Genomic DNA, 288,358 nt, shown 5'->3' on the forward strand with positions numbered 1-288,358 from the left:
TGATTTAAAGACAAGTCTGATAAAAAATTGTGAGTCTGTCCTTTATCAACACAGCTGCTCATCCCTTGTCACCTCTGGCATGGGAAGCCAGCACAGTATGGCACCTTGCATATCCCGCTGTTTCCGTACACTCATGCAGCCTACTTTCTTTTCCTCCACCTTTTGTTTTTTTTTTCCCACAAACCACCACCTCCAAACTGGGCCTCAAACCAGAAACCAGTGGTTCAGGCTGGTATATTTGGTTACGGATGCATTTCCATTCGATTGTCCTAAAAGGGGACGAGAAGAAGTAAGCGATATGACTTAAGGGGATCATATTAATGCGACGTGCGTACACACACACACATACAGAATAATCCCACAGGACTTCCTTCCCATTCCCATTAGAAACCACACCCAGGAGGACAGGTAACAGGAGAACACCTTTCACAGGGTCAGATTGGGAAGAGGTGGAGAAAGCGGGCAAGGTTTCTCTCTGATTAGTTTCACCTCTTCCTATCTCTCAGATCTTTTCATATTTACTTCACCTCTTCTGACTTGTTTCTCTGTCACTTTAAAACTATATCTCCCGCTCTATTACTAAGTATCTGATCCACTTTAACGCTGGTATCGGCTGATAATTTGAAGTGCCTCATGCATACCCAAACCGATCGGCCAGTCACTTTTCTTTCTCCTCTAGCGTTTGCCTGAGAGATGGCGCTCTGAAAGGGACAGTAATATGCACTGATGTAATGTGTGAGATAGGGATCTTTTGTGGGGTGTGTTATAAATTGTCACCGTAATGTGAGTGCGCAGGGAGCTGGGCTGGGGGGGGGTGACAGAGGGGAGGGGTGGGAGGATCAAGCAGTGTCACTGGAATCCACAGTGTTGTGAGAGCCCCATACCTTTCAGCTTCATTAAACCAATTTCACGCCGAGGTGAGCTAAGAGAGGAAGCTCTGAATCTCAGCAGCGGCAACAATGGTGCATTGAGGGGATGAGGCGAAAGTAAATTAGGTACCACTTCACAGACGGCAAATTAAAATCTGAAAGTTGGATAGGAAAAGTTGAGGGTAGATGATTATGTCTTTATTGTGCCCTCCCTCCTCAATCTAGAAAACCCTCCCTTCCTTTTAGCAACCACCTTTGCCCCCCCCCTCCCCACATCCCCGCAACCCAATCCTCTAAGAAAAAATAATGATCTATTTCTTGTCTGGTAATTGGTTTCTAAGATGCTCCCACTCAAAGACCCGATCTGAAATACCAAGCTGCTTATGGCCCTCCTTTCAGACACTTAATTTGCTTCAGCTTATCAGTAAGATTTCATATCCAGGAAAATCATATAAATTAACCATTAATGTAGGGCTTATTTCTGTGCAATCATTGACCTCCCACGACCATTGAGCTGCTTTATCTGGCTGGGGACTGTTTGTCACTCAAACTGATGTGAGGGTTTCAACAGACCCTCTTAGACCGGTTGTAGCCTCACACTTGAGAAGTACTTACTGAAATATCTTTGGATATGTGATGTTAAACAAGCCGTTAAAAGCAAAGATATTACTCGTGCTTACATTAGATTTTATTCAGTTCAAACAGAACTTTTAATGTGTAGCATGAATGACATACAGTCGCACATGAGTCAGGGCCGCGGTGACTCGACAACTGTGCTGTGATCATACACACAAGTGGAAAATGTAGTGTAAAACAGAGACATGGGAGCAGGTTTTTTCATCATTTTAAGTGGTGACAGAAGTATTTGGATCCTTTATTCTTCTTTTATTTTCTTTTTCTTTCTAAACTAAAAGTAGAAAAATCACAATGTAAAAAAAAATCTTTTTATCATGGGAATATACTTGAGTATCACAGATAAAAGTGCTGCCAATGGAAAACGTCTCCTTTCATTCTGTTAAATTACACTGTATTTTATTATTGTATGGTTATTAGTATTAGCATTAGCCTTAGGCAACATTTTAATGTTGCATAGAACATGTATGCTGTACATTATTATATATTTCAAATGATGACCATATGTTTTGTATGTAAACAGATAGATAGATAGATACTTTATTGATCTCCAAAGAGAAATATCCAAATCTTAATCTGAAAAATAACTTGATACTACATCTATTAAGTGGAATAAAAAGTCATATGACACTAATTTCTTGTTTAATGTAGTGGTGTTTATGCATAAGTCACATAAAATGGTGCCTCAAATTTGTACTCAAGTTCAGTACTTAAAATGTTAAAAAGTAAATGTTCTTTGATGATCTGATCTCTGTCTACAGGAAGTCACTTCTAGACCTGCTTCAGTAGTTTTTGTATATTGTAAGCATCACTGCAGAGAGGCAGCAGTGAACAGTTCCTGTTTTGAAATGACACACTGGGAGGGGTGATCATTATAAAGCTCTGGGGAGCCCTCTGTATGTGCATTCACATACATGCATGCTTGTTTTTTTGTGTATTTTTTTGTGTTTTAATTTAAATGCCCATATGGATGTGCGCTACGAGCATGTCAGTGTGGTGGGCGCTAAACTGGGCTCTCTCACTGGCTGGTGGGGTCACTCTGGGAGCCACGGGGGCCCCACACAATGCCCTGGCAGCAGTGTGGCTTTTACAAGGCCTCGCGCCGCTGGCTTTACGAGAGCCAGACAGACGGATCCCCTTCACGCCATAAAGCCATCAACAAGGGAACAAAGAGGGCAGGTGCTGAGGGCTGCATTGAGAGCTCACCTGCACCCAGCAGGGAAACAGACTGTGTCCAGCCAAGCCAAGAGGCCCTCCACATTCACATCCCCACTCACCAGGCACTAACGGGCTCGTGAGGGTCCGCCGCCACAGAGAAACCATTTCTTTTTACAGGCAGAAGCAGGTCTTTAGTTGATAGTATAGATGATGACATACAGTACATGCACTGCGTGCTGTGGTAAATGATTTTGTTGAATGAATGTTGGCTGCTGTAAGACTCAAAACAGGCTACAACAGGTTGCTGCTAAACTCTCTAATTATCAGCATTTGACAGCTAGCGAGAGTTAGGGCTTTGGGAGGCAGCCAATTAGGACTGCTTTCCAGAATTTTTTGAAAAGGTAATTTTAGAGGAGGATGTGAGATATCAGGTGTTTGTGTGTGAGGGAGGTTGTATTAGGGGGGATTTGCACAATAAGAAAACTGAAATAGAACGGGAGAGGTTACTTTAAGGAATTTGAGGGACATGTAGGAAATCAGGCAATAAAGAGAGACCCCAAAAGAGAGGCAGATGGTAAAGCTTAGCGACAGACCAAACCACAGCCACAGGTAGGCATGGCGTCAGGCAGGCAGGCAGGCAGGCAGGCAGGCAGGCTGTCTGTCAGCGGGGGCAGACTAAGAGCTGCCGCCCCGGCTGAAGTGACAGATGTGTGGTGAATCTTTAACCCTGCTAGTTCCCCACTGCCGCCGCATCTGTCCCCGCGCTCCACGAGGCTGGCTTGACCCCCCTCCTGTGTGAAAGAGGCCGACTTAAAAGGAGAGCTATCACTGGACTTATTGATTAGTCCAGGCCGGCTTCATTTAATGACCTCTGGGAGTCATTATTGAAAAGTCATTGTCTTTGTGATAAGTTCACACTTTCCCCGACCATATGGGAATCCTCCTGTTGCAACCTCAAGGGTGAAATTCGTAATGCGCTTCAGCAGAGCAGCAGCGCACTTGTTGACTGAAAATGAATCGGAAGATATTTGATTTTTTGTTTGCTTATCTAATCCGCTTTTAAAAAATGAGGTCATGCTGGGGGACATGTTCAACAACAATAACATAAATAAGAGGCCAGCGTATGCTCTCAACTGAAACAGCAACCCCTCTCATTGTCTCCATTTAAATCCTACTATAGAAAAACATATCACTCACAGTATAAATGATACATCCCACTTTATTCTCATTTATACATTTGGCCTAATCTCCTCAGACGGCCCAAATGGCAGGGACAGTGTCCCTCTCTCTTTCCCCACTCAGCCATGGCACTGGCAAGAGATGGTTTATTTTAATTGAAAATTAGCAAAACAAAACAAGGGCAAGAGGATCCCTGAATGGGGCCCCTTTCTCCGGGAGCTCCTGTGCCGTTGAATAATGCATATGGGAGAAAGTAAACAGCAGCCGCGGGCCTTGCTGGGGGAACAATGGGCCGCACACAGCCCAACCAGGGCGCCTGATTTTATTACTGGCCTGTCAATCCCCCCAGCCTGGGAACTGTGGGACCTAGGCCAGGCGGCAGCTGCTGACCGCTCCACGCTGACCCAACACACCCAACAACCTGCAGGATGAAACTCTCACACCGCTGCATACCTCCACTCGCTGCACTGTCCACTCCTAATCTGTCCATTCACACACCCTCAACATGCAGGCAGATTGAAAAGGAAGAGGACTGAATTGAATCAATTTCCTGTTTGACTGGCTAATCCATTCAGCCTTGTTTATCTGAACTAATGGGGAGTTTATCCTGCAGGGTGAAATGTTGGAAAACGTGACATGAACATTTATGGAAACATTAGATTAAAATTTAAACGTGCTGCGACCTTTAAGTTGCAATTCAGTGAGCGATTTACAGTATTTCACACCTCTAGTATTGAAGCAGACTTCCCTGTAAAGATATTATTTTCTAGAATTTGTTGGGTTTCAGATCAACTCTCTCCCATCTCGGAGGCAGTGGTCTGGGGTCACCGTGGCCACTTGTAAACTTTTTCCTTCCACTAGAACATTCTTTGTGTGTGTGTTCTCCCTCCGGGCATTGAGATTCTGGTCTTGCTTCTGGCTTCAGCCAAGTCCCGGTTGCCATGCCGACTAGCAACTGGTCTCCCAGGATGAGTAATGATGTGATGTGGCTGTGCTCTAAAGTCCCAACAAAGACCTTATTACCGCTGCAGCACCTCATAACACACCATTGTTGTCAAGTGCTTCTGATATTAACCTGCCTGCACCGGGGCTACCTCACTCCAAAGAGGAGATGTGTGTATGTGAGTGTGTGTGTGTGTGTGTGTGTGTGTGTGTGTGTGTGTGTGCAATCGTGTAAGCATTTTGAAGGCTACTGGTGATGAAAGTTGGTCTAAAAGAGCCACCCTCAGAAGTTTAGCCGATAATTTTTGCACTTTAATGAGTGATCATTTTAATTTTTCCAGATAATTTTCTGGGTTATTAGAATTTGCCCTGTTCTGAGGCTTCAACAATCACAATGCAAACCTGCTTTTGTTTACACTTTTGCTCACTCATTTCACCATGAGAACTATCCTCTGGCTTTTATGTGATCACTTAGGCGTATTTTAACTTGAAGTCTGAATGGATCCTGCGCATTTCAGGTCTGATCTCCTTACATCAGTGGGCAGCATCTCTGGGCCCCGTGAACCGTCCACGGTGGCCAGGCCCCAGCCAAGTGTGAACTGTCATAAAGGAGAGGTGTGTGTGTGTGTGCTTGTGTGTGGGGGGGGCTGTGGGCTGTATAGGCAGGGTGATGCCACAGGATGTTTGAGTGTTTGACTTGGTTTAACAACATCCTCTGACAGAGACACCACAGGCTGCAGATGAGGTGAGAGATAAGAAACAACTGTGATCCAGGCCTTCACCCTGACCATTGTCCTGCTTATCTCTAATGTAGCGCTATCTGCTAATAATGGGGAGGAGGGAGGAGGAGATGGAGGGAGGGGCTGTCATAGATAAAGAACAAAAACATCATTTTTTGTTAATAAAGGTGCGGTTTGGGGACACTTGACTTTACCAGAGCAATCCGTAACCTCCCCATTATGTGTAATGGGGTTGTGTGCCAGCTGTAAACTCACTTGTCATGACTTCGCGTATGATGAAATTAGGTTTTTTTTTCCCCAAATTTCCAAAAACTGGGAAAATATCTGCACACATTCACCAAAATACATACCTATTCATGATGCAGTCACATCAGATTCACATTCAAGTGCTGAGTATGTTATTTTGACGTGTGCAGATGTCTTAATGGGCTGCTTTTAGAATGGAGCCCTCTTTGTTTTAGTCTGATGAGGCGTGCCCTCAGGTGCGTCACACAGGATGTCTTGTCCTCTCCAGTTTCCCTCACCCCAGTCGGGACGGGGTGCACCAGGGAGGTTATCGGCATGAAAATCACCACCACTCCAGCTTTAGACTCCACCAGTGTGGGAGGTGGGGGGGGGGGCTGGGCTTCTGGCCGTGCGTACATCACTGTCGCCGTGGGAAACCGCATCCATCAAATAAAGTCAAGCATTTACCTGTGTGGCTCAGGTGACAGTGGAGGAGGGGTAGGGGGATTGTGAGAGGCGGGGGGTGGGTGTAGGTGGCCCAGGGGTGAGAGAATAACCCTGACCCTGTGGAGGTATTGGTGAGGAGCGGGAGGGGTGGCCAGACCGGCAGCACCCTGTGGCCTCTGTCCTGGAGCCAGACAGGGGATTGTGGGAATTTTGCCTCCTTCTAACAGGGCCACCTGTCCCTTGGGAGACAGTTCCCTTTCTGGGAGTATCAGCAGTGCCTCTTCCACCCTCCTCCTCCTCCTCCTCCTCCTCCTCATCTTCCTAGCAACACCACTGGGAGAACAAGTTCAAACACACTAAGACTTCCTCTCTCTGGTATGACACATTCTACACATTTCACTGCTGCATTTCATTTTCTGTGTATAAGAAAGAGAAAAATATTCAGGAAATCTGAATTTTTCTGCAGCCGTATATGATCCCAGTAACCACAACTAGAATATATCTGTAGCATGCATGTATGCATATCTACTTGTGTGTGTTCACAAGGGTGCCAAGCTCCATGAGCATGCACATATGTCATCTGTAAAATGAGCAGGGTGTGGCTTTTGCTCCAGTGTGATCGCTGGCTATGTCATATTTCACAGAAAAACTATTTTTTCAAAATTCTTAAGGAAGTAATTAAAAATAAATCACCACCCCCACATTTATTAGAAACCCTGTTCGAGATACTGCAGAAGAATTAATTGCTCTCCAAAGTCATTAAAAGTAGACTACGTCTCCATTTTAATTACAATCATTCTTTAATGTGATCACTTTGAAAATTCATCATATTTCTCATAGTCTAATGAAGCTAACTTTGGTTGCAAATGCCGAGTGATTCTCCTGACATATGACATATTATTTATAGTCAGTTTCCCCCTGAATAAATCACTCCTGTGACAATGCAAAACAGAGCTGAAGACACCTTGGTTGATAAGACGGATATTTGGTTACACCTGGTGATATGTAGATAAGATTAAATTTGAGACAGAGGGATGAGGAGATGGAGGAGGAGGAGGAGGAAGGGGTGGGGAGGGATAAAGGTTTCCTCACTGGTGCATGAAGAACAACATCTAAGGTGGCTGGTGCAGGGGTTGTCAGAAGACCTGGTCTGAATGCAGACTTAGGCCAGGGGTAAGGCTCTGGAGTGGGGTGCTAAGGCTTGTGGCGGAGCTAATCCCTGGACGTAGACCGAGACAGGCTCCAGGACAGGGACTGCTGAGAGCGGGGCAGAGTGGATGGCCGAGGGGTCGAAGGGTCGTGTTTACCTGCACCAGGTATTTCCTCTGGGAACTGATAAGACTCAGGGAGGGGAAGTGCTCTGTTCCAGGTGAGTGCAGAGGGGCCCGCAAAATGACACCACACACAATCCTCACCTAGCCACCCCCCGCTGCCGCCCCCCCCCGCAGGCTCCACCCCTACATACACACAAATAGGCCACCTTTATGCCTCGTGCTCTGACCTGTTTTTTTCTCTTACATGGTTGAAGTATTGTGCCAGATGTATTTAGGCTTTCATTTACCTCTGACCTTCTTGGTTTCATCCTTTACCTTGTCAGGAACTATGCGTGGAAACTGACTTACAGTACCTTGCTTCTAGACGATGTCTTGTCTTACTTCAATCTCTTCTTTTTGCTACTAAAACTTGAAAAGTTCTGCAATCTTCTGCTAACAAGCACAATATTATTCCTACTGTTAGCGCATAGCCACTGCATGTCAGAGCACCACCTTCTCACTAATGGCGATTGTTTTTTCAAATGAGCTGAAGCTACTGGGCGGGACTTCTTTCAGGTCTGTCACTGGAGCAGGCAGCTGTGTTAAGGCTGAGGTGTCACCTTGTTTGTTTTCCCTCTCTCTTCCTCTTCCTCTTCCTCACCTGGCTCAGCTCTGAGGCCCTTCCCCGGGGTGCTGAGAGGAGTCAGTGAGCTAGAACATGTTAACAAGCACAGCCTCGACCACTGTATTGAAAGACACACACACGCTCGCTGCACAGGGGGTAACAGGGTGGAGTGAGGTGAGGGCTCAGGCACATTATTGACAAATTTCATTGTTTTCAAATAAAAAAAGAGATTATGCTAATTTTAACCCTCATTTTGACAAAATCAACAAATTCTGCTGTAATTAATCTGAAACTATGCCTGCCCGAAGAAATCTTGATTGTGTTTTTCCTTTCTTAGCACGTGGCAGCTACACAGAACAACATCTTAAACAACCATAGAGCCAAGTAGATGCATTATACTGCAAATAATGGTGTGTTAAATGTTATATCTTTACACCTGTGCTTGTGTGTGTGTGAGAGAGAACATGAATGTGTACTCAGTGTGTTACAGAAGATCTTTAGCGTGCATCTTCAAGAGTTAGCGTAGCTGGCATCAGCAGAGGAGGTGAAAGTGGTGTGTGAGGTAGGTGTGTAGTGGTACACTCCTCCGTTCTCCTCTTCTCCACCTCCTCGTGCCCTCTCCTCTCCTCCTCCATCTCTGCAGAATGCCTCATTAGTGCCGAGAAGCTGCTGAGGTAGCGCACGGCTGCCATTGTGGCCAATCCAAACATCAGGTCCTCTCCATCCGAGCCCCCCACTTCAGAACCCCCAACCAAATCCCATTTTCAGGCTCCGCAGCTGCCCTGCTCTGCCAGAGCACTTAGCCGTGTCATTCTATCCGGCTCTCCAGGCCTCAGAGGAAACAGGCCTGTTTTGTGCTTGGCAGTCTCTGATATGACTCCAGAAATGGAAATGAAGCCATGGATCTTCATTAGGAGAGGCAGGTGTCCACAGAGACCAAGCCCAGGTGAAGGAGCTGGGAGGGGGCGGCTCGGCAAGCGAGGGAGAACCGGGTGTGGGTGGGTGGGTGGCGGGGGGTGGGGAGGGGGGTGGATTGGTGGGGGTTTCGATCCTTAAAACCCAATGATGGGCCTCCGTTACCCCTCCATACACTTATCCACACACGCACGTACACACTTCTTCCCCATCAACCTCCCCACCCCACCCCGCTCCTCCACCCCAGCACTTAATTGCCCATGTAATGAGCTGCAGTGAATGGGATTACTTGTGTGGAGGCACTTGAGGACCCTGTGCATTGGGGGCACCTCCTGCAGGCCCTCATCTCCAGGGAATACATTTAGGATGATGTTTTCTATGAAGCGCAGGGGCAAAAACCTCAGCTCTCCTCGCTGCATCTGGCCTAGTTGCATTAGGCCCTCCACAGCCTCCCCTGCCTCCCCCACCCTCTCACCCCCTCGGGGCCTTTTGTTTCCTTAATTATTCATTACAGAGAGGTGGCCTTCGCTTTGAAACCTGTGGAGGTGGATGAGGCTTGGCGTTGACCCACGAAGCACCAGAGCATCCTGGAGCCTGAGACGTGTCTTTGTGACAGGACACCTGTTATTTCTCCGTCCTCGATCAACTTCGGCCCCTCGCCTCTAATCACACATTAACAAATCAGAGGGGAAAATAATACCTGCGCATCTTTGTGTACGTTAATGCATCACATATGACATTAAGATGATGTCATTTGTCCTGTTCTGTGTGTTTGATATTTGCCAAGATGTTCTGTGATCATTGCTCTGCAGGAATGACAGGATTAGTTTGAATATTTGCATTTTGAATTATGCACACAGTGCAAGCTTAAGTAACTGAGACAAGTGCAGCTGTTTGATCAGAATCGTGTAAATCAGCAAAGGCCTCTTCTGTGGAGGCTATGCAAATGTTATTTTGTGGGTCCCGTGAAGTAAAACAGACTGTACTTCCCTGCTAATGTGTGTGCAAAGTGTGAAGGAGCACTCTCCATGATGCCCTGGGCCGCTTCTCTTCTCACGCTGTTTTTGGTAAAATATTAGCCCCCGCAGCCCTGTGCAGGGCGGCTGACAAATAGAGGGCTGTTGTCCCCCTTCTCTCACAGGGCTGAGGGTTAATGATCCCAGTTTCGGGGGGTTAAAGCCTGCCAGTAGGCCTTTCTCTTGCACCCCGACAGATGTTGCTAGGACTTTAATGTGGTTATCAAATCGGAGCGCCCTCTGAGCCCCAGGAGCTCATTGTTTGTCTGTGCATTCCAGGGCCTCACCGTGGTGACAAGGCATCCCGGGGGCCAAGCTGGGCTCCCGCTGAGTCTTCCAGCAGCCACTCAGAGCTGACAGCTAGGGCTGCCCCCCTCCCCACACCACCTCCACCTCCGCCTGGCTCTCTCTGTTTCTGCCCCTGATCCTGTCCCCTCAGTGTCATAAAGTCATCCTCCGTCTCCCCTCTATCCCACAGTGGCCCTCTCGGTCACGCTGCTCTCACAAATAGGCCCACTCACTCACTCACTCTCACTAGCCCACTCACATTTTTGGTCACACATTAAGCCCACTTCCACACAAACATATGCCAACACTGATTGCACACACACATACGTATTCCTATACCAGTGAATTAATGTATTTTAACATGTTTGCAGAGCTTCAGGTGAAAAACAAACTTATCCTGATGCATGTCCATGCATGTGGATGGGTGTACAGTATGACATGCAGTAATTATTTTAGATCCCTTAAACCTTGCCGACCTGCGGGTGTTTCAGTCTTTACAAACTGTGCAGCCAAACATTGTTTAAACCCACAGAATTTCAATTCATTTCAAAGTGGAGTTTTCCAAAGATGCCAAATGTGTCACGCTGAATTTCTGGGAAATTTTTTAAACAATGATGCACAAAACGCCTTGAATATTATTATTTGATGAAAAGGTGCAGCCTTAAATCATGTAGTTTGATACTTTCAAATGGTGCAGAATAAGACTGTGTTCAAAAAAGGGGGAAAACTGTATGCTAACGAGCTAAAGAAAGAGAAGGAGCAAGAGGGCTATAAAGCTTTTGTGCCTATATGTCCTCCTCTTGCAACTTATTTCTTTAAAGCGGTGCCATGTTACACATGTGTGAATAGAATATTAAGGGCAAGTGTAAATTAGCACTTTGGACATGTGCTACAGTAGCCCCCTAATTATTTCTGTTTCTATCATTTGGCATAATGATGCAAACGTTTGTACAACATCCTATATCAACAAAGAGCGCATACTGCGATAAACAAAATGTGGCAGCTCATTTGAAATTGTAAACAGGTCGAGTGTTCATAGGTGTCACAAATACCTCCCAGATGAATAGGTCGTGGTCTTGGAGGCGATACCGGAGCCCTCGGGTCAACCTGGGCTTTCTCTGCTCTTCTCTGCATATACAGTATCAATGCCAGCAGCTGTGGGATTGTTTGTACACAGATGCAGGGGTGCTTGATGATAATTACCTTGCAGCTGCACTCCGGGGCTGGAACTGGGTGTTTTTTTCCCCTTAGTGGCTCATATTGTGTGTGAAGCGTTAAGAGCAGGAATGTGGGAAACAGTCGTAATTAAAGTATTCTGTAACTCAATTAAGGACTCTTCCCTCACAGCCCCCCTTCCCTGCCTTCCCCCCAAGCCCAAACTGCTATCCTACACCTATCCCCTGCTAGAGGAGATCAGAGTGCGTCTATTTGAGAGCCTGTGGCCTCAGCAGCCTGGCCCGGGGCCTCTACTGTATAACTAATGTCAGGACAGGTTGCATTGAGAAAGAGGGATTTGTTACAGGAAAATTTGAAGGTAAAGGGTATATGAGGTGGAGAAAAGACAGTGAAGTGGAATAAATGGGGAATTGCTGTTCCACGGAGGGCTGCTGGCGTGGTTACCACTCAGAGGTGAGACACTCATTACAGCCGTGAGTCATTTTTCACAGGCTGTTATCAACTCACTGTGCACAGAAGATGGATGGATGACAATTACGCTGATGAAAACCTCACATACGCTTATTGGCAGGAATGGAGCACTCCACAGAAATCATTACACTGTTATTTTTTTAGTCGCTTTTTCAAAATAGCTGCAATTTCTATAAGACATGTAAAGACAAACATGTTTCAAAAACACCTTTTGCTTTTTTTTCTTCGTGTTTTGTGAAATATCTGGAAACGTGGCATTAAACGTAAGGGAACAAAATTCATGCCGTTTGTGCTAATTCCCCAAAACCGCTGCAGGCTGGTTGCCGGGCAATGTATCTGAACACTTTGAACAATGACAGGCAACAATCAAGGTGCTCAATTAACTGTATAACGATTAAGACATCAATTACCAAATTGATTGATGAGGCCAAATGATCCGATTCATTTTCTCCAGCCAGCGTAAAAAATTGGGAGCAGCAAGATGGGAAAATTTGTTGATGAATGTGCAGGAAGCCCTTCGCCATAATAATATGTGCAATTTAATACATATTAAAAGATATTTAGAACAGAATATGAAACAGGATTAAAATATAAGAATTATAGGTTAAAGAGACAATAAAAACAGGCAGTTAGTTGTTATAGAATAATACAAATAGCCCAAATGTAGTTTACAAGTAGCCATAAATATAGTTTTTATTTACTTTCCTTTAGTTCATTTTCTCAATTGATGCTATGATTGTATAAAAGAGGTTAATGTATCAGATGAATGCATTTCTTTTTTCTGGTGCCATTGATGCTGATGATGTTCCTCTGCCCCTCGAACAATAGCCAAAACAATGTTTGAAGAGCGCCTTGAGACCAGCTTGGACTAAGGCTTTAGTTTTTATTCTGTTCATGTTGTCAATGTGTAGAGGGATAATTGAAGCGATCCTTGACTATGGGATCTATTTATACAGAGCATAATTCCCTCTGTATTCAGGCATTATCATGGTGTCAGAACAAGCACAATGGCACAATAAGGTCAATATAATGAAACTCCAAAACAATATGGTGTCATTCGTACAATAAAAAGTGAGCCACTCCCGGTTTGTTTGCTCTTGTAATAGTGGCTGGGTTATGTTGAACTCAATGCAAAATAATCAGAATCATATTGTGATAAATATATTGTCAAGTAAAAACACATTTTTGTGATAAGATCTTACCAATAATAACACATAAATGCATGAAGGTATAATGTCCTAAAAGTCTTTAAAAAAACCCTCATCAATTAAATCTTTTGACTTTTTGTTTAAATGTAGGAGAGTAACGCTCTTTGTGCTTTTTGTTTCAGTTATTTTTTTATGAAAAAAATTAAAATGTTTTGTTTATTGTTGAATTTTCTGTTGAAGCTGAAGTGTTCACTTTCGTAGCTCCCACAAATATTCATGTTTCATTAATATTACATATTTGGTTTATTATTAGTAGGAGAGGCAGGTGTAATAGTAGTTGTTGTTGTGTTGTTGGAATACAAATATAACGACCATTTCATTACAAACACAAAACAGCCCTTATTTGTACTGCTGTGACTTCATTTCTTTATTTTCAGTTTTCTGTTATACTCAACAGCATCTGGAGCCAAAATTACATCAGTTATCTGCTTTTTCCCATTAGCAATTTGACAAATACCCCCTTTATAACAGCCCCATATCATTCTGCTTGACTTTCCCCTGGGCCTGAATTCAGTTATTGATTGCCCGTTCAGTTTCACTTGGAAAAGGTTGATAAAAGGAGGTTTTCACTTTCTCAATTTGATGTGACAGCTCCCTAACAAGAATAATGGAACGCGCCCATTCACAGGCAAATCAAGCTAATCCAGCGTGCCCCTCCGCTCTCAATGGAGAAGTCACAGTCCTTCCCGGCCCATTCCATCACAAGCCTCTCTCTTCAGAAACCTTCAAAGTTAGCCCAACTCCTCCAAAAGACAACATCGCTCTTTGTGTGCCTCTCTCACTCACCATCAAATAGATAAATAGGACGATAAATGTATACAAAGTCAGAGGGGAAACAAAACTGAAGCATATAATCGGTTTGTTTTATGTGTAATCTGATTTCACTGATTCCCACTCCTCATTCTGTTTGTTGTCTGCAGCTGAGGGACAGATATTATCAGACCTGTGAAAACACACCGGCCTGAATGAACAAAACGGATTTTACAACCAAACGATAAATAATGAAGGTGCTAGGATTATTGTCCTTGCACGCGATTTCAAACATTGCTTGTGCTCAAAATGAGAAAACATTAGTTCAGCAGAAGTATTTAGCTAGCGCAGCATGTGTTGTATTAGTAATAGGTTTCCCTCTACTCTCCTGCTCTTCACTGGAATGCTGCGGCTTTCCTTTTAATCCTCTTTCTGGGCAGAAACCAGGTGGCAAAGCAAAGGTGCGTGTCTGCCTCCGTGAGTCACAGTAAGTGAGTAAGTGTGCAGGCTTGACTGTACGAATGTCTTGTATAAATATGTGCATGCATGCATACGTGTGTGTGTGTGCGTGCGCGCGTGTACATGTGGGTATATGGTAAGTGAAGAAGACATATGCCAAAAGCAAATACAGAGGTTTCATTGCAACACAAACTATGTTGTTAAGTTTATAGGTACTTTTATGGAGGCACTGTGAAACTTAAATTACAACATCAGGTGCAGGCAGGAAGACTGAAAGAGGCTGCAAACCTGCAGAAATGTATAATCTAATATGGACTATTTGACAACAGGCAAAGCACCTGAGAAAAGGTGAAAAGAACATAAGTAAACTCAGTGTAACTGTTTGTTGTAGTGCCTGTAGTTGCATTTTTAAAGAATGTTTCAACTAGTCGCCTGTTTTGGGTCAAGAGACTGCAGAGGTCTCATTCACATTTGACTTAACAAGACTAAACAATGACTTTGAAAGACCTTGGTTAGACCATTAAAGTGCCACAGGTTCGCTCCCATTCTGCCTTTAGATGAGAGAAAAGGGAGATTAACATGATTTTGCTTTATCCACCACATGCAAGCCTCAAAACCATAAAACACAACCCAAAGGCATCCCCGTCCCGCTCTGAATGTGCACTTGTTACTGCTCTCAATTCGGCTTTCAGCCCCCTCTAAAGAGACAAGGCCCAATCACAATATTGTCAAGGCTCTGTTGGTTTTCTGGTTCAAATCCTTGTTCACGCTGTTTGCTGAGTACTCATCTGCTGTGACAGCCTTCAGACAAACAGTGAGTCCTGAAAGAGGTCTCCCACAACCAGATCTTTCCTGCTGGGCAGCGGCTGAAACGCTCCTTTCTCTCTCCATCAAGTGGAACCCAGGCTATTGAGGTGGCCCCTGGGATCCCTCCATTGAGGTGGGCCATGGGCCAGTGCTTCGCCCCTCCTTGCCCTGGGCCACCCTCATTCTCCCAGCACACCTGTACCCCTAAACCCCATCGTGGGAACCTCCGCGCTGCCTCTGCCACCTGAGCTGCCAGCTGGGCACATCTGACAACACCATCGGGAGTCAAAGCACACAGAGACCAAAGATAGTCACAGCGTGCCAGCTCGATTGAGCCCTTAGAACTTTTCACGGCAAACTGTCGCGCTTATTGAAGTCAGAGAGATTAAGGAATCTCTGCAGAAGTTATGAATCAAACTTGTGTCAGCCTGTGATCTATGGCAACCATTTAAGATTTGCATATCGGAAAAATACACTCACAAAAACACATTTCCAGCCTCCGATCACAGTTCTCCCTGCTCACACACAACCTCCCTCGTGCGCCCCTACCCTCTAAATCTCCATGGCACACTGCAAAAAAATGGCATCAATTAATCAACATTCATGAACCGTTTACTTGAGCTCCCCTTTGTGTGCTGCAGGGCCTAATCCAGACAGAGACCAGGCTGTTCTGCAGCAGTGCAGACTGCGTCACTCCACCCTTTGTGGGAGAAACCCATCAACTGGTGTTTCAGGGAAATGTCTCCCCCCACTGAGAGCCTAACCTTCCCCCTCTCTCACCCTCTTCCTCTTGTGCCCCCTCAGTACTCAGGGCAGGAAGCTCTATCTCTTAGAGGAGGCCATCCATCCATCTTGCCTCTTCCAATCCAATTCACAGCCGCTCCACATGTATGAAGACATCTGTCCATATTTGATCAGATATTCCATTTTGCTGCAAATGATCCCACCCTCCATCCCCACCCATGAGGGAGGCAGCTATTTAAATGTGCTGATACTTTCCTGCATAATAACCTGCCAATTCTTTGCCTTGCAGAAGAAGCAAGTTTAATTGGCCTGTGCATTTAGAGCTCTTCTACAATTACACAATTACAGCGGAGATGCATTTCTGCACGTTGCGATGTTTGCCCCAATTTACTGCACTTTTCATACAGTTTAACTCTGGTTCCCTTTTCAGAGGATGCAAATTTGGCTCATTTGGCTTCAAATGAAGCATAATTGCTCATATTGAAATCTACACCTTTCTACAAGAGGTTCCTGCCAGTTAGTTCTCATTAAACCTAAGGAGAACAAAAATTCCCAGTTCCATTTCAGCACACATGCCATCTGTATCATCTTGTGTTAAAAGCAAGGAAATTGGAGACAAAATGGATGCTGAGTGCATGGATGGAAAACTTAAAAATCTGTTTTTTCAAGTTAGTCAGTGCAGAATAACCTCCCCCTTTCTAGGTCTGTTTTCTAAATTTCTCACACGTAGCAAGGGTTGGAAATTTAGCAGGAATGCTTTTTTTGCGGAAAAAACACAGAGGGACACGGCTGATTGAAATTAAAGCTGTTTTCATTGTTTTCAAATACAGAATGTGTTTGCTGTGTGCAACCTGAAAAAGCATTCAATTAAGTGCGGTCTAATTAGTTCGAAGGGCATGTGCGGCTGGCCTCTCTACATTCAAAAAAGAGAATGGTGTGTCAACCCCGACATGTGATCACCATCAAAGTGTTTTCCACTCCTTCCTCTTCTTTTATATCACTGTCTTGAAAGTTATAGAAAAAAACTCTTATTCTAAAAGGCCCTCTGAGTCTGAAGTGGTGGCCTGAGCCCACTCCAAACAATGCCTTACAAGATACTGTTTAAATTCATATCCGCTCTTCCTTTCTTACAGGGGGACAACACAACAAACCACTGACCCACTGATACACAATTAGAAGTGATGCGGCAGTTAAGGCTACAAGCAACTCTGTTTAACAGTCTGTCTTTGACCCTCCACCATTGAATAAATATAATGCCCCCAATGAGAGTAAGACACTGAGGTGGAGTGAAAAGGGAGCTGGGGAAGATTTTAAGCCACACATAAGTAGTTAAAGACCTTTATAGAGTATAACACCATTATCCCTGCTGAATAAAAATAGGATTTAGTGTTTTTTCCACTTAATTTAAATCAAAAGAGTCCCCACCTTACATATTGCACTGGTAATGTAATGGAGAGAGACCCACAAAAAAGGCTTTGTGGCTCTGACACCTCCTATAGTGGGACTGTGTTGTCCTGCGAGCAAAAGGGAGAGAAAGGTTTTTCTTCCCTTCGTTGCTATCTGCTAACGCATTCTAATTGATGCTGCTGCATTCCTCCACTGGATGCATTCACTGAATAACGAGCCTTGGACTGAATACCCATGAATTGGTCCCCACCAAGCAAAGCAGTAAAGCCTTTGGCCCCCCATCCCTTAGCCTCCCCGCACCGCCACCATCGCAACCACTACCAAGCACCACCTCCCCTCCGAACCTTCCCCAAAGCTCTACTCTAGCTTTACCGCCCATTAAAGCACGACCATTGTGCAGAGCTGCAGTCCACAAAAGCTGTCAATCTCTCCGGGTCCTCCAAAGCTTGGACTCACACAGACTGGAGTGACAGACCTCCCCCTTCACCCCCAACCCACCCATGTTCCCCCAAAAATCCTCTCCCTGAAAACTTCTCAGCTAACTATCCCCCACCACCCTCTCTCTCTCTCCCTCTCTCTCTCTCTCGCTCTCTCGCTCGCTCTCTCCAGCCCCAGTGCACAAAGCATCAATCTGTCTTCAGCCCCAGCACCCTTGGCCCTTTGTCCCATCTGCAGGTGCCTCTGAAAGCACCCACGGTCGCCCCAGCCTCTGCGCACGCCACGCCTAGTCCAGGGACAGGAACTGCTGACAAAGGCCCAGTGTGGGAATGAGGGATGCGTGGAGGGAGGGAAGGGGGTGTCAAGGGGGGCTGCTCTAAGACAGATGGCTGGGGAAGTCTACCAACTCCTCCACAGGGGCTGTCAGTTTAAATTCAGAACTAGGAATGAGACACACGGGGGAAGAACCAGTAAAGGAATGCCCACAAAATTCAGCAGCTACTGTATATTTCACTGAGGACCAGAACACAGAACCAGAAGCATCTCTGGATATCAGAAACAGCTGCTGGTATAATTCATATATTGTAAAGGAAACTGTTTAAACTGTTAATACAGAATAAAATGCCTCATATGTGATCCTCCAATAAATGAAATAAATATTTTGGGTTGTATTAAATGTATCAGTGAAGAAAATATTCACAAAGAAACAAATAAATATTCTCATACACAAGTATAGTTTTCATGCACTTGCCTTGTGGTAGTCGGTTTTTCCTTATTGACACACAGCTGACTCTCCTCAAATACATTAGGACATACAGTATGTCTATATATCTAGTCTGATTTTAATTTGTCACTATTTTTTATAGGCATTAAGCTTCTTGTATAATTTATGTGTTTTTCTTCAACTCTGCAGTCATTTCAGAATTTGAATACTAACATCTTACTAAATGTAACCTCTGATAGACCAGCTGGATACTTTGACATTATGTAGATGTGCGACATACTTCAGTATTGGTGTTGAACAACATTTACAATTGTAACAGATTCGTCCCAAAAAAATGAAACAAAAAAAAAGATTTTTGACTGCAATGAACTTTATAAAAATCTACCATGAGACAGACTGTGACCAGCTCTGCACCCTTGCTCCCCTTTCCTTTCCACTGTGCAACAAGTTTGTTACACCTCATTGATGTTACTGGGCTGCCACCATGTGGACATGCGTTGCATTACAGCCACCAGTTGCTATGTGGGAAGTCTGCACCATTGACATGCATGCAGTACTGAATGTTAAATTACCAAGTAAGAAAGGACATATACACTGTATAAGAATATATATCTAACACTGCTCTCTGGTAGTATTTATCCACGTGTGAATCACAAATATCTTTTTATTTTTTCTACTATTCAAATTTATTGATTTGGGATTATTTAACTGCATGGATTCACACAGGGAATAATGCTGGAGCATCTTAACAGGTATGAAAGCCCATCCCTCTGGCTGAAGACATCTGGAAGTGTTATTCTGAACACTTGGTCACCGTGCAGCCCCAGCTCTTCAGCGTGTTACTTTAGCTCAATATCAATCCTAACATCTTCCTTAAGAATTCAAGTCGGCAAGATAATCTCACCACATCGTCCATCCAGTGGCCATTCTGCAACTTTCACTCATCACACACAATCTTCCTCTGTAAGGTGGTGGATGAGGATGCATAGGATAATCATGTGCAATGGCTGAAAGCTCCAGAACAGCTTCTGAATGGTCCTCGTAGTGAGATTTTTTTTTCACCTTAAATATTAATACATTAAAGGAAGTTTACGTCTGGGCCATTACACTCTACCGTGTTGATTTCAGCTACTTCGAAAAGCTCTACAAATGTGTAATATGATGATGAACCCACAGTTTATAATGGTATGTTTTGTATCTTAATACTGTAGATTTCTGTAAATGACCTTATGATGCAAGAAACCGAGTCCTGTCAACAACACTAAAGCTGACTTTGTGCTTTGACCTTTCTGTTAAGGATCAGGTAGAACAGACATTCTCAAAGTTCAAGTCAAATAAAATGAAACATTTCATTATTTGGCCACATGGTGGCGATATAGTCCAACAGCTGTCTATCTGTTCACTGGCAATGGCCTGATATGACAGAAACTTCCTCTTCATGCAATCATCAAGGTTCCTCACTGCCTTGTTTTTTTTGTTTGTTTTTTTGCTTTTATTGGTCAAATGCAATGGCCCAGAAATACTTTTGCATTTTTGCACCGTGGGACAATATACAACACATATAACGACTCTGCAGATGGAAACATTAGTTTTACACCCTACGCTGCAGCACTACTCTTCAGTATGTACAGTATGTGTTGATGGTGCCGTGAGTTATTTGAGGCAGAGGCAAAGTGATTTCAGTCAAAATGTAAACATTTACACAGGCAATTAGCCAGTTTTGTTGTCAAAGATGACAATAATTTCAGCTGTAGAATAATAGAATAATTTCAAGATGCTTATGTTTGATGAGGTAGAAATGTTTTCTCTGTACCGCAGTTGAAAAACACACAATACATCTCTCATGGGTTACTTCCTGATTTGATGTTACTGTGATATGCATTACGTGACACACACAGTGAAACCACATTTTGTAAACAGGAAGGTCCCTAAAAGTCTTGACTTAGAGAGCATATCTTTAAACACATTTTTTGGGCTTTAAGGTGACAAAGGTCCTGATATTTTCCTTTGTTCCCAAGTACTTAACCACACTTGAGATGTTGATTCTTTACCATATTTTTTATGTAAAAACCTTTAAGGAAATATCTGCTAAATATATTTTATTAACAGGGATTATCAATCTCAATTTGCCTGCCTATACTTTTGAGGTTAATTGGTTTCATTCTGTATCTTAAGCAAAGATGCACTAGTGCTTTTATTGTCAGGGTTGACCAGTAATAGTTTCCACTGAACATAAAACACAAACCACACAGACTGTGCAATCAGCCAATGTTTTGTGGCTAAGAACGCTAATTCACACACAGATACAGACACACAAAGCCACACCTCAGCTATCTTCGCTGGTGTCCATGAGAGCATGAACAATATTTAAAAGTTGTGTACTAATATCTACATTTTGGATCCCCTGCACTTTTGACTTTTATTTAATTTCAAGATGACCACATTTCATTTCCAGCGAGGAAGTCACAAATGCAAACCAGATGCCACATGCAAATACCTGCTGAGGTCACTCAGGCAATGATACATGCAAATACAAATTAGCTTCTGAGAAGCACATGAGCATCAGATTTCTATTTGGTAACCTCTCTGCTCTATAACCTGCAGCATGTAGTCCAAGCATTGTTTTGATTTCACACACTACAGCATTTAAGGTTAAAAGTTAAAATACATACATTTTATGCAAGGTTTTAATGGTTATGTAACTTATGATTCAAAATAATAAAAATCAAAATTCCCTTATACCATATTCAGTACTGTTTTCCCAAAAGTGACCACACAACCCTATGACCTTTGTGTCTAATTCTGCTTTTAGGAATTGAGATAGGAAGGATGCATGCTCAGTGTGGCCTAGACGCTTACCAAGAACAACAACATGGGGACATTGTTCTTCCCTGTTTCTTGTTCCATCGATTTCAGCTTACTCTGCATTTATTTGTTTCAACTTGTGCCACGTTAGCAAAACAAAATTAATTACACTTGCACATTTTACCAGCTGACACAAGCCAGCAAAATCATAATTCAAACTTTTCAGTCTCCCAAATGTCACGTTGCAAGTGAGACCTTTGATGCAAGGGTAAGTATATAACTCCACCTTCTTAACAGGCGTTACTTCCCCTTGTACAAAGCGCATATTATTTCTAAAACAAACCGATCATTAGGGTTGTGCAAGACTTTACATTTTTCGAGCCAGGGAGCAGTTAAAGGTCTCTGGGCAAATGCCAGCAAAACAAAAAGCTGACAGGACATTTGATGTTAGAGCGCATAAATCAGCATAATCCTTTAAGTCCCAAAACTCATTTACATAAACTTAAATTTATGTAATGATCTTTTACAAATTGTCTTTAAACTGATGTGGAATGGGTTACTTTTATGCAGTTGCACTGCTTGTCCATTGGGATTATGGTTTTAATGTTAATGATATTTGCTTTTTCTTGGTACCTGTGCCCACAACACCCCATAAAGATGCCAGCGGTGTAACTGTTCAGCCTGACAGCACAAAACACTTCTTCTACTCAGGTACAAATCCATTAAAATCAAGACAGCTATAATCACAATTCTTATTTCTTAAAAATGTTTAGCAATTTTCAGAGCACCCCCTTCAAAACCTGGAAAAAACTTCTAGTCATACCAACTTAATGTTATATTCATATATACACCGATTTTTCCACCTACTTCTATGTATGTAATAGTTCAATGTTTATTTTACCTATCTTTGTTCATCTTTGTTTAGCTATATGTCTATCTCTATTTCTATTGTACACATACTGGGTTATTATGGCTTATTCTGACCTTGTTGTACGCGCAGAGGGCTAGGCGCAAAGGTGTCATTTATCAATATAACAAAGAAGATTTGTTAAGACTGGGTTAAGTCCTGTGTTGAAACTTTATTTAAATGCACCTGCTGAAATATTACTAATGTTGAAGGGTAGAGCGTAATATACGTTTTATTTCATATGTTTTTTAATTCATTTTTATTCATAAACACAATTATATATATATATATATATAAATATATATATATATATATACACACACACACACACACACATATATATTCCAATAACAGCTGCATATTTGTATAATATCAAACAAAAGCTTCTAATTCATCATTCTACTATAAAAGATTGGCTGTCACTCTGGAAGTCCCTTCTGCATCGTCTATCCAGAGGAGAAATTATTATATTATTATATTATATATTAATAAATTATAATTATTATATGAGGCTCCTACTCGTTGCTCAATGATCCCCGAAGTGCAATCACAAACTGCCACTACTTCTCTCACACTAATCAATTCTATAGAACATGCAGGAAAATAGGACGGAGTGTAGTTTCACATTCAGACCACATTACCCAGAAGTCAGTGTGAGCGAAAGTCGCCGCACCTTCGCCGGGTGGAGCTTGTGAACGTGGGAATGTTGGTGGGCTGCTGCGGGTTGCTGGAGTAAAAATTGTTTGACAGGGAGGTGAGGCGACCTGTGCGCAGGGGCTCGGAAAGAGAAGGGAAGTTTTTAGCACGTCTGTGGCAGTTTGCGAGTCCGGCGGGGAGGCAGACTCGGGGGGCGACAAATGATTCGTTCGCGTCTAAGCAACAGGGCACGGAGCGAAATGTCAGGGACTGTTACAGCCTTGAGCACAGGGAAGCGCGACTAGTCCACCGCAACGCGGAAAATATTCAGCGGGGTGAGAATGCGAATGGTGCGAAGATACCGAAATCAAACAAAATGGAAACGATGTAGCGTCGCTGCGGCATTTCATATAGCTAGAACTAACGGTAGAGTAGAGAGTAGATAGCTAAGGAGCTAGCAGGTTAACTAACATACATGTAAAGTTATTCCCCGGAGAAGCTGAAGCAGAGCCCGGAGGCGTCTGTTGAATCAGAAGAGTTCACCAGTGTTGCGAAATCCAAGAAGATAAACAAGAAGATGCTACGGAGAAGACTGAACCGTTTGGTATGTGTGCCTGGCATCAACACACACACACATGCGCGTGCACGCCGTTAGCTTATGGCATCCTGCTGCCCCTGCTAGCGTTTTAACTGCCGTGATTCTTCCCTCAAAGAATGTACGCTGTCATTTACAGTAATTTCCCTCCTGCCATTTTTTTTCTGTGAATGCTTGAGAAACTACCGAGCTCATAACAAACTGTTACTTCAGCCTAACTGACAACGCGAAGCAGCTGTTGTCACACTTCATTGCTCTTGTTCGCCAGCCGTTTAGCTAACTGCTAGTTAGGCAAGTTCTTCCCGGCCAGGAAGTCACGACGGATGTAAGTTGATGTTGGCTAAACTCACAGAGACATTAAACGACACCTCACAGGTCACATACGGGAATTGGCGCGTTGCATAACGTCACTTGCTTTCCGCCATGTAAACTCACCCTTTTAAAAACCGTGTCACCACGCGCTCAGAGGGCGCGACATCTCACCTGTGCACCTACAACAGCCTCGGAGCTAAAAGCTAAATCAAGAGAGCGGTTACCTGTCTCCAGAGAGGTGGGCTGCTTTTCTCTGGGGTCCTAAATGCTAAAAATATGCACTACACTTAAAGGCACAAAGACGTGCATCAGAAGATATGTCCTTCATGGTTGGCATTAGAGTAGAGCTGCAACGATTAATCGATTAGTGATCAACTATTAAAGTAGTGCCAACTGTGTTGATTATCGATTAATCGGTTTGAGAAGTCAAAATTGATTCCAGCTTCTTAAATGTGAATATTATCAGGTTTCTTTGCTCCTCTTTGACAGTGAACTGGATGTCCTTGGGTTGTGGATTAAACAAGACATTTTAGGATGTTGTCTAGGACCTTGGGAAAACTGATGTTTTTTGCCATTCTCTGGCATTTCACAGACCAAACAATGAATCAATTAATCGAGAAAATAATCAACAGATTGATCGCCAATAAAGTAATCGTTAGCTGCAGCCCTATGTTAAGAGTTGGAACAATTAGTCAACAGAAAATCAGTCAGCATCAAAGTTGACAATCACGTCATGTAATCATCCAAAATGACAAACATATCTAGTTTTTGCTTCTTAAACTCAAGGATTTGCTGCTTTTCAGTCTTTTTATATCCTTTTAGATTGAATATATTTAGACTTTGGACCATTGCTTGGACAAAAGAAGACATCTGAAGACTCTCAGAATGTGCGATGTGCATTTTATACTAGACTTATTGCTATTTAAACGATTAATCAGTTTATAGAGATGATTGCATTTATTTTGCAGCCCGTCTGAGGATGCATTCTAGATCTTTCTAATTGTGCCACAGTCCCTCTGTTCTCTGATGGTTTTTTTTTGTATCCAGCCAGAAATTGGTATTTTGCCAGCATGAACTGCTTGGCCATCATATTTCACGATTGGTCAATTTAATGCTTACCCTTTTAAAGTTCACCCATTGGTTTCACTGCCCTTCTCATACGTTAATCATTCATGAGTGGGCTAGTTCAAAGTGGAGTAACTGTCCGCAAGGCCAGGTTTATAAATGCTAAGCCGCCTTTACTGCCTCTTTATCGTCCTCTTATGCGCCAGTAACCTGTTGTCACTAGCAGGTTGAATCCCCCACAGGCTATGTGAGCAGTATAGATACCGACAGTGAATAAGGGGAAGCAATATAATAATTATAGTGCCTGACCCTCCTCCTGGCCTCTCTCTAAGTGTTGCCAGGTCAGCTGATTTTCCTGCTTCTGGAGAGGATTGCTGCTGTAATTTCTCTTCAGTGTGAGCTGTAAATAATATTTTGTGCGGAGCAGCCAGCCACACTGTCATTGATGCACACATTGCCGTTATCTCAGGCTCTGGCTCTCTGCCTCCTGATTCACACCATGCTCCCCTTGCCCACGGGAGGTACATGTGCATCATGAAGAGAGGCACAGAGGAGGATTCATGTGTTTCACTTGACTCTCCCACTGTGGTGCACTGTGCCACTAAACCCTGAGTGTGTCTTTGGAAAATCATTAAAGATGGCTGTGGGAACGAGTGGGGCTGGGGTTTTCATGGGGGTGGGGGGCTCCAGAGGTTGTAATGCTCTGACAGGAATGCAGAATCACACAGCTGCCTTTGATGTTCGTTCAAGCCCTTGAAGGCAGCAGTATGATCTGTGAGAGGTGGAGCCTGGCGGAAATGTGATAGTATTCATTGTGGGAGCCCCTGCCTTGACTGCAAGGAGAACAGCACCGGCACATGAAAACACCATCGCCCAAGCAGCACCTTAGGAAGGTTTTTTTTTTTCTCCACACCATGGTAACTAGTAGGCCTCCTCCTACTCACTAGCTCAAATTAACTCACACGTGTGAAGTTTCTTATTTATATTTTGACTCAGTTGTAGTACTGGAGAAAATGCTCCTTCTGCTCAGTAGTGAAGCCAAGTGGTTCAGAGGTCGGACGCTCGACAGGTGCTCTGACCCAGTGCACAAAGGCAGGATATGGTCATGCTGAAACAATTGGGACTGCTTTGTGTTTGGATTATGTAATAATAGATTTTGGTGCTGAAACAGTCAGCCATTTAATTAATTCATTTTATGTGATTGTAAAGTGAGTATCTTTGGACTTTATTTTCTGACATCCCCTGCAGAACTTTTAATAAAGAAAATAACCGGCAGATTAATTGATGGTGACAATAATCGTTAGCTGCTGGCATCCCTAGAAAATAATAATACTCGAAGACCTAAAATATGACGAACAAGTTAAAAAAAAAAAAACTGTAAAGCTAGCTACAGTGATTCATATCACGTCACATCATATAGCAAGAAGGCGGATTGTATTTTTGTGGCAGCCTCTTTTTAGTCTTAAGTTATAGACTCCTGCTTAAATAATGTTATGTCTTTGGTCTCAGTGGCATGATACAGTACCATGTGACAGCATACTCTAATCAAAGAATCGTGAATAGATTCTAGCCTACAGGTTTTATTTTTGATTCAGAGGCACTCCAGTGATGTCATGGCATTTACACAAATAATTTCCATAACATAGAACATCCTCCTTTGATGGCATGAGGGTTTTTCTTGTGGAACAAGATAGAGCTTTGAAGTCTACAAGTCTACTTTGTACTGTACTGCTGAGGTCTCCCTCTTCCTCAGCAAGGCTTCCCCCTCACCCTTCTGAGCTCTTTGTCGTCTCTCTCCAGTCTATGCATCCTGTTGTAGGCGGATGCACAGTGGCCTTCCAGTCTCAGATCTGTATCTGCTTGACTGTGGCCCAGGCACTAGTAAGCAGACCCTTACCTGGCTGCAGATGTTGTTATGGGTAAAGGATTGCATGTCAAATGTGTTGGGAAGCCCCAGGGCTCTGTAAACCTGTTTTGTGAGGTCAGCTATGAGCATTTGCAGGTCTGAGATATAGACACAAACTCACAACTAAGTGCAAATGTGTCCTCAGACTATGTGGACTTACACATTAGGGTGATTTTGTGCAAACATCTTTTGCTAACTCAAACACACAAGGTTAAATATTTTTTTAGAGACTTTATCTGGCATCGCTCTTCCCAGGGCAAGCCAATGTTTTGTTTAGCAATAAAAGAGGATGTTTTTTTTAACTGCTGCAGGACAATACAATACTTCCATCTGACCAGCAAATATCAGGGTTATGAGTCTATTTTCCAGCATTATAAGCGTGCACTCTGTAACTGTATTTTGGTTTTGCTGCATTATCAGCTGTGCTTCACAATGCTCCAAATTTATTTTCTGTTTTGCATTCAGGTCAGTCTTGTTTTTATATACTCTCACCTGTGAGCAGCTTGTCACACCTGTTGGGAACGTGTTAGGGGCTTTTATCAACTGATGAGAAACAAGAGTCCTCAAACACAGTTGTCACTTTTGGGATTAGTGTAAGAGCACATCTGAAGGCCATAGACTATACAAAGTATGTAGGGCCATTTGATTTATCAGGTCTGTTTGATTAGGAGAGATGCGTATTGAACCGCGCTCAGTTTTGCCGCCATTACTCTTGCAGCGGGAACTGGCTGGCGAGCAGAATTGCTTACTCTGATTTCTTTCTCTTCCTTCCTCTCTCTCCCTCCGTCTGCTCTCCTGCATTCTGCCCAGTAATGGAAACCCAGCCAAAGGAGCTCATCTGCAACACACAGCAGGATAATAAATATATTTAGTGTGGGGAGGGAGGCAGTGTGAAGGAATAAACGGCAGGCTGTGGGATAGCGGGCTGATGAAATATAGTGGGGGAGTACGGAAAGCCCTGCGTGACTCAAACCAGAGAAACTGGAGTGAAACCAGGGGGTGGACCTGTAGCCTCTTTGCACCTCTCCATCTCTTTCTCCACCTAATGGACAGACTCTTTCAGGCTTCCTGTAGTGGTTAACAGTGGAGTGGGCGGGTCAGGCTGGATACAAGGGGACCATGGATGGCTTTTTGTGGCAATTTTCCACTTCCTTTTAAAAGCTAGGTTGAATTCTCAGTTTGTACCTCTAAATAATTCAGGTTGCTTCATTTATTTTGAATTCTCCTCACATCGCTCCTCCCTCCCCTGACCCACGTATCCTCGCCAGGCTAGCGGCACTCAAAATGCATCCTCATCATCCATATATGTATAAAGGCTCATCCAGAGATTTTCTGTGCCATGCTCCTGCTCCGGCATTACCCAGAGAGCATTCGCAGTGAGATGTGGAGAGAATGCTGAGATGTGTGGGGGGATGTTTTCCTTTTTTTTTTTTTGTCTGTGTCTATGTCTCACTCTCTGTGTCTGAGCACGGAGGGAGAAGGAGAAACGGCAGCATCTGTGATGTTTCGTAATCCCAGTTTTTCCATTGTCACCTGAAATGATAGGATGCACATTGCCACAGTGAAGAGGAGCAACAAAGTCCATGTGAGGATTTAACGAGTGCTGGAAAACATACGAACATGCCCCCCCCCCCCCCCCCCCCTGCATGCCCGCATGAACACCTAGGTTAAGTAACAGCATACCATTATTATCTCCACGGCAGCTAGACAGGCGGTATTTTTCAGTCACAGGGAGAAAAATGGGTCTTTTAAAAGTGGTCTCGGATCAGTGGGAGGAAACGATTGAGAAAGCCCAAACCCAAATCACCCATGCCCTCTGAGCAAAGGAAGGAAAGAGCCACATTGATTTTTGTCATTAGTCTTGTTGCGCTCCTATGCAGTGTCTAAGGATAATTAATTGAATAGCAATTACAGCCAGTATAGCCCGGTACATTATTAAAGATAATGTCATCAGTAGGGGCTATAGCTGAGATGGAGATTTTTAAAGCTTGTCAGCATTAGGATGTACTGTAAATGCCTTTTTGTTGGTATTGCTTGGCTCTCTGCCAGCCATGGTGGGGGCAATGAAAGCCATTGTAGTGTTGTGTATCTTAGTTAAGTTCCGACCCATATGCCACCTAGAAAAAGCAGCTTCATCTAAGTAGCTGAATCTGGTGATTTGTTGCACACATGCACACAAAAAAAGGACTCCAGAGACCATGTGCGCTTGGCTGGAAAAACCATACTCCATTTATGGCTACACTTCTTTAAATTCTCTTTAATTATAGATTAAAGTGTGACTAGCATGCTGCTTGAAAATGTGCTCCCTTTTCCTGGTCTTAAAGCACAAAGTGTGGCGGTTGTCTCCATAAGAACCCTCTTCGCTTTTCTCATTCTCTCCAGGACTTACTCAGCTAAACTGTCAAGAGGATGGTGGCTATGGGGATAAAGTTCAAGCTGCAGAAGGTGGAGCAACATGTAATCTCAAACTCAAAACCAAAGTCTGAATAAATGAAAGCTTTAAGACTATAAACCAGTTAAAAAATAACTTTCTGTGTGAATGTAAAACCTGCTCCCAGGTTTGCTGTTTTAAGTTTGTGCTGCGCCCTTTTTATTAAGTCTGTGTGAGGTTCTGTTTTAATCAAGAGTGTGCCTCGGATACACCAATGACCACAGACCTCTGTCAGCATTGTGTGACTTGATTACACATTTCCTGTTAAAACGTCTTCAGCCATTTTTTTTTTGTTCTCTATGGCCTTTTTCTCTCGTGTGAAATAGTAGCTGAGATAGACACAGTGCTCACAGGTTTCCCACAACTGATTAGCATAGCTTGTATTCACATTGTACACAAGGCAGAAATTGATGCGCTGTACACTGTTCGGTTTGGGCAACAGCCTTTTATCTCACGGCCACTCTTTATCTAGTCAGACGCCAGCGGTTTTTAACATTTCAAAAGTTGTCAGTAGATGATAGGCGTTGCAAGTGTAGTTGCTACAATATCTGTCTGTGGCCTTTTGAGGCGACCGAATGATTGAGGAAGCAGCTCCCAGTGCGAGGTCTAGATGAGTTTCCCCTCCTCCCCATTGTCGAGGGACACAGTGTAATGTAGGCCAGTACCAGCCCATGGTACAGTACGCTCTGTGTCTCGTACAGCTGCAGGGATGCTAGTAGAACAATGAGCCATTGCCTATCCACAACAGCTCCTTAGGATCAGCCCTCAGCTCAAGTTGGACTATTATTGCTCTGTGGGGCTGTTCATCCCTGTGTGCAAACAGCGGACAGACAGAGGAGAGAGTGGCCTCTGATATGGGGTCTGTAGACTTTGCCAAGTGTTGGTGAATCCATGATGGAGGTAACTTCTGTTATAGTTTCACTGTGGGGTAATGGCTCTGCTTTTCCTTGATTTGGACAAACCCTGTAGTTGACCAACCCAAAAACTGTTTTTAAGATGTACTGTTAATGATGTACTCTGACCTGTAAATGATACTTAGAGATTTAGACATATAAAGGGAAGACTAAAGCTGGAAAAGAACCTAACCTAAAGATGGAGTGTCATTAATGGTATAAACAGTTGAACATTATTTTCCAGTGACACGCTATGGTCCCTCTGTATGGACTTATTATACCAATTATACAAAATTAGTTTCTTTGTGATTAAAAATATTTTTTATATATTATTGAATATCCATTACACAAACAAAGCATCTTTTGTGCTGAAATTAGACAAATTATGTGAAATAGCTTTATTAAGAACTCCTTTGTTGCACAGGAACTGTAACAAAGAGGTGAGTACTTCTTAAAGTCCTTGTAGTGACAAACGTTTAGTTTTCGTTTGACGCTAATGTGTTTTTGTGCTATATTTTCTTCAAAGGAGAACGTAGCCTCTGTAACTTCTCTGCAGCCTAGGCAATGAGCTCTTGGATGTGTAATCAAAACTGAGAGAGTTACAATTAGTGAGACAGAGTGAGCATGCTGGAAGAGGACAGGCAAGTGGGCTGACAAGAAAGATGGAGAATGAAAGGCGAGCGCCACATTGAGTACTGCAATGACTAACAGCATTGACTCGATGCGTTCATCTTTCCCCTCGTATTCAAACATTCATCACTCAGCTCTATTCAGCTCTATTCATAATACCAACTTTATGTTGTTTTTTTTTTTTACTGTTGTCATCAACATTTCTTGAAACTGTTTACTGAAGGTTAGGCACTTGCTCTGGCATTTATTCATTCCATTACTCTCAGACTACCATTTGATGTTTAGGCCTAGATTGGTACATTATTGTCATGGATCTCCTCTCGGGACTTGCCTGTTACGGTTTTTCCTGTACTGTATGTTGTGAGGAGAAAAACTGCTTATATGTACTGCATAAAGCAGCAGATAAGGTTGACCTGTGATGAATCCACTTAAGATGAGAGCAGCATCATAAAACCTGATAGGATAGATAAGATGCAGTAAAGGCAGATGTTGTAAAGTAGTTGAATATGATAAAGGACTGAGGCACACTCGCCCACACACGGCCCACGCGTCTCATGCCCTCTAGAAATTATACACTATGCAGCTTTGTTCTTTTTTTCCTGGGGAATTACATGAAAAGGATACTAAGGTCAAATGGGAACATGGAATGAACAAGGAATCTGTCGTTCTCAGTGTAGTGCAATGCTATTAGTACACATGCAGGACATAAAGAAGTACAAGTGTAGGTCCCCAGTGCTCTCTCTTCTTCACACAGCTCCCTCACACCTCATTAAATGTGTTTAAGTAGATTTTCTAAGTGGATTTTTTTGAAGCTTAATGGCACAGCTCCTGCATTCCGTGCTGAATGAGCTCGGTGTTTTTCCTCCCCCTGTACCCAAGTTACAAAACCTGCAAGAGCAGACTGATCAGAACAAAGCTTAACCTTCTGTGTTCTTGCGGGCTTACTGTTTTTCAATTTGTTTCAGCACTTTTGTAAGAAAAAGTTACAGCATCAGTTTAGTTTGACCACAAAATCTATTTGTGTCAGGGTAAATAATACCCGCTGCGCTACTGTTACACCTCCTGTCACTAACCTTTTTTTCTTCTATGCGTCATGGTGTCATCTTTATATGGTTTTTTTATTTGGTTTGCTCAGAGATGCTTGTCAGATGAACTTGTTTGACAACAAACACTCCTCGTCTGGCGATAAACATGTAAGTTGAAGGAGGGGCACTTCAGTAAAAACTTTGATGCCGACTTAGGATGCGAGCATTAGAACACACTTTGCAATCCAGAGTTGTCCTGAGAGCCAGAAGCACTTGCTGTATGAGCTCTGACAGACTCACAGGCCATAAATGGCAACATGTCTGTCAGTGAAGAAGGGATACGGCTACAGAGACAGGATATGCTGTTTTATTCTTGTCTTGCATGATGATATGTGACCAACCCAAAATCAGGACAACTGAAAGATGCCTCTTGGATGAGTGGTGATCTTCAAGAATAGTTGCCTTTGATGTCACCACACCTGAGTTACCTTGTGTGGAAGTGGAAATAATTCTCAGATTAAATTAGTTGAAAAACAGCAAATAGTCTATTTTAATAATTGATGCATCTTCACTTTTCAAGCAGATATGCCAGCTATTTGCTCAAAAAAATGTATATTATGGAATGAGTGAGTATGTTTGATTTTTAGATTGTTGTTTAAACAAAACGATCAATTTAAAGATTTCATCTTGGATTCTGAAAAATTGTGTTGGACATTTTTTGAATCAACACCTCACTGATAGAGTTTTGGCTAGATTGCACCGTCAGAAAGTGGATTGTGTTACAGTGTACATGGTATTGTTATTTCCTGGTTACCCAGCGTGTCTGTTCAGCTAACAGCATGCAGATTGTGACAAAGCGGGATAGTCACTGAATAGGGAGATGGTGTGACAGGACGCAATGTCATCAGACCAGAGTCATCACTGGGAGTTTGGCTGTAGCTGAATGTAGTCTTACATTCCCCCTGCTCTCAGTGACGCACCTTTCCCCCCCCCCGTCCCACCCTGTGCTCATTTCTCAATGTGTCCATAATTAAATTTAGACCATAATTTAATGTAAAGTTTCTGGCTCACGCAATTCTCTAATGCACCATTTAGTTTTGACTGAGCAATCAGATTCAGCTCAATTGAGCATTGGTTGTTTGCTTTATTGATCTCCATTCACATTTTGTAGCTGATGCTTTTCAGTCTACTGTTTGGTATTGACATACTGGCACTTGACTCTTGGCCACTTTTGCTTTACTTGCTAACATCATTGGCAATGAATGGCTTTGACCTTTGACAATGAGGCAAAGATAATGCAATCAGGTCTATTTTCCTTTACATTAGCATTTCTTGTGTGGCCTCTTGCTCACTATTTTGTAGATGAGCATTGCAATCACGTAACTGCTCAAAAATGAAGTGGGCCCCATGGTCTGTCCCTCATTACATTTTACCATGAATCTGCCGCTAAATGGCCATTCAATAGTTCTTCTCTTATCTTTAGGACCCCAGGGTGTGGACCACTTCCTCATTTTTATAGAATTCAGTTTCTGTGTGAATTATATGGGTGTAAGTGCTAATGTTTCTTTTTGGGTATCGTTTCCGGGGCTCATGAAAACAAGTATTTATTGATCTGATAACCCTCTGACCTTGTTCATAATCAATCCTAAAGGAATGGGCACAAGTGAAAGACTGGCACTAGTGGAAGCCAGCCAGCTAATATTGTTCACTGTCTGACCCGTGGCCCTGAAGTACATGCCAGAGCCCCTTGCAGGTCCTTTGACTTTAGCCTAATTTGGTTTGTAAAATTGTTCTTCACTTGCATTTTATGTTCTGTCTGCGCAGCTCTTTGTACATGATTGCTTTTTCCTGTCCTACATTGCTTCCTAATGTTATATTAGCTGTTCGCAGAATTGCATATCTGGAATGCTGCTATTACATTTGTAGATGGCATTTTGCAGAGTACACAGAGGAGGGATAGCTGCCAGAAACACTGCATCTGATTCAAATAAATGAACAAGGTGATCCATGGGGGTGTTCTTGGCTTACTGCTCCTCCTGGGGGCTGGTTGTTGTTTGATATAGAAAACCTGGATGTGCTTGTGTCCTTGGAGCCTGTTGTACTTCCTTTCTCTCACACTTTCTTCCTCCTACTCATTTTCTCTCTCTCCCTCACTCTCTGTCTCTTCATCCTCTGGCAGCTAGGTCCGTCCGGTCCTGCTGAAGGGGTGTCAGTGTGTGCCGAGTGGGTAGGGGATGGTAGATTTGACAGCCATACTGAGGTGTGAACATTGCCGCTCATGCATAAGGGAGCACTATGTAAGCCTGCTGGCTCCCTTCTCTAGTCTGGACTGGAGAGACAATGGGAAATTTTTCAGAATTGAGACAAGATTTTGGCCTTTGTGTTATTTGACCATTAATGAGAAACAAATTATTGTGCAAACTGGAGTTATGTAGTCTGTTTTTTTGTCCCTACATGGATAAATTAGACTTTCAAATGTTTGAGGCTGTTCTTTGATCTAACTTCTTGTCAGCAGCAGACTTTGGGCAGCTCGCTGTCCAGGTGGCCGTAATTTACACATTGCCTGGCGCTTGTCCTGGATCAGATGTTCATGGTAGTCTGTCCCCTCAGCCCACATGTTGTTGGCCTTTATATGATATAAAGCAGATCCCCTGCCTGCATAACCTTAATAATTTACAATCACAGTAATAGCTGCACAACTTGCACTTGAGCTGAGAGCACAACTACTTTTAAGAGCTGGTGGGTTGGTTCCTGTCAGAGGAGAAAAAAGGGACACAATGGAACAAACTTGTTTTGTAGATGCTGATTACTTAGAGTTTCCATTTAAAAATAACATACCATGTGGAAGTGCATATATAGATGAGTAATAAAACTTCACTATTTGTGTCACTGTTTGCTTGTAAAGATGTATTAGGTGGGACCTTTCCGCACAATTTTGGGCAACGCACCAATGTAGTACAGTATGTGTTGGTGTAAATGTAGTGAAGTGTGCATGAACTTGCTGATGAAAAAAATATGTTCAAGTTACAAGGGTTTAAATGCCTCACCGTGACTAGGACGCTTCACTGGAAGCAATGCCCCTTTCCGAGTGTAATTTAAACCGTGACGCTGGAACAAGTGGAAAACTTGAATCCAGTTCACATCACAGTATAGCCATTACAAGATGAATCTTGTTTGCTGGTACACAAGCTTGTAAAAAAGTATTTGACCATTTTCTCTGAGAGGAAAAGAGGGAGAGAGAGAGTGAGCAAAAAACCAAACAAAACAAAACCTGAAAAACTTTTAAAGACACAGAGGAAAATTCAATGGCCACTGTGATAAGATCAGTAAGATGTCACAGATATCAGATATGTTTAATATGGATCGCACGTGCTAATGACCCGCTTGCACAGCTTGGGAACAGATGGGGGCCACACTTCTCACTTCTCAGAGTGATGATCAGGCCAGTCGTGGTCCAACAATTTTCCACGGAGGTTGAACACCTGACTTTCAGTATCTACATGAAGCACAAGCACAAAAGGTTCTTGGGACAATTTATGAGAAATATTGTCGGCAGTATAGTATTCCATGTGTACTTCGAGATTCTTCAAAATAGGAAATGTTTCCAGATCCTAATAACCCAACTTTCTTGCTTCATTGATGAGTAATAGTGAGAGACAGACACATATACAGATAGTACTAGTAGATAATAGATAGTACTTGATTTAGTACTTAAAATGGTCAACAGCATATCAGTGCCGTGCTTTTTAAGTGTTTACCCTTTAAAGAGGTGGGACTAGTCTTCCTCCATGCTGAGATAAGGGATATGCTTGAGGATAAGAGAGAAAGAGGTGGTGGAAGCAGATAAGGGTGTAGTAGCTCTGGCTGAGTATACTGGGTGTGTAGTAATGATCCTCCAGCCCATGTGGCTGTCCACTCGAAGCCAAAGTCAGTAAAGAAATTGAGGCCATTGAGCGCACAGTGTTGGCTAGGTTTTCCAGCCTACGCTCTTCAGGACAGACACATTTGATGTGTAATGCATGTGCATGTAATGGTGGTGGATTTCAATGGCAGTGATGCACTGATATGATACACTGGATCTGTATTGTTATTGCTGCTGCCCTTTATTGAACAGGCTCTGCATTGTTCAGAGATGACCGATCCACATGAAATCCAGTTTCTTGGCAGCTGCTAATAGAAAACTGTAACAATGCATCTTGATCACATTTTGTAGAACAATATAATTAAATATTTCACAAGCCTAAGAAAATGTTGATGCATAAATGTCCTCACTTAAGAAGTGATGTGTGGTTACAGCCTGAGGTTGCGTCACACACAGAAGAATGAACCCAGTCAGTCCCACACAGGGCCAAAAAAACCCCCTAATTTTAAATTAAAAATGGAAAACGTAATGCTTGACAATTTCCCTAGTTTCTTTTTGGGTCACCATTTGTACTGTTGTTTATGAGATTTATGTAGCTGAGCTAAGTTAAGACAGGGACCTGGCTTCCCTGCTTTGTTCTGTGATTCACCCCACCTGCCTTTTAAGGAAGAGGAATGCCCTGGCCACTTCATGTCGAGAGGAGTCCAGTGTGTCTGTGGCTCCTGACCCGTTTCCTGAAGTCTTTCCTCTCTCAGACATTGGGCAAGCAAGTGCATGCACATATCACCCTGCCATCTGCATCACAGTTGCTCAGCCCATAAATTTGAGCACAGCATTTTTCTCTGGGCTGCCCGCATGTATTACTCATTTATCATCGACGAGTGGCCACCTGGGAGGGAAGAAATTAAGTTACAGACATTGCACAATCACAATTTTGGCCCGTTGACCCTTCTCATACTTTTCTTTGTCCCCTCCCTTGAGTTACTGGCTTGTGCTCAACTGTTTTCCAGTAGAGTGCTTTTCATGTCTTTTTAATTTTCTGCACTACAGTAGACATTCTAATCTCTTAATTCTTGACCTGTGGGAAGAATGTAGGCCTCATCATGCTGTGAAATATTTTTTGGCCACAACAACTCCTTTGTGATCATTATGGACTTGCAGCACCTGAAATAACAATGCACCATGAAACAGTTATTTTGTTTTCATTGATTTATTCCACATGCTCCAGATTGTTGGTCAAATTTTGTCTTACCTTTAAGTAATTCTTGTTTCATGTATGAGTCATGTTTTTATTTTTTGTCAAATTTACCTTGTTCAAAGTCTAATCTGTGAAGGGAAGTGTCTTAACTTACAAACATGTCCTCTCTTTCCTTTCTGTTTTTGTCTTTACCTCTTCCCATCCCCCTTCCCCTTCTACTGCATCCTCCTCTAGCTTGGCGGTGATGAGAGAAGAGTAGACAGTAGGACTATCTATGTTGGTCATCGGCCGTGTTCCGCCACTGAGGCTTTCATACCACCCAAGTTCTGTGATAACAGGATCGTGTCCTCCAAGGTAAGAAGCACACTTGCATGCATATGCCAGGGCTCCAGTTTGGCCATATAGCAAGATGAAATTCATATACCTCAGTTTTTTTCTCAGCTCCTCTGCGTGTTATGTTTCACCTGCCTTCAGGCATTTTTCTTCTCTTATCTAACACTTGGAATGCAAAATGAACCCTTGAACAGGCTGGAGCATTCCTATTTCTTCCTTTCTTGATTCCTCCTCCCACTGCCTCTTCCTATGGTTGTCTATGCTCCCAACAGAAGGAGATTATTTGTGTGTCAGGGGAGCACTGGCTGTGGCAGTGAAATACATGGCTGGCTGTTAATGTACTGGTAGGGTGGGCAATTCCGTCGTTCCCCCCCCGGGGCTCGGATAGACCGCAGTCCACCCCACCTCGCCTCACCTCAATCTCCCCCCTCAGTCGTGTGTCAGCCGCAGGCTCAGGACTGGTCGGCTTATGGATATGAAGGGTGAAAGTGGTGGGGAGAGGGAAGCGGTGTGAGAGTGGGATTTATAGTGGTGCAGAGGGTCCTAGTGAGGATGAGCCAATCAATTGGCTCTTGCCAGTATGTCAGGGTAAACAGCCTTTAATTACCCCGGCTGTAGTGTTTATGCTCCTCCATGCCTCCGCTCTCCATCATCCTGTTGCTTTTGCACTCTGCAATGACCAATCTCCGCCTCTTCTCTCCTGCTCTCGTTGCTGCTGCACCACCACGCTCAGCCACCCTCACTGCTGCCACCCCCCTTTTCTCATTACTTTCACTCTCTTTTCTCTCTGGCAAAATGAGATGGGCCATTCTGCTGCCGCTGCATTTCAACGCCATCCCCATGCAGACATTCCCCTTCATAAACAGAGCCTTATTGCTGTTTCTGTGCAAGTGTGTGTGTGTGAGTGCACATTTGTGTTTTTCACCCTGGTATTTTGTTGTGGCACAACTTACCACTTGGGTGTTGTTCTTGAGATGTCTCTCAGGGATTTAAGAAGATTAAAGCATCACCTCAGCCCTGATGGTATCAGCAGTCATGGCCACTAAAAAAAACAACAAACCACACAGAAACAGTCGCCAGCCTGATAAGTTCATCGGCTCTGCATCCAAGGGTAGCCAAATTAAGGAGATAAATCGCTAATCTGAATCAATGGAATACCTGTGGTCCCCCAAGGGCCGTCTCCCTAGGCAGTGCGAAGAACAGAGACTGGAAGCTATTGAAGTTGCCGTTCCTCTTCCCCCTCCGTAGTTCAGACAAAATACACACATGCGAGGATCAGTGAATATCTCTCTAATCTCTCTCCCCTTGCCAAGCCTTTCGTTAACCTCCCTAAGATCCCTTGAAAAACATCAAAATTACACAAAGAGCAGTTAAAAGCAGTCCACATAGTCTAATACTCATTTTGTTTCTCTGTGACTTACATGCATGTTTCTCCTTTCCCCCCACAGTATACAGTTTGGAACTTTCTACCAAAGAACCTGTTTGAGCAGTTTAGAAGAATTGCCAATTTCTACTTCCTTATCATCTTCCTGGTGCAGGTAAGGATAAGCTTTGTCAGTGCTCCTTCCCAAACAAAGATAAGAGACTGTTTGTTATTGTTAGATACTGACTTTATGAATGCTTATTGTGTCTGTGATGGTGATGTTGTGTAACAGGTCCTGTGTACATGTGTGATTCCTTTTCATACAACAATATAAACCCTGCCAAGGCAGGTGTGAAACAGTGACTGAGTGTGAACTGTACAGCATGAAACGTGTGCAGTCATAGCAGGTGTCAGAATTGCTATAGCCTTCCTTGAGGCTTGAGCAGTGTGTGTGTGTGTGTTTTCCTTAGTTTTCTTAAAGGAACAGATATTGTCCTTGACTCACGTCCCACTCATTGTTCCTGCAGTTCTGCTGTCTTACATGGCTTTTTAAGAAAAACATTGGTGTTAAAGAAGGCAATAATGGCAAGGTATGAACAAAAGTATAAGTGTATTGATAGAAAAAAATGTATGAAAGGTATCTTATACACAAAGACACACACAAGCTGTGCTCTGATTAAAGTTGTACTCAATTTGCTTCAAGATTAGGTTTAAATATACATTAATCCCGCCTAATTTGAATTTAATAAATACATTGTTCCAAAGGTCCATCTTTCTAAATAAGCATCCATTTTAAGTTGGCAGCCTGCTGTATGCAGCTCACCTCTTCCAACCTTGGCTTCCAGTGTTCCATAGGTGTCAGATCATGTGTAAGCCAATATATAGATTTTTTTTATGGACTATTAGTGCTAGGACTCAGGAGCATGTAGATTTTATTTTTATAACATGTTTGTATGAAATCTCTCTAGAATTCAGTTACAAGGTTCAAATCTGTATTTGAGATTTATTTTTTTAATGTTCACCCTCTCTCCCAAAAAGTGCTTTTGGGCAATCCCAAATATGTTGTGGAAAACAGAAACATGCTTTGAATTGCGTATGTTGAGTGGCAACTGTGAGCTGGCCAAGAGCGCTGACTAAAATGCACTGACTGGCATCCTTATTCCCCTGCACTGTGCTCTTAAGGGACCTCCCCTCTCCTCACTCCTCATTCCTGTCTGGGATGTGACAGTTGATGATTGGTGTAGGGAACAAAAAAAAAAGAAAGAAGGGAAGATTTGTTGCTTACATCCGCTCTTTCTCTTTTATCATCTCAGAGGTTAGTTTCCCTCCATGGAGGTGGAAACTAACCTCTGTTCTTTTAATAGTAACCTAAACTATGGCGGCTAACAGCCCACAAGTGTAAACAGGTGCTGGTGTTGGGCCTGCTCAGGAGAGATGTGCAGTTGCATACTGACTGAATGGGCTCACAGAGTGACTGCTCCCAGAGGCCCAGCACTGTACTAAGCAGAGCAATACCTGTGTGCCGCTGTCGCAAAGTAATTCCATCATTCTCAAGTCAATAGCAGATCCATTGCAGTGTTTTAGTTTGTCCTCTGGCTCTTGTTTCCGCCTGTATTTACAGTTGACACTCAAGCCTTTATTTCCCTGGTTTGTCTGGTCTAACTCTATATTATCCTCAGCTTCTGGGTGAAGGTGCTGGACTTTGAACAGTTGTGAGCCAGTGTGTGAAATTATCTTGAGCAAATGCAGCACACTTAAACAAGCGAAAACCACCAAGCATGTTTGCATCTCTCACACAAACACACAGGGATTATCAGTGTGATTTGTGCCGCGTAGAATGTTTGTATGGGTGAATGCGTTGTATGTATGTGTATGTGCGCGTGATGTATGACTCAGTGGGTGTCCTAGGTTTGCTGACGGTGTTTACCCAAGCTGCAGCGTGGTTGGCGTTTCTCCACTAATCCAACCTCTCTTGAGGGGCTCCTTATCCTAACCACTCAGTTTTTTCCCATGCAGCCTGCTATTATATCAGAGAGAGAGAGGATGAGAGAGAAACAGGTACACAGACTCTGTGTGCACTCATTTTGCACTCGCATCTCGCAGACAGAAATAAACCTTCTCACTTCCCCTGAGAGGCTTCATGCAAATGCTCAACCAACACCCACATGTCATGCATCCTCCAACGCTGTCCTACCCTCCTTTTGTCTCTCCTTTTGTCGTTTGGTCTCTTTCCTTCTGCCTTTCTTTCCCCCATTCTCTCCCACATTCCACCCATCTCTCTGCAGCGCTGCACTGCTGACGTCAGCAGCCAGGAAGCCCTCTGTTCTTCTGAGTGCCACAAATAGACACAGGCTGATAAAAAAGCACCACTCTCCTATAAATAGCCCTGCATGTCTTTGCTCGAATGTGATCGAATGGGAATAGAGAGCTGTGAGAGAGCAAGAGAGAAGGGGGGGGTAGAGGCAGAACGAGGGGGTGAAGGGGTAGGAGGACACGAGGGCCCACAGCGCTGCCCCGGGACCCCGGGAGCCTGCTGTCTGTCGCTCACTCTGACACACTTCCCGGCTCAGATGAAGGGCTTTGTGCTGCTCAGCTCTGCAGCTCTGATATCGCACCAGCACATCAGCAGCAGCACACAGTTCGCTCCTATTACTGAGATTTTTTGGTTTTGCATTTGGTGCAGAGGAAGTGAAAAGGTATTTGGCCGCCCTGCAGTTTGGTGGGGATGAATCAGTACAAATAAACTATGAAAGACAAGCTCTGGGAGAATTGTGTGGTTTGGCAGAAGTGCAGCAGCTGAAGGTTTTGTGGAGGTTCTAGTTTATTGTTGCTGTATTTTCAATAATTATATTGTTGATACATTAAACGGCAGTAGAGACCTCATCCTATTCCAAAAATGATGGCTGTCCTTGATATGTGAAGCTTGTTAAGTCTGATTTCACACAGTACTGTAGTATGAGATTAAAAGAAAGCGTTTTTTTAGAATCACTGTTGATGAACACTAAAAAAAGACACCGCCACCATTTGTCTCTTTTTATAGTTCTCTACTGAACAGTTTCCATCAGAATTGTCATAGAAGTGCCAAAGATAAATCAACATCAAACAACATTTAGGCTGAAAGGTGGCTTTGTAAAGCATTCTCTCTGCGCTGTGATCACCCTTTGTCAAGTTTGGCCATCTGGCTGCTGCATCAGAGGGACACGCTGTACTCAATCCTCCCTGCAGTTGCTGTTTTGCTTTCTGTGATCAGTCAACCTTCAATACAGTCACACGAAAAAGAGATGTGACGTATTATAGGCAGAAATAAAGTGCTCCATCACCTTTCTCCAATGCTCATCACACTTGTGCTCTGGGAAAGGATCTGGTCCTGCCAAACAGCGGAGGGCTAACATGACCTGCGGATACCAAGCTTTTATCAAGAGGCATTCAATAATCCACTAGCTACATAGCCTGTGGCAATGTGTCAGGTGTAATGACTCATATACAGAGGCCTCATGTACACACTCTGCTCTTTTGGAGCATTGAGTACTCTCACCTCTGGCTCCCTACACCTGAGGCTACTGCGGCAGAATTATTACTTTTGCTTCTGTCTCACCGGAATCGCCAACCAGTACAAATATAATGCAGAGTCTCCTCTGAATCTGCACTCCTCCAAAGGGTCGATGTGCACCAGTCCATCTCTGCCTTGTAATTGATTTATCCTGCAGTTAATTGTAATCACAGTAAAGCTTGGGTAGGCTAGTAGCTGACTGCCCTTGTACTTTCTGTGAGTGTGTGTGTGTCCGTGTGTAAGTGAGTATAAATTGTGGCTGTGTACATGTCTGTCTTTGATAACTGAGTGAACAGCTTTTTTTTTTTTTTTCATTCTCAGTCCGAGTATAGGTGAGTAAAACATAGGAGACTGCCTCAAAACGCATTTCCTGCTCTTACATGAGCAACCAATGAGCTGGAAGTGTTGTGTCTGTGCGTGCAGGAACACACACTTCAGATCAGGGGGAGACCAGCCTGCAGGATCAGAAATGCCAGGGTAAATCCATCTTATGATGGTTTTAAGGCACAGACAAACACACAAGGCTGTTTGTGTGCTGGGATTTTAGCTGGAAGCCATGGTCAGGTGCTGCTTCTAAACTGCTTGTTTGGGATTACCTGGTCGCTGGTCCAACACATAGTCTTATTACACACATGCATAAAAAGGCAACACATACTATACTGATATATTCCCTCAAACACGGCTCAGGCAGGAAAGGTGAGTCCAGCAAAGCTTTGTGTTGGCCTGATCCCATGCCTTGGCAGAGACACAGAAGTGTTGGCATGCCTGCAGATTAAGCACTCTGTCCCCGGCCCATTTGATTAAAAGTTCTATGGTCCAGAACCTCCCTCACTGCCTTGCAAAATGTAAATGTCTCCCCTGTGTTTCCTACTGATGAACACATTTGGGGACAAGTAGAAACTCCTCACAGAAGCAGACTACACCCTGCATTTAGAGGACTATCTTAGCACAGGCTCCTCCCTCTGTAACCACAAACACACATGCGCTGCAGCAAGACTTTGTATACTGTATACTGTTCAAAGCATAGCATTTCAGTTTGAAGGTCATATGTTTGTTGTTGAGTGTTAAATGTTGACTTTCTGTTTTCCCACAATAGGTGATAGTGGACACCCCCACCAGCCCAGTCACCAGTGGCCTACCCTTATTTTTTGTGATCACAGTAACTGCAATCAAGCAGGTAGGACACTGCCTAGTGAGGCTGATGAGTGTTGATAATAGAAATGTTATTATGATTCGTATTGTCATGTCCTCACTTCCTCATATTGTTTCTCACTGCATTACACCCCCCCCCCATGTAACATAACAAGTCCCCCTGCCTTCATAACTCCCTTGCTGTGATTTTTGTATAAAGCACGTGACTAATGTTCTCTTGAGTTTTGTATTAATGTGCTCCGCTGTTGAATTCTGATTGGGGAAAAGATGAAATGGGTTCTCGGGGAATGCGAGCAAATGGGGAGAGAGGGAGCAAGTCTATTACAGAGATACAAATTATCAAGGGGGGTGTCTGTTTCTTTGACTCCGTTGCTGTCATGTCCTAGCTTCAGATGTATTGTTTTAGGACTGGCTTTTTAGTTAGTCTACCGCTGGGGCTTTGAAATGCACAATAATAGGTGGACTTCCTTCTGAAAATATATGGGATGCACTGATAGTGCTGGAGCACCCTCAGCCAAGCTTTGAAGTGGGACACCAAGGCGGTCTGCCCGACTCCATTAGTCAGGCTGAGGTGAACTGTATAGTTCAACTGGCCATCCGTGGAATCCCTTCCCTCCCCTCCCCGCTCTCCCCCTTTCATCCACCTGGCATCATTTTTCTGCATCACTCAACCAGACTTTCTCTCTCCTCCCATCACCTTTCCCGCTAAGTCCACTTTCTGGCTTGAGCTCCACCTTGGCACACACTCTGGTTTCCCTCTTTACCCTCTGCATCTCTGCACCATCTCGTCTATCTCCATCACAATCTTTAAGTACTTATGAAGTCTACACTAGACTTTGTGCCTTATGCTGCTGCAGCCCCAGGTTTTTTTTTTTGTTTTTTTTAACCAGACTCAGTATTATTTCATGGTGTATTGTTCCAATGCACTGCTGGACAGCAGCTATCCCATTCTGCTGCTGTAGGCACTCTTTTTAACATAATAATGAAATACTAAATGTAAAGATTATATTGTATGCACAGACATTTCTTTGTGTCTTACTCTCCTTTACCAAACTTTTACTGTGGGATAGTATGTACTGATATTAGTTGTCAATGTCCTGAGGGTACTGGAGACAAACCTTTTGTTGTACTAGCTAAATAACGCAAATCTGATTTTGACATTTTGCCGCAGGGCTATGAGGACTGGCTACGACACAAGGCTGACAATGAGGTGAATAAGTACCCAGTGACAGTGCTAGAGGACGGCCGGAGGATACGGAAGGAGAGTGAGAAGATCAAGGTACCCTGATATTTCCTTAGTGACATGTCCAGAGAGAAGCTACATGCAGCTCGGTATGGCTGTGTTTGGAATATATGCACCGGGCAGAATGTTGCTCAGCCAAACTGATTTGATGTTCAGACATGGGTGTTATGGTTATTAATGTAACCAGGGCGTTGTGTGCAGGCCATTTCTCCAATGCATTCTTTACTGTTTGCTGTAGGTAACAGTGTTTTCAGACATTTACGTCTATTCAAAAAGTTAAACGGGCATTAAAAACTATTTTTCAATATTCAGAGTGAACTAAATGACTCCTGGTTGTGTTAAAGTTCTGCTGCTGACACCACTGAGAATGAGCAGCTGTCAAAACCAAAACATTGTTCCTTTGTTTAAAACAGTGGACAGCTGCTCCCAGCACAGGAGCTCACACAAGTTAACTGTAAGCTGCCTCCTAGTGCTAAATGGACTCGAGCTAAAGTAAATATTTTGCAAGCCAAAGAGAGCCAGAGGTTTTGTCCGTAGTTGGCAGACCAAACCGGAGCTAAAAGGTGAGTGAATATTGACCAGCGGTCATGTTGTGGAGTCCTTCTCCTCCCAAGTGGTAAAATTGCTTAAAACTGAGGTTGTTTAAATCTCATCCTGTGGCAAATCCCACTGATCTGATGCCTAACAAGTAGGTGAAAGCAAATTGTGATGAGGCGTGTTTGGTCGTGTTTCTTTGATCAGGTTGGAGATGTTGTGGAGGTGGAGGAAGATGAGACCTTTCCCTGTGATTTAATACTCCTGCAGTCTAGCCGAGATGATGACACATGCTTTGTTACCACAGCAAGTCTGGATGGAGAGTCCAACCATAAAGTAAGAAGGAGTGCTCTGCTGTATGTGTGTTCGTGTGTGACTTTGAAGAGGAAACTTAAAATTTGTTTAGCTATAGTTATTTGATGGTTATATAAATGTGATGGTTATGTGGATTAGGAGAAGGAAATTGCATGTTGAAGCGCATTCATTTATAGTTTTTGTTTTGTCACAGCTGACCCTTCACTGAACCATGTTAGCATGTCAGGCTAACTAGTTTACTAGTTACCAAGTGTTACATCCAAAGTGGCCCACTGTTCTGGGCAGACACATCCACTCTTGGTGGATTTGTCCATCTGTGAGCCCAGATGCAACTATATCGGAATTTACAGTAACGATGTAATGATAGCAGCCCAGTCTTGCTCTTTGTTTGTTTTGGGGAAGTTCACCCGCCAGCAACTCCAGCCAAACATCCATTAGATATCATTGCATTTGCCAAACTCATGGCTTATTCCTCATATTCTCAAATTCTTCTCTTGTAAAAGTGAAGCACGCTGTTTGAAAACACTGTGAAGCATAGCCCAAAACCTTGACCAGGTATGTTTTTCAGTGGTAAGCATCCAAACAATTCAATAGTTATGTTAGAATCAATAACATTTCCAATAGCCTACCTTTTTAATTATTTTTACATATATATATTTTTTTTAATACCATGCTATGAGACGAACTAGCTCTATCCTGAAATACGCTAACAGTGCTCCATTACATGGATCAACAACTGGTGAGAATGCTGATGTTATGCCTGGTAGGTGTAGCTTCATCATCAGTCTTTTAATGTATGCAGCCATCAAGTACATACTTAAGACCCTTTTTCAAGGTTCTTATTTTAAAATGTGTCACATGGACACGTCAGCTGACTCACAGAGTTTAAGCATTAGCATTAGCTTACATTAGCGAGACACATTTATAAAGTCTGCTAGGGAGAGTTGTCTGCAAGAAATGAGAGGCCTGCTTTTGTTTACATCTGTGTGGAGTCAAAGACCTAGTGTTTGAAACATCACCTTGAATTTCGATGTTAAATCTGCCACTGCTGACACTGTAAACTCTATACGTGCAGTGTAAGAGTCGAAAGCTTGGCAGACATAACAACAGTAACTATAGAAGGCAGGGCTGGGTGAAGGGTCAATTGTTGCAGTTCTCTACATGCACTTGTCCGGACACGTATTAATTGTGTTTTATAATTATCAGGAACTTGAATCTGTATATTTCACAGTTGTTTTCAGAGACAAGGAAGTTGTATTTATCAGCCTTGGTTTGAAGAAAGTTCAAGTTTCTCAGAAATATGTGTTCCTCAGAAATATGTGTTTGTACCTTTTTGTGTGAGTCACAGATTCTGCGCATCTTTTATCTTCCTATTTTCCTGTACTGTCTGTGTGTGAGAGATTAAAATTATCAGTTGACCTGAGCCAGTCAACACTCACCCTCTGTCTCTCTCTCTCCCTATTCCATTTGTCCAGACACACTACACAGTGCCAGACACAGAGAAGGATCTGGAATCTCTCATCGCCACCATTGAGTGTGAACAGCCACAGCCTGACCTTTACAAGTAGGCACTCATCATGTGGCCCCAGCAAGTTTACACCATGAGAATGCATTGCCTGTGGTTTGTTGGGCAATGGATTAACTCAATGCCAGTTGAAAATGTCCAAAGTGACTCTTATATTAACATGTAGATTGTTAAGTGGAGATGTTTTGGTGAGCCATAGTCTATTTATGTTTGGTTGCTTTCGTATTAGGAATAGTGAAAGTGGGCCTGGTATTTCCGCTTATCTTTGGTCTGCTCAAAGAGAGTTGATTCTTATTCACAGTCAACACACAGCCTTTGGCTCCCCCTTGGGGCAAAGAGTGCGACTATTGTCATTTAGCCAGGCATCAGAATGGTGTTTGAGACGTGCAAAGTAAGCTATGGTGCCAGATGCTTGCTATTCAGTGTCAATAAAACTGACAGTGTGCTGCTGGCTAACCACCAGTGATTAGCTGGCTCCCAAACCTCTGCAACTGATTTTAGGTCAATGAGTACTTACAGTTTTGTAAAGTAAATGTACTCTGCATGGATTGGGATGCCTCAAGTTCAAATTCACTCTGGTATTAACAGGTTGAATGATATGCAAAACAAATATCATATGTATGTAAGTATGTATGTATGTAAGTAAGTATGTTTTACAAATGACTTTAGCTTCTGAGCGCGTATGTCATTTTGTTCCAGGTTTGTGGGCCGTATGCACATTGACAAAAACAATCAGGAGCCCGTTGTAAGGTGAGAGCACTCACGCACAGCTTTCTCAGCTCACTTTAAGTGAGAGCAAAATCAAAACGCAGTTGCTTAAGCACTCATTTGTTTCCCTTTGCATCACCAACAAATCATTGTTCCATTGATCCTTCATTGCAGACAAGCATTAAAATTAAAACGGGCTGGCATTGCTTCAGCCACTGTTTCCAAAGCACTCCCACAGGCATTTATCATTGACTACTTTGTAATGGCCATATAAACAAATGCCAGTGTCCTTCTCAAGAACACTGGGACCGATGTAAGCCCAGACTGCAGTCATACTGTGTATTGTCACTGCGTATTTTAGAGCGGATGCCAGTTTGCCTGCCAGTTTTCCATTTAGAGAATGTAGGAGTGTGTGGCCTGCACAGCTTGTGTATGACCGAACTGTTTGATCTACTGATGGGATTTTGCAGGTCTTTGGGCCCGGAAAACCTTCTGCTGAAAGGGGCAACCTTAAAGAACACTCAGAAAATCTGTGGTAAGTGAAACCTGAGTTGTTTTATTACAATAACTTGTATTATTAGAGGTAGCTTGTTATCTAAAAAGGTTCTCGTCTTCTTTTCCTCCTTTTCTTTCTCAAGGTGTTGCAGTTTACACTGGCATGGAGACAAAGATGGCGCTCAACTACCAGGGCAAGTCTCAGAAACGCTCTGCTGTGGAGAAGTAAGTTTAGAGGATATTGTGTGAACATGTTTAAAATATGTGACATATCTTTGGTCCTTATTAATTTGATTTCTTATATTTTCAGGTCTATCAATGCCTTCCTTCTGGTTTACCTTTGCATACTGGTGAGCAAGGCCCTTGTGTGCACCACTCTAAAGTATGTGTGGCAGAGCAAGCCTGGGCAGGATGAGCCTTGGTACAATGAGAAAACCCAGAGAGAGAAGGACACCAACCTGGTGAGTACGCAGTTAAACAACCTGTCTGTGTTTGTTGTCGAAACAATGAACTGTGAGCTATGTGAACTTTGTCTGGCAGCGAACAACTCAAACCAAGCCTATATCAGAAATGGTGAAACACGTTCTGACACATTGTTGAGAGCAGCATGAGAATTACCATTGCATTGCCTGAGTACACTGTATTATAATCATTGTAATACCCTCTTCTGATCCACACTTATAAAACTCTACTGAGCAAAGTGGCCACTGCAGACGTACATCGTGATATGGTCCATTTCCTCGGCTCTTAACCATCTGCCCTAGCCCTCAAAGAACTGTGAACATTGTGATACAACCCTATGATTTCCATCATGTCCTCATTTTCTTAGCTTGAATAATCTCAAACTTCTGGTCTCAATTTAAGCACATTATGTACGTAATGCTTACGGAATGCAGTGCAGCCAGCCACCCTTCAAGACACAAGTGAAGCAATATCTGATAACAAGATCAGAAAAATGTTTAAATATCTGTCTGTGTTCTCATTTTTTTCCCCAACAGTACTTAAAGATGTTCACCGACTTCCTGTCCTTCATGGTGCTCTTCAACTTCATCATTCCGGTTTCCATGTATGTGACGGTCGAGATGCAGAAGTTTTTAGGATCCTTTTTCATCACGTGGGACAAGGACTTCTTTGACCCTGAAATCAAGGAGGGGGCACTAGTCAACACTTCAGACCTCAATGAGGAACTGGGACAGGTCAGGCAGCTGGGCAGAACGAAATGAAACATTTTATTCCAAGAAATGTATGTAAAGAGGGAATTGTTTTCTGATTAGATAAGAGGATGTTGATCCACCAGAGGAGGAATTCTGTGTGTTACACCAGCACAAAGACAGAAATAAATTAAAATGGAGTCCATGACAATGTGCTCTCCAGATTCATCTGAACAGTTGACTGTGCTGTCCTAACTTCTCCTGTTTTTTATAGCACTTCTGACTCAAACAGCGGCACCATAGATCAGTCACACTTGGTTTGCCAGATGATTACTTCAATTAAAGGCGATGCTTCGTGAAACTGATTAATGCAGAGTAATTCTTTCTGGGAGTAATTGCCTAATCTTATTGTTGGAACCTGTTAAATGGCCAACAGAATTTTTATGGGTTTGGAATAGTCTGTCATGTCTTTTTATCACATTGCCTGCAGGTGGAGTACGTCTTCACAGACAAGACAGGCACCCTAACTCAGAATAACATGGAGTTCATAGAGTGCTGCATCGACGGTTTCCAGTACAAGTACCGGGACGCAAGCTCGGAGTTGGACGGATTTTGTGTCACAGATGGACCTGTGAGCAAACTACAGCAGAAAGCTGGCAAGGTGGGTGCTGTGGTGTCCCTCCATATGTTGTTAAATTCACACAAGCGGCAACATATGGCTATTACATAGCTCGCTGCTCAGAAAGACCCTTCATAGGGCACCCACATACAGTCTCCTTGACATGTCAACATAAGCACTCAACATGGAGGGTGAGCAGAGCGGCTGTGTGCTCTTGACGTGAGCTCCTGATAACACTTTACAGACTGTTGTATTTGAACATGCATGTGGGTAAGAAGTCATTACCGATAAATGGGTGTAAATCCAAGGCTTTATCTAAGCTCCAGCTACTGTATATGGCTCCACATGGGGCTGTTAGTTAACCATAAATTAACTAATAGTTGTTCATTAAAGAAGGTTTGTACATTCATTTTATTTAAACACAGTTTATCTTATATTACTGTATTAAGCCATGTTCATGTTGTGTTATTAGGAGAGGGAGGAGCTGTTTCTGCGTGCCCTGTGTCTGTGCCACACAGTCCAGGTGAAGGAGTCTACAGAGCAGGGTCAAGGCCAAGGGGACGGACTGGTTGACCAGGTGGATGGCTTAGGGGTGGATGGAGAGGTGGTCTGCCCTCCGCAGGAGCAGAGGGGCTTTATAGCCTCTTCACCCGATGAGGTTGCTCTGGTCAAGGGTGCCATGAAGTAAGAGATGGGCTGTCAGAGGGCAGCATTCACAGATTTTCATGACAGCATTCATTCACATAGCACATGAGGACATAAAGGGCTCATTTGTGATCATTTGTCTCCATCTGCAGGTATGGCTTTACATTTCTGGGTCTCGAAAGTAAAACCATGAAAATTCTCAACAGGAACAATGACATTGAATTGTAAGTCGGTAATTACAAGGATAAAGTTTTAAGCTTTAATTTATGTTATTTACTTTTGTGCTACAACTTTATTTTATTTCCATTTTCTACTCCCCAAAGGTATGAACTGCTTCACGTGCTGAACTTTGACCCAGTGAGAAGGCGAATGAGTGTAATAGTCAGATCAAAATCAGGTGAGCTTGACTGTTACTGTCGCATTTATTGCATCGAGTGTGATTTAGTGTTGGCCTTCAGCACTCACCATGCTGTGTGTTTCTTTGCGTGTCTTTACGTTTGCGTGTTTCTTGCGTCCAGGTGATACACTGCTCTTCTGTAAGGGAGCAGACTCGTCTATCTTCTCACGCGTCAGACAGGAGGAGGTCGAAAGGATACGCATGCATGTAGAGCGTAATGCGACGGTGGGTGACATAAACAAATTGCCTCTCCAAATCCAGCAGTTGCTGTTACGTTTATCCTTTAGGGTCTGTCTGGTTTTTATTTAAGATTACAATGGTGTGAAGGCTTTTGCACTTTCTTTTTGTGACATTGGGTGCCATGTGTGTTCCAGGAGGGCTACCGGACGCTGTGTGTGGCCTACAAAATTCTCAGTGCGGAGGAGTACGCCCAGGCAGATGCAGGATTGAGGGAAGCTAGACTGGCTCTGCAGGACAGAGAGGAGAAGCTCATGACTGTTTACAACCAAGTGGAGACCGGCATGAGTCTAATAGGAGCCACTGCTGTGGAAGATCGGTGCGTGCTCACACACAAGTCTCACCGATGAGCCAGCAGATGTTTAAAGTTTTTGAATGCCTTGCATTTTTTCTTCCATGTTGCTGTTGTCCTTCTTTCTCATTAAAGATCAGCACCAAGAATTTTATTGGGAAAAAATAGCTTACATAAATAAATCTTAGAATAAACCTAAAATTGATCTGAGACTTTACAGAAGGCAGCAATAGACATCCTGTGCTGACTTATTGTTCTTAAAGCTCCTCTCCTTTCATTGCTTCAGTCCATAAAAACTAATCTCTGTTCATCAAAATGACATATTTAGAAGTTTTTTCTCATGAAAAACAATCTCTTCGTGGCTTAAAATAGCTTGGATGTAATGTGAAGATCTAAATAGTCCCCGCCTCTATCTCCACCCGCTTCTCTGCTGCTCGCCTGCTGCTCGAGTGTACCTGCTCATCAGACTTGTTTTCTGTTTCCCTCACTGCTTTACCCTGCTCAATGGCAGGTGGTAATATAGGAGTAATATAGGAGTAATTCATCCTTACATGTTCAACCTGGAAACTGATTCTAAATAAGAGAAACCCCAAGTTTTCTGTCGGAATCAGTCATCATCTAGTTCAGCAGCTGTTTTGAGTAATGCTTCCCCCAAGCTATATGAAATATCCTGTCAGCATTTGACATTAATCATCATGTAACTTGGAAGGCGAACTTGCACACTACATTTGTTTGGACACAGTCAACAGATAAAACACAAGAAAGAAACTTACCAACATGTTGTTGTATACTTGCTGTTTCCCCACGATGAATGGGTGGTGCAGCATCTGGCTTTAATCTAAGTTTTGTGGCTAAACAGAGTTCTGGAAAAACAGCTCCTGCAGGCTACAGTTCAGCTCTTGGATTTTAAGATCCTTTTGTAAGACGTGAATCACTGTTTCTCGTTTAGCAACTTTGCAACCAAAAACAGAACATGTCTCTTCTATGGTTTTGAAAATAGTGAATCTTAAATTGCAAAATACCGATATGTAGCTACACCTGGCTTCACCTCTGATGCTCTTCGCTTCATTGTAGCTCCACTCTGCAAGTTCACGGGATTGGTTCCTCAGATATGTGATGTTCGAAACCCAGCTGTTTGAATCCTGTTTGAATGCATGTTTGAGGGACAACTGTCATTGGTCCACTGTAGCTCCAAAGTGGAAATACTCAGAAATGCTTATTTTGTTCATGATATGTTTTGCAGCATATGTACACATTGTCAGGGTTAAATACTTGATTTTCATTGGAGAGGATCTTTATACTAGATAGGAGCTTCATTGTTCCTCATTTTGTTATGTTCAGATACTGTCAATTTAACCTAAACACTTCCAGCTGCTGTTTGTCAGGAGAAGCCTTTCCCCTTTCCCTGCTACATACCCTGCATCACATGTCATCAGATTCCTGGTAGTGTTTTGTTCAGAATGACTAATATAACTCCACCTAAAATAGTGGTAACAGCCAGAACTGCTTTTTTTCCCCCAGAACTTTGTAATGTAAACTCATACTGCCATCTTGTGGTTGACATTGTGTACTCCTCCACAAACTGAGATATGAAAACTGAATAACAGGCAACTTGTATTATTTTAGAATTAGTATTGATGTTGCCATATATGCCTGTCTTAGTGAAGACAGTCTCTTCCTCATTTAAGAGCCATTTTCAACAGAAACCAGCAGCTCAGCATGTTCAGTTGTGTTGTGTCATAGAGCGATCTCCTTTTGCTATAATGCAGTTGACTAATCATCCTGTGAAACTTAACCGTGATGCCCATGGTTTTGCTCAACTGTTGGGTTTTCTTTCTTGTGATAGTATCAGAATCTTAGAGTTAGTGTATTAATCTTTCACTTGTCTCTTCCTCTTCTTTCCCCCAGGCTTCAAGAGGAGGCAGCAGAGACCATGGAGGCTCTGCAGGGTGCAGGCATTAAAGTTTGGGTCCTAACGGGGGACAAGATGGAGACGGCAAAGTCCACCTGTTATGCTTGTAGGCTGTTCCAGAGAAATACGGAGCTGTTGGAGCTGACAGTGCGTACTCTGGAGGATGAAGGGAAGAGGCGTGAGGAACGACTGCACGAGCTGTTGCTTGAGTACCACAAGAAAGCTGTACAGGATGCACCACCAGTTAAAGCAGGTGTCACCAGGTCGGTATCCTGACTTACATGTAGGTTATTATGGGATACTTTACTCTTATATCATGGTGATCATTTAACCAAACTAAATCTTATTGATGGTTAAAGCCATTTCCCTGTTCTGTTTTGCAGGAGCTGGTCTTCGGCGGGCCAGGACTACGGCTTTATCATAGATGGAGCCACTCTGTCGATGGTGCTCAACTCCTCCTCTGAATCCAACTCGAGTCGCTACAAGAACCTGTTCCTGCAGATTTGTCAAAACTGCACGTCTGTGCTCTGCTGCCGCATGGCTCCTCTCCAGAAGGCACAGGTCTGAATGATCAGTTAAAATGTGGAAAATGTTTACTCGTTAAGAGCTGAAATAATTCCTATATTTTTAATTGTTGCCCCTCTGTGTTGCTCCATCTTTAGATAGTTAAAATGGTGAAGAACTCTAAAGGCAGCCCCATCACCCTTTCCATTGGAGATGGTGCCAATGACGTCAGCATGATTTTGGAAGCTCATGTTGGCATTGGTGAGAAATGTCATGCTGCAGCTGGCTAACAGAGCTCTTATTTCTGCTCCAGATGGAGGGAAGGGTAGCCTTTTGCTGTGTGTGATATTTGTTCTTGGTGTTTCAGGTATTAAGGGTAAAGAGGGTCGGCAGGCAGTGAGGAACAGTGATTATGCCATCCCCAAACTCAAGCACCTCAAGAAACTTTTGTTGGCTCATGGGCATCTCTACTATGTTCGCATTGCACACCTGGTGCAATATTTCTTTTACAAGGTACGCTTCTCACGTTACCTTTACATCATTACTCAGGCTAAGAACTTGCTGTGGGTTTCAGCAAAGCCTGTATTTCCCAAATAAACCCACATACTAACGAGATTTGAGGATTATGTGGTGAAGAGACAGATTTGACAGAATCAATCCTCTTAGCAAATTAAACAGGTTGAACTCAGGTTAATGTATTTGTACCTACATTATAAGCACACAAGAACTTCCAAATGCATTTGATGCTCTTTGATGTTCCTGTGCATCATCGTGAGCCTGTTCTCTTTCTCCATTTGCCTGCAGAACCTTTGCTTCATCTTACCTCAGTTTTTGTACCAGTTCTTCTGTGGCTACTCCCAGCAAGTGAGTATGTCCTGAGGCCCTTTGAGGTTCAAAGATATTCTGAACATGAAAGGAGAAAGTGTCCCTTGAATCCGCTCCTCCTGCTCTTTCCCTCAGATTGCCCCTCCGTCTCTGTCCCTGGGATGTTTGAGCTTCATATGTTTAAGATAATACAGTGTCATGTTCAGCCACCATGGCACATCGTAATGTGTATATTTTGTTGTCATGGTGACAGGACATGTGTGTTGTCGCACTGCTACCAACGTAATGACTTAACAGTACAGAATAGCGATGCAGGTATGAATTACATGACCCGATTGCAGCTTGGAGCACATTGATGAATTCACTTAATGAGAAATAAATATGAAATATTAATTAGTCTATTCAGTAGGACAATATAGATATTTATAGTATAGATAATTGATTAAGTTTTGGTATTTCTATTTGTAAAAGTGAATATTTCATTCTCCCTCATGCCACATGGCCCCTGACATAAATCTTGCATAAGTGCATCAAATATGTAATATAAGCTTGCTTATATTACATACTTGATGTACAAGAATGATGGTGTGTGTGAGCTTTGTCCTCTCCGTGATATTAACCCTGGTTGCCCCTACCCTCCTCCTCTTCCTTACCAACCTCCCCTTCACTCCCCCCTCCTGCTCCCATCCTCCCCAGCCCCTGTATGACGCGGCCTATCTGACGATGTACAACATCTGCTTCACCTCTATGCCCATCCTGGCTTACAGCCTCTTGGAGCAGCACATCTGCATGGAGGTTCTGCTGGACAACGCTACCTTCTACAGGTAAACCTGGGAACTTTGGCTTATCTGCAGCACAATTCAAAAATGATGATGTGTAAATTAAGATTTTCTTCTTTATGTTGTAGTTCTAAGATTGCTGTTTTGAGCTATAATAACTCAAATAAATGATTGAATGGCTAATCTTTATTTTTATCTTTAAGAAATAATTACAAAAAGTGAAAAACATAAATATACCAAAGTACTTTAACAATCACAAAAACTAAAAGTGAAATTACAGCAGTGACTCACAACGCAAACTTTCTCTTTCATGACTTCCTTTAGAGATATTGCTAAGAATGCCATGTTACGATGGGGACCATTCCTCTACTGGACTTTACTTGGAGTCTTCCATGGCTTGCTCTTCTTCTTTGGTGTTCGATATTTGTTCAGTAACCCAGCACTGCAGGATAACGGCCAGGTTTGATTTAATTCACCTTCTAAGTGGTTGTGACATTAATTTTCTTGGTTCAACATTGTCTCCTCAGTACTATTCACTCATTTGTAATATTTAAACGCAGGTTTTTGGGAACTGGTCGTACGGAACAATTGTGTTCACTGTCCTCGTCTTCACTGTCACTCTAAAGGTAAACTAATCCCCTCTTGTTTGTTTATCTTATGAAGATATATTGTCTTGCAGAACATTAACTGGCAACGTGTGTTTGGATATTTGACACACACATTTAGCGACTTTTCTCTGCCACTCTAGCTCGCTCTGGACACACGACACTGGACATGGATCAACCACTTCGTAATCTGGGGCTCCCTGGCTTTCTACGTGTTTTTCAGCTTCTTCTGGGGAGGAATAATATGGTTAGAAAACAACTCGGGATGAAATGTCCTACATAGTAGCTGACCTGTTATTTTCATTTCTGCTCAACCCCTGTTGCTCGTCCAGTCGGCGTAAACCAAAGTGTTCCCTCTCCTGCAGGCCTTTCCTGAGGCAGCAACGTTTGTACTTTGTGTTTGCCAACATGCTGAGCTCGGTGTCAGCCTGGCTGGTCATCATCCTGCTCATCCTGCTCAGCCTACTGCCAGAGATCCTGCTCGTGGTGTTCCGCAAACCCCGCGGGCCTCACGCTCGACAGGTAGAGCTGAAACACACACACACACACACACACATTTGCACTCTACTTCACTGCCACTCTCTCTCTTTCTCTTTCTCTTTCTCTTTCTCTTTCTCTCTCCCTTTCTCTTTCTCTTTCTCTTTCTCTTTCTCTCTCTCTCTCTCTCTCTCTCTATCTTTCTTTCTCTTTCTCTCTCTCTGTCTCTCTGTCTCTCTCTCTATCTCTCTATCTTTCTTTCTCTTTCTCTCTCTCTGTCTCTCTGTCTCTCTCTCTATCTCTCTATCTTTCTTTCTCTTTCTCTCTCTCTGCCTCTCTCTCTCTCTCTATCTCTCTATCTTTCTTTCTCTTTCTCTCTCTCTGTCTCTCTCTCTCTATCTCTCTATCTTTCTTTCTCTCTCTCTTTCTCTCTTTCTCTGTCTTTCTTGCTCTCTTGGCTTCTTCTCTATTTCTGTCCAGGATTTACAATTCACAAACTTTAAATATGTTTGCTGTGACAATTTAACCACCTTATTTTTCTCTTAAGGGTTTGGTTGTATCAACAGCGCCCACCCTTGATGTGAGATGAAGTATGTGGGTGTAGTTATGAGAGGCATTAAAATCATATCCTTCACATATGATTGGACCTCTCTTGAATGGGTGTGGCTTTGTATATATGGACCATTGCTACATCAGAGAGGCCACCAGAGTTGGCCTCTACCAACAACTCCCTCCCCTGTGTTTTTAGATAAGGAGGCAGATGATGATGATGATGGAGATGTTAAGTTAGACCTCAACTACATTTTTTTGGATTATAAACAGCCTTTTTTTTTTTTTTTCAGCTGACATCCACATACACCTCTGATCCTTGACAGCACCCTGCTAGCTACCATGAAAAAGTAGCTAACAGTCAAGTGTTGTTTTATATGATAGGTGGGGTTAGCTGGTCGCTCTAAATCACATTCAAGAGTTTAAGATGTGTCATAAAAAGTAAAGGAACCTACCTTTTACATACATTGTATTTTGCACATACCAAGAGATAACGGAAGTATTAACACAGGATTAGAACTTAAAAACTTGCAAGTTGTTGGTACGATTGCATTTGAGAGGGAGAGTTTTTCCTTTTCCTGCAGAAGACAGCTGTCCCAGATGTTACATTGTCATTAGCTCCCTTTGAGGCTAATGTGTTTTCCAAACATCTGGGAATAATTGGTGGCATGCGCTGTGCTTTTGGGTGTGTCCAACTTTTTTTTTTTTTTTTTATTGTGTCCACACTTATTTTATTAAGGAAAAGTAGTGGGGTAGTAGTAGGGTGTCGCACAGCAGTGTTGTAGAAATTGGACTTACAGTGTCTGTTTTTTAAAAAGCCAGTTTGAGTATGTATCCTTCAGTTGGCAAAGTAGCAGAATCAATCAAACTTTTATTGTTAGGTGCACAACTTTTGCACATTAAAATGACAGTTGTTAGGTGATGTAGTGTAGCTATATAGTATTAGGCCAGGCATCTCAAACCGGTTCCATAAAGGGCCGCGTGGCTGCAGGTTTTCATTCCAACCCAGGAGGAGCACATCAGGCCAACCAATCAACATCAAGGGATCACTTAGTTATCAGCTGAAGACTGAAATCAGCTGATTAATTGATTCCAGCCTGGTGTGTTCCTCCTTGGTTGGAATGAAAACTTGCAGCCACACGGCCCTTTATGGAACCGGTTTGAGATGCCTGTATTAGGCCTTTTAGCTTAGAACACCCCCTTTAACCAACTTTGTTTTCCTAACTTGAGCCTCTCGCGTTTGCACTTTCTCACATTCTCCCTGCTCTGTCTCACCCTCTTATTTCTTCTTCTCTTCCTCTCTGGACCCGCCTCCCTAAAGATGAAACATCGCCTTCCTTCCTCGGGGACATCTACTATCTTCATGCTGTCGCAGACTGCTAGCACTCACAGCTTCTCATGGAGTGACTGAGGTCTCTTTTTCTTTCTGTCAGTTCTTACACTTCAGTCTCTTCCTGCAGAGTTTCTGTGTCTGCCAGTCTTGCTTGTTTCCTACCTGTTGTGTCCTTCCTCTCCCACTGTTAGACTCCTTCCTTACCCTCTAAAGTATCCCGGGGTGGCGTTCTGTGGCTTTTTACTGTCCCCACTCAGTTGCACAGATCAGGCCAGAAAATTTCAGATGAATTATTACATCAGGAATGCTATCCTTGGAGGGCCCCATCTTTAAACCTTGACTCGCTTTTCTTTCGATATATGTTCATTAAATTGGGAGGAATGTTGTTCAGGGGGCCGGTGTGCCCAGCTCTGCCAGCAGTGTGGAGTAGGACCGGGTGTCTTTGCTGAAAACGTGCAGTCAGTCTTCCATTCTTGTCTGTCCCGTTGTACCAGTCAGTGTCTTCCTCCCAGCTGCCTGTGCTGCTCCAATGCCTGCTGCCTCCGCATGCCAAGTCAGGTGAATGCAGCACGTCAAAGCACCCAAAACTACCTGCATGAGGCTCAAGTCAACAACCTCATCCTGGATCCTCACCACAAACCCTGCGGGCCACTGCATTTTGTCTGTGCGTGTGTGTGCGTGCGTCGTATCGTACATGCTTTTCAGAAATATGCAAGGATAGTAGCCCTGTTTTAATCTGGACCAGTTTATATAGAGTCTAGGTTTCAGAAAATTATTACTGCAAGAAAGAGGTGTCTAAAAAGGCACCTGGACTGATTTTCATTGTCCACCTGTCCAGTTTTAAAGTCACTGTGTATATATATGTTTGTTCCCTGTGTGTGTGTATGTGTATGTCTGTGTGCGAGGGAGAGCACAAGATGGAGAGAGAGGTTGTGTGTTTGTCAGCGTAGTGATGTCATTGGTGTCTCTTGCCTCACCCTTCTAGAAGAAGCCGGCTCAGTCGAGCGCAGGGGGCCGCCAGTCTCCCCGGTCTTCAGCCAGGCCCCTGCTCATGAGAACCTTTTCAGACGAGTCCAATACTGTCATTTAAACAGGTACCAGCCCACCTTCAGGCCGTTTAAGCCAATCAAAGACTCGCTCCCCCAGCCAACCTCTCCAGCAGCTCTGGTCCCTAATTCTGAGTTTTAACAAGAGAAAGGCATAATGGCATACAGGCCACTTTCAACAAAACCCAGTGTGTTCTTTCGTGTTGTGGAAGCTGATATTGGCTGGCTGAAGAGATGCACTCTTTCCTTCTCAGACTCAAGTGTCAACATTTTTAGTTAAAATGGTCAAATGGTGCACTTATTTAACATGTGAATGCATCCATAGGCCTAATGTTGCACATCTTAATATTTTTGTTGTGCAGACACATGCTCCTTTCAGCCTCCCTTTGGAAGCCCAGCTCATATGACCTTCTGCATGTGCTTTTACAAACCTGATTTCAAACGTTAATCTCATTTTTGGACCTGGAATGTGTGAGTGTGTTAAGGTGTTGTGTTGTTGTCAGTTTGCTGTGGTTTTCTTGTCTGACAGTGTGACACTAGTGCTGGTCTGTGATTGTGACTGTCTGACATCCATGTGCTGTTGGTAACCTGGTGGTTTGGTCGTGGTCGTCTCGTCCTGCGTGCACGCCCAAACCTGTGTTGGTGGTCGCTGTCTGCTCACTTTCTTGGCAATAATGGATGCATTTGTGAGCTGAGCTTACCTCACTGCATGATGTGACGTTGCCTTAACCTCAGGCCGAATGCTGCTGCATCACATACAGGGGGTGACTGCAAAATGAATGGAAACATCACATGATCAAATATTTTAAAAACCGTAGCAGGTAGATAGGGGGAAAAAGTTCTCAATATTATATAAATAAATAAGACATTATGGAATGAACTATTCTTTGGATAAATGAAGACAAAATGAATTCCATGAAACTGTGAAATTATCCAGTTCGTTTTTAAAGCTCAACTCATTATTATAAAGTGTTATCAGCCTGCTTCTTTTCTCAATAAAAGAGTCAGGCCATTTTTATTTTAGTAGTACGCTTTTCACCACCGAATCTATGTCAGTCAAAACAAAGTCTCAGGGCTGTTTATTTGGTTGGTGTTTGCTTTGGTCTGAATGAGCCAATCGCATAACTGGCTCTGGCCTGTTAAGTGGCAAATCAAAATAGTTGTTTGGAAATTGTCTCTGTGGTTAAAAAAAAAAGTTTTAGATTAAAACTGCTGGAACGGAGTTGAAACGTGTGTTGATTATTTCACAATTTCATAGTTCATTATATGTTTTGTCTGTATTTATTCATATGATTATTGATTTGATTGGATTTGTCCATTGATAATGTCTAATTGATTGATTTAATATCAAACACTACTATCCATGGGTAAAAAAAATTTAAACAGAAGATTGTGTAAATTGGGCTTGTTTAAACCTATTTTATAGATCAGATGTGTTAACTCAGATGTCCTTGTAAAGGTTTGTCAGCAATATCAAGCAGACTGGAGGTGTTCTGAGGTGAGAGGGCATCTCTGCACCTTGTTGGATACTTGATATTGTGTTAAATGTTGCACTGTTTTCCTTTTTTTATTTTTATTTCTTTTTTTTTGCCCACCCCCTGTAGGCAGGTCTGAATGTCACACCTTCCCATCACTGTTGACCTGGGTCAGCGATATCTGTTGCCTAACCGTAGCTTTCACCGTTTAACCTGCATTTCTATTCTCCCAATAGCTGTCAGAGGACGGCCTGCTACAAACATCCAGGTAAACTGCAGCGAGACAAACCCAACTTTGTGTGTCTGTTCAATGTCCCTGCTGAGCTTCAACAGATCAATAGACTTGGATGAAACTGGGCGCGTTTCCTTTACTAATTTCTGTTTGTGTCTGGTGGTGGGGAAGGTGTGATTTGAATATATCCTGGGACGTGGCCAATCACAGCTTACTCTCCAACTTTGCATGATTTCAAGGTGTCTCATCCTCTTCCTCCTGTTGGCCCGAGCTCGCAGTGCGAACGCTGAAGTAGAATCTGTCTGCTTGTGCTCTTCCAGACTGCAGCTGTCACACCACTATCCTACAAGCACCTGAAGGAGCGCGAGTGAGGAGCAGCGAGCACGCGCAACAGCAGCGGCGTTCAGCCACTTTGAGCTGTCTGCCATCACGCCTGATCTGAGAGGAGGAAGAGGAGGAAAAAAATAAGAAGAAAAAGAGAGATGTGCTGACCGGGAGGGGGAAGGGATAAAAAGGGGTTTAGCAGTCTTTTGACTCTGCTCCATCCTTCTCTGCCCACAGCTCCTCAACCCCCCCATGCATGCCTGCAGAGCGGTGCCCTGCATCATTTAAAAAAAAAAAAAATCTACTCAGATTATAGGCATGAGTTTTCTTTCCTTTACTTCTTCTTTTTTTTTTCTTTTTAAATACTAGCTTACAAATGAATGCATACACGGCTGCCTTGTCAGTAGCTCTACCCAACTGTTGTGTTTTAACAAGCAGTTGTAATATCCACTCCAAGAATGGTTCACCTGCATGAAAGAAGGCTCAAAAGAACGCTTCACTCCACTAATGTTCAGTCACTGTATTCTGCAGCGTTTTTATTAAGACATAACGATCCTTTTCTCAGCGGTTGAAGGTAATTCTACTTTACAGTTATCGCGCTTTTTGACATTTATTTTTTAAATGGTTAGCATTTGTTTCAGGAAATACACTCATCCACAGGTTCAAATTATTCAGGATGAAAAGTTACTGAAGCAGATTTCAGTTCTGCTCAGAGTAGCAAGCAGACTGTCGGAACGGGTTCATAGATGGATGATTCTCTGTCCTACACTAAAGGTGTGTGAGGGGTTGATGGAGGCCATATTACCACTCAGTCCAAAAAGTGTGTGAGTGTGTATGTGAGATTGAGAGATAGATTAGAGATGTCAGGCGTATTCTGGCAATGGAGCATTGCTCGGAGCGTGACCCAAATCCTCCAAACCTCAGAGATAATTTAAGATGAGAAAATTAATATATGTGCTGTACTGTATATAGCTTAGAGATGTATGAGCTGCTCAAAGCCAAAAAGCTGAACGTAATGCGATCAGATTCTGTCCGCACGAGTGTGACCTGAAAGTGACAAGTCAGTGTGCGTGTGTGTGGGTGGGTGTGTGTGCATGCGCGCGTGTTACATAAGCGCGTGCAGCTGTGCTGGATGAGAAAAGCCAGAAACGCCCGTGTGTCATGAAAACCAGGATTACTTGAGCCTTGTTAATGTAGTTCGGTTGGACATTTCCTGCACTATTAAGGAAACTGGTTTCTTCGTTGCGTAGATGGCCACTAAGGCATGCGAATGCACACACGCGCATATCAGAACAATACACGCACAATAACCCACACACGTTGTACACTTACTGTAAATGCGCACATGCACTAAAGCCTAAATGAGGTATTTATGTTCATTAGTCCTTATGTAGTTTGCGTTGTTTGTGCCAGGCGGGTTCGATGTGGAAGTCTAAAGAAATTCAGCTCCAGACGTGCAGAGTCTGCAGCCGCAGCCGCCGTGAGGCTCTACAGTCCTTCCGTCTGCAGTTTTCCACCTTTTGTTCCTTCCTTTAAATTCTTGCGTGTCGCTTCATACATTCCATGTAAACGCCATGATTTCAAACACTTTTTTTAGATACTGTTTTGCAATATAATTTTCTGTTGTTGATTTCCGCCCCCCACAAACATGTATTGTCTGTTGTGGCGTATTTATTAAGTGTACTTTTATTCACAAATGTTAAACTTTTATTCCATCAATCTGTTCGTTTTGTTTTTTATTGTGGAGAGTGGTCAGATTTGTGCTAGATCACGTGTTACTCCAGCTCTGATGTGAGCCTGGTAGTCTTTGTCACACATGCAAAGACAGGCAGCCCCGCCTCCCCAACACACCCACAACATCCCAAAATCAACTCCGAACCAGTGCCCCCACCGCCGCCGTTCTTAGATTATTTAAACGCTCGGTTTAAACTGATACGAACCTGCCACTTATGTCTTCTCATAATTAGTGTTTTGTGTTACAGAATCTGTCAGTCTGGTGATTTTCAGTCTGGTGATTTTAGAGTTCACTACTTCACTGATCCCTGCTCAAACAGTAACTCCAGTGCACCCCTTTCAGGTACTGGCCTTGCACTTCACCTCACTGACTGTAACCTCACCTGTCTGATCCTGCGGACCTGCAGAACGCCTCCTGCACTCATAACTCCAAATTGAGATTTAAACTTTGTTCTTAACAAATGGGGGAAATGCACGTGCCTTTCAGCGACATTTTCTTCCACGTGGGTCTGTTTTTTGCTGATGTTAGGACAGAGGAGGAGGCTGGTCTTTACTCTGTGACATGTCGCCTCCAGACAGCACTGTGCCGGAGATACGGGGTGTAAAGCGGACACAGAGAGGGGCTGCCTGCTTTGTGAACAAATGAAAAACCTTTAACTGACATCAGAGATGCTATTTTCAGAGCTTAAGAATACCTTGGAATCTAATGTTTTGCCTGTCTAAATGAAAAGTATAAAAGAATGGATTGTATTTTTAATGCAACCTTTTTCCAGCCACTTTTGTAAAAAATGTCAAAAAAGAAAAGGAACAAAAAAAAAAGCACGAGAGTCTCTGGTTGTGGACGCTGTCCCTGTCTGAGGGGGTGGAGGTGGGCTTCTTCAGGCCCCTCAGATGCCCTGTGTGGTGCAGCAGGGACACCTCACCTCCAGCCCTTCGGGTCTCCAGCCTCAACTCTCCAAACCTCCAAGCTGAATGTACCTCTTTGACACTAGTATATTCCAAACCCGAAGGTTTTCTGTAATAAAGCAGAATGTTTTGAAGATAAACCAACGTCTTGTAGTGCTTTTCTGCAGTTCTGTCGTGTGTGTGTGTGTGTGTGTGTGTGTGTGTGTGTGTGTGTTGACCGCACTAAGCAGATGCTGTGCAGTAATGAGATGGCTGAGAGACTAAGCTGGATCAGCTGAGTGGCTGCTCTCCCGCTGCTCCACGCGTGGCCTCATCAAGAAAACATGCCGCACTGCGAGCGCAGTGGAGGTTTTACGCACACGTGCGCGCTTCCTCCGCTCGAGTCCGTGCCGGTAATGAGCGCGGATCCATCCAGAGTTGCCGTGGGTCGATCGGAGTTGAGAAAGGCGCTGTGTATCTGTACGTACACAATGACACCCTTTCTTATTTGTTCTTCGTGTCTGAATGTGATTGTTGTGTATTAAAGGCTGTGCTTTGGCATGGGTCAAACTTGTTGGCCGAGGGTGCGGTAGACTTTCATTCGCTTTCCCCACAATAGATCTATTCTCCGCTGTGCGCGCGCATCTCTGTTATTAGTAAAGCTGGAGAAAGTGAACATGACAGCTGAACAATCCAGCCCACTGTAGCGCAGTCAGCGCTAGAGTGAAGGCGCGGGGAGCAGAGAAACGGGAGCATGAAGGAGTGTGAAGTGAGAGGAGAAGTTGGGAGGGAGCTGGCAGTGTGTCAGGAGTCCTCTGTTGAGCTCTGCCCGGTGCAGAGCTGACGCACTAAAGCTCAGAGAGAGAGAGGGGAGAGGAGAGGGAGGGGCAGCAGAGACAGACAGCAGCGGCCAGATGGAGCCCTGTTTGTTTTCAAGTAGCTGAGTGCTGCTGGGAGCAGGGCAGTCCGCTCATTCAGTGTGTGTGTGTTTGAGTCTGGTAACAACACGACAGCAAACCACTGCTTTCTGCTGATGTGGACAGATCTTCTGCTGTGGAGACACTCTCTATGCCGCTCAAGGTCAGGGAGATCCAGCAGCAGCCTCAGGGAACTGTCCCGTCTGGAGCTTGGGACCCGCAGAGGCAGGCGGCCGCAAGATTCCCCGCTGCAGCTCCCAGCCTCGAGATAGGAGCACCATGCAGGGCTGGAGGACTCTGAGGAGGATGTGAGGCCTGGACATACTGTCAGCACCTCCCACGACAGCGCCGGTTCTCCCTGCCTGATCCCGCGTCGGGGGCCGAGGGGGAATGGGCCCAGCCTCGCTGCAGGAGGAGAGAGAGCCGGAGAAAGGGCCCAAAGAGGAGATGGAGAGCTACCGCTACCTTCTGCAGGCCGGCTCCCAGCTGGAGAGCACTCTGCAGCGTGAGTACACACGATGCGCACAGTCCTCATTTCACCACCCAGTACCTGCTCTCAAGGTGTGCGCCATCACCAGTGCTTCTCAGCGCAGTTTAGCAGTCCGAGACCGGAGCGCGCCGCAGCACAAGTTTGACTGACACTGTTCATTTGTAACTTCTGAGAACCAGAACAGGAGCTAACCGAAGACCTGCAGCCCGGGTCTCAGTTAGTCAGTATTATTGATGTGCCAGTTCCTGCAGCTTTGCTCCAACAGTGAGTCACTGCAGGGATTATGTCAGCTATTTTAAGCCACCACAGAGGGATAGAAATGTATCCATAGTCACAATTTGTAGCCTGAATATCTGAGTCTGGGTTGTACATCAGTGCGGGGCAGTGATGGAGGAACAGTGACTGCTGCTGGTGTCAGTTAACACATTCAAAAGACAAAATGTTCAGAAGGTATAACGCAGCTTTCACTTGCCAGAGTATGTTTTTGTATATATTATCTATTGAAATACAAGGAAAAGAAAAGGCTATAGTCTTTTTTTTTTTTATCCAATAATGTAATTAAAGATTATCCTAAACGAGCATCAAAAACAACTTTACCGTCATCATTTGTCACCATTCTGAAGTTATGTTTTACACAAGTCAGGAAAAAAAAAAAGAAACTGGAGCCTAAAGATTAGATGCTGGACAGAAATAGAGCCGGGTGTGACTGACAGCATCGTGGAGGAGCCTCCTCCAGAGGTTAGTGTGATTACTTTGGGAGCTCAGCAGTCTTGAGATCTTGTTTAATTGATGGGCCCTTGCCTTTTTGTGTCTCCTGTGGGTTCAGTGTACCTGGGCTGGGCTGTGTCGGTAACAGAGACAGCCAGGTAAAGGCCATGCTCAGTTTCTATTTATACCAGGTGACCCTTTTCTCTCTCTGTGAAATGTGAGCCTTTCTCTCTGGGCTTGTCCTCAGCTTCTTACATGCAGTAGCGAGCGTAAAGAACACGCTGTTGTATGACACAATAACCACAGATTCATCCTTTACTTCATGGCTAATCATACATTTCCCTTACACAGCTCATCCAATGGCCTCTCCCCTCTACACCTGCACATTACCATTCTGGATGAAACCACTCCTGCTTTGTTTCAATGAGCCTTCTGTGGCTCACTGAAACAATGCGGGCATTTCAAAGTAAACCCACAATATAAACGACACTCACAGCACGGGGCCCAGTAGACTGAACTCCTCCCTCAATGATGTTATCCTGCTTATCAGTCTGTGTAAACATGCATTCATGCTGGAACAGGACACCATAAACAAATATTTCTCACACCGACAGCGTCTACAGTATGGCGGACGCCGTGTGAATCATGAATCACTGAGCATTGCAAAGGCTAACAGGCCATAGCATGAGAAAAGTTACATTTCCACTTGCCTGCATGTCAGCTAACACTTCAACTGCTGACTAAATGCGAACTCTTCACAGTGCACACTCTTCAATTTCAACTGAAAATCTTTCATTGCTTGCTTTTCAAGTGACGGTTCAACTGACAGTTTAACTGCTTTCAGTGCTTATGCATTAACTGACATTTCAGCTACCTCCACGTCTTCACTTTGCAGATGACAGTTCAGTTGCTTTCAGTACTAACTGTTCAACCACTGTCAGGACTTCTATGCAAACAGATTCAATTCAGCTTGCTTAAATGTGAAACTTTCAGTGCTTGAACTTCAGCTGACACTTCAACTGCTTTGAGTGCCCCAACTTAGGCTGCAGCTGCCACACCTCCACATGCAACCATTAACATTTTAACCTGTTTATCTGCAGTTTTCAGCATGAATCATTGTTGTCTCCACAGCTGTGATGATAGAGACCAAGCAATCCGATAATATTATGGGACAGAAAGCCACGTGAGTCATGATAAATCACGACAAACACCACAAAGACTGGCAGCTCATCGCACAGGAAAGCTCCTTCCACATCACGACCAAATTACCCCAAAACATCCACATTAGTGTCAGACCAAAGAGCACAGGTCACAGGTGCTCCACCATGTGAAGATATGTGACGCTGTTGTGTGGGGTTTACCATCCCAGCCTTTCTGCTCTGAAACCAGTCAAGCTTTCATGTATCCCAGCGGGTAGAATACTCAATTTTCTTCTACCCTTTTCTATCAGAATGCAGCCACCCACCAGTCTAATCCCCTTAGCACTGAAAGCTTTGTTTGGTGAAATATCTCATGACCTAAAAGCAGTATGAGGCCAGGCCTCTGTGTACTATGAAAACCTGTGTGTGTGTGTGTGTGTGTGTGTGTGTGTGTGTGTGTGTGTGTGTGTGTGTGTGTGTGTGTGTGTGTGTGTGTGTGTGTGTGTGTGTGTGTGTGTGTGTGTACGAGTACGAGGGGATTGCTTGCTCTGCAGGGGATTACAGTGTCCGCTTTTTTTTTTCCCAGTCTCTACAAAAATCACACTGAATATGACGTCCATGCTGGGTATGTGTGCTCTCGGCACATAAAGCGGCCTCTGTTTGCAGTCAGCCTGTATGATTCACGGAGGTTTACTGTAGTAGTGTGTGGCGCTGTGCCATCAATTTGCTCAGCCAGGATAGAAAATCTTCTGGTTTCCTACCTGAGTCATTCTCTGTGAAAAGACCACAGAGCACTTAAGTTAATATTCACACAGAAGCCATGCTCAGCCTCAACACGTTCTGGTTTAATATTTTACAGCCTATTAATATCAACGTCTTATGGTGCCTATAAAATGTGCACACGCCTTCGACATGCCTCAATTTGTAGAGATTTGTTTCACTTTGACATGAAAGTGTTTTTCCCCCTGCTGATCATTGTAAAGAAGCCTAATGAAGCCCCCGGATATTCAGCGCTGTAGAGGAACAAAGCATGGAAAACGACACGGGGGCGAAGGCTTTTTATGCTGCAGGAGCTGTAATGAAATCCGCGCGCACGGTTATCACTGTTTGGACAACAGAGATAAGCTCCCCGCCTTCAGCTTTGTACGCAGACTGAACCGATTGGTCTGAGTCTGGATCTGTTTGACTGGAGCAAATCTCTGTTTCCATCCACACGGGCAAACATTCCTCTTTCTCTGTGCCGAGGAACAGAACAACAAACAGAGCTTATTTGACTTTCGCCTGCACTCACCATCCTGTCACCTGGAAAGGTCATGACACGGGCTCATCGAGTATTTAATCACCTTTAACTGTAAAATGTGTGTGTAAGATTGGAAACTTACACATTTACAACTCACATACTGTTCTAGCTCATGCACTGTTTTCTATAAATAACTCACAGCATAATGTGCCTGTATTAGTTATTCCAATGGAAAATAACGTCATATATATTAATTTAAGCCCCGTCTCTACTTCCTGAACGTCTCGTGGCAGAGGGTATAAATGTTTAGATAACTATTCCAGCGTGACGGTAACTTTACCCCGCATCCCTGTGTGCACAGTCCAGCCATTGGACCTGCTCTGGCCTGGCTTGGCTCAGCTCCTCTCTGTTACAGACACACATCAAATATTCAGCATGTAGCAGCAGAGCTCATTGCCTGCTCCCTGACAGCCTGACGGACACTATTACTGCAGTGGACGCCTGGAAAATAACACCTCCTCCTGCTCTCTCATGTTTTTCTGACTCCCTGCTTTTCTAGTTATCTGCTCCTCTTCATTTTTAATGTCTCTGTCCATTATGGATGAGGAAATGATGAATTATGAGCAAGTTTGCTGCCCTGGTGATCTGTTGCATAAACGTCTGCACAGGTTACGCAAGTTGGTGCCTCAGTACTGCGTTAAATGTTCCTCTTTATGTCTGTTGTTAATATTTCTTGTTTGGAGAGGAAGCTGGAAATTTATACTCTATGTCACGCTGTATTTAATGATGTATTGTATGAGCTTATGATAATAATAATAATAGAAACCTTATTTGTATAGACCTTTCCTACAGGAATTGCACCAAGTGAGTGTTTACATATAAATAACAGAATGGACATAAAAATGGATAAAAAATGTATGTAAAATAAAATAGAGAATAAAACCTATTTTATAATGATAAAGAATAACTAATAAAAATAAAGACAATACATAAAACCACAGAATTACAATAACAAAATATAGGTAAAAATAGAATTGAAGAACATAGAAGGCATAAAATCAAATAAAATTTAAAGTTTCAGAAGTTTATCAGGAAGCAACAATGAGTTAGTTAAAGGCTAAAGTGAAGAGATACGTTTTTAACTCTCTTTTGAAGACATTCAGCGAGCTGCTTCCCTGATATCTGTTGGTAGTTTGTTCCAGAGCTTTGGAAAGCGATGGACAAAGGCTGCATCCCCAATTTCGTTAACCTGTTGCTGGAAACCTCCAGCAGACCAGCAGCACATGATATTAAAGAGACACTGCTGTTGCAGTTGTCTTAATCAGGATAAAATCATCCGCTGCGTGCATTCAATCTACTGTAAATGCAGTGTGAGTAAAAGATGTAAACAGTGTCAACATGATGACAGGTCTGCCCTCTGCAGCTCCTGGGCCCCATTTTTAACAATGTTCTTAGATTTGTACTTAATCTTAAAGTCATTTTGGATGCTGTGCTGATTCATAAAAGCTGCAGAGCATAAAAAAGTCATATTTAAGATCAAAACTGAGTGTGTCTTACGAATGAGGCCCCTGGCTGAATGATTCCTGGTGCAGCAAAGGGCAGACATATGAACTGCACTGACAGCTCTGTGAGAGACTGTGTGCGTTTATTAGCCTCTTAGCCTACAACACTAATGGCACCAAACACAACACCCCGGGCCATCTGCCAGGAAACTTAACATCAATTCAGATGCTGTACAGTCAACGGGCTAATGCCTTTTAATGATGTCACTGTCTTGCATGCACCAGATGCAGGATTTACATCTTCCACAGTGAGGCAGTTCACTGTATTCAGCTGCAGCATCAGTATCATCATGAAGCAGCTCTAAAAATGTCTATTTTCAGGAAAAAAAGCTGACAGATGAGAGTTGCTGTCTTTAAATGTGAGCGCTTTCATGCCTAAACTCCGGTGGCTAAGGCTTCGGTGTGGTTGTCACGGTGGGAAAGCCTTTGAAGCATTATTTAGTGACTGCTCTGAGGCTGCAGATTCTTTTATTTTATGTGGACGTGACTGGCGTTGTTTTGAGCTGTGCCGGTCCTCTTCAGGGAGGTCGTGTTTTTATTCCATCTTTGAAGAAGACGATGACAGCTGCATAAAACAGCACTCTGCACCAACTGGTTGTATTCATTTTAGTAATATCTGGCTCCCTCGTGCTTTTGATGTTTGCAATTTGTGGCTCTTCCTCCAGAGGTGACTGTCCCTGTAAGCCTGAAGGAGGTGGGAGGATACATAGAGAAACAGGTGGCGTACCTGTCAGGTGAGGCCTTGTCTTGTCATTTCTTAAAGATTTATAGCACGTTAAGTCCTGCATCAGCTACTTTTTGCTTGATTTGCATCCCTGTCCCATCCTCTTCAGAGGGGAGCCACTTCCCACAACGTTTTCCGCTGTTTGTGATCGATTGCTTCTGTCCTGTTCTCCAGGGGGCCGCGGGGAAGACTCCAGCGTCATCATCACCCTCCCAGAATGCTCGGCTTTCAGTGACATTCCAGAGGAAGCTTTGGCCAAAGTCTTTACATACCTCACTCTCATCCCTCGGTGCGTCCTCCTCCGTCTATTCCTGTCTGACTCCCTTTCTGCAGTGCACCAAAAGCCCAGCGCTTGTATTCTGAGCACAGCTGGCCTTGACTGCTCCTCAGCTCACTGTGTCAGACGTCCTACTGATGCCCTCTATGGCCAAACCTCACTTCCCCTGGACACTATGAGAGCTGAAAGTGGATCAAGTCTAGGACAGCTCATTTTAAATTATAAAAAACTCATGTTTGTAGTTGGTAAACACTTATAAATAATATGAATTTGCAGTTTTGGATGGTCATCCTTTCTCGGTTTCCCGCTTTAAATCCCCAAACATCAACGATTGCACAGAATGACAAAACAGCTATGTACAACTGCCTATTTTTTCTTGCAGCACGAGGCAACCCGGAGTAAAATTCATCATCATCTTAGACCGAAGACTGGACACATGGGCCTCTATCAAAACTGCACTTGCCAGGATAGCAGTGAGTTTCATATTTCTTTTCATCAAGGCCATTTGTATTGAATCAATACTTCTACTAGACAGTTTGGACATCTTGCAAAGGACAAATAGCTGAACAAGCTGTGCCGATAGGCTGCTTTTGTATTTATGAGCTGCTGTCCAGGGTGCTGAAAACGTGAGCACCACACGGACAGCTTCCACACGACCAAACTGCTATTTCTGCATAGAATCAAAGGGAGGTTTCGTTTTTGGTGTGTGATTGCATGAGGTGGGTAGTTTGAAAAGTGGCCTGAACGCTCCGTCTGCACTGAATGTCCCGTGGCATATTGCTGCAAATGTATGAGTAAGCAAAAATAGAGTGATGACGCGGGCTGCTGAGGAGAGGAAGAGGAGGGAGGAAGGCGGGAGGGAAACATTGCAGTCAGCGCTGCCACCCTCCGTCTGAGAGGCAGCAGCAGCAGCAGCAGCGCTGCGGCGGTGGTCCGGCAGCCGGAGGGAGCTGCATACTTAGCTTGGCACCGATTTCCATCGGACGGGCGGGAACATGGCTTCTAACACCATGGCTGATTGCTTTTACCGGCGGGGGATACCGAAGATGCGCCGGAGCCCGGTAACGAGCCGCTCCTCAGTTTTATCCACCGTGTAAAGAGTTTGGGGTGAAGTTTTTGGGCGGGCAGGTTGGGGAGGGGGGGATTGCGGCAGTGGCATCGGCTGTAGCTGCTGGCGGGTGTAGCACTGCGGTGCGGCGAGCGCGCGCGCTTCTGCTTCCTCATGCGATTGGCTGTTTGAGAAACCCGGACGAAGCCCGGTCAGACTGACGTGCGGCTTTTTAGTGCATGCTTAACCTGAAACCAGGAGCTTGACTGATCGACCCCGGTGATGGAGTCAGGACGAATGAATGTCAGGAGTTGCGTCACATGCAGGGATATCTGAAGAAACAGAGGCGATGTATATAAATCCTGCTGCAGAGCTTTTGCATGACTTGCACCTGCATGATGTACATATGCAAGTCATTATAGATAAAATATCTAAATCTTTTTTATATATACTACAGCATGCACACCTACAGCAGGCTGCCCTGTGTCCGGGCATACTGCAGACACTGAACAGACTATCCTACACAGTCAGGAAACGACCTCAGACGACCTGAAGATGAGATGCAGCATATGACATGTGTGTGGAGACTGAGCCTGACTCCATTAGGCTGACACTAATCGCCTGCCTGACAGAATGGTTGACACCTGAAGCCTCTCCTGTCAGATGTGGAGGATGAGAGCTTATTCATGCTTTTCCTTCTCCTCTCTTCCTGTGCCAGTGCAGGATTAGTTCGGTCTATGGTGCAATGTGTGAAAAGCTGATGTGCGCCACAGTGAGCTTAAATACAAAGTTATTGTTCCTCCACACACAGCATCATCAGTATGACAGCGAAGCTCTTTTCCCTCTTCAAGGCTTCCTTCCCTGGGAACCTCCACCTGGTCCTGGTGCTCCGACCCACCAGCTTCTTCCACCGCACTGTTACTGATATTGGCTTTCGCTTCAGCCAAGAGGACTTCATGCTCAAGATGCCAGTAAGGCAGCTCCTCCTCAGTTACCAAACATGTCCCACACCACAACAAGGTACACCTCGTTCCTGTTTACAGCCCTGATCTCCATGAGTCAAATGTTCTGTGGTGGACGCGGCCAAGAACGCTTTGATTTCAGTTTTAACCTTTGAAACAATTATTCTAATAAAGCAGATTATGGTATAGTAGGATGTTTTTTCATATTTCTGGTGATAGAAGTACTGTAATTTGTGAAGTATCAGTGGTAAAAATCTAATGTTTATCCTGCCATTTCCACAGAGTGTGAGTATTATTAACAACCTGATTGGTTCTAATGAGCCTTTATTCTGGTGCCAATCATACCTCGTCCTCCTGGCACTACTGTAGCTATTTTTCCTATTAAATCTATTATACATGATAAAAATACTGGGTAATGATATGATGTATGTAAAATTGAAGCAAAAATTAAACATGCAGCTGTTGTAAATGTAACAAAAGTGTTCTTTGTGAGGTCTCAGATTTTGTCTGCACCTTCAGGTGGTGATGCTGAGCTCCGTCACAGACCTGCTGCGCTACATCGATGAGAACCAGCTGACTTCAGAGTTTGGTGGCACTTTGGACTATTGTCATAGCGACTGGATTGTTTTACGAACAGTAAGCTACAAATCAATTCTGCAGCACGCTGTGGCCAAACAGTAATCTGTATCACCCTTCATCATCCGCCTGTTATTTTCCTTCAGTTTCTGAGGTTCACCCCCTGTGACTGAGCCAATGTTTGTTTACCAGTTTGATAAAGCTGCTGCTGGAAATTCTGCACATATGAGCATGAAATATAAACTGGAAATGCATCTATCCCACCTTCTGAGTTCTCAGACCTGTCCAGTGTGATGTTTCCATGCACTTGGATAGCTGTGGTCCATCTTTAACCCTGGATACTGACAGGTCTCGGTGGTTCTGCATCTTAGAGACATAGAGCTGCAGATTGTTTTCCTTTCACCGCATAGATAGTTTGAGACCCATTCGTGAGCTGAGCATCAGTATTACAGCATTTCTGTATTTCTTGTGTCTTTTGCTTTAGGCTATTGAAAGTTTTGCTGTAACAGTCAAAGACATTGCACAGATGCTGCAGGGCTTCGGCACTGAGCTGGCAGAGACAGACCTGCCTGATGAGGGGAAAGCCATTGAGTCTCTCCTTCAGTCTCACACTGACAAGTACAGGAGCCTCAAAGTAAGGCCTCACATGTTTTCATGTAAGATGCATGTATTAACATAACCACAGTTATAGTAGTTGGTTTTGAATGCTGCTCACTTATGGTGTAAATTTCTGTTTGACAGGATGCAATCAGGTCGGTGTCAAAGGAGGGTCGTCATCTCCTCTTGAGCCTGGAGACGTCTGGGAAGGAGGATGACTCCCAGTGGGATGTGAGGCTGGACTGGGAGACTGTTCAGAGGTGAGACATCTTTAAGCAGCCATCTTTCTTTCTTTTACATTATCATTTCAAATATTAGTTGCCAAAAATGAATGAGCTCTAAGTCCCCCCTCTGTTTTTTAGGCTTCTTGCACAGCTCAGAGACATGGAGTCTGCCTTCGATGGCTTCTTTGAGAAGCATCATCTAAAACTCCATCAGTACCTGCAGCTGCTCAGATACGAGCAAAGCTTTCAGGAGGTGATGATTCAATCTATTTGTCATGTGCACATGTATGTTTTTGTGTCTTTATGTCTGCATGTATGGCCTGTATTTTTGGCACATCATGAGATATGGTCCTGTTTAGTCCTCAGGCTCAAGGTTTAATGTGGGTTGTCATGCCTGTAGTTGGCTTTAGACAGTTTTTTCTTTCTGTATATCTGATGGGGTGTGTTTTCTGTTTAGATGGAGATGTGTCTGGACCACCTGATGGCTCAGGAGAGGGAGCTGCCGGTATCTGTTGACACTCTGGCTCAAACAGAACAGGCTCTCAAAAGGTTGGACAGTCTGGAATCAAATGCACAGGTCAGCCGATATCAGCACTCATTTACCAGCTCTGTGTGTGCCAGGTGGGTTTGCCATAAATACACGTACTATACATAAAGTAGGTGTGTCTTTGCTGGCTCTATCAGGAGGTGATGGCTCGAGCTCAGATCATCATACTTCACGGACACCAGCTGTCAGCCGGTCACCACTACGCCATGGCTCTTATTATGCAGCGCTGCAACGAGCTTCGCCACTACTGTGATACACTCAATGCTGCTCTCAAGACCAAACACACTCGTCTCCTGCAAACACACCAGCTGCTGCTTTGCCTTGGGCAGGTATTGGGACATGTGCACACACACACAAACACACATATACACATCAGAACATCTTCTTGCTGATATGCATGTGTTCTCCACCTTCAGGCCAAAACTTGGTGTGATGATGCTGCATACCTGCTGGCCAATCAGCTGGTAGATAAGTTCCAGTCTAAGGAGGGGGCCCAGGCTGCTCTGAGGGACATTGAGAGGTTCCTGGAGGGGGCGCCGTCTGTGCTCAGCTCAGGACCGGACATCCTGGCCATAGAGTACGAGGCTGCCATCACACCTCAGCTGCAGGTCTGCAGTGATTTTCAATGTGAAAAGAATTCAATATATCCAACATCACTAGTACTTTCAAACCACTGGAGCACTTTCTTTGACCTTGAACTGCTGTTTCTGCGTGTATTTGTTTCTCCATATCAGTAATATTTCTGGATTTTACATCACAATCTAATGTACGACCTCTGTGTCCTTCTCCATTAGGCTCACATAGGGGAAACATTTGCGAAGCATGCAGCAGTGCAGCAGATGATCCAGAACCGACAGGCTTGTCTCAGGAAGCTGGCTGACAAACATGTGCGACCGGTCCAACTGGTGGCCCCCAGGCCTGAAAACCCACCACGCTCCAAGTCCCCGCTCTTCTCCCCCAAGCACGGTGCAGACACACACACAGACACACACACACACACACACACACACACACACACACACACACACACACACACACACACACACAAGGAAAGAATCACTGTTGAAACAGAGATTTTGTCAGCTCATTCACACACACTAGAAAGAATTTTACAGTCAGTTAAAAGCATTAGCGGCCCTCATTTGCAGCCTATAAAGCAGACTTTCTACAAATCAGCTACTTCTCTGCCCAGCCTTCCCTGTTTCCCAGGCCCAGTATGGGGTCTCGTCCCAGCCCTTATGGCCTGGCACCAATCCCTCTCCCCTCCCTCTTTGCTTTAGGCGCCGTGGTTACATTAACACATCACAGGGTCCCACTGAGCAGGCCTAAGGTGTTCCTGAGTTTGCTTCGGGGTAGGCGGGCCATCTTTACAAACAAGCTGTAACAAGGATTAGAAGGTATAATCAGTCCACTGGGAAATACCTGACCGCTCTATTAGCCAGGATAGCTGCTATAGAACCATATATACATTAAAGAGCCTTTCATCTCCCTTTGTATCTCAAGGGAGGTTGCACAAAGATAACCATATACAGTGGTACCCAATTAATACTGTATGTGCTATCTGGTGTGTTTTATTCTTTTTTGAATGTACAGGGACTTTATCTACTGTTTCCATCTCAGTGTGTGAAAATAAAAAGATAAATAGGCATCTTTCTGTGTCCATTCATGTCTTTAAAGCTTTGTGTGCTACATACTAATGAGAGTAATAACTAGAAAGAGAATGAAAGTGATTATGAGCCCCTCTGAGGTTTCCCTTGGTACTTGGGACACCAGCCATTTAAAGGAGGAGATGAAGGGAAAAGTGGTTACCTTTGATTGATTTGAACCGGTACATGCATACGCGCACGTATGTGCATGCATGCGTACCACTGATCATGAATGTAACATGGCACATGCAAGGGCACAAGACACGAGATTGGACTAGCATGTAAGGATTCAGCTGCCGGGATCAAAAAGACATGTGACAGTCGTGCCAAACGCTGCTTTAGATCTGCGCACGCTGGTTCCAGGCTGCGCCGTTAGAGGAGGCAACTTGTTAGCATTGATTACCTCAAATGTCGATTATGGCTGATTGTTTTTTAAGTTAACAAGGAATAGAAAAGGTCACAGGCAGGGCAAGCAAATCTCTTTGAGGCCATCTTGTGCACAGGGTCATAAAGGTTTTTCATGTAGTGTGGATGCTTTGATGAACCGTCTCCTCAGTATGTCTCATCAGACAAGCTGAAATATACTGCATGTGAATTAAATTCATACGCTTTGATGAGTTGCCACTGCGGCTGACGATCTGGCTTTTACAGGGGAGGGTTTGAAGTTCACATTCGACCTCTCTCTGCCTGGGAAGAGAGCCTCCCGAAAGAGCCCAAACCCGAGAAAAGTAAGGAAAAAAGACTTCTGTTTTGTTTTATTTATCTCCTTCCACTATCGCAGCTGCATGTAACCCCCAAAATGTTTATTATCATGATTTTCTTATCTAGCTCGTCCCATTTGGTCCAACAATTTGCTCAGTATCATAACATTTTGTCTAAATCCAAATGGAAGAAGAGTCAGTGTTGTCCGCCTATGGTGTGTTCAGATAGAGGTGATCCACGACTACCAGGAGAGCCGGAGCTGTGTGTCGTACAGTCTGGAGGGAGAGGACAGCCCAGATCTGTTGAAGCGGTGAGGAGGAGGCATCTGTCCACACATCTGTCTGTCCTCAGTCCTACTCTTGATGCTGTTTACTTTGTGATTCTCTTTGTTCAGTGCTAATGATGCCCTCTGGCTCTCTCTGTGTGTCTGCTTTCCTGTGTGTGTGTGTGTGTGTCACAGTCATGTGATGAGGGAACTCATAGAGACAGAAAGAATCTATGTGGAAGAGCTGCTCTCAGTTCTGCTGGTGAGAAAACACACTTTTAAAAAATCTTTTAACATCAAACAAAAAACCTTTATTGCTGATTTACTGACGGTTAAATTACTCCTGGACAATTGCATATGCATAAACTCTATATTTCCTTAACTGTGTCGCAGGGTTACAGGGCTGAGATGGACAACCCAGCTCTGTCAGGGCTTCTGCCGCCGATCCTGCGCAGCAAGAGAGACATCCTCTTTGGAAACATGGCTGAGATCTACAATTTTCACAGCAGGCAAGTGATTAATGACTCTCATCACACACAGACCTGTTTAAAATACAAAGACAAGCATGCTCAGTATATCAAGTGTTAACAGATTCAAAGGACATTGTCCCAAAGAGAGTACACTGCTGCAAATATCAACAATCACAACAGACATGTGATATTAAGGTAAAAGATGAAGGTAAAACACGGATGATTTAAGAGCTTTAATGGCGTTGAAGCTTAGATAAACAGAAAATCTGCAGCTTTGATGCAAATTTCATGAAAGAAATGATTTTGTGTTTTAGTTATAATGTAAAGGAGGCCTTTACCTTAAATGCTAATTACTTAAATTACTACTCTGATCAAAGATTAGACAGCCAAACAGGTAGTATTGCATAATATTTGGTAGTGAATGTAATGTCATTTTTAGAGCCAAACACACCATCTTAGCAGGAAATAAGTGTGTGGTATTATTAAGGGAGATTAATTGATGGTTCAGGGGTTTCTGTAGTGTGATCTGCCAGTGTTACGACTCAGCTCTCTGGGGGACAAGGGACATTAAACCAGATGGATTTGGTAAAATGAATTATTTATCGCATGGATTGGCCCTAGGTAACTTTACAAATAAGAAAAACAGGAGGCGAACAAAAGAAATTTGGCCTGAGGGTAAAAAAAAAATACAACCAAAAGAGGACTCGTAACAGTTTTAACAAGGTCTGCCTGAACATAAAAATAAAACCTCAGCTATGTGACCTTCCCCATTCTGACCTGTCCTAAATCAAAACAACCTGAGGCAGCACCCCTGCTCTTAGTGTTACTAAACATATGAATTCTGATTTATGTGCACAGACAAACTGAACCTGGCCCACAGGCAGTTGAACAAGAGCCACACATTCTACTTTACAAACATGCAAAACACTGCAGAGGATCACATGGGGCGAGCCCTGACACTGAGTTATTGTATTAGTGTGGGAGTAAATGGGTTAACATGGTGGCTTTTTGATCTAATTCTTGACCTCTGACCTTTCTGGGAATCCAGGGTCTTCCTTCAGGACCTGGAAGGATGCCTGGAGGCTCCTGAAGGAGTGGGAGCTTGTTTTCTGCAGCGGGTGAGACGATATGAAAGTTTCTGTTGTGAAGCTTCTTTTGTGTGTAATGTGTTTCCATGTTTTTTCAAACAGATTTCTATTTCATGTCTACCCAGAAAGAGAGTTTCCAAATGTATGAATGCTACTGTCAGAATAAGCCCCGCTCTGAGGCGCTGTGGAGACAATTCTCAGACTGTGCTTTCTTTCAGGTCAGTTTGGCCTTTCTTTCACTTTACAGTTACAGTTAAAAATCTGTGATTCATTGTGGTTCTGTTTGCCTTATTTGTGAAGGAGTGTCAAAAAAAGCTGGAGCACAAACTGGGCCTGGATTCCTACCTGCTGAAACCAGTCCAACGCCTCACCAAATACCAGCTGCTGCTGAAGGTTAGACTGACAGCAGAGTCATATCACACAGAGTCAGTCGCCTACTTTATGTATGTGACACAGGCTGTTTTATGCTGTATTTTCCATGAGATTGGAATCCAGACAGCCAGCACTGTGTCAGATAAACATGAGTAGCAAGAAGTGGGCCCAGTTATCAAAAACATATTAAACCAAAACACAGTGTTCAAAGTTTTTATCATCAGTACATACAGGAAATTGTATTTTTAGTGTGTTTCTGATTTTCCTCATAGGCCTCTCTGTATAATTAAAAAACAAAAAATCTGCCCCAAATACATTAACTCTGACTGCAGAATCCGCTGACTGAGCTAATGTCCATAACAACAACAACACAACTGAAACCTGTCAGAAATAACTAGAGCTGCATCCAGTTCAATAGTTCTGGATAATGCAGCATTCAAAACCTCCAGTTGCAAGTCTTAACCACTAGAGTGCGCTGTTTTATCCCCTGTATCTACGTGTGGTTTTTCATGTATTTGCCTCCGTGCCTGTTCTGTTGTTTGTGTGCTCAGGAACTTCTGAAATACAGCGCAGATTGCGAGGGGACTTCTGAGCTGCAGGGGGCGCTAACAGCAATGCTGGACCTGCTCAAGTCAGTCAATGACTCCATGCATCAGATAGCCATCACAGGATATGAGGTGCACCAGATCTGTTCTGATCCGTGTTAAGAAGTGACTCACTGAACCTTAATGAAGCTGAGATAAGTCCCTCTCCCCATTACACGCAGGGTGACATTTGCGAGCTGGGCCGCGTGCTGATGCAGGGTTCATTCAGCGTGTGGATCAGCCACAAGAGGGGTCCCACGCGCATGAAGGAGCTGGCTCGCTTCAAGCCAATGCAGAGGCACCTCTTCCTGTACGAGAGAGCCCTGCTCTTCTGCAAGCGCAGGGAGGAGCATGGAGACGGCTGCGACAAGACCCCCTCGTACAGCTTCAAGCACTGTCTGAAGGTCGGTCCGTGTTTGCCTTGGCCTTAGAGGAACTCACCAGTTAACGGAAATACGTTAAAATGTGTTTTTTTTTTTTCAAATATATTTACTGAAGTTTTGTGCAGATATATCAAGATTATACACACATATTTAACGGTAAACAAACAAATAAACAGACATTAGGCACATTCAAAATCAGCCTTTGAGTCCATGAGGTGAAAGAAGAAATAGAAAAGAAAAATAAAGTGCAGCTCATGATTGTGGTCCTGTACTGGGAGTAGTTATGTCGTCCCAGTTTCGCTCAGCAAGTTAGACAAGTCTTTGTTCTTGACATACCAAATATAACCCCCCCACACTTTCTGAAACATTTCTTGCTTATCTTTTAAAGTATACGTAATTTTTTCCAACGGTAAACATAAAGACATTTCTTTGAACCACTGCCCAATGCTTGGTTTGCCGATCTTCTTCCACGACAGAGCTATCACTGTCTTAGCTTGTAATATTCGTTAAAATGTGTTTTGACCTTGAATTAAACACATGGATTAGTGGATCACTAATATGCCCGCAGTAATATATGTCATAACAGGTGGTGTGAGAAAATGCCATCTTAAATGTAGCCATGATGGTTTATAAAATATCATGAACATTATTATCAGGCTGCTAAAAGTCTCTCTTCTACATAAACTCAGACTTGTTTCAGTGACATAAGAGCATGGTTTGCATTTAGAGACTATTAATGTGCCTGATATCTAGCCAGCAAACTGTATTTATTTCGGCGTCAGTGTTCCATAGCATACAAAATATATACTGTAATACTCACAGCTTTGCAACACTACATCTTACTGCTCACTATAGAGTAAACAGTTAAAAAAACAGATACTGACATTTATTTTATAGGTTTAAGTTCATCACAGATCATCACTTATGATCCCTCTCACCATCACTAACATGATCTGTACTCAGGTTTTAGCACTAAGTAATGAAGTGACTGATCTCCTGGAGACACGTAGTTCATAGCGTTGTCTGTGCTGATGACTTTCAACACGTGTTAAAAGTCGCCCAGCTGGCCACAGAACTCGCCCTCAGACTTCTTCTGTCGCATTCGCCGTACGTGTCGATGTGCGGAGGCTGTCGCAGCTGGCGTCTCACCTGCAGCTGCCGCCGCTGCTCTTGATTTATTATTGAGGATGTGGGGAGGAAGCAGTCGCACAGCGGAGGTGTGTGAGTGTTTGTGTTCTGACAGGACAGATGTGTTACATGATGTAAGTCTGATGTACGATGTGCTGTTCGCGCCGCTCGTCCTAATGCCGCCCGTGTGTGTGTGTGTGTGTCGGTGTAAACAGTGTATGTCTCTTGGCAGATGACTGCTGTGGGGATCACAGAGAACGTCAAGGGAGATGTGAAGAAGTTTGAGATCTGGTACAGTGGCAGGGAGGAAGTGTACGTGGTTCAGGTGAGGAGTCTGAAAAAGTTTCATGCTGGCAGGTTAAATACAGGAGCTCTGTGACAGTTAACTGCAGCTTTAAACCCCTTCAGCCAGAGCTCCAGTGATTAGTCAAGCAGCAGAAAATTCAATAATCAGTGCATCTTTTAATGATTGTCTTTGAGCAAAAATCTGAAAAATATCCCAGTTTCATCATCTCAATTGTGAATATTTGCTGGATTTCTTAGTCTTCTTTTACAATAAACTGAAATCTTCGAGGTTGGGGCTGCTGGTCAGAAAATGTCACACTGTGTAAGCTAAAAGAAGAAATGGCAACATTGTCACAGTATACAGAAAGTTGTACTCCACTGATCGCCTGCTGTAATGCCTCTGTTGTCTCTCAGGCTCCTACAGTGGAAGTGAAGATGGCCTGGCTCAATGAGCTTCGCAGGATCCTGACCAACCAGCAGAAGCTGCTCAGAGGTCTGAGAGCAACAATCCCAAAGTGTTCTTATTAGCTTCAGAGCTTTGAGCCGCTTCTCACGGCTCTAGAGAGCGAGAGTTGTAGTTGAAAGCGGCAGACGTAAAGTCACATATACAGTACTTATTCATGCATGCTCCTGTATTCCCTGCACTGGAAGTGAAAATCTTCTCTCTCACATCACGTCCCTCCTCTGCTCACAGATGAAGCATACCAGCACGGTCAAATGGTTGGACACATGCAGCTTTCTCCGTCGCTCTCCGAGAGGTCAGTGTGCTTGTTTACAGTGTTTACAGTCGTGTATGAGGCGGAGGCCACAGTTGCACCATCACATAAGCCAGGCGCACACATGCAGCCACAGCACTACTGTCTACGTTTGCTGAGTTCTCATATCTGAGCGCAGCTTGAGTGAATGAGATGATATCATTTCACGTTGCCCTGGTAGAAGCTTTGTGTGTAGCGGTGTGTGAGAACGGGCGCAGGCCCCCCACTCTGTCCACTGCTGTCTGGTTGCCCATCCCCACTCCTCCCATCCCCCACCTGCAGGGGCATGCGGCCGTCCAGAGGGGTTCCCAGGGGCTGTCTGCCGGGGCTGGACTTTGTCTCGCTGTCGGCCGACGTGTTTCTGTGCCTGCGTTCCCGAAGCCCCCGTCCCCGAAGCCCCCGGCAACGGCCCCGGCCGCGGCCCCGCCACCGCCCCCAGCGCCACTGACCTGCCCTAACGCTCAGTGGTAAACTCAGCTTGGCTCACCTTGCCCTGGCATGACCCACCTGGCCCAGCTTGGGGACCCAAAAACCCAGGGCTGCTGTGTTTGCATACTGATCGTCACTTGCAACCCCCTTTTATAGCCTCCATTCTGGTTCATAACTGACCCCCACACTCCCTCGCCATGTTGAGAGGCCTCTGTCTTTGCAGCTCTCCTCCATGGCATTTCTAACATGGAATCTAATAACTGTTGCTCTTATCTCTGCATCTCAGATTTGCTATTTTGCATGTAATGCAAAGGGCAAACAAAAAGAAGAGTTTTGGTTTTTCATCCCATGAGTTTCCTTAATTTCCTCATGACAGCTGGTTCTTAAGATGGGGCTCGTTTTTTGAGATCTAATCAAGCTACTGTAAAATTTGATTTCCAGGAACATTTTTACTTATCAACTAACAGAGTGACCAAATCTCTAAATTTGGATCTTGATAAATCGAGACCAGATCTTCCTTTGTGCTGACACGTGGGTGCGAACACCTTGTCAGTGGTCTGTGAGTCCCACTTCCCCTTTTACAGAGAAGCTTGCACATGGCTGCTCTGTGCTCTGTCTTGCTGTCTTGCTGGTGCCTGAATGGTCATGGCTGCGTGAGACAACAACAGGACAGAGTTGTTCCTCGACACTGATCTTGGGTCAGCTACGCAGTCTGACGGTTTGGCTCAGATTCAGGAAGTGACAGCTGACCCTAGATCATGTGGCTGAGGATAACATCTATCCTGAGGGTGTCTGTTGACTGTGTTCAGCATTTGGTGATGCGTGTGTTTTCATGCTGTTCCACCCAGCAAGCAGCAGAGGGCGTCAGTGAGCTCAGAGGACACCGAGTCCGGGAGGAGCAGTCCAGACCCCCAGCCTCACTCCCCTAAACACCAGCACAACCGCAGGAGTGAGTAAACCTTGCACACACACATTTATACCAAAATCAAGTAGATACTTAGTAACTAAATCACAGAAAATGTTCTGGCAGTTGATTTGTTTTGCACAGTAATTCACTGCTGTCGCTGATTGTGTCTCTAACCCCCCTTCAGCAGTTCAGGTGTACTTTGACCTGAAGGACCAGGTACATCGAGGAATTTGGGGGAAAAAGGTCCAACTACTGAGATTAGCTTTTGATTCTACGTTCTTGTTAATTTCCCAGTAAGTGACAAGGGGTCTTTCTAATGTCGATATGGTTACTAAGTATCTACATGGTGCCGTTAAGGTGTAGCAGATAAAAGCGTTCATCAGTACCAATAACAGCCTGAGTTCTGTGCGCGTGTCCCAGGCTGGCCCGGAGCTCATCACTCGGTAGACATCTGCGAGGGTCTGGAGGAGTGGCCTGGAGGTCGGGACGCCTTCCACCCATCTGACACAGAGGAGGAGGTTTCGGTGCAACTGGTGAGACCAAATACAGTCAGATTAGATTAGAACAAACATGCGTCACATCTGGATTGCTGCATTATTTGTGCTCTTGCCTAAGAAAAGTAGCTCGACTTCAGATGGATCCAAATGCTGTAGCTCCTAACAAAGAGCAAGAACAGGGAGCACAATAATTCAGCGTAGAAGCCCCAAACTCCTGTGTACTTCTGAGTTGCTGTGTCCATATAGTGCCTTAAAGTCACTCAGTTCAGCAAGTCTACTGGATGTTCTGTGAGTGAGGTTTAATTGAAGAAGATGCATTTGCTGTCTTTGCTTCTATATCTTGAAATAGTTCATCTATTCCCACCAAGTCATCCAGTTCAACTGAAACACTTCTTTGAAATGATATTTTTTCCATTTTGCTTTATGTTATTTGTGTTTTAATTCTGTTTTGTGGTTCTTGCGTCTGTCACTATCCTGCCTGCTTGATCTTTTTCGCTTAATTGACTTGTGATTATGAAGCACTTTGTAACTTTGCTTTGAAAAGTTCTCTATCAAGTCCTAGCTATATAAATAAATCTTTACTTCCTTTGTTTGTGACACTTTCCCTTCTGTGTTAGTCTCCAGGCAGATACATGGCTTCAGCTGACTGTCTACAAAACGGACCAGACAGCATCGCCATCAAATGCGGAGACGTCATCCAACTGCAGTGTGAAGACAACAAGGGACGATGGTGAGTTTTCAGCCTGTCAGCACACATGATGCGAGGCAAAGCAGTCTGTCAGAGTGGCTTAGTGATCAGCCAAACTCTCCAATATGTGAAAGAGCACGGCGTATGGCAGAGGCAGCTGCGTGAGGTGTTTTTGAGTACGACGATGAAACCCTGTTTAGCTAGATGCAGGAAAATGTAGAGTTAAGCCTGGTAAGAAAGTTTATTTATCTAACTTCTCTACCTTTTTCCTTCCCCGACTTTTCTTCATCCATCAGGGTGGTGAAAAATCTGAGTCGGCGACAGGAGGGGCTCATAGCGGCTGCCAGCCTGCGCCTGATTATAGGAGACAGCAGTCGAGGACACTCCTCCAGACTAGGGGGTAAAGAAAAGACATGGGCTTCCAAGATGACAATACAATGTTGAGCCACTGAATATCTTTTCTTTTTAAAAGCCTGTATATTTTCTTGTAGACTCGGGGAACCTGAAGGCGAGAAAGCTCAGCTCCCCGTAGAGAAGAAAAGCACAGAATGTGAATCTAATATTTACCTGTGGATGGGGAACCGACAGAAGGAGCAGATTGAGCCATAGCTGTCCCACACCTCACTCCCCGGTCTGCTTTCTCCAGCACAGTTCAATCATTCAGAGAGAAAAACGTGGGAATCTGCACACCTGATTTTCTGCCAGGTTTTGACTGACGACCTCCTGAGGATGGCGTTTTCTGATCGCGCACAAAGGCTCAGGCACTGTTTAGCCCTCTTGGACAATCAACAGCCGATCCCCGGGTCCCAATTGGTCTTCCCTCTTTTCTGATTGAGCATCTTGTCCTTCTGGCGCTCTCATCTGCAGCATTTCACAATCAGTGGACATCTGTGAAACATTTTTCAACCCTTCATCATTCCAGCTCGTACCTGAGATGATAGCATCACCGAGTGCGTGTTCCTGTTCGTGTCTGGGTGGATGGTACCGCAGGACTTGCCTGAAACATTTCTTAAAGCAGAGACTTTTGTACATATATACGGTATCATTTTTAACATTTAGTGTACCTCAGTGTGTGTCATTAGGCAACTCTTTCCATTGAACCACGTCATTGTATTTTTCTTACATTTCATTCCTCGAGGCACTGTTCTTGTGTACAGTCTAGGAGTTAAAATGCCAAAATGTGCCATGCCATAATGCCTTTTTTTAATTCCTGCTCTTTGAGTCTCTTGTATGTACTGTTTGCAAAATCAAATGCTCTGTTATTGCTTCAACCTTGACCTCACAAATATTCAACAGGCACTTTAATAAGGTGGATGAGACAAAGAAAACAAAAAACAAATCCACCGCTCGTCTACTGAATGTGTGCTTCGCTTGCCGCTTTACCTCTCTTACTGCGCAATTCCCCTTATTCATACTGTTATTTCCTTTGTTTATTCTTGGATGTGCGATGCATTCTGGAGGAAGGGGAGATGTACCCCCTGCATGCAGGCAGCAGTTGACATGTCAGTGATTGTAATGTAAGACACAGGCAGACATGATGGAGATTGATGGGAGTGTATTCCTCAGCGTGTGCCATAGAGGAGCGGGAGGCCTGCGCCACGGAGCACCAAACGCTGTCATTCTCCTCAGGATCTTTGGGGAGCCCACTGTCAGTCACGGCTCAGAGAAGGGAGAGCGGGGAGTAAAAGAAAGAAGAGAGAGAGAGAGAGAGAGAGAGAGAGAGAGAGAGATTAAGCTCTGTGTACACCGCCATCACGGAGGCAGATTGTTTCCTCCTCACCATTACAGCTCAGTTAATCTCGGGTTCCCCATTAAAAGGGATCATACAGCCAACATGAAATATACCCTCTGTGTCGAACGCTTAATTAAATATTGATTGCAGACTTATATGAATTTACCACATCAAATCGAGGCATCAGTCGGCGGGCTGCCTTTGATTCGCTGTGTTTGATATGGAAATGAGTCTAGAAAGCAGCAGGGGCTGCTGCACTACACATTTCCTATGTTGTTAATTTATTTATTTTGCTGTCATGTTGTTCCTTCACATTGTGAGGTATCTGTGCAGCCCCGAATGAAATTACATCTCCATATATTTACAGGAGCTACGCTTGACTTGCACATCAAAACCCAGTTTTTTTCCTTCGTAGCTTACATGACAAAATCAGATGGTTTCTTTGTAATTTTGATCCAAAATGCTGCAGAATTTGCACAGTTTTTCCAGGTTGGAAAACAAAAGAAACCTGCTTGAAATATTATGAATCCTGATGAGCCAAGTAGCCTGAGTTTGTTGCTGAGTGATTCTTTAAAATGCATGGCAACTGAAGAACGAGCAGGTTTGTATTGTTAGACAGTCACTGTTCTAAACTGGCTTCTTTTTGTACAGCTTCAGTTCTGTCAAACACAATCAAATAAAAATAAAAGTATTTATTGCAATATTTGTTTTGTTTCTTAAAATAATTCTATACTTGTTTTAACACGGCGTTTCGTTTGGCTGAGAACGAAGGCTGCTCTCTTTCATGCAATCTGATTTAACCCATCATTCCTGTACTCTTGTTTTAATGGAAGACAATTTATATAATAAAACTGTGCAGACTTGACTCTTCTTGTGAGTTTCTACTTCTAACTAAGCCAAGCTTCTAAGCTTTGGTTACCATTTATTTAACATATTAAGATGTTTGCATGCAAAACAAACCTCATAAAATAGCATTTCATTATGATTCAAAATACCAACTGTTTGTACAAGTACAGCTGAAATGATCAGTTGATTAATTACACGACTAACACAAAATGTATTGCCAATTTTTTTGATGATTGTTTAAGTCAATATTTATCCAAAAACATTTCAAATGTCATGAGCTTTTTCTTTAAATTATTTTAATTCAATATTTGTGAATTTTGTATTAATAATTGGACAAAGCAAACTTCACTTTGGGCTCTGAGTAATTCTGACAGCATTTCTCAGTATCTTCAGTATTTTTACAAACAAAACAGTCGATTACTGGAGAAAAACAATCAGCAGATTAATCATAATGAAAATAATCATTAGCTGCAGTCCGGTACAAAATAGTTCAAAATAAGTTCCACCTCAACCAACTACAGCAGTGATACAGTAATAATCTAATGATATCATATGTAGTAGCACTCACAACAGACATTTTTCAGCACTGAGTACTTTCACTTTTTATACTTTAAGTACATTTTTCTGATTATGCTCACATACTTTTACTTAAGACTTTCAATGCAGGACAGAGTATTTTTACAGTGTTATATTAGTACTTTAACTGAAGTAAAGGGTCTGCTGAAGCCTGAAGTTGCAAAGACTGTTTGTTTGCATGTCTCTGCTACTGAGTACCATCACTTGTAATTCATTTATTTACCAGCAGATGGGAGTGATGTGCTTTGATGTAACTGTACACAGTTAGTGTATCGTAGGTATGGCATGAATGTTTTTTTTTAAACTGTGCATTCTTTATAATGTAGACTGCTTATGGAGTTATACTGGAATTTATTCATTCAGTCAATGTAAATTACACATTTTTTTTCAAGTGCTTTCTTCACCACACACACACTTTTGGTACGGCATCGGGAAGCTGCGCTGCTCAGACACTCACAGCTCACAGAGTCTTTTATGGGTCACTGACAGGTATGGGCTGCTGCAGAGTTTAAACTTTAGACCTACCAGTTTGTGTTGTGTTTCACATCTGACTCATTGATTGCATGCCAAATTCACGATTTCTAAAATATCCTGTGAGGTTGAAGAGCATCAAGCAGAGAAATGAATTTCATTTCACACCATTATATGTTTTAAATGTATAATCCTTCAATCTAAGGGTCAGGGTCGTCCACATCCAGTGCCAGCCTGTGTTTAGTTAATCCCATAACATGTTTTATCCAGCCGTAATAAAGGGCCACGCGGGTGTACACGCCATATTTCCCTTCCTTTGCACATTCTTCCCCCCAGCTCACAACGCCTGTCAGGAACCACGTGTCATGAATGCTGTTTGTGTGAGGACCTCCACTGTCGCCCTGACAGGCGTCTTTGGCTGCATCATAGTATCCTGCACAGAACATAAAGGGAGTGATCCTGGAGCTGCTGCTGCGCTTACACTCCATCCGATCTGTGTAGGGAACCTCCACCTTCTGCAAACTGTCAGCCGTTAATCCAAGGAAGCGCGTCCGCCCCCAGCCGCTGACCATTGCAGGGGAGTACTCCTTCACCAGGGTCTCAGTGAAAGCCTTGGGCCCGATGCAGACGGGTCGCACAGTTGTGGAGAAGGTGATAGGGCTCTTGAGGTAAATCAGGGCAATGTCATGGTTATACAAGCTTACACTGGCGTTGTAGCGTGGGTGTATGTGCTGCTCCAAGACATCATAATCCTGCTCTGTGTCCTCGTGGATGTAGATGTTATGCTCCCCTGCAGGTAGAGATATTAGATTCAGATATCACTGATTCCCTGAACAGATTTACTCTACAATAAACATGGCAAAAGAATTTTTCCTCAATAGCTTAATAAAGTACATCAGGAAATTATTTCAAGGACCATGACACACACAGTGTTACACAATGGTTGAAATGGCTACATTTCTTTATTCTACTGATTAATTTGCAGGCTAATCAATGGATCATTTAATCTATAAAGGACTAGAAAATGGCCAAATACAAAAAGATGACCTTTCAAAGTGCCTGTTTTCACTGACCAACTGTGCAAAACTCAAAGATATTTAGACATCACTAAAACCTCACAACTGAGAAGCTACAACCAAATTAATCAATTATCAAAATAGTCAACAAATGATTCGAAAAATCTATTAATCGACTAATGGTTTAAGCTTACACAGAGCTCCTCCGTCATGCCTTAGCAGAGACAGTGAATCTTACCCACTCTGATGAAGAAGGAGCCCTGTGCCTCCACCAGGCAGTGAGCAGCAGTGATAACCCAGCGTTCGCTGAGGATGGAGCCCCCACAGAACAACTGACCGCTGGGATGTGCTATCAAGGCCACCTGAATGAAAGACAGAGCTGTGAGTAGATACAAGAAGTTGAGCATACCGCACACGCTGTTTCCCTCATGCATTTCCTGTAACAAAGTCTTACATGCTTCATTTGTAACACTCTTACTTCCATGCAGTACCTGCCATGGGATCTCTCCTGGAATTACCACCTCGCCACCAACAATGCGTTTGTGACCCCTGGGCGGCCCCTCAGTGGGGTCCTCAGCGTCACTGTTCATCCACCGGGGCAGCTTCTTTCGGGATTGGTTTCGTGCAGGGTCATATGTGGCTGGAGGAGACGCCGTGGTGCCGGCTGGAGTCGAGGGAGGGGATGTAGTAGTGGTGTTGCCGGTGAGTGAGGTGGCGTTCTCACGGCCGTGCAGAGACCTTGTGGATACCGAACCCACCGCTGTCAGGGCGGTTCTGCCGCATGGAAATTCAGCTGGTGATGCGAGGAAACAGGAGTCACATCGTGGAATTAGGAGTCATCGTCACAATATTTAGCAGATAATTCATTAAGAAGGACGTCAGTACCTTCTGGCTCACAGTTAAGCCCATCCTCTGTCAGCCTGTATCCTGTCGCACACGAGCATTTTGCCCCAAAGGTTCCCATTGATTCACAGAAGTGCATACACTCTCCGTTGTTCACATCGCACCGTTTTGCGACAACTGAGGAGATATTAATTCAAGACCATCCTCTTATTACACACAGGCAGTGTCATGTTGTTACCATATAGCATAAGCTCCTGCATGTTTTGTTTTTCATTTGTCAAACATGTATTGTGTGACGTGTTCTGAATGGTTTTAGGATATAGGTTTGATAAGTTACTAGTCTGGATGTGATGGAGGACAAAGTCTGCGGTCTGTATTCAAAACTTTATGTAAAGCTAAAATGAGGCTTCAGCCCAGCCTCCTCTTTGTGTTCCATGGCCAATAAGAACAGCAGGAATGATTACAACGAGCAAAACCTATTTCTGTGTTCATATAGCCTAAAACTATTGTTTTAAAACAGACTCTAACAAATGTGACCCTATCCTTTAAGGGCACCTCCTTCACTGTCATATAAATATGTGATTCAGGTAAAAGCACTCTGGCTGCTGTTTTTAGAATAATCAAAAAGACAAACAATCTAATTTTGGGACCTAAAACCAGACGGCCTGTGGATGTGAGCGACTGATTTAATTTAGAAAGAAGATGGGGGAATAAAAGGCATCTGGCTGTTTATCTTTTGAGACTGAGATCAGATCAGATCTCATATTCTGAGACAATTTAGATCATGTAGCACACAAATCTAATTTCCTTTGATCACATTTTTAAATCGAGCAACAGAACTTTCACTTACTAATCTCACAGTTTCTGCCAGTGAAGCCTGACGGACATGAGCATGTGTAGTAGCCAAGGTGGTCGTTGCATGAGCCCTGGTTCAGACATGGGCCTGATTTACACTGATTACCATCTGAAGACATAAAAACACAGCACCTCAACATAAAGTCACCTTATTTTAGTCCATTTATAAAACCATGTTTACTCAGGGAAAAAAGAGGAACATCTTTATGTAAAAGCATGTCTAGAGAATAACTTTAGCAATGACTAGGATTCCCCCGACAGGGAATGTAACAAGAAAGATTCATAGGTTCGAGAAGCCAGAGAGAAAACAATCACAGCAAACAAAGAAAGAGCCACCACTGCAACATCTTTCTGTTTGTGTTCTTACCTACATATCCCACCCAGAACGCCATCTAGAATACAGAGTGAAGACCCTGATGAGTCCAGGCAGGAAAGATAAAGAATACGTATAAAATAAATCAAAATAAATAAACACAGACCGTCTTTTCGTCATCCTCAAAGACCTCCCTGGCCTCTTCCAGGTCACATACTTCCTCCATACACTCTCTCTCCAAGTTGCCTTCCAGCAGCTCCTCAAACACACCGTTGTTATAGCGTTTGTGTCTCCTCAGAATGCCGTCTGCTGCCTCGCCAGACAGGAACACTGGATCTGAGGCTAGAGCTGGGACTGGAGCCGGGATTGGGTCTGAGGCTGGAGCCGGGACTGGGTCTGAGGCTGGAGCCGGGACTGGAGCTGGGACTGGGTCTGAGGCTGGAGCCGGGACTGGAGCGAGCAAAAGGAAAACATAATCACACAAACAGTTTTTTTTTCATGTCACAACAACAAATATATAAGTTCTAGAGGTGTTCTTTCTGTACAAATAAAGTAAATAAAAGGGATGATCCTCCACCTGTCACATGAACTGACAACACACTAAAACTGAGACCGCACAACTAAAATAAACTTTGAGTCAGAGAGAAATGAATTATAAGCAGCATAAAGAATGACATTATAATACCTCCATAGCCCAGCTGGAAGTCCAAAAGCAGCAAACATGAGATAGACAAAGAAAATAGTGCCATTCCAAACAGCTCTGATATCCCGACACACACACGCTGGGCCATCACTCCAAAGTACAGACCTCTGTTTGCACATGTACACTCACAATTAGCTGCATGTTTGTTCAAAGAAAAACATCTCGACTCAGTCTGATAAAAGCTTGTGTGTCAACATCAATGCTCGCTGTTTGGAAGTTAAGAAAGAGCACTAGTGAAATCCTGGACTTTCTTTTACAATAACAGGGCTCACAGAACAGGTTTACTCATAATCAAACAGACAAAAGTCTGTTATTGTGACAGCTGAGGCCGTGATTTTCACCTCTGGTCCGAGGCCCGAGGTTGTGGACGATCAGCTAAGGTTACCAAGGCTACCATCATCTGAAAAGACTAAATCATTTGTCTAGTCTTATCGCTTTAAAGCAAACATACAGGATTGCTTATGTATATATAGAGCTACTTTTTAATTTATACTAATTTATTCTTCATTCTGTGGCAGAATATTCTCTGTGGACATTACGGCTGTCTCTTTAAATCTTCTTCACTGTGAATTACTGTGATCTGTGCGGCTATCTCGATCGTTTGAACTGGGCTTGAATTAGCCTGGTAATATTTGTGGAATGGCATAAACCTAAATTAACTTCTGAAGCTAATTGAAGTCATGCTTTTCATGATAAATCCAGCTTTTCTTATCATCTTCTGTGCCCCGGCCCAGAAAAGGAATACGGGTTGATAAGCTGGACTTTGGGCTTTTCACCACAAGATGGCGCACGTACACCTCAGTCATTCAACAGAGCACAACGGGACAGAGGTTGGAGATGTGACCATGTCCCACATTATTCATCATCGCAGCTCAGTGACAGCTCTTAGTCAGAGTTAGAATACATTACCAACAGCGCTGAGGAAGAAATTAATCCAGATTTATACTTAAAGAACAGCCTTATCTGAAAAGTGACTTCACAGCCACAGATTATTCGTACAGTAAACGTTGTGCAAGGTGAGATTTAGTTCATTCTTGACTAGTTGTCTATATTTTACATTTGGCCCTTATTAAACTGGGTAGAGCACAAACAACCTCAAAGCTGGTGTGATTGATAAGACAATAACTAATTTAGGTAGCGTAAATAAAAAATAAAAAAAGATTTATGGATACTTTTACATGTTTACATCTCAAATTTGTTTTTTAATCAATGGTCAATCAATACCTGAGACTATGCTGATACGTGATATGGTGATATGACACTGGTGCTAATTCGGCGTGCCAGCTGGGGATTCAACTCCGGTGTCATTTTGTGGTCTGGCGTTTTAAGATGCAACCCATCACCGGCTCTGAAATCCCCCCCACAGGGAGTCCAGAGTCCTCTCCAGTGTTGGCAACTATTGACCGGAGGCATTTATATTTCATTGAATCGTTCAGAGGCTGAATAATTCATTCTTCAGTAATTAACACTGTCTGCTCAAAACAAGAGCTTCTCAATCACTTGCAGCCAGGTTGCATATCACAGTAAAGTAGTTTTGGTTATTCGATGCCTGGAGCAGTTTCCTGGGGTAAACGTTTTCACAGGTATTCCAACTATAGTCCAAAACATGACTCCGCACTGCTCCTGTTAAGTCATATTTCTAAATGTAAGTCTGTTGCTGAGCTTTGTGGAGAGACTGTGGGCTTGATGACCCCACTGATATACTGTCCTCATAGTGTCTCAGCCTGGTTTAATAGCAGAGTGAATACAGAGCTCTGACAGGCCTCTACTATAGGATGTGCAGGAGAATATAGCAACAATGGTTTTAGCTGTCAGCACTGAGGTGACGACTAGTGAGTTGAGCACACTAACAAGACCGTGTTAGAGGGACAGAATGGATGCATAGATGGATGGGAGGGAGTAAAATTGTCTGTGACTCGACTATTGATTCACGAAGATCTCCCCGTCTTCTCTGTCTTCGCTCTTTCTTTGGCAGCACAACACAGCTGGGGAGTCTGTGTCGGCTCCAATTAGATTAGTCACTACAGCGGGGGATCAAGTCAGGGCCTCGCAGATAATAAAAAGTCTGATGCTTGCTCAGTGCTATTGATTGTTACTGTGCAGTATCTCCTGGGCTGCAGGCAGCCCAGACCTCAGTCTTTCACCAGGGACATGGTGTCATTTGCAGAGGGCTTTCTGCTGGAGTAAAACCTTCTTCTGTAGTTGTGAATCAGAGTGTTTGTAGAGCTCAAACAAGAGCAGCATGATTCAGGGAAATCTGTGCCATGGCAAATATAGAGCAATAATTGAATTCTGTCTAGTCAAGCTTGTGATATTCAAAGGCACAATCAATGATCTGAGTATCAGCAATAGAATTATGACCAAAAATACAAAACCTAACTTAGAACACTTTCATGTTGATGAACAGGACTTTTAATATAACAAAAACTACATCAAAAACCTAAAAAGATCCTTGATGTTTTTCAAAGGTTTGTTACATCACTTGGGCCTGTATTTTGAATTATGATTGGAGGGAAAACTCAAACAAAGGAAGACTTTTCTGTCATGCTGTTGATTGTGATGATCGGGGCTTATTGTGTCTGGATTTATTTCTAACTTTGGCAGGAACTCGTCCTTTCAGGGTGACCTTGCATCGATACACATTACTGACAATGCTCTATATGTGTTCTGGCAGCAGCTCTCAGGCACAACAACAGACACTTTGTGGTTTTATTCTAATCACAGAAATAAAAAAAGTTGTCTGTGGTCTGAATAATCCCTGACTGGATTGTATGTTTTAATACACTATAGTGTGTGAAACATTATGTGTTATCTCCAGGTTTTATGATGGGATGACACAAGCTTCTTCCGACCTTCACGTGTAGATGCTAATCTTCTCATGTGTGGGTTTATTTATACACGAATGCAAGCCAAGAGAAGACAGATAAGATATCTGCATGCATGCTTTGTGACATGCAAGCGATCTATCTAGGTTAGTTTAAGACAATCACCTTTTTTTCCCCCTCTGAGCCAGTTTTGGATAATCAGCCCACCGGCAGTCTGAGGAAGGCTGAGCGAGCAGACTTTGGATCCATAGCAGATTGTGTGCGCTTCTGGAGTTGAGTGCAGCGTATCGTCAGGTGCAGGCGAATGAAATGTTTGTTTTATGTGAAATCCTCATGAGACGCAGGGAGGAACTCTGCAATGTCACCCACTGGAGCGCATCAGAGATTATAGGGAGATGGTGTAATTATATTCACTCTGTATGAAATAAAGAAACGTAAAACAGAAGCTCACACAGAAGAAAGGACGTTTAAAGGACTAGTTCGCTTGTTTGCTTTCTTAGATGAGAGACAGCTTCATATCCGATGTCTCTCTCTCCTCCCTGGTTTCTCCTCCTCATCTCCTCTTTTCACTCAGGCTCCTCTGTCCATCGGCCATCCCGGGACCTCTCTCGCTCCCTTGGCTGTTGGTGCCTCACTCCAGATGTTTGGATCTGGATCTCTCAGCCTCTCCTCTTCGCTCTCTCTCCCGCTGTGTGAACAGTGTGCTTGAGCTGTGCCTCTTGTGTGTTCTTCCGGTCTGTTCTCTGTCCAGGTCTCTGTGGAGGAAAGGAGGCGGTGAGGCTCAGGTCTCTTCCTGGATCCATGTTTTTCATATATGTTTACAATCTGACTACAATTTGTCATCCTGATTGTTCATACTGTGATTTTACTACGTTGTTTTGTACGTACGACATCTATTGCAAGTCTGTCCAGCCACGTCTGACCCTGTTCTGTTCCTCTTCCTGAGTTTTTCTGTCATACCTGAATCGAGGATCTTAGGATAGAGGGTCTCATATGCTGTACAGATTGTAAAGTCCCTTAAAGGGAATTTGTGTTATTGGGCTGTATACACAAAACTGACACGACTCTCATGTCTGTAATGCATTAAACTACAGCCGGAGGAACTGAGCTTAACATAAAGACTGAAATCTGAGGAAGAAGCTAGCCTGTCTCTCTCCATTGGTTAAAAAAAAAAAAAAATCACACACACAATTTAACACATATTTTGTTTTTTTAAGTCTGTACAAAAGCAGAAGTGAAAAAAAAGAGAATTTATGGTTTTACTGAGGGTTTTATGTGGGCAATGACAAGACTTGCTAGGGTAGCTTCTTCCCCCTATTTCTAGCATTTGTGCTACGCTAACCTAGCTGTGGCTTTATATCTAACAGACAGACACACAGTAGGAGTAGTATCAATCATCTGTTCCAATTTTGGCTTGAAAGTAAAAAAAAAAAAGTGTATTTCTCAAAATGTTGAACTATTCCCTTAAAGTGATTCTGAGATTTTGGATTTTTCAGTTTCTCGGGTCTCAGGAAGCAGAAGTGATTCATCTGTTTGAAAATAGTTCGTATTACAGCCTTTGAACATCTTGGTGATTTCAATATCTGAAACTGTGCCTGACTTCTACTTCATCTACTTCAGTTGTATAAACTTTGGGCAGGGAGCTAAACTCTCCTTGTAAATAAAGCGTGATACCTGTTTGATGCTCTTCTGTCAGTGGGCGTTTCTTGTACAGTGATATCCACAGGGCGCTCCTATGCTGCACGGCGGGCCTCAAAGCACTACCCCCTTCCATCACCCCTCCTCGTAATAAAGTCATTGACATTAATGTGGTATTTGAGAGAGTTTCGCTCCATTAATTAGCACAGTCATAGCTGTAATTTGAAAGCCTGATGTTTCACACCCGTTCCCCTGCTTGCCCACATGCATCCCCACCAAGCCAAACACACTGATGCTGACATTTTAACAACTGGCTTGATATTTAGCTGAAGACATAGAGGTAGCGTTTGGATTTACAGGCTCACAACACCAGTCACAGTCCAATACTCTTATAGTGTTGAAGGGTTTTCAGGTGAAATCTGGCCAGCAAAACATAAAAAAGGGTGTTTAAACCTCTGATGCAGTCGTAGTTGTACTGGAAATAGCTGTGGACGTAAACATAGCATGGCATTTAAAATTTCAGATTTTCTTGATTTACCATAATCAATGACTTAATTATAATCCCCTCCTGTTTGAGGTGGAAGACTTGAGGAAATGGTTTACTTGAGTACAAGGAGAAACAACTTCATTGATTAATTTCAAGTAACTCCAATTTCAATCAAAATCAAGCACTCAAATGATCTAATACTGTTATATTGACACAGCTATGGATCGGTATTAGGCTTATTAAACCAGGTAAGATTAAGTGGGTCAGTGACCCAGTAATGCTTGATCTAATTAATTCAGAGGTTTCGCTAAATTTGTAAATGTGTCATTTATGTTTATTTGCCGGAAACTGTTTTCTTTAGAGTAACTAAATCCACTGGACGCAATAATCCAGTGTCTAGGTTTGCATGAATATATGTACTTATCCATGCTTACTCTTGCCAATAGTGACCCAGAAACGCAGCACTATTGTGAATTCCTAGGAAATGAGAGCTCAAATGCACTCCTAGTTCTGTGAGCCGTGATGCAGCCGAGCTGACAGACGCTGCCGGCTCGCGGATGTTCAGCCACCATTAATGAAATGTGGAGCTCTCATCCCTCCTGGTCAGAAAGTGCCTGCGAAGCTCACTGTTTTCCTGCTGAATGTCAAAAATGAGTTTGCAAAAAGCGACACTGGACGGAGCCAATGAGGTGGAAATGGGTGAAATGAATGTGTCATGATAATAAATCCATTCCAAATTTGCACTCTTTACATATAAGACATGCTTCAGGTGCTAATAACTCACCTGCCAGGAGACTGATGGAGACTTCATCACCAGAGGTAAAAGGCAAAGTGTCAGCCGCACCAAATACATGTAGATCATCTGTCCCACAGCTGAAATATACCCTGACTCTGTGACATGAGAGATATAAAAATGCAATCTGGGGAGAGGCCAAGCCAATTATGTGGTGTGTTATAGGGAGACGTGACAGAAATACGACATCGTGTCACACCTTTCAACCTCGACCTCTTTAGTTTTGAAATAACTTGCCGGCCCCATTCTGACCTTTGAAACTGAGGTCAGTGCGCCTGATCTCTGCGAGGCTCAGAGATAAATGAGCAGGTGCAACAGTCCTGCAAGTAATGTGTGATGAAATCCATCATTTTTATGTGCGAGCCTGTGCAAACACATAAATATGCAGACACAAATTCACAAATACTTGCATGGCCTTTATTGCCATGTTCAGTCCTCGGCTTTTAGCATCCTGCATTTGCTTATCTGCTAGTATTCATTACTCATTCATTCATTTATGGTGACAACATGTGAATATCTTATTTGCTTTGCTTGATGTCTAACACATATGACACTGACCTCTCCTGCATTATGCTCATAATCTACTCCCTACAAAAAGCTTCCGAAGTTATGAACAAGTACATCTTTTTTATGGTTTCCATGTTGTATATTAACTGAGCAAATCCACAGTTTACTCAGTTAATCGACAATTAGTAAAGCTGCAGTCCTCTGATAAGATTGAATGTCACAAGAGGCTTTGATTCATGTAACTTTTGGCACATTTTGAGTGCGAGACAGAAGATTGTTTGTGATAATTCCCACCCATATTGCACAAAGCACACACACAGAGATTCTGCAAACACTCCTCGACCTCCAACTTTTATCGGCTGTCATCAGCACCCCTGTAACAGAACCAGTCTGATTACCTTATCTGCCAAACTCAGAGCTCGAATCAGGTTAACACCTACAATCAGGGGCGGACAACCAAACCTGCGGCACAATAATGGAGCATTAATCACCCTCCAACACATCACTGGCCGTCCCACAGAATGATTTTTAGGACTGATCCCTTCTAGCACCTAAACCGGCTCCTCCACAAATATCACGGTGGGTGAATTCCAGCCCAGCCGAGTTACAAATCGAGCAGCTCCTCCGCAAATGGTCCAGGGTTAGTCTGTCATCCCATGCAACTGATTTATAAGTCAGCTCATTGTGTAGATGGGGTGTGTGGCAGTTATCCATGTGACTGGGCATTGATTTTGAACCGACTGCCATGATGAATACACATTTTAAGCAAAATAATTGGAGAAGCTCCCAAAAACCTTATTAAAAATATTGAAATGAAAGCCCACATAGTACAGTGTGATCAGGAGCGGACAAAATAACATGAACGTCTGTAAAATCTGATGTAATTTAAAAGAGAAAACCTTAAAATGCTATTGTTTGCGCAGGGATCAGAGAGATGTCGATTCATTTCTAAGACAATTCATTTGTTCGTTCAGTCATTCAACCTTTCACTCTACCATTATTCCATTCATTCCCTTTGCCCACGATACTGTAATAGACAAGTAAGGGTTCGTTGAATATATAACATAAAATGAGCAATGTTTTTTCATATGTATCTGAGCAGTTAAAAGCCTCAAATCAGTTTGAATCACATGCTTTACAAATACTGGAAGAAACCACTGCGGCTGGATTGAACCCATGCAAAGACAGAACAGCCAATCTCTTCACCAAATGCCATCACGCTGCCCTGAGTGATTTGAGGGATTTTCAAAACACCGTCACTGAACTGAGAGGAAATTTGTAAGAATCTAAAGGGATGAGTTTGCTGAGTGTGCGTGCGTGCATGTGTGTGGTGCAGTGTGAGCTTAAGGCGACGGTGCATTTTCTAGCCGAAATCCTGCAATCAGCATACAAAGAGAAGTGATTCAGGGTTATTCTGTGGCATCGGTGGACATGGCCTGTGATGTGACATCAGAGGTGACAGAGTGTGAGTCAGGGGTTTGTTTGTGCTGTACCAACCGGGCTGCAGGGCTTTGCTTTAAACAGGCTGGGGGTGAATGTAGCACTGTACTGCGATGCCCTGCTGGAAAGGTCAAAGGGGGCCCCAGGCCATGGACACAGTGGGAACACAACCCACTGACATTTACACTCTCTCGAACTCTCACTCTTTATACCTCATTCCCAACATGCATGCATATGTCCTGCTGACTATCGATAAAGCCACCGGCACGTTTTTGGGGTCTGATGATGATGCTACTCCCCAAACATCTCCGTCAACTAAAGACACTTAAAATGATGCTTAAACATTTATTCAAAAATATCCAGACCACACCAAAGAACCATTACTGCTTCTTCATGAGCTTTTTCATGACTCCTAATAAGGTATGTATCCTGCAAGAAAATCCCATTTATGCATTGTATCTAATGAAAGGTTTAACTATACCATAAATTTCTAGCTGACACAACACAACACACGGTGGAACAGCTGTCTCTGTGTTTAGTTTTGGGTCAGTTTTGGGGGTTTAAGTGGTTTATCTATTTGGAAATTTTCATACATATAATGATGAAGAGACGTCAATAATGTCACTAATATGTAACCCTAATTTAATCATGTAAATTGAGATGAGGCTCCTCGCTCATTTAATGCATGTAGTGTGTTTGTGATTTGCATGTGTGTTGTCCTCGCCTCTTTTGGTAAGTGATGGAGACATCCAGTCGTTGTCCTCCTCCCCCTCCCCCAGGTGTAACCTCCGTGACCCCTTGGTTGAGCGGTCAGCTCCTATCGATTTGCAGTCTTCTCCATTGTGCTCTGCTGCCAAAACAGCCACTATCATGAAATGATAACTGTCCACCCTCTCGCTGCCAGTGACTGCTAATGAGCAGTCAGATCTCATGATTTAAGAAAAAAAGAATAAATCAACACATTTGCTGTAAAAAGAAAAAAAAAAGAAAAGAAAAAGCCAAGCATTGTAAACAGAGGGGACTGAAAGTAATGGATGGGAAGTTATGATTTAATAATCATAATAAAATCACAAAATCATAAAAATATAGAGGAATAGTTCTAAACGACTACAGTCAAGGTCTATAGATAAAAACACAAAGGGCAGGTGATCTACTCATTGAGTCACCTGTTTACACTGTATAAGGAAATACAGATTTCGACTGTCTTATTTATTGGTCGTGACGCTGTTGTAGGTCAGTTTCACATAAAACCCCACAGATTACACTGATTTTCAGAGGCACATAAGTGGAATTAGTAAACTGACTGAAATGGCTAAAGGCTATTAATCCAGTCTGGATCTGCTTGAAGTTTGTTCAGCTTAAAATATGGAAGTATGAAAAGTACGTAAAATACTGTAGATCACAACTGCATTTCAACTTGTTTTAGCTCTCCTCCTCCGGATAATATGATAGACACTTTTTTTCACAATTATCTGAATTTGGGTTCAGTTGGTCTTAATGTTTAAGAGATAATCTAACTGGGCAGAGTAGAGCTTGTTTTTTGAAACCTCATTGAGGCAGCCCAGAGTGTGCCTTAGACGTCTCAGGAAGATTTGAGCATGTGAAGAAAGTTTGAAAGGAGTCCTGTTTCTTCTAAAAATAGCAACTATATAGATCTTGTAACCCTCAACCCGCAGGTCTTTTTCCTCTGCTGCCACTGAGTGCTAACAGACCCGCAGGGCTGAGAGATGTGACATAAAGCCGGCAAAAAACGGACGGGGACTGGACGGGACTTCTGAATGACGGCTGTTAAAATCAATACTCAGAATTATAATTATTATAGCAATCTCTTAGGTGGATTAAGAGGCCTGAAAACTATTTGGATTTCTAGCTGAAAGTGTCGCTCACTCAACATTTTAGAACTGGAAGATTAAGTGTGAGTCCAAGTGAAGGATGAGGTGTAGCTTTCATAGGCTTCATCTTTACAGCTTTTAAAAGGTAAGGACCCCACACACTTTAAGCTTTAAAATGCACCTCTGAACACTAACATGCTGCACGGAATAACTTCTTTTATCAGTCAACAGAGATGTCAGTGTCAGTTGCAACACGGGGAAACAATGATGGATGGCGTTTCCCCACAGCGAAGCCTCATAAAGAGGCAGATCCTGTTCATTCTGTTATTACAATACTACAATCCCAAATTTCCTTAACTCACTGGCTTCCTGTGCATAGAGTCACTCTGCCCGCTGTGCTCAGATAGCTTAAAATAATTATTAGGGGTCTTACATAATAAAAGAGACTTTTTACCTCGATAGAAACATCTGACAAGCCAAACTGGACATAATCGAAGTTCGGCCCAAGGGCCCCACATTGGGCGGCCCTGCTTTACAGCAAAGTTTGTAGAAAAAGCTGTCAAAAGATTTCAAAAGAAGAGACTATTTCTGCTGCTGGGAAGCGTTCATGGTTAAGTCTGGATAAGCCACAGCAAAACAGCACATTGCTTGTGAAAAACACATTTCTACCGTCTTTCAAAGCCCATTGATTCACCTCCATTGTGCTGGGGTGATGACACTGATCTTGGGGGCGGATATCACAAAACTAAGCAAATAAAACAAAACCTTTTTGTATGGATAGACACCACAAGTAAGTGGGTAAGAAAAGGTTGTTTTTGTAAGTTGGGTAAACGTTAATGACGGTTGCAGGAGGATCTGATGGGCTGCTTTCCTTTACACACTGACCCTATCATCTCTCTTAATGCTATGGAATATAAGATCCTGCTTTTTCTTAAACAAAATGAAAACAATAATGGGAGAACATACGTGTCTCACTGCAGTTTGTACTGTTGCATGTTTTATTAGGCTTAGCAAATTATTTATGGCACTGTCATATAGTTACTTCGACTTATTTTAGATTTTTAGAGAAAAGGAGCTTAACATTATCCAAGGAGGCTAGAATGAAGGGTAACTGGACTTGGTTGTAGAAACCTGAAAATGCTTCCCGCTCATCCAAAGGGCTGCCCTTCATCTACCCTCCTTGGAAAACCATGATGTCGGAGAATCTTCACAGAACATCTTGCTTGCACAAGACGTCTTTTGTTCAGGTGGGTATTGCAGTCTCAACCCTATCTGCTGCCCCACATGGTCATTAAAGAACTGTTAAGTGCGCTGTGAGCTCAGAAAACAGAGGCTTTGGGGAAATGTTGCACCCGATGCATGAAAATACCATAACTGAGTAAGTTTGGGTATTTACATTACAACTGAGCAAGTTGTTGTTCATAAAGATGAGTTTTTCTCTTGCAGTGATTTAAGTGATCTTGTTTTGAATTACAATAGTTTTATCTTATGTGCAACAGATACCTCAGAAACGGGCAGTGCTGCATCTGATTGTTACAGGCTGGATATTTAGAGTCTAGAACCTAAGTTTTTACGTTTAAACTATCTAATAACTATAGTATGAACCACAAAATCAAGTGACCTACGATTTGCAGCACATTTAGACTTGTGTCCTGCAGCTGTTGCAAAGCGTCGCCTCATGCATTTTACAAAGTCTGAAGAAAACACCTCGGATCATATAAGCAGAAAATGCGCAAGCCGTATGTGAATGGGATGACGCATAGCTCCGCAAAGGCAGCTGAATGAGAGCAACAGCAAGATGGTGTGCACCACGCAGCTCCAGCTCCTGCTCTAAACCTCCACCACGTCCACAGCACAGCTGGCGCACTGGCTGCGTGTGCGGATGGAGCTCGTTTTCATCTCGCCAGCGACACTGAAGTGAAAGAACAGAACAAATGTGCACGGTGTGAATCTGCGCTGTAACGGGGGGGAGCGCTCCTCTCGCGTTGTGTATCCTGTTGATCCTGCCCGCCGAGCGTTTAGAGGAGCAGAGCTCGTCAGGAGGAAGAGCCTCAGACAAGAGAACCTGGTCGCACCAGCCGCACCGGATGGCATTTCTCTCGGGGTTTGCGTGCACATAGGACGCTTCAGTGTTTCCATCTCTATTTTTTTTCTTTTCCAACGTTCATTGAAGCAATCCGGGAGGAAAAAAAACCAACCTTGCTCTCCATTTCGCAGCTTTTTTTAAATTCTCTTCTGTCACAGCAGAGCAGTTCGTGATTTTTTTTTGTATGCAACATAACGGGATTCATGGTGGGAGCGTTTCCTTTCATCAATGTGCATTGATGTAGCAGAAAACGTGGAGGAGATAAGGTAGGTGAGAGCGCGCAGAGATGGACGGCCACACAGGCTGATTCTCGGTGTTTCCTGGAACCATATGGGCTCTTTGTCGTGTGGCGTGCGAGCGTGTTTGGAGAGCATGGATGTTTTCATTGATATCCAATTGATAAACACCTTGCTTCCCTAATAGCTCCCACGATCCATTGTCTCGTCATATGGCCCCGCTGCTGCTGCTGTGCTATGAAAGGGGACGTTTTGATGAGTGTTTCTCTCTGTGTCTCTCTACAGAACCCTTATCTCGGCACCTGGAACCTTTGGACGGGATTTCATTGAGGACAGTCAGCAATTAAAAGGATTTCGATTCTTGTCTAAATCGGGAATTACACATCCAAACTGGGATCTATGAGCGGAAAAGTGGCGAAGCCTAAAGAAGACAAGGATGCTTCCAAGGGTAAGAGGCGAGCCTTGCCTTGCACAGACTGCTTTACCCCTCAATCACAGGGTTTTTGTTTGTTTTCAACGCGCCCATATGCGCCCATTCATCCCCTACATGGTGCTCGAATCACCCTTTGAGGTTTAGACTGAAGACAATAGCAGCCACCGGATGGCGAGCCATTCCCAGCATGGTGCATGTGGATGTTTCTGTTTGAGATCTGAGCTCGTAAGACCGCCACTGTAGGCCTATGTGCTGCACGATGTGTCGCTTTGAGATCACATGCTTTACTTGCACTGACTTAGTGATCGCCAAAGAACAGAGAGGCAATCGGAGAAAAGCGAACAATCAATACGCTGCAGGTCAGGGGGACACACAGATTGTGGATAAAAACATCAGATTTACATTAAAAGTAGGCATGACAACGTTGAAATGAAGACAGTGATGTTCTATTGTGACACTGGCATCCTGTTGAAACGTCCCTTTGTGTTTCTCTCTCGCACCTTATCCGCATTCTGATTTTCTCATCACATCTGTACGACCATGAAGCGCGGAGCCCGTTCCCGCACCCTGATCTTATGATCTATGGCGTAAAAGAAAAAATAAATAAATAAAAGAATCAGGTCCTTTGCCCCTCAAAACAAACGGACTAAACCGTCTATCCATCGCCATGGTCACAGAGAGCGGAGACAGGGTTGCCAGAGAAACCTGGCGGCACTAATTATTGTAACCGCTCCATCTGCACTGGGGATGTGCACGACACTTTACGCACCGGCACACACATTACTGCACCTTTGTCTTGGTGCTCCTTATTTTCTATTAAGCAATTAGAAATATTAATAAACAATAAACCGAATGATGGTTAACAATGACGCAGTTTTATTGCGTCATTAAATTTGTTTCCAGATGTCCATGGATCGATTTTCACAATCAAAAACCACAGTGTCTTTTTAGCCTTCATTGGGATGAGGATTCAAGACTTTGTATCGCCTAAAGATATTTTTATGGTCTATGAATTCGTTTTCCCGAGTGTAATATAATAACCTTGCATTTACACCTTGGCAGCATGCCCCTTGCAGCCTTCCTGTTTATTTACAGTATGGCCATTCAGTTGGGTCTCCTCCTCATCCGGCTCTGTTTAAGGTGCTCACAACAAATCAATAACCCTAATTGGCTTATTTTGGCAGCACTGCTACAAGTGATGACGCGCCCTGTTGATGTTACTAAAAGTGGTACATACAGTAATGATGGCACCATAGAGACCTGCACTAAACACAGTCTGCAGAAACTTTTCTGTAGTTGTTCTTTACAGTTATTTAATTTAAAGGCCATGCAAGTAATCCAGAATAACTAGCAGCTTAGAGGCCAATAATGAATGGATAATGAACTACTGTGATAGGAATGTTTCTTATTTATATCATAGGGTACAACACTGAAGAGACAGCACCAACTAACACTCAGCTGGGATGATCAAAATGATTTAATTTCAAGCATCTTGTTGAATGTGGTTAATGCAGTTTGCATGTGGTGCCAGACAAATAAATGTAAACAAAACTAACTTGTAGAGCTAAAACAAAACAGCGGTTACAGAAGTTGTTCCGACAACACAGTGAGCAAAATACGCTGAAAGGAATTGATTTCACGATTAACCTCCACTGCAACTTTGTCTCTTATCTCCTGTTGGAAATCAATGGCATGTGTGAATGGCTGACTCATTTAAGCCCTAGGGCAGCAGCACCATCTCCGAAACTCTCAGCTGATATAAAAACATCTTCACCTCGACCAAGAGTGCTCAACAAAGCGTGGTATAGTTTTAAAGATGCACAACCCAAAAGCCGAAAGCTGCCGTGGTTCTTCTGCCTTCCAATTTTAGAAGAAAAAAGAAAGCAGGAAAAAAACAGACTGCAGTTTACTATCTGCATCGCTGAGAGGGTCGCTTGGTGCCAGCTGCCCTCCATCACAGAGTTGAATGGCACAAGTGCAGGGAATTGCACGGGGAGAATCAGCACCTACCCTGCCAACAATTTTCAGGGAAACAGTCCATTAAAGCCGGAACCACCTGCCATCTCCACCGCTTTTTTTCCTGCAAGCTGTTGGCCTACACAAGCTTCTCACTGCCCTGCTTTTTTCGAACAGAAGTGATACCCCCATTTCCTCTCATCTACCCCCATCATTTTCAAAAGACGTTTTTTTGGAGTGTCTCAGCGATCTCTGCCAATTTGCCAGGCTCCTGAAATTACACATAAATGTATGGAGCCATTATTACATTAGTTTTGTGTCTACTTGTTAATTAGGCTTTCACTTTCAGTTACTGCATATCAGGTTCTCTGAGCATAATCCATAACTGCAGCACATCTTTGAAAGTGCATGTTTAGAAACCCCAAAAAGTCATTTGACACAAGAAAGAGTTGGTACGGACAAGTGGAATATAAATTGGATATATGGATGGAAAACACTCTCGGGAGTTACTTCCCTCCAAATAAAATTATATTGGATTAATACATTTTCTCTATGGTGGTCCCAGCGGTAATCACATCACAAACTGACGTGCCATTAAAACTGCAGCTCAGGACAAAATCACTCCCTCTCACTTCAGCGGCAGGGTATTTTCTTTTGCTTGACGGATGTGCGTTTTGTGACAGTAATCTGTTCTCTCCTCCGTGGCTCAGTCAGGAAGGCCACAGTTCATCCCCTAGCAGTGCATGTGAGAACAGAAAGTATGCAGAGACACGCAGCGAGACATGGCGGGGTGGAGGGAGGTGGTGTACAGCGCGGCTCCAGTATCAACACCACTGAATCACGTTGTGTTAGTTTCCCCCTGTCCTTGTGAAGCTAAGTTGTACAGACAAAGTGATGTGTCAAAGCGTGACGTACGCACTCTTTCATCTTTACAACTTCCCAGAGCCTGAAAACTCAGCTCGGTGAGCTCCTGTTGAGACCCATTTACAGTGCTGCATTGATGGATTGTTCATCAATTATGCAGACGTTTCCACCATCATCATTTGGCCTCATGACATTAATATAATCTATTCTGTGTGTCTTACAACTTTTCAGTCAAGAAAGCTAACATGCCTGGTTTTATGATCAATTTAACCATATATAGCCGATAGTTCATAAATGCCACATTCATGTGAGTGAAGACGTTTGACTGCACTCCTGTCACGCTCCTGATGCTTCATCTCAGCGTAGTGCATTGATAGACTCCCCTCTCGGGTGTGAGTGTCAGCCAGTGGATTCATGTCCGCCTCCGATCGCAGGTCTGAGCGGAGCAGAAGGCATAAGTCTTGCATATTTGCAGGCAGATTAATTCAGCGCGAGGCCAGCAAGCCACAGAACTGAATCAATAGATGCCCAGAGATGAGTTTGGGGCCACTTCATTAATCACAATGCCGGCAGCTCTGTTCGCCACAAGGCCAACACCTGCAGAACCACACACTGTGTACAATGTCGTTAAATTATTTCGATCCGATGGCTGGATCTCAGAGACGCCCCTTTGCATAGCATGTGGTCGAGGCTGGATTGTTTAATTGTTATGACATCATTTCATACAGTGTGTAGTCAATATCTGCACTGCAGCTTTAACCGTCATCTCATTAAATGTTTGGAGGATGTGCAGAAAGAATACATGCACTTACACTTTGCAGGAATTTTAGTGAAGCAGAAGTGGAGTTACTGATGTGACAGAATTTCTCTGTATAATATTAAAACACATTGAAAGTGTTTGTAGAGTAAAAGTTACCCCACAGTGCACATGTTGACAGGTTACAGCAGTGCACGCTACAGTTTCTTGTGCAGTCACATTGGTGTACAAGCTCAACTGGTAGTGCAGGAGATTTTCATGCGGGGGTCCTCAAATTCTAATCCCAGCGTCTGGAAAATGACTCAGCTCAGAGGATTTTCTGCTATTTGATAGAGTCAACTTAAAATTATTTTTTTCTCAAAGATGCTATTACAGAATACAGTTGAGGCTTTTTCATATATATCCTTCTTAGCAACTTTTTAATCTAAACAGTGAACATTTTGGGCTACCACTTGTCACGACTTCAACACAGCATGTCATGATTTCCCATTGCAAACATATAAAACACTTCGAAAAGTTCAAGTAAATGAAAAGTCACTTCTATACCTCTAACATTATATTCAACACAACAAAAGCAGTTTGCCACATATAAAACAGGGGGGGGGTCTGTGAGGACACGCTCTCCTGGAAGTATTTGTGGTGTCATCAGGGTGGTGGAGTTGTTCCCTGTCAGATGCTTTCCTGATACTGACGCAGATCCGGCCACACTGCCTGGAGGAAACTGGCTCGCCTCGCATCAGAGATCTGCCACTCTCCATCGCCGACTTGCACGCTGATCGCTGTTTGGGAATGTTGAGAGCCCCTCTCTTCAATTCCTCTGTCAGCTTAGGTTTCTGAGTGACACTGGGTGCCTTGTGACTGGTGCATTGGCTTCTGTCTGCTGGATTCTGTGCAATTTGTTTCTTTGAGAAGAAAGTTCTTTCCAACCACATTGTCGGAGTCGGCGTTGACAAAGCATGAACTGGCAAGTTATTGATCAAGTAGCGCTGAAATATATCAGCCAGGCAAAAAACGCATTTTTCATCCGCTTAATTTCTCTTGAGTTTGAAATGGACTCACGCTCTGTCTTACATCATCACTACCAAAAGTGTTCTGCCCCTCAAATCTCTAATACCTGACTGTTCTGATGCATTAGTCAGCTTGCTGCTGATAATCCACAGAGCTACAAGTCTTCTGAGGTGAATGGCTTCATGAGCTGTGCCTCAGTTCCCACTAGAACATGGCTGCCCCCGGTTGCAATTTGCCAGGCTGCACAAAACAGAGTCAGTCGTTACCTCCTCGGTGTTCTTCTCTTTCCTTCCCCTTGATCTGGCAACACTCCTCTTGGTGGACATTAAGTTAGTCGTGTCATTTGGCTTCCCCTCTAAATATTGTCATTCAGAGGGACTGACGAGTTCTAATCCTCGTTAACAAAATGGCCATGAAAGCTGAAACATCTGGCTCTCCGCTGAATCTCACTGCTCTCTCACAAACGTTGAAATACACACACAGCAGCAAGTGTAATCTGACAAACCTGCTAAAAATGTGTTTTCAAGAGTGTATTAGTGACACTGTAGCTGTGAGGGACAAGGAAGAGCATTTTGCGTTGACATTAATAGTAATAAAATCATTTTCTCTGCTTCAGATTTATTTGTGGCCCACTGATGTTGAACGTTGCTCGTGATAATAATCTGATGTCTACGCCTGAATTTGTTTAATCGAAATAGCGATGCAGATCAGAACTCTGACAGAGAGGTGTGGGATTATCTACTACCTGTGGATTTTGGATTACTGCAATTTTACTTTCAGAAACGCACTCCCCGCCACAGTAGTTAATCCCATCCAAAGATAATCCCACATAATTGTGGTTATGTGTGTCAAACTGCCCTGATAACAATACATGATGTCCCTCCACAGAGTGGGATGACTTTTCACGGCACATTCACATCTAAGCCACATGAGGTTTAACACTGACATCAGCTATATGGGGCATATTATTCCTCTAAATTCTAATACTCAGAAGCAGAGTTGAGGATGGCACTCTTCATCTGGTGCAGGGATGAGGGGGCAGAGGGCATGACAGTTTTTTTAGTGCTTTATTATCTGTTATACTGGACAAAGATGACATCAGCACAAAATGGTCCTTAAGTGTATCTTTATCTGGTCTCCTTTCCACTGCTGCTCTGAAGAGGGAACATGCTTTCATGACACTGCGCAGTTTCTTTTTTTAAACTTGTTGTTTAGAGGAGATGCCAAATGGCAAACAGAATCAATTTGTCCCCATATAATACCTTTGCCAGGCGTGTGACAATCCAAGTCAGGGTGCTAATGGGCTCACGGCAGATCAAGTGCTGTTAGCCCATCTGAGGTGAAGGAAAGCGCTCGTCTGTTCAACTGAGCACATTGCAGCACTGACTCATTTGTCTGTAAGCCTTCACACCACCCTGAGCTCACTTTCAGACTGTGTACAGTATGTGCCACATGCACTTCTACTGGTGCTGCATGCCACAGATGCCTTTTTCATGTACATCCAAACACAATAAGACACGGAATGGGAATTGAGTCAAGGCTCAGTCAAAGATTGTGCCTATCACTCCAATTCTTCATTAATTCCTATATTGATTCCTGATCAATTTTCTATGTGGAAAAAACGTTTTTCAGCATCAATGCAACTGTTTTATTATCTTTCTCTGAAAGCTGTAGCAACTGTCTGTCTGTCATCATCTAAAATGAATGAAACGAGAGAATGTTTGTCCAGGATTAGTCTTCATTTAGGTTTTCTTTGTCATAGAAAAAAAAATTGCTAGGCTTTTCCTATGCTTTGATGTTATTCTAATATAGGATATTTACCCTTGGTACCTGACCTGCTGCTTGGTTGGGAAGCAGTAGCACTTGTGTGCATAAAATAGATGGCATTCCTGGTATTTAAGCCCATGTTGTCAAGAAGGATGTTTCAAAATATTGTTGGTGTTTCCACCTACTTGAAATGATCATTTTCAAGACATTACACGTAGCACTGTTGTCATCTTTCTTCCTGAAATGAAGCCAGGCTTTGGACTGTTTCCTCCATTCCGCCATGATTCCTTCTTGTCGAAGTTTCCAGCAGCATAGACTTATGTTGGCATTGATGAAAGCAATTGATAAACTCAGAGGCATACGATGCCAAAGGATTGGACAATTGCGAACTGGTGCTCAAAGGGAACCGGTTATGAATTCCCAACCCTAACTAAGGCACCACTAAAGGTCTGAAAACTTAAAAAACAAGTGGCTATTTTTGTAAAGATATCTGTTGTTGTACTGTAGATGCAAGTCCTTCAAAAGATATTGCAAAAACATAGTGTGTGAAAGCTTGACTTAATTTTTTCATGCACAGCAACAGTATAAGTACAACAGACTATGTGCGGCGCTGCGGAGAGCTGTTGGAGGTTTTGAGGGCACAAAGAAGTCACAGAAGCAATTACAGTGTTCCAAGGTCACTGAAAAAGCCTTGAGTTGCCATCGTCATCCAAGACAACCTGCAGCCCAGTGGGACTGAAGCACCCTACTGTAGAATTATTGTGAGTGAAAGATTGAGGAGGAGGAGGAGAGGGCTGTTTTCTGGTCAGTGCCTCACCGGTGAAATACTTCTGGGCAGAAGTCAAGGTCTCAAATTCATGTAGTGTACAGAGGTCTTATGGGCTGCTGGATTCTGGATTTTAAATCATGCTTGGGATTAATAGTTGCTCTGGACATGAACTAATTAAAGTTGGTGAAAATTATAAAGGGGATTAAGGCGAGGTAAGAAAGGGAGGCGATAAGGCTGGACCAGTGGTAATAAACAGGAGCTACAGGCTGGAACAGAGCAGACCTAGGAGACAGTATCTAACTGGCCAGCAGGCCTCTGTAGTGCTGATGGTAAGGGCAAATGATTGCCTCTGGTTGTGCAGAATGCAGATTAGTGATTGGCAGTTTCTCAAGTTTGTGCACGGCTGTAGTCTCTATAGCGATGATTCACCAGGAAGACAACAGAGCAGCAAACCACCATCTCCTCTGCACACATGCAGAGAATAGTTAACAGGATTACCCGCTTCTTGCTCTTCCCCAATCCTGCAGCTCATTTCGCAAGCGAGTTACAAACTGGGCCTCACATCAGCTTGCATCAGCGTTCCACCTCAGCAGGTCTCACTGCCTATGAGAAGAAGCATCACTGTGGAAAGCAGGAGGGAGGTCCTGAGCTGGCCTGATGGACTGTTAGATTGGGGAGGAAAAGAGGCTGGTAGTGGCTTTATGAAGCCTGATCCAGTCTTTGTTGTAACCTATGGTGCTCTGGGTGCTCCCTATGATGCCAAATGTCAAAAACATACAGCTGTGCTTCTTATAAAACCCTGGAAACTGTTCCTTATCGCACAGCATTGTGTGTGTGAGTGAAGCATGTGGTGGCACAAACAAAATAGCAGGCAGCCGTTAATGATATCCACACCGACTGTGAGTAGTGAGCAGAGCAGGTTCGGGTTTAAAGATATAAGTGCTTTGCATTTATTTTAACACCACTGTGCTGGTCCACTGTGTCTCAAAAGTGCTGCTGTTGGCTGAAAACTGCAATTGAATTTCTGTATTTTGTTTTTGTTGCAGATAAAAAGATAAACTGTCCAAATTCTGTCTCCATGGATATTATACAGGACAGCAATCGGATGCTGTAGAGAATATAGGAGAGTGTTAGAGGAAAGCTGTCATTTTACATACACTGGAATGGCTTGGAGTCATTATCAGCACTTCTAGACACCTTCCTTTTTTGCAATTGTGGACTAATAATTTTACATTGCAGCCCCACTTGTAAATTACATACATATATGGAACTATACTGCATTAGAAAACAGTTTTTGTGGGAATGTAAACATGTGTATTGAACACATTTGCTAATCAGTCATTAACTGCAATTGAATCCTTGGGTGCAAATGAAGGAAGTACAGTGATGATCAGAGTTTTTAGTATTTTAACCTGGACCACAATGCTTTTCCAGATTTAATCAAGTGGTTTTAGTTGCCAAAACTCAACCTTACTTGAACCACATTTTAGCAGCAACATGCAGAGTTTCCAGGAATATGCAACTGGAAAACACAGTGAGTGAACATTTGGCAGCGATATCGTGTTTTCCTCAAAATTTTTTAGCTGATGCCAAATAATTTCATATGAAAGTGATGCATATAGAAGATAAGGTACAGCGTTGCTATGTAACCACCTGGTGAGTCGGGTAAATGAGAAGATGTAATTGCAGGAATTGCGTGAGCAATTTCAGTTGTTGCTCATTAATTAAGGTCTCGACAGACCCCCCTATCTTCAGCCAGCTGCGTGCACTCTGGAGGTCAATACTATTGACCATATTGGTCTCTGGGTCACTCACTCAAAATAGCTGTTTCGTTAGACTGAAGATACGGACGCTGTCTCTCGAGTGAGGCCTGAGGAAGCAGGAAATTATTTGACATTGTCCATGACTGATGGATAGGACGGGTCAACACAAACTATATGTTGGCATGGATTAGATCTCTAATAAAGAGGGACATAATTTCCAACATCTTCAGGCATAGCTTCAAGACCACTATGAATATTGCATAGGTACTGAGAAGGGGTCAAAAGAAATAACTGCACCTAATTTAATATCATATTATATACGTTCTGTATAGATTCACATCTTTGGGCCATGTTTAATGTCTGGAATGACCGAGGCACTCAGTATTGGCTTCACTTGAATATGAAAGATGATATATAGCAGAAAGCCATTAGTACCATTCCTCAGAGGAAGCTCATTCATTCAGCACTGATGAGGACAGAGGATGGGCGGGTAATACATTCGGAGCGAAATATTAAACAGGGAAAAGAAGATAAAAGAAATTCAGATAAAATGGTGGACGTTTAAAATCACAATATACTGTACGAAACCCTGAAGCAGTACAGGTCAGCCTCTCAAATGAACTGTGGGTGTGCACCTTTATATGCATGTGTGTGTTTTGATTTCAGTTATATCTTAGTGCTAAAGTGTTGAATGTGAGTGGGCCTTCTGTTTCGAGGATGTGAGAAAGAATGGGGAAGAAAGACATTGTTAAGATGAATGCTAAATATAGCAACGATCCTTCACTGGTCCCTGAAGCCAATTTTACACAGTCTGGAGCAGTGAACATCATGGCTGCGCCTGCCTCCTTCCCATCAGGGAGACATCATTTACATAATGAGGCGCTGCCACGGCAACAAAGCCCCAGTAAGCATGGGAGTCGTCAGTCATGGGGGGTGGATACCAAGGTACCTTCCTAACATGCGCGTTGTGACCACCACTGCACGTGCACACACACAAACATACGCTCTGAGCTGGAGAGAGAGAGTCCGCATGGAGAGACACACTTGATTAGAAAATACAGGGTGGGAAGGCACCAGTAAATGAGCGATCCTCTGGGGTGGTGATGGTAGAGGTGTTGGAGCTGAGTGTGGTAGGGGGTGGGCATTGTAAACATGTGATATGCACATCCGTGAAAGGCTCAGTCATTCACGAGCAAGGATAGGCAAGGTTCACCAATCTGTGAAACACATGATTGTATGTGGTGCTTTGGTGTTATGGTGCATGAGCATGTTGATACCTGACGAAAGAGGGGGTGTATGTTCAACTGTATTTTACATGATATTATATTCAATGGTTTTTATGTGATCAATAAACCAACTTCCCCTCACCTTCCTCATATTTCATACTTTTCCCTTTATGTTGTAGGCTGATGCAAAACAATTATTTGTTCATATACAGTACTTGCAACCAAATATAGCATTTAGAGAAACTATTTCCATTTGATGCCACGTCTTGTTGTGCCATTTTTCTATGTGATTAAAAACACCATCAAAGCAGAAAACTCTCTAGCAGTGTAAGATGACATACTGTAGCTGATGTGGGCACAAAGGACTGCTATGACCCTAATTTGACAGGAATAAGACTGGAATTATGCTTGTGCAAAAATACACTTCAACTTCTCTGCGGATTTATGCTGAGAGCCACAGCGAGGCTAACTTCTACAAACAAACGGCCTGGAGAAGCACGTTACAGCCTTAATGTAGAGTCAGAAAAACAAACATCCTTGCATTAACTCTGCTATCTGTTAGCATAAGCATTCCTTTTCACATTTGTCTGATACAAACCATAGAATTAAACATATTAGCCTTGCAGAAACACATTTTTACTAGCTGTGTTTGCAATTAATACACATACCGTATGTTAAAGGATAGTTGAAAATATACACTAGTACAATAACACCACAAACCTTAACTTGACCTCGCAGTTAGTAGACCTTTAGCTTAAACCACAGTGTGATTCCAACCTGACAAACTTTTCTTTTTGTTTTGTCACATGTCATCAGAGATTCTCTGTAGTGAATGATCACATCATTTTCAGTGTAATTAGAGGAGACAAGTCTCTGCCTACACTGCAGTACAGAGAGAGAAAGATAACGAGATGGAGAGAGAAGCAAAGGGACAGAGAGCGGGAGTGTGAGAGGGAGAGGGAGAGATGGCAGTCAGTGATCTAACAGTAATCCATAACAGCAGAACTGGCTACCATAAAGAAGATGAACAGTGCTGTAGGCGAGATGAAAAGGTTACACACAATAACGACAAAGCGCTTCAGCTTTGCTTAAAGGTTACAGTGGAAAATTTAGACAGGGACGATGTTAAATTGCATCAATTCCTGGACTTACTCTGGTCCTTGACTAAAACCTTCTATAATAATGGTGGCAGTTTTGTTTCTGACTCTAGTGTGATTCTATCCCACTCTACAGAAAGTAGTCTATTTCAAAACAGCAGATGAGCGTCAGTGCGCCAGGTCTAAATAAACTGCTTAATACTCAATAGTTGTGAGCACTCAGTCCCTGTATTTCTGACCTTTATGTCATGTGCCAGGGTTTGGTGTGCTGTGCAATCAAGCGGCCAGTTGTTCTCCCCAGCCTTACACAATAGACGCATTCTTTACATCTCTTTTTTTTTTTGAGTCTTTGTTGTACTATTCATAGCACAAAGACCTTTGTATCACAGCAACCTTTAGAACATGTCTGGCAATGAAGGAAATATACAGCAACCCCCAACCAGCAGAGTTAGAAATGGGACTTGTTTTCACATGATGGTCTGTGTATAAATGCCTATATGTGTGTGTGTGTGTGTGTGTTCATGTGTTTTCTGTCTGCTCTGCCAGTGTATGCTTAGGATTGTGCAGGGCTCTCTTTGTATTTGGCTGTACTCTGTAGATCAGAATGGAAGGCATCTGGTGTTTGTTTATAGCCCAGATTTATTTATTTTTCTTTCATATTTGTACTGTGACAGTCTTCTGTGTGCTGCGCTGTGGATATATGGATCTATATACAGCATGTATATATGATTGTGAGTGTGTATGTATGTGGTACAAAAGGAACAATCAGTGCATTAATAAATTAGTCAGTTGACAAAAAAAATGATCAATCATTTAAACCATGCAAAAATGCCAAACTTTGGCTGCTTGCAATTTTATACATGTGGTCTCTGTTTTATATCATTATACATTGAATAGACATCACTTTGACCTCTTTTATTCGCTATTTTTTAGACTGATTAATAAATTAAGTCAATAAAAAAATGGTTAAATTAGCCCATAATAAAATAATAGTGGCGTATGTGTCTCTGCAGACAAATGAGCCACTGCAGAAACAGCTAGTCCTCAAGAGGTGCTCCTCTGCAGGTGACCACATGCAGGAGTGTCTGCTATAGTCACCTGTATGCTGAATCTCCTCTCCCAAAAACCGTTCTCCTTCTTACTTTGCCATCCTGTCTGTCAGAATGAACTTGCACTGACCTGAAAGGAGGAGGGGCACTGTGCTGTCTGCTTTGATGCAGAATATTCTTTGTGTACCAATCCACAAATTCACATTGTGTAATTTTAGCAGCCGGTTTCATGCACTTAAAATGCAACACGTTCACACTGGAGCATGAATAATTTAGGAAATGTGAACATCTCCATACACTCACATGCACTTACACATTTCCACATAATTATAATGCATGCCTTCATGCTCATGTCACCAGTGAAAATGTGTACACCCTCCCATGAAAGCTAGACATTTGATATTTCAGTATGATTCTTGATACACCGTGTTGTGTTGTGCAGCCCTCTAACAATATCAGTCCAGTGAATGTCATTAGCTCTATACATCCAAACTGCAGCAACTGTTTTATGATATAATGTTAAGTTAGTGTGTCTGTTAAGAAACTGTATTTGGATCTTTGGTAGGATGAACAGAATGTGTTGTTAACACTGTGTGGAGGCAGTCCTCACACTTAATCTAAAATCAGTCATCACACCCATTAAAAAAATCATTTGCATGGCTCCTTAGCTGTGAGACTCAGGAAAGCGAAAAAGAATTGGAAAAATCATATTTGTGTCTGTCGGGTCGTTTAATTTTATTCATTGTGTATTTTCTTTGAACCACTGGCGGTTTGAGACCTTTCCATAACAAGCTGGTGGTGTACAAGTCCTTCCTCTGCCCATCCCCCAACAATCCATTTTTGGTGCGGCTGAAAATGGCTGTAATGCATCAACAAAGCTTTACTTTGGTTCTTATCATCCAAACAATACATGTGCATTGATTTTACATTGACAGATTTATCCATTCATTCTTTCATTCATTCATGGATTTTGAGGGATCCTCATGTTAAGAGCAGGATCTGCTGCAGCGACCAATACTGAAGATTCAGGAAGAGTTGAAGCATGTGAAAGCATGATGCTTACAATGTGTTACTCCACAAATGCAGTCTCCATCAGTTAAATGCGTTGGAGGATTGTTTATAGTGTGTGAGTGTGTGTGTGTGTGTGTGTGTTGGTGTGGGTGGGTGGGTGCTCAGTGCTCCGCGCTGCAAAGCTCTGAGAGACAGATGGCTGCTCAGTCTCATCTGAGTTGCTGTACCGGTCTCTTGTCTTTGGCTCTGGGTCTCTATCCTGTCTTGGCCATGGCATCACAGTAATACTCAACCCCCATACAGGACACACACACACACACACACACACACACACACACACACACACACACACACACACACACACACACACACACACACACACGGAAGTATCCGAGTTCCTTTTACCCTGCAGGCTAACCAACCTGCCTACTCTGCGATAACCACTAACCCTGCTGCTGCAAGTGACCTGACCCATGCTGGAATCTGAACCAGCACGCTAATCGCTGCGACAGGCTACTGGCTCAGCAGGTTTTTTCATTAAACGTAATGGCACCACATTACTTTGCAAGCATATGAAAGCCTATGGAATTTACATAAATGAGAATCTGACTTAAACATATTGACATTATAAGTTGAAGTGGCGTGGTATGTAGATTATGTTTTTTCTAAACTGTTTACCCGTGCATGTCATTATCTTACATCACTGGTTTTCAAAGTCTTCTCCTGTGGGCTCCCAATCAGACAAAACTGAGACAACAGTGCCCCACATTTTTTTTTAGATTTTGACAAATTAGCAGCAATAAAATTATGTTGAATTTGCTTTTACTAGTCCCTGTTTGCAATGTGCAATGCAAGTTGTATAAAGCATTTCCAGTGATCTTACAGAAACTTGCATCATTTTACGTTATGTCAGAATAAAACAAAAATGGATTCTGTCTGTTGTCGGCAGGTTGCACACGGATGAGACATTAAACAAGCACTCATTCTGTTGCCATAATTCCACAAGCTTGTCTTCCCTTTCTGCTGTCCACCTGGCCTGGGAGACAAAAGTCCCATTCGTGCTGTTGGCAGCCATGTTTCTGTTCTACACAAGTATGCAATATTTGCTTGGTGACACGTCCCGGTCAGCTTGCTCTTATTGGCTACTGGGAGTTTCTGCTCAGTATTCACAGTATTCTTCATTAATATTATGTCTGTAAACCCCTCACACTACAGTATAATTTGGTCAGATGATCTGTTCAGAGCTGCCTTGAGTTGGCAACGCACCCACGATTGTTGGGAGGGAAGAATCAGACCCAAAAGCTGCCCAATTATCCTCTAGTGTGGGGCCAGCATAAGGATTTGTAATTTAATTGCCTCCATGAGCTGTGTTTCAGCTACTACTGCCTCTAACTGCTGACTGTGTAGATGAGTGGGACAAATCTTTGAAAGTTTTTAGAACAACTTTGGCCTGTCCCTTTCACCTTGTACAGTACCTTTGCCTCATGCCGCTTTCTTTGCATCCCCTTCAAGTCTTGCACCCCAGTTTGAAACCACAGTGAACTGTGCGTTAGAACATAGTACCAGTCCCTGATTGCGTAATTAGCCACTACCTTAGTAATTAGGCACTAATTACCAGCAGCTTGCGAGCGCAAATTGAATGAAAGATGCAGTGCAAATCTTCTTTACATAAATCTGATCTACAATTTACCGCACAGGGACGGTGGAATGGTGAGAAAATATTATGTCCCCAGCTCGTGGTAGATTGGATGACTGCTGCTCCAGCTCTGCTCATCCTGTTCTGAATAAAATCGAAAACCCTGGCAGACTGCGCATATATTTGCATGTGTGTGCAGGTGTGTGAGGGTGCACAAGTGTTTTTATTCCTTCATCTCTGTGTTTGCTCTCCTTTGTAGCAGATTTTGAGACAGATAAAAACCTGGGAGTGTACAGGAAGCATAGTGCTTTTCTCTCTTTGCTCCTAACAGTCTGAGCATGAACGTGTACACAAAAGTACATGCACAAATACACGTGCAGGCTGTAATGCACATACACAAAACTCAGTGCAGGATATGGGTTGTGGGTGCAGATGCACACACCCTCTGAATCCCTCAGATTTACCATGTACAAGCAGATCATTGCTTGTGGAAGTGACTTACACATAAGGGTCGTCCGTGTGTCTGGATGCTCAGTATGGATGACTGCCATATTAACTTATTAACATCACGTTATTGCAGTATAAACAGTTGCATCGCTTGTTGGCTTGTTGACACCACATCCAGGAGAAGACCAACAATATAGTAAACCTCAGCCACAATCACTGAATCCAAATCTAGCCCAGACATAATTACAGTGCTGGTGATGTTATGTTTCTCACCCGCTTTTCTAAACTATTTTGAGCTGAACTTATTAAAGCTGTGCTGCCACTAATTAAGTTGTTTGTCTTTGTAAAGCGATCTCCGCCTGCCCACTGCTGCTTACTAATGAGTGGTTGTGTCACGGCACCCTGCCTGCTGATTGAAGGGGAGATGAAAGCAGGAAAACGGAAGAAAAATGACCCGATGGTGGCAGACTTTCTGACGAGCAGTGCTGAGGCTGTTGTACACGTCACTGGATCTTGCCAGTTTGGGCCTGTTAACAGGCAGTTGTGTGGGTGCTCTGAAGATTCCCGTTGAGGTTACAGGCGACATGGGTTTCTTTTAATTGAGAAGCACTGAGATTTAATGACAAATTGGGGTATGCTGTTGCACACTGGAGACTTAATCATTAGAATTATACAAAAAGAAGTAAGAAGAAAGTATAGTTGGAACAACCCGATTAAAAAAAGTTTGAACACGGTGTAAAGGTAAATAAAAACAAAATGCAATCAAACTGTGTTTATTGAAAACAGTTTTACAAAGTGTTCCTGAGCCCATGAAGTAACATCCTTAATACAATCATGTGTTCACAAAGTTGTGAACCTCGCTCCATCCTTGCTTGTGAATGACTGAGCCTTTCCAGGATGCTCCTTTCATACCCAATCATGATCCTATCACCTGTTACCAATGAACCTGCTTACCTATGGAATGATCCAAAAAGGTGTTTTGTATATTGTCTTTGTCCTGTTTTCAATTGAGTATATGTCAAAAAAATATTAAAATTAAATTATCACATTCAGTTTTATTTATGTTTTACACAGCTTCACAACTTTTTTGGAATTGGAGACATATAACTGATGCAAAAATCTGTCTTTAAACTATTGAACATGCATGCCCTATAAGCTTAAGTGCCTTTAAAAAGTAAATGATTGATCTTTAAAGAACAGCAACAGCTTGAATTTTTGTCCTTTAGAATGCATTCCCCTGGCAGCATGGCAGTTTTCACTGTGGGAAAATGAGCAAAGCATAATGAAAATGTTCATAAAAACCTCTCATAACACTCCTGCAGCATAATCCACATCTACACTGTCCATCTGTATGCTCAGTATGTTGCAAAGACTCATACTTTTGCCAAAAAAACAGGCTAAATACTGTTGGGGCTTGAGGAGGCCAATGGAGCGGCACTAAAATGGTGTATTTACTCATATTTTGGCAAAACAATGTCTGGGACATACTGTGCACACAGCTGAACAATGGAAAAATAGATTATGCGGCAGGAACGGTTTGGGAAGTTTCTATGGCCTAAAACTTAGGAATTTAATAAGATGAATTTAAGATGACCACAGCTGCACGTCTTTTAGATGGACCAAACTACATAAAGCTACATTCAATGCTGATTTTACTGTTTCAAGCCCACCTATTATGGATTCAACAGTAATATCTACCAGAGCTCAGTGTTTCATGCACAAATCTATCAAAGTTTTGGGTGAAGAAACACTTTGAAGCACAAGTCTCACACCCGCACCTATAGACAATATCCTGTGTGGTTAGTCTTTGTGAAGCAAAACGGTCATCAAAGTGTGTTCAGGGTTCTTTGCACATGCCCGAGGACTAGCGTTTTTGTCAGTTTTTGTAGCATTTAACCTGAGTGCTTGCCATTGCTGTTCCCATAGATGTGGATGTTAAAAATGTCAAGGAGTGGAAGGGAGAGTCGAAGGAAGTAATTGATAGTTGGCTGAACAGTAACTTATCCCTGCTGACCACGTGTTGAGTCTGACAATAATAACAGTGGAAAGTGAAGTCCTAGCTTTTATTTTGAAGGACCACTGTTTTGAACCCTTACCTCAGACTGTGTAAAAGCAAACCCTTAGAGGCAGGGGTTGTGGGAGCTAGTGTAAATCTAATGGCTTTCCCATCTGCTGTGTCTGGCTAATGTTAGGCTGTTGAGGGGCCCCATGCTCCTGCAGGTCATCTAATACACAACATGGAGGGAGAGGGAGAGCAGTCAGGTAATTTTAGCTTATTCTGAAGACATTACTGGAAACAAAGTGTGTGTGAGGCCGTGATCGCAACATGTAAAAACTGTGCGTGTGTAATGTATGCACATGACTTCAAGTACATAAATGAACATTTGCATGCAAATGCATTTAAGTACTGTAGCGTGAATATTTGAGCATGAATGAAGTCACAGCAGGCGGTAACACGCAGAATAATCGACACACGCTCAATCTCATTCGAGGCACAGCGACACCTTTCAGATTACTACAAATGAAAAGCAACTACCAACAAAACGAGATGACGGGATTTCAAATAATCACAATTTCAGTGATTTCTGAGTTTCCACATTATAATACTTTGTCAGTGCAAAAGATGCTCTACCTTATTGAAGAGAAGGTTTCCTGGACACTTAAAGTGCCACAAGATAAAATGCAGACATTTTCACATGTGAGTAGCATCCAGTCACTGCACACTGCTGTGCAATTATCCTCCTTTGTGAGCCGTGTGACTGCTAATGTATATCTGTGCAGAGTTTGCATGGCAGAGGCCCATGCATGCGGTCTTGCAAGGTTACTTCATGTGACTCTTCTGGCTGGAGGGTTTCTCTCTGCCTCTCTCTTGCTCTCCTCCCGCTTCTCTCTGTCTCTCCCACTTTGAAGCGTGCTGTGCTGTGGGATGCTGTCTGAGCCAGCAGCAGTCTGAATGCTGATGAATGTCTGCACAGATAACCTGCGACTGATCTCACTGTCTGTCTCTCCTCAAATTTAACCCCTGTGTAGCCAGGCAGGTTAAAAAAAAAGAAAGAAAAAAGACAGCAAGTCTTTTGGCAAAAAAGAGCTCCAGTTAGGGGGTTAAAGCCTTATTCAAGTGCATTCCAATGACAGTCTGTTAACAAAGAATTAAATATCACCTTTTCTACAAGTGCTTTAGTACCAAGCCCACTTTGATAATCCTCAGACAACTCCTGCAGACTTTTTATCATCATAGCACTTTTCCCCTCACTCCACTTACTTCTTTTTCATCACTACAAACTACTTCTAGCAGCAAATTAGTACTCCAATTTTAGAAAGGGTTTAAATTGTTCTGCATGTCCACTTCCTTTTTGTCACTTCCACCTCAGCTTACTCTCAGAACACTGGACACAGAATACGATGCTGGTCAACTCCTCCTCTTCCTCCCTCAGCCACACTTACATTTCATGTTGTCAAATTTTATGTCACTCTGCTGGCCAGCGAGCATGCACTGTCCGGGGCCAGGAGTTTTACAGCGGCCTGTCTGTGCTGTTTGCATCGGGGCTGGTTGGATGAGCGCAGTGTGAGGACTGCAGTAAAATTAAAACTACAGTAGTAGTTGAACATCAAGATAATGGGTGAAGAGAAACACAAAAAGTGATAACATTACAAAAACTCATTCTGTTTAAACACTGGCTATCTGCCAGAAGAGGCTCTACAGCACTGATGAATTGGGCTCTCATTCATCAGAGACCTATGTCTATTACCTGTACCCCCTACACACACGCGCAGACACACACACATCCCTCCATCACCTCACTTCTGCGTTACTCCATCTCACCCCTCTCTATAATCTTCTAGGATTCACTCATCTTCAAGCTTCACTGACTGTTTTGCACACTGTTTGATCTGCACTCATTCATCAGGTAGTCACATGCTTCCCTCTGACACCGCTCCATGACTGTTGCCCAAATGCTTTCCCTAATTATGTGCATGCCTGAATGGTTTGCGCATGCACACGCGACACAATGCCTGTTAACATGCAATCGGTGCATGTGGAGCAACAGCGACAGCAGCAACACAAGGGTGTAGATCCCAGGGTGCAGTGGGAGTGCTTGAGGAAATGTAAGCAGCTTAAGCAGTCCATGATGTTGTCATCTCTTCTCAGCTGAGCTCCCAAAATAACAGGCCCTCTGGGTACAGACTGCCAGAGCTGAGCAGGGGACAGTCAACAGACAGACCCAGAACAACCCGGCCCAGATTAGACCAGATCAGACTAGCCCAGTTACTGTCCATTTAAGCTCAAACTGGTCAATTTAACCTTGCAAAGTAGAAGTTATTCCAGAGGACTGTGCCTTTACACGGTATGACAATTCTCATCCTCTCTAGGCTGAAACCTGCACAGCTCAGCCCTTTATAAAGACCTGAATGCAGCAGGCAATTTCCCATGAAGCCCTGCCTTTGGCCAAATCACAGGCTCACATGTTGGGCAATTGACTCTAACGAGCATGCTCTCTGCCTGAGTCTAGTTGAGCTGGTGAGGTGGTCGTGGTGCTGGCGGCAGGGGAGTTAGGATTAACGTGTCTCTCTCTCACACATAAACACACCGACTAGGCCCCATTAAGTGGCTAAGTGTGTCGGAGAAGGAGGGCCTTACGCTTCCACTGAGACAGCAGACAGAGAAAAGTGTTTAAGTCTCCCCGCTGCCCCCCTTTCTCCCATCTAGGTCATAATGTAGGCTATAGGCTAGCCTACGTATATTCTAAGTATGGTAACACACAGCGTGAATGTCTGAAAAAGGGGGTTCGGCTTGGAGTTGCCCACTCTCTCTCAAGCATATGTAGCACTTGTGGCGTATGATTGCTTGTGTCATGATGTAAGGTTGTGGATGTATGTGACTTTGTATGGTGTGTCATTTTCTAGCATCTCTGTTGCCTTTTGATGCGGCACTGTAGGAGTGTGCGCCTGAGCTCATTCTCACCTGTAAATTTTTCGTTGAATTATTCATGAGTGAGAGCTAACCTGGAAGGGGCTGACAATAAGCTATTTCTGGAAAGTCACATTTGAATATTACAGAGAAAAATGAAATCCATCTCAAATACATTACCATGTTTTTTGTCTTTTGTTTTTTATTTGACAAATTTGAAACACTTAGCCTGTAGGTTGTTTTTTTTTTGCAAAATTTTCAAGGGTTCCAATAAAAAAAGTATTTGACTTTTAGATTTCAATGTGGCCCTTGTTGCCTCTGCTAGTGAATCCAGAGCTAACCTGCACATATCCCTCTCATCTCTATGGCAGACAGTGAAAAATACATACTAAGTGTGTGATCATGGGTTCAGATGAGGACTGGAGGCCTGTTCATGTCAATCTTTTCTCTGTTTCTGCATCTCTCATGGAGAATGACACATGGAAGTGGAGGAAGATGACAAAACAATTGATGCACAACTCCAGCTGCAGATATAACCTGGGTGGCAGTCGTGCATAGTCACTGGTTGTGTTTGCTGTCCCACTGACAGGCAGCACATCTTTTATATATATATATATATATATATATATATATATATATATATATATATATATATATATATATATATATATATATATATATATATATTTTCCCAAAACATTTGTGCTTTTTAGTTTTTAAAAAGAAAATAGTTGCAATGAATTATACATATATTTTAAAATGATATTTAGGAGGCAGATGGCATAGAAGTGAAATCTCTCACCCAATCTGGTGGTAGTTTCTAGCTAGGCCAGACACCCTATCAAACTCAATTGGCAGTGTTTGCACTGAGAAGACGCTGCGAGATCAAATATGTGTCCATATGTCTCAGAGAGTAGACAGAGATTCAGCTGTTCCAAACTGGGATCAAATACAGGAAACTGAGGAAAATACAAAGTACAAACTTTGATTAAAAAATGACTGCACCAATGTGTGATTTTCCTGCTTTGAACATCAGCACGACAGGCAGAATGTCTTTTATAGTCTCTATGCATTAACGCTTTCCCAAGGTCAGAAGCCTAATTGCAGCAATCTCATCAGCTCACATCGTACCTCTGGCCTATTGTAAAACTCAGCTCTCTTGATGCCACCAGTCAAAGTCCACCATCCATTTTAGTTGTCAAACCCAAGGTTGTGGTCAGTTGTTGCAGTGCAGAACCAGATTTATTTAAGGCATTGATTGGTCGCTAAGCTGTCATCATGCACTCAGCCTTGGAGTGCCATGTTCACAGTTTGGCTCCTTCAGTGTGTCGTTGCACCTGTTTATGGCACAGGTCAGGGGGCAGGGCACTGAGTAGGCTCGGAGGCATGCTGAGGATGAGGAGAATGATGATGGATGGACTGATGTGGTGTTGATTGCTCCTGTAGTATTTGCCTTATCTTACGTGGTTATGGTGCTTTTTCCAGGGTGACCCCTGAGGTGCCGGGGTGTGACAGGTGGAGGGATAAAGAAGTGGGTTCTACGACTTGACAGAAAAGGAATTAGGTCCTCAGGGTTATACAGCCTCACTGTGCTATATTTAGACCTCTTTTACTGCCAAAGGTCATTTTGTTTATAAGAAAAAAATAAAAACAAAATAATAGCCCCTTCATTTGTGATTGGTGGATTACTTAGTCCTTACATCTACTTCTTGGGAACACAGAGATTTTTTTAAAAAGTGACTTTTTCTAGGCATTTTGGAAATGTTAATAGTAATTTTGTGCAATGGCAGACATGGCTGAAATAGTGCTGGTTCTAACCTTGCTAATAGGACTTTTTACATGCTAACACATTAATGCACAGTTACTCCTTACTTAAAAAGTACCCATGTACGTGTGGAATAGGCCTTATATGAATATCATATATACTTAGTGTAATTTGCATTAACCGCAAGACTGCTTTTCCTATTAGACAGCAACCTCTGTCTATTTGCCTTTTCAGTCTCTCTCCCTCAGTGCAATAACTTCTACAAGTCCCTTCGCCTTTGCCTTTGTCTCTGTCCATATATGTCTGTCTGTTTCCCTCTTCCTTCTCAGAATGGTGCTGTCCTTAAAGACACCTCCCATCACCCCTTGCTGCTGTACCCACAGTCCCCTGTGGATAGTGAAACTGCAGGCCAGCAGCAGCAAAGGTCATGGAAAACCACTCCTGCGCCCTTTGTTGATTAGTTTTTCTAACCTACATTATTAAACCTTGCTGCTAAGCTTATCCTGCTGTGGTATGTGTTATATCACAGAGTGACAATCTACTTTACGCCCATTTTCCCTTCTTTTACTAGAAAAACCTTGTGATTGACATTGCAAACTAGACAGACTGAGAGGCGCACTGTGCAGAATGGCTACTTGACCCTAATGGCTTTTTGACGTACCCCGGTTATCAGAGTTACACTGGAAAAGTTCAGTTAAGGGAATTGCACTGGACCAGAGGTGCTTTATGTACTGAACTACGGTCCCTTTGGGTTTTATGGCCTCAAGCCATAATGGCGTGTTTGCAGTTAGGTCAAATGAAGGACAAAAGTCTAATCCAGTCTGCATTAGATTTAAACCTGATGGACTGTGCAGAAAGCACGAGATGTAACACTGTGAGCATGGTATGTACAGTTGTAAGCTCCTCCATACAGTGTATGTCACCAGTGGTGGCATGTTCATGTTTGCTGGCTAAGGTCGACTGCTCTGACATTAATAAGAGCTGTGATGTAATTCCTCTATACAGGGAACAGCAGAAAAACAACAACCTCCAACCAAAACAATTTAATGGATCCATGACCCCAGATTGCAGGCAGACACCGTTGATATGAGAGTGGGACACCTGGCCTTTTCTCTCACCTTTTAAAATTAGATCATTTAGTTCCAGAAAGAAAAAACAACTAAAATGTCATTGGAAACATTGGTGGGCTGTGACCATAACCTCAGTTGCAAGACCATGATGATGACAGAGTACACTGTGTGCCCATAGCGATGAGCACTTCCTTTCTGTAATATGACAAATTTCAGCTTCGAGGTTCCACGTTTCCTCTTATCGTATGTGATACAGTAATAAAAACATCCACCAATTTTAGACATGAAGCTCCGTTTACTTGTTATGAGGAACACTACTCAGCTTGTGAAAATAGTTGTATAGTGTCTTCCCTTGTCTGTCTGTAGCTCTAACAAGAAAGCCTGTGTTACAAACTGGAGGTGTGGAGTTTAAAAGAAGTGGGCATTTAGGAGGAAGATGGTATTGTGTTGCATGATGGGAATTGTAGCATACAGCATTTTCGGAGCTTGATGCATAACTAGAGAGTAAGAGAAATTATTTTTAGTATCGATTCATCTGCAGATTATTTTCCTTGATTAATCAATCAGTTGTTTGGACAACAAACCATGAGCTGAAATATGCCATTCATAAAAGATCGTAGAGCACAAGCTGACGTCATCAATTGTCTTTTTTTGTCCACACCCCATATTTTTATTTAACTTGCTTAAACAAATTCTCAAATTTGAAAACCTGGGGGCATCAAATGTTTGATATTTTTCTTTGAAAATGATTAATAGGTAATCAAGATAGAAGCAGATTAATATTCTTGATTCACTAATCAATTGATCGATACAATACTAAATCACTAGAGCACCCCTTCAAATAAATGTATTGCAACTAGCAACTTTTTCACTTTTCAAATGTAAAACATATTGTTTGTCCAAAGAATCAAAATCTGTGCTTGTACTTAAATGTTCTCATCATACAGAAAACCTTGTATGTCATTGATTTTGTATACTGAGGTTAACATGAATTCCAGCTACAGTCACATTGCAGAATAACATCACCACACGTGATGTGGGCCATGCTGTGTGATTTCAAACGCTGCACTCCCTATGCGCTTGCATGCTGCAATATTATGAAGCAGTAAGGATATTGGATTTATTCTTAGTATCTCTTCATCTCAGTTGAATAGGACATCTGGCCCTGTAGCAATACAACTATAATAACATGAGGAAATGGATGCTGTATCAAGAATTCATCTCTCACTGCCATTTTCACTGATCTAGTGCAGCAGTGTGGCATTTGTTTCCAGTGTGTGCTGCTTGGTTTTGTGTGAAAACAAAAGGGCAGGGCTGTTAGTACAAACTGACCTATGAAACTGACGAGCAAGCTCATTATCTCCACCAAACGGCTGCCAAGATACATAAGATCAGTTTATTAAAAAGTGCACTGCTTTTAGGCCTGGCAGTAATTGTCTGTGTATGTTGCAAAGTGAGGGAGAATTGTGAGATGGCGCTGGATGACCAGCAGCTGGTTACGGTTGCTCTTATTGTTCTTATTTGCACCTCCATTTGCTGTTTGCACCCCCTCCCCCCTTGTGTGCTCTGAAGATCTTCTGTAAGAGTGAATTTCTCCATAGTGAGATCAATAAAGTCTTATCTATCTAACTTTTTTCAGTATTTTGAGCTTGAGCGTGGACTGTAGGCCTTTGTATGCTTTTCAGCATTGTTAAGCATAAATACAATTTGCTGTCATTGCTCTAAATCAACAGACATACAGCAAACGCACGTTGCAGTGATTGAGTCAAAGCCGGTCTTGCTTTTGCAAATAGCCCATTGCTGCACATATATACTGTATGGCCATCAAATATTTAACATACCACAGTGTAGTTCGTCTACTGCACAGGAGCAGTAGACAAAAACGTCTTTTATTTCGGCAGTGTTTGCTGACGTCTACGATTTGCTTTGCTCAGAACAACAGTGCACACTTTTCTCATGTTGACAGCATATGAATCGTGACATGCATACTGATTCACCACTGCTAGGCAGGTGAAGCCCACTCACAATTTTCTCAACAATGTAGACATCATGGCAGATAACTATGATGTAGCAATTAATTCTTAATCGTTACAATTGCTCCTCATTAAATAGGTATCGACCACACTAATAGCCCACATCCCATGGGAAAAGCTGCCTCATTTGCTAGATTTCTGTGGCGCTGCGGTGTCTCTACTCCAGCCATTCTGTCCCGTTTCTCCTTTCAAGCCGCTAATGTTGTCATGGTTATTATCTGCAACATTGTGAAGCAGTTTAGTGTTTTGTGGCCTTGGCTCCTGCTCATCAGTGCTGGCTGTTCAAATGCACACAAACACCCAAACAGCTGTGGTACCATTAATGAGGAGAGAACACAATAATCTCTCTGTGCAGGTGGAAGCACTGGCTACTGGGTATTCATTCATACATCAGCAATCAATCAATGAGTGGATAAATGAAAGAAATCAATGAAGTCATTAAAAAAAAAGGAAACAGCAGCTGATCCTGAGATGGAGCATTTTGGTCTGGCTAACCAGCTGCTCCCCTGGCCCCACTGTGTAGACTGTTCTGGAATAGTGTGGCAGGGTAACAAGTGGTTTTCAGTTACAGAACCATTTTCACACGGGGATCATCAACAACTGGCCCTTTCCTTCACCTCAGGCTGTCCCGTCCCTGTAGCTGTCATTCACTCTCACATGGTACCAGTAAATATGTCGACGACTCCTCTGTTGAGGATTGAGCTTGTATTGTGTTACAGATAGTTGCTGGGACAACCTGATACCCCATTAATGCAGTTTTAGTCTGCTAAATCTTATTTTATCTGCAGCTTATCTCTAGTTTTTTCGGGTTGGGTTTAAGCAAATGTTTTTGTCTTGAGTCAGGTGAGACCAAAAGTGTAATGCTTGATTTACATGATAGTTGCAGATCTGACCCAAGTCTGTCGAAATTGCAAAATGAATGTTTCACTAGTTTTATGGGTGAATTGATGTATTTTGGCAATCAGAATAATTCATTTTAAAAGAGGGCTGTTTAGGTACCATGACTTCAACCAGTCAATAGGGCAAAGAGCCTTGACAATGATGCCAAAGAATGGTGACACACCCTAATTCTTTCATTAAAACATAATTTTTCACAGTTTGTTTTAGATTACTTAAACTGGATTTATAGTTATATAGCTAAGGAGGTAAAGTATGCCCATAGCTACCATAAGTGATGTGCGCCTGTGCAAAAACTACATGTGATGATTCTACGTGAAGGGTGCAAGAACTATGATCAGCTTGAGCTTCTGTTTTTTCCTTTCCAAAGCCAGTATAGACAGTTGAAAGAACAGTAACACAGCGATTGCACATTAGTCATCTCCTCTTCAGAAATGACCTAAAGTCAAACAGAGTTACTTGGATGCAACTTCAGTTCTGTATGCCGCAGCCTAATGGAGCTCTACATCACAAAATTAATGAAGAACTGTAGGCGCACTAACTGTCGGGTACAGACTTACACCACGATATGGTCTGATTGTGTACGATCCATCCATAGTGTTGGTGAAATGATTGAAATCAGATACTGAACTATAAATCAAAGCCAACACAAAGAGTCTTCAGATGTAGCCCCGTCAACCTCTGGCGTCAGTTTTATATAAAGTTTGAACAGCTACAGGAAACTGTCTGAACTGGTCTTTTGACACATCATGCACACTGAAAAATAAATGTTCAGTTTTGACTCGCCTGTTGTTCGAAATGTCTGGATGACGGTAATCCCTGGAGAGATGTTGTCAATAAAACCACCCGCACTCGGGATAGTCACCTGTTGCAAGTGCTTGTAAATACTGGGAAGGGTGTAGATTCACCATTTACCACTAGTGTGTGTGTTGTCGGGTGTCAGCGTATGGCAAGCATGGGAGGTCTGATAATGCTGAGTAATGCAGCTGTCTTAAGCAGTTCCTGTGTAATTGTAATCCCTCTGATCAGGCTCTCTGTAAACTCCAGATAGTAAACCTAGCCCGCAGCTCGACTGGATACGCACTGTTTCTTTTCTTTTCTCTTTCCTCTCTATCTCACATACATTTACTTGCATGCCAGTACAACACCTGGATGTACAGAGTCCACACACACAAACACACACGCGCACACAGGCACGCACATGCGTGCACACACGCATGCACACACAGAAGCCTCTTGGCCCTTTGTGGAGCACTTACATGTGAATTGTCCTTCAAATCACACGGTTTAATGCTTGAAAAAATGAGTGGCCACTTACAGTGCTTGTGTTTTTGATTGGTCACCATCTGCAGGGCTTAACATGATGACCCCCTCATCCATCCCAAATTCGCACAGATGGTGCCCCTTGACCTATTTATGCTTATGCCTGAGCACGATTCTTGTAAAACCCTCACTCGGGATCAAAGTGAGAAGGAGGGCGAACTCTTCTCCATGTATCGTTTTTTAAATCCTTCAAATGCAGTGCCCGCCTAAGACGGATGGAATGAACTCTTTTTGCTGCATCGCTCTCGGATGTCAGTTTTTATCACGGGTGGTGCCAGAGGCTTCTGCTGAGATACCCTCCCGTCCCTTTATCTTCTTCCTCTCCCCCCCTCTCTTGCTCTCTCTCTGTCGTGCTCTCTCCCTATGTGTAGCACCGAGTGGTGGGAGGAAATGCTAGCTAAACTTGCTTTCCCTGTGTAAGGCATTTATAAAAGATACACAGCTACATGTCTGGATGGCCCGACTGCATAATTCATGTCTTGGTGTAGAGCTAAATCCTACACTCCCCCTTCTCTCCCTCTCTGCTGTACTCCTCAACTGTGTAATGGGTTCTGTGTAGTCATAAAACGCTGCTAGCATCAGCTAATGCCCACCCTACCCTGTCCACACAAGCATGCATGCATGCACGCACAAACACAGATGTATTTTTGTCACTTTTGGGGACATTACACAAACCTAAACCAAACCAAACCCTAACCTTAACCCAAGTCTCCAACCTACAATTTAATCATTTACATTATGGGAACTTGTCTCAGTATAAGGAAGACATGTCCCCACAATATGGCTGTGTGAACAGATTTATGTCCCCACAACCTGAGCAGTACATCAACATATTACATTACATAGACTTACATTTATTTCCTGGAGACTTACCCTAACCAAAATAACCAAAAGCCCTACTTGCCTAACCCTAACCCCTACCCTAACCGTAACTTTCAAGGGTTTCAAGTTAAACATTCTGCTCGTATCACACTGTATTTGATCAGTTAGGTTAGTTTGATCAGTTACAGGGGCACTGCATTTTATATTGTGTGTTGTTCTCCCCTTCAGCTTTTTTAAGCTGCATTTGCTTTTTTTTCCTCTTTCATATTTGTAGGTGATTTACAATTATGCCTGTCGAAAGCTGGTGACATACGTTTTCAGGTATATCCTGAAAATGTAAATATTACAAAATGTACATATAAGGCTACAGATGTCATCAGGTGCTCTTTTCTCTGGTTCAAGAGAATTGTTTCATTCATTTACATGCTGTTCCACATGAAACCTAATCAATTAACACTTAGAGCGGTTAGCTAAAGCCAGAAATAAGCAAAGAAGTGACATTCGTGCCCTGGAGTTGGTGGTGTACAGGCTTACGTCCACATGTGTTTGGACAGGGTTTGCTGCAGTGAATTAGCGTTACGTTCGGGAGAGTGCCACTTGAGATAAGACCAGCGCAGTCTACATGTCTAACGGGGGGGCACATGGGGAAAGGCAGGTTAAACACAGACACACAACCCAGAGATTACTATACACAGACGGGCAAAAATTCATGCACAGACTCCTGTCTGCACACAAACTAAAAATAGCTCACAAGAAACTCAGTCTGTCCTTTGACATGAACAGCTAAATTTAGTGTTTGTTTCTGTCAGAAACTGAACTGGCATCATTGTGATTAGGATCATAACAACTTGGCACAGGGGACTCCCAAGTGTTAAGTTTTAAGCAAAGGGTTTTCAGGCAGCTCGTGAAAGTTGTTTGTTACCAGATATTAACAAGCTAAATTCTTTCTCACATTCAAAGTCTCAGTTATTGTTTTGATGTTTAAAAGGTCCAGTGTAAGATTTTGGGGGATCTATTGGCAGAATTGGAATATAGGCAGAGGAGGAGGAGGAGTAGAAGCGCAGCACACCGCTATCGCACTCATGACGTTAAACTGCTGCACCTGGGTAGAACTGTGCAAAGAGTGCAAATGTATGCGTTTTATCACAGCAAAACTTACATAGTGATTTGGTAAGGTCAGAACTGTGGAGTATTAAATCATCCATCTTTGCTCTCTTTAACCTCTCTTACCCTCAGGTGTGCATAAACTACAGGTTATGAAGTAGCAGAAAGGTAAAGTGTCTCTACAGCATTACTAACTGTACTGCAATGCATGCAGTAAAGCAATATCATACACTGGTCTAATGGGTGGTCTTGTTATTCTGTAGTTTTTTGGTGGGTTTTAACAAATTTCTCCTACTGTCATATCCCTAATGAGATCAGTTCCTATGATATCTAATCAATTAAAATGCCCTGGTTTAGTCATGATGACTTCAAGCTACAGGTCAGGGCATTGTAAAACCTGGATTTTAAGTTTGCATACACTGTTTATGTTAATTTATGTGCACACACACACACACACACACACACACACACACACACACACACACACACACACACACACACACACGTGCACATTCTCCAGATGCCCTAAGGCCCCTTGGGCAGATGGACTCTACAGACAAACCCGCCTACACACATTGCACAGAGATATTTGTTATACAAGCATATTAGACACACGCACACATGCACACACGCATTTGTGTGTGTGTGTGTGTGTTCTGAGAACTATGAAAAGCAAGATGACCGGAGACCACGACCTCACAGCAGGGCAGATATTGTAGTCATTGCTGTCGTGCTGTGACGTGGGTGTTATGTACTACAGCTCTGGCTTGATTTCTTCAAAGTGACAGAGCTCAGAACAGGTTGTTGTTTTCACAGCGCTGCTGGCGGACTGTCTTCAGAGGTTGTGTAGTATTTGGACAGGATGACAAAATGAAACAGTCCCCTTTTCTGTGGACATCTTCTACTGGACACTGAAAGATTCATGCATACAGAACCCATAAAAAAGTCATGAGAGTTTGATAGAAACCACTACTGAGCAAAACATTAAAGACAAAAATGTCTGTGTCTCTATAGATCTACTTAAGAGAGTCATAACAACAATCACAAACCCTAAACAGACTTCTGTTGGTATCATGCAGCGACCCAGCAGAAAAAAGTCAGATATTTCTGTGTAGCTGTGCAGAGCCATGGTGGCTTACATGGCCTGTACTGAGTATCTCTCGCTCTCCTGATGCACTCCCTCCTAGGATAGTGCTAGGCACTAAATCTCCCACAGGGCGACTGTATAGCAACTATTCTGGCATTACCACCACTGATGACTGCCACGAGCACCACCCTTCATTATCCCTGTGAGGCCGCTTTCTTTTGGTTTCCCATTTGAGTATGTGGCTGTGTGTGTTTAGGAGAGTGTGTTGAGCACATGATAGGTTAACAGCTGGGATGACTTGGCTGATGTAGTAGGAAATGTTCAGGCTGGAGAACAGCTGCGAGTGAACAGGATCCGTCCGGTGTCAGACCACAAGACTTGGAAAATGCTTTTCAATTCATATCCTGAATAGTGAGATACAATGACAATCACACACCCATTGTACTTCCGTTTATTCTGAGACAGGAAGGGGATATTACTACATATTTAACCTGTGTTACCGTTTTCAGTTCTCAAATGCTACAGAAAGGATCATTCTATAAATCTGAAAGCCAAAAATTATTGCATAATCTCTCCTAGTTTAGCCAAACTTTCCCAAGTACAGCATGGGTCTATTTATACAGCTTTCTGGGTCAGATTAACTGCATTTCTGGGTTGTTTTGCTTGAAATTTTCCATGTTACAGTAAATGTAATTTTTTCTAAAATGTATGAAGGATTAGTGTCATTTATAAAAGAGTTTAGTGAATGACTGGTATGGGTTGTGACCTTTAATAGAATTAGTGAAAACCAGTAAATTACAAAAATATTACACATGCAAGGAGCTCATCAGGCTGGGACAAGAAAAGTTTGTCTGATTGGGTAGCTGTCCTGTCACTGAAGTTCAGTAGGACCACCGTCTCTAACAATGACTACTGTTCTGGAATAACCTCATTTGTTCCAGTTCAGCTCATCTCAGAGAGGAGACTGGAAGGCAGAGCTTGGTCCTCTCCGTTTTATTTTTTAAGGTCTCTTGCTGTGGTTCCCATCACAAAGCGTAACAAATGCCTGGATGTTTTCCCAATTTGACACAAGCAAAACAACGAAGGGCTCTGAGTGTGTGTGTGTGTGCGTGTGTGTGTGTGTGTGTGTGTGTGTGTGTGTGTGTGTGTGGATTTTGTCCCTCTTAAAATGCATCATCAGGAAACTGAGCCATCAAACACTAATCCCATAATTTTGATGATTCAGATAGCGTTGGCGTTAGCTGTTCCTAAATCTCCTCTCCCTGAATGCCTGGCTTTGAATCCTTTATGTAATCCTGCATCAAGGCCAAGCTAGTTGGGACTCTTCGGTCAATTTGAATTGACAGTGTGTTCGTCACTTGTTAATATACCAGAAGGGTTAGTCATAATACCAGCATAATCCTTTTTTCTGATAGTGTGTTTTTTTCATTTTATTCACTTAATGTAAGGGAGCTATTGTCCGATCCTCTCGCTCTTGTTCTCATTTTTATTTGGGCCAATGCTCCCGGTTTCTATCGTCTCCTCTGGCAATTTTCACCTGATTTTGTTTAACCTCTACATCAGTGAGGCCCATGTTTACTTGTATAGATAAAGTATTAACAGAATGAAGACATAATTAAAACATCTTGTAAAACTCACATTTAAAAGTCAGGGTTGCATGTAACTCTCCAGGACTGAACTGACCCCTGATCGCTTTCTATTTGCTGTTGGCTGATTGCCTCTCTAACACAACATGTTCATGTGAGTGTGACATATGGAACATGTCTACTGTCACACAAAGCAACACAGTCACAGCACAGTAATTATGAGATAAACTTTTGTTACCCAAACACATTTTCTGCCATCCAAACTTTCATATTCAAGGGCTAGATGAGCAGTAGAAACAAGTGGAAAACAATTTAGCTTCATTAATATTCCAACATTTTAAATCCAAGGTAGTGTTTATGAAATTCTGCAGAGGTTATCAAGGGTTTCATAGGTGTCATTAGGTGATCACCAAGGGTTACAAATTACAATCTTCCATTCAATAAAGAACGAAATAATAAACATTTTTAACAAACATCGGTACACAAGCATACAGGAACAGAAACCTGTTCACTCAAACACATGCAAAGACTCACAACTAATGCAATAAGTTGCAATAAGTTCAAGACTTAAGAGGTGCAACATCATTTTCCACACGGCTCAGACACAACAGTTAAATGTTTACTTGCTGAAGAATTATTACTTACTTAGTAATGAAGTATGAAACATGAGCAAAATTCATCAAGAGGATGCTGTTCCTGAATAATGCGTCAGCAGTATTATCATTCCAATATCAATTTAAATATAATTTGAAGTTTAACAAATAAAAAGTGAAAGAATGTGATGGACCTGTGTTAAACAGCTGCAGCCCAGATGTCATACAAGTGGCAACATGGCTGTTTTTATTATCCATGTCTAACCATCTCTCATTTCCCTCCATCCTGCTGCTTCTTTTGTAAAATATTGATCAGTAATTGATGGCAGATTTGAAGGCTGTACAGTGTTCGCTGCAAACGTTCAGTAAAATCTCTGCAGTGCTGAGCCTCTAACTGATGGCGTTTTAAGGTCACCCTCCTTTTCTCTGCTCCACCTCTTACTCCTGTTCTTTAAATCTGTACACATGCCTTCACTCCTCCTCTTTCCGTCTCCACCCCCTCTCCCTCTGCTAGCCTTCCTCCTCTAACGAACAGGAAAGGCAGTAAATGTGCATTACTAAGCTGCAAGTGTGTGTGTGTGTGGTTTCCATGCCCATCTGGGATGTGATCTGGTTGGCAGAGGGCAGAGGAAGATGCTGCCCTCCATATCTGCTCTGCCAAGGACTGTGTTCTTGGCAGGTACGCTTGGATCAAGTAGGGTTTTTTTTTTTTTGGTAAAGTAATTAATAAAGAGGTTTGCCACAACTTGTGAAGGCTCATGATCATATGGTGTTCGCAGCCATTGCATAACTGCACAAAACGTTGGACAGAATTTAATGATTTAATGTTTGCTTTTGTGTCTTTATTGTTCTCTACCTCAGCTGGATTTGAGCCCGACAGTGCTTTGTCAAATCAGACAGAGATATGGAAGTAGAAGATATTGAGCAAGAAGAATTATGTAAATTCTGTTTTTAACATAAAGGTAAATCAATCAAGTTTTCAGAGCTCAAGCACTGAGCCAGGACCTGTCGACCTCACATTAACTTATAGCGATGGATGGAAGTGAGATGGGCCCATGCACTTCAGCCGATGTGTACTGAGAGACCATTGAGTGACAGACAGAAGGTTGGGGACAGTCAGTCTGCTAAGTAGCCAGCAGAGAGCCAGTATACTCTTCCCATAATATGATGATATTTAATCCGACAAGAACAGAGTCTACAATTAATGTAGCATTCAGTGGGTTGAAATCAATCATTTGACAGCACTGGATGTCAGACATTGCTGCAAGTCCACAGCCCGTAAATTGTCGACAGACTGATTGGGGATCGGATTTTGGTGTTTTGATTGGAGATTTATGTATCTACAGTTATGCTGGGCGTTGTGACCCAGCAGCTCGGACTCTGCGTCGCTCCCGCTCTGAGCTGCAGATCTCGCACTGAGATTGACTCCCGTTATGCAACTAGCTAGATGACAGCGTTCTGTTGGCAGACATTTTCTTTTTTTTTGGGGGGGGGGGGCATTTATGGCCACTTGTACCGCTGGGCCAATGGAGGACACATTTATGACTTTCGCAAACTTTCGCTCTTGGTTTATATATTGCTGCAGTGCAGCTTTTATGGAAACTGTAAAGGAAAATTATTTTGCTCTCCCTTTGTTGACCGACGTTGTACATTGTAAGCCTATTTATTTGTGTGGTCAAGTGTGCGTTCATAAAGCCAGTTTGATTCAATACATCTGTCCAGTCTAACACTGTATCCCTTGGTGATTCATGGTGTATGTGTCATTCTTTATACCTTTGCTGAGAAGTCTATATAGCATATGTCATAGGTTTCTATATGGCATAGGTATAGCTACTGGCTGTAATTTCACCTTTAACTAAACAGACAAATAAAAGCAAATGTTTGGCTTCCTTTCTAGTACACAGTATGTACACACATCTGGTCATGGTACTTATTTAACACTGAACCTGCTGTGAAACACACCAATGAACTGAGCGCTCGTTCGTGATCTTTTTGTGGAGGAGGTAGTTGACACGTGTTAATTGTCTTATGCGTAAAAGAAGACAGATGTTTTTCTATTAATGAGCTGCGCCTCATGAAACACACCGTCAGCAGCTGGGAAACCACGGCGAGACAGGCAGTCTACCCGCCGTTCTATCCACATAACCTTATTGTGTGACAGCAAGCACAGAGGCAACGTGAATACAACACATATGAATCATATGTGACTTTAGTGGGGATTTAGCCTATGATATATCATAAGCTACTTGGTGTCACTTACTGCTCAGGCTTTGTTGATCCTATTACACTTGAACCCCCTCCCACAATGTTTCAGTCTCCCCGATCTCAAAGGCCTGCTGATCAGCAGGCAGTAGGCTATGTTTTACAATCCCATGTGCCCTCATCAGCTGTTAATTGCCGTGAAAGGAATCCTTAGCATTAATCCGCCTTAGTAGGAGTGTGTGTTTGATCCCTGTCTTTTGACATGATAGCAATGAAACATTTCAATCCATGATAGGATGGTGGTTTTGTGCGTGACAATATCTTATTATGTTATTTGTATTTCTGTGTGTGTTGCTCATTTGCTCTCGTGCAATGGTTGTTGTCCTCTATCAGGACATACAATACAACACACAGACGGGCTAAGTTTGGTAGCTGCAGCCCTAGAAAAAAACAAAACAAAACAAAACCAAGGTGTCTCAGAGAACCTGACATTAAGTTTGACTCTACAATATGCCAGAAATTAGTTGTGCTTTCCACTGGTTTTATATTCAGGAGTTTCTGCGTCTCCATATTTGTGTGCCGTACTGTATCTGCTGTCACTCCAAAGCACGCAAAAAAAAAAGTTAGAAAAGCCAGGAAAGGTATGTGTGTGTATTACAGAGACAGAGTGAGTGAGTGAGTTTGGACCTAAATAGTCTCTTCATATTGATCTTTCTCAAGTTGGCATTTTTTCAATGCAACTGATGCATCCCAGGGATTTAACGCTCCATTGTAAAACTATTGGGTGCGAAAAATAGTTCCCAGCGTGAAAAGGTGAAACGAGGATAGTTGTTTCTAAATGCGTGCTCAGTAGTCAGTCTGTGTGATCTGTTCGTGAAAATGGAAAAGGCTTCATATCAGATTTGATATGATGCGCTACTGCAGTGATTCCCAACCGGTTGGGATCTTTCAATGGTGATAAACCTGAGTGTTTGTAAGGAGAAAAAGATTTCTGGTACAAATGTTTAGCAAGTTCAGAAGGTAAAACCACTCTTTTGTGTATAAATGCAGTCTGTGATAAGGTGTTCAAAGTGCTGTTTTTTAACAGCTCACAGGCAAAAATGGTTAGAAACCACTGAGCTCACATCACTTTCCTCTGTTCCTGTACAGAGTGAGAGGACTTGTTTTTAAGATCTGGTCCTGGATATGGACAGTATGAAAATAATTTTGTGTGCCCATGCAGTGTTTTTGAGCCCCTCTCACCACTCAGAGTAACGATCTAGCCTCACTGCCTAAAAACATGGACTAAACTGGGAGCCAATTCTGTTATTCCATCAGAAAATTCGAAATTTCAGGGAGAGTCGTTTTCCTTTGGTGTTTTACCCACCCACTCCCCACCACCAACACCACACACAAACATGCTTATAAACAGATGGCATACAACATATATCTCTGACTCATCATGTAGGAGTGGCATGAGTGTGTGCACGGACTGCTAACCCTGAGGCTGAGGAAGCTGTCAGAATGAGGTAAAATGGGCTCTCTGCAAGGCCACTCTTTGATGCTGGATCAATACTTTTTCATATGAGAGCAGTATGTGTCTATCATCGGGCCTTCACCAACAGTTTCATCACATTCATCTCTTCAAACATGCGGTATTGGCAGGCAGTAGTATTACACTTGCTCTCCCCCACCGGCTTACCCCACTCCTCTCTTAACACACCACGCACACACTCACTCACAAGCACCAAACCAGGCCTCTGATGATGGGAGATACAATGTAGCCCATGTGACAGTCTGTCAGAGTAGTGGTGACTCTACGCAATATGGCTCTGTGCTTCATGCCCACAATTTCCCCGCAACATACAGCCTGCAGGTGCCTCAAAGGTCAGCTCCTCATGCCTGAATATGCCGTACCTATAATTCTGCCTCAGTTCAGTGGCCCTCGCCTTGTGTGTGTGCTTCACAATGTCATGATGCCAATGGGTTGGAGACGAGAGGGAGATGAAACCACTCCACATGCCACTTGCTTTTCTAGATGAATAAATAGAATAAAATGGCAGACTGCCCTTTGAGGCAGATTCAGAACTTTACACACTGTGTATTGGCGTAAATGAATTGCCTTTGCGCAGAGAGCATGGCTACAGCCATGACCGTAATGTTGTGTGTTTGAGTAATTACTAGCATTAGTGGAAATTGTTTCCCTGCGCTCTTTTATGCATCCTGCCTTCCTTATACTAATGGGATTAGACATAAGTTTTTATGTATTACAAATGACGCATGCAAACATTTTCTTGAAAACATACATGTTATTTTACATTCTGCTACATTTGAATGGCAGTATGTTATACAGGGTCATACAGTTAACAGCCTTTATGAAAGATAACAATGAACTAAAGTCTTGAATATGAGCGTTCATGAATACAGTGAAATCTAGAATTGAGGCTGCTGATTTCCTCTTTGCAGTTTCATGTTTTCTTTTAATTTGTCATCAATCTAGTTATCTCGGGATTAATGTGTTGATTACAAAAGGCTACAATATTTGTCCTGAGCTTATCGTGTCACACTATAGAGCCTCTGTTCAGAGCAGAAAAGGGAAAGGAAAAAAGAGGAAGAAAGAGACAAAGAAAGAAAGAGAGAGAGAGGATGACAAACAATTGAGCTCAGAGGGATGAAACAGCATGAATAAAAAAACGCAAGCTCATTCTGCGCTTCAAAGAAAACCTCAAGTTCAACTCGACTCACTTTCTCCGCTGCCTGCAAGGTGACTTACGGACCAAAATAAAACGATTCTTTCTTGAGATGGAGCCACACTGAACCGAAGCCATCCCAGAAGACAATGTGCTAGATTCTCCTCCTTGTAAAACCACATTGAGGCCATGTGGCTATTTTCGAAACAAAAACCTCAGGCTACAGACCTGTTTCTGTGCTTAATTCTGATTCTAATTTAGTGAGTGTGCTATTCGTCAAGTCATGATGAATGTGTCCCACCTTCCTGATGGAGGTAAGCCATGACTTGAGTAAATTGTGCAGACTGCACCTTATATTTGGAAGTGGAGTTGATTTGATCGGGACGTGCCAGTACTTTAAGTTGATTACACACGTCCTTGAACCCCATTTGAACATAAGGCAGGCGGCATTTGTGAACCTGGATGTCACTGATGATGCTTTGTCATATTAACCCTACTCCTGTGTCCTATAGACCATCCATGCATAAATATAAGCAAAGCACATTGCAGTCATTGCATATCGCTCCCTTTACGCTGCTGTAGATTCAGCCTACACATCTAACACACTGTTGCCATAAAACCTGAACATGTCACTCGTAAGGGGCCTTAAATAGATGAGCAACTAACCGAAGCAAGATACATCTCCCCCCTCCTTCTATTTGTACCCATTTCTCCTTACTATGAGATTTATTCCTGTCAAAGGGGCAAGGCCATCTATTGCAGCCTGCCGAAGGTCCAGTGTGGCAGCACTGGCGCCTGTAGATCACTGACTATCATGAACCTGGGTGACAGCTCACTCTGAGTGGCTGGTCTGATAGAGAGCGAGGTCCCAGGCCCTGCTGTGTCATTCATCATGCATCCTTCAACCTTCTGTCCGTCATTCCAAAGCACCGTTAAAGTTTCAGTAGTGCTGTGTTTTCGTGGCGGGGGGGGGGGGGGGGGGGGGGGGGGGGGGGGGTACTGTGATACTGGATAGTACTGAATCTGTGGGGTTTGCAGGACCTTCTGCTGGTGCAGAGGCGTTAGTGTAGCATGTTATGTAGGACTCTGAAGGAGGCACTGAGATACTGATAAGTCCCATAGGAGACAAGGCATGTAGTGATTAACTGCACTGGGTGTGGAACCCTGATTATCTGCTGCCTGTGTGTGTGTGTGTGTGTGTGTTTCATGCAGTATACACACAAGGGAGGCTTATGTCAGGCAATGGCTGGCCTGCTGGAGAGTGGACTTGCTCTTGGTGGCATGCGAGCATTCAATTTTTGATCTGTCTTCAGGACTTGTGGCCCAGTTTATGGGCCCAGCTAAAGGGGTGTTTTTGAAAGACATGTGCAGCTCAGAAAGTTGGGTCTCTCATTCAAGGCCACATCAGTATCATCAGCTGAACGCAGTTTCAACCTGACCTCATCTGCAGTTCTCTACAGTGAGTTCAGTTTTTACACATTACATTTGACGATGTCTCTGAAAAGCCATCATGGGTTATTTTTCTAGCATTATTACGCAAGGTAAAAGAGGTGCATACACATACACCGAAAGGAAGAGAGTAGCCACACAAAACAACATGTTAGGAGAGAAAAAACACTTTCTGGCTCAGCTTTAGCTTAGTTTCAGCTCGACAATCAATCAGCATGCAAAGATCAATAGCAGGTCAGGGTTTATATTGTTTCTGATTAAGAAACATTGTAACTGCCAATCATCTTTGGTCTATTTGACTTCTTTCTTAGTCTGATTTATCCACTGCTCTGCCAAACCAGAATAAAATGACTCGGGCTGCTTTGAGAGGCAAGTTCAGCTCTCTGATTCCGATTTTAAATCCTAATGTTTAGGATTACATTGTACCACTGGCTCTTTAACCAATTTATGTCTGATATAACCTGTTTGGCATGCTGTCTGTTGATTGTGCCGCTTTACTCCCATTAAAACAAATTTGGCATAGTGGACTCAAATGGAGAGCAGTACACTGAAATTAAATACACTTCATGTTTATGTGTGTGAAAGGGTTTTATGAATGAAAGTAAACCTGCGGCAGCAGTAAATGATTTTGGCTCTTTATTTCGAGTTGGCTCCAGTAACAGTGAGTGTGTAGGGTTCATGAATGCAGAGCAGAAATGTGCTGTAGTTTGCTGCTGGTAACATCGCACCCACACAGGTCTGATTATTATTCAATAGAGGAGTATTGTCAATAGTTTCAGGATCCAATGACAAAACTACGATTACAAGCAGTACATAAAGCTTCACTTTACATTCTCTCCTGAACTGAAGTTGTGTTTGTTGTTTTTAATCACTGTGCCCTTAAATTCTAATCTGTGCTTTTCTATACATTTATAGTGTGTCCTTTTTATGGACTATTTAAAACAGCATTAATTTGACCCATGTGTGTCTTATGCATTTAGTCTTGTTTTTATTCTCTACGTGTGTTTGTGTTTGAGACACAAAGGAAGAAAAATGTGTGTGAGTGTGTGTGTGTGTGTGTGCGTGCCTCTTGATCTCATTTTCGCGAAGAAGACTATGTGTGAAAATACAGTACATGGAAAACAGTGTGTGGGAGTCTGTCTACAGAAAGTTTTAGTTTATATTTAGGAGTTTAGTGAATTCTTACTTGGAGTAGAAGCTGAGGCGGTGCTGTAATCCATTCATGTTTCAGCTTTCTGAGTTCTGGCTGAGGTTTACACGCAGTACAAGATTGTGATATTATCACATTATGAGAAGTGTGGATATCAGGTCATCAAGAACAACTCTCTGTGTGAAAATGGGTCATGAGTTACATGAGCAGATTTTTAACACTATCCGTGATGCCATTTTTCTGATGAGCTTAGTTAAATATAATTATGTTGATCAAACATGTCATAAATGGAAGGGGATTAAGCATTATGCTGGTCCTATAGTAGCGACCGCTTAATAGCCTTCTCTATGGTCATTTTCATTGAGTAGTAAATGTGTCAGAGAGAGGCATGGCACTCAAATCCATTAGGAAAAGAAGATACAATTTATTTGGGCTGATTTGCTTGTAGCTAATCCATCAACGCTGAGAAAATAGGTCAATGATCGAAGCCAAGCAGGGACTGAGCCCAGAAGAGGACAGATGCAATAGATCCGGCACATACAGACAGACACACAGGGCTTTTCACAGGATCCCACCACAGAATTCCTATGCAGAGTGATGTTATAGAAGCTCTCCTTAATGTCACTTCCAGCACAGCATGGCTTCATGAAAGCACAGCTGGCCACTTCAGTGTGGCCCGGGGGCCCGTGCATGCCTTTGCATCTGCTTGCCTACTCACACAGTAAAATGGGGAGGATATGCAGTGAACGGGAGGGGCCATAATCACCCACCACCTGACCTCAGTTTCAGTGACACTCACTGGGTATATACTGTAGCAGACTGCACGCTTGGCTTGCAATCCCACAACCTCTTACACCTCTACCAGCCCCTACAATCACCTCATTCAAGTGCAGCAGCTCATGGTTCTGTGCCTGCTAAAAGCCTGCCATAACACTGATTTTCAACATTGAACTGTTCTTCCTTTTACTTTTTTTGTGTGTTATTTTATCACTTTTCCCTTTCAGCAGCCAAGGATATATTCAACAGAGCCCCCACTGTTGTTGGTTTTCTTTAATTTAAGTTGTTTTGTTGATTTCTTTCTTATCCTCTTCTGTCCCTCTCTCCTCTCTCTCTCTGTCACTATAGTGCTGTTATTTAAAGCTATTGCTGTTGCTAATGTTGTGATGTCTTTTTATTTGCCTGTGTTTCTGCCTTGTGTTTTTGCTGTTGTTATTGTTTTCTTTTGTTTTATGTGTGTGGTGAGCTTTCTAACCCCAGTTCATTCTGTTATGGCACCACCGCAGTCCAGGATGACGCTGCCCCAGGTACCCAGGAGTACATTATGTTACGGCAGGACTCCATCCACTCTGCGGATATAAGGAGTAAAGGGTCCCCCTTTCGTGCTAAGTGTCACGAAATCTTCTGCTGCCCCCTGAAGCAAGCCGTCCACAAAGAGAGCGCAGAGCCCGAAGGTTTGTTCACACCCCCTCCTTGTTTTGATTTGCTGATGCTCTTCGTATCCCCTGCCCACTCCCATCTTGTTTTCCCCTCTCTCTCATATTCTGTGTGAACTGATAGTTCTCCGCCCCTCCAAACTAAGTTCTCTTTCATTCCTGTCCCATTTTTAGAGAGCATCTGGTGTGTTTCTGCCCCTTTCTAGCATGTGTGTGTCAGTGCACGAAGGTGTGTGTGTGTGCGTGTAAGTGTGAGTGCTTGTGTGTGTGTTTGAGATAGTATAAAGCTGAATGCTTAGGGCCTGTTTGCTTGCAGAGAACCTGTAGGAGGGCACCTCTCCCTGGGCGCCTGTGCTCCTGTCCAGTGCGGTGTGTTTGTACAAGATAGTGTGTGTGTGTGTGTGTGTGTGTGTGTGTGTGTGTGTGTCTGCCTGCATACCCTCTTATGTTGAACTGAGGAGCATAGCATCTGTAGCTCCTGCCCACCCCTCCCTTCCCCAAACCATTAACTCGGTCATTGCCACCCTGAGGCTCATGCACAGACCAAAACAAAGTGCAAAAAGAAAAGGGGGTTATAGATGGAGGCAGCTGCTGCCCTAATGAGTTCAATGACTAGGCAATTTCTGTATGCACTTCCACTTCAACTGGCCTCATAGGACAAATAAGGTGAAACTCTTATCTTCCTGTCCTGAAGACTATGTGAGATTGAAATGTTTCATATTCATGATTAAATAGTGATCTGCTCAGCTACAGACTGCAAGTCAGCAAGCCCCCCTCCCTCTTGTTCCCTGTGCTTCCTATGCTTCTGCCTGTGGCTCTATGATCTTGGTGGCTGCAGCCTAACCCTCAATACCTTCTCCTTCCTCCCCGCCCCCCCCCCCTCCCCACCCACCCCGAACATTACTACCTCCCCTTATCCAACCTTATTCACCTTTTCCCCTGTTCCTTTTCCTTCTTCAGTGCTTGCAGCAGCATGCCTGCACACTACATACATGTAGAGAAGTTAAAAAAAAAAAAAAAAAAAAGACAATTCCCTTTGTGCTCCAAACATGCTACTGTACCCTGCACTGTTTGGCACTCAGGCTCTCTGACTGCCTCATTTATCATGTACCCCTCAATAGAGTGCTAAGATTGTAGAAACTGCTTTCCTTTGCAGACTTCCTGATAGGTAAGACATGAATGATCTCACTGTTTTCTTCAATGTGTTGCTCTGCCTTCTGTTGTATCTTAAAGAGGGCCATGCTTGGTATAGTATTTCTACACATAGATATCAGTTAACCTGTTGATGGGTGTCTGTGTAGCTGCTGAAGGACTCCAGCACATGCACTTATCCTTGAGAGAAAGAGAGCGAGGGAAGGGGATAAAGAAGTGGAATACTAGCAGAGGTCTGGCTAGAAAAGTACAGATGTATTATTCAGTTTGGCTGCAGCTCCAGTTGGACGTGACTGAATTTACAAAGGAAGGAGGGGAGACTACAGCTGTTACGTAAGATGTTCATGAGGACGTCATTAATGTTGATGCATGATGTGGATGGAGACTGTGTTAAACCATTTGTGGAGCAGGCTATACAGGCGCACAGAAGCACTCAGCTGCCAATATTCCTGCCAGAAGATATAAATGACACATAAAAACCAAAATTACTTTGACAGATAGTAGATTTTGATGAATTCGCTTTACCTTTGTTGGAAAAAATGCCTTTTAATTTGATAAAGAAAAACAAGAAGGTTGGATGTATTTGTGAGATCTGAGCAGAAAAGTCAGCCTTGTCACATTGTTACCATGGCAACAACCTTCCAACTGCTTTTGTTGCACTTATTAATGATTTTTATGGATTTTTATGGATTCTAGACTCTTGAACACTACATGTTAAATAGAGTTTGTAAGTCACGGTGTGTGGCAGCATAGACTGTTCCATCAGGAGCTCAGGTTTTTTGTCTATTTTCCCTACATGGTTAGATTAATGACAGTTAATGGTCATTATTATACTGCAAGCAGCAAAAGTAAATGAAGAAAGTGTTTTTAAGATTATGTTCATGTTTGTATAGTCAAGATGCTAGAGTGTGTTATTAACGTATGATCTAACAAGGCTTTGACGGAGTCTGCAGTATCATTTCCTCTAATCTAATTCTTCTGACGCATGTCCCAGTGCTACACTGAGGTGGCTGATACAGGGACCAAGATATTGGTTTCACAAGTCCCTGGAGACATGCTTGACAGAAAAGCACATCAGCAGCACAGGGGCTTGGACTGTACTGCACCCCAGAGGATGAGTTCAAATCAGCCATCAGTTCATCCATGTGCGCAGGATCGTATCTTCAATCGTTGGGGCTGCCCGGATACGTGCATGTGCATTTCAACATTTAGAATGAACGACTGACAATTCAGTAGGCGACACTTTCTATAGTTAAATCTGACAGTTGTGTGTGAATAGTGTTATAAATAAACAATATCATCCATATGATCGAGGATATTTAAACCTGCAACAAAACACAGGATTAGCCTGCACGGGCTGATTGCCATGTTATGAATGATGCGTCATGTATCAGATACTGCAGATATCCACACCGTCTGTCCTCAGAATCACCACCTGCGCAAAACGTTTGCTATTATCTCCTTACCGCTACAAGTCCATAGCAGGTTAGCTGCTGCTCTGTGTGCACAAGACACCGAGATTCTATTTCAGCAAATAAGGCGACACAGGATTTACAGACAAAAAGCCACCAGGCAGCTTAAAAACCAGTGTAAATTCTGCATAAATGTGCCTGGGGATGTACAGATAACATGCAGTCACACTCAAACTACTGGACGCTTTTCCCCTTTATTCCAAAGAGCCAATTTTTTGTTGGTTTTAGACTATTTAACATGAAGAAATACACTATTCTATGTTATTTTCTGTGCCATTAATTTGCTCTTGCCAGTCATGTTTAGCAGCTCCTCTACAATTGCTGTGGTGGAGGCAAGCTGCCATGTAAGGCTACTTAGGCAGGAAATCATATATATGATTGTCTGTCTATTTTGCCATATTTTTATACAACAGAATTATGCATCCATTAGCACCTGAAAGTATCCCCCTTCCTGTGCTAATGAGTTTATCTTTGTCAAGCTGCAGGTAGCATAAAAAACTGACTGAGAGCACTGGACTGGCTTCCTCCATCATCAGGCCTGTGTGTGCTGCCTGCTGTCAATCAGACAGTTTGTTCTCTATCTCTTTGGCTCAATTCTCTCTCTCTTGTGTCCTCTGCTTCTGTTTCTCTGTTTGGCTCTGTTCTGTTTCTCCACAGCAAAATAAAAGATGGTGCCCGAGGGGACCGATCTGTGTAAATATCCCATCCATAATTCAGACGGCTGCAAGACTTTGTGTTTAGTTCCAGGCTATGCAGACTATACACACAGACAGATGGATATCCATATAGAGATGTAAACACAGAAGTAGAAGGTGTGAGCAGTATGTACACATTTTCATCCGTGTGAGATAAACTCAAGGAATGAGTGTTTTTCTAGTTTAATTAGGCAGTGATGTGCATTTATAGCCCAGAATTTGAACTACAATACTCAGTGTTAATTAGAAATATTTCGGAGGAATTTTGCATCACGTCAGCTGGGTTAAAATTACAGGAGTTTAAAATGCTAAACGGTTCAGACATCTGACCATGTCACACAAATAAAATGTCACAGACTCTCTTCCCTTGAATCGCACAAATGCTCATATTGCAAAACTATCAGAAGGTACAAACCACCTACAGCTTTTTTCAAGTATCCTCATCTCTCAGTCAAGCTCTTTCCCTCTCATGCACACACACTCTTGTGCTATAGGACTCACACACATTCATATTTTCTCTCTCATGAAATGTTTACAGTCACCATACCATAAAGATTGACACGAAAACTAAAAACATTGGAAATGACTAGGGCTCCCCCAGGTGAATTTGAAACAAGTCCTCAGGTTTAGATTTGATCTGTAAGAGTCATGGCTGATCCTGCTGTTTTCAGGATCCAGACTAAAACGCAAAGCCTAAACTTGCAACTCGCACTTGTTTATTTCAAGACCAACAGTGCAGCTTTAAAGGAAAGGTTCATAAAAAGGTATCCTTAAAACCGCTGAACATTTTAAACAGGTTTTGCTTGCTGTAATTATACTCAGCAGTCGGAGTTCGTGCAAGTCCTTCATCCTTTTTGGTCGCTTCAAGCTGAAACAGCACAAATAGACGTACATTAAAAACCAAGATGCAGCAGCTTGACCAGGTTTTCACAAATGACAGCTCACTTGACTGCAGTTATTCTTACGAGCTAGTAACTAGTAAGAGCTGGATCTCTGAGATTGACTGCTTGGTGTTAAGAACACAGATAGACTAACTTATCAGAGTTAAGTTGAATGCATCCGTTTTGGACAAATTCGTGCAGAGGTGTTCATAATACTAACTGTTCGTGAACTCTGGATTTATTCTATTCAGGAATTCGGCCATCCTGCTCCTCTGTGGGGAAAAGCCAGCAATAATCAGGCATGATAATGTTTTCATTCAATGTGCACAGACAGGAGGGGCCATTCACAGATGGGTCAATGTGTTTGAGAGTGTGAATCAATGAGCTGCGCACAGCTCTATTATGACATAAGATTTTAACCCTTTTAAATGGTAAAAAATAAAGAAAATCAATATGTGCCGGAAAATATTGTGGTGGGCCATCACAAATAAATCAATGTATGGGGAACATTGTAACACAAAAGGGTTAATTTCACACTAGAACTAAAGCTTTGGATGTTTGTCCCCACATCACTTACACTGGAAGCACATTAGGAATGGACCTGTTAGTGTCCACGATTAACAGGAGGAACCCTCACAACAAGCAAAACCTGTTTCAATGTTCACACAACTGACTACTGTTCTAAGACAAACTTGACATTTTTGAACTAATCCTTCAAAGGATCACGCCAGTGGTCTTGTGTTATCCTCTGACTAAAAATCACATGTATTTCACACTACTGCTGGCCTTTTGATAAAGCTTACAATAGGCCGCTTCCAACCCTCCAGGCAGCTTTTGGTCATGATAGCTTGCAGTTATTTGAAACTTGCATCATAATAAACATTTGCTGCTATTACTTTATGAAGTCTATGTTTTTGTATGATAATGCAGTTCCGAGCAGGGAATGTTTTGAAAACTGTGCATTCAAGGACGATTTGATATATGCATGGTTCAAAGTCTAGCCAGGCCAATAAAAAAGCTTTGCTTTAAAAGCTAAATCAACTTTGGGCAGTAACAGCCACAAGTGAACCTATTACAATCTACCAACTGTGAGCTCTACTGTGCAATCTAAGGCAATGTAATAAAATCAGTAATGTCTCTTACAGGCAGAATGAAGTCTAGCACCTGTGTTGCTGAACATTCAGGGCACTATCTAATCCATTTCAGCCTTATTGACAAAATAACTCATCTGCTGCCCACTCAGCTGAGAAAATGTAAGCAGAATTGCAAGAGAAATGAGTGGTGGTCCCATGCATTTCCCACACCCAATGTAAAATGCATGGCAGTGATTCAACACAAACTCGACACGTTGCAATTACATTTCAGGGGTCCGGTGTCGCCCCTTATAACAGAGTATCCCATTGCAGTGTCTCACTGTGTCCTGCACACTACTGCAATGTTGACAAGAGACAAACATGCAGCCGCAGGATGCTCTCATGCTCCACTAGCGGCTTGTTTAATTTTCTTTCTTTCCTTCGCAGTCTTTCTTTCTGCATGAAAGCAAACTCTGTTTGTCTAAGTCAATACATAAATAGACTATGCATGAATAAGTAATGTTTATGATAATGTGATTTGGTGCCAGGAGAGAGTAGACTGGCAGGAGAGTGTCAATGTCACATCAGCACTGTAAATTCTGCTGCACTTATCTGACCTCCCTTGTTGCCTTTCTTTAATGTGTGTATTGACTTTTAACCAGATGGACAGTGAAAGCACCTGACAACTAAGCTTTAATTCCTTTTAACAACTGATGATAAGAAGAGAGAAAATTAAAGCCACAATTAGATAATATCTATGTCAAATAATCCCACATGTATGAAGGAGTAGTGTTTTATTAGCCTAGTTTAAACTGCACGTCATATTTCAGCCTCTCTGAAGCAGAATGTGACCATTTCAAAATGTGAAATAGAAAAGGATAGAGTTTGCTTTATTGGCGTGATAAAATCACCACCCTCACATGTATTTTCATTTGTAGTGTAAACACAAAATAGCTGGCATCTACCTGCAGTAGTCAACACGTTTTTTAACGTCATACATACAAACACAAGCACAAACTCTAGTTTTTACATACTTATTTCCTCAGATTTAGGTAGAAATGCTGACACAGTGTCCATCTCTGGCTTCTCTGGGGCTCCAACCAAAGGCATAAACAAACAGCGGGAGTGGGTGTGTATGACAACGTTAATGAGAAACTACTCTGGGGACCGGCGGAGAAGTGAAGCAGAGTAAAGTTGCCAGGCCTATTACATTCCATCATTGTCTATTTAATTAGCACTTCTCTCTCCTCATGGCAGACAGACTCAGCCACAGCCACACAGGATGAAAGAAAAGGCAAACGCAAACGACCGGGACTATGACTGTGTTTGTAAGACTGTTTGTTATGAATGAACGTTTCTGAATGTTCACTCTAAACTTGCTCCGTGCCAGCCAGTGCATGTCATTTTAATACATTTAAAAAATATATTTTAAACCAATCAGACTACTGACGGTTGGCCCTTGAAGTGTAGTAAGTGCGGCAAATTCTCTGCTTTATTACAATTTTTATTTTTTTTACTTTTGCATCATTAGCATATAGCTTGTCAGCTAACTCACCTGCTTGTTCAACTGGAGACTGTAAGAAAGCAGAATGCAGTAGTCGACCAATGGGAGGTTTTATCTCAACAGTGCACATCTGCTGAATGAGACTGGATTATGTGCAGTACTTTTATATTGCGTGCTTTGAGGCTAACTTTTAGGAATACCAACATTTGTCTTTTGGTAATGGACTTTGAAATAATTACAATTTACTGCATAACAAAGGACAGAAATATGCACAGTAATAATATTCTGTTTTAAATGCCACGTAACCAAATGCAACCTGTGTCTTCATCCTCCATGTCCACATTATCAGCTTTACTCTGCACAAAGATAGTCCCCATCACTCCCACTGCCTGACACAGATATGACAAACCTTCACACAGCTTGACAGTAAAATCCCAGCTTATGCCACTAATGGACCTGCTGTTTTATTGTTTCACTCAGTACAATTCCTGTTTAACTACATGCCGGCTCTAAATCTGAGCTAAACAGCAACAATCAGCAGAGTAGTCAGGTTATAGTAACTGTGACACAAGCAGTGTGTAAGTTTTTCCCAGAGTAAACAAGCGTTAAGCTATTTAATTGGGGCAATGAGGCAAACTGCTGAGTCGGCAACACGTTAATGGGAGAGCAGCTAAATGGTTCCTGACAGCTGCCAGGACAGAGATTACACATACACACGAATTAGTGCAATTTATTGGGATAAAGAAGATATTTAGTAGATGTAATATATTAAGAGTGAACAAACACTGAATCTTGTTTTTAAGTAGTGTAACATTTTATAGCCTTGCTTTTTATACTCTCCATTACAATGGCTCCTGTGAGAGAAAATTTCGATTCTTGTATGTTTTCTTTTCTGCTACTTCTGTGACCTTGCTGTCATCTCCACCCTGTAAGTACAACATCCTCCTGTACCTTACCTGTATTTTTTTTTCTGTTTTGATGGCAGCAATAAAACCACTTTAATGGCACACATCTTTGTCAGTAGATAAATTAGACAATCGTGTGTTGCTTTCAGGCGCTGATTCTCAGTATTGCCAAAATCAGAAATTTCAACGTACAGAAGATATTTATTGATTGTGGATCCAGAACAAAGACTAGTTGGAAACAACCGCTCTACTGTTGTATGTACAGCTTATTGTTTTAAGTCTTAAAAAAAAGTCAAAAACACAATCCGACTCATAGATTGCACGATGGAGCAAGGTACTCTAGTGGATAATGTGTTGCGTAACTGTGTTGTTCGACAATGTTTGACGTTTTTGGCTTCCTATGCATACATTCATTTCTACACAACAAGTAGGGTGGGGAAATATAATGCTACGCACTATTAGATGTGAGAAATTTACCAACTGGGAGAGATTTTGCAGTTTTTATCGTAGTTGATATCTCAGGTCTCTTCAGGCAATTTTGCCAGTATGGCCAGGATTGTTTTAAGGCAAAACAAAGTGAAGAACTCCACTTTTCTTTATATTTAGTCTCTTAAAATCTTCCATTCCATAGAATGAACACCCCTGCTCAAAAGTCTAGCGTTGGTCAGGCTTGACTCCCCATTCCAGAACCTGACACTGTGAATCCAGCTATCCATCTGCTATCCACTACTGTCAGTCAGGTCACGTCTCCTGTTGTCACAGTTTGGACAATGTGTTCCGCCGATCATGGTGTACGATAAAAAATAATCAATACCAACCTGAGTGTCAGTAATCAACCTGATCACACTGTAATCTCATTGGTAGCATTTGTACAATGGTGATCAAGCTCTTTAAATTGATCAAAAATGCTCAATTGTGGCACCCTGACACTAAAGACTGTCAAAGAGGATACTAACGATTACGCTCTGACTGAGTCAGACCTTAAAAGTCCCCCAGACTTCCTAGTTTCTGTGCAGGGGACACCAGAACCGCCTAAGCACCACATTAGCCGAGACCGAGAGAACACCAGGCCAGTTTGGCTCTGACACATACAGACAGTTGGAGGTTCATCTTGGGTGCTTGCATGTTTCGTCTCAGGGGGCACCAAGTTATGTGCCAGCCTGCCAGCCAGGGCTGATCTTGGCTGGGATTCATACAGACACCCAATTTCTCCCATCATGTCAGCCCCAGAGAAGGCTTGGATTTTCTAGGGAACCTGATGAAACCCAGATTAAAAACCAGAAAAGTCGTGCTTTTCCCCACATTCAGAGGATATACTTGATAAAGATATTGGCAGATGTTGGAGAAAAGTTGTTAAGCTTATGTTCAACAACCTTTAGTCAAGAATAGGATCACCAGGCTTGCTAAATGCTGTGCCAGCCAGCCAGAGTTTCTGTCTTCTTCCCCCGTCTCCCTTTCTTAGTTGTATTTTTGTGTGCTCCACTGGAGACAGATTGTTTGTTTACTTTCTTCTCAGTGGTGGTTAAATGTCTGGAAAGTGTCCAGGGTATTCAACAGTTGCCTTAGCCGATTTAATGCCTACTCAGTGATCTCTGTACTGTGCAATCTCCTCCCCAACTTCAGAACAGCAGCTACTGAACAAAAAAAAAAAAACAAAAAAACAGCGAAAGCATCTAAATTATATATTTAATCATTATGATGATGCATTATAATGGCTGTTTACACTTTATTCTGCACTTATGCTTACAGAGTCTTATGTTTCACCCCCGATCTGTTTGCTTAACCTTACTCCGGCACAGTTTTGCACATCTGAGTGACAGTACAAGCGGACTGTATTGTAATATGGGCAGGTGTGTGCATGCATGTGTTATACTTCAAAAACTCAGACCTCTCACTATCACTCAGATTGAGAATCCGCATTAGTGTCATCACATGGATCTTCAAATAAAATGAAATCCATGTCAGAAATGATATATATCGAAAAGAAAAAGCTAATATTTAATGAAAACACTTGCATGATACTTAAATGCAGAGCTCCTTCTCAAATATTATATCGTATTCTCTCCATCATTAGAAGCCGAGTGTGATCGCTCTATGTCATCGTAAATGTACATGCCGGTACAAAAGTCGGGTTCGCATTAAATAATGCACACTGTTAATGAAACGGTAATTCTTCAACTGTCAAACAGTGCTCTCTTTTGCTTTCCCAGTTGGCAGTCCTCTCCCCTTCATGAGCTCCCTCCAGCATGCATTACCATTCACTAAGGTGTACAGCGCTCCTCCATTACTCTCTGCAGGTGTTTGTCAAATGAGCCCTGGTGTAAGCAATTCAATTGGCCTGTGTTGTACTTGACGGTGGTTGGTAGTGTGAGTGGGAAATACGGACCAGCATGCAGGCCACAAAAAGGAGACACAAAAACAGTTTCTTTAGGTTTGTCACGTAGGGTCCTCTGCAGACAATTAGCAGGAAAAACCTTCACAGTACAAAAAACACGGGCCCTCCTCCATTCTCCTGGAGAATTAAAAAGCAGAACACCCAGTTGGCTGTCCTTGAAAACCTCTTATATCATTTAAACTCCAGTCTGCGGCCAGTCAGGAAGGATTTCTCGAATTAGTGCCACATTGACCCATGTGGCATCAGTCGTCATGAGTATTAATAATATTTTACCATCTCAAGAGGTATAGTCAAAACATACATATTATAAGTTCGTTGAAAATTAGTAGACATTTCCCTCTTTGGAACTGACTACAGCTGTAAAAAAAAAAAATACCCATGAGACAGTTTAAAGGGAAGATGCAATCCCTCTTAAAGGGTCATGCAGGTCAGGGCATTAAAAGCCCCTTACAGAAAACCTGTGTGAGCAAATAGACTAAACACATGGTTTCTCAAACATCACAAGTTCACAGCTCATATATGTGATCAGTGTTGATCAGCTGAGTGAGGGGAACCTGCACCTTCCTCTCAGCTAACACACCCACATTGACTCATGGAAATTATATATTGGAACAGAGAAGTAAGGCTCCTTGACTATATGTATGGTGTGCCTATTATCTCCAACAAGCTCCAGCAGAATGTCGGGCTCCCATGTTGAACACCAACGTTCGCCACACGCAGACGCATGCGCTCTGTTTGGTGTCTTGCATCAGTATGCTGTGGACATGAGGCCTGCGAGTCATTATCTTCGACCCAAATCTAATTTTACACTGCACATACGAGTGACCGAGCGGTGTTGCATGCGTGCAGCTCCGCTGAACCTCAGCTGTCAGGTGCCAGTGAGGCATGGCAGGATGCACGCTCGCATACAAACACACAACTGCAGCAAGGAAGGCAAACCACGCACTATCCTACCACTACACAGCCAACCATGCCTTGCTCAATCCTACTGACAACTCAGCCAGATGTCCTCCCAAAGCTTCCTCCTGGCCTCAGTGCCTTCTGGACTGACTACTGACTTGTCAAGAGTCCTTTTTGTTTCTCAAAACCACATCAGACCCTTAATTTGAAGTCCTAAAAAATGCATCACATTTATCCACTTTGTATTAAGAGAATTATCTGATTGCACTTATCTGTCTCATTTGCATTTTTAAGCTTTGTGTGAGAGTGTGTGTTCTCCGGGACCTACGGCCTTATGGCAGCTATTAGTGTTAGCTCGCTAATCCTCTGGCTGGAGAGATAATTAGACATCGCACATCTCATCAGGCCCTGTCAGCATTCATTGACAGCTGTCTCTCTTTCGCTCTCGCTCGCTCTCTCTCTCTCACACACATACACACACTCACAGAGAGGAGAGAAAGTCAAAGATTAAAGACAAAAGGTTAAAAAATGTGTTCAACGGGTTATGATAGGTCAGAGAGCTAAAATGTGAATGCAAGATGGTGACATATTACTTGCATGTTGTATGAAAAGGACTACCACATCAATGTGAAAACACTAAGAACACCTCTTGGCTCTGGTCTGCTGGTGTGTGTGAGTAGGATGTCACAGGCCTCAGATGCATGTTCAGTATGATGTAATGGGTAGCAATCAGGCAGACAGGGAGGCAGTCCTTCAGCAGCACTGATGATCACACATGAACCATCATGACTGCAGGCCAGTGTCACGCAACCTCCCATCTCTAATCTGTGCATTCTGACTGCCAAAGCATTGACTAATACGTCATGTTATCTCCTCAATCGCAAACACACACAATGACCCTGGACGATGGTGCCTATCAGAGGTCATGCCTCGACGTTCAGTGGTTATTTTCCTACAGTCTGTGGTATAAATCCGACCCAGCAGTACAGAGGCAAACTTGTTGTGACTTGTTGAATATGAACGCTACTTTTGTAAACCGGCAGAGCTTCAGACACAAAATACCACAGCAGCTGTGCTGCTTGGGAAACTTAGCCCCAGTAATGTGATATGGGCTCCAGTCATTTGCACTGATCCTTCAATCGGTAGCAGAGGACTCAGTGCAATCATTCAATCATGTCAAAGCATGACCTCTGACTTACTGCACGCCACAAGAGTTGTTGTAGCTGTCAGGCCTGACAGAAGGATGAGCCCGGAGAGAACTAGGGACATCATGTTACTGTTCCCCTATTGGTCATTTAAAGAAAACATGAAACCTCAGTTAAATACAAAGTCTCATTCTCAATCACTTCTGTATTCTGCAGTGATAAATTAAATTAATCCAATCTCCTTTCACTATCGTCTCTAAAATTATTGCCACATTGTCTGTTTTTGTGCTTGCTATCAGCACAGCTTTTTACATCTAGTTATGCTGAATTTGGCAAGTTATTGTAAGAATTTTGTCAGGTTGTTGAAGTTCTTTAATTTGTGCCTTAAAAACATAACATAACTTAACATGACATTGTAAGGCAGAAAGAATTTCCACCAGATTCAGTCTATAATAATGATTAAAAACTGTCACTGTAGAAAAACTGCCAAACATACAACTTCTGCTTTCTGAGAGAGGCCATTTGGTCCCTGTTACTGTAGACAGGCAGGAACTGGAATGCAGGTCTTGTGGATGGTTGGACAGAAATAACTGTACACATGGTGGGCTCCTTAATCAAGAGTCTGACAAAAGATTCATATAGAAAATTTGACTGCTTGGAAGGTACTGAGTATAAAGACTGACAAGGGGCAGGGTGGATGCTGCATGAGCAGGTTTAAGAGACAAAAAAAAACTTCTGCAGACCGAAACTGAGACTGAGGTTGTACATACAAATCCCCACACACATGAATGTCGTCAGTACCGTCGTAATGCATTCCCTTGCCCTCAACCGTAACCAACCATCACAACTACAGGTTTTACCCCTAAGGTTAGAATTAGTTTCAATCTTGATCTTCAAACAGTCCTATGACCAAAAAGTTCTCACCGACCAGAAATGTCCACACTACAATGATTAAAAGATTGCAATACAAGCCCACACACGCAGATACATACAGTACATTATATATGTGCACAAACCAATCTTCTGTTCAGCCTATATACAGGTGGGACTTGTCAGTCGGGAAGTAAATTGTTGCACAGATATAGGTAGAACTACCTCAAAATCCCCGAGATCCCTTCTCTCACCAGGGCTGCACAACACACACACACATGCATACACACACAGCATGCACTGCAGCAAGGAGTCTGCTGTGCTGGCTTTGGATTTTTTGGATCCCTCTTCATCCTTTTTGATGGGTTCATAAAGACAGCAGGATTGAAGAATGCATGAATATTGCACACAGTTCATTCCTATTTAACTGTTCGCAGCCCAAATCAAAGAGAGGAATAAATTAAGATGCAGCACTGCTTTTGAGAATAGTCTGATTTGAGGAATCAGCTGGCCACAGTAGGCGGTGGATACCTTAAACATAAGTCTATTTTATCATCCCACTCTGTAATGCAGATAAAGCAAAATTATAATAGCACAGTATTGTATTTGCAAACATTTACCATGCTGCACAGCTGCAACAGTGTTAACCATTACTTGCCAAATACTGTACATCAAATGTAAGGTATTTCTCATGTTCACTGACAAGACAACTAATGAATGTAATACTGCCCAGCAGCTGACTCTCAGTTATCAAATGTCAGAGCATCTCACCAGCACTTGAATGCACCATAAAGGCAAACCCTTCAGAATCATCTCTTTTCAACTGCATTATCATAGCAAAAAGGTGTAATGTTCACTGGCTCCACTGCAGGGTTTTGTGGCGAAACAACATTTCAACTGCACAAGTCCTTAACAGGCAAAAATGTGTACGCATGACACCATGTTTGCCTACTCACTCAATTTTCTTTTCTTGAATTTAAGGCTGTATACTGCTGGTACGAATGTCAAACAATCAATATGTGTTGATATCTATGAAGCCTTTCAAAAATAGAGGAAGGGGCTGCCCAGAACAGAGAAACAAAGAATTATGTTGAGTTTTATTATTAAAAGTTTAAGTTTCAGTAGTTTTGCTTTAGTTAAAAACACTGTTAATGTGGCACAGTAAGGTGGTTACCAGTGTAGCTACCAAGCATTTGGCTGACGGCTGGTGTTAATTTCGTAGCATGATGTAATGTAGGCACAGGGATTAGATAACAGTGTGTTAGGCTTCATTATGATTGAACGAAGTCCAGTGCTACTCTGTAATAGTGTTGCATGCCATATTTTATGCCTATGACAGACCACAGAGAGCCATTACTGCTTAACTGCTGAGTTTTGGCCTACTTCTTTATTCCTCTGTAGGCTTCTCTATCAGCTCTGCACAGCTCCTCCCACCTGTTATACTCAAAACACTGGTCCACTACCATCCATTGTCATTACGTTTCCATTGATTTCTCTGTGTGCTGACTTCACTAACAAGCCCAGGGACTGAAAGTGAAAAGTGGGATAACGCTGCACTGGGAAGGCAACATGACCTATTTACCCACCCACTCCCATAAGTTGAGTCATGTCTCCTGTCGTGTCATTTCCAGCTTAGTCAATCTGTTCCACCTAACACGTCAGGCTTTTAAGTACACTCACATAATCCATGCCAATCTGAACCATGCAATTACGCTGGCATGTTTACGCACATTTTGAGAATTTTGTACATACACATAATCACTTTAGCTTCAAGTGTAGAGCTGCAGAAGCCATATATGACAAAATCACTTCCTGTATGAGGAACCACTCCACTCCATGTGAGGAAATGCATCAGTGGCAGGGGAAATCCAGAGTGTGTGCGGCCAAATTAAAATGAGCTTCATTAATGTTCACACCCATTTCTCTGCACTGCACATTTGACCTCATTGCATAATGTTCACAGTTATTCTTGAGGCCAGACAAGAGGCTGTGATGGGGTTATTCTGAGGTCAGAGATCTGGTTAATGGGCAAAATCTGAGTCTATTACAAATACTTGGATGAAAGAGATGACAAACACCCAGACAGGAGTCAGTGTTTCTTCTCACCAAGTGAGCGCAACAAACGAGAAATGTTTTCATCTCTGTTAAGACCTCGTTTGCTTGCACTTTCTAAATCAGGACACAGTGTTAGAATAGCATTTTTTGTGCTTTCATCATCCTCGTTATGAAAGGTCCATCACATAAGTGTCCTAAGTTATAAACTTTCTAAAAAGAAACAGACATGACCTTGTGCTCTCGTGCCAGTCTCAGAGCTTTCCTTTGTGTCTCCGTCAGCAACTAGACAGTTTAAGCCAGCTGGTGTCTGAGATGATGCCTTTTAATCTCACTTCATTCCCTTCCTTGATGTGTCATACTGGAAGGGATATGTAGGACAACATCACTTACTGTATTCTGGGACTAAGACTGCGCTTGCTAGACGGGGTATAATTAGCATGGCGCTATGAATACAAACTTTCAGAAAGTCTGAGCTTCTGTATTTGGCTGCAGCACACTTCCTTGATTTCTCTTTGATACCAGATGTCCCTCTTCACTGTGACAAGAGCCCATTTCCTGGGTGTGTTCTGGTTAATGGAGGAGGGATAGCTTGAAAGAGAATAAGGGTGATTTTGTTATTTATGGTCTTTCAACTCCTAAATGCCGTCTCTCTGTAGCTTTCCGACCGTGATGGACATCGCCAAAGGGCTTCCATTGACTCACCATCTATGATTCACACATGTGACTGTTCTGTCATCCATTTTGGCGAGGGAGCATCTCCTGCACTTGATTTCCTCCTCCGGCTACCTCCTGTTGTGATGCTGGCTATGATAGATACTGAATGCTGTTCTGATAACAGACATTTAGACTCATATTAGATTTGGCGGGCTGGCGTCTGGCTGCCTGGGTGTGCATGCATTCATGTACGTGAGCTTGTTGAATTATCTATAAGCAGATGTGCATGTGTGTGTACATCTTGCTGTATGATCTCATCTTCCACTGGCTCTGCCTCAGCTGGCGGATGGAAAAGTAATGTGGCATGAGAGAATGGGTGCTGTAGCTAACCTCAAAACAGGCATCATGTGCTCCAAGCTGAATGTATACCGTATACTGTGTTACATTATTGTAAGCCTGGAAGTTGTTTTGAACTTGGTCCTCTGCCTTTCACTCAGTTAAACTGCTTTCCGTATAATCCGAACTGAGGCCTGTTTATTGAATCAGCCTTATAATGTGGCTTTAGTTCTGTAAGACCTGCCGCTGTTTAAAGTATTTACACCGTCTAGGACTCCCTACACAGCAATCAGTCACAGGGGCTTTGTAGCCACCTTCCTCCGGCTTACAACAACATTGGCTACGATTCACCCACAATCCCACGGGGGATCTGAGAACTGCGGGGTCACGCAATTGGTAGACCCATCCACACACACTGCACACACACACACACACACAAACACAGATATTACATTTCAATTTTCATTCGTGGCTCAAACAAAACCATAGCCTGCTGTCATCTCATTGATATTTCATAACCAATCTCGAGCACCAAATAAACCTGCCTCTTTTTCATAGGGACAAAGCTGGCATGCCAAACTTTGTTTTTAACAGAGAGAATCAGTTTCAAGGTTTTTAAGGTCTGGGACCTGGAGCTGGAGTATTATCAACCATCCCCATCTTTGAAGTCTGAGGAGACATAAGGGTCAGCTGGTTAGAGGACAAGAGAATTAGGGAGCCTGTGTGGAGGGTACTTTACACTCGTGTATGTGTCAGAGTAACGAGAGCACATCGCTGGTACAGCATTAGTCATTCCGAGCAGGCTGCCGTCTGAACTCTGGCCATTTCACACACCGTTTGGTGCCTCTGATTGAGATTTCTCCACGTCATTACAGCCTCTCTCTCTCTCACACACACACACACACACACACACACACACACACACACACACACACATATATATATATACAGACACCAGAGCTTGTGTAAATGTATTCACTAGTGTATTTGTTGTGTTTCACTCTGTGATTTTTGTTAAAGGTAAACCAAGTACCTGCAAGGAAGAGCTAATACGATTTACCCCCCAAACATCTAAATGTAAATTGTCATTTTGTAATTGAAAGTACAGGTTGCGGAGGAACATATTTTAAAATCCACTTTGATAATAGTCTTTGGTGTCGTGTTATTAAATTAATTCAGTCGGGATGTATCTGGCTCAAAGTGTATTGATTCATTTTCATGAACTTACACTATAAAGCCCCCTAAATTCAATGTCTCAACACTGCTCAGAAGACTTTTTTTTCTACCACAAACAAAACAGTAAAACTCAGTGAAAAGCAGAAAGATGAACCAATATACTCTTATTCTGTCCTTGTATTTGTAATGTCCTCAGTAGCCTATTAGAATCACAATAGTGACCATTGTTGTAGTTGGTGCTGAAAATGTCGTATTTACATAATTAAATAACAGTATAAATATTTACGTCATATATTGTGAGATGGGTGGAGTAACACATGAATGAATTCATTTAAACGTCATTTTTTGAGATCTCCCTTTTTTTTTTTATCACGCCTGCATTTGGCTGTGAAAGTCCAGATTTCACATAAACATCTAATGGAAGAAAATGATTCGGCAGAGCACCTCATCATCTATCTGTGTCGTTATCAGCCAAACAGATACAAAGCATCTGGCAGATGCTCAAGTCCTGAAAGTTCTATGTTTCACTGCCATATTTAGCTTTTATTGATGTATAAAATAGAATTATGTTGCTTTCACTTGGACAACAAAAATATCTGCAGGTATTGTCTCCGCGTGAGAGAAAATATGGCAGTGCTGATCAGTAGACAGACTTTGAAGCCAGTTGTTATACAAAAGGTGAGAGGTTAGCTGACAAATGCCAGGCATTCTGTCTGCCTCTAATTAGTTTTAGGGTTTTAAAGTGTGATGGAGGTAGAGCTGGTGGTGGTTTAATGAGGAGCAGTCTGGCACACAGCTCAGATGTCCTCTTATTAATTCAGTATTGATGTTTAAAAATATTTGTATTTTATGTTATTTTCACGGCGACTACAAGAAAACTTAACCTGCTAATAATAATTTCTGGTGCTTCAGACACAGGATAAAAGACCACTAATAAAGCACTATTGATGATCCATAATAAATATATCTAAGACTTCAAGCATATAAAACATTGTGACATACTGTTCCTCAGTGATGCTTAGCTCCCATGATGGAGATCTGGGCACTTTCTCTACCCTCAGCCTGCATGCTTGTTTGTCCCCGAGGTGGAGATCATCCTGCTTCACCTGCTGGGAGAAATAATGGGACTCATGTCGTCCAGTTTCAGTCTACTGACTCCTTGCTTTCATGTACTGAACACAGCCCTCTGGTTCCGACGAGGTGGGATAGATCACACAATCGTTGCCACGAGTCTGCCGGCCAGGCGTGACTGTATATTCTAGCCCCCCTCCTCCACAGGACCCTTGAGTGACTGATGGTTTCTTGCTCTGTAATATCCGACCCCCATCCTCAGCGCACACTCTCTCTCTCTCGCTCTCTCCATCTTTCACACACACCCTCTTACGTATGTGCAGTCTCCATGGTAACGCGTGGTATCACTATGGCACTGGCGGCCTAGCATGCTGCAAGCTGCTGTTGTAGTGGATTTACTGTACCAGAGCACACACAACGAGCAGACAGCCATCAGAACGCTGCCAAAGGGCCGAATGGTTTGAGTAGCAACCCTTTGAGCTTATCAGAGATCATTTTTCCCCTGATAATATTTCACTCTATCCCCTCACTCTGCACCAAGAGTTTGAACTAAAAATCCTGCCATTGCAGTTTCCGCTGGTATGCGAAGACATTAATTTAGCTGAACGTGAAATATCACAATATAATCAGGGGCACAATCCTAGTATGCATCTTTGCCCTCTATTACACACCGCGAGCAAGGTTAACCTCCCCATTTATTTAGTGTTTGCCCTTGGAGGCCACTTTTCTCTATGAATTTTAAAATTCATTAAACCCTTGGTGTTATCATGATAGCCTCAGGTTATTAATAAGAAAAGACAGCTTTAATTGTTTGGTTATATTTAATAATACAAAGGTCAACACAGTGCTCAACCTTGGCAGCATGCAGGCCTGTCTCCTTTTACTCTCGAGTTCTGCTCTCTAGTGGCCAGAGATGGCAAGAGCAGCAACAGCATGGTGCTGAGACCTTTTAGGTCCATGTGAAGCCATGTGGTCCTTGCACTGTTAGGCTTTTTATGGAGCTACTTTTGTACAGCTAACTGTGGAAGGAAGAGTAAATGCTCTGAGCCTTTACCATGACAGCAGATTCACAGTGCTGGCTCTTAGACACATATTTTAATTCTACATTGCAAGCCTAGTATATTGTGAAACAAAATTATTAAACATGCATGTTGTAGGTTCGGACGCCACAGGTAGATTTAAATTGTACACATTAGACATACTATGGTTGCTGTATGATGGAAGCTGACAGACCTGTATGCTTTTAGCTATTCTGTTATTTTCTCTCACTGTGTGTGTGTATGTGTGTGTGAGAGTGCGGTACAGTGAAGGTGCCCCCAGGAGGCAACAGTAGACTGGCATTCTGGGGCACTACAGTAATTAATGTACCCGTGGCACATCGCTACACAAGCACACAAGCAACCAAAGCACACACAGGCACACACAGAGGCAGTTCATCTGTGTGTATGAATGTCCTTGTGACTTTCTTCCTGATCTTATTTACAGTGTCGGATGGTGCAGATTACAGAGAAGAACTCGTGTCTGTATTTTTTGTGACAGAAGCATTTTTGCATTTAAATAAAACAAGAGGCTGAGGTGTTATCTCTTATCTGCGAGGCTTGATTTTCTGACAGCATAGTTCATGAGTGAACTGCTCGACAGTGACTGGCTTTCATTTGCAAATGAGCAGTGCTGAGCCTCTTGTAGACTTCAAATGAGTCAAATATAGCTTAAGTCCACTTTTGTCTTGCAAAAAGACACAGACAAAAGAGGACTAGAGCCATATTTTCTTCAGAGACTTCTCAATATAAATGACAGTGAAGAAATTAGGATAAAAAAGATGTGTGTGATGTAGACTTTTTTTTATTATTATTATTTAAACACCTTCTCATCTATTTAAAGTATGCCTCCTTTCTTTACTCATCTCACCAGTTCCACTGGTGCCATTGTATGCTATTTGGTGTTTTTTCTTCTCCATCATAGCTTGGCTAAGCACTAACAGCAGGATGGACATTATCAGGCCTACACACATTTGCACTTCCTTTAGTATCATGTTTGGTGTGTTTGATTAGTGTCGCTCTTGTACAATGCAGCCCGACTCCCATCACCTCTCTCTGCCCTCCTAACTGTCAGTGATAAACCCAGCCATCCTCCTGAAGGGCCACGCTCTCTGCTTGAGTGATGGCTCGGGTTTATCAGGAGTGGGAGGACTGAAGCAAAACCTGGGATCTGCTACTGGTGGTGTTGAGATTTGTCTGTCTGTGTTTGCTCAGGGCAGAATTAGAGGTATCGGATAGTACCAGGCAGGGATACTGTACACCACAATGTAAATCAGGTTGTATAGAGGTTTTTTTGTGCACCTTTTCCAGAGTGCAGCAGTACCACCAGAGGGTAGGACCACAGTATGCCTGCTGTATAGCGACATCCTCAACTATTGCATTGCTGCTGTAGGTCATATTTTACAAGGTGCTGCATTAAGAAAGTAATGTGCCCGAGTTCTTCCATTATGTGGCCCACATGTGCATACTAATACTGTACACCTTCTCTAAGAAGTGTGGTTGTAGTCATTTTTGACTCACATTTCTCACTCACACAGGCTAAGACATCTAAGATACAGTCACAGATTACGGGAGTCAAAGTAAAGTAATACAAATTATCCTGTTACTAACGTTCATTTTAAGACTAGTTGGAAGTAGAATACATAGTTAAGAATATTATTGTTCCATCTTTTAACAATTAAAGATTAATATTTGACTGTTGATTTTATTTGATCCGTTTGTTTTTCGAATTTCTCCAGAGTAAAATATCTTATTTTCAACTTCAATATTTCAACTTAGTGACACACTCCATTACAACTATCTTTGGCAGCCAATTCATAGCTAAAGTAACTGTGTAGCAAATAAGTTTGATGCTAGTATTTAAAATAGCACAAAATTAAACTTTTTATTGATGTTATGAATGTGACAGATCTACATCTCATCCAACAGATCCACGATCACTACTGAAACTTTGCAATTTTGAACTTTGAAAGTTCTGGAGTATTTTTTCTGTTAGGGGACCTGGCAGAAAGAGAAATGATTTATTATCTGAGTAATTTCGGTGTGTAAAAATGACATTCCTGTTAGCTTGAGAAAGAGGTGGAGGGAAACAAGGGTATTGCGCAGTGCTGATTACAATAGCATTAAAACATTACACCATTAGTGGCTGAACCTGATGGCTGCTACATGAAGTAAGTTAAGGTGATCACTGGCTAAAGGAAAGGAAATCATGCTTCACAGAGGATCATTCTTTGATTGCTTTCTCACCACTTAAAATGTTTTATTGTGTGTTGGTTGAGGTAAGATCATTGTTTTGTCTTGTGAGAGTAAAGACTGCTGCTAAAGATATAATCACTACTTTATTTTAAAGTGCCAGCTGTTCTCAAGATGATGACTCTACAAAGCCCCATTCAAACTTGAACAACTTTGGGGACCATCATTTCTTAGACTGTGTGGGGTCAAAGGTTAGACACCTTGTACGCCATCACAGAGGGCTAACTACAGAGAGCATCAAAGAAAAGGAGAGGAAATGCTTTTACCACCCCAGAGCCTTATGCTTTATGAGATTTAAGCCACATCCCTTGTAAATCAATATATTGGAAGCCAGCTTCTGCATGGCTGCTTGGTCAGCATCTTCCATTATCTCTCAATCTCTGAATAAAATATTCATTCTGTTGCAGTCGTGACCTAATTGATTTGTTGTTTCACTCTGATGCAGAGGGGTATTTGTACATTTATGGTGGTGTATAAAAATGTCATAAATTCCATACTGAAACATGAATAAGTTACTGTGAATAAACCAACTCGCAAAATTGTGATTAAAACATTCATTCGAGTTCAGCACAGAGGTGCATGTCTGATTAAGTGTTTTTTAGGTGTATTTTCCCTTTAGGGAGAATCTGCTGCTCTTGACAGCCAGTCCACTTGCTCCATCTAGTGTTCAGAGCTGTGCACAGTCAGCGAGACCCTCAGAAGTATCTACTGTAAGGCTCACTGTACCTGACCAGAGTTCATTTAACCCATCATTACCTAAGCTGCATCACCAAATCCGCTTTACTCACATCTATAAAGAGCCATACAGCATCCTTTACATTTACTCACATGTTTTACATTATTGGACTAATATGAAATAGAGCTGTAAAAGACCCACTGCATTCAGCATCACTGCAAAAAAAATCACTAATGTCATATTTGCGCAATCTCAGAACAGAGAACAGTTTCTTTCTCTCTAAAAAAAAAACCAACACTTTCCCCTAATGCATGTTGTCTCAGCTGATTGTACGTCGATATTTTTCAAGTCGAAAGTAGACAGGCCCGCATAACCGGTTTAGTCAACGCATTATCGGATCATTTTACATCAGTTTTCGTAACATGAGAGCAAAGTCTTCTCTGCCCCAAGAAGGAAGTCCAATCTCAGCCTTCGTTTTCGATCACTTCTGTTCAATCCGGCCCCCGCCGAGCGCAGCGATACAGCGAATACACGCCCGTGTTTGCCGGATCAACGAGACCTCGAAATGAATGTTTAATGAGCGTTTTAGGAGTCGTAATGGCATGTCGCTAATGTCCTGTAACGATCTTCCTGCTGATGGCCACGCCTCGATGCTTTCCCTTCCACTGCGCCGCTGACAGTTGTCTGACAATGGTTTGAACTTTGCTGATTGTACACTACTCTCCGCCACTTCACCGCCCGAGACTGCAAGTATCCAGGTGTCCGCTTTGGTTCCGCTGCAGAGAATCATGACTTTTCCCTTGAGAAAATCGGTTTCAGGTAGGCTGATGTTTTTTTTGTTTTTGTTTTGTTTTGTTTTGTTTTGTTTTGTTTTTAGGCTGCTCTCGTTTTGCAAATTTTTTTTTACTTCAAATTGTGTTTCTTCTGAAACAAAACCATAGAAGTGATCTGAAGTAAAGCCAGATGTGGTGTCTAGTAGAGCTTTACTCTGTTGGTGAGGGTCTTGGAGCGTCTTGGAGCTGTCCGTGGTGCTGAAGTGGGCTCTTTGCGCCTGACTTTTGACGCTTCTTGCTCAGAGCTTTTGTGTTTATTCAGAACACGTGTTGAAGGTTCATATTTTAGCTGTGGGTTAATGTCTAGTTTTAGAGTGATTTACTGTATCTACTGTACTACTTATAATATGCAACGCCTCATATTTACTCACCGCAAAAGACATCATCCTGAGGTGTGTTGCTGGCGTCTGCTATGAATCAGAGGGACTAAATACAGTTACAGCTACAGTTTTGGATGAGGACTGTAGATGGCACCATTGATTAAGGCTGTTAGCTGAGCAAAGCAGGCTGGGGTGCAGAATGACAGACATCAGTGTCAGAACATAACCTTTGGCCTGGGGTTCACGGCACTTTCATCAGCTGGCAGTTTCATGATGTAGATTCATATTTTACCAGTAGAGAGACCTATTATAAAAGACGCATGGAGATAGACGTCCTAAATGTGGAATGGCGGGGGGAATTCATATTTTAGTGATATACAAGTTAATATGAAATGAGAGGTTGTGATGCTGATTATCCGCCAGTTTGATTCTTATTACATCACACAAAAATCGCTGCTTATTTCACCATAATATTCACTGCATTAACATCACAGCTGACGTGTTGGTGGCTACCTGCTGTTTTATCCCTCAGTCATCTGCAAGCCGAGGCGAGATATTAGCTGATAAATAATATTATTATAGTTACTTAATCGCCTTTCTTACAGCATGAATTTCTCGTACTCTAAGCCAAGTTTGAAACATGTGATTTAATTTTTGGAAATTCGTCACAGCCTTAACCGAGCTGCATCAGCAGTTCTTAACCCCCCCCCCCCCCCCCCCCCCCCCCCCCCCCCCCCGCGCCTTTCTGTCCAGTCTTGCCTAATAAAACATCTAAAACATGCAGTATTCCCTCCTTCTCTCTCTTTTGTGTGACACCTCCCCGCCCCCACGCCACATACGCCCCCTTTCTCTTCCATGTAATATGAATTGTCTCATGTGGACGTTTTCTGGGCATACTGGCTGGGTTTGTGTTCGACTCCCTGTCCCCTGCCTCCTCCCCACTGCTCACTCTCCAGGTTGTCGGTGGGATGCTCCCGGCAGCTCAGCTGAGCCTGTGCTTTGCGCTGCGCTGGGATCCTGCATCCAGAACGAGGCGCCTCCTGCTTGTACCTCACGTTGCATCGCGTCGGCAAAAGGGAGAAAAACAAAAGGGATCTTTTTAACGACTCGTTCACATGCTCTTCGTTGCCTTTCTACAACGCGGTGTAAGTCTCTTTCTCGCAGCAGCAGCTTCAGAGAGGGATCAGGGGAACCAGATAAAGAGCCCTGCAAACACTCTCCCGGCGTCTGCAAACAGGTGTTTCCATCCTCTAGCTGCGCAGTGAGGTTCATTCACGACTACCTGTCTACCATGTGCGCGGCCACGTAGTTCAGTGGGATGATGAGACTGGGTTTGTGCGTATTTGTTGTGATGCCGAGAAAATGAAGCAGCTGGAGGAACATGCAACGTGCTGTGCTGGAAGTCTTTGTGCAGCTTCACGGCGGAACGTGTGGTTTTTGGTTTTTGCTAAGTTTCACTTTTTTTCCTTGGGGATACATCGGACAATTCCCGAATAACGCTCAAATTCATGACAAAATGATTCATTTGGACATTATCTAACTGGCTTTACCGCACTACTGGGACTATTTTACTGTTCACTCCTCACTTATTTCGTTATTTAACGAATCGTTGTAGTCGCCTCAGATCGTTACCGCTGCGCCTGGACGTTTCCCTCCCGAATCCAGGTTTCTGGATTTAAAGGTGATTGTTTTCACGCTTCTCCGGAAGTTTTTTCCAAAGCGCTGCCAAACTGGCCATGGCTGCAGCGATTGCCAGCTCCCTCATAAGGCAGAAGAGGCAGGCGAGGGAGCGGGAGAAGACTAATGCCTGCCGCTGCGTTAGCAGCCCCAGTAAAACCAAAGGAAGCTGTGAAAAACCCAGCCGACTAAACGTTTTCTCCAGGGTCAAACTCTTCGGCTCCAAGAAGAGGCGAAGGAGACGACCAGGTCTGTTGTGCAATTTCATCAGGCTGTTGTCCTCACGATCACTCATTGTAGGCTGCCATTATATTCAAATGCCACCTAAACAAGATGGACTATACTGAATGCTGCTCCACTGTAAGATTCAGACGATTAATAACTCTGGCAAAGCTGGTGGGAGAATGAGGGGGCTCCCTTATGAAGTTGGTCCACAGAGAGGTCACCTTTGGCATCTCCGGCTGCTCTGACTTATCTATTAAACTAATACTTCATTCTTCATCGTCTACTTATTCAGTCCCACACTGGACAAGATATACAAACGTGCTTATTACGTCTATTTTGGAAACCACTAAAGCCTTCACTGTCACGTACAACTCCTTATTCACTGTTCAAATGAAATTGCATAATCATAATCACATCACAGGTCATTTCTGTATTATCAGTCTCCAAAATGGATTAATACTACTAATGGTGCATTTGAGGAGACTGTAACTTAAATAAAGTTTTATAATGAATCTAAAAAAGAGAGAGACGCAAGTTGATACAGATTTAAATAAGCAGGGCCTAACTTTTATTTAGAATTTTAAACAGACCTCACAATAGTTCAAAAATACTTCCCATTTAATGTCAAGTTCTTGAAAAGTATCCAGCTGAAAAAATAATTGTTTGGTAAGAAGAAATAAGTGTTACCTGTCAGAACTGAAAATAAAACTATTAGAAATATATTAGTATTAGCATTATAAGTGTACGTATTACTTTAACATGTGAGGGTCCAGGGTGGCTCTTCAAGCACTCTTATTATTGCTGGGACAGTAGAGTGTCCCTGTAGCCTAAAGCACACACTCTCTTACAAATCCAGTGCTGAAGTGACCACGGCTGCATATCTGATCTGATCACATCTTCCTCAGGTCATAAGCTCACCTTTTGTCAGGTGTGTCCAGTTTCTTGATGTGTGTGGACGTGGCGACTGCACAGCCTTACACAAGTCAGTTCTGTGATTTTTCCCAGGTTTTATCGAATCCCTTCCACTTCATTCATTTCCAAGCAGTTTTCTAACTCTGTATTTGATGCACATGGATGTTATGGTGCATGTTTATGCAACAACTGTCCTACAGTTTTTGCACCCCTCTCACTTCCAGTTTCCATTTCTATCCTGCGGAGAAGGCATTGAGTGCCAAGAGGAAGGCGTTGTCTGTGTATGACTTAGACACTTAGCGAACACAATAGGCTGGCATGTTTTGGAAAAACAGTGTGGACTCTGAGTGTAGTCTGGTGTGTTGTCTGGTAATGTGCTTTGCAGATGATCATGTTCCTCTATGTTTACAGTACAAGCTGACGTGTGCATTTCTCAATGCATGTCCGTACGTGAAAATCATCCGACCGTAGGTCAGGTGCATATTTTCAAGCTACAGTTAGCCTGAAAGTATGAACCTTTGTACACTTCATTACTTGATCATGAAGTGTGCAAAGTTTTACAACAAAATCGTTGCAATATTCCCAGTGTATAAACTGAATAAATGTTCTCCGCAGCAAAAGTAACCTTAGCAAGGCTAGACGTGGCAATTCTGAAAGGTAAGTGAGATGAAAGGATAGATGAAAGGTGTGGTAAACCACAGTAAAGGACACTCCACCAGGGACAGTAACCAGGGTATGGAGAGCACTTAGCTCTTATCAGACATAACACTGATGGAACACAGACAGGCTGCCTAGCCACTTCAAAAGTAAATGACCTACCCCTTAACACTATTGTCTTTTAGATGTACTGAGGCTCGTTTTATATGCTGCCACTCATGATAATGTTGCTTTTGCCTATTTAACTGTTAAAACTCTTTTAATTACTCCATATTCCTTTTAGTCTGTTTTAAATCTATTAGCAGACATTTGAAAAACGTTGAAATGAGCACTTCATCGATCACAAGTGCTATATTTTACACGTAAAATTTAAATATGCCATACTTTCTAATTGTACGTAACTGTACTAAACATCACACATTTAACCAAAGTAAAGATTTTTGTTTAACTGCACATATCCCAAACTAATTATTATGATTTCCTGTGAACCAAGGCAGGTTTTTAAATGATAATTTTTCTGTCAATCTCTATTGCACGTCCAGAATGATGGAAGGCATGGAGAAAGAAACAGTGGGTGACATGCAAGAAGTCGTCTTAGACCACTGAGCCACCACACACTCCCTTAAGCCAGTTTCAAAATTGATACTATTTGCTGTTGTCCATCTGTGCTCTTATTTCTCTATTGCCAAGCCAAAGGGGCTGCCTTTTTAGTCACCTCTGTTCCACTGCAGAGAAAAGACAGAGAGTTTGTCAGTTTTCATGAATTCTGGACACAACAACATTAACCAAACTGTAGTTCTTACAATTTTGCCATTTAAATTATATTAGCATCTATTTTCTGTGGCTGATCTGACAGTTTTATTAAACATAAATGTCATTTAAATTGTCTGAATTTATCAGATATCTTGCTTTGTTTGTTAATAATCTGCACAATAAAAGTGAAATGGCCATTGTAAAGTGGCTAAAAGATCAGTGGGAGTTTGCATATGGCATATCAGCAAGCCCACACCCTTATACGTCCTTTCATTTCCTAAAAGTGCAACCACCATGACTGAGTGGTCAAGCCAATGTGAAAAAAATCTTAAACTGCGGCTCCTCTAATGGCTGGCAGGTTATAGCTTCAATACTTTCTAACAACACAGGACACTCCCTTGAAAGAGTCTCTTATTCTCTTCCACAAGAAGGGAGATCTCAATAGTTGAATTTGCTGCCTCTGGCATGTTTTTGTGTTTACTTGACTGACATGCGTCTCAGCCTATCACAGCCGTTGTAATTGATCCTTTTTGCCCCATCTCGGCTGCACCACCCTTCGACTAAATTGGATTTTGTGGCTCCAGTAACTTCCAAAATGGCAGCGAGCAGTAAAGTGAAGCTTCAAAATGTCCCTTTAGAAGGCTACAGGTGACATCACGTTGCTGCATTCATGTTTTTCTACAGTCTGTGGTTTCATTCTTGGCGTCTTCCTGTCTCTGTGCCCCCTCTGCTTCCACAGAGCCCCAGCTGAAGGGGATTGTGACGAAGCTGTACAGTCGACAAGGTTTCCACCTGCAGCTGCAGGCAGATGGAACCATTGATGGAACGAAGGAGGAGGACAATGGTTACAGTAAGTTTCATTACAATATTTCGTTCCCCTCATTTATCATACACCCACTGCCAGCAGTACAGCATGTACTGCTGTACTGCTGGTTATGGGGAGCCTTTTACCTTGCTACTGTCAATTCTATGTGCTACAGGCAGGACTGCATTAGCTACATACCATCTAATAAAATGCCAACGTGCACATTTAATTCACACCCCTTGAATGAGTTTAAGAGACAAACTGTAGCTTGTCTTTTTTTTACGTGTCATAATGAATACTGCATTCACCTACTGAATATTAGTTTTGAACAGCACTCAAACTGTTGTTTATAGGTAATCAATCGATGGATTAACATTCAATATCATAGTACAGAGATAAAACACTAAATTCTTCTGTCAGTGCATTTAAGTGCTGCAGTACAGAGTGCCTGTTTAATTTCATCTAATCAAAGTCATCCTATGGCGGCCTAAGCACAGATGGTGATTGGCTTTTTACTCTCCTACACACTGCCTCTGTGTTGAGAGCCAGTTTTGTCTTATACTATGTACTGATGCATCCCTGTCACAGCCATTACACCCACCAGCTCTTTGTTTTCCAATAGACAGATTAAAGAGTAGATCAATGGAAGAGTAACAGCACAGCCACTTGTCTGGTAACAATAGAGCAGAAATATGCAACCTTATAATTAGACAGTGCAGTGAACACAGGGGCTGCTTGATAAGGCAAATAATAATCATAATTATGATTATTTTGGCCAATTTTGAGATCATGATTTTTGTAACACATGCATTTACTGAACTTTTAAAAATATGATGGATTTCCTTGAACTTTAAACTTATTATTATAATATCTTTTTCAAGCAGTGGTTGGCGTGACTGGCTTTTCACATATGACTGTTCAGCCTGGCTGAGAGTTAGTTCAGCCTTTTAGGCAGGGGCAAAAGTGCACCTCTGTGAGTGAAAGGGGTGCACTGGAATTAGAGCACAAGACAAAACAAGAGCATTATTGCTAAAACAGATAATTTGCTTTATCTTGATTATTCTGTTTGCAAAATCGTTGGAAGCCACAATCGTAATTGAAAATAAAATCTGATTTAAGACCAGCCTTAGTGATCACTAGATGCTTTTAAAAATTAGAGCAGTACAGCCGTTCCACTTTTCCCCCATATCAAAACAATATCATTGAGGAAAAGATCTGCATGGCACTCTGAAACAGCTTTGATGTAATACTTGCTGTGTAATCCCACCACTGAGTGGATGTAAACACTTCTGGAGCCTCTGAGTTAGTACCTCTGTATTCAGTTACTAACTTGGTAGTGATAGCGTGTGTATCTTACATATAAATAGCAGCTTGGTGCAAGTGGGATGTTGTTTAAGCAGGACACCTTGTAATTTGTTTTTTTTTTAAATACAACACAGCAAACTACGTGCAGGAGTAGAAACGGACATAATGAAATCACATCTCACATACACACACACACACACACACACACAGAATATTATAAGGCATCCCACCCACCGACCACCACACCCATCATGTCTGCACGGACTCACTTTTCTCTTGACTTACATAACAACTGGCTTGCACTGGCACCAAAATAGTTTTTGAAGAGAAAATTAAAGAGTGCTGCTGAATAGGAAAAGGAGAAAGAGTGAAGCTCTTTGCACTGCTCCAAAAATAGCGTTGTTAGGCGCTGGGTGCGCTTGTCTCCATGGTGACGGAGAGCACAGTCCTCTTGGAGCTACTGGTGTCTTGCGATGGTGGGAGAGGACCTACTGAAATGCGCATACACACACACACACACACACATACACACACACACAAACAACAATTTGGTCTTTGCTACTGTAGCTTGCTAAGAAGACGGTCTTGGCTGTCTGGCTGTGGTAATAAAGAAATTTGATATTTGTGTGACATTTCCATTAGGAAGGCAAACCTCGTCAGAAATAACAAATCCAAGTCTCATAAATCCCAGTGATTTCTCTCCCATTTGATACAGCATAAACCACTTTCTTGTGTTGCATCACAACGAATCAACCCCACTGGGTATCTAGAAAAAAAAAAAAAAACAGCACTGTGAGGCAATTCTAAATCCTTTTCTTTGATAGAATGAGGGTACTGTTTCAATGCTCAATATGCAGTTCCTTTTCACTCATCTTAACAGATGTATATCTTTCTTTTTAATTAGACTCAAAGATTCAGATTGTAAGGATTTGTTAAAATGTCCAATTTTCCAATTTAATGTCAGCAAGATTGGAGATATTGTGCATCCCAAAATTAGGCAAAGAAATGGGCAAGTCTGAAGTAATTCACAGATATTCTCAGATATATGCCAATTTAATTGCCACAAACTGTTAAAAAAAATCGTTGGAAACTTGAACAAAACATTATTATTGTCCTTTCCCCAACAATCAACACATTGTTGGTTGTTACAGTGCCATCTTTCAAATATCAGCACTATACTAACAAATGCAATTAATCCTAAGGTGTAAATGATTACAAGATTCTTACAATATTTAGACAAAAGTCTACGTTACATATTTCTAAGTAACTCAGTTTACTGTAACTAAGAGCCACTGCAGTTGAACACTAATCAGCTGTGTAATGATGTAAAACAGCCTATTTTTATAGCTCCCAATGCTTCGTCGTGCTGTCATATTTAGACCGCTCTGATTGCAGGCCTGCTGGATGAGTAACAGATAGGATAAATGTTTAAAATATGACTTGCGATTGCTGGTAACCTTCAGGTTTATTGTCGCATTGAACTGGTCATGACTCTGAGGAAACAGAGACAGCCTGCAAGCAATCATGATAACTGTCCCTCAGGCGTCCCCACCCTTCTTGTTCCACAGGCCTCTCTGCACTAGGAAAGGTCTGTGAGTGGGCGGTGGCCCTGTCATCCTCTTCAGTGTGCTCAGGTGTTTCTAGGAGCCAGGAAGTAATTAAGTTTCCCCTCTTGAAAATCTCCATCAGGGCGCTGGCTGGTAATCCTTCTGAAATGAAGTGGACTGCGAATGTGTATACGTGCGCCAATGGTGGGAGTGGTGGTGAAGGGTGGAAACTCTGTGAGCAACGCAGTGCGAGAAGGGTGCAATTATAAAGACAAGAACCACTCACGTAGCAAGATGTTTCGGGAGAGGAAGAAATCAAATCATCAAATCTAAAACTGTGCTACAAAGAAGAGTACATAATGTATTTACGTAAATCTAAAAGTTATACCTGAATAAGTCTGTGAATCTTTACGGTTTGACATTGTAGTGAGGAGAGATTTCTTATAAAAACATTGCTTCACATCCCCTCTAGCTCTGTTTACAGCAAAGCCAAGATGGATCAATCTGAACAATGGTTGGAGGAAAGTTTGCTGTTGGTGCCATGTTAAAATGGATTTCTGCCAAGAAAGTGTTGAGCCTTCACATTGCAGTATTGAAGAATGCTCCAAACAGAAATTTGTTACAATAATGAAAACTACGTAAACAAAAGTATTACACAAGTTCTTTCCTCAGTCCTCCTCGTTGAGAAAAGTTGTGTAAAAATGAAATAATTGAGTGTAGTTTATGTTTGGGTTGAGAGAGGATGTTGAAGTCAAAAGCCAAAAGTCTGTAATTGATAGTTCACCCACTCATATTCTTCCATCATATTGTTCTCTGACTCCGTCCTCTCTACTCCACCTTCAAACCAGTCATCTCCCGTTTAGTTATTATGAATTTCCTGTCTGTTCACAATGACATAGGCTCATAAAAATAACATTGTGTAAAAAAGTGAATATATTATACATATAATCGCCCAATTAGGCCTAAATGTTTTTTTTTTTTTTTTTTTGGAAAGTCAGATGTATAAAGTCAGTTTATAAAAAATTCTGGCCCTTGGACAAAAGTAGTTGAGGACCGCTGCCATACCTCATGGTATGAATAGGCTAGAACATGTCATGGAGTGTAATATTTTCTACTTTGAAATAAATTTCCTATTGATCAATAAATTGTTTGAAAGGCTGAATATACAGCGTACCTGATCATTCACAGCATGCACATATCCCATCCCATCCCATATTTTCCTATTGTTGCTGACATGGTGACGTTAACTGCCGGAGAGAGTGTTGTGTGTTGTTGCTGCTGAGTTCACACATTAACATTACATCAGAAAAATCAGCTCCAAAGTCACAGACAGAGAATTTGTCTCGTTATTTCTAGTAGGCAATTTAGTGTGATTGTAGTTATAAGAATCTGAACCAGAAATAAACATGGACTCAATGTCTGAGCCTTGTCTGTCTGTTTCATGCTGTCCCCATCACAAGAGATGTGACATTAATAAACTGATTAAATGTTATTTTGTTATCACCACATGTTCCAGAAAATAAGACGTAGACCTTTGAGTAATAGATTTGAGAACCCCAGTCCTATGAGATATACATTTTACTGGCAGCATCTGCTGTGTAGTACATAGCTGCCTAAGAAGACATTAACAAGGATGCACCAATTAGTAGTATTGAAAGCTTCAAGATAGGGAGTGATGCGTCTTTCCCGAGGGAGCCATCTTCTGATTGCTGTACCATTATGGGACTGTTGCTAACTGTGTGTATGAAAAGTGGTGTGAGCTGGCTAACCAAATAACTCAACCATACAGTACCTGAGATTATAATTGAGAATCTAAGATGTGTTAAGGACCCTCCACCATGCAAAACGCAGTATCAGTAAGGAGAAGTCAGTTTCAGGAGAAATGGATGAGGAGTTCTAATGTAATGAATAAATGAGAAAAAAAAATGCTAAATGTTAAATCCTTTTGCTGCTGAGTATCATACTACTGACTACACTAAAGCATTATGTATTTGTGACAGCTGTTTTGGAAATATGGCTTCCGATCAACCAAGTCACTATCCAATGCATCAGTCACTTTATCTGTCCAAAACCCTGACATTTGTTATGTTGATAAAATCACCATTAAATTTAAAACATGCCATTGCTGACAGGAGAGTATGTCGTGAACAACATTTCATGTGGCATTAGAAAAAAAACAGAGGTAGACTGAGAGATAAAAAGACAGATGGAGAGGCTGTGAGAAAAGGAAGACAGCGAACCACAGAGCGAGTGGTTCTGGGACTTAAATGCCTTTCCATTCAACCAAGAATATGCTGGCAATGCCGTTTACTCTAACAAGTAAATACATTATGCATTCCTATGGCTGTTGTTTACAATGAAAGCCCGGAGAGAAGGAAGCTTGCAGTGTTAAAGCAATAAGGGCAGATGAAATAGCCCATCAAAAAGCCTCTATAGTGCACTCAAAGGATTCTGCAGATAGTGGCTGACAAGAGGACCTATAGTAAGGGAAAACTCTGACTCACAACTTAACTGATGTGAGAAAGAGAAGTTTAATTTCTCCTCTGTTTAACCCCAGAAGTCTGTGTCCTAATATGGCAATGTACAGTCTTTACAGTTATGATCCTCCTAGTGGACATTATTTACTGTATTTGGTACTATCAAAAGGGTTAAACAAAAATCCACAGCAGCGATGATGGCATCACTGTTTGGGAGTATGTCCAACAATAGTCAGAACAAAAGGCGAGAAGTATCTTTTTTTTGGATAGAAGCACGACTACAGACTTTCAGGTGGATGTTCATGTGCTTTTCTCTATTCAGCCCGTGGTTCTCTGCCAGCATCTTATGAAACACATGCAGACACACTTGTATACAGTGCAGGCCGACATTAATTAGGTAGAGGTGTACCTCATTGACCAGCTGGGCCGCCGCTGGCTCTCTCTGCCTCACGACTCAGCCTGCTAGTCACAGACAGGTTTATGTGTGTTTCAGCATGAGCATAACGTCTGTGCACAGAGGTGTGCAAGTGTTTTTTATCTTTCCGCACTCATACGTAATGCTGAAGATGATCGACAAGATGGGGAGAGCAGAGTTGTCGGATAACAGCACTGTCATTACCGTAGATTTACATTTGGCTACATTTCTTTCCAGCTCAAAGAATTTTACATAATATGTTTGCAATACTAGGTCTTAACTTTACACAGCATACCATTTTAGTTCATGTGTATGAATATGGGAGCAACAATGGGAGCTGCTGTCTCTTTTTCAGTCTCTTGTTTCTGATTTTGTTCATTTGCTTTATGAAATACCCTCAGGAGAGAGTGGTTGAGTCCCTGAGCTTATGTCGTACCTCTATTTGTGGTTTGGTTTTGACAACTCTCTCTTCCATCCAGACAGAGGGAGGGAACACTATTAACTAATTCAACCCCTTATAGTGAATGCTACATAGTTAGCCTGAGTTCATTATGCTTCGGGCTTGCTTTAAAAATTGGATTTCTCTCAGTAACATTTGTCCACTTTCTTGCTTGTGCTGTAACACTGGAACAGAGTTAGACAGCAGTGGTAATGTTGACACAAGAACTATATATGTTGATGTATTTATCTACTATGTTACCACAAGGTACCTGCACTGAACACTTTTAAAGCGTTTCTCAAATGCCATATATATATATAATCAAAGGGATTTATTGTTGCATATTTATTTATGGTCTTTTTTTTTTTTTTAATATGAGTGTATTAAATAGAGATGAGCGTGTATGCTTTGTTAATCCTTTGTTTCTCTTGCCTGTCTCTTTCCAGCCATGTTTAACCTTATTCCAGTGGGGCTGCGAGTGGTGGCCATCCAGGGGGTGCAGACCAAACTCTATCTGGCTATGAACAGTGAGGGCTACCTGTACACATCAGTAAGTGTCTCACTTTATGTATGTCTGAGTGTTTGTGTGCATGTGTGTCTCTATCCTAGTGGCTGACCTTCTAGTTCAGCTGTATGCAGAAAGGATATTAGGTCTCTGGCAGACATCTGTGTTACTATGGTGACATGAGCAATGTCAAGAAAAGCAAAAAAGACGTGAGAGCAGGCAGATACTTTTAAAGGTGTTATGGTATGTAAGCCGCTAGTCTATTTTTGACGGAAGCAACGTCACGCTGCAGAGAGCAGATCAAGCCAGACAGGAAATGAGGAAGTCAGACTCAAGACGGGCATAGAGCACCCAGTCAATTTTGAAAATAAAACACAATGTGCGGACTATTGTATATCACATTGAAATAAACTAAGAAAGAAACCATTTAACTATGTAACCTATGTACCCATGGTACAAGCACAAAAATCAAGGAAAAATGACCAAATCAACTAAATCTGAGCAAGTTGGGCAGGAGAAATACCCCAGCGTGGTATGAAGCCGTGCTGAGAGCGGAACAAAACTGTGTCGCAGCCACAACGCGATGCAGCTGTGCTCGGTGGAGTCAAGACATAAGCCTCATGAAAGACCAGCATCATCATCTGATATAATTCAGTGTCAATAAAAAGTTCAAGGATTGTATAAGCAGGCGGAGCAGTGACATATCCAATCGTGGCAGCTGGCTCTTCATCTTTGATTAAATGTGCAATGTTATGAATAATTCAGTTGCAGGCCGAACAATGTCCCTGTTAGTCTTCCTCCCAAATGCCACCATCTCACTGTGTGGCAGGCGTCAATGAGAAGACTGACAAGCTGGTTGGATGTGCACCCAGAGGGCGTGCAGACACACACATTCACTGTTAACAGACGATCCTCATAGTCAAATTAGTAAAGATTGTTCTCGATGGTAAAGGTCTCAGAAGCCAGACACAATGGTGATTGATAGAAATAAGCATAGAAAGAGAGCAGAAAACCTAATGATCTTGTAGCTTTTTATTCTGCAGCTGCCACTGACAAATTATCTCTTATGTTATTATCTGTTGCAGTAATGTGATGAAAGAAAACTGGCCTCTCCCCCCGATCTCACTCTTGTACGCGCACAAACACATAAATGCATTATAATCAGGGTTAATGTGATAGCTCTCACCAGGCATTAGTTCAGTCAGAGACACTTGCCTCAAGAAATTGCCAATGGCTGTACAGAAAAAGGCACTGCTCTTTGAGGGATCTTAAGGAATACTAAAAGATACAATAATACTGCTGAAAGGACCACTCCACAAAATAACAAACATGAACATTAGATCTCAGCAAAGACAACAATAACAAAAAGTTCAACACAAATGAAAAAGGGCATTAAGATGCTGGGGACAGCTACAATAGCAAGCACAATTATAAAGATATCAGCAGAATAATAGTGAGAACTGTCAGGATGTAAAAGCCGACCTGTGCACCTGTATAAATATGAATGGATTGTACCCAAAAGCTGGTAGTTGATTAGCAGAGGTATACTGATAGTGAAGCATAGAATACAATGCCTTTATCAGATTATTTTGTAGATAGCAGTTATTTAAAAAAAATCTCATTCAATGTAGTAAGACCAAAAGAATGACAACATAATTACTGTGGTGAGTGTGACGAGTGATTGTGTGGTCTGCCTACAATTACATTTTAATGAGCATTTGTGTGACAACATATCCATGGGGGTTGCCGTAGCTCAGCATGCATGATGGGAATATACAGGAATAACTGAAATAAAACATACTTCTTCAACCGCTTTGCACAGCACACACACATTCATGTGCTGTATTTAACATGGCTCCCCAGCAGTCCACAGCTCCCAGTGAGTGATTTTAATGATATGAGCTTGGCTCTCAGTAATTAAGCATATGCAGCAAGCTGTAGGATTAATTCAATAAACATGGATTCTGCTGGCAAACGCTCTACAAGCAGCAGTAGAAGCATTGGCCTATTGCTAAACGGCTTTTTTACTTTAGGAAACAACTGGATGTCAAGCATTTTACAACAGTTTAGCATAATAATCTTGATACATTTTAGTTTTACTTTAGTTTTCACTGAAACAGCTTTTTTCAAAGTCTTCAATGACAAATACACACTGATGCTAGAGAATAATCTACTTGGTTACTGTTGGATCTCCCTTTTGACACTGTTGATCAAAGCACACTAAATTGAGAGACTGTGACAGTCTTTTTATCTCAGGGCAAACTTAAGTGCTTCTCATCCTACCTCTCTTTTTCCAGTTGCTGTTTTATTGTGTTCTCTTGTGCAACTCTGTCTCGTAGTGTGCCCCAAGGTTCTGTCCTTGATCCTATTTTGTTTGCCTTTGATATGCTCCTCTGTAAGCAGATAATACATTTTGAAGCACTTTTTGACATCTTCTCTAGAAAGATGCTATACATAGTACAGTATAGATAAAGATCGCTTCATTGCTACCTATGCATTTAAGATAGATCAGCAAACAATAAAGGTGGTTTTCACATATAAACCTTCCTGTTTCTTATCTTAAGATGAAGAAAACTGGAACCAAGATCGACAAGAACTAGAATCAGTTATCAGTGCATCAAGTGCTGCACTAGATTTGCATTTAATTCAACTTTGTTTTCCATCAAATGGTTCAGAGCATAAAAGCTGCAGTTTAAAAAGAATGCTGCTGGCTGTGTACAGTATATGCTGTTGTAACACCAGCCTTCATGTGAAATACTAAATCTTGTAGGTACGTTAAATTGGAAGAAATGCAGTTGGGGGATGGGATTAGAGCTTTCTCTTTCAGCTAAATTAGAGGGGGAATTGAATGTGTAGCTGGCTGCCTAATAGTGCCTGTCTGGCTGGGATTGCTGCTATAGTAAAGTGCTGCCTTGGAGCCACACAGTAAAGCAGCCAATAGCATGGCGGCATTGGGGGGAGATTCCCAATCAACAGTACAGAACAACAGATGACGTAATTCTGGGTGGGGGATGAAGTGCTGCTGCTGTAATCTGGATGCCTCCCATTATTCTATATGTGTGAGCATAAGTGCATGCATTAATGGAAACGTGACTGAATGTAATAGAACATATAAGATTCATATGTTTTACATATATAGTGAATTTACATTTTTGACACAAATTCTAATGCATACTAAAATATACATGTATAAGTAAGTTTAGATTTTATCTGATGCTATGTACTTCCTTTGATAGCATTCATTTGAGTGGCTTTTAGAGGGTAGACTGAATTGCCTCACATATGCATCTGGTGCATGTGCATCCGTTTGTTCGTAACTGTGTCTTCTGTATGTACAAGAGCATATACAAAGAAAAAGAGAGTGAGAAAAATCAGTAGTGAGAAAAAGAGTGCACATGTGTGGGTGAGGCAGAATGCACCAGTGAAAATATATTCATCTGTCAGCTTCAATGTGTGGGAGAGGATGAACTAATTAATATGTACTTTACTATCCGCTCTTTTCCCGTTTGCCCCTCTAGTTTTGCAAAAATACTGAAGCAAGTTCTGCACCAGAACTGCAAGAAGTATCCTGTATTTTTCACAAGAACAAAAGTGTTGTCAACATAATCTAAAGTAATCTTCGAAAACATACCAACCCAATACCCTCGTATATATATCTGTAGCAATTGAATAAGTGAATATTTCCACTGCATCTTAGAAAAAATACATTTAAGCTTTCTTGATATGTTTACAGATGTGTGGGTATATTTTTAGATCCTGGGCTAAGTGGAGTCCACATATCTCATGAGGTGCCTTTGAAGTGGCGTTATTAATTTCCTGGCGGGTCATATTTGAATTAGTGTGAGTCACTGAGGCTCCAGTTGAGTCTCGTCTAGACTGCTCTGTGTGAGTATGTGTAAAATGGAGAGTTCAGGGCTCTTGGGGTGGAGATATTTATCAGGTTAGCATTGAGGTTTACAGGCTTTTTGTTCAAAATCACCAGGCCAGTTAAATTCCTCCAATGGTCATGCATCTTGTGAAAGTGTTCCTGCGCAAGACATGAAACCCATCACATTCTCAATCATTTAAGTGGCAGCTAAATGTATGTGTGAATAATGGCACAGGAGAAGATAAAAGAATGATGAGGTTAAAAGAAAAAAAGGCTGCTAGACCAATGTGACACCAGCATTATATCTTCACTCTGAAGTATTTTCCTCCCATTTTTGCTCTCGGTTTAGGTATAAATTGTGATTTCAGGAGAGTCACTAAAAGTGTTGTGTAAAATTGTATTTTATTCTTCAGAGTATGTAATAAAATCATACTTGTATGTATGTAGAATAAACATAATGGAAATAGTGATAGAAAACTGCAAAGAAGTCTGTATATCGTTGTGCTTGGACCTTAATGCGTTTGTATTTTAGTACACTGCTGCTGGATATGTAGTTGGCTCAAACTCATGGCTTTTCAACCATTTAGCAAGCGCAATGCCTTTGGTAAATAACCACTGCTATAAGGTTTCACTCCATTGAGCTGTGTCATTAACTAGTTTGTGTTGTGTGTGTGTGTGTGCTACTGGCTTGAACGTGTACTCTGTGTGGGTGTATCTATTTGTAGTTTCGTATTTGCAAGGGTCTTTACCACTAGTTTAAAGCTCTCCAATTTATTCCCAAACAAATGAATGCGTTGAGTGTACTTTATCTTTAGCTAAAGAAAAAGGTGCTTTTTAATCCACCTCCACTCTACTGAAAAGACTGGGACATTGAAAAGACGGATTTAGAAAGATTTGTCTTCATTGCCTAACCACAGCACTCACATTTGTGAGTCTCACAAGCATTGATGTGGCTGAAAAGAACCTAGAACAGCACTCAGCCCTGATTTCATTGGCATAATTGGTGTCATCTTAGTTTCGATATGGCAGCTGAATACACATGGGGCAGTACGCTGCATTGATTTGGCTTGGCTTGTGAAAAATCTGGCCAGTATCTTTACAGAGGAGATCAGATCCATTATGCTAGTATTTCTCCTCCTGCTGACTGAATCAGGAAAACACCATTCGGCTGTAATTACTCCCCCAAAGCCAACAGAATGCTGTTTGAGAGTGCATCATAATTGATCGTGGTTTTCTTGACATGACTGCCTTGCTAATGGAATATTCATTTCAAAGTCACCCTTACCACCGCTGATTTGTGTAATTTTATGATAGAGTAGAAGAGGTTTCTCAGATGGGTTAATGGTTGCCTGTGCATCCGTGTGTTTTACATTCATGGATATTAAAAATCGTCATGGAAACAACCCTCAGTACAAATGCCTCCTTCGCATCATAAAGAACACACGCAATACTGCTGTAACTTAAACTGGGATTACCCCTCGCTGTAAAAAATAAGACCGTTCTCTGCCTCTCCCTGCCCTTTGCCCATATAATAAAATTCACTTCATTTAGAAAGACAAGTGTAAATGATATGTGGATAAGACATGCAAGAATGAATATTACAGGGAGGTGAGACACCGACAGTAAAGATGTTTATCATGCAAATGAACAGGCATGTTTCTATGTGCAGTTGTATATTAAGGTTTGAAATGAACTACAATGCATTGAAATTACTGTAGGTAATATACTATACTGTAAAAAAGAAAAAGAAAGGAAGGATGATGAGAAGGAAGGATGGAAGGACTGCTTGGGCAAATCTTTTGTGCTTCTGACGATGCTCAATCTAAAGCTCTGATTCGTGAAAGATAAATCCTGATGTCCTGTTAATTGTTAGCATATTTTTGCATATTTTAGCAAGAACTCCTAACACTGATATGTAAATAATGGGCAGGAGGAGGTGAAATTAGATGTCGTCATTGGTACTATATTAGGCTAAAAAAAAAAAAAAGAAAGAAAAAAAAAGATGAATAGAACACCCTAGAGCTTTCACTCCTCTGTCCTCCTGCTTACTTTCTTTCTCCTACAGTATCTGCCAGGCACATCTAACAGCATGGGTTAAGACTGAGAGGTCTATAAAGTTAATGAAAACACTGCTCACCCCTCAAACAGATGCTTCTGAAAACAGGAATGAATAGAGATGCACTGTGAATCTCGCCTATTCCACTTAGATGAAATGTGGAGATATGTACCACAGAGCTCCCAGCGACAAAACAATTACAGTAATTTTCTCATAGCAACAAAAACAGGCGAGAGGGAAAGGAACAGCTGACCAACTGATACACCAGGCATATGTATGTAGCTTGTCTAATGCTCCTAACAGCATTACGTACAATAAGACAATGCTGTAGCATTTCTCATACAAAAAAGCTTGGACTTTGTGTAAGTGAGGTTGCCAGCTGTGCATCATTTGGACAAGGACTTGTCATAGTTGCATATTTCCCGTCCATGTAGTACAATGGGATCATTAAAAGCCCATTTAGCCAGACCACCATAGAGACATGGGGGGAGGGAGATGGCACGGCTGATTTTATTTCTATGCAGATAGTGTCCTGCTTTTTATTTCTAAAGTGATTTCCCCTCGCTCCATCTGGCACTGGAGTCATGATTAAAGTGATGTGAGATTTTTTCACTGGGAGATTGGTTTCAGTGAACAATAGATATGCTATTGACTGAAGGAGACGCTACTGGAGCCTATTCAAAAGAATCTGAATGTTTCTGTCTATCACAGTCCTGTTAGAATAGAAATGGGGATCCCCTGCCATTTTGGCCCCTCCTTGTGTCAGTCTGAGTGAGCCTGTTGTCCATAGACCCACTCCAACACCGCAGTACCGGCCAGCAGCCTCTCCTCCATCTTGGCTCTAAATGTGCCTCTATCTGTATTCGTCTGTTTATCAATAGACTCTTATTCTTCTCCAGGGCGAGTGTAACCAGCCAAATCCACATAAGCTCATTATTAGAGGTAGAACAGAACTCCTGGCTCAAGAGCTGAGCAGCCCGTTGTTTAGCTTTCAATTGCTGCTCGTGCATAACTGAGATGGATGCTGCCAAGCCTTTCTAAGACTGCTGCTGTTTATCAGAGAAAGACAGCAATGAAGACAGAAGACATTGAGGTTCCAAGGGTGGCGAACAGTCAAAAAATTAACAAGAAGGATTAAGAAAGCCATGGAAGACAAAATATCTGCCATGTAATTATGGAGAGAGGATAGGAGGGAGAAAATCCAAGATACCGCTAACAGTCCAGGCAAAAGCCTCAATCCAAGTTCATTGTGTGGCCAGAGAAGTAAAGCACTGCACATCAGTAACACGAAATGGCTGTTTACACTCCTTGTTCCATCTTACACTTTGTAGTCTTTGTGTTCATTATATTTGTACAAATAAACTGCAGTATACATTTAAATACATGATTAGCAGTCTAATACTAGAAGAATGCTGCTATATAGCAGAACTCACATAAATCTCGAAGTTCAACTTTCTTTCAATAATGGCATAATTTGAGGAGTGCAAATGTCTTAGAAATCTACCCTGACAACAGACTGGACTAAAAGGATGCTGAGTTTTCACTTTTTAAGGAAGATTACTTTCTTTAATCTGTACAAAAACGTTGCAAATCTTGTTTCACTGTGTTGTTGTGAGTGCAATATTACTACAATCTGCTGGTAGAGGAGAAACAGAGCTGGTGATGCAAACAAACTGAATGCACTGATCAAAAACACTGGGTCGGTGCTCAAACCACTCTGGAGCTGTTAACAGTTTGGAGAGCAGGAAGCTGCACAAACTGGTTTCTGTCCTGGAAATATCTTCCATCCCTTCCAAGATCTGGCATTAAAATAGCAGGAATCTTTCAGTAATGGACTTATTCAGATACTGAATTTGCCTCAAGGATTTCCATAACCCAGAAGCAGGTCCAATACCTATTCTACATAAACAAAGACTACATATCTTAAGCTCTGATTGATGCTCTTAGAGGCCAAAAAGCTTATTGCACATCAAATTAAACTAGTGCTGGACAGAAGAAACAATGTATTGATAATTTTGATAATTTTTAGAACCATGAGGTTAAAAATGTTTGACGGTGCTGATAGAGGAAAGGTCATAAGATCAATAATGTAGTTTATGTCTTTGGAAACACGATTTGATGGCAGCTCATTGCATTATGTGACATCTTCATGTAACCCTAATTTAAAAAAAAAAAAAATTGGGATGCTGTGTAAAATGTAAAGATAGACAGAATGCAGTCATCTGTAATATCACATTGCAGCCAAACATCGAGACACGGATGCCAGACTACACAAGTTATAGATGCATAGTTAAAAGAATAGGTTCACATTTTTTCAGGTCTATCTTGAAACAACACTGGCATGCCCATATGTATACTGAAAGACAAGTAGTTTCTCTCCATACTCACTTTAAGACCTCTTCGTAAAGCGATTCCAATGTAAATGTGAATGATATTCTGAAAAGATTATAGCTATGGACAACAGCCACTTGATTTGACTGTTGTCACCTCATATTAGATTTTGCTGAATTAAGGAATGCATTTTGTACAGAATAAGGACTGTGAAGACACAGTCAAGACATGCAAGCAACTGACTGTCGATGTCCAGCTTGTAAGGACTAAGGAGGAGATCAAAGGCAAACCTAAGTGCAGACATGGCCTCTACCACCTCTACTGCTATTGATTTCTACGGCATCAGCTCAGAACAACAACTGAAAAAAAAAAAAAAGTACACCGATAGTGACTGCGTATGTTGGTCTGAGTCAAACTAGAGCCGATGTTATTTTTTAATTTCTGTTACATATGTTTCTTCATATGCCCAAAGTTTCATATGTATTGTTAATTGGTCAAAAATGTGTTTGTTCTCCCACTTGCCGCAGACAATGAGAGCCACGCACCTGTATTAAAGGAGTGGTCTAGCAGCAATCTAACAGCATCATAAATTACATTTATATCACCACAATTAAAAAAAAAACAATCTGGGCTCTTAACACTATTGGAGTAAATTACTTCAGGTGTCATGATGACAAAGATTATATTGTGTATGCATTCTCTTGGCGTTCGATGAGCTCGATCATGTTGTCCTCACTTCCATACAAACAATGACTGAAGAAAAATGTCGAAGAAATCACCAGTTAGGAATCATTTTATTTTATGCCTTAATTGGATTAACCTACTGCCTACGTGTATTTGTGTTGACAAAACTGACAAGTCACATACAATTGGGATGACTGCTGTTTGGTAGGGGCACCTGTGGGACACTGATGAGATTTTAGCGTTATGTTCAAGTGTGTAAGATTATGTATTTGTATTGGAAGCCCAGAAAGAAAAAAATGGCTTTGTGACAAAGACCAATCATGAACCGCATCCTAACCCTGAACATGAACTTTCATCTGTGTGCATAAATGGAGGTGAAGAGTACATGTTGTGAGTTCACTTCGTAAGTCCCTCAGTTCTTTATATAGCTAAGGTTTAAACTCTCTAGTCCGAAATAAGAACTGGAGAATAATTTCTCTCTGAAGCTTAGCACTGTAAACTCCCAGCTGGTTCTGCAGCCCTCCTGGTGGGTTAACATTTATTCAAATGGAGTGTTTGGTACCCCTGCCATGCAGCATCTTAACTGAGGACTAGGGCTGAGCCAACAGGATGTATCACATTGAGGTGATTCGTCACAAGCTTCCTGTGACTTCAAGTTTGTTTCGGACAGAGATTTTTATCTAATGCAGTCTGTCAAGGCAACATCAGTGAGAGGGGATGACGAATGAGCATGGTTGTTAGCTACTGTAGGTGGGTCTGGGTTTTGTGCCTGGAATGGGCTCTGTGGTTTTGTGTGACAAAAGACACAATACAATATGGTATCATACTAGGTTGCTCCTAACACTTTCAATAAGTGAGCATTTTCTGACTTGTTACGCTTTACTCCTTTTACGTTTTAGTATTTGTATTTAGCGCTTTTGTATGTTTTAGCTGCACAGTCTACAAAAGCTACTACAGCAGAGCAGAGCAGATCAACAGGCATGAACCTCATTCAGGCTTTTGAAGTCCGGTTAGCGGTGCACATGAACAGTGACGCTGTTCTGAGCTGTAAAAGGAAAAAAACAGAGAGAGAGAGGCTGTTATAGATGACTCCCTGTCTGGTACTGACATGTTGTTTGTCATGATCTCACAGTGGGTCGTTGGCCCCAGGGACACATCATCACTCTCACCATCGACACCCAGCAAAGTAATGTTTTTTTTTTGTTATTTGTTTTTAACTGGGACTGATCCTGGGTATACCTACTTCAGTCTAAAAGAGGCATCCATCCTTCTCTTTATATGAAAGCTTCCTCTGTAAGACCCATTGTGAGTTTTGACCTGTTGCTGTTTCAACTGTCATGGTGGCGTTTGCAGATATTGTATGTATTTTCATATGTAGACAAAGTGTCCTAAGAAGAAAATATAGAAGCATGGCAAGAACAATTCACTGTTGACTAGCTTCACTTGTCTTTAGTTGCCTTTCCCTCATGCACTGTTCCTCAAATCTCTCTCAGGGGAAATTGCCTTCTAACTGATTAAACTCTGTTTGCTCAAGCAGCTCTACAAATTGGACAAACACACACTCGTACACACTAGGGATGGGTCGTGATTTTTGAGTTTTCGAACAGTCATTAAATTAAATAAAACCAAATCGTTTATGTGCCTATCTTCTTGTCTTAAAAGTACATATTGTTCCTTGTTTTCAACCTGTGTGGATGATGCAGTTCATTGGGTGTTGTGAAAAGTAGATCTTGATTGTGTGTGTGACAATGAATACTATCTGCATTTTATTGCAGCCACTGTAAAGTACATGCTACAGATCATGAGTCATAACAGAGTAAAAATGTCCAGATAAGCCAGACTTAACTACTTTAAAGAAGCCAGTGATCTCCCAAATAGGGCAAGACAGTACTAAGGTACTACGGTGTCTGTCTCTCTCTGTGTGTGTGTGTGTGGTATTCCTAGTGAATATCAAATACTACTTTTACTTGAAATGGCCATTCCTAATACAGACACATGCACGTACACTTGTGCCACACACTAAATCTTGCTATGGAGAACATCTACCTCAGCCACACTGGTGTAGCATTAATGGCCGAATCATGCCTTTAAGGGGTTTCCCCACTGACAGTTCATCAGTGAAAGAAATACAGAAGAACAGGTGGAGAACACACACACCTTGCATGCAGTGCTCAAGTGCACACAAACTGTATATAAACCTATTAAAGCCACCATGTGAAAGTATTTCAATTTCTTTTTGTCGTTAAAAAGGTCAGTGGTTGAATACGTAGTATAAGTCAAATAGCAGTAATAAATTATTATGTCCAAGAAAATCATAAATACAGCGGACAATATTCTGAAAGATAATGAACTGCCCATACATAATTAACAGCTCGGAGCAAAATGAGAATATACTCTTCATCTTGCCTGTATGTTTTATTAATGCTCCTCTGTATCTGTCATAGCACTGTTATCTATGCTATAAAGTGCTACATTATTCACTACAGTAAATGGAACGAAGAGATTTAAAATATTCTCAAGAGACAGAAATTTTGAAGCAGGGGCTTGAGCCTTGAGATAGCTTCCTCCCCTATTTTCGTGCCCAAGTGTGTGGTGGACATGCAGCGCAGTGTACCGTTATTAAGTTGCACTCTCAAGTAATGAACTATTGCATTTCAGCTGCTTCTGTTCCTACCAGGATGTCAAAGACTCTTGAGACCATGTGAATTACTGTCCAACAACTACCATACACTGTATCTGCTTCTCATTTTTCCCCACAGGAACACTTTACGCCAGAGTGCAAATTCAAGGAGTCGGTGTTCGAGAACTATTATGTGACATACTCCTCCATGATATACCGGCAGCAGCAGTCGGGCAGGGGCTGGTACCTCGGTCTGAACAAGGAGGGAGAAATCATGAAGGGGAACCATGTCAAGAAGAACAAGCCAGCAGCCCACTTCCTTCCCAAACCTCTAAAAGGTAAACCTGCCCAGATCCTTTTTCACAATTTGCTATTCTACACTGAGGGTCAGGTTATGCTTGAACAGAAATAGTTCATACATTGCCATCATAGAAATGAGTAGTAAATATGTGAACAACGGCAGCTGGCCTTCAGTGTGTGAAGTGGGTATGCATGTCATATTGTTGGCTTTGGAAAGCTACAGAAATGGTCGGATACAAACCCCCAGTCCAATGTCATAAAGGTGAGGGGGTTTCTGAAGTATGCTGGCATCTTAATTGCAATGCTTGGCATCAGGAATAAAGTTGCTCTAAGTACATAATCTACTGAGAAAGTTTCTTGGTTATTCAGCCATGTCAGTTTTGGCAAAGGGTTTGTTTTTCACCTTTCACCTTTCCCGACAACCACTAGCTTTTCTATGATTAAATATCCTCATTTTCTAGATATTTTCAGGCTGTGTGGATATTCTTCTACTAGAGACTAAATGAGCTGCTTTCTAGATGACCCTCTGCCATTTAGCATTCTCCTTAGAGATGCTGGCACGGACCTATTCAGCAGCTTCATCTGACTGGCCACACACTGCTGCAGAAGGAGGCTGAGCCATTGTCTGTGACCAGAAAAAGCATGAACAATGTTTAAATGCTTTGAATAGTAGCACCCGGGACTTTACTTTCAGTACAATAAAGTCACAGAGAACCCCACCCATGCAGTGTGTGGTACTGTGGCTGTGGAGAGCAGAGGAAATAGGGAGAGAGGGAGAAATGGTTCTCTCTGTTGAAAAGGCCATAGTCCTTTCATCTTCAACAAGACACAGATTTACCTGTCAACAGAGAGGAGACAGAGAGAGTCTGCTTTCACTGCAGCAGGATAAAAGAAGTGCAATTTTTTCCTCTATCAGTAAGAATTAAAAGGCTCAAAGCTCAAAAACTTCAAACAATGACAAAAACAGGGCACTTTCTTTACATTGTTGATTGCTGAGCAGTTTCATGGCTTGTATATATGTATGGCTCTTTTTATAGTTTCACAACATTCTTTTGTGTGCACGCAAATTAACATGACTACTAGCACTGTCGAGTTATTACTGGGGTCTACAGAAAGTGGGTAAAAAGATAATTAAGTAGTAAATCAAGTCTAACTACAAAGCTTATAAATGTTCCGTTTTTGTTGACACTGTCAGAAAAGTGATAATTCTCCTGTTTTACTATTAATATTTTACCCTTTTCATGTATGTAAATGGGGTGGACAAAGTATTAGAAACACTTTTCAATATAATGCAGTCCAGTTAAACACAAAAACCCACTATAAAATATAATATAGGGTCCAGTGACTTCAGAATATCTCTAATGATCAGTACAGTATCCCATATTTTTGTGTTAAGGCAGAATTATGGCAAAGAAGGTTAACATAAGTCACTGCAGCCTTTTTTTTTTAATTCAAATGGAAATTAAGCTACAAAACGTTATACCTGACACACCAATGTTCAAAAGTTTGGCTGTTCTATTGATGTTTTTCTTCATTCCTTCAATAATGGCTACATTAACATAGATATAAAACATAGTATAATTAAGACACGAAATGTATTATTTACTGTACATTTTAAATAGTTTTTGTCCCAAAAGAAAAATAACTAAATGATTAAAACTTCCATTTAGTCGATGTCCCCACAGGGTTGTAACCATTTTTTGCTCCAAATAGCCTTTGATTTTGAATTTTTTTTTCCACTCCAGAAAACCTTCTATTTCTAAAGTTTTACGCTTCGCTAAAGCAACACGCCTGTTAATTCCAGCTTGTTATAGGCATTATTCTGCACTTGACACTGAACCTGCTGAGTTTCATGCTAAGCTTCATTCTTTTACCAATGAGTGGTGAGCTCTCTTATATTGTTATTTAACAGTGGCTCAGAGGTGTCTATGTCTCTTTCTGCCCTTTCAGCTGTCAGTCTGGTGGAATCATGTACAACTGTACTTTTTTTGCCAACCTGTCATACAAAATAACATCCATTTGTGAAGAGGACTTTCTACAACCTAAAAACATGAAAGACCATTCAAAAATATGACGCAGGCCTCTGAGCCATTTGAGTGTACTGGATCAAGCTTTTGTGGCAGATGATTCCCAACTTTTGAAGGGTACTATATATCCTATTCACAAAAAAAAGACAAGATTGTAGATGTGTAAATAATTTCTGTATAAACTAATCTTAGTAATATGGGGGTTTCATTGAGCTATCCAGCAGAGATTGCAGTGGCTGTGCGGAGTTAAATTCTTCATTTTTTTTCTATTTGCCAATGTGATGCATCTTTGGTGGAGCTCTTCCAGCAGGGATCTTATTAAGAATCTATGTCTGCCCTCTGAGATCCCTATAATAGCTTTTCACTTTAATTTAACGGGCCATCCAGGGGGTCTCAAACACACTTAAAAGCAATAGCCAGAGAATGATTGCCTTGCTTTATGCTGGGAGAAAAATACTGAGAAAGGAAAAAAGAGAATAACAAAGATAGATATGGGCTGGGTGAGACAGTAATTCCTACAGATTCCAAAAACTATTGCCCTCAGCTGCTTTTTTTATATTTCATCTATAAGAAGAAATATAGTATTTTTGAAGTCCAACACCAAAGGCAAAATGAGAAAAATAAATTGAATAAAAACCTTTGTTGTAATACTGAGGGAGGAAAGACAGTCTCCCTCTTTTGCGCATACTTTAAATTATCCAGTAACGCACAATATTTACTAAATCTTTTACATAATTTAAATTCCAGATATAGCAAGTGGTTTCGAAAGAGCTTTGCAAGGGAAAGAGAGAGAGGACGCGAAATAAAGGAGAATTTGTTCCAGCAGCTCATAAAGATTCAGAGGCAGTGGTGTTACAGGGCACCAATTAAGAAGCTGTCTGTACATTGGCAATGGCATCTCTTCTAGCCATTACTCTCTACAATTCTGGTTCCAGTCTGTGAGTCTCAGCCCACAGCCTCTCATTCTGTCTTCCTCTGGATGAACCAAATTCAGCTCACGTCATTCAAACACAAACAGGAAGATCCTCTTACAATTCTTCCTGAAAGTCTTGATGCAAGACACAACGCAGCCTTTATCGAGAAAGTGTGTAGTCGGTTAAGTGGCATCTGTCAGGGAGATTTGTGTGGAGGAATGTGAAAAATGACAAGATGGATGGTTGTTATTGGGGATTAATGTTTAGAAATGAAAAGCAGCAGTGGTCTTGAGGTGATACAGTAATCACAAGGGTCAGTCACTCACCATTATAATCATACAATCCTGCCACCAACAAGACTGGAACCAATCATCAGCAGTTTCCCTGTGAAACCCTGCCATTGATTGATGTGTATAAGGATGGTCTCTGGATTGCTGCTGTAACAAAAATGCTTTGCTAAGTGAAGTGTCTGAAGGACTGGGTTTTGCTGTTTCAGCCACAGAGTCCCTGAGGAATGAACATCAAACAGCATTCTAGGCAGAAGGATGTTGACAACATCCTGAAACCAAAGACTGTGAACCTCAGATTACTGATATTTCTTCTAAAAGGAGGCTGCTGAGATGCAGATTGGGCCAATGCTGCATACACAGCAAAGCTAAAGCACTAGCAACTCCTGAATTTATAATGCCATGCTGTGCATATAGGATTTTTTTTTTTTTTTTTTTTTTTTTAATGACAGCACCAACCAGGTCTGCTGTGATCTCCATATTCAGCAGTTTGGAGGGAACTACAAGTAAGAGCTTGTGCTTTAGTATCACAGGACGTATTCTAATAACCAAAAGTCCAGACCCAATAAAGATTTTATACCTATTACGGTATTACGGCTGAACAATGAATCGAAATTATCTAAATCCCAATATGGCCAAGTGCAATATCCAAATCGTAGGAGCAGCAATTTTTTGATAAAGCTAAAATGTGCCACAACATACCATTAATGGTACATTAGTGGCACAGAGATGTCCAGGCCTACAAAGCATATTCTCCAGACATAAGCGAACATGCTTGTTGGGTACAGACATCAGCAAAAATCATCATTTCACAGGCACATCATCATTATTCTTTTTTTTTTTTCAGTCAAAATGAAACGCAAAAATTCACAGTCCCAATAAGATTGTGACTCATATTGCACTTGCAATATCTTTTTTTTTGTTGTTCAGCCTTAATCTGTATGCTAGAAATGACTGTTGTTTCAAAATGTCACTTTGTCTGATTCTCCCTTATTTTGTGTTTCCATAGTGGCAATGTATAGAGAGCCATCCCTCCATGACTTGACAGAGTTCTCCCGCTCCGGCAGCGGCACACCTACTAAGAGCCGGAGTGCCTCGGCTGTGCTCAACGGAGGCAAAGCCGTGAGCCAGAATGAGTCGACGTAGCCCGGTAGCCGAACCTAGGCCTGGGGCCGAACCACGAAACCTTACCTCCAGCAGAGCGTGAATCCAAGCAGACTTCTCTCACTGATCAGCGGTTCAGGACTAGCTACGACAACAAACCACACACAAGCCCCCAGACACCATCAATAAAAAAACAGCTAGGTTCCATCCTGGTCAATCATCATCAAACAGCATTAATAGTAAGACACTTAACAGCACATAAAACCATTCTGGAAAACAAACTTTATTTTGGGCTTGAGATTTATCTATTACCTTGATTGCTCTCTTTTGGTGATGATCACATACCAGTTAGCTCATCTTTATCTTATTTTATTTTTATTAATTTCCTGTGGACAGAAACTTTTCTTAGGTCATGTAGACACAAAGCACTCATGCATCTGTCAGACAGGGACAGGAAGTTAGGCATGTAGGCATTCAAGGCAGCCAGTAATGGTGCTGGTCTACAAGGCTGCAATGGTACAGTACAAGTCCTGATCTCTGTCTCATCCATGCTTCTGTGAATACAAAGCCTATAAACTCCCTGGTGTGGCACAGCCTAGTGCTGCTGGGACTGTGGCCAGCCAGACGGTAGCTCTCCTGCGTCCTAGTGCACACGCTCAGAGACTGAGCTCTCTAGCATGGGAAAATGAAGCCTATGTTCAGCTGACCTGAAATATAAGGGACAGTGTGGCTCTCTTGCAGTTTTTGTTTCCTTTCAGAAATGCCACAGCTGCACCTTGGTTTTTTGCTAATTTTCTGAATTAGCTGAGAGCTGTTTATTTGATAACTGAATTTGATTTTGTCCCCTCTTGTTCTCTTCCCTTACCATTGTTCAGTATTTGTACTTTTTTGTTGCTGTTTCATCATTGAAAGAGGTTCCAGCAAACCAAAGACTGAACGAAAGAGTGTCCCTTTAAGCCGCTGAAAACCAAGCCAGTATAAAGGCAAAGCTGGAATTTTTTTTTCATTGTACATTTTTGATGAAAGAAGGAAAGATTTTGTGGGGAAAAAGGAACAATGGACAAAGGAAGTGATTTTAAACTCTGAAGTTGGCAGCGTGCTTTATGTTGTGCTTTTTGCTGATATGCTCGACGGCCGAAGTATGAAACGACTAGTCTGTGTCCCCATTCCCTTCTGTTACCACTGTGTCACAATGTCTCCGTCTCTTGTCCTCGTGATCTGTTTCCCCTCTCTGTGCTTGTGTCATCCTTCAACCCTTCCCCCACCGCACCATACTTTTTTGTCAGCTTATATTGATTGATACAGTTCACCATATGAATATGGTGCAAGCCCCTTCCCAGGATGCTTGTTATGTGTTTGAGTAACTTATTGTGGTGACAATATTTTCTATATTAAAAAAAAAAAGAATACTGTGGACTTTTAGGTGGCTTAACATTTTATAGGACACGTCATATTTGTAAAAGTGAAAAAAAGAAAAAACACACAAAAATGAACATCTTCCCTTTCTTGCACAGGGCATGTACAAACACAATTATGTACAAAAAGGACCCCTTTTTGTGGGCTAGGTACTCTTCCCTTCAGCTACATAACTTCTTTCTGGTACATGCTTCTGGGAGGCTTTCTTTTCTTGGTTTCCTCCAGAGGTTGTATTAGGTGAACCTATCTGTTGCATGGGAGAAGGCAGGGAAATTCTGGTCTAGAGCTGCATGATGTAGGCTATGTGTATTAACCCATGTTGGATCATGTGTTCCAAACTACCAGGCTAAATCTGATAAAACAACATTTACAGGCAGACATTGTGGCTGCCTGATAACTTCCAGTTGTTTATTGTTTGTTGTATACACAAAAATGCACTGAATAAAATGTTTATATTAAGATTTACTTTTAAAATGTGTCAGACTTTCTTCTTTGTCCTATCAATTGCCTTATTTATGTACTTAACAAAATGGAATACATCCACCCACCAGCCATTGCAATTACAGAGAAGATCAGATTGTTGGAATTTGATTTTAGTTGGCATCATCTATAATGATTGGTGGTGCAGAACTGGGAACCATCTATGCTGCATTCTAGCTTGAAAAGCCTTCTCCCTTGAGGAACTCCCAAACACACACTTACATCCAGTATCTTTCCTATCAGTGGAGACCAACACATCACATAGAGGTGGCATATGCCATTAATTGCCTCAGAGTTGAGGTGGATAGGCTTATAGGGCTCATTCAATCTGATAAATCAATATCTCTTCTAGATTTGAGAGTCTAAACACTAAATACCTTGAAATTGTTACACTGCTATCGCTCTTTCTTGTGTGTATATGCATGTCGCCTTGGTAAGCAAGATCACTTTCACTTTGGTTGACATTGAGGTTGGTTTTAGTAAATGTTAGCAAATATATTCTCTTCCCAAAAGATAAATGATATTTGGGCCACTGCATGAGAAACAGTATCCAGACCCATCTGCCTCAGAGATCCGTCTTAGTGGAGGAAGCTGCGGGCTGCGCATGATCAAACAAGTCTTTACATAATTAGGACAGTACAAAAAAAAAAGTTCCATTTGATGCGTAAAATCAGAACACTGCAGTGCTATAGGGTCTTCATATGTGCAGCGAGGACACGACACAAGGTAGTAATTACCTGGCAAGGCACTCGCTGCTAAGGCAAGCTGGGGAAGAAAGATCTGAATGATGGCATGACACTGTGTTAACCTACCAGGCTTTGTTAATAAGGTCAGCCCTCGCCCTCACTGTCCCTGTCATCTCCAGAAGAAGCACCTTCTTTAATGAGGGGTTTTGTCTGTGATCACTCTGCTCTGATTGTTGCCCACAGTGCATATTAGGAATGATGAGGGTGAAGGGTGTCAAAATGTGACGCAAAGAAAAAGCAGTGCAAGAAAAGTCGAACTGAATGCAAATACTATAAAATTAAATACAAAAAATAATTCAACAAGAATACTGAATTCATTCTAATAATCAATTTATGAATAAAAAGGTACTTAATAGGATATATTGCCTTCAGTTTTCAAATAATGCAATAATGTTTTTGTTATATTGAAAATCATCATCAACCTCATCAACCTGTGCTGCTGCTGGGTTCTTAAATACCTTAATAAAAAAGTTCACACAAGGAGAAATTCAGTCTGCACAGGAATTCCTCAGTATGAAATGCTTAAAAGCTGTGACATATAAACTAGCTCCTGTGTGCTGTTTAAAAATTCTGAAAAATGAACAACTGACCAACTTTTCCCTGTTTCTTTTGTTTCTAAACTGTGAAGCTCAAAGGTTTTCGCAATTGCAGTGAGGGCCCTCATTGCCACCATACAATAAGCATTAGAATACTGTATTTTTATATTTGCAGTCTTATCCATATATATTGTGGAGACATACATTTGCATGCCTAGAAAGTACAGGTAACGGCAAGAGGTTCAAGGTTTTGGATTCAGCAGGAGGCATATTAAATATATATAATAACTGTACAGATAATAATGAATAAATATATGCATCATATGATGACAACAATAATAATATTAATTATATTAAATGATATACTGAAAAATATTTTTTATAAATTTTTTTGCTGTTGTAGTTGTTACATGTCTTAACAATACATTGAGTTTCTCTTAAAACCTTTCAGAATTGCATTTTCTGTTCAATGGGGAACTGATAGTACAGACACAAAATTGCACAGCTGTACATAACAAGACAGTTTACAATTAACAAAAATAAAGAAATTGTGTTAAAAGTTTTAAGAGTTTCTTTATCCAAACAAAAGATCCAAGTATTCTAGAAGCACCATGCAATTTACACTTGTTTATCTAATGTCATAAAAAGAGGTGCAAATTCTGATCTTCTGTGCTGCGGACTGAAATTTTGCAGTAACCTAGACCTTTAAAAACCAAGAAGGTCTATGAAAAGAAAATGAAAAGACACATGTCACAGACAAATTTGCACTGTATTGTGATGGACAATGGGTGGACAGTTTTGTGAATATGACGAATAGCAAACAAACTCAGATTCCATAGAATGAACTTAAAAGATTGTTACACCGATCTAAAGATACAAGTCTGAGTCATGTCATTGTACACTAGTACAAGGCTACTACAGCCTATTGCACAACTCTAAAATAAGCTTGCCCGCCATCCTTGGAGTAAGAGATAGAGTAGGCATCAATTTGGTCTTTGGAGCCTGCCTCATTACGCCTATTGCCAGCAGAGACAGGAGAACTAATAGGCCTCTGTAATATAGGCCCTGATATGAGCTACTTCATCGTTCATGTAGTTTGACATCCCCCTACTCCCTTCATTTCCTATTGCCTATCTCTAGACTCCATTCATTAGCATGGGGCAGTTCAATTCATTAAGGGAGGGTGCCTGCCTTGTTCAGAGATGGTGATGTGAAAAGCAGCCACTTTCACTCTGTGGTATCTACATTTCTTTTTCCCTCTCTCTCTTACTCTCTCGTTCTTTCACTCACTGGTTCAGTTATGTATTCTGCCCTTCACTTGGCCAGACTAATGAGTCTTCGTGGAGCCCCTGAAAAGAGCATAAATGCAAATCCTGAGGGTTTGTCTCATGCACATACACATATACACACGTCAAGCAAAGCTATTGCCATAACACAGTGCGCAAGGATTTGAGATCTTGAGTGAGATCAGTCTGCAATAATCTGTCACGAATCAGACAGAGCTGATGGAGCTGTGATATATGTGAGCACTGTGTACCTGTGAATGCTATAACTCATTACCCTTTATCACTGCCAGCACAGGCTGAGTGGCTTCATTCCTCTCTCTCACCCAGTCTCCCTTTCTGTCTCTGTCATTGTCATCCTGTTCACAATTGCACTGTTGCCTTTTTTGTAATGTTCATTCTTTACATGGATAGGCATGACATGGATGTTTCTATTAATTGCTTTTATGGAAATTCAACAGCAATGCTCACATCATGATCCTTTGGTGCCACTTTGCAATTGCTATTATTGGCTGCATTAATGGTTATTAAATTATTAATTGACGCTTTACAAATCAGCAATAAAATATTAAGTTACAGTAAGCGAAGCATTACATGATCTATTAACATAGATAAAGTCACAAACAACAATTTACAACCCCTTCATGACTATGCTTTATTGAATGTGGTATGTAGAGGATATGTATCAAATAATCAGACTCAACAGTCTTAAAGTCAAAGCTCTAAACAAAATTTTTATATTCTTTCACATTCCACTGAGATTAGGGGTTTATCCTAATTATAATGTCGGTATTTCAGATGCGTCCAGTTGGCTTTTATTATCCTTTTCTTACAGTGTTGTCACAAGAGGTGTGTTAAACAGGAAACAATTTTCCACCTGCCAGTCAAAAAGTCAATGCATGAAATTACTGTAATTATGAAACAAGCTGGAATGATTTGCTCCTTGCATTTTGCACACAATTGAATGTACAGCAAACTGAGTTAAGTGCAGCTTCCCAGAAATATTGATGCGTTTTACAACCTTCGGAAGGAGACAAAGACAACTGAATTTAATTGACTGGCTGACGCAGAAACCTCCCACGAGGGGCAGCTGCAGCTCTCATTTAGTTTGCCTCCTCTGCTCTTTCTCAATCTCCTTCTTATCTGTTTATTGTGGTCAATATAGGAATCATTTACTCCATACATTGATATGTTATTTGCAAATGAAAGGGGTGAATGATGTATTGTCAAGAATTGGCCCATTTGAACATTTTTATTTTTTTTTTGTCATTTTTCGCAGGTCACAATCCCTGAAAATGGACTATACCAAAACAAACAGTGAGAGGAAATTAAAGCTAACAGATAATGCCAACCTATATGGCTCTAAACCCTGGAGACATAAGAGTAAACAGACAGGAGCATGGACAAAGAAAATGTGTTAGAGGAGAAAGAGATAGGATAGTTCAGGCATAACAGCAAGATAAATAAAGTCACAGAGCCAGCAAGCGTTTGGAAACAAAGTTGTGCATATCCCTCCTGGGGAGAAAACAGCAGAAATGACTGACATTTTTAGTTATTGTGTAAAAACAGAGCACATAGCTGCCATATATGCCAGGGCTTTCACATGGAAAACAAAACAAGCCCACAAAATAAGCTTATCAGGTGACAGCAGTCCAAAACACAAGACGGCGAACATTCTGCAGGCCTTCAGCTCACACAAGAAAAATTGTTAGGTCCAGAAACTGATGAAATTGAATGAAATGCACCACTGCTAACCTTGAAAGTGCCTGGCCTCTCAGTCCCTCAACACCCCAGTGCCCTCTGAGAGCTGAGAGTCCAAATAGAGTCTGCAGCTATTTGTCCCACTAACAACCTCTCTTCCATCATCCTCCCCATATGCCCCTGGTTGGCACAGGAAAGGCTGTAGCTTCATTCTCAACAGATTAGCCTGAGCAGAGAGTGTCTCGCACCTCTGCTTATCAGCACCACCAGCACATCAGAGCACCAGGGACAGGCAGAAAAGATGGATAAGACACACTGCCCAGAGAATGCACATTGATAACATCCACCAGAAATAGCACAAAACATGACTGCTTCCCCTATTAGAGGAGCAGTACAGCTGGGGTGTTGCCTCCTGCTTATTCTTCATGCTATTGTTGTAGTTAATGTTGATTATTTGACAGAGATGGGAGCTTGACTCACTTGTGATTACTGAAAAAGAAACTAAAAGGAAATACTCAGCATTTGAGTTTTTGTTAAGTTGGCTCTGTGCTGCAGCACATCACACTAAATTTGAAATGAAACAATGACTGGATAAGTGCTGACATTAAGCCTTCATTTGATGGTATTTACATTCACATCGCATGAAAAGCATAGAAATTGAAGCCTTTTCAAACAGAATTCCCCAATTCTAGAGAGACGGCAATTTGGAAATCATTTACTAGACTTACTGAGGCATGAGACCCATAGACATCAGCTCTGTCAGGCCTGAACAGTAGCCTTATTCACTTCTTGCTTGTTTCTGTGACTTTGACCTCAGTCTTCAGCAAGTGGAAACCATGCTTTGTTGGACTGAGGTCAGGTGAGTCACTTAAAACGGATGCCTCCTATTTCTAATAATAAGTCAGTACTTAAAGTAACCTAAAGTCGGTATTTCAAGTGGTCCAAGGACTGGCTATGTGATCGCAGCATCCCTGGCTCAGGTACAGCTAGGAACTTTTGTTGAATGTCATTCGTCACCTGTCCCTTGCCTAATTTCCTATTAGCTCATATGGCTCTCGTAAAGGCATAAAACGCCCCCAAAAATACAAGACTAAAAGTGTGAAGCCTTGTTATTGACTCTGTGATGCTGTACAAGGCATTGGTGTTTTCAGCTAAATGGTACTGGTAGCATGCAAACATGCTGATGTTTAGCAGGTATTGTGATGTTAAGCATGTTTACCAGCATAGTTTAGCTTGTTGGCATGCTAACATTTGTATAACACTATTTGAAAGGGTGTGCATAAGATTGACATGACATGGTCATAATCATTATATGACAGCAGAGTTGGACAAGCTACTTGGAAGCTTGAACCGAAGGCGTAGTGAGCTAAAGCTCACTACGCCTTCTAAGCTATAGCTTAGCGCCTTCCTAAGCTTAGCGCACTATAGCGCCTTCCTAAGCTATAGCGACACGGAAAGAGTATTTTACTACATCACTATTGTTTCACTTGAATAATCATTTCTCAAGGTACGGCCACCATCATCCTTCACCCTCTGTTATCTTCCCATAAAGTAAACTCAAGCTTGCGTGTCTGCATTCCCTGAAGGCGCTGCATGCATGTGCTCAAGGATTAGTTGTTGAGATATTTCACTCTGGACCAAAGTGGTGGATCAACCATGTGACAGACCAGCACTGCCACATCTACAGCTAGCATTGCTAAAAAAGGCAGCACTTCAACCTCATAGCCACTGCTTCATTTAAAGAAAAAGCAAAGTGTTAACAATGTAAGGCATATCACTGTCCTGACACTTTCTAACTAAACTCTATATATGTGTCTATTTGTCCATCCATCCATCCATCCCACTGATAGCACAGACGTTAGTTGTAGATAGATCAGTGTATAGTTGGAACAGTTCAAATTTGATGCAAATGAGTGGTTGTACTCACAGTACAATGCTGTGGGTGGGTTGACCCTACTCAAAGACTTAGCGTAGCACTCCCTTATCAGTGAGGTATCACTTCTCAAGAAAGGAAATCAAGTTGCTGATTTTTTGCTTGACATTATTTGGACATTCAAGGACCTTTGGCTAGACCAGGCCATTGCATCACCGTTTAAGCTTTTAGTTAGAGCATAACGCTGTTCTGCGTATTAGATAACAGATTTAGACCGAATGGTATAACAAATTACACAAAAGATGATGTAAATTCTATTATTAAAAGCATTTTGTCTGGTTTGAGCAACTTTCGCAAAATCCAGTACTGACATTAATCCACACACCTGTCATAAATCATAGGTCTGCTGTACATCTGGGCCTGCTGGCTGTTTTATCTGGGATCTTATAGATAATTGGTTGATGCAGCATCATGGAAGCCTGAAAGGGTTTTGACCAACCAATGAGTGATCACATCCCAGTCTCAGCCAGGAGAGACAGATTAACTATTATAATCCAGACAAAGAGAACAACCCATTACCTTAATGAATAATCCACAGTTAATAACATGGAAGCAGCTTTGGATGTGAATTATGGATAATGTAAGGAGGAAATGTTTTCTCTGTTGTGTATGGCAGCTGTTCTAATTACAGTTTTAATTATCTGTTCCCACCCAAAAAAACATCATATTGGCCCCAGTTTTCTGGGTGCTACAGTAAGTTTAATATTTATCTTTACATGTTTGTTTTATCCAGCTGCTGACATGTTGATGTTGTCTGCTCAGTACTATAAATAAGATAGATAAGACTTAGTGTAAGATCTACCAAATAAAAATACAGTTGTCATAGAGGGGTCTCTGCTGACACATGCACTTTAACAATGCCTGTAGACAACCTGGGGCTGCCTGACCTGAGTGTGACATCCATGAATGCAGTATCAAAGTATCACCGATGCATGAGTGATTTTCTGTGACACAAACTAGAACTTGCCAAAATGTAAACCCCATTGCCCACTGTAATAATTGGAGACATATGTTCAATCCAAAAAAAAAAAACTTGATGAACTACAAGATAATGTGAATTACATGTACAAATACAGCAATAATGAGTTAGCTGTTTCACCACACAATTTCATGTGGACTGGGATACACAAAGAACAGGGAAAGAGAGTCATAGTTGAGTGTGTATCTTTGTCAACAAGAGCTGGTGCAATACAGTGTTAATCTGGGACAAATCTACGAACCTGATACTCAATTTCTTACTCTCTCCCTCCACCCGTTTGACTTGCCTTATGAAGTCCACCAGCTACTCCACAAAGTTGTATAAATGCATCTACATGCAAATGTTGACAAAACCACTGTTACCAAACATAAAACACAGACTGGATACCATCTCACCAGAAGCCTGCAAATTCATCCTTGCAGACTTTGATCACTTGTCCATGGACAAATCACTAAAATATGTGACCTGTGCCACACGCATCCATAAGACCCTAGATAAGTGTTATGGCCCAGTTCTTGGAGCCTATAGTTCACTTGGCCTCCCTCCTCTTGGATTGGTGGATGATAACATAATCCTACTTGCCTGAGCCCACATGCCTGTGGTGAAGTGATTAGAGAGAAAGATGAGGACAGTCAAAACATGGACTCTATCAAACATTGAGGCCCTACAGGGTTGTTTTGACTGCACCACATGGGAGCTGTTTCTGGATTCAAGCACTAGTCTAGACGAGCAAGCATTCACAACATCAAAATACATTACATTCTGTGTTGATTCTGTAATTCATACTAAGCAGATCACCGCGTTCCCAAATAACACCAGCTTCGAGAGGCCTGACCTGGCATCAAACATGGCAAAGGTCAAACATAGCCTTATACCATTTACAACACTGACCCCTCAAAAATCAGGATGTGCTGAACCTCCTCAAAGCCACTGCAACCAAAATGACACTGCTCTCACATCTCCGGTCATGAGGGTCCTAGAGGAGCTGGTCAAGTACGGATACATCCTAGACCAGCTCCAGTTAGGTTACCATACTAGAAGGAGGATGGCAGATGCTTAACTACACCAGTCACCTGTAGAATTTTATTTCTGCTTTTAACACCCTGCAGCCTGCCATCCTTCCCAAGAAACTAGTCAACTCGGTTCAATCTAGAAGGAGGTCTAAAATTATGGGTTATGCATTTTTAACAGACATAGCTCAGTCCTTACTAATGGCACTTTATCAAACACGCTGTACACCAGCACAGGCTCACCACAAGGGTGGGTCCTATGCCCCTTCCTGTTCATTCTCTGTACTAATGACTGAAAGAGCATCCATCCCAACCATCACCACATCAAATCTGCTGACAACACAGTCTTGCTCTCACTCCTCTCTGGATCTCAACAGCAACACGGCCCCACCCTCCATGATTTCATGGAGTGGTGTGGCAATGCTCTGCTGGAGTTGAACATCACCAAGATTAAATAGATAGCTACTGATTTCAGGAGAAAGACCCCTAGGACAGATCCAGTGGTGATACCCAGCAAGGAGGTGGATGTTCTGGACCAGTAAACCTTGAAGTTTGAGCAAACAGAAACCATTGTCAATACTTCCTCCGGAAATTAAATTCATTCAGTTTCCAGAAATCATCCTACAAACATTCCTACAGCTACTTCATTGCAAGTATTCTGTGTTTCTCCGTCATTTGCTGGTTCCCATCCCTCATTGTTAAAACCTGTACCTCTCTGGAGCCTAGCCTCATTCTGTGAACAGCAGATTAAGGCAAAGGTCCATGATATCATGAGGGATAGCAGCCTAGTCTTTCACCACCAACTCCAGATGCACCCTTTCAGGCACTGCTTAGGCCTCCTCCAGTGCTCTACCAACCAGTGCAGAGCATCATTTATTCCAGAAGCAATACATCTGGTCAACAAGGAACTGACGGACAATTATGTGCTGTATCTGGAGCTTGGCACAAGAAATAATTAAATTCCTATCTGCCGCATGGATTATTTCCTTATTCATTTTTCTCATCTTCGTTCTTTTCTATGAATTATTATAATAATAATAACCAGGCTAAATTCAATTTCACTACAAAATCAGCATAGTCCAAAACAGTCCTTTTGCCTGTAATTGTATGTGTGTATGTCTGTTTCCTGCCTGTTTTGAATTATGCCAAAGATCAAATTGCTTTCATGGATTAATAAATGTGTTGAATTGAACGTAATTGAATAACACAAAGCTTGTTAATGCAAATGCAACAGGGGAACAACTGCCAGACATGCTGTACCATAGGAAAACAACTGTTTTGCAGGTTATCTTCCTACTATTATTCCTACTATGATCAATATGCAATTAGTAAATGCCAGGAGTTATTTTGCAAAAAACAAACAAAATTAGAATAAATTACAATATTTCCTTGAAGCTGAATTGTATTCTAGTCTATTGAGTTTTAAGTCTGGAGAGAGTTTATATCTTTGGTTCATTAATGATGCATTTCTCCCTGAAGGATTATTAAATATCAGTGGAAAATGTTATCTGGAAAGAAGCTCTTTCTCTTTGTATCTGAGAGACTAACACTGAAGCCTGATGTTCTGTGAGAGATGTCAGATTAACTTTTTTGAGCGACCAGTTACCACTAGCTCTCCTAACTCTCCTAAAATGTATTGGTGTGTTATTAATGTTATCTGTGATAGGCTAGTTTTTAATCGAAATGAAAAATATACTGTACAGTATAGCCATTGTAACATAATTGGCCAAGAAATGTAAGGTGTGCTGCAGTTTTTTTTTTACTATTTCTTGATGACAATTTCCTGTCGAAACCTGCTACTTGGTATCACAAGGTGATCATCTTAGACCAGCTGCTTTTTCCTCTTTCATTTCTGCTTTTCCTTATTCTGTTTTGCAAATTAATTTTCATTGGAGAAAACGAACATTCATTGGCACACTGAGTGTATGGCTGAGTCTTACATAAGAGAATATGATCAGAAACTTTCATCTACTTTGATATTGTGGGTTCAAATAGCAACCACTGTCTGGGGTCATAGCCTCACTCTCCTGTCTTTTCAGTCACTCTCCTCTGCACGAACCAAAAGGAGAAAGATGTTACATAATTGTGGTTTGTTTGTTTTTTTTTCCAGAATGGGAGACCATTTCATTTATTATGGCACCTTCTGAGTCATGTTTTTGAGAGGTTTGTGTGCGCCCCATTATAAGTAATCGTTCATCAGTTCCTATGAACAGATCTTGAGTGAGGCCCACCAACCATGCTTCTATACTCTGTTCTCATTTATCACTGTGTTTAATCTCTGCAGCATCCAACGCCTTTCAACCACGTTGCTATCTAAATAAATGTCTTTAATTCTGACAGGCAGGGACAAAACCAATTCATTTTGCTACGTGAAAAAACTATTTGAAAATAGATTCAATAAAGAGATGTCCAAACAACCAGCACAGTGCATTATGCAACTACAATACATTTCAAATTGCTTCCATGTTTTGTTTCACTATTTCTTTACTTGTTCCAATCAGATTTGCTTCAGTACTTTTAACCTCAATTTATTCAAATCTCAGTCCTGCAAAGCCAAGCCATTCCCTCAGGTCTACAGGAAACACTTGGTGTGTTACTCATTTCCGTCATCTCCAGCACTGTGAATCATCCGTTCCTATTTACCATAATCAGCCACTCAAATGGCAAACAACAGATATCACGTTTCCACCACAAAGTGAAAAATCTGATCTTACTCATTTCTGGTCATTCTTTGTTTTGTTAGCATTGTATCTGTGTCATCTGCAGTCCAAATGCCTTTCAGCTAGCATTCTCCTCCCACTCTACCTGTCCGCACTCTTACTTCATAATAACCACCCATTTTTCTCTTTGTGCTGCATGGTGTTCTCCCTCCTCTCACTCCTCCATTCTCCCCATTGCTCATTTCCATGTGCAGGAGGGAATCCCAACTCTTGCCTCACTGCAGTGGATGAGGTCAGGCATTACGTAACAGGGAGCGAACAAGCTAGACAACCAGCACTCACCTCTGTTAGCAAGCCGTTAAGCAATAAGGTAGGCAGTGAGAGGCAGGCAGGCAGGCAAGGGCCACATCCAATATTTATGAAGCCTGTGCAGCATAAATTCTTTCCCTGCCCTGCTACAGTACAGTAGACAGCACTTCGTAAACGCCTGTGTGGAAAATATTTTGCCTCCACTCCTCGAATCCTGCATCATTCACTCCTGCACCACATCCCTCCCAAATAAGGGGTGGAACACACAGTAGAGTATACTTGCAGGGATACAAGAAACAAGAGAGCCTGAAGGAACATTAATGAGAACTCAGATCACTGCCTGTCTAACCAGAAAATACGTGCAGAAGTGAGCCAACAAATGTGAGAGTAGAGATCTTCTGATAAACTGATAAAATCAGTGACTGAGATCACATGATGAAATATGTGTCATAATGTTTTGATATTACATTGAATATGTATCACTGGTAAACAGCAAGACTAAAACAGAATGGGTAAAAGATGCAGTCTATGATATCTGTCCCTGTCATAACAACAAGAGCAGCTTTAATATCCTGCTGGATTGACTGCCACAAGCCGAGGTCCGGGAATGAATCAATATTCCCACTCTTATGGTATTGGTGGAATGGCGTGATTTACTGATGTGATAATGAGGAAAGAAATTTGCTCTGCTCTGAAAACATGACGGTTTGTGAAGGCTATTTCCTTTTCCACATACACATATCAGTAACACCCCACATAAATTAATGGCCTTGACATTAAACATGTTACGGGAAAATGCCATGGGTGAACACAAGATAAAGTAAAGGATTTAAGATGTGTGAGTCAGAGAAAACACATGAGGGTGAGGGGAGAAGGCGTAGATTATGAAATGAACAAAACAGAATAACAGGGCAAAATATCAAGCTCCCTACAGGGAACCCCTCTATTAGATCACAGGTTTGCTCACAATAATGGAATGTTTTGATGTACCGGGTCACTGTGTAGTCTGCTAGAGCTGAAAAAATTTACTGTATCTGTGCCATCTCATTCCCTATACTGGTACAGTTTGTTTCCATCCAAATGTTGACCAAATGAGAATCTTCAAACCGTGTCACATAAATATATGTTAAATAAGAGCAGCATCTCTTTACATCTATAGATATTATAGGGGAGGGCAAGGCAATGCTTTGCTTGTTTTCTCATTTGAATAAGGCAGCTGGCCTCATTACAGTTTATACTATGTTTCGATGTGAAAAATGACAGAGCTAAGACAATATTCTCACCGTGTTTCAAAGCTACAGGTATTTTCATTAACTAATTTGTCCACTATCAACACACCACGTGCCGTTTTTGAGTTGCATTTAAACTACCATGTTCAGACAATTTTCTTTGTCGTAAAAATCCCAAATGAAATTATATTAATTGTAATGACGGGGATTGACTGGATCAGGATGCAAAGAATTACACTTCACACAGTGTACAGCTTTATCCCTCGAATGTCAACAGTAACTAGCCCAGACTGGAACGGACTCAGTCCAACTCGCCTGGATTATCAGTATAATCAAACAATTATAATGTGTGCCCGTCTTTCCACACCAAGCTGCGAGCTTCCTTTCAGATCTCTCACCCTCTCTCATCTCTATCTCTTTCTCTCCCCCTCAATCACACAACTCCACACTGCTTCCCCTCCTCTTCCACACCATTAGAACACTCTCGCTCAGTTTCTCCGAAGGCTCTCTGTTCTGCTATCTCCTGGTCTCATCTCCTGTGCACAATCACTTTCTCTCTCCCTCCGGCTTAAGCTTTCTTGTGTGTTGTGCTTGTGTGTCATATCTTTAGTCTCCATCTCCGAGTGATTGTTGTCTCTTTTTGTGCTTCACACAAGTAGTGTAATGTTGTAGAAATTGCTTTTATCAAGTGCACCTTCCCCTTCCTCTTTCTGATAATTTGGTGCTGATGCCTCTTGTCAATAGTGGGACTTGTGGTTAGGACGAATAATGCACATGCTTGGAAATCTGTGGCTTAAATCCCCATTAACAGCTTGGCTTCTGAGCTCAAATGAACCAGGATGTCAATATCTTGGCCAACTGACTATCAGCTTTCTAAGTGGAGCTGGAGCCAACAGCCTAAAGATCAGTATTCAATGAAAGTCACATAATCTATTCACTCTCTCTTGCCACTATCACCATGAGGAGGACTGTCATTGTTAATAATTCATCTCATGTCAGGGGAACAACCAATTCAACTCTGTATGCCATTTTACAACTTCTGTCTACTGTGCTTTGCAGTCTAACTTATTAAAAATTTACATCAGGGCGTTTTTAGCACACGGGAAACTTGCTTCTTGTAAAAGGGTGTCTTATGAAACATAATTCAGAGGATACTGAAGAACAACCATTGTGTATTGTAAGAAAAACTCTTGCAGACTTCACCTGCGAACACACCCACTTGTGTTTGTTAGAATGTTTAATCAAACTGCAGTGGCACTACAGAGGACCAGAGCTCGGGTCTGTGCAGAGGTAAGAACTTAGTGCCTGTGTCACCTGTGTGCCTCAGACACGTTTATCTAAATAGCACAATAATGTGCAAAAAGACGCAGATAAAGTAATTCTAGTTACCATTTTATATGCAAGATATGGAGACAGAAGATGTGTTTTGTGAATTATCCGATCTGGTGTTTGCATAATGTCACTGAGTGTTTACATTGAGAAGCAGAGAGTTTAGCATGTTTCCCAAAGAGGCAGTGCTGTCTGCCAGTCTCACTGGGTGAGCTGGCCAGAAGGAGGCATCTCCGCCGCCCACTGTTAATCAGCAACACATATGTACATTTGTGCACAAAGATTTGCAAATACAGGCCCACGCAGAAATACAAGACTGTCCAGCGTCGCCAGTGATATGACATTTAGCAAAACCCTTTTAAGACATGTGTCTACAGGACAAATACAGAACACACAAACAAAAACCATTGCATTTAGCATATACAGTAAAAAATTTAGTATATGCAAGTATGTTTAAAGTTATAATCCATGACATGGTTTTATACAGTAGCAGATCCTGCTTACATTTGAGTGATGACATAACATTTGTCCTCTTGCACAGATCTTATTTAGTTATGCTGCTCTGCCAAGTTGATTAAGTTTCTTTTTTTCCTCTTGATGTGTTAAAGTACGCAGTTCGACACTGAGTCACATATGGCAAAAAAAATCTGCTGCAGTGCGTGCTGTGGGTTTAAATTTTTAAGCATATTGCAATTCTGGCTACGCCCCAATCAGTGAAGTAACAGCATGTTTTGCCATTGGCAGCTGTTGGAAAAAAATTGCTCTGACATCACTGACTTAAGTGTCATCAGATATTTCTGCCCTACGTGAATGGCTTTTTCCATGGGCCCAGTCTGCTTTAGCCATGCTGTGCTAAGCCAAGCCATGAAATGCATTTCCACTACTGCCTGGTAGCAGCTATGGCCCTGCTTAGCAAAGCCAGCACAGCCACAGCCACATATAGAATGGTATTTATAAAAGAAGAACATATACTGAAAATGTGAGCACCTCACACATACTATAGACCAGTCATACGCAGTTTTCTAGAGCCAGAAGTGGGTGAAATAATGACATGAAATGTAAGGGGAGAGAACATTGTTTCACCTTCTTATACAATCAATTTCCTAATGAATCACTTATAACTGATTAACTTTTTAATTCTTTTATTTACATTTGAGACATCTGTGTGTTAATGATTCTCTCATTTTATCCTCACTTGTAAAACATTTTGCAAAGTCTCTTTCAATACAAGTGCTTTAAAGTAATCATTGATCATCTTCCTGACATTTGATAATGACTGCATCATGAATGATGCATGTGATGAATTAGTGGTATGGAGGTATACATAGCCACAACTGTTTGTAAAAGCAGCTTTTCTGGCACGATTGGAGAACCTTGTCAATGCTACACAGTCAGTAGTATTCCTTCTCTCGAGTTGTGGAGCAGGCAGATACTGGGTGACTAGGGACATTTCTACATCCAATCATGGTGAACTGTGCAAGTGAAAATCATAAAGATTTATAAAATAGAATCAGGCATGGCTTTATAAATCTGAAGAAAAGAATGTGTTTGCAAATTTCTGTTTTTGTGCCTACACGCAGTTTTAGTGTTGCATCTACACAGACATCTAATGCACTTGGCCTCTGGTGAAATAGCCAAATAACAATTGCTATAATGTTAAAAATAGCCAAAGCTTACTGTAAATAAAATCACAACATTTGGCGCTAACAATTTATGGTCTATAGCTGTGCTCTGTGATGACATTCTCAGTAGGTCTGTTTGACAAAAAGTATCCTGATCTCCTGCAATAACGCAGAGCAGGTTCAGTTCCTGTTAATCATCACCAAAGTGTTATGACTGCAGGCTGATTTTTCCTTCCTTTATGTCTTTTTTTTTAGGTTGCCAAAAATCCAAAAAGCATCAAGCAACAACATATAGAAATGTGCCCAGAAAATCAGCAGTATGTTAAGAGTGGGTGTTGGTGGTTGCATGTGTGCAAACTATATATATACTTTCACATGTCTTCATTTGTCTTGCTGTGGTGAGAAAAGAAGAGAGTGCATTAGCACTGTGATGTTGCATTTGTCATTATAGCTCATTACATGCTAACAGGGTTTACATAGAATTAATATATTGCCACAAGGCTCTGCAGTCACTTAAAACAAATGAATGATGATTAACCTGTCAAAGAGATTTCCACAATCACTTTGCTCTTGTTTTTAAATACATCTTATTAAATGCAGCTTAATCATGTTCATGTCAGCAATGCTGACTTGATTAGCAGAGGCACTGTATCATGGTTTTCTGGATTACAAATGCTGAGCACTTCCCCCATCCCTTTAATAATGAAAACATATTCTCAAACAATATCTGTAACTTAAACAGTTCTGTTGTTTAAAATGAGACCAGGAGCATATTAATTACAGTTCATGAAAAACATTCATTCATTCATACTGAGCTGCAAAAACTGTCTCTCTTTATGACTGTTAGGTTGTAGGTGCCTAACATTACATATCAAAAATTGGCCATACAAAACATATAATTATAGAGGAAGCTAGAGAGACAGTTTGCAATAGCGCTCTCTCACTCTGTCAGGTGCTATACCATTATCATCTATCTTCATTTGCAATTTTAGGATGCAATTTACAAAATATGCTGGAAATAGGCCTAGGTGATAATACAATATTGTTTTCAATATATAGTGGTATCATCTTATCATGTTATTGTTCTACAAAGTGTTGCTACCCAATATCCCATAATGACTCAAGCAAGTTCTAACAGAAAATATTATTAAAGCTTTGGTTATTCTCAAGTGAATAGGTTGGTCTAACGTAATGTGCAGCAGTGTTGGAGAGTTCACTGTGGTTAATAAATGTGAATTCATTTTTCATTTCAATTCTGATTTTTTTTTCTCATTTCAAACTCATTTCAGTCTGCAATTAATTTCAGAGACAATAAGGCAAGAAACAATATAAAAAGAATAAATAAAAAGTATAAAAGAATAAAAAAAATAAAGGCTGATCCTCCATCTTGTTGTGTCTACCACTTTTATAATATACATCCTATATGACATAAATAGCTGACATCAAAAAACTTCCAGTATTCTGTACGTTATCATACCAATGCCAACGCAGCTTTCTGAGGATGCATTTTTTTATATATCTGTTGAATAAATTCAGGAAAAATGTTGTATTTGGTCTACTCGTGCCCCCCCAAGGAAAGCTGTCTGGAGACTTCGATGTCTTAATGCAGGATGGTTTATTGATGTTCGGCCGAGGAGAACAGAGAGATTATCAACACAGTGTGAACACTGCCTGATGCTACCTCAATTCTGAGGGATGCTTCCCGTGATCAGTCCTTTATCCTAGCTGGGAGCGATAGATCTGGTTCATGCCAATTACGGTCATTCTTCAGGCAATAAGAATATGTGTGATCAATTGATTGCCTCTCCATACCTAAAACAAGGAGCTTTGCTCGTCCACGATCTCCAGCTCACGTTGCAAGTGTTTTCAGGTTGCCATCAACACATTTCTCTAACAGGAGACAGTCTGCCCCGTCATGTCTGGAGGACAGCATAGCTTATCACCTATGCCGGCCGTTGCCTCCGCAACGGAGCTTCTCTCACTGTCTAAGAGGCACCAGTATCCATAAACAACCCAACAGCTGCATTGTACTCCAGCATAGCAAAACAGACCTCTCGCTTCACCTGGATCCTGAGCTGACCTGACCACGACCCTGAGGTCCCCACGAGGACAGAAAATTCTATCACAGTTCTCACAATTTGTTTCTTAAACATGCAAATTCCTCTCAGATCAGACTGACTTTCTCTCATTTAAAAAAACCTTGGATACTTTCAGCTAGTAATTGATTTTTTTTTAACTCTATACATGATTTGAGCCATTTTAGAGTCACTCAAATCTCAGGCATTAATTAACAGTAAGCTTTTTGGTTAACAAGTAGTTTGCTTACAATCTTTGATGTATTTTGAGGTATGAAAATAGGATTTGTATTGTTTTATATGTATTCCCCATGGTTATTACATTTTTCATTTATCGCCCCCAAAAATGCAAATGCCGACATTTTCATGAGTTTGCTTTGTGTATTTGTTTAATTTGCAGGTGCCATCTGCAAAAAAAGAAAAAAATCGGAAACCTGCTATATATACAGTAATTTATGTACAAAACTAGAAGAATGTATTTAGTATAGTGTAGATCTCCACTAGGTGTAACCCTTTTTCAGCAATATGAAATGTAAAAGTGAAAATGCTAACAAAAGAATCCACAATACTAACATGACCGCCACATACATTGTCCATAATGGACACAAGATTCCAAACTGAGGCAGTTGTTGATCACCTGCGACCCCTGCGACCCAATTAATACAAGAGCCAGGAGTCACTGGCAATATAAAATACAAATATACAAAACAGTACAACAGTCAATAAAATAGGTTTATCAACAATTGTGAAGCACCGCCCATGAGGGGCCTGTCAAATTGTTTTCATGTCTTGTATGTATGTTCAGCCTTTGAAATTCCTTGTATATTTCTTTTTTTCACATGCAGTTTGTATGGACTCATTTAACCAAGATTTTTCAAAAAATTTTTGTTTCACTACTTTTTTCTCTTTTTTTTTACTGATGGCCATGTTTTTCCATAAAGAGCAGTTTGTTAATCCTTTGTGATATATACTCAGTAGAAAACAGTATAAAGACAATACATGTAAGGTATGGTAATGTAACATCATCAACTTTGTAATTTTTGTAAATATCTGCTTATTCTGAATTTGATGTCAGCAGCATGTTTCAAACAAGTTAGGACAGGGGCAACAAAAGACTGGGAAAGTTGTCAAATGCTCAAAAGCAACAGGTTAACTGGTAACAGGTAATGGTATCATGATTGGGTATGAAAAGCATCCTCGAAAGGCTTAGCTGTTCACAATTAAGGATGGGGCAAGGTTCACCACACATGATAAATAAAGGTTATTACTACATGGACTCAGGAACACTTCTTTAAACCAGTTAAACTTGTATCAGTAAACACAGTTCATCTGCAAATAACTAAATTCTGGTTTTGTTTATGTCCTGAACAGTGTCCCAACTTTTTTGGAATTCTTGTTATAGCTATAGATGTAGAGCTATAGATACATTTTCTGAACACAAATTACAATGAAGTTAATGATTTATGTGGATCTGTTCTCATCACATTTTCTGATGTTTTAAGTGTGCTTGTTTGGCTTGGATGTCCGTTGACTATAGGGAATGTAAAGGCTCTGCTGGTGATGAGGATTGATGGTGGCCGGGGGTGGGGTTCCCTGAAGGTCTGAGTGCTGATAATCAATCTCACAACGTGAGACGTGCAAAAGAGAGTGGCTCTCACTGAATGAAAGGCATCCTCTCTAATTGTGCTTACTTCAGGCTGAGGGAGTGAGGATGACAGTTTGGGTCAAAGTTAATGTGTCTGTGTGTGCATGGCTGGAATTTATGAGTCTGCAAATGAGCAAGCAGGTGAGTAAACGAAGCACTGTGATGTGTGGGTGTGTAAAGTGGGTGCGATTGGTTAGTGCATGTTCATTCTCTGTGCCACACTGTATTGACAGTGCATACGTTTCATGTAAACACTGCATAGTCTTATTGGCAATATTTGAAAAGCAGATCTTAAACAAGAGGAGCAAGAGGAGTTCATGATTCATCTGAGAAATAAAAGACCTTTTACATTATTTAAAAAAAGAGGATGAAAAGAACGGAAGGAGGAAGAGGAGGGGGGTCAGTCATTCTGGGCACCCCACAGACGGGAGCCGGTTACCATGGTTTCAGAGTAGTTGTGGCTGGTGTTGCTGGGCCGATGGGAGGCAGGCAGCTGGTTGCCTAACAGCAGCAGATGGAGCAACGCAGGTTTCCAAGAACACACAGGCACTGTCCCTCGCCTACATGTGTCATCTCATTCCCGTCATCATTCTCCTATCCACACACAGTGCACACACACACATACGCACAGATAGACACCAGACTGCTCCATGGGGCGTCTTGAAGGGCTTTAGCAGGCTTTTAGCCTTTTATGTGGCAGCATCTTCACTACCAGAATACACAGAACAAAGCACCATGATGTCAGAGCTTTGCTACTGGATTTATAACATGTACAAGGAATATAGAGTTTGATCTCAAGCAACCTAAATTAAATGAACCACATACAAACAATACAGACTCATACATGGATAGATTAAAAAAGTACAAAACACCATTTGCTCTTATCATTAAAGGGAACTTGGAAACCAATTAAGTGTGCAGTCACAAATGATCTGCTATATTATTTTGTTTGGATGCTGCTTTCAAATGGCCCCGTATCTATCCGATCATTTTGGATCACAAATCATCTAGCTAATTAAGGTTTCACAAAAAAACACATGAACTTAAAAACCCTCCAAGTATTCTGAAACTATATTTAACCAAGCAGATTTGTTTAAAAAAAAAAAAAAAAAAAAACACGCACACACAGGCATGTGCACACCCACACATATACAGTGCCAAGAAATGCTTCTGCTGTGTTTTAAGGTTTGCTAGCAGTAGTAGGCTTCTGCTGTTTCCCCTAAAATGAATGAGTGTGAATGGGAAGTGAATGTGTGTACACGCATGATTAGGTCAAGTGCATGTGTCTGTGCATGTCCATGTGTGCGCATGTGTGTCTTTGTGTATGGTGTTATTTTAAAGGGAGATAAGCAGAGGAGGCAGCTGAAAACAATAACTAGAGGATCGCTGAACCCACGATTCTGAACTTGAATAACTTCACAGACCTATGCTCTCACACTGGGTAAGTCTAATAATAGCAAGGCAGCAGGAGATATGAAATATTCAGGAAAATGTATATCAGCCAATATCTATTTCAATTTAAAGAGCTTTATTGCCATGGAAAGATTGTACTTATATTGCCAAAGCAAATGAAAATGAACAATAATAATAGTAATAACCATGTTATGACAACAGGTACAACAACAATAACAACAACAGGAATAATGATAAGAAGAAATGTATACCTATATGCACAATCAGAAACACAAATAAATAGGGCATTGTAACTCTAATATGACAAGCAACAAGTTAAAACTGCACACAACAAAGAACAACCAGTGCTTTATTTCATATCGTTTTCGTTTCAAATTCTGAGAAGAAGTAGAATTTAGGGGAAGAATAATGTTCTAAATGCTATATATTTGTCAAAATATATTGAAATTTGTCCAAAAATATCAAAGAAGAAGAAGGAGAGGAAGACTCTGTGCCATGCACCTATGAGAGCAGGACAAAAACAGATGAAAGCATACCATACTTTGCACTTGCATATTTTTTCCTCAAATCTGTCACGACTCTACAGAAGAAACTTTTTTTGTGCAGTTGCTATGGAAACCATAATTAGAGTCCAGTGTGATGGCACTGTATCCAATTAGAGCTCTGTACCAAATCAAACCATACCAACTGGTTGCAGGATGTTATTATAAATCACAGAGTACATTCGTCAGTGTTGGGTGTAGAAGAACAACAGAGTTAACCCAGACCAAAACATTGGCTTGACAAACAGTGGAGAGAGAGAGAGAGAGAGAGAGAGCGAGAGAGAGAGAGAGACAGAGACAGAGACAGAGAGAGAGAGAGAGAGAGAGAGAGAAAGCAATATAGAGAAAGATACAGCTTTACCCGAATCTTCGACAAGTCAGAGTCATAGCACTTTTTCACAACAGGCATTTATTGGCCTAGTGTTATGATCATTTATGTAGGTCTATAATTTATCTATGTTAAGAAAAACTGTCACAAGCTGTTATTATGCCACAAAAAGTGCAAAGATAGCACCCTGTTCCCTGTTCAACCAAAACCCTCAGAATTACAAACATGCATAACAGAGTTTCCATTATCTATCAATTACCATTCTTGTCATTTTCATTTGAGAGAGAGAGACAGAGGGAGAGGGACAGACAGAGAGAGAGGGAGAGAGAGAAAGAGAGCGAGAGCATTGAACCAAATGGAGAGTTTGATAGTGGAAATGGAGCAGTCATTGCGATAAGCAAACAGCTTTCTTCGTGTTTGGACAGCACTGGCTCGACTGACCTCCCACACATGAGTGAACAGTTGAACTAATGTTTGGCCAGAAGGGACCCTGTCAATATCAGCTAATTAATATTCATTACATCATGACATGATTACTCATTGAACAGTTCCCCCCACCCCGTACACAATGTCTCTCGCATTGCGCTTGCTTGAATGAACCTCTGATGAGAGTATTTTCCCGCTCTGCACATACGGACCCTCCAGTCATGCTCACAGCTCAGCTTAAGAACATTTAATCGCTGCATCCATGTCACTGTTCCACTCAATCACACATCTCATCCATCTTGCCCCACATGCTAAGCAGGGGGAATCGAGGCGACAGCGGAATTATGGCCATTAGAATAATTCATTTCCCTGGCGGGCCAAATGAGAATGTATCAGCGTTATTAATAATGTGGTAGCCAGGTCCAAAAACAGCCCTCCAATGACAGAGATGGAGGAGGCCAGTCAAATTAAGCTGAAAAACTCACACAGGCCTCAGGCTGCTGCTAGGCTATGCTGAGCTGCACTTTACCAATCAGCAGCCCCATAGACTTGTATACAGAATATGCTGTATGCAAAGAATTGTTACATGCAAAACGTATTCACTTGTACTGAATATGTGTAGTGCACTATGACACCGATATATGTACTGGATGTATCGATTCACTCCCAAGGATACAGCATGCAATTTATCATTTCTATAAAGTGCTATGCATTTTGCACACTGCTATAAATCATCGTCTGTAATTGCCCATAGGAGAATTTTTTTTACAACACTTAGAACACTAGCTGACAGAATGTGTTCATACGCATTGATTCATACTCGTGTTTTTCTGTTTGTGTGACAGAGATTTTTTTTTTTTTACCACAGGTTTGCAATTACCACTCACCATTTCAACAGCCCCTTGTGTTGTTTCATATCTTTTATAAAAATGACATGTTTAAATGAATAATGTGTCATACATTGCACGTTTCTGCTTTTACCTGGACCTAATGAGCAGTTTTTCTTTGGTAATCTGTCACCCACCGCAACAGCAAAAGTTTTCATGACTGCCTATTCAGCACATACAATCAGGTAATATATTTTATTAAAAGGCAAGAAAAATGTACACAAAGACATGTCAGTCACAGGAGTCACACATCCAAAGCTTGTGTGACACATGGTAATGCACAATGAGATAATGACGCATATACCACTGGCAGCTGAAACTAAACAGATATCATGAGCCACTAAGTGACTGACCACACCCATTCCATATCTGAGCACACACATAATCACAGATGCATGCACACAAATACTTATTAGCCAACAGCTGTTCCTGTAGTAAATACACAACAACACAAGACTGGCCAGCATATGATGTCATCATGCATGGCTGTTAGCATCTGCACAGATTTGTTACAAAACAAACAATCTGCCATTTGAAAAAGGTCACAGTCACTCTTACTCTAACTGATAACACCAATTACATAAATGGAACAACTTGCAGCATTTTTTTGATGCTGGAATTCTTCAGTTATTCTGTTTCGCTGCCATTTAAAGGCCACAATAAAAGGACATTGATGTAACAGTAATATGCGTATGGCAGCATGCTTTGAGCAATTGGTTCCTGATTTTCCTGTGGGTGTCAGAGGACTGACATAACACAGCATAATCCATTCACTGATATGAAAACACTCAACTCAGGCACAATAAAACATCCGTATAACAGTGACTGTGACTCAATCAAGCAAGGACTTGTGTATTTAAATGGCTTATTCAGCTTGGCCAGCTTATACAGTTTTTCTCAGTAGCATTGGCACAATCCTTAAATGAAAATCATTCATCCTCAAACACTGTGTGAACATCTATTCCTAGTTCTCTCACAACAGCATATGTATATCTTGATACTTTCACACAGAATTCAAACATACAGTTATCTTCAATTAATACACTGAGCAAGTCTTGGTGACAAAAATGGATTACAGTGCTTTTTTAATGAAGTGCGTTGCTCTGATGCAGATGTGTTTATCTGCATATGCAATGTGTGAATGATCACACACAAAATACACCTGCACAGTCATACCCTGTCAAACATGTGTTTCATATGTGCAGTTATGAGTCTTAAAATTCATTTTATACTATGTTCATCCTCAGCTTTTAGCAGAATTTGTTACATGTTGTTAAAGTGATGAAGCTATCATTTCCCTACACACATTTACACCACAGAGGACGAAACTCTCTCACTCACAGAAATGTCTGTTTATGGATGATCCAGCAAATTAAATACCTTACACTTGAAGGTGCCTCATTACATTGATGTAAAAATCACTGGACAAATTTATATCACCTCAGAGTATATGTCATCATATCAGAAAACCTGCCATGTATCACCCTTGCACACAGTGTGCTTCAAGTGCCTGTGGTGCAGCTCTAGTAGAACATTATCATTTCAGTCTGATACTGACCATCTTAAAAAAAAGACAAAAACAAATGTTGTATTTAACCACAAGCACACATTACCCCTACAGCCAGCATAGTATGTCAGATGTTTCATAACGCAGTTCTTTAACCGTGCTGTCATACAGCTGTCTGCCTGACTCTTACAAACCTTCTAGTCACAGCGGGGATCTTCACAAGAAACGAAAGACTAAAGAGTCGCGTTGTCACTTCTTAGCATTTACTGGATGTATACGCACATGCCGATATCCAAGCAAGCGTGTGTATGTTAATGAATGCTTGAGTGTGTATGACTCAAGAAAAAAGAACAGAAATGTTGGAGAGAAAGAGAGAGTAGTACCATCTTAATATTGCTGTGTGAGCAAGAGTTAGTTTTAAATTCTCTAGCCATGGTCCTGAAAGACTAATTGCATGCTGATGTAAGTGGCCATTCCACTTCACCTCAGCGTTTGAACCCAGCAGCACCTTCCATAATTCATGACTTCAGCACAGCCACTTTGCCAGTTTGTGTTACCCCTTTTGTGGTTAATTCAACAACTGAAAATTTTTGCTGGATGACCCAGTTCACATCTTTTCTTCAAGTTGGTCAGTTCGACTCTAAGGTGAAAATCAGTACGGATAATTTACAAAAAAGTTGTGCTTTTTTAAATGCATGAAAGCTCACAAAGACTACAGACTAAGTGACGTTGAAAAATGCAGAGAAAGGCCTCTGAAACTTAAAGCCATAAAAGTTTAATTACAGACGCAGCCTCTCACCCTTTCATTCTTATATTTTCTGCATCTTTACTCTTGACAGGCCTCATAAACATGACTGAAAGGAATGGATTGTTGTGGAATGGAATATTTACCACCCCACACATCTTACATTCACATGTAATCCAAAGCACTGATGACCAGAACCCAGAACATAGGTCAGTCAAAGATTTATGTAATCTGCAACAGAGATACACTGGCAATTTGTGCATTACGATATTAATTTAGTAGAGGACGAGTCATGTCGGTGCAAAAAACAAGCCTCACTCAGTCATATTCCAAGCCAAAATGTCACAAATACTGCAACCTACTGGCTAAATAACGCAGCACCATGCCACTGTCCTTGGCAATGAAACGAACATGGTGAGTAAACACTGATGGCCAATAAATCAGGCCATGTTTGGCCAGTCTGGCTTTCCTATCAAACTACCCAGTCCAATCTCAGACTAGTTTTATTCTTCTTCAAGACATATATACAGTCACAAGCGGGTTTAATGGTGGAATGGCAGCCAACATAGCCAAAATATAATGCTAATAAGAACAGCGATCCTACTATGAAGACCAACAAAGCATTTCACACGCCTTAAACTATAAAAAATACTTGCGCTTACCGTATACTGTAGGTCTACATGAGGGTGAAGTCCATGTCCCAGTCTGGTGACCATTAGGTACAGGTTGTGGTTACAACGGCCTCAGCTCACGGTCATCCTTGAGAAGCTTTCTTTTGATGGTGTCAAGTTTTCCTCCACAGCCGTTGCTCATGAAAAACGTAGCTTGCTACCTTTAATGGCGCCATAGCTATGTCTGCTCGGGCACACAACCAGTCCAGAATCGCACGGAAATGTTCAAATTCTTCTCTTTATTTTTGTAAACATTGGCTTTCAACTGACAAGTTATCCAGCAACTTTTAAATCCAATCAATCAGTATAGCCGTTAGCTAGCTACTTCCGGTGTGCTAACTTGCGCATTTGCAACTTTGGAAAAACGTGACAAGTCGGTAAGCAAACATTTTCGCGTTTTCGAAGACGTAGCATAATTGTAAAAGAGTCCTCATTCCAGTCAGTTCGGTAAAACGTTTCTTGTGGCGCACAGCAAAGTGAAATTTTAACCGTTTAACAAGGTGCGTCTTCATTGCTTGACAGTCCGGCAACCAGACGAATGTGCGGCATTTCATTTCACTTCCGGTTTCAATTTCCGCCTTTTAAGGTAGCAAAATGCTATTTAAAAAATGAATAGTTAAATAAAAACACAATATCAAAATAGAACAGAGGGCACTAATTGTAGGTAACTTGGGATTGAATGATAATTAAAGTCCCTATGATTTAGCAGTGTCTACAAGACATGTCTGTTAAAAAAGTCGCTGTTATTTTTCACTGGTAAAAGCCTACCTTTAGCAGGTAGAGCACTCTAATACATGTATTTATACAGCTTAGCAGCCTCGTCTCCTGTCCTGTACCTACCCATTATGATGATATCTGTGGGTGTCATTCATATATCGGTGCAGACGTGAGAGAGCCAACCCCCCCAACACTATAATGTGCACGATATTTCCATTCTAGTACAGTAAAATTGAGCTGTTGGTGAAACCAATGGTTTCATCATCAAAATATTATAATACACTGTATTATGATTTATTCTGGATTTCCCATTCTCATTCTTCTGACAGGGGTTTATTCTGATTCACACTGTAAATTCCTTTAATCCGTATTGTTACATCGATAAGACTAAATATTACACTTATTTACAAAAAACAGCTTTCCATCTGTGTTCCATACAAGTGCCCTTGAACAACATTATGTCTCAATGTCTCCTGTTTATTATTACAAGCAACAAATTCCATTAAGGGAAGATATCTTTTAATGTAACTTACACAGAGAATCTATTATTTGGTGAAACTGAATTGTAGAAGCCAAGTAGCCTACAGTGTTAGATTGTTTATGCTCTCACACTAAACCAGAGTATAAGAGACAGTCGTGAGGTGGTCTAGGGTGTTATTTGACTGCTTGTCAGATGCTGTAGCTATAATACATGTGCTTTTACTTAGGCAAGCATTTTATGTGGACACATACAACACTGCACATGTAACAGAACATTTGCTTGATTTCATGTATTGACTTTATTAGCACAATGAGAGACTGAGTGAGCCTCCTGTCAAGTGTGTTGAGAAACGCACACAGCTCCACTGTCATGCTGAAAGACAGCACAGATTGGAGGGTTTTTAAGGCTGATGAAGAGGACATTAATAATCGACAATGATACTGTAATATTTTCCTTCCACTGCTCAGAAAGTGTACCCATTCTAACAAAAATTCTGTTTTTGGCAACAACAAGCCCTGGTTCATGGATGAAGCCAGATTGCTTGATAGAAAGAAATACGAGGCTGCTAAGAACAGTGTGCAATGTGCAACACAAACGTCTGAACTATGAATTTCAAAAGACTGTGAAAAAAACCTGAAGCTTGCTACAAAGACAAATTAGAGACTAAGCTACAGGGCAAACATGTCAAGAGTGTCAGGGCTTGCAGACATCACAGAGCCCAATCCCAAGCACCATAGCCTAGTTTGAACTGCAATGCTTTTTTTCCTCGACAGTTTTAATCAATTCCACTGCAGATTTGGAACTGATGTACGTAAACCACCACCCACCCCCTGTCTCATTAATGGCAACCTACCTTTTACTATCTCAGAACATGAAGCCAGAACCCTGTTCTGCCAAATAAACACCATGACTACAGGGCTGGTGTGTTACAGCCACCCTGGAGCAGGGTGGTGATGAATTTACCCAAGGACTCAACATTTTTAATTGGTCATTTCAACCCTCCAAGGTTCCTTCCTGCTCTAAGTAAAGGTTGTTATTTGAGTGCCTGAGGAAAAATAAAATAACCCATCTTAATGACTACAAACATGTCGGTTAGTACAATATCCATCTCTCTTGTGGCCATTAGGGCAACTAGCCCTGCAGATGATACATTCAGTTCTTCTACGCAATGAAGTCCACATGCTTAGACCTATTACTTGACTCAAGTTCAGAGATGAACTCTGTTTTTTTTTTGTTTTTTTGTTTTTTTGCTAGATGCCTCCACGTGCTGCAACACTGCAATCACAAATGTTAATGTATCACTGAGTCATCATATCCTGAACTTCTGGTTTAACAGGAAACAAGTTGTCAAAATTGAATTCATGTCTCACTACCCAAAACTGTGCTTTCTCAGTTTAAAGTGTGCACATCATACTTGCTTGATACAGCCACGGCCATCAGATTAAAATACCGGCACCTGTAATTACCAACATCATAGTTTGTTACTGTATTTGGCATTTATTACTTAACATTTAAGGGAGTAAAGAGGAAGGCAAAAAGCACAACTGCAAATGTCTCTACTAAGAATTGTTTCCATTAGGCAGGAGGATGGGCAGAACTTCTCACTGCAGAGACAGTGCCTGCAGAACCGTAAAGCCATCAGGCACTTAAAATAGACATTTAGTGAGCTAAGTATTAACAATCAATATTCTTGTATAGTCTGTTTAAAATTTTATGGTCTCTTTTATCAGTTTTGCACAGTAGCACAGACTGGAATCCTGTGCTGGTTTCGTGTCTGAGTTGCACAAAGACAAATCTCAATCAACTTGGGTGACATGGCAATAAACTGTTGAACTTGAACAGTGCATGCGTGAGTCAGTGAGTCAGTCAGCAACTGAGGGAGTGAGTCAATGAGTGATTAGCCAGCAAGTGAGTGAGCAAACAAAAATGACAGATTGTTCTGCCATTCAAGCTCTAAACGGCTGTCAGCGATGTTAAGTGAACAATACTTGGCTTTTGTCATCTCAGGGCATTTGTGTACTTACAGTACATGTGTAGGTTTCGAATGCTTGTGTGCATTTGTATGTGAGTGTGTGTGCGCGTATTTGTGTATCAGGCTGTCAGGGCTGTCCTCCACTCCTAATGGTTTAATGGGCACCCTGTGGTGCCTCTCAAGCCCCCTGGAGTGGGACACACTCAGAGTGTGGGGAAGCACAAAGGCGCAGCCATGTCTCTGGAGAGGAGTGTCTTTGTGACGAGGGGCCACTGCTGTGCTGACTGTTGCAGGCCTCATGGTGATTACTCTCCCCGGGTGGTCTGCATTGTGGGCCCTGAGACCCAGAACTTCACCTTTACACACCCTCCTGCTGCGCTCAACGGGGGGCCAAAACGCACCCCTGTCGATCACCACACGTCGGTAGAACAACCCGCCTGCCACGCAATCCATCCAGCATACTCCGTCACTTTTCCCAGTCAAGATGACTGTGCTTCACAACCATGATGATCCCTGCAGTACATGCATGCAAATATAGCCAATATAGAAATATGGACATGTTACTGTAGAAAACAACATTCAGATGATAAAACCTACATACATGCATACGTGCACAATCCTATGTACACTCACTCATAGCGGTTTTTAACCATTTTGTCCTGCGAGCTCCAAAATCAGTGTCTCGACTGTGCAAAATTAAAAAGATAAGTAGGTAAACAAATATACAGATGCATACATTCACACACACACCCACGTAGTACATGCATACAGTAAATACATCCGCAAGCCTGTCAAATCATCTCTCATTTCATGACCTACTTATAAACAAATGTATATTTTATATGTCGAGCCGTTTCAACTACATCATGCTCACGCACAGAAAGCCAAGTACAGTATGCAGATCCAATCCCACACATTCTGCCCACTGGCTTCTGCGTTCCACACCAAACACCATGCATGGAGCTATAATTGTGTTTTCACTGTGTCCTTAATAAAACAACCCAAGACTTAATATGTCTTTGAGAAGGCTGTAGCCTGGAGCACAAGAGCAGGCATCCCAGAGCCTGGCTTCAGGTCCAAGGCAACGGAGGCGAGTAGCTTAGCTCCTCTGATTCCACTGATCAGGGTCACACTGCGGGGGCTGGTCCCTGGTGAATAGTTTAACGCCCACCTTCGGATCTTGCTGTCATGGAGACTGTGGTTGACTCCTCACATTTCTTGTTTTTAGTCTTAAGACACTGTATCTTGAGAATAATGCGTATGTCTGATGGATGTCAATGTTGATGATACAACAAAGATGCATTTTACATTATGTATAGCGTATGACATGTGTGTATGTTCTTAATCTACCTGTGTTTGGAGTGGTTCATCTTAATCACTACACTCTCATCTCAAATTAGACAGCATGTCAGCCATTCTGCTCTTCTAAAGCACATAGCACATGAGATTGATTAATATCAAAGTATGCAGTCAACATGGGCAAATCCAGTAATCCTACATGGAGAAGATTAAACATCGTCTGACAATGTAAAGGATAACAGAAAGTACTAAATGCTTCAGTCCTTTAGGAATATGCTTGACGCCAGTAATTTTACGGCATCTTGAAATTAGATGCTTCACACCATTTCAGACCATTCATTTTTTTTTTACACAGATTTACCATAGAACTCTATCTGCATACATTCTTCTCATTATCTAGCAAAGTGAGGCCAGAGGGTCTATCTGCTGCTCATATCTGTTTCTCTCTCTGGTTCTCTGCTCAGTAATGCTCATTCCTCCTCCAATCTCAGACGAGAATTAGATACCCAGCTATCGTAAGGACATGTTTAATTTTACTATTGGTGATTGAGGATGCATCTGTGGTGTCTGGCTGTCCACCACAATCAATAAGCTCTCTGAGCAGTGTCTGGGAACAGCGTTCGTGTAAAGGTCTGCTTAATGTGGAAATCAATGACCGGAGTGTTTTGGGGAAAAATGCTGACATGGAAATGGACAATTTCTTTTTTTCAACTTCTTTTTTTTCATTAACCAGTTCTCAGCAAATGCATGTGGCAACCATTAACCACCCTCTAAAAATGGCATTGATCACCGTTCAGTTATTGTTGTTTCAAGTTAGCTTTACACAACACCTCAGTTTTCAAGGTGTTTGGACACAGCTGTAGAAATTAGTGTCACATGCTTAAGATTTGATCTTTTGATCTAGTGATTTCCACTAGATTACCTTTCATTTGGATGTGTTGACCTTTAATATTTTCTGATAGATTACTGTCCACCTGTCTATTTATCAATTTTATGATACTTATTTGTATCCTGGACAAGGTGGCAGAAAAATAAAGCCAAGTATCCCAGATGCCTTCCTCTCCAGTCACTTCAAGTGATTCCAGGAGGATCCCAAGGAATTCCCAGGCCAGATGGGATTTACCTCCTCCCGGTTAGACATGCCAAGAATACCTGCACATGGAGATATCCAGAAGATGTCCCAGTCAGATGCCTTAACCACCTCAACTTTTATGTCAAGGAGTGTCCAATCTATTTGAAACTTCTTTTGGATGTCTGAGCTCCTTCCCATGTCCCTCAGGAGGAGCCCACCTTACTTACAAAGGAGAGTTATTTTGGTCACAGCGTATGATCTCAGGTGGGGGTTGGAACATGGATCAACTGGTAAACTGAGATCTTTAGTTTCAGCTGCTTCTTCATCCCAACAGACTTTTGTAACTCCTCCAGACACAACTGTGAACAAGTCCCATAAATACTAAAACTCCTTCTTCACCAATTCGCTCCCAATCACAAAGAGGATGATCCGTGGCGACTCATTGCTGCAGATTTCGAGGTTCTGAGTCTCATCACAACCACTCCTGGCGCACACTGAAAGTCACAGTTTGAAGAAGACTGCAAAAGTACAGCTTGGTTATTGGTCACTTTAAATCAAATTCGATTTGCCTTGACTGGACTGGTTTCATATTACTCTCCTCCTTTCCAGCATCTCAGCAGCTACTCAATGCCTGTTTATGGCCATTCACTGTTGGCAGCAACAACAAGAGGGGGGAGCAGTGAGTTGTGACAGAGGCAATGTAGTCTATTTCCCAACAACCCTCTCCTTTTCAATTAACTTCTTTCACACTCAGTTGTGATTCAACTCTACACTAAGCATTCAGGCAAACATTCAAAGGCACCTCCCCAAGTGATTTCTAAATAAGCGCTTGTTTAATGGAAATATTTAGACAGGGGATTTAGAGTTACATGCTCACTAGTGTTCCTGCTCAGTCTCCATTTGTGCTCCCTGCTACAGTTGAGGTTTGTTGTCTACAGTATAATCAGCTTAGGTTCTGTAATGTCTTCCCAGTATGCAGAGAGATGAAATTTACAGTGAAGTGGGCACTTCGGCTGGGATTACATACAAATATCAATTTCACAAATCAGGATTTATTGGACAGATACATCCAGACAACTTTCTTTTACTGTCACACATACAAACACACATAGACACATGGGACTTTGTACTTTGAATAGCATGGATAGAAGGACTGACCAGCACAGGCAGCTCCCTTTGCTGCAAGAAAATATCCTTTACAGCCTAAATGGGCAAAAATACAAGGAATGAGACTACCTGTAATATGAGTAATAACTTCTCTCTGTATGCATATGTACATATATGTGAATTGTGTGTGAATTGTATATAAATTGTATGCGAGAGAGAGTGTACTAATTCCATGTAATGCGAGCACAGCTCACAATGTGTGCCAGCATATTGGCAAACAAAGCACACTTCTGGTGCATTATGTAATTCTGGAGGAGTTCCCACTGTAAAGCCAAGCAGCAATTCAGTGGCTGCAAGGTGTGCTGCTGCCTGCAGGAAAGCTGCTATGAACTATTTATGACACTTCCATTAAAGCGACAGTGTTTCTTCATGCTTTTCCTACTTTTTTAACAGCCGTGCAAACTTGCCATCATTGGAGTTTTTTTGGCATTAGTGTGCGTATGTTTGTGTGTGTACATTAATAGCTTCACACTGTAAAACTTGAAACTATGGGCCCAGAGACTTGAGAAGGATAATCAGAAAAAAAAAAAAAAAAAAAAAAAATCAAATATTATGTAGCGCCTACTTGCATTCCACTTGGTATTACACTCAATTCAGGCAGGTGCTGTAAATATTTTTATATATGGTACAGTAACTTGAGTATACAATTGTAATTGGCACACACCTTTTGAGTTGTGTAAATTGAATTCAGTTGATTCAGCCCAGCCTTTTGTCCTGAGACAATGATTCAAGCAGCCTATAATTAGAGGTTTGGAGCATTTTACTGTGTGATAACTACACACAGGGAGAGAGGAAATGGAATTGTTGCAGCTAATCCATTGTTAATGGCCTATCACAGGTTTTCCACAGCTTTAATGGCACTTTTTGACTGTGAAGTTGGATAACAGGGAGAAAGAGAGGGATAGAGAGGGAGAGGGGAGATGAAGCCAAAGGGAAAATAGTAAGACTATGTCAAGAAAAAAAAAACAGAGAGAAGAGGCCGACAGTAAGAAATTCACATTCTTGCAAACAAAAAAACAAAGACACCAGGAAGAGAAATGTTTGAAACAACACAGCAGTGTAGCACCGACACTGCTTGTTGCTTTATTTGTGAAATTCACTGCCCTGTCCAATTTAAGACAGTTGAGTCCAGTGTCTAAAATAAAAATCCTTCATTGAGATGAGAGGTTTTAGCAGTTTGAACACTGAAGGAAAATCTAAAATTCTAGACAGCATGTTGATACTGTCTTCTCTTGGCAGACAGCACAGTTTCCTGGAGGATCTTCAGTGAAGCAACCAATTGCCATTATTTTCATTAATCCTATGCGTAGGGAAGTGCAGTGGTACATCGAGTATACATTTTAAAATTCCCAATGTTGTAGTGCACTGATTTTGTTCCGTATCAGTGCACCAACTTTGGCCAGCATGTGAGGAACAAGGAGAGAGTGCAACAAAACAAAGACAGGCACCATGTAGGTTTGTTATTCTGCAAGTTACTCAATATTTTATGAGGTTGTTGTGCAGAATGTCCAAGTGGGATGAAAGGAAACAGTGCTTATTGGGAAAACAAAACTCTGATGGTGCTTAACAAACAGCCTTGAAACAAAGCTTGATTTTAACTGTTGAACCAGCACCTCAGCAAAGGCTGCCATAAGTCACATTCAGCATAGAACAAGTTCTTTTTTCCCTCAGGGTTTGCATTCTTAGTTTATAATGTCAGGCATCTTATTAAGTACACTGTGAGCAATAAAATGAGAATTTTATTATTGAGCCTGAGTTCTGAAGCCTTTGTTCTCATTTCATCTTGAAAAGTCTCCTGCGTTGGTGAACACCTCTGAAAACACATCTGATGGTGGATTCTACCAAAAATTTTCCAGATCACTTGGTCTGTTAAAGGACTTTCGAACAGAAGAGCTGAGTGTCTAGTTACCATCTCCTGTGTGGCTTTGCAGAAAATACCTAATGAGGTGCATCCAGGTGCAGAGGAGACCCATGGCATTCAAGCCTCCCTGGGGTGTTGTGGCAGATGAATTTCTATTAATGATCACACACAACAGCCTTCTGCTGCCTAATGGCACTGGAGAGATGAGCTGCAGATAGCCACCCCTCTAATTGGTAGCAAAATTGAGCCTCCCTCTCTATAACTGCAGAATAGTATATCTCTGTTTTTGCGACTGATTGTGGAAGTTTTGCTTATTACCTTCAGGGAAAGTTGATGTGGGAAAACATGGCTAAAGCCAGTATCGACTCTGAATTCAGGTTATCTCTTTTTATGCTGCAGTGCTCTAGTAGCCAAGTTTTGTGTTCAAAAATATAACTTCCCCTGCACAGGTTATGGATAAATACTTGTGACACTTGCCATATGGCTGCATACCCACTGCACCATATGTTGTGTGCAGCAGCAATGACAGAGGGTTTGAGAAAGGGGGGTGGTAAAAAGGGTCAGCAGTGGAAGGTGCAGTACAGTACTGTGCATTAAGTGTCAAAAACTGTGCGGATCTGCAGCAGACCTGCCTGGGTTATGTAATGGATGAGCCCGGTCTGTGAAGCCTCTGCTGTTATCATTAATTCATGTCACCCAGGACAACATGCACAGGAGCTGAGGAGCCACCGTGGGAGACACTGAGAAGGAGGCTGATCCTGTGGGAGGATGAGGTGGCACAGAGGATGGAGGGATGGAGGGATGGAGGGATGGAGGGATGGAGGGGAGAGTGGAGACTGAAGCTCGGGCGTGGTCAGACAGACCAGAAAATGTTCCGACTGCCAAAGAGTCAGACAGACGCAAAGACGCTATTTACAGAACTGTGGCGAGAAAGCATCATTTTGAAAGATGCACCTCTACCCTCTATAGATTAGTCACACTGTCAAAACCAGCCCATGCGACAGAATAACATGGCACCATGTGGATGACCTAAAACCTTTTTATCTAATAACAGGTCTAATGTTCTGTGACAAACTGTGGAAGCTCTGTCTCTCTGTAACTGCATTTTATATCACTGGTCTGATGCTTTTATCACTGGATGCTTTCTGCCGACTGTTTGCAGACAAGATTGCCTGTTTTTTCCACATGTTGGCCAGGATAACACTTACTAAGTGCGAAAAATGGTTACTTTGTTCTTATGAGCAAAACTGATAAATACAATGTAATGTGTTGTTACTGAATATTCAAAAAACACAGTGACAGTGTAACAGTGCAGTCTTGTTTTCTTAATGTTTTAGCCTGTTTTACTCTTGTGCAGAGTAGAATTTTTATTTAGAACAAGGTTGCCAGTGGTTACGGTTGACCATGTCAGCAGAACGGCAGCTACACAAATATTCAGCATCTGCAAACATGTGTAAGTGCAAGCTCAAACACATGCAAAATTTAACGGTTAAGTATGGACGGCAACCACTTTTCATGCCACTGGATAAGATGCAGGACAGTGTAGACACGCACCCAGCATCAGTAATAGTCACCATGTATAGCCTTGAAAATTCCTGTTTGTAGTGTGTATTTATTTGATTCTATGTCCAATGAGCAGTTTCCTCAAGCATTGTGTCAGTATTGTATTTACCAATTGCTGCTGTACACTATTTATATGTTCAAGTCATGTAACCTCACACTTGGTGACTTTAAACAAGAAGCAAGCCTCTGTTCAAGTATGCTACTGTAGTTATAGCTTTATGGCTGGAGATTATTGGCACTGTAGCTGACTTAAAGGTCTTTTCAGTTCCACATGGGACATGCCAGGGGTCCGTGACAGTGTTGTCCGCTCCTCAGTGACACATCAGAGGGCGGCAGTTCTCTTCTCTCCCTCCATCTGGGCCACTGAGCTGTTGTAGCACCGATAAGCCTTTAGTCACAGACTTTTACACTTAGCAGAGGGGGCATAAAATGGTTGACTTCCTTCCTCACAGATTGGTATTCACTTTCTTTCTGTCTCATTGCTTCCTTCCTGTGATTTACAAGCCCAGTCATGGCCTTAACCCTAACCTGACCTCTGACAGCACTTAACCCCAACCTCTCCGGCCCCAGGAGGATGCAACATCATAATCGACACAGTTAGGCCTACAAACATGACTCCTTAAGGAGCAAATGTGTCATAAACTCTGCCCTGTGTAAAATTCTAAAGGCATGAAGTTTGTCTTCTTTCAGCTCTGGAGCATGGAAAGTACTTAGTCTAAGTGGCTTGTATTCACATTTGTTCACACAGTCCAAACATTTGGCATTTTCACAAAAAGCAAAGAGAAATTCTCTCCCACAACAGCATCACAAGCTCATTTTTTATCTCAGCCAGATGGCAGGTGGCTAAGCTAGATGGGAAAGTTATTGTCATCAATCAATAGAGAGTAAACAAAAATGCACCACTGCTCCTCACAGAAATGAGAAAACACAGGCCAGGAAATCAATGAGTCCCTCCTTTTTTTTTCCTTTTTTCTTTTTTTTTTTTTTTTTTGGAGTTTTTTAAAATACAAATAGCTGGGCTTGATAAGATATGATTCAACAAGATACACCCTCCTCTTAGATGTCAAGGCATGTCACAACTTTGCCTTTGCTTTATTTAAGTACAACTGTGTGAATTTGAATTGGCACTGAGGTTTTTTGCGAGGCTCTTACATATGAAGACTTATCTCTTTATTCTAATTTGAGTCATCTACCCATTGTTTCATTAACTACACATTAATTATGAACTGACATTCAACATTAGAGAATGATAATCATTAGATTAGCCTTTATTAAAAAAGTCATTACAAATGCTGCAGATGTGCTACCTTAAACTGGCAGAGACTATTTTAGTACTGGTGTCACCCTCAAAAGAGTTATCTATTCACCTTTCAAAGAATCTAACAAAATATGAATTTGAAGTTTGTGTCTCTGATCTGTTGTACAGCCAGTATCATCAGAGGCTTTTACAGTGCCGGGATAGAGTGCTAGATAATTATTATCAGTACAGTATGTCTGTTCCTTCCTGTCTTCTCTCCCATATTCACATTCTGGTTATGTAATCACAGCATGCCGGCTCTGTGGAGGCTGTCAGCGTTGGAAGTCAGGCTGCAGATATAGATCTCTTTTATAAACCTGAAAGTCTCTGTGAGATCTCGAGAGCAGTCTACACCTCCTAAATGAGGTTGGTCATTTGGAATAAGGTCTAAGGTCGGGTGATGGGTTAAAACAACTTCCGCTTACAGTGAAAGTGAAAGATGGCAGCAGGAGTGAAACAGTGGCGTCCTCTTTTATTGAATGAGTTTGTCAGAGGAGATAGAAGTTGAGAGTCTTGTAAGGATTGTGTTGGAAAATGTCTTTTTTGAAGTAGTACAGTACAGTCCTCTGACTGGTCAACGTGGGTGGGTGGGTGGCTGCTGTGGGGCAATGTGTTTCATGCTACTTCTCATCTTCCTCCAGGACAAAATGAATAGTGACACAGGAGAAATGAAGATAGTGTACATGCAGGAGATGCTGAAACGCTTGCTTCGTGTAGTTAACCTTACACAGCAGATGGACTGAATCCATACTGTTCTTATAGCTATTAATAAGCTGCGTGTGTGCACGTGTATGGGCATGCATGCTGTGCGTGGACATTAGTGTGGACTCAAAGAGTTATGATCTGTAATGAAGCTCAAAACATCCATCAGAAGACACCAGTCATCTGTCTTGTTCTTAGGAGTCATTTCAGGCAGTGCCAATAGATAAGTGTCAGCCAAGTTGAGATTAGTTGCCGTAACCTTTGTAAGAGCAAGACTCTGTGAATATGTATGAGAATCAAGCCATTCACTTGCTGACTTGTTTAATTCATATTCAGCATGAACCAAGAGGAAACAGGAAGCCACTTATAGGTTTTCTGAGATGATCCATGTCTGTTTAGTTATGGTATACCTGACGGTCCAAACTTTTCTTGTCTTTTCGTGCGATATTCTTTAGGCTTAACCCCGGTCAATCAACTACTGACGTCAGAGATTCTAGCATTAGTGCCCCCTGTGGTCCAGCTAATCTCACTTTACACAGGTCTTTGCAGAGGGGAAAAATGCCCTGGGGTCATGTTTCTCTTAACAGCTTCAGCTACAGCTACTTCCTCCACTGGCTCAGTGCGGCAGTCCGCCTCCTCCTTCTCCTCCTCCTCCTCCTCCTCCTCCTCCTCCTCCTCCTCCTCCTCAGCAACATCACATCATCTCATTTTTGCACCAACTTCCTGATTTTGCTTTGCCCCTATTTCCGTTTTTGGTGCATTAGGCATCCACCGACAGCCAGCCACAGCCTGTATTAGTGCTCTCATAAAGTGGCTCCAGAGGTTAGCCCTGACAAGTGGAAATGTTCCCTGCAGAGTTACGGCCTATCAGGCTGATCCATTTCACACAGAAGAGTCAATAACCAGCCCTCCACGATAAGACACAAGAGCAAGTAAAGGCACTTTAGTACTACAAAGTCTTTAGGGCTCCATGATGAAGGTTTAAGCGTCAACTACCACTCTGTTCAGTTCAAGTAGGAAGATAATAAGAGACAGGACAACTGACTAATACGCACCAACAATGGTGTTGTTGTTTTGTGTGCAGCAGGGGACCTCAAGCACACACCTGCACTTCTGCTTGAAAAATATTCTATTTTTATATATTTACATAATATATTTTACATGACTATTTCAGCTCGTCTATTTGTAGTCATTGTTCAGAAAGATATCGGCGCAGTGAGATGATGAGGGCACAGAGGTGCACGCTGTTACAGTCCCATGAGACTCATGTCAAAACATGTTCACTTGCATTCTGTCATTGTTTTTGGGGCATTGAAAATTATGTGGCTGCTAAAAAAAGGACTTGTGCCATTTATCTTCTGAGGACAATCAAAAATATTGTGGATAAAAATACATGAAGGAGACAGAAGGAATTAATTATGGCCTCTGTGACATGATACTGATTCTTGTCTCTCTTTCTTTGCGGTGCATTTTATGTGCAATGCTGCCACCTGCTGTAAAAAATAAGGAACTGATTGCTGTCGAAACTCCAATGCAAACAAAAGGAGATCTTAGTGATTTTTAAGAAAAACTGCAGAACTATGTGTTTTACTGTCAAGCTATAGGATGAAGGAAAATAACGTAGATGAAATATAACTTGTTAAACACAAGATGAAATGTAAGGCATCCTATCTCACCTTGTGCAGATTGTATTTGCAGAGTAGGACACGGGATCAACGCGATGTTGACATCTGAAAGACACGTCTCTACTCACACCACACAGCTGTCACATCTCACTAGGATCAGAACAAACAGGGAGACAGGTTTGTCTTTCAACTGTTCCACTTAGGTTGGGTAAAAGCTTTCATGCTGCAGTTAAGCTTCTATTTGAGGAATGTTAAGTGCCAAGTGAAGTTTGAAATGTTAAATTACAGCACCTTGCAGACTGGCTTTGAACAGTGCAAGCTAAAAATACGATGTGTAAATTTGGTGTCTCCTCATGGCACCTTGTCTCCTCTCTCCTCTCCATCTCCTCTCTCCTCTCCGCTCTTCCACCCCTTCTAACCTCTAAAGTATGCAGCACTAACCTCATTTTCCCGTGCTCCCCAGTGAGAACTAAACTCCATACTGGATAGCTTTGCTCTGGGATAAGCACAAAGAAAGTAAGGCTCTTTGATGTAGCAAATGCAATCCAGGAAAGGGCAGTGAGACACACCCTACTGGCCACACTGAAGTCCAAGATATTTCCTTCCATCACTTAGGCCTCAAGGCTCCACAGACACATAAATCAGACGTCTAATCCACCAGGTCCCAAATGGTCGTCTTTTGGGGCAAAAATAAAGGGAAGTCAGTGGAAATCCAGACGCAATATTGTTCTTAGACATTAAACAGTTTGCAAACAGGCTAGACTAAGAGTTTGCACCAAGATTACTTATGTCTTAGACAGCATCCTCTTTTCTGGCTGGGCAGGGTTTTCAATGGGATGCTGAGAAAGGGGGGACACAGAGAGATCAGCTTAACTGTCCTGCCTCTTATCCTCTCTTACTAACCTACATTAAATTAAATGAGCACAGGGCCAGCTCTTGATATGTGTGAAAACCCTGGGAGATTACACAGTGGTAATTAATAGGAGTAGCTGAGATTACAAAATGCTTGTATCTCTCTCTGTGTGTGTGTGTGTGAGCGTGTGACCCCTAAGCTGACAGGAGGTCTTCAGCCGGACATACCCCCCACTGACCGTGCTCCCCACTGAGCAATGTCTCGCCAAAGTCTGTATTTGAGAGGTTTCCTGCTATTCTGTGTCGTTGCCCCTTTAGCCAAATTAACACAATGTCACTTTTGTTGATAGCCTCGTATAAACTGTAGGATTACGTTCTAAACGAAGGATATGTGCCGCTTGGTACAGTGCACGTTTGTGCTTCTAAAACATTTGGTTCTGTTTGAAATTAACTGTTAGGAGTGACATATGCTACAGCAGATAAGCTTTTCTTATCTCCATGAACATTGTCTTCTTCTGTTGCTTTCATCCTTCCTTTCAGAACACGTGTTGGGGAGCTTTCATCAGACTTGAAGTAGAGTTTATAATTGAAACATGAGGTAAGTGGTGACATCTTAAGATCAAATGTATTGATCCTGACAGGAAATCATTCACAATTTTTTAGTGTGCGATTACACTAGTATTTCAGGGCTGATACTCATCACAAATCCTTTCCAGGTGAGTAAATACAGCATTTATTATAGAATAAAGCAAGTGGGAACACACAGCCAGACTTGCACACACTTGAAAAAGCAATTGCAATAACGCAGGAAGCCACATAATGAAGATTACTTAATTCTGTCTGAATCCAGATGCAATGGATGTGCTGACAGATCGCAGGGAAAGGAAGGCAGGACGTGAACAGCAAGACATCAACACTTTCATGTCACCCCTTTCTCAGTGTGACCCAACATTTCATCAGCTGTGCCCTCAAAACACTGTTTTCACCTCAGATCCACTGGGCACCTCACATCAAGTCAATGTATGCAGGGGAGCAGATGACAGAGTGGAGTAGGAGCTGCTGCTACTACGCTGGAGCTCCCTCTAGTGGATCAATTGGGGTCACTGCAAAGATGCAGGTGTGATTGGGACTAATCCGACTTTGTTCTTAACGTCTAGTAATGCATTGACTGCACCGTAACATGAGATAAAGGCCTAGCAGAGGGTTTATCTGACTATTTTTCATTCCTGAAAACAAACAACAAACCCTGCATCGGTAGCATCTACATGTGGCAGGGATTACAAACAAGGTCCAGGGCTGGGAGTGTGGTCGACAGGTCTCCTCTGTGAGGGTAAATGTCTGTCTGAAGTGACTTTTATTGTGTGTTTCTGATCAAACTGGACTCATTAGGACATTTCATCTTTGGCCTGAAGGGAGACACAGCTAAAGCGTGAGCAACTCGTGGACTGCTTTTGGACAATTGTTTCCGGTGCTGTTTGATAGATGACTGGCACCGCTTTGCTTTTTTTAGGAGATAAATCAGCTTCACAATGAGATGATGCTTAGCATCTTAGGAAGCCAAGCCTGGCCTTCTCTGCTCATCAGACTCCATCCTTAATTACATAATGGGATGAATTAATTTACTCTATTAATCCAGGTGACCATCTGTTGGCCATTCTCATCCCAGACAGTGTCCGGTGATAGCGTAAGCCAGTCCTCACCCAACCTTTCCTGCCAAGCATCATGGCCAATCCATTGAACTGTAGTAGACCTGTCTTGTCAGAAAGTCCTTTAAATCATGGAGTGGTCCGTTTGACATGCCTTCATTTTTCACTCCTTTGACTGTTTTGAAGGAAACTGAGGGGGTAAAAGTGTGTTTTGCAAGGACTTATTTTGACATGGGTGTCAGAAAGAGAGTGGCTGAGTGTACATACGTACTCCCTCATACGAATTTCTTATCGCAGCTCAGCTGTCACACCGTAAAAGGCAAGGAACAAAGCAGCAGCTTTGTGTCATGTCATTTCTGAGAAGACAAAGCAGTGACTTTTTTTTCTGGAAACTCTTTATTTCTCTCTCTCTCTGTGTTCCACCTCTCGCTCTTCCCTCTCTCACTCCTGGGGACTCAAGCTGCTGTAAACTTTAATACATAGTGTTCAAATAGGTGCAGCTTAGAGCTCTGCACACACACTCACAAAGCTGGGAACAAAGACCTACCTCCACCCTCTCTCCAGCCTTTCAACTTGAAAATCAGCCACCTTATCGCTTACCAACAAAAGCACAGGTGATGTAAATGAAGTGTCTATTTTTTTCCTCTTTTTTCAGTGAATGTGAATGTCCAAATAATTGAACTGAACTTTTTTCTGGAGCGAAGAAAAGCATCAAATGTCCATTGGTGTTGGATAAAAACAAGATGCATCCCCCTAATAGCTGTTATTTGAAGAAGCAACTTGCCAAGACACTCTCATCCTAGTCCCTAATGATACCAGTCCACAGAGAAAGGATTAGTGGGGTTTTGGTGTAAATATAACACACTTCCTGTTGACTCTGAGCAGAAGCTACTTGAGCCTGTCCTGAGCTTTATAATGTCTCAGGGTGGATGCAACATACTTGACACAAAGATGCTGTTCTTTCATTTGTGGCACATCAACTATTTTTTAAAAACGATGCTCTTAATGATATATGTTTTGGATTCAATACAATCAATCAATCCAATATAAATTATGAGAAAACTGTGATGTCTATGTTAGAGTTACTCTGCTGAATGACCAGAACTATCTGCTCATCAGCTTTTATCTTGTCCAGCAGAGGGCGCCACGCAGCCTCTTTCAGAGTCCTTCTAGAGAAGCAGCCTCAGCTGGCAGAATGTGTTCAGTTTAAGACAATTGAAAAGCTGCTTACACTGTAATATCAGGCCATTTACCGATGATTTAAAAAGAGTGGGTAAGGAGTTTGTTCCTCTGTAGGCCACATGCCATTTCCATCTCTGCTTGAAAAACCATTCTCCTTCTTATTTTGTCCTTACAGGGATAATAAGGACAAGGTTATGAAAACCAGTTAAGAAAGCTGGTGATTTTGTGGTTTATGTTGTCACTTCCATAGTTCTGTAAGCTGCACACAGCACTGCACGGGAGTGGTATGGCACCAAACACAAGCTACTATGCACGCCTATGCTGTTCTGAGGGTTTTTTGTGTTTTTCTTTTGCACTAAATAAATTCTTTTCTTTCACAGCCATAATGAGCAGGAGGCGTAAAAAACTCTAAAGAGGAGGGAGAAAAGAGACGCAATGAGACGATATGGGAGAAGCGAGGGGAGAGAAGAGAGACTGGATAGTTTGTGCCAGATCTGTGGTACAGGCAGAGGGAAAGAGGGAGCGAGTACTCCTCTAGTCTTAGCCCTATTTGAAACAGATGCTGTTTATAACCCAAAACCTTAATGGGGAGCTCTCTGGTCTGGTGCTGGCCTATGATCACGTTCCAGCCTAGCTCCAGTGCCCATCTTTTTTTCTTGTATGGGGAAAAATGCCACAGGAAAAAAATATATCTACTCTCCCCCTCCTGTACCAGGGGCAGCTCCTCTGTGAAGCCCTAGATTTATCCAATCAAACCAAGCTCTCTGTGCTCACTTCAAATAGCCACCCCCCTGACTTCAGCCTTGCACTAAAAGGAGCCCTCATCTTTCCTCTGACCACACAGCAATATGACCAAAGACATGCTTATTATTTTATAGACTGTGATCTCTGAGCACATGTAAAAGCATAACCTAAAAGTGTGGATTTTCAGGTTACACGTGATCCCTTAATAAAACTGCACCCGGCTGGCTGGCACTGCATTTCAAATGAGGACATCAGAAATATACCAGGTTATACCTGTGAGCATGAGACAGCTGCTTGTATTGCCACTGTGTGCACGTGCCCCTGATGTTTTGCATAAAGCAATTTTTTTTAAATTTAACCGCCCCACTAAAAACCAATTCAAGATTTGTTTTGATTTCACAAACCTTTTAATCTGCTTCTTCCTGGTACGTGCACAAGATCAAAGAGGGAGCCGACCACATCTCATCATGCAAGAAATAACATAATATCTGTTCCATTACTGAAAAACATTGCCAAGATTACGACAGATGATTACTCATATCTATGCCATTTCAAGCAGAGAATTAACTGGTATTTAGTTTTTGCCCACTGGTCACGGTGACAAAGTGGAATTTCAATTTTGGAAAGCACACCAGGATGAGGGAATCAAAATAGCTCAGTGATGGTATGAACACATCATTGTTTGTCTTAAATGGCTAATCTGGACAGAATAGGTATGCCTTGTGCAGCTAATCTTTTCCACACGCTGTGCTGTGTCTTGTGGCTTGTTTTGCTTCATTGTATTTTCTTTGTTTGCATTCGGTAATGCATCATTATGCATTATAATCTGAACCAGGCGTGGCTCTCAGGAGCATGTGAGATGTGCTTTTGATGCTTTATATTACTGGGACTGCCCACATCCATTACTGACTGCAGCACACTATTTAATGAACGATGCCCGTCGATAACTGCTGAGAGAGATTGATTAATCATTTATGATTTGTGTTCTGTTTTGTTTCTGTATTGAATGTCCTGTCAGTAACTTTGTGTTGTATTGCTGCAGTGCTCTTGACTAAATCTCTCTTGAGAATGAATCTCAATTAGATTATATGTCTAAATAAATGTTGAATAAAATTCTGCTGCTTCAACCAAACATTTGTCAATCAACATGAAAGATAAAATATCTCATCCAGCGTCACAGTATTAATGAAGACTTGTGGTTTATGCCTGTCACTGCAGAAAGAAGATACAGTTGTGGAAAGTATGCCTAAATCTGGATTAGAGGGTCAGACTATGCAGATCCAACATGCATAAAGGCCTGCAGACTTGTTTATAACATGGAGTTAATATCTGAGATTTACAGGATATCTGCAGGGGTCAGAATGAACATGAGGTTACAGACATGGGCTGAGCTGACACACAGTGTAAATGCTCTCCACACAGCCCAAGGGCACATACACTCTGATTTATAGCAAACACTGAAAGAAAATGGGGCATCAGGGAAATTATACACTTATTCCATGGCTGGTACATGAAAACACTTCCCATTCAAATAAAGAGTAAACTTTGCTACTATTGTTGTTTTGCAGGCTGTGAAATTTTGCTCAGAGTTGTGGAGGAGCTGGAATTCTTCTGGGGCTCTGTTAGAGAAGGAGGGGGGGCTCGGTGCTACGGTGGATTACTTGACTGAAATCGGGAAATAAAAGATCTAAACAACATCTTACTGTTTAGCCTATTCTTTGTGACAGAGAGAGAGGCACAGGCATAGAAGTATATTGTAGAGGCATTGATGTAAACTTTCATTCTTTGTAGTCTCTGACAGAATTCCTGTGTCATTGTTGTGTGCTGTGTGAGGTTTCAGAGGTATTTTAAGGTCATGTCATTTTTTTTCCTTGTTTGTCTGCTTGAGTAGAGCTGCACTGTTGCACAAACTGTGTGATTACCTCGCTATAATTAAGCGTCACCGCTGATAAACCTCATTCTCCAAATGCTCGCTGATCCAACCTGTTTATTTTCACATTTTTTTTGTTTGTACGTTCCGCTGACTTTTTTAATCTATGAAAAAAAAAAAAAAAAATGGAGCCGCTCAAACATTTTGACGCCTCTCTCCCCATAATTTACAATATAATTGACTGTTTTTGCCCATGCATTAGCCTGGGATCACAGGCCCCCGAGGTTCAAACATCTCTTTTCTCAGCACAGATCAAATGGATCCAGCTAACCAACACATTGAATTCCCTCGCAAGGAAAATTGGGCTGCATAAATATGGATTTTAATCACTGCCCAATATTTATCTTTCTTCTCCACTCATCTTTTGATGTTGCCATATTTTCAGGCTAAAATATGAGTAACATCTTAATCAGGCTATGACAGGAAAAGCAGTGTATTCCTACTATTTCCTTTAATTGTTGTTTCGCGGGTGTAAAGATCCCCATCTTTAATTAGTTACGTAAACATAGTGTATCTTGGCTTTGGCTTAATACTGGGGAAGTGGAAGGAAAGGAAAACCAAGAATCTACAGCCAAGTGTCTGTGATTGACTTTTCTCATGGACCCAGAGCACAGACAAAGACTCAAAAGGGGGTCCAAGTGGGAAAGGCCTAGAAAATGTGCCCAGCAAGCTCCTTCAGTATTTTCCAGCCGCCTTTTGTGGCCACAGCCACATTTCTTGAATTGTCAGTGACTCTCCGGCACCATCTATACACATCAGTCACAGGGGCTGTCTTATTTATTTTATCTGTTGTTCCCCCTCTTTCTCTTTGTTTTTGTTTCTTTTCTTACTGTCAGGTATTTAAGCAGCCTGCCGGTTTTATAGAGCCCGCTGAATGGTCTTGATGGACCCGAGACTCAATGGACAGCATGTGACCCATCTGACCAGGGCTCTTTTATGTACCGCCTCTCTTTGTTGTTTTGTTTTTGTTTGTCTGTGAGAAAAGAGAGAAAAGACCACTTCATTGGGTAGGAGGTTACCAACTTGCTCTATTAAGGCACAGGGGATTTCATTAGCCACAGTCAAACAAGGCAATAAATAATAACTTGTGACCTTTGAAGTCTTACAGGCTGAGAAGTGGGTAGAGTTGTCTTCGCTCTGGCGAGTCTATGAATAAAAGCTGACAAAGACACTTCTCGGGCCTGTTGAAACTGTTTGCTGAGCGAAGGGCAAACCTGTCATTCTTATCGTTTTATCACAATCTCACCCCGGTCATTTTTTTCCCCCTCCGATGATTGCAGGCAATCACAGAAAAGGCAATCTCTGGTGTGGCCGTGCCGGCCGGTGTGGCAGGGTGGAGCAGCGGAGTGAAACAGGGTTCATTGTGAAGTGTGTGAGAAATGGTGCCTTCACGCTCCGGCACACACGTTTGCTCAGAGGTGATTAACTGCCCCCCAAAGAGGAAATGCTGTATTACTTTAGCTACTGTGTTTCCGAGAGGGGAGTGTTATGCCGAGTAGAGTTGTGGACTAAGAAGTTCGACCTGAGACTGAGCCTGGCGGGTTTTGCTCAAAAGCCCTAAAATTGCAGTGTCGCCCCACTTACCATTGAGAGAAGACCACTGCTTTTTTGCTTTGTTTTAAATCTGCTGAGGCAAAGTGTGGGGGCTGTTTAATTAAAGATTAAGAGAGCACGGCCCCCCTGTCAGACCTAAATTTCATTGGGTCCTAAATTTGCGTGACCTGGCCAGGATGGGGCTTTTGCTGAATTGCTCCATACAATGGCCTTTGGGAATTCACTGCCTCTGTGCCCCAACTGAGTCCCCCACATCCACCCCCAAAGTCCTGAGGTCCCCTGCAACTCTGCACCACTTCCTGTAATCATCCCCACATGTGGTGGTGGCATTTAGCCTCCTCTACCATGGCACACGTCATTAGGCCAAGCTTTAAGCAGGTCTACCTTGCTCCAGGCCAAAGGGGAAACTTTATTTATGGAGGTAGGGGGTAGAGGAGGTGGGGGTTAATGAAGCACCGACTATACCACCTAGAGAGGTATTGACGTGCTGAGGTAGCAGTAGCAGCCTACACGTCGGCCGGCGGTAGCTCTTGTCCAGCTTTTGGGGCTGGATTCACGTGACGGGAGTGTCTGTAGGAGTGTTGGGTGGCAAAGGTCAAGCCAGTGAAAGCTGTAAATCCCAGAAGGAGACCGGCCTAAAGGTCAGGCAGTCATGGCGATTAGAGGAGCCAGCTACAAGATGCGAGAGAATCGGGGGTGGCACAGAAAAATCCCCATGGACCCCTGCTTTCGAGGACAGACACTATTGTTTTCCAAAAAGCCACTTTGACGACAGGTGTGGTTTATATTTTAGGATAAAAGCAAGAACTTCCTCAAAAGAGAAAGAAGCACTGGAGCAAACATATGAGTAACATACAGCAATGTCTGCTCTGTTGACTGATGATCTAGAGTGTTGTTTGTGTATGTCTGCATGTGCATATATCTGTGTGTGTGAGCACAGGTAGTGTTTGCTGATTAATGCATCATAGAGGCTTAGTGTGGTTTCTAGTTAATTGCTCCAAGAAGGCAGCGACTCTTGAGCATGCACTTAAATGTGATCTAATTCTCCATTTTCCCTCCAGCTGTATGAGACCTGAGGTGCTATGTAGTTCTGCCCTGGTCCCATTTAGGTTGAATATTGCTTTAATACTTAAACCTGCATTCATTTACACTCACTCACTCATTTACAAACAAACTTTGTTTACCTGCACCTTTTTTCCGAAGTGTTCCTGAGTCCATGTAGTAATCTCCTTTATACAATCGTGTGTTCACAAAGTGTTGAACCTCGCTCCATCCTTGCTTGTGAATGACTGAGCCTTTCCAGGATGCTCCTTTTATACCCAATCATGATACTATCACCTGTTACCAATGAACCTGATTACCTGTGGAGTGTTTCAAACAGGTGTTTTTGGAGCAACTAAAATCAATGTTGATGAGGTAAAACATTAAATATATTGTCTTTGTACTGTTTTCAATTGAACATATGTCAAAAAGTGATTATGAAATGATCACATTCTGTTTCATGTATGCTTTTATGTTTTTGCAAATAAAAAAAACATTATTATTATAATTACTATTTTACATCCACAGAAGCTGGACAAAGAAATAAAATGTGTGTTTAACAAAATGTACCATTTTCATGCTATTAATGTCTCCGAGCGTGAGCCTGTTGTTTCACAGCCTTCATACCGCTGTGTGTATATTATGCTGGTGCATGCACAGCTGGCCAGTGAGACAGACTATTGTCTCCCAGCAGCCACTTAAAAACTCATCTCTCTCGTTCATGCCAAACTGTATTTCTGGGATTTCTACGCACTCCAGAGACTCACTGGTGTGCTGCTGCACACAATATAAATCAAACTGAGTTTTAGTCCTCTGTTATTGTTGGCTCATTCTGCATTCATCAATGCTCACAAGAGACACTTACAAAATTAATGGACAGCTCTGGTCATTTTTAGCCAAGGCCTTATGTTCCTATTTTTTGCCATTGCCTTGATCAATCGGCTGAAAATTGTATCAATACATTTACAAAAGAAGAGCAGTTACTGTGCACTGCTCACTGAACACAATTCAGCATTCTGCAGTTTATGATTGGACCTAAATGCAGGACCCGCACTTACTTTATCAATAACCCTAATCTATGCCACGTCCATTTTAACACAGTGCCTCTCACACTGCAATTACGTTCTCTTCATTTAACAGTCACATTATTTTATTTTAACCCTAACCTTCTGTTTGGGGTCCTGTAGACCCTGGGCCCTCTGCTACAGCTCAGAAAAACTACTTTATCAGCTTAATACTTCATGACATTTCCTAATTTTGTAAGACTTGCTTATAAACCTGATTTTGAACTGGTGACATGTTTCAGAAATCTGCTGCAGAAAATGATGCATTGCTTGTGTTTGAGGTTGTTTGAGTTTTCGAACATGTTCTTCAAAAGAAAGGGAGTTAGGGTGTAACTGACCTCAAGCATTAATAACGTCACTATGTGGGAAAGCATACTGTCCATTTCTTCTTTTGTTAAGACTTTTAGGCAGGCAAAATGAGTATATATTTTTCAAACAGAGACATATAACATATAAAGCATGAAATATTTCTTTATTTGGTGCAATAACTGTGTTTTATGGTTATTTCTGTGTTTTGTCACCTCCATTAAATGTGCAAGTCCAGTCTGTGACATTGGGAAGGGTTAGCACTGCAATACTTTTCTACATTTTGGGTTTCAATAAGGTCAGAAAAAAGGAAAAAAGCATTTGGCAGAGAAAACTGGAAAACATTTGTAGTTATTGCTATTATTTTTACACACACAGCAGTGGAGTCTGTGGGACCACGGACAGTGAGGAGGTCCAGCCGATGCAAACCGAACACAAGGGTTATCCACCTTGTTATTTCTGAAAGATGCTCTTAAATCATGTCACACATCTGCAGATACAACAGGAGAGGTGTCTGAGTCAGTCTGGGACGGTATGGTACATTTTAACCCAATCATTTTGGACGCAAACATTTCCCTGAATGAAACACAAACACTATGAGGTGCTCAGTCGTGAGCTAAGTCTTTACTTTTGTCCGCACAATAGCTGTAAATTCTTCATCCCCTCTCTAGGAAGCCTGTGCTCTTCTTCACGCTCTCACCGTGACCTCATTCACCTCCAGACAAGTTAACTATGCCCCCCTCCCACTCACCCTTGGTCCAAACTGAGGGAGGATGAGTGGTGCGCCACTTAAAACGAGCCGGCCGAAATAGAGGCGTAGCCATCACCTCCCCACATTCACAAATACCCCCTTAAATGAGGAGAAGTCAAAGACAGAAATTCTAATCACTTGCCTTCCCCTCCTGTTTTGTTGAGGGAGATAAATAAAGAATAGAATAGAATCTGAACTGAGGCCAAAGGCAGGGGAGGCACTCAAAGTATTGTTGGATGATCTCCACTTAGTGAAGGCAGGGGCTGAAAGGAGTGCTGTCTTGTTAGTTAGTGTGTAATGAACAACTTTCACAAGCCAGTTGGTCAATGGGAATCACAATGTTCCATTCTTGTGGTCTTAGAAATTCACATTGAAGATGGCTGGCACGTAACCGCCTTGCCTTTATACAAATAATGAATGAATTAATACTAATATCCTGATAAACAATTCATTTTTATCTGTTATGTTTGTCTCATATTGGTCACCAGAGACCTGGGCTTCATCTTTCATGTAGCTGGTTAAAAGGAACCAGAGTGGAGGCGTACAGAGGCTAAAAAAGGACCGCCTCTGTTTGGTAATCGTTCTCTCTCTATCTTTTCATATGACCAGACCTTTCATTCCATCCTTTTCACCACAAAAGAAAAAGAAAAAAAAAGTTTGTCAGTCCCCTGTTTCTTTTGTTGTGTGCTTTCTTCTCCATGCTCTTTCTACTTTTATCCTAATCCCAGCCATGCATGAGCGATCAGTTGTGTCCTGTTGTTTCACTGTTCTGCTAGTTTTCAATCAGTAGGGTTCCTCCTTTGTTCCTTTTCTTTGCCAAACACAGAAAAGGTAAGGAGAGGAACGAGTAATGAAATCTCTTCTGTAGACTTAGGCCTTTGTATCCCTCATCAGGATTTTTAGATATAGCTCTGACTGTAATTAAGGGGGATTGTTGCTGTGATGCTGCTCTCTGCTGCCTTTCCTGTTGGTCTTTGGAGAGTTAGAGGAAGGCTGCATCAAAGCTTATATCTGGAGTCCAGCAATCACGGAAACTGCACTGTTTTGAAGTGTGAAGCCGATGAAAAGATCAGCGGACATCAGAACTTGTCGAAAACCGGCACCTGACAGGCCGAGACACGACTGTTTTTGTCTTCAAGACACAAACAGACGGCTGAGCGGCTGAAAATCTACCTGAAACCAGAAACTGAATTATGAACAGACTCCTGCAGAAAACCACTCTAGGCTGTCCTGAAGACACCTCAGCGGACGCTTTGATCCTCCTTTGAAAATCCAGATAAAGAACTAAAATCAATTGATTTTCTTTTATACTTTACTTGACTAGATGAATGTTTAGTTGGTTAAGATTGAGTCTGACTGCCAACTTCATTATGTTTTCCAATATTCACATTTGCATACAGAGAGACGTCCAGATCTGCAGAACATGTGGTCCAGCGTGGAGCCCACTGCTGTGTGCTATTGCTGAGGTGATCGTTATTAGCGTGATCATGGCACTATGCTCTCCATATGGGCTCAGTAGCGACAGAGGCTGAGGCCCGTTCAAAGGGACAGTCATTGTTACAGGCTGATCTCTAATCTCTGTGGTTGTCTGTCCTAATTAAAAGTCTTGTGGGTGTGTAGGGTGCCTGGGCCTCTGCTCTGCAGGAAATTATGATCGCAAACGTCTTCCTGTCGAGTCCTGCACTTGGCACTACAAAGTGATGCGGGCCGCCATTACCTGAATGGGCTGGAATCAGAGCAGACAGCCGCATCATCCCAGCTCTTAGTCTATCAGGCCGTGCACAAGTGGCCATTGTTGACGCCAAAAACGGGATTAAGGAGGGTCTTCAAGGGAATTGATTTTCATGTGAGAACAATAGTGGGGCGCAGAACACTGGGGCCTGGGTCTGAATCACACGGCCAAAGAGCTTTATGAAAAGGGGTGCGCCGCGAGCACTGAGATTAAAGCAATCAGGTTCTTTACCCCCACTCTTTTTGGATAACCCTCCTCCTCCTCCTCCCTCCTCCCTCCCTCTGTCCTTGTCCGCTCGGCACAGTAATTTTAGCCCAAATAATGACCACAGAGGAAAGCCCGTTCAAAAAGTGTGGGGGGAAAAAAGAAAAAGCACAAGTTGTTTACTTTTCCCCGCATTTCCTTTTTCACTTTGGTCTAACAAAGGTTCAAGAGCCATCGACAGGGTGGAGGTATGTGAATCACGACGCAGAGCAGATTCTGGACACTCAGTCCAATGCTCCTGAGAGCCAGGCCAAAGGCTCATCTGTGTGTATAGAGAAAAGCTGTCGGGAGTGGGTATCTGGGCTGGGAGGCGACATGGTTCTTTGGCGGGGACCAGTGTTGGGGTGAACATGACGTGTCACTGAGAGGGGATCAGGGGTTACGGATGAAAGGGACGGCCGCCTTGTCCTCTGTCTTTGGCCGACTGCGTGCAGCTGTGGGCACCATTGTGGACATGCTCATTTGCATACGTTTGGCAGGAGCTCCGGGAGGCAGCACAGGCCAAGAGGAGCGGCCCTGTTTAAAATGGAGGCGAAAGGGCGGGCAAGTAGACACCCAGTGTATGCAGATACATACCCATACATTATCCGCACTACAGTACACACAACTTCAGTGGCCAAGAGAGAAAAAAGGCTTGTTATTCCCGTGTCACCATGTAAATATAAACAGTCGTGAGCGAGAGTGTAAGTTGTATTTCAGTGGGTGATAAGGCCATGTCACCCTGATGTCATAATGACAGAGTGAGCGACTGAGGGAGTGTGCTGCGTGGGGCTCTTGGCTGGCGGCGGAGGGGTGTGTCCTTTCCTGACTAGAGACAGGTTTATTGGGCCTGATGAGTGCTAAGCTCCTGTGCCTAGCCACAATGGAGCCTGTGATCTCCCTTTGTGGCTCATTGGGAAGCACTGGTGCGCTCGGCAGCCCCCGCTCTGTCATTAGACAGATTGTGAACAGGCTGCACAAGGCCCAGCCAGGGATGACGGAGCCACCAGCCACTTCATTAGGGGCATTATGAAGAGGACTGAAGCTTTCTTCTCTCTGCCTGTGTCCAGAATTCACAGGTCTGTTTAATCACATAATTCTCCTCAAGTGCCCCAAGGAGGCTGCAGCACAGCAAGGGCCCTTTAGACCCATGACAACTTGGAGAGATTAATTATATTCATCTTTTGGAATATCTGCAGAATAAGAGGGAATTTGATATTGGCTCGCTTTTATTTTTTTCCTCTCGTCTTTTTCCAACCAGCTCTTTGATGTCCTCCTGTTATTGTTGGGGGACGTCTGTGCAACCCTCTGCTGCCGGAGCTTTGATATGCTCCAGCAGGGGTTAAGGGTTAGCGTCCAGGGCCAGGACGTCCTAACTTCTGTCTTGGAGAGGGCTGACCTCTGGACCTGAGGGTTGGTCATAGAGACTCCAGATTCCGCCTCCCTTTGATGCACGTTCTTTCACAGCAGTTAATTAGCCAGGGTGGCTAAACGTTTAGCCTGGGCGTGAAAGAGTCTGGGATAGCATGTGTGTCCAAGACATTGCCGGCTTTTTTGTGTGTCACAAGGTCTTTTGAAACAATGTGGTTCTTGGACAACTTGTTTGCATAGGATAGTGAGTGAATGCTGCAGTCTATTCACAGGAGCTCATTCACCGGGAAGAGTTTTGAGAAGGCCTCTCTGGTAATGAAGAGAAGTCCTTGACATTTCACTCATTTCCTCTCATCAACGACATGATTTCCTTCTTTTTCTGGGTCTTTGTTTGCTATATGTTACAGGAATCTATCCCAGGAATAAGTTAAATAGAAGAAACCTCTTACCTTGGCAAGTGGCTGCCCCAGCCTGTGAATCATTTCAAGCCACTGCTACATATATTCCCCTAATCTTCATGCAGTCTTTGGGGGATATTAATTCACATTTCTGAGGATGTGGCTTCATAAACTTTCCAGTGAGTGGTCAATCAAGCAGGATCCAATTTTCTCTTCCTTCTGTTCTAACAACTGCAATATAAGCAGTCATAAGCCAGACTTGTAGCCTCAGCTGTATCATGCTGGATTCATCAGTGCTTAAATATCAGTTCTTACTGCTGCACGTCAGGGATAGCAATTTCCTTGTGTGTCAGGAAAGGGCAAATATAGCCTGTTTGTTCGATTTTGGAGAGGCAGTAAAACTTCGCTTTGCCTCCTGGCCCTGAGCGCACAGGCCTACAATAACAAGGTAATATATTATGTTGAGGCTGAACAGCAGCGGACTGGAATCAAGATACGCCAACGCTTGTGATAAACACATCTGTGCTTTTCACTGCAGCACCTGTAAGTACAGAAAGTCATTAAGCACTGGTGACGTACTTAAGTTTTCTTTTCCTAGCAAATCTTCTTTAGCCTTAGGCAACCTTCAATCATTTGCCCACAGAGCAACATCAAATAAAATTTCATTTCATGTTGTTTGTGCTTCGGATAGTGGGAGGAGGGAGCCAGGTTGGGTCTGGTTGATATTGTAGAGATATTGATCTGCTATTGAGTGCACACTGTGTCCAGACAGTTTCCATCCCCAGGGACCCAAACACTAAATCATTCTCTCATTTTAAACTAACTTGTATGTCTGCGGAGCTGCCAAAGCTCCCAGGGTATACAAACTTTAAAGTAAAATGCTCTTCCTGTCTGACTCTTTCTCTTCTGTTCCATCTTCAGCTTTGCATCCGTCTCTTTCACCGCTGCACCTTATATTGATTCAAACGTAGCGTCTGCCACTGTATACTACGATCTGAAAGACATGTTCCCAAACAAGAACCTTTTGTCTTAACAAGCATGGAAGGATTTTAGGAGATTTACACTCTGCCTGTGATTTAAACATCAAGGCTTAACCTATTTCTTTATGAATAAGGAGTTGCAGGGGATGGGGCTGCTCTCACCGTATAACTTGATGATTCACTCGTTTGTGGTTACGTGGAGAGAAATAGCTTCAGCTGGTTTGGTGCTTGAATACGTACCACATGATCAAGCGCAAAGGTTTCTTATGCATGAGGGTGCTGCATTTTGGCCTCTAAAAGGGGAACTTCAAATCTCCAAACACAATGTTCAACCATTGTGGGAAGCGGGGAATTTTCTGAGCTTTCAATTACACATTAACAAATAGAATAGAGCTTTATTATACATCATGAATCACAGGCTCAGCCACAGAACATCATTTCATGAATTCATAAGGATTGTCTCAGCAATCTGAAGATAATTGTCAATGAAATGTCAGAAATTCCTTTGTTTTATTTTGTACTTGACTATTTTCTGAACTGTTGCTCGCAGCTGTTGTTCTGTTGTCATGTGTGAAGTCATCGAATTATGAATCATTCTGTATCATAATGAACTATTGAATCAAACAAGTCTCATTCTCTAATCTATTTTCTCAAATCAGTACATCTGTCTGATATGATGATTGCTGGAGCGTACCGTCCCTCCATATGTGCTGTTCTGCTCGTGTGTTTGCAGTTTGCTTGGTAGTCAGGACAGGTTTCAGAGCACTCGGTGCTGTTCTCCACCTCGGCCACCTGCAGCTGGGGATCGATCAGCTCTCTGGCACCCCAACACCGCCCCACCACCACCACCACCGCCAACTGGCCCCCACCTCCGGAATCCCATCCCATCCCCGGCTGTATCAACCAGACCAACAGGGGGCTGCCTGTTTCTTCAGTTCTCTGCTGAGAGTGAAGTTCACATGCATACGATGTCGTGGCTGCACAGAAGACACTAATACCAACATGAGTTGACACGAAACACACATAAACCACTGTTTTACAGATGTGATACGTCATATGGAACAATTAGTAAAATTGCTAAAAGGAGGAAAATTTTGATATGCATATTCTATGTTAAATTATTGTTATTTTATTTGCTATCATTTATCACAATGAAGTAAATGTTTCAAATAATACTTTTTTGTCTACCCTGCATTTAAATCATGCATTTGTTTCGTGCATTCATCTGTAACGCTTTATTCTAACCACTATTTCTATTATTTTTAGCTGTATATAAACTCGTAGTTGTAAGCAGGTGTAAGTTTGTTAATGTATTTCTCGACAGCTATAACTCCTTCTGTGGGCACCCATATGAGAGGCGGGTGCATAAACAGATAATAAATGATAGCAGTAAAACACAGAAGGAATAATATAAAATATGTCTTCAAAGGAGAAGGTACTGACAAATACTGAACATTAACACACTTAAAAATGTCCTTATACCTACAAAAGCGTTGCCCATTTATCGATCTATTGAAACAAAATGAAATTCAATAAAGAAAAATAAAAAAACACACGTGCACACTTATGTGCATAAATACACAGCTTATACTGAGGCGTGGAATTGCTCACGCAGACTCACTCAGTCACACATAAATGTTATTACTCATTACTCATAGCCTATCAACAGAGCACAAGTTAACTCTGCCCATCCCTGTGCATTCCAAACACGGGAACTAAGAAGGAGATTTGGAAGGCTGCGAGCTCAAATCCCTCTTATTTTAGAACTCCTACACCTCGTCAGCCTCATCGCGGCACATGGGTTTTGACAAGAACAAACCGGTCCTGCTGGAGAAGCGGAGGTTGTGCCAGACCCTTACAAGGTGCTCCCTGCTGCAGATCCAGAGGAGAGAAGTTTTCTATTATCAAGGACTCTCCCTTAATGATGAAAGTAAACAACATGAACAAGAGTGTTTAATATTTCATGGCCCACCCACAGGTGTAGCAGTGCGCGGGGAATAGCACATACATCCGCACATACCAATGCGGGTCTGATTAAGATGAGGGTAGTGTCCCTGTTGCACTGGCCAGATCCCCTGTGTGTGTGTGTGTGTACAGTAGGGTCTTGAACATATTTGCTGCCTCAGTCTTTTTTTTTCCTCTCCACTCTCCCTCTCTCCTCCGCCCTCTCTCTGTGGTGATATATGGAACATATGGGAAATTATTGTGGGGTTATAAAGGGCTGTTGACTTCAGCAGACATGCAATAAATTAAGCTGTTTGTGCAGGGGAGGAAAAACACGAGCTCTTTAGGAACACTTAGTGCAGATTTCCTGTACGGACTCAACTCTCCTTCTCTTTCTCTCTTTCTCTCTTTCTCCCCCTCTTTCTCTCTAACTCCTCCTCTTACCCTCCAGCCCGTTTCCCTCCGTCTCTTCCTGACTCCCTCTCACTATTGTAACACAGGCCAAAGCACAATCTCATTCTGTTCTCCTAGTTGGTGGTAACACAGTGGGATATATCCACACAAATTACACACATAAAACTCGTAAAGCCTGGAAAATATTTTAATAGTTTCCGCACCCCCTTAGCGGCAACGAGCTCCATGTGCAGAGCTGGTGAGCACCACCAACATTATTGGTGCAATTAAATGTGAAACACAAGAGAGGAACAAGGGGGAGTGGGAGCCCAAAATGGCTGTAAACAAGGAAAATGACACTTGACAAGTTGTAATTTATGGACGTCGTTTCAAAGGCGAGAGACTCACCGTTTCTACACTGGCAGAGGAGGAAGAATGAGGCACAAGGATCCAGGCATTAGAGGAACTATGCACAGAATGATAGTGCATCAAAGCCACACAGAGACAAAAAAAGGGAAAGAGAAAGCAGTGACTTCAAAGTCGAAGCATGATGAGCAATGCACAGAGAGAGAGAGAGAGAGAGGGAGAAACCAAGAGAGAGACAGGAAGTGTGTGTGTGTGTGTGTGTGTGTGTGTGTGTGTGTGTGTGTGTGTGTGTGTGTGTGTGTGTGTCAGAGAGAGAGAGAAAGCTCTGCAGGATGATAGTACCCAAAGCAAGCACGGGATGGGGGGGTGGGGGGAGGCCCCTGGATACAGGCGTACTCTCCTCATCTCAAAGAATGCTAAATCACACACACACACACACACACACACACACACACACACACACACACACACACACACTGTGGCTGTCTGGGGAAGAGACGCCATTAAACAGAATAGAAAAGGACTTGAGCTCTCATACTCCAAGCCCATCTAGAAACAAATCAGCGTCACCATTTACGTGTTTACTCTCTTTCCAAAATGAGGACAAAACTGAGCGGAAGAAATCAGTCCCCGAAAATAAGCATGCTAAGAAAACTGAAGACGTTGTCATGGTTGATGAAAGCCTCCAATGTATCCTTCAGCAGCAGCAGCAGCAGCCGAGGCCAGATGTTTGCTGCGATAGCTACACTTTGTGTTTTAACTGCGGAACCAACTCGGCGTACAGTGTGCTGGTGTAATTTCATTTTATTATACTGTCAACACAGTGGTTTGAAACGGCCTGTTAATTTGTTTGTTGTATAAACAGCATTATAAAAAAGTTCCTAGATAAGTGCATGTTCTTGGAAAGTGTTGCATCCGAATCATTTTAAACTTCTCACAATAGAAAGAGGCTTCTCAAAACTCATCTCTCAGTCATTTTGCACTGTCAGTCACTTCATAATGACTGAGGCCCTTTTTCCACACAGCACCCGAGCCCATATTTTAACAGCCGTCCAGTTCTTTATCTGCTTTTCAAGAATTACATTTAAAACCGAATGAATGAAAGGATCAAATGCACGAGGAGCACGGCATAAGCTTATTCTTCAAAGTTGTTGGACCCGCTAAAGGCACTGAACAGTGGAAATTGTTTAATTTGAGCAAACTGCAGTCACTTTACTTGAAAGTGCTGCTTCTCTCGGTTGTGATCCATTTGTTTGCACTAAATTCAACAGTGGACTTAAGGAAGCAATGAAGATTAACTGAAATTTGACAGTCTTCGCAGCAGATATGGAAGCCCCTTTGCCACATAAATACACAAGTTAAATTCACAGTGTAGATATCCTGTAATTTGCGAAATGACAAGATGCTTGTCTGATGCACCAAGCACCTCCAATTGCAGCTCATTAACTCAGTCAGGGGGAAGCGTTCTACAAGCATGGAGAGAAACTATTAAAATACTCCCATTAACTGAAAGAATAAATATCCCGGCTGCAGCCCAAAGTGTCTTCATTTGGGCTCAAATGTGAGATATGCCGTTGCTATGGTAATATGGCAATGGCTGTAGCCCTCCACCCAGCTGTTGGTGGGTTTTGTGTGTGTGAGAGAGAGAAAAAGAAGGCGAGAGAGACTGTGGGACTGTGTGTTTGTGTGCGTGCACGCATGCATTGATGCTGCCTCCGTGCTGTGTTCCCCCTTTCAGTCTTCAGAATAGTGTCTCTACTAATCCGTGAAAGTTGCGGCGCTCTGAACCAGTGGCCAAGCCTTTTCCCACTGAACCAAGGCCCAGGGTCTGCGCTCTGCTTTACACTTGATTGGTCCCTCCCGTGGCAGGACTCCCCTCCCTGCTGGGCGTGGGCCCGTCCCCCTCGCTGGGCTGCTCAGCACTGCCTAATCGCCTTCTCCCCACCATAATTACCAGCGCTGAGCCCAGGACTCACCAACACACCATTAAAGTCTGGCCAGTCAGTCCTCACCAACCCTCACACATCCAGCACTTAGCACAGGCCCAGAGACAGGCCTAAAACCAGGCCCAGCTCCACCAACAGAGCACCTGTTCATGCCTAGGATGCCCCGCAGCACTGTGGACTTGGCTGGTGCTGCTGCTGGGTAGGAAAAAGAGAGGGGGTTGGCAGCTGTGCTGTTGTCCTCCTCCCCCTGCAGTGGAGGTGATGTGTTTATTTGGGCTGGGATGCTGCAGTGAGAAGCTGTGAGAGGTAACTATCTCCTTGTTGTGCTGTACAGAGTACCAGAGAATCCACCCTGCAGAGACAGAGCCCTTTGATATGTGACCACTTCAAACCCACACATACAATGGAAGCAGTCAGTTGTGGAAATAGCCCAAGTTGATGTTGTGTGGCCAAGGTGAGACAAATTTGCTTCGCTCACAACCAACGCTGCTCTTTATTTTCCCACCCCTATATGTTTTCAGCAAGGCAAACACAAAACATGTTGTACACTCCGAACGTTGACGATCCTGCAGTGTGTGTAAAATCAGAAATAGACACAGTTGCCCGCTTTCAATTTTGTTTGCCCAAAAGGTTTCTAAATTGCAGACTATTGCACCATTGGTGAGAGCATATGGGACAGGCCAGGTGAAACGCAGTGACCTGGCAAACAGTCCAAAGACTGATGAGAGTCGGGTACACGTCAGAAGGCACTGGGTGTGCTGGCACAAACAGTACCCAGAATGTGGATCAGACAGACACCCAGCACTCGTTAGCTTATTACTCTCTTATTAGGAACATTTTTGCCTTGCATGGATTGGCAGAGTCCCACTAGCCACCCTCTTCACATGGCCCAGGCTCTGTCAGAGCTGATCAAAAGACATTTCTTCACATCTCCAGACGCCAGGGAAAAAAGGAGAAGAAAAGAGGGAGAGAAGAAAAGAGCCAGAAGGGGGCATACTGCTCTCTCTTTACTCTGGTCTTTTGGTGAATGAGGACTTTTCACAATGCCCTCTCCTTTTTCTTTATTTTTTCATTCTTCCATTGGCAAAAAAAAAGAAAGAGAAAAGAAAAAAAAAACAGTATTTCCCATCGCGTTTTGCCAAATTGTTTTTGCCATATCAAAAACAATTGTCCTCAGGTGAAGAATGCGCCTGCAGAATTACAACCATTCCAGGGGGAGAAAGAGGTCTTCACAAATCTGACTGGCTTCCAGGCAGCCAAGACCCCCTCGAAGTGGTAATGAAAAGTGTAACTTTAGCCTCCCAGCTGTACGTCTCAATCCATAATCCTTCCCCAAAAACCTCACCGTAGAGCCGCCTACCACTCCCATGGCGTTCCCAGCCTGTGCCGGGCTGGGCCTGCACTGATTTATGTGGCAGTCCCGTGTCATACTCTCAACCTGAAAGGGATTTGCTCTCTTATATTTACCAGGGTGGTCAGGGCAGCTCTCTGGAAACACAGAAAGCCCGGTCTCTGGGCCTCACTCCCAGACAGTCTTTTTATCCCTCTGTGCCAATAACGTGGACATTTTGGACCTTACCAGAATCAGACGAGGCTCCACTGTTCATAGTGGTGTGTTTCAGCAGTGCAGAGGTGAGTGTCTGTGTGGGCGTGTGTGTGTGTGTGTGCAGAGCTGTCTGCGACGACATACAGTAGCTGAGTTGGTACCTGGAACGTACAAGCGTGTCACAGCGTTCAGGATTGGTGGCTCGGCCTGACATGGTGACATAAACCATCAACCCCTGAAATGAAGAGACTGTTAACACCACTTTTACTTGCTAGAGCTGCGTTTATTTTCTTGCTCTTTGTGCATTTTCATAAACATGCAGGAAGATCTTGTGCATGAAATTGACCATCTCCATCATATACATGGCGGTGATTTCGGTTTCATGCTCAGAAACGTGTGGGAGGACAGAGTTTTACAGCAGTCTCCTGAGAGTCAACGACTACTGCGAAACACTTGATTAAAAATGTATTGATTTCCAGTGAATTATTCTTGCAAAGCTGAAAAGGAAGACGCTAATTGGCAGAACTATAACTAATTGATGACGTGTGTGTAAATTCCAGATTTTCAAGGAGTTGAAAGGAGTGAGAGCGAGCAGGTCTGTCCGTCACAGTTTTTCTCTGTGGTGCAGCTGACTTGGGTAGAAAGTACAGATTGTGCTACTTACCCATACAGCATGACTAAGGACCCAGTAAGAGCTGAACACATGTTGGTGGGTGAGCTGTTGTGGATGGTGGTGGTCCACTCTGCCACTGTGCATCCACTGCAGTCAAGTAAACAAGGCAAGGTGACCTCTGGGCAGCTGGGTGTATGCATCCTGTGGTTGGTTGTCTACGTAGTGTGGCGGTGGGAGCAGCGGGTGGTTGACGCAGACTCTAAGGAAGGGATCAGCTCATCCTATTTTATGTGTGTGTGGTGTGTGTGTGTGTGTGTGTGTGTGCTGTGCACCGTACTGTGTCTTGTATGCATGTGCATGTTTGTGACAGCCTTTGTGGTTAATTCTGAACACTATCTGCTACATTCTGAGCAGGAAATGAAAGCATTACTGCTCTGAACATGCACAACGCATGCCTGCTAAAAGTCACGTTTTCCACCGCATGTCGTGGTTAAAGGCACAAATTAAGAGATCTCGGTCATGCGAAATGTCTCGAAATTGGCGTTTTCATCCGGCAAGAATTTCAAATAAACGTGGCATGACCCCGAGATAGGCTTTTAGACCAATGAAAATGCAGACAAAATGGCCGCTGTTGCTAAGCTAACAGAGGAGGAAGAAGATGGAGCTGATACTCTTCGAATGCTGTTTGAAAGCAGCACGCTCGTTTCACAACGCTGAAGCGCACAACACGCAAAATCGCAGGATTTTTCATTTTTGTCCAGTTTTGTTCGAGCAGCTGAATGTCCAGCGTGTCCTCTCCAGCGCTTTTTGTTTCACACACACAGTTTGTGCTGTGTTACACAAAGGATTCATTATCTCTGAGGTTTCCTGACACCGCGGCCTCAGACTGACTTGTAAAACGTGTGCTTTCGCTTTCTGAGCATAACATTGTTTACAATTTGCACGATTGGGAGAAAAAGGTGCAAAATAGCAGCGCACACTTCAGCAAATTTCAGCATTAGACTGAGTGACTATGTAAATATTTTCAGCCAGAAATGTGACTTAGGAGATGAGTAAAATGTGACAGCTTCATATGAAAGTCTGTTTGAGTCTTTGCAGTTGAAAGCCTTCATAGTATGACACAAGGAAAGCCTTCACATTTTTTATCCCCTTTTTTTCTCCCTGTGCGTTAACTTTGGGAAATCATGTGAGAGATAGATAAGACTGATAAGTTTCTCTCCCAGTATACTTTCCCCATTGATCTCACATTTTAAAGTGTAGATTATGGAGGTGAATATATTTTGAGGGTTTTACAGCGTGCTCCATAATGTTTCAAAGTTTCTTTGACAGTTTCTTCTGACAGAAAGAAAGAAGAAGAGAAATGAAAAAGCGTTAAAATGTAATGGAAATTACAATAAGTATTTTATCTGTTGAAAACACCACTTTTTTTTCAATTTTGCCACTGTGGTTCGCCCAAAAATTAACTTTCACAGCGACATTACAGCAGTTAGTTTCAATAAAATGACTGGTACAAACACATTTTCATTAATAAGCTAATGTTTATCGTTCGCTCTTTCAACACAGTTGACCTGCTGCTGTAAATACACAAAAGATTCCTAAGAATTGAAGATTTGTGTTGTGCTGATGTGTAAGTTTCCTGATAAGTAGGAGGGACTCTGCTGACAGTTTAATGTCCTCTCTACATGAACATACAAGAAACAGATGGTGGCCTTTCATTCTGCAAACTGAGAGAAGTTTCACATTTCAATCTAAGAGAAACATCTGATTTGACTCACAGTTTTTGATCAAAAACTCTGGTTCTTATTTATCATTGCATATTATTAGATTATGATGAGAGCCTCCATTCTAGACAATGTCCCTTGAAGAAATAAAAAGACTTGGAATAAAAGAATCTTCTGCCAGTTAGAAACCACCTTGAAACAGAGAGCTAATGAATTTCATTGTCTTTTGATGCTGCGCATGAAGTTTTGCAAATGTAAAAACAATTAAAAAGAATAACAAAGAAACTTACAAACAGATGGCTTCGTCAACAAACAGCTAAACGAACACAAAGTATGCATAATCACTTCCCGATTGTTCTTTCAGCTGCCATTTGTCTGACACAAGCTGGAAAACTTTAACAATGCTCACACAACTGTCTTTTTTCCATCTGCCGGAATTAGGACAAAAACTATAATGTGCATTTAAACTGTTACAAACTGTTTCTCTTCAGAGAAAAGTATTTTAGGACAAAACCAAGTTTCTGCATGCTTTATGGAAATGTTAGAAAATTAGGTTTTTTAATTTCATGACACTTTTCTTTCGAGTGAGTCTGTAGGATTTTATTTAAAAATGCTCATAGTTTTTACATTTTTTTAAAATGATGTCTGCTACTTATCTTATCAATATGCTAATTTAACATGTTTTCGTATGTTTAAAACCACAATCAAAACAGTGGAAATATGTTGCCCTTTATTATCTCTTTTATTCTGAAATACTTGTATTTTTAATCTACATCTACATCTTAAATACATGTGTTTTCACAAGAGGATTAATTTTCAAGTTCATTTTTGACAAAAGCTAAAATCAAATCAAATCAAAACCACATACTCTACAACTGTATTGAATTACGGCAACAATATTAAATTAATTATTATGTGTCTTACTTTAATTTCACATGTAGTATAAAATTAAGGGTGTTGGAGCACTTCTCATTTGGAAAATTAAAAGTTCAACATCGAACAACATTTGACCCTTCATTTTAACAAGCCGTGCTCTTATTCTGATGTTGTCGTTATTAAACAAATAAGCTAATTTTTTAAGTTTCAAAATAAATATTTGTCCACTATCGGTGCTTTGGTAAAAAGAAGCGATGAAATGAAGGAGCTTTGTTTTGTTTTGCAACACATATTCTGAATGTTCTGTCAATAATCAGAACACATAGAAAACGGGAAGCAGAGATGATGAAGATGATGACGATGATGAGGATGATTTTGATGACTGAGAGTAGTGTGAGCACAATATGCATTCAAAGAAGTGGGAGGCCTGCTTATATCACAGAGGCCTCGCTTTCATTTTGTCGAGTTAAATTGATTCACCTGAAGGTTCTGGTCACATATTTCTTTAAATGTACCTCAAATGAGCCCGACCATAATTCCAGAACACAAAAGGGACATGTCAGAGTCACACCACTGACGAGAAATAAATAGGGAGTAGTTTTTTGTGGATATTCTTCAAAGGCACTCCAATTTCACACTGTCAAATTAAAGCACCCTTAATATTTTAGTTCCATGAGTTTTATTCCTGCTGTTTGGTCTTCAGGCTTTTTTTCTTTGACATACGTATAATTTAGGCAATCTGAAAATTGATATTTTGGAGTTAAATTCATGAAAATGATCTATATTTTGTAAAGTAAATAAATACTTCAGCTGTTTAGAGATTGTTTGAATTTAACTGTACGTGATTTTAACCTTCATGTTTGCTCGAATATTGATGGATTGACACTTTGTGGTGCTTTTCTGCACCTTGTAACGTTCTCATTCAAATTTGTCATATCTGGGCTACATTTGAGTCATTTTGCGATCTATCAGGACTCTGTTTTGACTGCTGATGTATATTTTGGTTATCTATGGCGTTACCTGTCTTGCCATCGTGACACATCACATCACGACACTTGTCTGAGCTGAGCGCTGCCACGCAGTTTTGTTCTGGGACTATCTGCTGCATGTCACTCAATATTTGCAAAGATGACATACATGATGTGTGACCCGTGCACATGCAAGCTGATGCTTATGTGAAGGACTCTGACATGCAAGTTTGAAACAGCGAGTGCAGCTGACAAAGTTGGGAGATGTAGTAACCTTTAGCTGGGCCTGCGTTTTTTAAAAACACACAACTGCAGCTAGCATCGATGCTACAACATCTGCCACCTCTGCTGCAAAGTGACCACATTGAGCCTAAATGCAGAAGCAGTGCAGAATATTAAGCAAACGGATGCTAATGTTGGTGAAAATTCAGAAATAACAAACCTCAGAGTTTAGATTTGTGCAGTACACTTGAGTGGGACCTACAATCTTCCTTTCAGTAAAAATGGGTCAGCATTATATAACCAGGAAGTTGACTGCCAACGTCCTGCAGCTTGTTTATGGTGACATCTCATTGCTTGGTCGGCGGGGTCCTACCAGTGTGCGTCTTTATTAGTTTCTATGCACTGCTGGTGTGGGCACCCCAGCAGCAGCAGTGACAGCCCTGATCCCTCCTCTGTGCCCCACCCCAGACTAAGCCCTGGATTTGAAGGACAGGCAGCTCAGGACAGAACAAGTGCGCCAAAGCAGAACGTAAGCAAAGCTTTAGAGCATAAGACCACATTCTGGGGTATCTTTCTTGGACAACAAGTACACCACACTTACCGCTTAAAAAAAGACATGACACAGTTAATGCTTCATCTGCCATACAGATGGATTTAGCCAACAGAAAAAAAAAAGTTAAAGGGCAAACAGTAGCGAGCAGGAAGTTATCCGTGGAGTGTGTGAAGAGGATCTTTAGACAAACAACACTGTAACAACAGATCCTGGATCCCTTCAGCAACATCACCACGAGTTAACATCATTTTGTTAACTGGCAAAAGAAGAGAATGATAAAAAATTCACAGAAACAGACTGCTGATATTACCGTTAAATCTGTAGGCTGAATTCTTTATTTCAAAAGGAAAGGTTTCCTCCTGAGGAGCACCAGGAGGTGCTGTAAAGCAGTTAGCCTTTGATAGCACAGCACCAGCAAAAACAAACATGGCTGATGAGGCGGGGCAGGGCCGGCAGTAAGGTATGCTGGCTCAGAGAGTTAATGCAACGTTAACGTCGGAGGAGCTTCACAAGCCCCGAGCATGGATATTAAAAAAAGATCCCCCCTGCACGCACTCCTACCTGGGGCGCAGAGAGGAAACGCACCCTGCTATGACCTCAGCGGAAAAATTCAAAGTCATGTCGAAAAACTGCAGCGCTGTTGTTAGCATGGTAGCTAAGCAGCATTCAGCAGTGCTTAGCACCCCGCCATGCAACATGCTATAATCAACGTGGAGCAGGCACATAAACACTGGTCGCCTGCGTTGCTGAACTCACTGTACGCCACAACTTTTGCAAACGCCGTTTGTGTTTTTAAAGCATTTTGGACATTTCAACAAAGAGTCTCCAGCAAGGATGCAGTTCCTCGTCTCAGTATCGGCCAATATTATCACCAGACAGTCTGGATGCGCAGTGGCTGGTTCATAGGTGGATAAACAATGGGTTTTGCTGGGGAAGAGTGGATTGATTGACAACAGGAAGACAGTGTTGAAGGCTTGTTTCATTGAGTCGCAGATTAGGCCTGGCAGAAAGTGATAAACTAAAAGACGAAGTGAGGCGACCTGGTCCTCCTTCATCCTCATCTGAAGTGCTAAACCTCACCCTGACTTTGTAACGCTGAGGCTTGTGAGTCACAACTGTGAAGATATAATGTTGTTTAAACCCAATCTGTCACCAAATGGAGCGAAAAGAAAAAAATGCTTGCCAAGTGCACAAGTCTAACATCACCGCTTATGAGGCACACAAACACACACACACACACACACACACACACACACACACACACACCTCCCTAACTCCATGTCATTACACCAGCACAATCGCCAATTAATAAAAAGTGAATTCATGGAGTTGTCATTAACAGGATTGCTATCAAAGGTCAGGGTAGACATTAAGGAGTAAGTGACAGAAGTATCAACACTATCGTGTGACTTATTATGACACAATTATGTGAAATAATTAGTTCTCATAACTGCCAGGTCATTTCAGATGGTAATGAGAAAAAAATCTGAAAATATTTTCTTGATGTGATAACATAGAGTAATGACTGACTCCTCAGCGGCGAGCATCGTGGCAGCCCTCTTGGGTCTTGCTTGTTGCCTCGGCGCGTGACCCATTTTGCCTTTTAAACAACCCCGAAACGTCGCTAATTTTGACAGCTCAGTTCACGAGTACCCAACCCTTAGCAAGTCTGCCACCTTCTGCAGCAATACTGGTGACAGACAAGGAACGCTGGCATGTTGGTGCCCTGATGGTGCCCAGGTGGTGCTCATGGGTCTGTAAATGTGTGCTGCCACATGCCCATAATGGCTGGATGGATGTTCAGGCCAGACAAGTTAGTTCTGCAAACTGTTTCAGAGTTATATGTGCACATATGGACGGTGGTAGAAGAGGCATTCAGACCCTTTACTTGACCAAAAGTACTAGCGTCAGTATTATATTTACATATCCTGTATTATATGACCACATTCTTACTTACAAGCAGCATTTAAATGGTATAGTTGGACGAGTTTACCCTCTTCATATACTGCCAGGTAGTTAAATCGAGAGAAATTAGTTAGTAGATTAGTCAAGAAAGAAAATTAACTATTTTGATTATTGATAAATGTTGTCAGACATTTTTCCAGCAAATCCCTGCTTCCAGTTTCCTGGGTTTGCTGCTTTTTTTTCATCACATATGAAAGCAAATTAAATATATTTTTGTTTTGGACTATTAGTCAGATGAAACAAGCAATCTGGGGACATCACTTCAAGCTCTGGGAAGTCGTGATGACCGTTTTTCACTACTTTTTTGGCGTTTCATAAAACAGTAATTGATTGATTGATAAACAATCAGCAGATTAATCGATAATGACAATAGTTGCAGCCCCAGTTTAATCCTTAACATCGTATCATTGTATAAACTCATCATACGGTAATGTGAAAAGAAACTAGCAGCTATAACAGTCAGATAAATGCAGTGAAGTAAAAAGTACTTTATTTCCCCCTGTAGATGTAGTAGACGTATAATATAACATAAAATGAAAATACTCAAGTAAAGTGCTTCAAGACTATACTTAAGTTCTGCACTAATATTACGTCTCATGTGGTCGGTAAGACAAGAAAAGTGCTACGTAAATGCAGTCCATTTACCACGTGTGTGTGGCTGTGATCGATTCCATTATAGTGTAAAAAAGGCACTGCAATACCAGGTATTTTTCTAATTTTAGTGCAATATCACAAATATTTCATCTTTATATGTTTTGAGACACAGTTGTTGTGGTAACCTGATGTGATGAGGATGTTCACAGATCAACAAAAACCAAACATCCTCGCTTGAGTGACACACTGGAAATGTGTGAGTTGTTTCTCTAAAACACACAAACGTCCTGTTCATTATTCTACATCATGTTTGCTGACAGAGAGTTCAACTTAATTTGGATTTCCGATGCGATTTGTGTGTGTGTGTGTGTGTCTGTGTGTGTGTGTGTGTGTGAAGCAGCTCAGGCAAGCATGTCATGTTTTATAACTGAAACTGTTCTGGGACGTGATCCCTAAAACCTGCTCAGCTGGTCTGACTTTGTCTTTGTGAAGGTCAGACGCTTCTGTTGAATTTCTTCATGTCAGTTTGTTTAAATCAGCAGGTCTGTGGTTTAATAGAGTGGACTGACCTGCTGTAAGTACACTCGGGATATATCATTCAGCCACATGAATTCAAACTGCTGAGTGGAGCGGTATTTGCAACCTCAGGCCACATTAAGGACCAAATCAACATGGCTGCTGGGCTTGAAAGAATAATAATAATCGGAAAGAAAAAAAAATGTATTGCCAAAATGAAACTGGCAAAGAGTGCAGGGTGTGCACGTGGCAGTGGGCTGCTCTATAAAGACATCTGCTGATTACTCAGTTTGGGGAGGCCTGGTAGAGAGGAGCCTGGCAGTGAAACGTGTAAAGAGATTGAGACCACACGACGACCGCTGAAAGAACCCAGCACTCAGACCCTCACAGTCTGAGCATGAAGCCGTAAAGACGTGAAGCGGAAAGTTGCCGTCACTCTATTTTACACAACAAGAGAACCTGGGCTGCCCAGGGTGGCAGAATAATATTAGGCCCCCGAAATCCAGTCAAGGGCTTTCTCATTTAGTTCAGGCCTACGACTCGGCAGGCGCACAAAATATCCAGCGTAGGCCGGATTGAATTTTTCACCGCTATTGTGAAGTGTCAGCAGACAAGAAAAAAAACCCCTCTATTTTGATGGTGCAGTTGGGAACACGCTCTCTGCATACATCAGATGTGCTCACCTCGCCGGCGAACGCTGGCAAATTGGCGTCTGTCTCGGCTGACAGTGACACGCCCGTAGACAGGTCCGCCTGCGTGCAACCCTGCGTGACGTTGTGTCTGCGCTCTGTGTGGCAGGTGGAGACAGAGACCTGCTTCAGGTGGCCCATGTGCCGCGGCGTGGCCCCCCCGGGGAGAGGCGCCGCGGCACCATACTGCAGATGTCTTTCCTAGACGTGGCGCCAGGAGCCACGACACGCCACACAGAGCCTTCCACCTAACAGGGCCAGATCACTGGACAACGCCCACTGCCTTCTGCCACGCTCCTTTTAGACTTGATGTTGAATCAGCACTGCAACTGCCACCTATGTGATGCCGCTCATCAACCCCAGCATGCCGTTCTGTATCAACGTCGACTTCGGAGTCAGTAAACAGAAAACATTTGGTTCAGAGAGTGATGAGCGTTTAAATGAGAAACAGCGATGGAGCTGGTGCAACATTCAACTGACAGACTGTAGCTTATTTACACAGAAGCATTTCGGATTAACTCAGTATTAAGGGAAGGAATTTGGGCTGGGTCAGAAATATTTTCCATAATGAGATAAAACTATTTCCACAGATTTGGGGCTGCGGCTGCATTTGAGCAAAGGTTTCAGAGGAGATTTGTTTGGATATGTTTCTCTGGTTAGTTACACACAGGCTCTACAACTGACATCCAGATTCAGAGAAGAAACAGACGGACCGGTGAGAGTCAACTATCTGTTCTTTTATCTTTTTCCTTTTATCACATGTCTATAAATATTGGCTGGAACAACCTTTCCTCAGTGGGTTTCAGGTACTTTTGTTCAGCGAGAGTGCTCATTACGATTGAGCTTGGTGTTATTTTGAGAGATGGCAATCTGAAAGAGCTTTTTCATTTGTAACAGGGTAAATTTAAGTTTTTTTTTATATAAATATATCTACAGATCACCAAATAAACACAGCATTTATTGGCTCTTAATTGAAGCTTATTGCTAAATTATGCACAACTTAAGCACAGTCCATTCCGAGGCGGCATGTTTACATTGAGCTTGTGTTTCATCAGGACTTCTGAGGGCATCTGGTTCTACCTCAGCCGAGCCATATGAGTCCCTCTGATCCTGTTTAGCCAATGCGTCCTACGTGTGTTTTCCCTAAGCCTCCTCTCTCCTCCTGACCTCTCACCCTGGCTCTCTCTCTTTTGCTTTGTTGTGCAGGTCAGAGTCCACGCAGCCGCGCCCACGCAGCCGCATGGCCACGTTTTGGTATGCAGATACAGACGCAGGTAAGGCTGGGCCAGGTGCACCCCACGGTGGTGCTGACCCGCTTAGATTCACCTCGCAGCTCTCGGGTCAGGTCTAAGGCCCAGCAGGCTCCCGGCACAGGTCACAGAGGGCCTCGGCATCCCAGAGATGAGACTCCAGACTGGCATGAAGAGGAGTGTCTTTAATTAGCTCCAGCAGCTGCTACTTCCTGGTTGACAGGCCCTGGCAAACTCCACTGTCTCTGTAATCTCTTACAGGTGACTGTCAGTTGCATGTCAGTTCCTTGTGTAGCGACGGGCTGTGTGTTCTTCAGTAAGTCAGGTCTTAGAGCTCCAGAAAGCAACATCGCTGTTTAACAAGCTAATTAACTGTGAAGTGACTGTAGACAAGATTTGAATGAAAAAAAAAAAACCAACAACTCACAGCGCTATAATGACCACAGCATGTTTCCACATATGTTATGCAAATATGTCTCCAAGCGCCAATCCCCTGCCCATTGTTTTTTACAAGTTTCACGTCTGTTTTGTGAGGATGCAATCATGATAAAGAGACGGCAAAGTTCTCCTGGTGACAGTAAAAGTGCCACTCTGCATTCTTTATCTGGATTTCCAGCTTGCACAAAGACATCTTAACCACTGGAAATTGCCCTCTGAGGACTGACAGCCAGAAATTGATCTCAGATTAGATGAGCGCACCTCGTTCCCTGCTCTCCTTTGTCACTCCCAAGTTGGTGGATCTTTCCTTAAAACTGCACCAGAGATGAAAAAAGGGAGACTTCACAGCTGGCTATGGCATACTAATACCCTGGACTCATTAAATTAATGGGGGCCAGATTCCCCTTACTGAATGTGCACTGATGCCCTTTGAGTTTGCCGGGGCTAGAGGGTGTGCAGCACTTTGAAAGCCCTGACCGGCATATTGAACGTGTTTTAATAGAACTCTTTTGAGACTCTTGGTAGGATGCACACTAACTCTTTGCCTTTAAGTTCCCGCACCTCTCTGTGTGATCTCGTCAGATAGCCACTCTATCCTCGGATTCAGGCCTGGAGAGGGGGGAGGAGACCATGCACGTTAAATGAGGCCAGAGGTGTCCACATCTCAGCAGAGGCCATTCTTTCCTGGAGATGTGAATCTTTGAGACATGGTGCTGTGCAAGCTTTGATGTAGAAAGGTGCCTCGGCGTAAGGCTGAAACAGGAGGCTTATGGGCCGACATTCAGTGGGATTCCCTTCAGGGAGGAGAGCCTGGCCTCTCGTTGGACAGTAGTCCATACAGTGATTTAATTAATGTATTCTGCTAGCTGCTGAGGCTGCACCATAAAATACATTCAGTCCCACATATGGCCATAATGAACGTCGTTGCCCATTTAATGTGAGGACGGCGCTGCAAATAGCGCCATTATAAAGGCAAGCCGCAGGAATGTGGAAGATCCAGTGAAGGGTTTTCATTGGTGGTTTCAAAGGTAGCAAATGCAGAATTTCAAGGTGTAAAGAGCAAAGAAAAAGCTATTGTTTTTAATGACAATATATTGAATAACGCTTAATATAATGGGAGGGATAGAATATTAACATATGAATTTTGCATATTTGCCCAACAGCAAAAAGATGAATTGATAAGAAAAGAAAGCTGGGGAATTTGCATGACAAAAAAAGTCCCTTTAGAGTACTAATAGATCGCCCTTATGGCTATCAGAACCACAGGCACCAGATAGGGAGGATTTACACTCAATCAAATGAAGATAATAAGCTATCTTTTTAGCTAGCAGTGATTTTTATATTGATAAAGTTGTTAGGTAACAGCAAGCAAAAGGCATGTTTGTCTGCCCTGAGCTGAAAGGACATTATGATATAATGATACTCTTCCTTTCAGTTCTGCTCTGTCATCTTGACTACATGCTCCTGAACGGCATGAAACAGAAAAACACTGCTGACAATGACGAGATTATACGCAGTCAGGAGTGTGGAAGCAGGGCTCATCTCGGCGGGCTGAAATACCCTTTAAACATAGCCGAATAAGACAAGTGGCTGGCACCTACAGGCGGATGCTGACAGGAAGATGCGGCGACAATGAGGCTCTAGCTGTTGAACGTCGTGAGTAAACAGAAATCCAGTCGAGCTAAAAATGGCTGACTCAGGTGCACGGCAGAGGAAGCGCCACGTCTCTCGACCACGACTCCCTCACTCTGCCTCTCTTTCTTCGCCTTTGCATGTGACAAATCAGCGCCACATACCTCTTACAGAAATCCTTGTTGGGCGATCATTTGATTTTCATAGCTAGCTTTGACAGTAATGATTTCACGAAGCCTTTGATTTTAGCTCGATCACCATGGCTGCAGCATCGCTGGGTATCGCTCCTCATTAGCGATTCCATAAGCAGAGAGCAATGCACTGCTGTAGCGCCTGATACTTACATGCCTCCCACTCTAAAGTGTGCTGGTAATTTATTCTCTCCCCGGTGCTCATCATCCTGATGCAACTCACACAGTGACAAGAATCCATCTCTGTGGTACCTGGCAACAAAGTGGGAGGAGGGGTAAAGGGAAGGGGGGGGGATCACAGATTTTGTGATCACAATCAGAAGGGAGAGGACGGTTACCAGGCAGGTTAAGAACATCCTAACGCCACGCCGCTGCCACAAGAACGTCCCGTGAACGTCAAAGCGAGAACGAGGAGGCAAAAACAATTCACTGGCTGAGATGTGATCCCATATAAACCATCTTTTCCTGCCAAAAGTTTTTCTCAGAGTGTGGCTTAAGCACTTCAAAGTTAAGAACTATATAGAGAGTATGATTCATTTGGCAGCTCATATTGTCCGGCTTCAAAAACCTAAAGCTATAGCCAGAGACACACTGTGGGCTGTTTTCAGCTTCAGAGAAGAGAAAGAATTTGGCTTGAGCTTAGGCCGCCCATCCCCATCCAGAGATGGGCTCTTTTTCATCTTATCGTAGTCTTAGCGCATTGGTGTGGTGACTATGTGCTTCACAGGTGGGAGTCTGCCTCTGTCAAATAAGCCAGTTCACTAAGGACGGGATTTGCCGCTGTTATTTTTCTATTAGGGAAGAATTATGCTAAGCCTTTAGAGGCCATCTTTGTGTTGCTATGGCAGCCCATATTTCCTACCGGGTTGAGACCTTGAATGACTACAGTGCAAAGCCAAGTAGCCCCAAAACCCTTTGAGGATTAGAACCGGGGTCTCATAGTTATGCAAAACACCTCTGATATGATTGAACCTTGAATAGTTGAATGACAAAGTTTATTGAGATTGCCTCTCTTTTCATCTGATTATTGTCATTTGATTATTCCCAATCACTTGGCGTGGCTTCAAACGCGGCTTTCAAAATGGCCATTGTTTAGGACAACGCTAAGAGCTTTTCTGTTCTAACGTGACCCCAAACCTCACATCTCCGACTATTATATCAGTGAAAACAAGAGTGCGTGAGAAATGTAATACAAAGGCATCCATATTAAACAGACATACAGTATAATGCATTACTACTGAGGGCAGGGCCACAACTATTGATTTTTTTTTTCATTTCAACTGTCGTATTCTTTCCATTAATTGGTCATTTAATCTATAAAATGTCAGATTTTTAAAATAATGCGCATTATGAACTTGTGTTAGCCAACATGTGATCTACAAGTTTTGTCTGACTGAAAGATGCCTGATTTTAAATTATATGATCAACAAAAAGCAGAAATTACTCAAATATGGTGACTGCAGATGTTTGGTATGTTTGATTAACTCTTACGATTATTCGATTATCAAAACTGCCAATGAATTTTCTCCTACTTGGCAATTCATTATGTTGATTACAAGCATGGCACTACATGCTGATCATCCTGCTTAACATGCACTGAGAGCCAGAAGCGAGTGTTGCTGTCTATGGATTTGGAGACCACCCTTTGCAATCACCTTAGACTGCAGACTTTCAGGAGTTCTGCTTGTGTCATTGACAGCTGATTGGCTGATGGGAATTTCCTTCCTATAGCTCCCACAGCGCTTCTCCAGCTTCCTGACTGATGTTTCCGTGTCGCCATCAAACACATTTTTGGCTTCGGAAAGCAATTTCACAAATCTCGGGTCAAATTTCATGTGCAGCCAAATCAATAGAAATACTTTTTCCTCTTTAGATTTCGCCATAATGCTCCCAACTGTTTTCAGACCGGCCATCAAAGCCCTGACTCTTTTCGCAGACATGTATAGACAGCTACTCAAAGCTGACACGGAGATGAGGCTTTGAAAGTACGAGATTGACACTATTGTGGTCACAAAGCACAACAGGAAGCTACTTTGAAGAGGAAAGCGCTTTGAGTATCGGGTTTCACTTTTTCGGAATAGTGGCCGAAGACGAGCTCAAGCATTAGACGTGTTGAGTTGGTGTACGTTAAACAGCAAAAGCAGACATGTGCACTGCAGGCCACATCCGCGACGACAGTGCAAACAGAAATGTGGGGAGGTCAGAACTCCGCTGTTCAACTTTTTAAACCGCAGATAAATATGACAGGTTTTTTTTTTGTTTTAATCTGAAATTTGCTGCACTTACTGGTGTGTCTCGGGATGGTGCAGGCCTGTGATGCATATAAAAAGTTGACAATATATCCAAGAGAACAGTAGTTTTTCTTTTTTTTTTTTTACTTCTTACTACAAAATAAAGTGCCGCTATCAGAGCCATGCCTTGCTGGCAGTTTGGGAATTGATCAGTCTCAATCCCAAGCTGCATCCTTGTCAACTGGCAGGTCTGCAGGAGATGACACATTTTCTGACAGTGCCTTGTCAATGACTGTGCTTGAGTGAAATCCCCAGCCATGTTTGCTCACTGCCAAAGTGATATCTATCATCTTATTTTTGACAAATTCGTCACACCCATCTCTCAATCTAATTGGTCTTTGAAGCCCCTGTAAGACAAAGACTGCTAATCTTAGTGTGCGCGTTTGAACAGTGCTTGCCATTGAATGCTTCTCAAGTCTTTGAGCCCGTGTTCAGCGAAGTTTGAAAAACATGACAGTCACATTTTAGGTGCTCTGATGTCACACAGTCTTTCTGGCTTAAAAGTTCACTCAATATGAGGTTTGGTCTACTTTGATGTGGGGTCTCTAGTGATGCGATTTTAGCATGCTATCTGCCTCTGCTGTTCTCTGTCACCCACTCCTGCAAAGACTGACATGGGAGCTGCCAGAGCTGAGACTCAGCCTTTTATTCCTGGTGACTACAAATTAAAGATATGGGGAAGGTAAATTCAGGCAGCACCATGACAGGCAGAGTGTACAAACTCCTGCGAGAGGCTTAAAAAAATCTAGATTTTAGCTGTGATCAATCGTGTTTTGGTTATAATAAGAAAAGGATTTTTTAATGAATGTTCTTCTAATCGCATGCAAAACAAAGATATCAAGCACAGCATCACTGATGCATCCCACGACACTTCTAACACACCTGCTATTTGGTGGAGGGAATGAAACTCCTGATAAATATTCAAGGAAGTTTATTTCTGATATATTTTTAAATAATTTCCTCCCCAAACAACTTGGAATTCGTTTTCCTGCTCATTATGCAACATCCCCTATTTGAATGTGAGAGTGTGATGTTGTTGTGCAGCGAGGGGGGGGTGACGCTCGGTGATAAAGATCTAGTAATCTTGTTTTATGCTTATGACGGCGAGAGGAGATCCTCCGCCCCCCCGCGACGCGGCGCTCACCTGAAGAAGCAACCGGAGCTCCACATGACTCCTCCGCTGCTCGCATCTCCGCGTCCTGACAATCGGGATTTAGGGAGGATTAAAGCAGAATATTTCAATTTAGCGCCGGAATTTACCTGGCTGTGCCAAAGTAATTACCTACCCCTGCTGGAAAAAAAAATGCAATTACGGAAACAGTGAAACACACCTACAGACGGAGGAGACACAAAGAGCTCTGAGACGAATGAACAGGAAATAGGGCCTTAATGAAAGCAATTTAAAAATCGTCGCAGCAGCCAGGACTCTTAATTTATTGCCTAAATAGTCAATAGGTGATTGAGCTGAAAAGACATAAAATAAGACAATGCTCCAGTCAGTGTTAAACGCACAGTCTGCTGAAAAGGCTGTTTGAAGATGAGGTCGACAAAAAGGAAGGTAGAAATAAATTAATTTAGAAGGTTTTTTTTTTTTTACACAGGCATTTACATCCATTAGACAGCTCAATCGTTTTGTGATGCGTTCAATTCAGACAAAAAAGAATCTGAATCTGAAACATCCTATCATGAGTATGTATTTTTTAATGCCAGGTTGCTTCACTATTTGGTGTTTATTTTCTTGTGAATAGATATCATTAAAATCACGCGCACTGTGTGCACAGGAGAAATGAAGAGAACATGTTTCAGTATATGCAGCCTGTATTATTTATATTTGTAAAAGACGCGCAGAATAAATGCGGCTGGACTGATTGGCAGGATTTCGAGGCTATTTTGGAAATGAGAGGGACAGAAAAAAAAGCAGAGGCCAGAAACATTGCCATCAGGAACCAGCCTGCAAACAGCATTAAAGCGGACTCCAGGCTGTAAATGTTAGGCTTTCATTTTGATTGTTGGTGCATTTAAAAAAGTTAATTAATTTTGACTGATGATGTCTTCTCGGCTTGAGTCTGCGCACAATAACAATAAGTGCACCTTAACGGGCAGGTATCAGGTGACCGTGGAGGTTAAATCTGCCTCTGTTCGTCTGTGTGATGCGTTCAGGTGATGTATTAGGAGCTGTACCCATTAACTTGATATTGTGAAAAGGCCTGAATGCAATAACTTGCCTGGACCACGCCTATGATATTCGTTACTATGAAGCCTTAATGTCGCTGTAAGTGTAAATAAATACACTGAGGTCAACTTTGCGCATTTTGCGGAGCAGACTTTTCTAACCTTTCTGCCAGCCTGTGAATGCCTGAAATGATTTATGTGATAGGACGCAGGGGCTCATTGCTTGCTGTAAACAGGTGGAAATCAGCAAAAAGTGAAGATGGTGCTCTTTTTGGATGAAGGCGCCCTCTCTGTGCAGCGCCACATTATCCACATTATCCGCTTTGGGTTTTTTGCAGATTGTAAGGACACTCATTCACTTTGCCGTTCACTGGAGGGAGAGAGAGAGAGAAAAGTGCACCTCTGTCCGGTCTGAAACGCAGGGAAGACGAGACAGAGGCCCTCTGTGGGTATATCCCGTGTAAACAAGGCCCTGTGCATTGTGTAAATTAGGTGGATTAGCCCCAGCTTTTGTTGAACGTGGTGTGTACACACGGACACTGATTCAGATCTCCTAAAGCCAGTTTGGCCCTCACAACTTTAAGGAAGTCGTCCACTCTCAAACCTTCAGCCGGAGATGATCTAAAGGGAAGGGATGTTAGGCGGGGGACCTTTTCAAGTAATGCAGCATTCATCAGTGTGTTGGTTCAGGTTTGAATTCGGATGAAGGCCGGATTTGTTTAATAAACTCCCGAAACCGCAGACGGAGACGGAGGCCTTTCAGAGCTGTGAGTCCAAAATAATTTACGGACGAGAGAACGACTGATTTGAGTGACATGAAATTCCCTCCTCAACACACACACACACACACACACACACACACACACACACACACACACACACACACACACACAGAGCGAGCGAGAGAGAGAGAGAGAGAGAGAGAGAGAGAGAGAGTCCCCTGGCCCACCCGCCGCGTGTGCACGTGAGCGCACGCTGCATTTGGAGGTGTAAACATAAACATTTGCGCGTATTTCTTATTAATTCCAGTATTTGGCCCAATTAGGAGCGATCATTTTAACGGCCCGTTTATTAGCTGTGGCTAATTAAAACGTCCCCAGAAACTATTTTATCTGTCCATCAGTCATCCTGACGCGATGCGTCTCAATCACGCGCGGGAGGGCGCGTGCAGCTGGCGCTCACCTGTCCCTCATCTCTTGAGGGGATTTTATTTTGATGTTCTCTCAGGTTCTCGACTTTTCTTTTGTGCAAACTTTGCGGATGGGATTGAAAAGCATCACTTTTTTAAAAATTGGATCAACCTGTTTCACTCCAAAAACTTGAATTCCCTCTCGTCACTTCTCGCCTTGTTGAGAACACGGAGCGCAACTGATCTCTGAGAACAAAGAGGAGACTTTATTCCATCGGACACCAGTTAATGTCGAATTGGCCTGTATGTAACATCATGATTATCATTTCAGTGACTAAAATAAAGCCGACTGGAAAATAGTTTTGCGCATTTTTATTTTCATTTTTATTTCTTAACGAGAAGCTGAGTAACCACAGTGCGCGAGAGGCCCGCGGGCCCGCGCTCTGGGGAGCGTGCTCATCATGATTCCTCCACCTGTAGCATCCAGGCGTCTGCTGCTCTCCTCCGCTGGAAGGTCCACATGAAAACTTTTATCTCGCAGATAATATCGTTTCTACAAAAAACACCGCGCGACTGTCAGCTGTTTCGTTTGAATTTCTGAAATGATTTTGATAATAATTTAATGCATGCTATTAAAACCGGCCTGTTTTTGTTTTTCATCACTTCTGGCGACATGTTTGTTCAGAATAAATAAGCAAAAGGTTAAAGAAAAGTGTATTCGGATGCTCAGTTTTTGACATTAAAATCCGTCACATAACTTCTTGTGTTATTTCGCCTTTTGGTTTGTCTCATTGTTCCACACAGGAAAAAAAAACTAATTCATGGAAATTACCTTCACCTCATCCAAACTGTAATTGTCATATCTCGATTTAGAGAAAATCGCGTTCTTCAGTGGCACGTAATTGTCCAGGAGACCACTCGGAGCACAGCATTAGTATTCAAGTCATAGCCAGACGTTTTGATTTGCTATCTCTCAAATATTGTTGTGTTTAAAATGCTGTTTCTATTGGACTTGAGATCGTGTGGAAGTCCGCGCTGACTGCCTTTGATTCTGCTTAATATGAACTGATTCTGCGTCTTTTTGTGTCTGTTTGTGAGTAAGCGGATCAGACCTTTTCAAAGAGGAGAGCATTTCAACGGGTCATCACACTTTCTTATATTTCATTAAATATGTCTTTTTTAAAAAAAAAAAACATAAGAGACATAAAACAAACGCTTGCAGCAAGGTTTGAACCGGTTAATCGTCTTCAAGCAGACATACAAGCCACACGCTTCATGGCTGCATTGTTAGTCTCTCAGATGAAATAAAGCTTCACTCCAAAGTTTGTCTTTTTCATGCAGAAACAAGATTTGCGGCTAAAACTGCATTTGTTTTATGAATATGGCAAAACAAAAACATCTCTGTTCTGCATTGTGAAGGCTGGTTTCACATGTGCACAGATGGTTATTCAAAGTAAATCTGCCTCATGCCTTCACATGTGGTGGAACGCTTTAATTATACATCTCCTCTTTGTTTTGTGAAAAGAAGAATGTCTCACTATCCGGTCCTCTGAGAGACAGATACTCCTGCCTAACCATCAGGGGAAATCAGAGTAATTCAGCAACTGCTTCCAACATCCCGTGAGTCACTGGTGCAAAAAAAAAAACCCAAAACAATTTGCATCTTTGCAAACCTAAATGCTAGTTTTACTGCAAAAAGTAACATTTCAAAGTGACAATATCTGTGTTTTCATGCCATCAGGGTGCGGTTAAGATTTCCATGCCTGTCCCTGTGCGAACAGATGTGACAAGCAGGAGATGACCAGTGAAATAATGCAGAATCTGACACGAAAACACTCGTCTCTGCCTCCCCTCCTGAAGAGAATGAGCTGAATGAATGAGCTGTTTACAGGTGGAACACTTTTAACTATGCAGGGGGGGAAAAAGCTTTGCATACAATAGATGGCAAAGGATGATGAATCATTTCATCTCAAGGCCGACATCAACAGCTGAAACGGAGTATGTGTGCTGCACGTTTGAGAAACAGTATTTATTCAAGCATCCGAGCGATCTGAAGGAAGCTCATTTCCTGCTTTACATCTTAATGCATTCTTTATTTAAAGACGGGGGTCATTTAATGCATTAGAGTGCCGTATAGTTATTTTTACGTGTCTACTTTTACAGCATACAGTATGTCTGCGGAGTTAATCGTGCCTGACTGTGTGTGTCCTGGAATGTGTGCGCTCGTCGTAGTTGTCTTTTTGTCTGTGCCTCCATGTGCCCATGTGCCAACGCAAGTGTGTGCCCATATGTGGGTGTATGAGTGCTCCACTGTTACTCTGTGCCTGTGTGTGTGCCCATGTGTGTTGTATGCAGCCTATTAGTGGAGTTTAACCCCTGTGCTCAGGGAGTCACATCCCCTCAACACACCAGTCTCCTTCCTTACTGCAGCACGTTAACATTTTACTCTCTTCCCTCCCCACCCACCCCCTTCACTTTTGTCCTAAGAGGGCAATTAAGGAAACAAACGTTTTCCCCAAGATAAGCTGGCTGCCAGCTTTGCATACTAATGCAATGCCAAGTGGTTACAAATAGTGAGTGCTCTAATTACCGGCACTGTTTTCAATCAGAAATTGCTCAATTTCCCAGGATGAGGTCTCCATGGCTGGAGAAAAAAAGCACAACCTGACAGAGGCAAGAGACAATCATCTCTATGTGCTATGTGGAGTGTGGCTGATTTTGTCTGCCTGTGTGTGTGTGTCCATGTGCCCACATGTGTGCACGTGTGTTGGTGCAAATAAGCTCATCTGCTAGTATGTGTGCACAGACCCCGGCACAACCCTCTCTATCACTGCTGCCCTTGACAAGTCAAGAAATGGATCCTGTCAGCCTCTGCAGCATTTAGCACCACAATTATCCCCTTTTCACAGCCTGGCTGCATTAATGTAAACCACACCAGGCAGTAGTTGCCAGTCATTGATGAGCACGATGTGGTGCACCATCACTGGGTGAGCAATTTGACGCAATTGTGTTGCTGTGTGATCATCAGTGCAAATCAGGCCCTGCTCATTTATTAAGCAATTTCTGTAGGAGAAAATTAGAAGGAAGGCACTTTTAATTTGGCAGGAGATTGTAATATCTCTAAAAGCAACAATAATGCATAATGTGGCTGACATCAAACAAAAAGAGGGATATTCGAGTGAGTTTGGCCCGCATCAGCCCATCAGGAAGGGGTACGCTATTCTGAGAGGAGCAGCCATCGTCATGTGGCCACCAGGAGTAGGGGGCAGCACAGACCAAAGTGGCGAGGACTCGCTCCCTGGGTGTGAGAATGAGTCACTCCGTAGGATGCGCACACAGGACCCATCCGTTGGCCTTAGCTGACCTTTAGCTCTGACGGTGGCTAATGGAGGGCTGGCCCTCGATCAATGCACCGAGAGACTGGGCTCCCCATCCCTGCCCTTTCACCAGGCCAGGAAGGGAGGGATGCTGCCAGAAGCCACGCCGTGGAGCCATCGACCCTGCCACTTTCCCATCCTGTGGGTGACAGCTGCAATGCCAATGAGCCTGGGGACGCCACGCTGCCCTGCCACGAAGGAAGGACAGCCAGGAACTCCATCTCTGTAGTGGTGGGAGGGAAAGTCACTGATGATCTGCTTGCGAATGTCAGACATGTCAACAACCCCAACAAACACTTCGGCGTCGAGTAGATGTTGATATGACGGTTTGCACCAGTGCTGATAACCCGAACAAGCAAGATGACGCTTGGTCATACTCATCCGGAGATGCTAGGTGTATTATTTTTTATTATTTTACGGTTGCTGAAATAAGTTCCCATTTTCAGCTAAAATCTATTTCAAACGCTGTGTCAATGAATTTTTTCATTGCCTCTACATTGAGTTGCAAATATGAAGCGCTATTAAGGTTAGTGTTGAACCTACATGCAAACATAAGGAAAGTTGTCATCCATCAAATGCATGCTTTCCACTTAATTTCTTTAATTTAAGTTGAATACAGATGAACCAAGCGCTGCAAACTCCTGCTACCTTTTGTCAGTAAAAAGTTGTCGCATCAATAAAACCCGACTCCTGCATAACCCTTGTCGAATGATAGAAGTCGTGTTTGCATTTTTGAGGTTTCTTCTTGGAATTCGTTGTGCACTTAAAATGATACCGTGGGGAATATATTTTCTCATGCAGCACCATGTTTCTAAGATGTGCCTGCCTGATGTTGTGCTTGGTGGTGTACTTTGGAACCCAGATGGTGCACCACTGTATACCTTTTATCAGAGCAGCCTTTCGTCAATAGGCAACACTTGCATAAAAACACAAAACAATATTTAGCTTGCGTTTTAATTGCATCGACTTCAATTCAAAAACATATAAAGACATTCAAAACGATAGCACATAAAACATCCATTCCATATGGGGAGAGAAGAGGAGGCATCCAAGAGATTTAGCACAGATTGTTCTTTTTATTATCATTAACAGTAATGTGATTCTGACGCCCCCTGTGACCTCCTCACAGCAGCGCCTCATCTCAGAATTCATTCATTAGAAAAACCAGAAGGCAGGCGGAGAGACAGTGAGAAAGAGACATGGGGAGAGAGCGCGGTGTAAAATAAATTAGGTTGTTCTTATGAACCAGATGAACCAGTCTGAGGTGGTCAAAGAAAGCATGCTTTAGAAACACACAGAGGATATCGAGCAGTGCGGAGTTTGTCACGTGGATCCAGTTGTCGGCCTTGAGCTGAGTGTGTAATCACAGTTACACTTACTGTCCATTTGGATTGTGACATGATGAGAGAGGATGGAAAAATGGGTCTGAGCAGTGTGTGTTCGGACTGAGATTGAGCTGCAGTGTTCCTGCTGTAGACCACGGCCTGATGTGGGCTGTGGTGCAACTAATCAAAAAGCTTCTTATGTCTTCTTCCTCTGATATAAATGGATTGTACAGTCATTCCCTCATGATTTGGTCCAGTGTTTATTGAATAAGATTTTAACGCTGGAGCGTGAGTAAAGGCCACCTCTCTCAATTAAGCCCCCCTGGCTCCTTTTCCATAAGAGCAGCCAGACAGAGTTTCCTCATATCTTCACCCCCTGGTGCTTCTTATCTTACCGGGCCTGCAAAGGTCCACATGGCGCACCTATATACATGTTAATATGTGAATGTATGTATAGATGTGAGGAGAAAATAGCAGGAATGCGATATGCAGAGTGGTCAGGGGCTCGGCTGGGCCGGGGCGACAGAGGAGAAGCAGGAGATGGGGTGGAGGGGGGTGGGTGAAGAGAGCCGTGTGGATCCTTGGAGTGGTGTGACAGACTCCCCAGCCTCCTGGTAGGATTTGTTGGAATGTGAGAGAGGAGGATTTTAGCACCAGGCGAGCCACGCCAGAGTGCTGCAGACTTCATGCCATCTGTCTCAGCCTCCATCCTCCCTTTGCCAAACTCATCAGACCTTTATTTCCTCTCCCTCTATCTCCTTCTCATCCCTGTTCACAAGAGTAGCGGACATACTGAGATCTGCTAATGTATTGGAGGGAAAAAAATGGCTGGGCTTAATAAGCAGATTCAAAATCCTCGATTGATTAATATGTATTCTTGGAGCTAATTGTCCGACAGCCCTCATGGAGATAAAATGTGTGTTCGATAGCCCTGCCATTTGTTACTTGACCAACAGGGAAAGAGAGATAGAGATATTCATACCATAGCAAATCTGTTGATCAGTTAATAATGAAACATGTTTCAAGCGAGAGCCAAAAAGTTGACTTAATTTAATGCCTCATTATAAACAAGCTATTACCTGAACTTTTTCTCTAATGCTCTATTATGATATATATCCTATAAATGAACAATAACGCCTTGTGTTGAGGTGGTTATTTTGTCAGTTGCTGAATAGAGGAGATTTTACGTATGCACTATACTTGAAATTTAAACCTAGATAAGGGATTTATGTCTACTCAACACCTGCTGGTCCATGCAGAATGTAACAAAATTACCAAGTCACTTCCATGTAAAGAGACATGCATCCTTAGGCCATAATTAAATCAAAAGCAGATTTTCACATCAAATGGGTGTGTGATTGTGTGGTGTCTGGATGGGACTGATCTCTCACCCTCTCTCACCGTGTGGGCGACTGGGGATGAGGCTGAAGGGGATCACAGGGTGGAGCTGCGCCGGCTCCATGTCCTTAACCTGTTCGTAGAAGGGCAATGGAGGGCGGAGGGAGCGGAAAGGAAATGTACCCTTTGTCCGAAATGGAACACCAGGTGGCCGGAAGTGGGCAGGAGGCCTTTGAAGCTGACCCCTGGTCCCCGTGCTGGGATGGCCTCGCCGATCGATTCGGCCAGAGATGGCAGGGAACGGAGCCAGGTGCCCCCAGAGGGCTTGCAGACCACGCAGATCTATTATGGGTGAGGCGGAGAGCGGAGTCGGCTGGAGCCCAGCCCCACTGCTCCCATCATATCGCTGCTCAGGCAGCCAGAGTCAACTGGCTGCATCCTAACAAGCAGGCAAACAGTCTGGTGCACAGCAAGCTCAACAGGCACGTTCTTCATATGAAAACTTTAGGAAGGGTTTCCACTGCAGAATGCTGTCAAGTCTGTGTAGAAAACATTGCATGACACTGAATAATTACTATGAGTGTGCATACATGGCTATACGGCACATGTGACAAATCAAACACATGCAGGTCAGTGAAGAGCTTTTGGAAACGTAACTGCATACAGCACATTTTGAAAGACACAGAAATGAGTTACTTTAGTATATTCATGCATTTATTTATTCCAGAACACAACCACAGATTGCATTTAAATGACTTGAGGAGCTGCTGCAGAAGTTGTGGGCTGAGATTCTAACAACAACAACACGAATCGAGATTCAATAACGCTACATAACAGAGAGAGGAAAGAAACATCAGAGAGGAACACAAACAAGAAGGAAACACAAAAGCAGAAAATCAAATCAGCAGATGAATGCGCGGAGCTGCTAAGTGATCCACTAAATTGCCAACATTGCTTTGAAATTGTCAGAAAGAAAATATCAGCCAATACTGAACAGCCATTATGTGCTTCGGTGCACCTTTCGCCGTGACACTAACGCAAAATATCCGCTGATGAAGCTGAAATAAAGGAGAAATCGGTGAGACATCTGTATTCTAATCTGCATCCTCCTGACTATGACTCAGGCTTCCCATTCATAGGGAACATGTTCAGCGAGACTACAAATCTGCTGCAGCATTTGTATTTTGGCCAGCTTTGGAGGAGGTGAGTGCTATCAGTGTCTACACGTTCATCCCTCTGTATCTCTAAGATGTTTACTGCACACAACATGGCAAGCAAACGCACATGTGCACACACACACACACACTTAAACGCGCAAACAGAAACTCTAATCCTGACCCCCCTCCTCCTCCTCCTCCTCCTCTCCCTCTCTCCCTCTCTCTCTTCCTCTCCCCGCTTCCCTCCCCGGGCGTGGAAATGAAAGCTGGGCACTTGGAGAGGATGGCTGGAAGAAATGAAGACGTGTCTGATTTCCACAGCAACCAATGATGGTGCAGCGCTCTGTACTCTCTGCCCTCTGATAGGTCTTTGTCACCCTCTTCATCTCGAGGCCCATGTCATTCTCTCTAATCCCCCCCTCCCAAACACAAACAGGCCAATCCAGAGACAAGGCTCTGGGGCTGGGGAGGGATGAAGGAGCTGAGGCATGGAAGGAGTGAGGGATGTAGTTCAGGAGGAGAGAAAGGAGCACCAGATGCTGGTGTGAGACGCAGCCAGTGTGTTATTATTAATAAAGCATTAAAAAAAAGTGAGCACATCAAAGCATACAGGGGCTATGCTATCATACATGAAAGTAATGCACTATGGCTTAATGTTTCCTAAGGCGTGTTATGGTGACGCTGCTTTGATTTGAAATGCATTGTGTGGAAAATGGATTTACAGGAGTGGGGAGAGAAAGCCTGGTGTGGGTGCAGACCATAATTTAAAACCTGACCTCATAGGCTCTTCAAAGTCTCCGTGAGTGTGGATATTTAGGACTTACGTACAGTATGCGCGAGAGACCTAAACCGCAGCTGCAAACACAACAAATAAAAACACACAGGCGAGGGATGTGCAGGATACATGCAAAAACAGAGAACGACCAATCACTACCACGACAAAACCAGACATGCATCATTTCACATTTTGATCACTGGAGCTGATTTGAACTAATTCTTCTTTCCTTTCTGAGCAAAGGGTGTCGCACCTGATTATTCTGTGCTCGGTCCTTCTCCGATCGAGGCCTGCAGGAAGTGAGACATTTTTCTCATCGTTCCCCCCGTGGCCAGGTAATTATCCTAATCTACCTTCCTCCTGTGCTCCAGCTCCTGCGCCACACTGGCTCAGACCACCTCTGTGGCTTCATTATCAGTGCTGGGACTCGCTAATGGCTCGACGTCCTCACTGTGCCGGCTGCGGGCAGAGACAAACCGGAGGGAAAGGGAGAGAAGAAGAAGGAGCAGGAGGGGAGAACAGGGAGAGAAGACAAAATTAGACACTAAAGAGCAAAGGGCTGCCCTGAAGGTTAACGTCTCAATCATGAGGGACAATACTCTGGAGTCCAAGGCTTTGGCTCCTTAAAAAGTCATCGTTCGCTGATGGAGGATGAGGCTATAGGGCATGACGGTGTCAAAGAGGAAGTCAGGAGATCGGCCGGAGAGCTCTCTGCAGGGCAAAATGACCATGAAGGGTGTGTGTTTGAGGTAACAGGTCGCCGCGTCCACGTGTGCGTCCCTCACACGCCTCCACCTTGCATGTTTGAAGCAGCTATAACCTCACAACATACAGAAGGACTGGGGGTGGAAATTCAGTTTCACTTTTTTTTTCTGACAAATGACACCCTGACAGTTGGAAAAAATGTTGGGGTCCCTGAACAGATTTCTCAGTTACAAAAATAAAATGTGTTGGATTAGACAAAGACAGACATTTTGCATTCTACTTTTGAACCCCAATGAGAGCACTGACAAATGCCACCCCACCCCCACTCCGTCTGTGCCATGATTGTTTTTTTCTCTCCAGAAATGTCATAAACTTAAGAGGTGATAAATCTATATGGCACAAACAGACACTGACTTCTTCCAAGTGTACATAGCATATAGGCTGACACAGATTGAGATGGTGTAACATGTCTTTGCGTCACTCTAAATAGCCACGCAGGCATCACTCATTCTTTATGAACCCAAAGATTCCAGTGGACTGACTTTAGTTTTTAAATGGAAGAACTCAAGACGCAGTGCTCCGGAGGTGAGAAAAAATATTCGGAGGGTAAAATTACTGCAGACCTGAGTGATGTGTGAAAATCTATAGTATGCCTGTTTTTGTGTAGGTGTAGCAGCCTACATTCCAGAAAACTCCAGAGATGCGGAAAACTGCACCGATAAACGGCATACTAAATGAGTTTGGTATAAGCGAACAGCCAACAGATCATATGCTAAATGCGTGTGTAAAAAATGCCGATTGATGCCAATTTCACTTCATCTATGGACGCAGATTTTTGCTTCCAACAGTTTGAAGAGAATTTCTTTCCAAATTTATGTCATGCCCAACTTAAATTTAGCATGTATGAGCGCGCTGAGGCTTTCAGTGTATGGGCAGGCCATTTTAAAGCTTTAGACGCAAAACTTGCAGCTGCCACTACAATGGCATCAAATCCTGATTAACAATAAAAGAGTAGGTGGGCTTGCACCAGTCAAATGAGCAAAAATCCTTCTTGAACACCTCCACACTGTA

General features: G+C 42.4%; 4 protein-coding genes across 11 annotated transcripts; 3 read left to right on the top strand and 1 right to left on the bottom strand.

Moving 5' to 3' along the window:
* The first annotated feature begins 22,889 nt into the window (after positions 1 to 22,889).
* On the top strand, positions 22,890 to 64,133 carry atp11c (ATPase phospholipid transporting 11C). Of its 6 annotated transcripts, none has more exons than XM_041943710.1 (31): positions 22,890 to 23,426; positions 36,974 to 37,093; positions 38,521 to 38,610; positions 43,082 to 43,162; positions 44,309 to 44,416; positions 45,122 to 45,250; positions 46,705 to 46,793; positions 47,454 to 47,504; positions 47,933 to 47,997; positions 48,101 to 48,182; positions 48,268 to 48,418; positions 48,956 to 49,153; positions 49,599 to 49,769; positions 50,200 to 50,411; positions 50,525 to 50,596; positions 50,696 to 50,769; positions 50,891 to 50,994; positions 51,144 to 51,325; positions 53,207 to 53,473; positions 53,594 to 53,771; positions 53,873 to 53,975; positions 54,082 to 54,227; positions 54,519 to 54,578; positions 55,236 to 55,363; positions 55,643 to 55,778; positions 55,879 to 55,944; positions 56,067 to 56,170; positions 56,289 to 56,445; positions 59,268 to 59,376; positions 61,040 to 61,071; positions 61,356 to 64,133. In XM_041943710.1, exons 1-29 carry the CDS (start codon positions 23,400 to 23,402, stop codon positions 59,370 to 59,372), a joined length of 3,456 nt encoding a protein of 1,151 aa, XP_041799644.1. In that variant the 5' UTR covers positions 22,890 to 23,399; the 3' UTR covers positions 59,373 to 59,376; positions 61,040 to 61,071; positions 61,356 to 64,133. The 6 variants fall into 6 exon arrangements, with proteins under 6 accessions (XP_041799644.1, XP_041799646.1, XP_041799645.1 ...); XM_041943712.1 differs by having other exon boundaries at positions 59,271 to 59,376; XM_041943711.1 differs by lacking the exon at positions 61,040 to 61,071.
* A 942-nt stretch (positions 64,134 to 65,075) lies between these two features.
* On the top strand, positions 65,076 to 87,785 carry mcf2a (MCF.2 cell line derived transforming sequence a). Its single transcript, XM_041943612.1, has 30 exons — positions 65,076 to 65,400; positions 70,700 to 70,768; positions 70,933 to 71,047; positions 71,418 to 71,508; positions 72,935 to 73,054; positions 73,565 to 73,681; positions 74,106 to 74,255; positions 74,363 to 74,478; positions 74,581 to 74,695; positions 74,900 to 75,019; positions 75,127 to 75,318; positions 75,406 to 75,597; positions 75,784 to 75,955; positions 77,287 to 77,363; positions 77,562 to 77,647; positions 77,798 to 77,864; positions 77,996 to 78,111; positions 79,121 to 79,190; positions 79,286 to 79,378; positions 79,461 to 79,553; positions 80,084 to 80,209; positions 80,299 to 80,520; positions 81,860 to 81,952; positions 82,327 to 82,405; positions 82,607 to 82,670; positions 83,945 to 84,045; positions 84,424 to 84,536; positions 85,118 to 85,230; positions 85,485 to 85,588; positions 85,680 to 87,785. Exons 1-30 carry the CDS (start codon positions 65,286 to 65,288, stop codon positions 85,718 to 85,720), a joined length of 3,342 nt encoding a protein of 1,113 aa, XP_041799546.1. The 5' UTR covers positions 65,076 to 65,285; the 3' UTR covers positions 85,721 to 87,785.
* Positions 87,786 to 89,013: 1,228 nt separating this feature from the next.
* Positions 89,014 to 92,589, bottom strand: f9a (coagulation factor IXa). Its single transcript, XM_041943613.1, has 8 exons — positions 92,526 to 92,589; positions 92,007 to 92,194; positions 91,895 to 91,919; positions 91,523 to 91,636; positions 90,715 to 90,849; positions 90,321 to 90,622; positions 90,068 to 90,191; positions 89,014 to 89,603 (listed from the first exon to the last, which is right to left on the bottom strand). Exons 1-8 carry the CDS (start codon positions 92,587 to 92,589, stop codon positions 89,014 to 89,016), a joined length of 1,542 nt encoding a protein of 513 aa, XP_041799547.1.
* Positions 92,590 to 104,298: 11,709 nt separating this feature from the next.
* Positions 104,299 to 199,417, top strand: fgf13a (fibroblast growth factor 13a). 3 transcript variants are annotated; one of them, XM_041943707.1, is made up of 7 exons: positions 104,299 to 104,417; positions 104,673 to 104,835; positions 146,113 to 146,280; positions 174,629 to 174,739; positions 181,324 to 181,427; positions 193,081 to 193,279; positions 197,479 to 199,417. In XM_041943707.1, exons 2-7 carry the CDS (start codon positions 104,787 to 104,789, stop codon positions 197,613 to 197,615), a joined length of 768 nt encoding a protein of 255 aa, XP_041799641.1. In that variant the 5' UTR covers positions 104,299 to 104,417; positions 104,673 to 104,786; the 3' UTR covers positions 197,616 to 199,417. The 3 variants fall into 3 exon arrangements, with proteins under 3 accessions (XP_041799641.1, XP_041799643.1, XP_041799642.1); XM_041943709.1 differs by lacking the exons at positions 104,299 to 104,417; positions 104,673 to 104,835; positions 146,113 to 146,280 and adding an exon at positions 168,942 to 169,331; XM_041943708.1 differs by lacking the exons at positions 104,299 to 104,417; positions 104,673 to 104,835; positions 146,113 to 146,280 and adding an exon at positions 171,402 to 171,591.
* Positions 199,418 to 288,358: the final 88,941 nt, after the last annotated feature.

The sequence above is a fragment of the Chelmon rostratus genome, chromosome 9, assembly GCF_017976325.1.
Source record: "Chelmon rostratus isolate fCheRos1 chromosome 9, fCheRos1.pri, whole genome shotgun sequence".
NCBI lineage: Eukaryota > Metazoa > Chordata > Actinopteri > Chaetodontiformes > Chaetodontidae > Chelmon > Chelmon rostratus.

Excerpts from the sequence above, each read along its gene's own strand:
- atp11c (XM_041943710.1), top strand. The coding sequence starts at position 23,400 with ATGCTACGGAGAAGACTGAACCGTTTG. Across the intron at positions 53,976-54,081 it reads GGAAGCTCATGTTGGCATTG|GTATTAAGGGTAAAGAGGGT; the intron begins GTGAGAAATGTC and ends TTGGTGTTTCAG. Across the intron at positions 56,446-59,267 it reads GCGGGCCTCACGCTCGACAG|AAGAAGCCGGCTCAGTCGAG; the intron begins GTAGAGCTGAAA and ends TCACCCTTCTAG.
- fgf13a (XM_041943707.1), top strand. The coding sequence starts at position 104,787 with ATGAGCGGAAAAGTGGCGAAGCCTAAAGAAGACAAGGATGCTTCCAAG. Across the intron at positions 174,740-181,323 it reads GGAGGAGGACAATGGTTACA|CCATGTTTAACCTTATTCCA; the intron begins GTAAGTTTCATT and ends GTCTCTTTCCAG. Across the intron at positions 193,280-197,478 it reads CCTTCCCAAACCTCTAAAAG|TGGCAATGTATAGAGAGCCA; the intron begins GTAAACCTGCCC and ends GTGTTTCCATAG.
- mcf2a (XM_041943612.1), top strand. The coding sequence starts at position 65,286 with ATGGGCCCAGCCTCGCTGCAGGAGGAGAGAGAGCCGGAGAAAGGGCCC. Across the intron at positions 74,696-74,899 it reads ACGAGCAAAGCTTTCAGGAG|ATGGAGATGTGTCTGGACCA; the intron begins GTGATGATTCAA and ends TTTTCTGTTTAG. Across the intron at positions 82,406-82,606 it reads CCAGCAGAAGCTGCTCAGAG|ATGAAGCATACCAGCACGGT; the intron begins GTCTGAGAGCAA and ends CTCTGCTCACAG.
- f9a (XM_041943613.1), bottom strand. The coding sequence starts at position 92,589 with ATGGCACTATTTTCTTTGTCTATCTCATGTTTGCTGCTTTTGGACTTC. Across the intron at positions 90,623-90,714 it reads GCTTAACTGTGAGCCAGAAG|CTGAATTTCCATGCGGCAGA; the intron begins GTACTGACGTCC and ends TCGCATCACCAG. Across the intron at positions 90,192-90,320 it reads CAGGAGAGATCCCATGGCAG|GTGGCCTTGATAGCACATCC; the intron begins GTACTGCATGGA and ends TCTTTCATTCAG.